The following is a 288,358-nucleotide window of genomic DNA, read 5'->3' as shown; positions in this document are numbered from 1 at the left end:
GATTTTGTTAATAATGAAAGTTGATCTGAACTGTGAGCATTATAAGTAATATTTGAGTTGTACTGTGATTGTATTGAATACAATATCTGTGGTACAAGATGCGTGATGTTACTTTTGTTTTTTTTCTATCGTTTACTAAAATTTAAGATTTTTTCTCTTTACATTTTCCACCTAAATTATAACACGAACAGTGCGGTCACACGGTGAATAAGGCGACCAATTTAGGATCGCCACAATAAGCCATTTTCTAATCTGCAATCTGTCAAACGCAAACATCGCATGCATTATGCAACTATCCCTACAAAGAGACTAATTAAGAGCATTGATTTGGCCCCATTTATTGAATATTTCGATATCTTTGGTTCTTGTTCAAGCACCGAGGGCCCAAACAACAAACCATGTTACATTGCAAAAAAAGGAATTAAAAAGAAACTCCCGCACTAAGGAATTTAATCCTCGTACCGCAGGGGTTACTACTTATGCATGCACAAAGACGACTTTATGCACGTGACTTAAATAGTTGGACTCAGAATAAGCGTTCGTGGATCTCACGAACTCTTGCCCTACGCGTCGATCGAAACCACGACACGTTGCGCACGTTGAGTTTGGCGTAGTGAGTACAAACACTAGGCCATCTGTGCAATTCTGATGTATGAGAATGGCATTTCGTTGTGACAAGTGACGTCACTTTGACTTTTCAGTTCAGTTCATTTGAGGGTCAGCGTTAGCGTTTTTGGAAATGAAACTGGACTACAAGTCTATGTATAGTAGTTTACTAATTGTAAAGGTACTTAAAGGTAAATAACATGGTTTATCTTTTTATCCAAAAAGTCGGCTTAAAAATAAAATGCGACTAAAAACCAATGTAAAACATTATTTAAGATTGTAAACCAAATAATATGCCACTGGAATTTATCAGTCGTTCATTTTCTTTCTACAAAAAGTTACATCAAGATAGTTTACTGTTTTCAAAAAAAAAGTAGGTAGGTTTTAAATAGTCAAAATTTGTACGTTTTTAAAATTGAATACATTCATATTTGAACATTTTCTTTATTCAAACATTTATTTTTAATGCTGGCTACCAATACTGAGAGTTCGAATATGGATTTCAAAATGGAATATATTCGGTATTCCATTTTGGAATTTCGTTTATTTTGCATTCGTCCATTTGCGTTACTTATGGATTATTCTTGTTTTATTTCGTTCGCTAAAAAGCGATGCAGATGAATTTTGTTTCATATTTCATTCGATATTAGTACCTAGTACCATGATTAGTTATTTTCCATTCCTTTAAAATCAAATGAAAACTGTAAGTCACACAAAAACAGTACAGTACAGTATTCTACCTAACATCAAAAAACAAAAATAAAACTCCCGAGTTCCTTAAAAAATACGTTCAGATTAATCTTCTACAGGTTCATTTGCGTCGCCCCATAAGCCTGAATAATATATTCTGAGCTAGAAAAATGTCTTTAAAACGGTAACACTTTATATTCGGCTAGGTACCTTTAAAAAAGGTGTCGAAACGTCGGGAACTAAAACCAAAAATTAAACCGCGATAAAATCCGTAAAAGTCGTTTCATTTCAATGTCTAACATTCGCGTAAACCTAAGAAACCACTATGTAACCCAGTACGGACTGGACATAGCAAATAAAATACGCCGGTTGGAAGATCTCAAAACTAAGCGCGCAAGATACACAACATCTTTAGCATTCTTGAAGAGATGCCGTGACCACAATCTCATCCCAACGTGTCTCAAGATATCACCTAAGAAAGACATACGAGGGAGCGCCAAGATCCTCCATCAGGCAAGCAAAAAGTTACTCGTACTAAAAATTCACGAAACTCGTTCCGACCTACAAAATTTAAACAAAACCGTTGAGATCGTGACTAATGATTTGAAAACAGTTTTATCAACTTTCGATTTTGATACATGCTTAGAAAAACTAAACAAGCGCGAAAACACCAAATATCTCGAGAGCAAACTAAACTTAATAAATAAATATGAAAAATTAAAATCAAAATCGGAACGCGTCAAACAAAATAAACGAAAACGGAACGCGCCCCGCCAAACGTCAACCAATCACGCGCAGTTATAAATCTGTCAAAACAAACGTTAGATACACCGACCGTGCAAGTACTACAAAAAGGTTTAAATTTCGCTGTAACACCGCGTAGAATACCGTACGAGGACATTATTTGCAATGTTGAGACTTGCCTGTTCAACAATAACGTGAGGAAGGAAGATTTGGAGGCGATACGCCAAGATATATCACTGTTCTACGTCGAAGTGTAGTGCCCAAACCAAACCTCCCTAAAGCGAACATCTCGCTTTAAAGAACCTCAAGAACAGACAAGATGTAACTATACTCCGTGCAGATAAAGGAAACGCTACGGTCGTCATGGATACATCAGACACAATGCAAAAATAGAAGATCTATTGTCGGACTCAAGTACATATAAAGCAGTGAAAACTGATCCTACCAAGAAGGTGTTAACAACCACCACCGCCTTGGTTAAGAAACACTCCGAGCATTAAGTCTAGATGTCACATACTTAATACCTACATGCGCGAAACCACCTAAACTGTATGGGTTGCCTAAGATACACAAACCAAACGCCCCGCTTCGTCCTATTGTAAGCCAAATCGACACACCAACCTACAGATTGGCTCAACACGTCGCGAAAACACTCTCACCACTCAGAGGCAACACGACAGCGTTTGTGAAGGATTCATACCACTTTGTCAATGAGATTAAAAATCTACATCTTCATGACAATGAAGTAATGGTTAGTTTCGATGTACAGTCCCTGTTTACATGCCTACCAGTTAAGGATTGCATTGAAATTGTCTCCAAGAAGCTAGCAGAGAACAACTTACCTCTAGCATATGCAGAACTCTTAGAACACTGCCTCACATCTGGCTACCTGCTGTGGAACAATCATTTCTATGTACAAGTAGATGGTGTAGCGATGGGCTCGCCTGTATCCCCTGTAGTCGCTGATATATTTCATGGAAGACTTCGAGGAGACAGCCTTAAAAACAGCTCCTTTCACTCCCAGGTTTTATAAACGGTACGTAGATGACACTTTCACAATTTTACCATCTAACCAAGTAAATGCATTTTTAAAACATCTCAACTCCATAAATAACAAAATTCAATTCACTATGGAGTTGGAGGATAACAAATCTCTTGCCTTCCTAGACATATTAGTTAAACGGAATCCTAATCAGACCATAAGTCACACCGGTGTATCGCAAAAAGACCCATACAGATAGGTACTTAAACGGTGAATCTCACCACCCACCCTAAACAGTTAGCTACCGTGGGAAAATCTTTGTTTCAGAGAGCACACGGACTCTGTGATGACAGACACCTTGCCGCTGAGCTTCAACACGTCAAGCAAGTACTGCGAGACAACAAGCTCCAAGTTCCACGGCCCCGTCACAGAAACCGAGTGAAGCCAGCCACAGTTGATCGTTTGCCTGCTGTACTACCATACGTCCGAGGAGTCACTGACAAGATTGGTTACATCCTGAAGCGAGCTTCAATTAAAACATACTTCAAGCCGCCCAAGAAGATTAGCCAGTCCCTACCATCTGTCAAGTGTCACATACCTCTACAAGATGCAGGAGTATACAAACTAGATTGTGACTGCGGCCTCTCTTATATCGGTCAAACTAAACGAAGCATAGGGACCCGCGTAAAAGAACACATAGCTGACGTCAAACACCGCCGCTCAACGAAGTCTGCAGTCGCCGAACATGCTGAAGGCTCCAGCCATTATATTAGATTTGATCAACCACAGATCCTCGCTAAAGAATCCAAATTCCTACCAAGGATGTTTCGCGAGGCTATTGAGATTAAAAAACACCCTAATTTCAATAGAGAAGATGGCTGGAAGATATCACCTACTTGGGACCCAATAATACAAAACTCAAAGCTAAACCCAAGAGCAGCGCTGCAAGACATCACGACACAGTGAGCTCATACTGGCGTAGGTCGGACCATAAATAATTAATTAAAAATATGAAGGTAGAACGAGCAACATCTTCTGTCAAGACGAACACCATCTCAGTCTGCCCGTGACCATGATACCTGCAAAGGTGTCGAAACGTCGGGAACTAAAACCAAAAATTAAACCGCGATAAAATCCGTAAAAGTCGTTTCATTTCAAAACCTATATTTTTTTACATTTTAAGCTTGCTTTTTTATTCTAATTTGTATGAGTCTAGAGCCCCAAACACTATTTAATATCAGATGTTTGAATCAAACACGTTTCATCGTTTACGATACTATCCTGGTGTCAAATATTTCACTGCGTTTTAATGATTTTTCTTATTTATCAAAAAGAGGGGTTTATAACTTTGCTTTCGAACGTATTGAGCAATTATAATTTAGTTTATTTGTTTTAAAAGTGAATTATATGCGAGTTTTTCTCAGACATGTTTGAAATAATCGAGTTTTAAAAAAATGAGGGTGTAAGTAGGAAAGAATAACAGAAATAGAATATTGAAGACTTAATCAAGTGAGTTCTTAGTTTCGTTCGATGATAACATTGGTGGTAGAAAAAATGGATTTGGAAGTCAGATTGTCAGCTAGATTATAAATCAGTCTTAGCGCTTCTGCTAAAAATTTGTTACTTCGAGGAATTTCCATTTCTTAATTTTATCTTATTTACCCAACAGCTGTAGAAGGGTGGGTTATGATTTTCGAGCACGTCTGTACTTGGCCCGCCCTGCACCACAAATGGCTGGACGGATTATGACAGTTGAGGTATCATTCAATTTTATGTTCTGTAACCAAAGAGGTAAACCGGAACCATATTACTGAGGCCCCGTTGTCTATTCGTCTGTCACCTGGCTGCATCTCAGGAACGGCGATAGTCAGACCGTTGTAATTTCTACTGATCTTCCAAACAAACATGAGGAATATTTACAAAATAGAAAAGTTGTTACACGTGTTATCTTGGCCCCCTGGTGTTCTGATCATGACTTGCCTTTAAATAGAATGATAAATAAATAGCGTTATAATATAAAAATATCAGTCACGCATTTTTTGAAATTGACAGGGACAAAATTCTGAAGAATAGGAGATGTGGAATGTTAGGACTAAGCAAAATATAAACATAAAAGTGACTTCATGCATGAGTTCCATTTACTGTACCGATTTACGAAGAGAATTACGTATTTTATTCGTTAACCTACCCGACGATCATTGATGTGCATTACCGACATCTCTTTTGCATAAATGGAATTAAAATAAAGATCTAAGTATACGGAAAAAGAAGGTTAGCAGTTTATGCAAGTATAATATTCCTAGCCTTTCTAGATATTGAGAGGTTGTTGTCTTTCGAACGATCTGTAAAAATGAGTTTCACAAATTATATAAAAAATTGTTGGAATTGCTAAACACTAACCAAGCTTCAACTTTTCAGCTTATTTAGCCCCTCACTTGTCTGGTTTATTCCATGAGGTTGGCGATGAAGTTACGCTGACCGCACGAAGACTGCCGATACCGACAGCCAAAAGTATTTTCCAGACAGTGTATGACGAATAGGAATGAATATTTGGAAGAACCATGTGTACGGTCTCTATAATGGCGGATATAGTAAACTGATAAACTCCCCAAGACATTGAAAAAACCCAGATACCTATCAGTAGACATTGTTCTATTGATGTCTGTGTGTTTTTGATATAACTTACGAAATTAAATAGATACATATGTCAAAAACCGTCTAGCGTACCGTCTTATTCAATGATAGCTTTAGTCTTATAGATCTATATCTTTGATATTCCATATGCAGAATTTTTTCCAAATTTTTATTTTGTAGGTTTTTTTTATCCCGAATTCTTTTGGCACATGTAATGTTGCAAATTTAAGAAAACATGATTTCATTTTTTGAAAGGCAATGAGTTTTTTTGTTCCTAGTTGTTACAGATGAACCAAGGTAATAACTATGTTGTTCATTAATTTATTGTTATGCACAGGTATAGATGAGATCAATGTGACCTACATGCGAGTTTGGGTTGAGCGTGAATACGAATGTTTTGATCTTGAAGTAGCATCGCCAACATCACTGAGTTAAACATATAGGTAAAAGTTAAAGTTAAAAGTATACCTATCGTAAATAAATACAAAATCAGTATTACAGCATTTCACGTTTGAACTTGAGTAATTTAGTACATCAATAAAAATAAAAATAATTTAAGTTCCAATGTTTCAAGAATGTATTTCAAAGTAACAATTGCATAAAAAAAGTATGAATAGTTTATGTTTCTTTTATTTTACTTGTGATTTAGTCGCGCTAGGCCTATAATAGACTTGAAAGAGAATAAAATGACTAATTTTGTGAAAATGATTAATTTTCGAAAAAATATATTATTGCTCTGCCAAAAGTCTTAGATAAATAGCGTGATGTTTTTTTGTGTAAATTGATGACCGTACTACCCACTACCAAATCGGGTGAAAATACACCTCATAATTATATTACACAATGTTACGGGTGGGACCAAAAATTTAAAACTTTACTGCTCATGCCCCCCGCATAGTAGCGTTATGGTTTTTATATATATGTTGAATCAAGCGTCCGACAATGTTCATGCCAAATTTGAATGAAATCTGTTAAGTAGTTTATGAGATAATTTGATATTTGTTGATAGATATAAAAGGCTCCTGCTCACCCCCTGTAAGGAAAAGCGAGATAATAAGTAAAAAGTATGTTGACCGGACCTCTTGTTGATATTCTCTGAAAATTCGAATCAAATCTATCCAGTACTTTCCGAGATCTTTCCGGACATACATACAGACAAACAGACAAACAGACAAAAATTCTAAAAATCATATTTTCGGCATCGGAATCGTTCATAGACCACCCTGCAATTATTCTTTTTTTAAAATATTCAATGTACAGTTTTCACTTTTCTACAATTTTATTATATGTATAGATAAAGGACAAATTTGTATCATAAACAGTGCTATTTGTGAAAATAAATAGTTATTTATCGACTATTTACATATAATTTTTGTAACAATCGGAAAGACCTGCTGTTTCCCGAGCTAAGACTATTGTGAAAGAGAGACGCTGATATGAGCCTTGTACTGTTCTTTCTCGTTTTCACAGCAAAGGTCTGACGGTAAAAGGAGGTGGTATATCATCGTACCAAAGTGTCTATTAAATTGTACTATGAGTAGTCTGCTATTGATACTATTGATATTGCAAAAGTGAGATGGGGAAATACACTATGCGTAGCGCTGTCTCACAAAACGGCAAAAGTTCGGAGATCAGAGAATAGTGTTCAAGGTCCAGATGATAATACCTATATGGGGGGGGGGACCAATTGACAGCTATTTTACGTTAGATTAATAAAGAATTTACGGATCGGTCCATCCAGTCCGCAGTTCTGAGGTAATAAACATAGTCAGTTGAAAAATTAGCGTAGCGAAGAACCAAGAATAGTATTTTAAGCCCATTGAATAATATCTCTATCTCTAAAGACATTCCTAGCGATAAATAAGAACTAAAAGCAATTTTTTATCAATCTGATTGTCTTCATCAGTCTTTGTTACTTATTAAATCTATCTACAGAATAAACAAATAGCATCAAATTACTTCTCGTAATTTAAAGTAATTAAAACTGGAAGAGCACTTTTGCGGTTTTGTTGCTCAAGTAAATAATATTTGCTATCGTAAAAATAGGCCCTTGTTAGGGAAACCTTTTGTATTTCACGAAGTTTTTTGAACACACTAGTATCGTACGACTTTAATTATAAAGCAGCTAGCTATTCTACTAATACTTACTTCTATTAAAAATGTGAATGTAAGTTTGTTTGTTACGCAATACTTAATCGATCATTGTGACCAATAGGGATGATGACTGGCTATAAAAAGAAAAAATCTCATTAGTCCCTCAGTAAGATAATAGAAAAGTATGAAACACGTATTTTTTCCTTTTTCAAAAAAACTAGAATTGACAAAGATTAGCTGCTTTAAAGTTTAGGAGAGGGGGCTTGTGACGTAACGATATGGTAAAATTTATACTGTATCGTGACGTCACGCGTAAGTTTCATTCACTTTAATTTATGTTTGCGGGACAAATAAAAAAATACGTATCCATTATTATACAAAAAACTACAAGACGGACACTGCAAAAAAAATTGTCATCATCCCTATTATACTCATGTTCTTGGAGGGATAAGAAAGTACAAAGAGTTGAGTATTCTGTATTAACAGCGATATCCCACGAAGACAGATTTGTACGCAACCACTAGTTCTAGTTCCAATAATATAAAAGCGCAAAAACCAATGGACGGATTTAGAAAAAAAATATGCACATTTATTTTATAACCTGGATACACATACACAGGATAGTTTTTATCCTGATTTTATGTACATGTGTGATCATTTTCTATTAGTAACGTACAGTAACAACAGCTAGTCGATTATAGATGGATAAATACAAAAGCAAGTAGGTTTATTGTAATACAAAATCATGGAAAAGTTAATTTTAATTTGATCGAAAATCCTGACTGAAACCAACGGCTTTATAATGGTTACAGCTTAATTCCAATGATGAATCGATGTGTACGATGGACATTATACACTACCAATAATGAATGATGCCATATCATTACCAAATAGCCAATATTTGGTCATTATTTGACGAATGAGATTGAACTTTTGATTTAGTGCAGTCTGACTAGATCATGACATCTATAAAGTCGTTGACAACTGAAATGTAGATCAAAAGCTGGTCAATTGAGGAAGACCTCAGGATATTGAGGATGTCGTACAAATAGGCCAATAATAATAAATTTCCAAAAGAATATGTTCACCCAATGTATTGATGACTGTTACAAATGCTCTATTTAGATTTAGATTCTTTTTTGTTATAGCAGTACATCATTTGTGTAAATTTCAACTAACCTGGTGACAGACGGACGGACAGACTGATAGACAGCGGAGCCTTAGTTATAGTATTCCGATTTTACCCTTTAGTTGCGTTAAAAATAGTTTCATTTCAGTTTCGAACAGAATTCACTGAGCAAAAGCTGCCACCACAATTCAAAGGTTCAATTGCTGAACACATGGCCAATTTTTGGTCAAACATTGGCGATATCGACCAGTTTTTTCCGTTAAAAGCCAAGCACTTTTCTCACATCCACACATTAGTTTCATGTTTGGGCGTATGCATGTTAAATTTATGACTGCAAACGCAGTCGACTGAAACACGTACCATACAGGGAAAAACTTTGTGGAAGGCAGCGTCAAAAGCACACAAAACAATGTTGTTGGTTATTTCGAACCTTGTCTGCCAATATTGGTTTAGGTAACAACAATAAAAGCATGCTTGTTTGCATGTTTTGGTCAAGTAAGCGAAAAATGAAACATTATTAATAAAGCTCTGCTGTTTGTCCGTCCTTCTGTCACAAGACTGTTTCCCATGAACCGTGATAGCTAGACAGTTCAAAGATCTGTTTTCGTTGCCTCAATAACAACTCAGCAAAGATAAAGATTGCTACGTCATAATTTTTTTGGGTGACGTATTTTTGGTATTTTTTTTCTAAGCCTACTTCTACGGAACACTCTGTGTCGCAAGTAAGACTCGCACTAGACCGGTTCTCCATTTAAGTTACAATGTGATGCAAAGTAGACTGCATATCTAACTGGAGAACGGTCACAAACCAAGTAAAACAATTGTAGTTCTGGAAGCGAACTGCAATTGTTTTACTTGCTCCAAACCATGTGAAGTACCATCTTGCTTTCACAACTACGCAGGATTACTCCAGGAGATAGTAGAACTTCAGGTTCATTTCTTTGTTGAAATAATGACAAAAACTTTAATCGAAATACTTCGGACTACATATTTATCTCGATTTATGTTCCCTTGGGATCAATTTCGGTTTATTGTGGCGGGCCCGCGGGTAAATATAGAAAGAACACCTAAATGACTTTTAAATATATAAATATAAATAAATCAATATATTTTGTTTCACACAAATTAATACAAAGTAAGGTTTAAATAAATGTATTCGTTAGGTATGTCGTCTAAGAATATTGTTTCAGAATGAACATCAAATACAATAGGGATTACGACTAGGTAAAAAAGCAAAAATATATTTAGTTCGTCAGATTGATAGTATAAAAATATTAGACATGTATTTTTCACAAGAGCACGAGGCAGGTCACCAATGCGTTGGACAGACCAAATCAAAACTGCCCTCAATGGCCCTCTACATGAATGCACAAGGCGAACCGCAGTGCGGGAGGAATGGCGGCGGATTGTAAAGCTTGCCACCACCCCTGACGTGACGACCACGACCACTCTGGCAAGAGTGTAACGACAAGGAAGGAAGGATTTTTGGCTTAATGTAAAAAAAACTACAAAGATAACTTTTTCCAAGAGTAGGGATAGTGACTTAATGACTACGCAAATAAATACTAACTTTATCAATTTATGTTAGACAAAACAAAAAATAATAAATAGACTGATAACGAAAAGAAAATTGTCGTCATCCCTATTCCTGTATTTATCACAACCCACTCAAAACAAACAATATAAAAACCTGAAAGTAATTTAAAATGCCTAAACAAACCGTAGCGCCTAAATTAGCTTCTAAACTTTCGAGAAAATACTTTTTACACTGACGGTACCTGAACGCCGAAGTAAGCAAAGAATATACATAATATATAGAATATAAGGACGACGTCTCTAATAAAAGTCATAGGCCGCGCACAGCGTCACGTCATTCAACGAGATATATAATACAGATGTACGATTAGCTACTAAATAAAAATTTACGAGCTTCCAAAAACTATATACATATGAATTCTTGTGTTTAAGATATGTTGCTTTCCACACCAAAATATAGGTATATATAAATACCAATTGCCAAATCAATAGATATATAAAAAGTGTTAATGGGATTTTTTTGTTAACTGTGTCCTTATTGTGAATATTCTGTTCAATAACGGACAAGCATTCGTGTAATCCACGAACTCGTCTTTTAAGTCTAAGTGTCTTTAAGCATGTGGCTTATTATGTTAAAGTAAATATTATGTAATGTAAACTGTTAAATAAATAATAATAATAAATATTTGTGAAATTTCCGCGACCCAAGGATTAAATTTCTTACAGCGGTAGTCGTTTAAATATAAACTTTTCAATATCTTGACGCTTTATAGGGCGTAACGCTGGTAAGCAGTCTGTAGCGTTTATAGGAGACGAAGCCTTAGCAAAAAGTATATAAAATGACTCATTGTTTAGCCTTATATTGAATACTTAGCTTGAGGGAAATTAGACTCTTTTATAAAGCTAAGTAAAGGCACAGCATAAACCACGACAGACGTGACTTTGAGAATTTTATATTAAGGTGACGCTTTCCTTCCGACCTTTAGAAAATATTTAATGATTGTACGTGTTTATAGAATGGGAACGAAAGGTGTCTTAATGTGTATGGTGGCCTAAAGACCAGAAAAGATATATAATATGTGACATATGTGTGAGACCTTAAATAATGGTGGAGCACGATATTTTTTCAGTGTCTAGGCGTAAATAACAATGTTTTTTAATTTGAGGCGTGAAATTACACCTTAAGCATCCCAATTCCTAAGCAATGTAATTAATTAAATATTATTTTTTTAATCTTTAAGTAACTTGTCTGTAATTTATTTAAAAAAGAAATAATAAATTACACTGTAATCGCCAAGAAATATGACGTAGAATGTAAGAAATCGTTAGGTAGGCTAAAGAAAACCTTAATAGCACTTACTACAAAACCTTGTCTTGTAAAAACCAACAGAGTGCATCAAAACCACAAAGCAGAAGATACTATGATTAATACGCTGCGCATTAAGAAGCGTCATCCCCTTAAACTAGTTGTATTTGTGGTTCTTCTCATTTCTTCCTTTGCTAAACTTCGCCATTGTACTTTCGCCATGGTATATTAAACTTTTTTGCTACTGTAAATGGTAGTATCAAAGGAATTGTATATTCTGTAAATACAGTACTGAAGAAGTGCTTTGATTGTTTTTTGTTTAATTTTAAAAGTGTTACGAATATTTTTTTGCTCATGTTTACATTAGTAGGTTCTCATAATATTCTATTATACTTATACTCATAGTATTTTTGCTTTATCATCGATAAATTGACATCGATGTTATCGATAGTAAAAGTCGCTTTTTTTACGATGACTTGTCTTAGTAATTCGCTTTTATACGAGTAAAATGTCAATTGCTTAGGTAGAAAATTAGGTCATATACATGTAGTTTTAAACAATACGTCTAATAAGTGTCATAAACTTGTTTTAACAACAAAACGTACAAATGACTTCAATTAAAAAACTGCTGAGCCAAACTTGAAAATTTTCATTGATGATGTGAATGAAAATTTTATGGCACCAAACGACAGCTGTTCCACTAAATTTTATGAAATGAACAGAATCGGTTGATCCAGTCCGAAGGGTTGAGGCCACAAACATGAGAAAAAAAATACAGACGAATTGAGAACATACTCCTATTCGAAGTCGATTGAAAATACAATTAATTAAATTAAATTTTTTAAACAATTTTGTTTTTATCCTTAAATTGTGACACATAGAATATGATTTGCTTTAATTTAAAATTTAAATTCATCTGGTTAGTGTTGGGGTGATATGAGTCGGTGACGTAATAAAGATGGCGGGACCGTACATGTCTAGCAATGTTTGCTGTCTTTATACCTGCATTATGAAATAACGTATAGAGCTGATGAATACCAAAATTTTAAACGAAAAAGTTTGTAATATAAAATTGTATTATTTCTCTCCTGTGACTATGCTGTGCTTATGTTATTTAAATAATTATTAAACAGATTAATTCATCTCGATATCAAAGAAACTAAGAATTGAATAGTTTTAAAAGTCGTTCTGCAGTAAATGTTTTAAAGGCATTATTATAGCCGTACCATAAAATGACAAAAAAAGAATCCATTGTCTTTCCTTTAAGTTGTTGTTGTTTTTGTTATTTTTTTGTGCGTTGTTTTACTTTACCTACTTATCAATTTATTATTAATGTACTTGGTAAACCTATTCCTAGTTTACTTACTACTAACTAGCAAAAACAATGCACTGTAAAGACTTTATTGTTGTATTGAATAAAACAACTTTAGGTTGCGCTACGCCATAAATTAGTACGCATTATTTACAGTACACTGAATAAGGAAATATTTTATACTGGTATTTACTTACAGGTGTATTGTACTATAAATTTTGTATTTAGGGTTCCGTAGCTAAAGGGTAAAAATGCATAGGTTCAAAAAATATAGCAAAGGGTTTTTTAGTTGTCTTTTACATACAGTCGTAAGGGGTATCGTGCTGCTCAGGATTGTCTAAAATACTTTTTATTTATCAGAATTTTTAGCCTTATAACAGTCGCTCTCTCTAAAACTCTAGTCAAAAAGCTGCATCCAGTTAAACTTGACATTGACCCCAACATAGTTGGGAAACGGCTAGTCTGATGATAATGAGAAGTACTCAGTGGTTTAAATTTAATTTTGTTCCGTTGAGTCAAATATGTAATCGGAACGATGAGACCAACTGACCAAATGATCTCATAATTTTAGGTAACCGCTTGAAAACATTTTCAGATGAAAATCCCTTTTCTTTTCTATTCTTTTTTTCGTATTTCCACGGCCCTATTAGGGGACCACATTGTGTTCTTGCCCTGCAAAGCTCTCGATCTGAAACAATACAGTGCGCACAATATCGGTGCGGTTATGGATTGTAATAACAAAAGCGACGGGCTGTAGGCGATCGCTTGCGAACATGAGATTATCGTGGTTCCCTTACATCTACAGGTAACTAAGTGTTTCTAGTATTTGTTTGTTTGTGAATAGAAAATATTACAAAGCAAAGTATTTTATCTAAGATTTTGACTCAAGCTTATTTTTGGCCTGTTACTGAAGTGCCTAGATAATGAAACATCGCATTAGATTATTTTACCGTTAATTGTCGAAGCAATGATAGTCTTGTCGACATCTATAATTTCTCTCTTTCTCTCTCAGCCCTTGAAGTAGGTATATCCATAACGCAATGATAGTCTCATAGAGAGTTATATCCCTCTTTGCCATTATAAAGTAGGTATGTTGACGATTGGCTCCGAATTTTTGAAACAAAAAGTGGTATATGTTCCGATGGCATAATTAACATGCACCAGAACATTTAATGTGTAAGTGAATGGACAACGAGCACACACCAGTAACTGCGCCATAGTCGGATCAGGAGTACCACACACGCAATGGTTGTAACCGTTGATTGTTTTTAATAGTACAATTTGGGAAATGGGATGAAAAAATGTTGTTTGTTTGTCCGACTAGCTCGAACGCTAGGACCTCGGTTATAGCTGCAAAAACATTGACCTGCTTCAAGGCAGTCGGATGAATGTAGCTTAAATGACTTTTGATTTTAATTTTATGTGATAACTAGCTGTTGCCCGCGACTCCGTCCGCGTGGTTGGAAAATATAAGTTATGGTTTATACCTACCCTACTTTTTTCACATTTTCCATTGTATCTTCGTTCCTATTAGTCGCAGTGTGATGTTATATAGCCTATAACCTCGATAAATAGTCTATTCAACACAAAAATATTTTTTCAATTTGGACCAGTAGTTCCTGAGATTAGCGCGTTCAAACAAACAAACAAACAAACTCTTCAGCTTTATATATTAGTATAGATAAAAGGTAGCAGCTATTTCTATATCAAAAGTCAGTCCAGCTGTTTGAGAATAAAGAGGTATTTTTTTACACACATATAGAAAAATCACATACCTTCGCATTTATAATATTAGTGCGATTTGAATTTTGCAAATGAAGCCTGCCAGCCACACTCAAAGTAATATTAAATACGAGCAACGAAACTCTTACGTAATTATTAGTTCCGTAATGCAAGCTAACCGCCCAAATGGACCGTCAGAGATTTTCCGGGAAATGGTTAATAAAATCCTGATGACTGGACTAATAGCAGTAATTACTAGATTACCTAATAGTCCCGATAGATATTACTCAACCAATATTTTCTCGCATCACATAATACTTAATATTGATTATCTTGAGCAAGTTGCTTACCTAACAAAAACATACAAAAAAATGCTTTTATCGTTACAAAATTGCCTTTTTCTTGCAAAACATAAAAAATAAGTTACAGTATTACATCGTTACAAAATTGCCTCTTCTTTGCAAAAACATTTTAAAACAAATTATGTAAAGTGAATACGGATACATAAAGCTTTCAACGCGTGCATGAAACATGTTTAACAAATTCGGGACGCCATTTTCAGCGCTTATTTTATTATATAAATCCGAATGCGGCTTAATAGGTCGAGAGTACATATGTAATTAACTGAACACGGGACATGTCATGAGACCCACCACATACTTTTGCAGTTGTTGAAGCGAGACAACGATACACAGCGTATAGCGACATCCCTCTCTTCGTTTAAAAGATGGTAGTAAGTCCCCAGGTCGCGCTAATTCAATTTATTTGTATCGTCCACATGAAAGTCTGAGGGGAAAGACTCCATCATGTTTGCAGTGAAGAACCCTGAGTGGCTCTTTATATAATTAGCACTAGAAACAGGGAAAATGTAGCAGCGTAACATAAGTATGTTACTGACGAGGTTTCATTAAATGTAAGGTTATTTTTGTGATGTGGTTTTAAAGGGCACCTCTTGTTTTTTGCGTGTCTTCTATCATTATACATATAGGTAATATGATCCCTATATATAGCACCTTGATACATTGATACTGCTCAAAAACAATTAAATGTGAATTGTTTTCGCTTTTTAATGTATTTGGAACTCGCTGTCTTTAATATCGTTTTTATGAAGTAAATTTTGCTTTGATTAGACAAATTATTTGACTCGACTGAACATATTATTTTATAAATTCCTCAAGTGATATAAGGTGTTATTGACAATTTTAGGTATAATGAAGAGATAGGAAGACTAACGAACGTATCCAAATGACAAAACACGCGTTAAAGTTGATTCGAGATTAAAATCGCTTTCCTATTTTTGGATTTGAAGAATTTGTATAACATCCTACAAAAGCAACACATTTAATAAAACTTGGGAGTGTAGTTCGTGAATAAGTTAATGTTACATTTAACTATTAAATTAACTCGTCACGCGATAGAAGTTTCGCATAGGCGTAATTTGTTACAACTTTAGTTTGGTCATGTTAAGTTACGATATTGCGTCTACGAAAGGTGAACTAAAGCAATCTGAAAAAAAAAATGTTGTACAATAAGGTATTTGACAATAATGTATATTTTATTTTATACAAAATATGAAGAAAGTACATCGATTTTAAATCTCGTGTGGCGGCACTTAGGTACGCTTTTTACAAGCAAGTGATATTTTTAGCCCCCACTACGATATACTTCATCATCTTAAGTGCTTTTAATCTTCGTTACTTTTTAATAATGTAATGAAATGAAAAATAAATATTAAATATTTTTTTAGTAATTTGTCCGACAGACTTTTATTATTAAACTTAGTCAAATACCCTTTTTTGTCTGATGTGCATGTAACCGTAATCATAAACCGTAACCATACACAATACAATCTTTTTGTCATTGCTAGATAGGTAAAACCGCAGATATCTTGTCGATGACCACGCGACTTAAAAACTGTAGTCTTCTAAAATCTATTCCATGACGAATCAAAATCTACAAGGTAATATACTGTTGATGTTTTTTACGCTGTAAGGCTGTACACTACTTATAATCAATTTGTTTTTGGGTAACATTTATTTTAATATCTACAGTTTCGAGATGTCCTAAAGGAAAAAGCCGATATGAAGCTAGATACCGATTTCCAATATTTCATAATTTGACTTGCAAAAATAGAACACATTTCTGACCTTGGAGATGTTTTTGGCAAAAATATTTTTAAAATTAAAAACGAAAATCACAACCATTTTTATTACCAACCAATAACTATTAATCACACAACAATTCTTTTTTTCCACTCAAATATTCCCACTATTCCCACGGCCTTAAAAAGTTTGATAAAGACCACCTTTCTGCTTGAGTTAATACGGGAAAGGAGGTCTTATCATTGCCCGTAATTTGTAGGAAGCAAGCTAAAAGGATCAAAGTTAATGGAACCGAATTTAATGGTAATGGAAGCTCGGTGAGATGTCATTAAAAATTTCCTACAGTTTCACGAGCTATGGAGACGTCACTAAACTGTTTTTGATTTTACACACAGCTGAAATAATGTTATTGATATTGGTTGGAGTAACTTTACTTGAAATAAGATTTTATTTTTACTGGATGGGGAAATAGGGTGAAAGATGGTTTTGTTTTAAGGTTATATGGCCTTTAGAATACGAAGAAACAAGTCATGACGACATCCTCTTGTCGATTAGGTATCGGAATTTATTGTTCTTTATACAAACAGTATAGCGAAACTGTCTTCCTAAGGCGCCACTGTCGACTGTCTGTCCGTCCATCACTAGACTGTATCTCACGAACCATGAAGATGAGGTTAAACAACGGTTGTTGTTTTACCTCGTTGTTGTTACGACTATTTTTGTAGCTTTTTTAAACGACTATGAATCGGAATATTAAGTATAGACTCCAAGTCGCACTTGACCGATTTGTTATAGTAAGGTATAATAAAAGTCTAGACTATGTTCGTATAGGTCAAAGGTAATCGTTACCTTCAAAATTCATTGAACAAAATTCGTTTATTATATCTCACTTTTATTTACTTTTATGGATATAAAACAATTAGCTTGTATTTAAACTACCTTTTATAAAACCAACAAAATAATATGTTAAAGCAAAACTATACCACTATCATCCCAAAAGTGAACGACCTTCTCAATTTACCCTCTAACCACTAACAGTTACTTGAAATTAAATGACAAGGGTTAATACGATTACAAAGCCGACCACTACTTTAATAAGTTAAATTCAAAAGCTCGTCTCAGCTTTACAAAATTCATAGGAAATATGAAAATAATATAGAATTCCCGCTACCCTATGGCTCGGTCTAATGGATTTTAAAAAGAGATTGTGAGCTCAGCCGGGTTTTATCGTAGCCGGCTATCGTCCCGACAAACTTCGGATGAGCGGGAATTGTAAGGAAGAGACAATAGACACTAGAAAGTATAACTATAACGTTGGAAATAGTTTATTTCATAATTTAAATGAATGTTGAAGTTGACTTGTAGGTAGAGGTAAGTATAAGATTCTCGTAAAGTTAATGCTATTCAAATTTAACTTAATTGTGCAAGAAAGTTTATAAAACACAAAAAAATAGTTATCATTAAAATAAATTCGGCTCTACTTTTCTTACCATGGAAGAAAAAAAAACGATAGTTCCCGAGTATTTTTCACACACAAACGTTTAGATAAAACGACATTCAATTATAACCTCTTACTCGACAAGTTTAAACGTCCTTAACACAGAATCAAAGATATCAACTAAAAACACATCACAAAAGCAAACCCGTCACCAACACCAACCAACACAAAACAAGAAACATCCAAACTACACATAATCCCATAACTTGTGGAAGGAACAAAAGACTATCATAAGTTGCAATAACACGGTAACTAAACACTGCGGACCTACGAAAACCGCATCCACCTAACTTCGTTCTCAAATTGTCACAATGTTCCAACGTTCAGGGAAAAGTCGGAAACTTGTGCCAAAGTTGAGTTTTCTACCTCGTTTGTGGCAATTGTAGAAGCAGTGTGGATGTGGTCGGAGTTACGTGCTGTTGAGAAACGGTAGATACGTGAGCCTATTAAGGTATTGGATGTCATTTTTCGAATCAGGGGTAACTAGTTAGTTGTTTCGATTGACAATTATATTACTTCTGAACTCTGACCTAGCGGAGTAATATAATGTTGGTAAAGAGAGGCACTATTTTAATGAGTGCTTTATTTCGAAAGTGAATTGTGAGGCGACTCATAAATATTGTATTATGACCCTTTTATTTTGACTCGCAATCAAGCTGCCGTATCAGCTCATGATTAAAGACACCCACTAGGTCTGACACTAGTTGGATGATCCCGATGAATACGTTTTAAGTTAATAATGATCAAATAATTAAATTCCCAAAATGACCAGAACCGTTTTTTTCCTATTTTATCCAATTATTTTTTACAGACTGGCGAACAATTATCGCTAGATAAATACTTGTCCCACTTGCAAAATTTGATGGTTAGGTTAGGTTAGGAAAACGTAGTTCGAGGAAAACGGTTAGCTACACCTCTCTAAGTACCAATTAGGTACCAACTCTAATACAAAACAAATACTTATTGGCAGACCTAATATTATAAGGACTTGGTAATAAGGGCAGGTTATTTATAACTTCGCTATTATTAGTTTCATTTAAATAAAATACTTTTTAAGCGCTAACTACCTTTCTACTTATGGCCCCAATTTTGTAAGCAGACGTGAAACAAAGAGCCTTTTCTATATGCGGCTGAAATAAGGTTTTATTAATAACTTAACTTGTTTTTTTCAATCATAGTCTTTTTTGGATGGGAAATCATCATGTGATGAATCCGCTTTGGGTTAAGCCCATCCTTCCTCCACCCTTCGCGTACCTGGATCACGGAACCCTTTCAGACAATCCTTGTGCAATGGCAGGTTCACATAAAGATAAGTTTCGCTGCACATATTTCCGATTAATCAATATATTCAACTGAAATAGATTCAAATCAAAAATGACTTTCATAAACTAGGTATATCATCATGTATTACTTCAACCCATAGACTTTAAATATTCCATACACTTTCTATATAACGCGATGTAACCTTCTCTAGCCCTCAGATCACCACTAACAATTTCTTTGTCAAATCCAATCAGTCTTATCACGTGCCGTAATTAATGGCACACCCAGTTTACAGTTCGCCCACGCATCACCGGACTAGCAATAATAAGTATAATTAACTATAAACACGCAAGTAATGAGGAAAACACACCGGAGTTGTTCATCACAACTGAAATAACAGCGTACACGTGTGAGGTAGATATTAATTACTCGCTGTTACTGCGGTCTCGCATATAAAATTTTCTCTTTTATAGCTTGGAGGTCCGTCTTAAATAGGGTTGGGAATCTGGTCTTTATGATCATCTGTCACAATTGCCTTGATATTCTTGTTAGCACCTCTTTTTAGCCTCACATACCATTAGTATGTAAAGTTACCTTTGTATTATTGTTCTAAGTATCACTATTTTTTATATTTATCCTTTATATATATTTCAATTATGTTTAACCAATAGCTAACCTGCGATTTGATGCGTTACTGTAAACGAGCACAATCTGGGTCATTTTTATTTTTTTGTTTCGTGTTGTTGAGACTTTGGACTTTCTAGCCGCGTTTTCTCCATAGGAATGCCATTTTGGAACCGCACACTTAACTAGTTCCGTAGTCTAGCGTTTCTCAAACACTTTTTAGGTCTACTAGAAATACAAACAGTTTCATTTAAATTTAGAATACTCCCGGTATACAATAATTTCGAGAAATCATTAATTGCAAAACAAGTTTAAACAAAGGGGAAACATAAAACCACACCTGTGCTTACCTCTTAACAGAACTGGCGCTATGTTATCAAGCAAATAGAATAACCAAACACACATCCCTCTCCTAGCAAATACAACACTGAAATACATTCTCGAATCCAAAGTTATTAGTTATACAAATAACAGCAAGATTTTATTTAAACAAATAGTATACATTTCTCACTATCTTAATACTCCAGATATCAACAATCCTAACGAAAGGATAAAAACCTCAGCTGTCATGTGACTTGGGAATAACAGGAGTTCAGACAAATCTGGCATTATCCGATTTGTATGTCAGGCAAAACTACGACACTTGATTTTTTGGGGTTCCATACCTAAACGGTAAAAACGGAACACTATAACTGAAGCTCCGGTGTCTTTCTGTAAGATCGCCTGCCCATATCATGAACCGTGATAGCGAAACGAAAGAATCTAATGTCGCTAAAAATTAAAATCGAGAATGAGCAATGTGGTAGGAAGTTAGTTACGGTCATAAATTTGTTGGCTTTTTGTTATCGTTACCCTATTTATATACTATCATCATCATCAGCCCATATACGTCAACTGCAGGACATGAGCCTCCCCAATTTCATGCCATGCAATTTTTTCACGCCATCGAGATCCATTTTCGGCTGTTCGCATCCTTCTTCTGCCAGCCATATTGCGCAGATCATCACTCCACGATGCCTGAGGACGTCCTCCACTATATTAAACTCTCACTGTTTCACTCGCACAGTTTTTATTTGTCTCCAAGTACGCTTCGTTGAAAACTGAAGTCGCAATGTATCGGAGATTGACGATACGTGTACGAATGATCTTACTATACACGATACATGTCAAGTTTACCCTGTTCACACGTAAGTGTTTGATACCGCGTTTGAGCCAATATTTGATGAGCTCCAATGGATAGTACACTGTATTGTAGGTACTTGTACTTCAATTCCATCAAGGATCAGACATGACTGAGAATATAATATTAACATTAGTTTCGGAGCTTTTTGAACGGATTGAAGGAATATTCTATTGATTTTTGGAGTATCTCTGTGTCTGTGGCATCATAGCTCCCGAAATTTTGAAATTATCTTGTTTAGTTGTTTAATTCTCTTCATGATTCCAGATAATATTACGGATAGATACGAATTTCAGTTAATAAAACTCATTAAATTTCGTGAAGAGAATAAAGATAACTTGTCAAAGGTATTTTCCTAATTAATTGCCTTCAGATGTTTGGGTCAGATATTTAAGTCAACAACAATTTAAATACATTAGGGGCTTGGCAGCGTCCCAACAAAAATATTATCAATACCTTTATCAAGCGATGAAATGAAAAGACAGTCCTAATTACTGTTCCCCGATCTAAATTAATTTTGTTTTTAATATCCTTTTCTGTTTTGCACCCTCTTAATTTAGGGTAATCGAAACATCGGTCTCCTTGTTTAAATGTCGAACTTATTGCAACGGTAAATTACAATTTATCCCTACTAAGCATTTAAATATTACTTTCCTTACACCAATAACGTTCGCTCCTTTGTGCAGCTTCGAGAGAATAGAGAGCCTACGTTTTACGATTATAGATTATTTCTGTTGGTTTGAAGTAAGTTCGAAAATTGCTTATGCACGGTTCGTTTTCAATCGGAAGATTTAAAAGTTTATAGTATGGGCATGGAGTACAATTAATTTTTCAATAAAGTTGTTTTTTTAAGACTTCCCCTGCATTAAAGAATCCTACGTAGATCAACAAACTTTGGTGGTCTACAAAGCTTGTATCGCGGGTGTCAAACTTCAAACCGAATCGAAATCGAAAATTGACTTTGTCGCGCTCTGTGGGTTTGGCGTGGTGAACTCAACAACATAAAATCAAATCATTCTCTGAAGTCAGCATACATCTTTGAAAATCCGTTAAGCGTTACGTTAAACAAACACTTCCCACATACCATTGGAACCGTATTTTACCAATTCATAATTCACTTTGCGTACATCCCCCAATTGATATAGTATGATATTTACTTTACCGATTCGCAGTTCGAAAAGCCACGCTTTATTTTCTATTGTCAGAACGCAGTCGGCATGCAAATTTTGTTCCGAGTTTTTTTAGTGTAGTTTAGCAGCTGCTGCAAAAGAATTGTAAAATTCTAGAAATGTATTTGTTATTTCAATTGTTTCTTTGTTTTGTGAAAGAAAATATTGAAGAGGTTGTATTGATGAAAATGGAAGACAACAAACGTTGATATTTTTATTTTGGTCTGTTTTTGAAAACTTTACGGCGAGTTCGTTCGGGTATATAAATTGGAGTCTCGACGTGTGGCGAGCATGACACTTAAAAATACAACAACTGACAGACATACGTTCCACAGAATATAAAAGTGTACTCAATAGATTGAGGCCAAAGATTTTCTGCTGCCTAACACTTTGTGTTCTATATGTACGATAGGATAGATTGCATTGTTTCGACCGTTTGAGGGATAAGTTTCGAGATCTATTTTGCCATCTTCTCTAATTAGAGGAAAACTTCTTATCTTCTTCCGAAGTTGAATAAAAAGACATTCAGGATTCGTTGCTCTTCGAGTTTCTTAACTTTATCATCCATTTCAATTAAAATTTACTCCTCTAGCTCTTAACAAAACTCTTAGGTACTACGAAAGGGGTGTTGGACTCAAAACTTTTTAAACCCTGTTTAAAATTTTAAACTTCTTAAATATCAGCATCATCTAGGCGACGAAGTTTTGCGTGCTTATAGTTTGGAAATTATTAAAATTGAAATAAAATACTGAACTTAATACTAGTAATTAATACGAAATTAATTTAATGATAAAGATAATGGTCCTTTGTATAATATGGATTCGTTTAAATTTTTGATAAATTTGAATTTCACTGTATTCTCAAATAATTATGGAATGAAGTAAATTACATTAATACAGATAATGTAATGAATACTCAGTATTAATTGCCTTCATTCCTACATGTCTACTATTCAGTATGTAATATGTAACAGCAAATAGGTCAAATAAATTACGCTTCACCTTTCAATTTTAAATTAACCCCACAAGCGAACACGTCGACAGATATGGTAGGAAATTTTAATGACACAGAATGACCTATAAAGCCTGAATTATATATTATTACAAGTACTAAAACTGCCTGAGGTTCTGAGACAATGTCACATCGCATTGGACTAGAAAACGAAAAGATGACTCTAACCTATGGCATTGATATTCCATTCCGACAAGTGACGTCACTTCTCATTACCATTTCAATTCATTTGAGCAATTCGTCAGTAGCGGTCGCAGAAATGTAAATTGTCAACAGACCTTGAATAAAAATAGCACCCCTATTAATTAGTCCGACAGTCCGTCAATCGCCACAAAAGTAACTTCAAAAAAGGCTACCCCTGGTCTATCAGTTGTCAACTAGCCAGCGAGAGCGATGGTGCGGGTAATCCAATTTGAAAGTTGTGCCCACCGAACCAACGCCGCGTCATAATTAACTAGTGGCGTGGGAGTGCCATGAATAACTAAAGCCCTTGTGACAGTGTACAACTGGCCTTGTCGCATGCATGTTTTGTAATCTCTGTCGCAATTGAAGAAAATATTGCTGGGCTTTTTGCTGTTGATGCTGAAGTTTGGTGAGTTGAGAGAAAGCGGATCGGTTTTTCAGAAAATGAACTTATAGGAACCGTGCACTTGTAGATATATAAATATCTTTGAAATCAGGAAGGTTTTGAATTCATAGTAAAGGCGAAATCGTGAATCCGGCCATTTTAAAAGGGAATGGGTAAAGCAAGTCAAACCAAATGAACTAAAATTTTGATCCAATTATGTAATATAAATGATGAGATTCATATGAGATTTGTATGCTGTGGTTAATTATATATGAAACTTACTTTCGAATTGGGCTTTATAGAAAAAAAGCACCACTCTGAAAATCAATAAAGGATCATGCCATATTCCCTATCTATTCGCCGTCATAATTCGCGAATAAACGACTAACAACCAATGACAGCACTTGATGACGTTTGACGGAGGATTAACAAAATTTTGCGCTGGTTTTTTGACATAAGCCATTGATATAGACAATCAAAATCCACAAAAGCCCCAAGCGATTGATGGAAACCTGCTACCAATACTAGTTCCACTAATGGTCCAAAACGTAGTTGTAATTCCATATGTTCCCCAATGAGCACTAGCTGAGGCAGAACAGTTATTATCTATGTGGGTTAAACTAGGTGAACGTGAATAAATGTAGATGGAAACACTGTGTTACATAGTACGGGTATTATAATTTCATAGCGAGTTTACTGCAGTCTAAAATTAATACTGAATATGAAACAAAATGTTAGTACAAATTGTCTCGTTATATTAAAGATGGAATGAGAAATGTTTAGTTATCCGTGGTTGGTTTCAATGTAGTTTAAATTGTTTTGTGCTTTTTGGTATAAGGAGTTTAGTTTGTTGAATGGAACACTTCATCTATTATTCCGCTTAAGCTGAAATCTGTTACTTGTCAGGCTTACATTGTTGGAATAATCCTTTAGCAATCAACGTTGAATGATTTTTGTCCCTAAAAGTGTCTACAAGTGGTTTTCTGAAGAATCATATTTTTGGTATATTCAGGATACTGGATCGCGATGGTTGTCAGCTCCCCATATCATTTATGGGCAAAAAGCTTCTTCCACGTTCAAACTCCAATCCAACAACAAATTTTAATATCCACCCACTATGATTCATCCATATTTCCTTTTTTATATCCACTATAAGTAGTTCATATACAAAAATATCACACACTAAAGACCCCATTATATAAAAGCAGGTAGCTAACATAAGGTATAAAATCAACTTATCGACTCCCACGTATGTAGCGACGTAACAAAAGCTTAGTTCAAAAGGCTATATCTTCTTTACAAATTCGCTTTATTATGCCTTTGATACGTAGACTATTTACTGGTTCTTCGGGATAACGTCTGCGAAGGAAGTAGTTACTTTAGTTAGAGTTATTTAAAGAAGTTCAGTAGCTATCTCGTTATACGAGTTAGAGACGATATTTAAAGTTTTCTTATCTAGGTTACTGAGTATCATGATTGAAGTTTGGTAATTAAGTAAGTGCTAAAGGAATCTTTTATGTTTATATTATTGAATGTAATTAGTACAATTGGGATCGAAAATATCTATTTTATAATCTTGTTTAAGCCATCTCATAAATTTTCCATCAAAATCTAAAACATTTTCTAAGAATTTCAATTCATGGGTGTCTTTGCAGATGTGATTTGAATATTTGTGGAGGACCCCGCGACACAAGGATTAAATTCGTTTTGAGAATCCTAATCACTGTGTCGTGATTTATACATTTTTATCACATTAATTCCGTTATAACAAATATTATCGATAACTGTAAGTATTCAACACTAGAAGAAAATACTAAAACATCAAATAAAATACGTAGTCGGTCTCTTTGAGTCCATGAGACGCAATCAGGCGTTTGTCTACATTCTTACTGTTGAGGTTTCAAATCGTTCAGAACGATCAGGCATTGTACTGAAATAGAATAGAAAATATAGCTCATTTTTCAGTTTATATCCCCGTTTTCTCTCCTGCTTTATAGGTGCAAGTATTTGCTAGGGGTGGCGAACCTTTGGTACAAACTACTACAAATTAAAAATCTTAGATATATGTTGTTGAAATTGAAAACATTTTATGCGCCGTTATGAGTTAGGCTTTTTATATTTTTTTGAGACGTAAAACAAAGTCAGATTGACTTTTCGCATATCAAAGTAATTATGTATATGGGATAAAAACGTTATTTCGCGCTATTGCTTGGTTTGATTATGGATGTCCAGCAATCATCACGAAATCTGATCTACTTCTCGTTTATTTTTCAAAAATAAGCAGCATACTATTTCCAAAGGTTTGCCACCCCTGGTCTAGGCGCTGTTTGAGTGAATTGTTGCAGTTTAGCTAAGCTCATAAGTCGGATAAGTTCGTCTGGCACATTGTGTACGAGGGAGAAACATACAAACATACAAACAAACACGACTGCACTCTGTAATCAAGTTTTTATAGCTATACGTCTGCTTTGAAACTGCGGTGTGACTTTGAAAGATTGGGTTGAGTCGTGAACTATGAGATATACTTAGATACACGTAATGCATGATGAAGATTCTAATTGTGATGAATGTTCATGGATAGTGAACTTTTATGAAGATCGTTATGAGTATAAGTGTGGAGAATAGTGATTGGAGCAAATTAATTGTCACTGGTGCAAGAGGAGTGTTATAAGTAAAATCATTGTGTTTGAATATTATGTGGTACTGTAGAACTTAAAGGGTGATAAGTTAAACCAATATGACGTGTCTGTGGTAATCTAGACCTTAAACGGATAGATTAATTTTAGATAAGCTTTTTTCTGGGATTCGTAGCCAAAGGGTAATAAGGTTACGCTATTACTGAGATTAAGCTGCCTCTCTCTCCGTAAGTCCGTCACTAGGATGTATCTCATGAAACTTAAAAGAGAGAATTTTGTTTTTTTAAACAGATTTTGATTTTCCGTAAGTGTCACGAATATGATTCTCTTTACACCAGTTTTTTTTTTAGATTTTCAGGAGAGGTAATGCTAAAATTATTTTGTTCTTCACTTTGTAAGTTTACAACACTAAATACTATATATATGTACCACATAAAGAAGAATATTGTAGCAATTTTGATATTTCCATTTTACGTACCAGACAACGTCATGATTATAATCAACATTTGCTCTCTAACCACGATGGCCGAATCATTTGATATCAAATAGAACTGATGGGAAAATCGATATTCCGTTGATTTATATTCGTGATTATCTATTACCTATATGATACTAGGTTTATTCTTAGCTTCACTTCGGACATCTGAGTCCATGAAAAATTTTCAAAATTTACATAAAACCTATTAGCTTAAGCACTTATAAAATTACACTTTCTAAGAAAAGAGAATCTATACCATGGTGTCGCTTTATACAAACACATAATAAAAAAAAAAAACATAGTACAAAATAAATTAGGATAGATAAAACTAATATAACCATTAATTAAAGGAAATTATATACAAATACGCAATTCACAATATTAAAATATATCATAATACATATGTCATAAATTTACTTAATAAATAGCATTATCCTCCTCTCTCCTGCTTTTGCTGTGCCCGACAGGGTCCATAATGAGCTGTGAACCTAGTTATAATTTACCACCTATGTAACATTATGGTATGCAATAAAGATTTACTTACTTACTTACTTAATATCATAACCGATGAAATATAAATGTAATTCTGAAAATGATATCTTATTATATTTCTTTTTAATACGTCTTGAGACTAAAACTTGGACCTTTGAAGTAATCTGAAAGAAAGGGAGCTAACCCCAATTCAAACACATTCAATATTTATTAATACTTCATGTCTGTACTACCCCACAGCTGGGCAATAACCTAGCTCTCATCATACCTTCCAGCAGTCCTAGTACCTAATTCTCATTATCCAGACAATTAATAAAAAAGCATCATTTTGTTTACAAAAATTCTACGTGGGACCTATTTTTATAATCTAAGTGTCGTCGGTGCGAATAGGCTAAATAAAAAGACGCTAGCCTAGTCTCCTTTCTAAAGTAATTCAGCCCTAAACAAATATGTATTCGACTAAGGCTGAGTTAGATCGATGTATGTATGTTCAATGGAAGCAATTGGAGGTTTGGATGTAATTCCATACTGAATATATGTGTGTAAGTTTGTATGTTAAGTGGATAAAGTACTTTCGATTATCTACACACATTTATTTTTTGTATAGGCCGGATGAAACAAACCAAGCGTTGAATGTCAAAGCAAGCAACTGCAAATTTGACAAAAAAAAATCACAATTTAATCGTTATACATATTTGCAATATAATATAAAAAATACAGTAAAATATTTTAAGCCTCAGACAGGGACGTACTTGCGTCACTATATGTCACTTTACAAATTAAAATACCGAGATTATTGACCTACAATTTGAATTTGTTTATTGTATTGTAAAGTTTTATGACAAAACGAATTATTTGAATGCAAAAAGAAAACCACCTTTCTGACACATAATTTTAAGGTGTACAATAGCAGACACTGCAACCAACATAAAAAACACAAAACAGAAATCTAAGAAACCAATCTCAAGATAAATCCATAAGAAAATTGCATCCCAGTATTTTAGAATACGTTTGGCAATTTAAAATAATGTTCTATGTATATACGTGTATCGTATGCAGACGTGAACGGGAATCTCTTATAAATATTTGACACAGCTGAGCCGGGATATTTGCCTTCGCCAAACAGAAGTTCAGGCAATAACGTCGAAATTTCAGGCCCACCTTTGCCTAATAGAATTTTCATTTCAATAGCGTTGCGTTGAAGAGGACGGTCAGGTATAAATGGCAGACAAAAGTGTTTGGGAACAATGTACGCAGGCACACGGCGATAAGATTGTTGCTTCTTGTTTTACTGTGTATACGTACAAGGGTATTTCAATGAACGTATGAGAGCTGATAAACCAGTGTGCTCCTTTTAATACGATATTATTTTCCTTGTAAAGTTTTAGGTTTTGGAAGACGTTGAATGTTAGTAAATGATGTGTATCAATATTTTACATCTGCCTGATGAATAGAAGCTTATAAGCTTTCTGCTACGGGCGGTAGACCTCTTCCCATATAGGGTAGGTTCAAGCATTGATCACCAAGCTAGCTCATTGCGGATTGGTGATTCTATTTCTTCACCATTGTTTCCATAATAAAGCACCCCTTTTTTTTTTTTTTTTTTTTTGTTTAGGCGGGGGAATCCTCATGGACACCCACTCCCTCGGGGGAGGAAATGGGTAGTGTCAGACTTTTACTGACTAAACCTGAACCGCCGTGCTACGTCATCCGCGTTTTTGTGTCGGTGTATGGCAATGCGTTGCAATCCTTCATACAGTAATAAAGCACCCCTGAAAAACGGCGAAGAAAGGAACTTTGAAAATGTCACATAATTAATTGGTGTATGTGTTTCTTTGCACCTAGTTTAGTGAAACTATATAGTAGGAAAAAACAGGCAAATCGTTTTATTTTACGCATTTCTTGTAAAAACAAGGAAAATGCAGAATGATAACAAAAAAATAAGTCAGCATTTTCAAATAACGTTTAAAATCACTTCATTTTATCCCTATTATCCTTTTACATGCGATATCTTTATAACAAAAACACAGCCCTACCTATCTGGGAGACAGACGGAAATAAACACACGTTTCGTATTTAAATTAGCAAGTTTAAATGCGGTAGTTTTGCGATAGAAGCAATCCCGGGCTTATCTCGACGGATACCGAAACGAGCTAATAAGGTTACTTAAAAAAAACAAAACAAACAAACATCAAACTACGTTGATTAAAAGAAATGTTCAAACAACCTTCGATTCGGAATTCAACAAACACCGAACGTTTTAGCGTTTCAGCTCATTTTCTTAATTAAGCATTCGGAGCGTAGGTAGATTGTAAACATAAATAAAACGTCAAATAATCAAAATCCAAGCTTCGTATGTTTTACGAGCAAATGTTGGTACAAAGTACGTAATTAATATTTAAACTTGTCACCATGTTGTAAAACGGGAGAGGAAACACATGGTTAATAATAAATTCTGAGCGTGTGTGATCCCATGCGGATGGCTGGCCCTTTGCGCGCAAATATTTATACTACACCGACTTAACACTGGATTTCAGGACGGAATTGGTGCAATACTAATGAATGTTGTTTAAGGAGCTCGCTGACTAATTAAAGTCTTCTCCGAGTAGACTAAACTCAGGTCCTTCACCGTATAAGACGCTACGAGTACAAGTAGATTTTGGAAATGGAAATCAGTCACATATCTGATACAAATTTATAGCAAGATAGATAAGGATATTAAACGGAAAATTGTGCTGTATTTAAGCCATTTTTTGTATATATATATTGTTGGACATTTCTTGGGTTAAGAGTGGGGTAGGATGACAGTTTCTATATAAGCGGCTGAATACCGGCGGCTCGCCCCTATTCGGCTGCCATCCGTCGTGCGAGATAGACGTAAGGTTATAGTTTAGGTTCTGTCATTTCTTTTATAAAGCAAAGGTAGATCATTATTTCAGTTCGTTATTATTTTGTGTTAATCGTGTGCAAATAAGTATTTGTCTCATTTATTTTTGATGATTGTTTACATAATTGTAATTTTAGTTTTAAGGTAATAAATCGTGCTTTTTAAAAAACTCTACCCGCTTCTGATTTCTAACATCAGAAGTGGGATAAAAGATTCATTCCCACTAATATCCTGACTTGATTTTAACAGTTTTATTTCAACTGCGAATTACTTAGTTGTTTTATTTTGTCGTTTTTTTTTTCATACCCTCTTTTGTTTTTTTTTTCTACCGTTAAGTTTGGTGTGTGTGTTCTCTTATTTTTCATGATTCATAATTTGACAATGGATAAACGGAATCGTTCCCGTTCTTCGCACCGCCGTTCGCGCGTGTCTTGTGAAAGATACTCGCGTACCCATCGCCGTACGCGGAATGGTCGTTCACGAAGTGATTCGCGTATTCGGTCACGGCATTCTCGTGATCGCTCGCGCACACGCACTCCGCGTCTCCGACGTTCGCGGAATCGGCGCACGCAAGGATGTCACTCTCGCAGCAATTCGCGGAGACGCTCGCCGCACATTAGGCGTTCCAGTGGACGGGACCGCGGTCACGGTCACGTACCACGTGGCGAGCTGGCGTCGCGCAGTGTGCGCACGCCGCCGCTGTCGCCTGTGGTCCCGCCGCCACCGAGCAATTGTGGATCCTGTAACGCTGTACTGGCGCGACTGGAGGCGCTGGAACAGAGTTCTCGTGTGCCAGCTTCGGAAGGACCAACCACAGTTGGACAAGGTACCGATCAAATTGTGGAGGCAATTCAATCACTGAAATCGGTGAGTACCCATAGTTACTATGTCTCGAACTTTGACCCCAGCATTCATGACGTAGATTCTTGGTTCCAAGAGGTCGATAGGGCCAAGTTAGTTAACAAATGGGACGATCGTGAATGCCTTTCTAGGATAGGTAATTGTCTGAAGGGAGACGCCAGGTCGTGGCTCAATGAGTGGGTGTCTAATGATCGTACGTGGAGTAATTTTAAATTAGATTTTAAACCTCTATGTGTAAAGAAAATCGATTCGGCGGGAATTTTGTATGAAGTCATGTCTTCTAACTCTGATAAGTATCAAACGTACGCCGAGTATGCGCGTAAATCCCTGCTAAGATTACGCATTGTTAAGGGCCTTAGTGACGATTTAACCACGGAAATTATTTTGAGAGGCATTGTTGACCCGCACGTAAAAGCGACTGCGACCAATGCAAACTTGAAACCCTCTGATCTAGTTAATTATTTATCCACTTTTGTAAAGCCATCAAAATTCACAGCCGCAAGTTTTCGGTCAAACGCCCAGGTTAATAACAGCGGTAAATCACAGGGTTTCAGGAAACGCCCAATAGGTCCAGCCAAATGTTTTGTGTGTGGTGATACCGGTCATAAGCAGGCTACATGCCCTAAGCAGGCGAAGCCCTCTACTTCCAAAACTACTAATTCGGATCCAAAGCCAAACGAAAAAGCGCCTAATTCTTCACTTGTTTGCTCTTACTGTAAAAAGTGTGGTCACGATATTAAGTCATGTTTTGCGAAACAACGTATTGATCAGCAGCGTAATAAAAGTAACGTTAATTTCTGTGCCGCTAGCTCGCAACGAAATGATATTGTCGTAGGAGTTATCCAGGGTATTCCAATCGATCTTTTAATTGACAGTGGCGCTATAGGCGTATCTTTGATATCTTCTTCGGTGGTTAAATATTTTACATGCACTAAGAAACCCATAAATCGCGAGATAAAGGGTGTAGGCGAGTCAATTACTCAAATAGATTCATATGTAACATTAACGATTGAGTTGGAAGGCATCTCGTTGGAGGTAGATTTATTAATTGTGCCGAGTGAGTGCATGAATGCACCTATCATAATAGGCACAGATGTGCTTAATAGGGACGGTGTTACTTACGTCCGGACCAAAAATACACAACGTATTGTTCGAAATTCAAGTCTTGTACTAGTGTCTAGTGTGGAGTCAAACGCACAACCAATGATTAATACCCCATTAACTGGGGACAATTTAGTCAAACTAAAAAGTATCTTAGACACATACTCGGAGCACATGATTTCGGGCACTGCGACGTCCACTGTTACAACTGGGTGCATGCACATTCAACTCAACAGCAGTATTCCAGTGAACTATCGACCTTACAAAATGTCATACGATGAGAAGTCGAAAGTCCGTGACATCATCCGGGATCTTATGTCCAAGGGCATTATTCGCGAGTCGGAGTCTCCCTATTCCAGTCCTATTCTGTTGGTCAAAAAGAAGGACGGCTCCGACCGCATGTGCGTGGACTTTCGAGCTCTCAATAAGATAACGGTCAAAGACCGTTACCCATTACCTTTAATCGATGACCACATTGATCGCTTGGGTAAGTGTCGCTATTTCACTGCGCTTGATATGGCTACAGGGTTTCATCAAATCCGAATTGATGATGAATCCGTCCCCTACACCGGTTTCGTGACGCCCGAGGGGCATTACGAGTACTTAAAAATGCCCTACGGCCTCACTAACGCACCAATAGTGTACCAGCGTATAATCGCTTCCACCTTGCGCAGTTTTATAGAACCTGGAAAGGTTTTGGTATACATAGACGACTGCTTAATCCTTTCAGACACTATTGATGACGGACTTCAAACCTTGAGAGAGGTTCTAGCCACTTTAACCGCGGCTGGTTTCTCAATCAACCTTAAAAAGTGTTCGTTTTTGTGTACCGAAATCGAGTACTTGGGACGTGTTATATCTAACGGGGAAGTGCGTCCCTCACCTAGTAAAGTCAAGGCCCTTGTAAACTCTGGTCCTCCACAAAACGTAAAACAAGTCCGTCAATTTTTGGGATTGGCGGGCTACTTTCGCAAATATATCCCCAATTACTCGAACAGGATGGCTTGCATAGCACGTTTGACTCGTAAGAATGTTTCGTTTTCTTGGGGACCAGAGCAAGAGCGCGTCAGACAAGAGATCATTGTTCGTTTGACTAGCGCACCCGTGTTGGCCATATTCGATCCAAGTTTGGCCACTGAGGTGCACACTGATGCGAGTAGCTTGGGCTATGGTGCCGTTCTGTTGCAAGTGCGTAAGGACGGTACTAAAAGCGTGGTCGGTTACTACAGCCAGGCGACCAAGGGTGCAGAGCCAAAGTACCATTCATACGAGCTCGAGACCCTGGCTGTGGTAAAGGCTCTAAAACATTTTAGACATTATTTAATAGGATCTCATTTTACCGTAATTACTGATTGTAATGCTTTAAAAGCTACTCAGAATAAAAAAGACCTGGTTCCACGTGTGGCAAGATGGTGGATTTATCTTCAAGATTTTAATTTTACAATTTCGTATAGAAAAGGTGCCATGTTGCCGCATGCGGATTACCTAAGCCGTAACCCTGTAAATAACATTGATAGGCCGCGTAACTGGGCTCAAATCGCTCAAGCCGGGGACGAGGAAACACGCAACATGATTCAGGCGTTGGAGCGAGGAGAATTAGACGCTTCACGATATCTAGTACGAAATGAGGTGCTTTATTATCAGTACAGTCGTGTTGGAGAGGAGACGCGACTTCTTTGCTATATACCGAAGGGACAACGCCTGAGTCTCTTGCGTGTATTCCACGATGAACATAGCCATATAGGTGCCGATAAAACCTTAGAATTAATACTGAGACATTTCTGGTTTCCCGGACTTAGGGCATTTGTTAAAAAGTACATTCGTCACTGTGTAACTTGTTTAGCGCATAAACGAGTCCCTCGCGCGCCACTTCAACCTATTTCCTCTTGGCCTAAACCTGATGTCCCATTTGACACTCTCCATATTGATGCACTTGGCCCTCTGCCTGTATCTAAGGGCTTCAAACATGTAATGCTGGTCATTGATGCGTTCAGTAAATATTGCTTACTTACGCCTATTTGCTCCCAAGACTTAGAAGCACTGAAACATGTCTGTCAGAATGTCATATCATTGTTCGGTACTCCTCGTCTGATAATATCCGACAGAGGCCGAATGTTTGAGTCCGCAAGCTTTAAGTCGTGGACGCAATCTCTAGGCATTTCACTTCACCATATAACACCCGAGATGCACCGCTCCAATGGACAAGTGGAGCGATATGTTCGCACCGTCTTGAATATGCTGAGGATCGAAGTAGCTTACAAAAAAACTGAATGGGCTGAGGAGTTGTGGCGTCTTCAACTAATCCTTAATCTGACACAACAAAAGACCACAAAAACTTCGGCTCTGAACCTCTTAATCGGCCATGAGAACGCTACACCAGCAATTCGAGTCCTTGTGCGAGATGTCGCACTTAGTCCTGCCTCAGAAAATCGTGAATCGAGAAGAGAGATCGTCAGACAAAGGACGGCCGAACGGCTAGCTAGAAACCAAGCGGCCATGGACTCTCAAGTTAACCGGGATAGGCGTCCCCCTCGTGTGTTTCAGGAAGGAGACCTGGTCTTTGTAATCAAGTATGCCCAGTCCACGGGGAAGCTTGATCATGGCATGCGCGGGCCCTATAGAGTGGTTCGTGTTTTGCCTCATGGGCGCTACGAGTTGCGCCTGGTGGCCGGTTCCTATGGCAAAACAACCTTTGCCGCTGCGCAGTACATGGTGCCTTGGGAAGGCGAGTGGACACCTGAGTCGTGTGCTGGTTTCTTCGAGGGTAAGCTGGTGCCGTTGACCAACTTGTGTGATACCCTTGAAGAGATGTCCTGGGGCAATGTTGCCTTTTGGACTCTATGGAGATGCCTACTATTCATGGGATTAGTAGTGTTGTTTGGCCTTTTGTCGGTGTGGTGCATCCATTGGGTGTACCCACGACCTCTGGAAGCTGGTCGGCTTTGCAAACCGATCAGTCGCTGTGAGATGTGCGCTCATAGCGTTCTTTATTAAGCATGCTAGTCATAGTTATTTTCAGTTATTTTAGTACCTAAGTTGTCTGAACGTTGGTGTTTACTAGAGCTGGAGTTATTTATTTACAAACTACAAGTAAAGATGATTAACTGGGCTACTAAATAACGACGTTCAAACCCTCTAATTCTATTGGTTATTCTAACACTAACACGAATTAACCCGCATGAGAACATCATGGGCTGGTGCCCTTGATGGTTAGTAATAGATTTACTTCATCCACAGACAATGACAGTGATGATGGTGATAGTTTAGTTGAAGACCAGCTACTCCAGTTAGAGTCGCCTACACCAGAACCAGTACCAGGGCCCTCATCAAGACCAGATCACCTGGAACCAGAGGCTTCTCGAGGACTTGACATGCCCGATCTGAATTAAAGCCTGGCACCTTCTGGTTTACCTGACGAGGACGTCAGGATGTCAGGAAAGGCCGTGTTGGACATTTCTTGGGTTAAGAGTGGGGTAGGATGACAGTTTCTATATAAGCGGCTGAATACCGGCGGCTCGCCCCTATTCGGCTGCCATCCGTCGTGCGAGATAGACGTAAGGTTATAGTTTAGGTTCTGTCATTTCTTTTATAAAGCAAAGGTAGATCATTATTTCAGTTCGTTATTATTTTGTGTTAATCGTGTGCAAATAAGTATTTGTCTCATTTATTTTTGATGATTGTTTACATAATTGTAATTTTAGTTTTAAGGTAATAAATCGTGCTTTTTAAAAAACTCTACCCGCTTCTGATTTCTAACAATATTTTATTTTTTTGTTATAGCGGCAAGGTATTGCATCACCTGTAAAATTCTATTTTCAAGCTATCACGATTTACAAGATAAAGCCTAGTGACAGACGGACGGATAGCCTTAGCAATAAGGTTCCTCTTTTTTCATTTTGTACGGAACCCTTAAAATAAAAGAGAATATTTTTATAAAACATGCTCCTTTTGGATATGGTCTGTGCAACAGTTGCGTGTGCCTGAATAAGAGAGTTCTCATGATTAGGTTTTTGTTTTCCCACATTGTTACTTTTAATACGAAGCAAACTAATTACTTTCATAATGAGAGGTAACTCGAACTAAAAAATTAACAACGAAAATACACAATTATAGAAAAAGAAAAACCACCTTTCGAAAAAAATATGACTCCCTGTAGTAACACTCATTAAATTTTACGGCAAATGTAAATTATTTGTGTGTTCGCCAGATAAAATTCAAAATATGCAAACTTTTCGCGATCAGTTCATTTGAACGAGAAAAGCTCCACGCTTGTATAAATAATTAAATATGTTTCTGTGCTCAGGCTGGATTGTGAGTACTTGAGGGTTTGGTGCCTGGTTGTTGAAAGTTTAAAAGGCAACACAATGCGGCCGAACTTGGACTAAGGAATATTTTTGTGGTTAATACCGGCCTGTGACACTGAACTGCGCTGAAAGCCGTTTGAATATACAAAACACTTGACAGTCTACTTTTATGCGTTTTTCACTGAGAATCGCAAATGTTTGAGATCTTTTAAGAAGTAAGGTTACTAATATTCTCAGTATTATCTATACACCGTGATTTTTTAGACGTCTTACAAAAGCAGCCCAGTTCATATATCCAATGACTATATAAAATATGATAAAAAAATAGGTATTTATGAGATTTGAAAAAAAAAATCAATTTTTATTCAATGTTATGATGCAATTCGTAGTTTTTTAGAAACAACTCTGTTGTGAGCGCGGTCCGAGCCTTGTAACAATGGTGAGGGGCGCGGGCGGCGGCGTTTTTATAATTTTTAAGAGTTTATTTCAGATTTCTCTTGTTTAATTTTCTTCGTACTTATTATCTTGGTTGATGATAAAAAAATAATAATCGCGCCTAGGGGTATTTTACGTCGGATACATGAACTGGGCTGCTTTTGTAAGACGACTAAAAAATTACCGTGTATATCATGAATCTTTATCATGATTGCCAGATTGTCATTCATTCAATGTCAACTCATCATTAAGGAGTTCAGTTCGGTCAGTAAACAGTTATTAAAAAAGTAATTATGAATCTGCCTCACGAAAGTTATTATAATGGTATTTTCAGTGTCTGTCGTGGTATGAAAATAAAGATATAAAATTTTTATTTGAACCAATTTTAACCCCTTAATTAGCAACTCTTGGTCCTTATATACGAGCAGTTATATGCAGATCATAGCCGAGTAGGAAAGAAGAAGTAAGAAGACATAAATTACATACTATATAGAGCTCTCTAATTGAAAAGATACAAAATACGTACACTACATCTAACAATAGTATCACTTGGTTTCCCAATTGGAATCTTTAGCCAACAAACCAGTTTCGACTTCACAAAAACAATTTCATTTCCACATTTCCGCCTTGCATAACTGTCTTAACCGGCGCTTTAACTGTCTAAACTCCGAATCTTAGTGAGATTAACCTTAATTATCTTACTTCAATCGATTAAGATATTAGGATAAACCGCATTTATGTTTCAGTATGTGAGTTTGTCTTGACTGTAGCGGGATATTGTCATAACATTTTATGTGTGGCAATGTTCCTTGTTTGTTTTCTTATAGTTTAATTTTTGATGAGATTGTACCTTGTTTGAGCTTGGCGTGTACTACTACCTCTAACAATAGCTATTGCAGATGTACAAGCGAGATGACGCTCTACACGGAGTATAGCGTTGTCTCTTTCCTACAACGGCAAAATGTTACTTTAAGATATGGTTGTACGCCCTCTGGTGGAATGGAACAAGTTCGTATATACCTTTGTAAGTTCTCTCCACGTTTTATTTACTTTCGCTTTAGCGGGAAGCCTAGTTTGATTTTCCTCTATAAATCGATTCCGTAACATAAATATCGTTGTAATAAAACTGTTCCTTTTTGCTTTATGTCAATGGCTGTCAAAATGCTCGATCAAAACTGAGTGAGTTTTACAGTCACACACAGATAGTCACAAAATAAAAGGAGCTCTTTACCGTCAGACTGTCATTTGGAATACCCGAGTAAGGAAGTATGTTTTTTGTTCGCGGTTCTGCTTCTAAAGCCTCTTTTCTAGAGTTCAAGATGTCTTACCAAATTTTGTCGCCAAATTGTTCGTGGGTCTAATTGATAAAAACGAAGTCCAGATGTCAGAACTATTAAAAAAAAAAACAACAACGTTTGAATAACTTAATTGATTTTTATCAAACGTGCACATGTTGCAGTGTTTGCTATTTTCGCAAAATAAACTAAATTGAAATCGCTCAATCTATTCGTTAGCTATAATACCAAAGACAAACAAGCGTCAAATCTGTAACACCCCTTTTACATCGGAGATTAAAAATAGACAGAAACATTTTCTATTCCACCCTGTTAGGATACTAAATAGATTTTTCCACTAAAACTAACGTTATACGTAAAGTTAGAAACTCTCAAAAGGCTTACCATAGTATTTGTATAGCAACCTTACTCCTACGCCTGATGGAGACAATTGATTTTTATAGTTACAACTTGCTGGAAAGGCTGAAGCAAAAGGTAACTATGAACTATAAAAACAAGTGAAGGTGCTTTGGCAGGGATATCACTTGACTGTAGAAAAGTTTGTTAGCTCTTTAAAGATTGGATACGTTCTTGAAAGTAATCAAATGTGTTCGGTTGTTTTTGACAATGGTAATGATGAATTTTGACTATCGATGCAATATTATCAAAAATCTTCGTTTGGTTTTTAAAATGTCAGCGATGAATTTTTCAATTCAATGTCATGATGTTATGTTGGTTTCTTTGCATGAAAAGTGTTGACGAATTTTAGTATGATTTGTAGTATAGATAGATGCTTGCCATTAATGCATGGTATGTATGTGATGTCATTATAGGGATACATATTTAATTGTTGTTAAAAAGTATGTATACACGATTTAATTGAGGAAAAATAACCTTTTAATGAAACTTGTGCAGTAGCGCGCAGAAACGCATTAATGGTGACCTACATTTAAAATTCACAACTGAAAAAACAAATATTCAATTTTAAGTGCTGCTAATAGAATGTTTGGATAAAATGTAGATCAAAAGTATCGGGTTCACATCCCATGGGTTTGGTTAAAGTATTTAATTTATCGAATTGTTTACCACTGACGTCAATGTTATTAGTCTACTGGTAATTCACAACTATTACTATTTTGTTAACAATGGAAAGCTTAAACTCGCGTTTCTGTATTAAAATAGGGTATCTATTTTAGCTGCCAGTTTTAGCTATACCTATTTTACCCTCGTTGCAACAATTATAATTATCGAAATAAACTTTTGGCGATTAAGTAAAGACTGTACAACGAAACAAAAACAAGAAAACGATTACGAAAAACATCATACAAGCACAGAAAAACCAGAACCAAACATAATAAATTCCACCGTGAATAATGTCTAGAGCCGGCGATAAAAACCGAGTGCGTCAACTTAAGTATGAAATATACGTGTCAACTTAAATAGCGAGCTCTACCATCAAATCTTGTAGCAAGGCTGCTGTCGTTGAGGGAGAGAGATGACTCTATAGGCCATGTAGTGCGCTTTCTCGCTTACACAATTGCATTATTGGTTCTTTTATGGATGGTGGTAGGATCCCTAAGGGACACTTGGTTCTCAGTGTCCTACACAGCCCGGAATAAGTAGACATATCGATAGATAAGATAAATGTAGTTTTTATGTACATCAAGCTTAGGTTTTGTATTTAAGCTATCATATGTATAACGTGTTTCAAAAAAGCTCTAATACTATTTTTGAGCACAGTTATGAACAATTTTGTCAAAAAAAATCTACCCTTGCATCACTCTTATCATAATTAACTTAGTTAGCGCATTAGTACAGTGTGATCAAGTTTGTGGCTCTCAACTTTTTGATAAACATCAAAATTATGATGCATTTGATTCCGGAAATAGATTATTGTAAATTCCTCAGCAATACATAGTGATATACATCACCATCAACTATAAATACATATCATATTATATATTTTACATAATAATATATTTTATGTGACTTCCGAACTACGAAATCACAAGCCTCGTTAATCACGCTTATTCCAGCTAAGCGATGAACGATAAGCAAGTCAGTTACATTTTTTCTTCACGACCAATTCAGCAGCAAATTATGGAAACAAATCGACATGAATGTTTAACAATTTCTTACGCATTAATGAACTAAGATAAATGAAAAAGTGTACTCGGTTTAGAGTCTTGTTTGATCACTTTTAAGGGTAGTTACAATTAATTTTTATCATGTTATCAAAGAGCTAAGTTTTATTTTAGTATTGTCATATATTCAGGACAATAATAGAAGGAAGAGATGTTCATTACAAAAGTCTGCTATCACTATATTCACTGCTAATGCAATAGGGACAGTCATTTACACTTTGAAGAGTTTCAGCTCCCGGCCAAGCTCTTCTGCAACTGCAACAGTCTTGCTTTAAGATTTGGTACTAGATTATGAATGTAGGTAAATCCAGACTAATCCGTTCATCTCTAGGAGATTTATTCATTAGAATTATTGCTTACAATGTCCCTTACTACCGTGATCCAAAGTTAGATTTTATTTTTATGACTAGTTTACTAGACTGTATTTAGCTGTTGCCCGCGCCTTCGCCCGCGTGGTAGGTTAAGTAGGCTTTGTAGTAGGGTAGATTAAATATAAAACATTTGCAAGAAAATTATATTGCGCCTATAAATTGGGATGTAATCACATCTTTCAAGTTAAATGAAACTGCATAGAGACTGCATGGGTTCTTTAAATTTGAAGTCAATAAAATTGTTTAGAAGTCAACATGACACATTATTTATTTAAGTAACTGGCTCATATTGATAGTTAGAAATGTACAATTCCCATTATTTACATTACAGAGAGCGTACTGTCTAGACATAGTAATGTTGTAGACGCATCTAGCTCCAATCCTCTGGAGTAAAGAAGCCATTACTATAATAAATGTATGAGCGATTCAATGAACTATTGTAACCTCATGTAGGTTATTTTCTCTTTTATTTCTCACAGCTATTTATATTAATAATGCACGATCGTGATGTATGTTCGACAGAATTTTACTGCTGTACCGTTCATGTTTAGATCTCTTTTCTAGAAACTCATTCGATTCTCAAAGATGTTCAAAAATTTGGGTCCAATCTATACTTACTAATATATAAAGCGGAAGAGTTTGTTTGTTTGAACGCGCTAATCTCAGGAACTACTGGTTAAAATTGAAAAAATCTTTTTGTGTTGAATAGACCATTTATCGAGGAAGGTTATAGGCTATATATCATCACGCTGCGACTAATAGGAGCGAAGATACAATGGAAAATGTGAAAAAAATAGGGCAGGTATAAATCATAACTTATATCTTCTAACCACGCGGACGAAGTCGCGGGCAACAGCTAGTTGTTTGATAAAGTTATAGATAGAGTCATCAAAAAATCGGTCAATTTCGATTCGGACTTTCGACACTAGGATTCTTTCTGACACCCATCAAATTTCGACCGGATGAAAAGACGGATGAACGTAGAGAGATGTTTAGACAGCGGAGAATTGGTAATAGGGATTTTCTCTTTGAGTCTCGAAACCCAAAAACTTAAATCAACAAAAAAATTAACATCTTCAGAAAGGATTTTGAACTATTTTTAAATCTACTTCATAAATAACCGGCACCTTGACTAAATGCCAGTTTCCTCAATCTCGAGAAAAAAAGAGAAAATTCAAAAATCGAATAAGCAGCGCCTAAACCAATGTAAAGTCGGCATTCCAATTTAGTGGCGCCGGTCACGCGGTGCAGGTACCACGTCGTCCATGAAGATTGCACTGGAATTGAACGTCGTCGGAAAACACGCTCAGCCCTGTCTGAGCTTTTAGGTCCACCCTAATTGAGTCAAGTGAGCCTACCACGACCTCTTCAAGCAATATTACTGCAGTTACTGAAGAGGGTTGCCGCTCTACACTGTGTATTGCGCTGTCACGATTCTACAACTGAAACTGAAACTTACTTTAAAAACTGGCTATTGAGGTCCACATTCTTATTTTAAAAAGTAGAAGACAGTCTTTTTTTTTGTAAATAGCATTGATCAAAATCTTCTTTTTAAAATGCCTATGTATATTCTGAGATGTAAAGCGGCAGTTTGTCTTTAGTTATTTCGAGAAGGACCGAATATCAATCGAATATAAATTAATATTTATAAAAAATTTAATTCTTTACTGTAATAAAAGTTAGATGTACAATGATATGTATGTTGTAATGTGATATGTACAACATAAAACTTATATTGAAACTGCTGTATTTGATTATGTGTAAAATCACAACCTTGACTTACTTGACTTAACTTGACTTAAAGTCCTATGTCCCCTAGATGGGGCAGAGGGCGTCCACAGAGGTTCTCCATCTCGATCTGTCTTGAGCTTCATGCTTCATCTCGCTCCACGTCATACCGATGCTCGCCGCTTCAGCCATCACAGTGCGACGCCAGGTTTGACGGTTTGAAAATCACAACCTATTTGATAGTAAACAAATTCATGAAACCACTACCAGAAAATTACATTACCTGACGCCATCAAAAAAATAAATCCCAACTAGAGCATTCAAAAATCTATCCTATTTAAAAGCAGTCAACTAATAAATTTATCTGAGCCCATTCAAAATATTTTACACATTTTTAAGAATAACTGTCTCATATAGGACTACACTGTTTTTTTATACTTTTAGCTTGAAGCACTCTTGTAGTCAGTCGTTCAAAACCACAAGCGTTGTAAAGTGCTCTACATTGGCTAGTATAAAATGTGAAATGTAAAATAGCACGTAAAAATATACTGAACAAAATGTTGGTCCATTCGCGAGAATTGGATGACTTTTTAATACATATTTATACTGGGTAAAGAATTCGCGTTTTGAATTCTTGTTGGAGTTTTCGGGAAGTTTAAGTAATCTCAATAGGTGCAGTTTTCGTCTTAATAACTCTGTATGTTATAATAATTTGAAAAAGAAACAAAATCTACTGAGCCAAACTTGAAGAAATTATTAAATGACCAAATGACAGCGATTGCACTACAGACGCATAGAGAATTTTTTTCGAAGTCGATTCAAAATCACAAAAAAACCTGAAGAGAAATACCTATATATATCCTCAATATTAAACCTATTCCTATTGTATATATTTTACTGCTGACTCCCAGATATACCAGCTGTTATTCGTCACTTTAAAACGATTGCCCATATGAATATCGCTAATGTTGGTTATATAAGTTATGGAATATTAACGACTATTTGCATCAGTGGGCTATGGCCAGTAAAAGCTTGTTTCCCGAGCGCTAAAGGCTTGCTTGCAAGCAATTGTTAAACTATACATAGATATATATGGCATAGCTTCGGAAAGCTTGCGATAAGAAATTGAATTTCAGTTTCAATTTCGAGGTATTCGCGCTGCGGAGCGCAGTAAAATAAGCGCAAACTGTTATCCAGAATTTTAAGATATAAATATAAATCACAAACAGTATTGATGACGACTGAGCACAGTGAGCACATCAAATGAAGATCTATTTTATCCCCTCGGATAGGTAATTTAATAATATTTTTTCACAGACATTTTTGCCTTTATTTTTAAAGTAGCTCAGATTCCTTGCTACGGGAATCATTTATACATTTGAAGTTGTCTACTCTTAAATTCTCTATTGCGATGTAACATTGTCTAGGTCCTCTTATCTTCTTATATGCCCAGAAAATGCCTTTTTTATTCTACCACTTTGTTATATTTTAACATTTTGGTATCTACTTGTCTTTCTTCAAACAGTTCCTTATTAGAACCTTTTTGTAAATGGTCTCTTTTCAACGACAAATTCGAGAAAGAATATACTGTATAATCTTAAGAAAACAATGCTTAGGGTACCTTTCTTGTACCTTTCATCTGCCGAATTGACGGTCGTATTTAGCACCAGTTGTTTAAGATAAAGGAAATTGAAATAGGGACTAATGGCAACTAATTACAAACTTTGTTTAATTAAAAATGTATTCTTAGAAGAAGAATTAACGACGTGTATAATACAAATTAATATTCATTATGAAATTTAGGTCCAAGCTGCTAAAAAATTTTGAACAATAGTTTTTCTCTTGTTCTGCAAATCTCACTGTAGGGTTTCACAAAGAGTTCGTCCTTCCATTTTTCCCACTCTATGCGGTCTATTTGTTCCTCATACCAATTATTGTCGTGTGCATTTGATTTCTCCCGACGTTTAAGAAGGCATCCATTTTAAAAATATCAACTTATTCTTACACGAACTTTCATTGCAATAGACTATCTAGAATTCGCCTGTGGCATCCGCTCTGATGGGTGGGCGTTATCGCGCCAAAAACTAGCCTCGAGCCAAGTCCATGAGTACCAAATTATATCGAAAAATCTAAGAATCTTTCTACAAATCTGTTGATATGCCAGAGAAAAAAATCTAAGCTTTACCACTAGCTTTAAAAGGATTCTAAATAATACTGTTTTAACAACGAAATCACACAACCAACTTCAAATATAAAAGTACTAAGCCAAATTTTTAATTTTTATAGGACCAAATAACCAAATATCACATTTAATACAAAAGTAAGTTCTGAGGTTACAAACATAAAAATGAAAAAAAAAAATATAGACAAATTAAGAAGCATCCTTTTGAAATTGGTTGATATATATATATATATATATATATCCTGGGACAACTCACACACGGTTATCTGATCCCAAGCTAAGCAGAGCTTGTGTTATGGTAACCAGACAACTGATAAAGTTACTTATATATTTCTAAATACATACATATTATAGATAAATTACACCCAGACACCAGAACAAATGATCATGCTCATCACACAACATTTGTCCTGGGCGGGAATCGAACCCACGACCTCCGGTATAGCAGTCAGGGTCACTAACCACTAGTCCAACAGGCCCGTCAAATGAAAAGAACATCAAATCAAAAAGCAGCGTTGCGAAACTGATACATTTCAAAATACATTGTGTCATCCTATACTGTAACTGTGCCCCACTGTTCATGCTTACATAGTGAAATATGTATGTAGGCACGTTCCTTTTCGATAGTATCTGTTATCAGGGTAAACATGTGTCATCTAAGCGAGGGTCCCTCGGCTTGACACGTCCTATCAAATGTCAAGCATTGCCGGATTCTTCTATTTACGAGAAAACAATTGAATAGCTGTTTTATTGTGGAAAAGAGCACCATTTTGGGATAAGGGTTTTTTTAATAATCACCTCAATTTTCATATCAAACTAAGTAAACGAATAGACAATTGATAAAAATATATATTTTTTAAATACATAAATATAAATAAAATAGCTAAATTACATGGTGGGAATCGAACCCGCGACCTCTTTAAAGCAGTCAGGGCTACTAACCACAAGACCAGGAGGCCAATCAAAGCGAAGCCAATCAAGGGTATGTGTTGAGTTTGATTGATCGATAATTTGATCAGATTTCACGAATTAATGCTGGTAATTTTTTATTCCACTCCAAAGTTACCAAAACATTGTCAACGTTTAAATATGAAAATACCGTACTTCTACCACAGAAACATTACTTAGCCGTTAAAGGCATTATTGTATTAAAACTTTTGTTCCATTTCTCCAACTTTGTACCAAAATCCAATTTGTAATGTTTCCTTATCTCATACGATCTTACGATGGTCATATTTTTCAGTTTTAATTCAATATTCGCAGCATCGAGCCGGTATTAAAGTATTTTGTGTTGCTCCAGAAGATTATATTTTTCACAATAATAATTTACGTTGCTTGCTCGAATATTTTCGGACAAGATTTCTTTTTGGTTTTACTTTTGATTATTGGAGACAGAAAAAGGTACACGGAGGGTATGCAAACAATAGACTTGTATGGGAACTGAAAAAAATATGGCAACATTTTCTATTTAAAAAATCTTAAGAATTTGAAATTAAAGAACGCCATTGGTGATTACTTTGTGCATGGGTCTCATTAACAATTATTTTTATCTCTAATTAGAAGCCACTCGTTTTATATTCCGATATATTTTAAAAGCGAAGTCTTGATAGTCCAGATACAACATCAAATCGTGTCTAAAGTAATTAAGTACCTTATAGACACATGAACACTACACAAGTTAGATCAATACAACTTCAATAAAACAAATATTTTTACTGGACTTTCTTCAAGATAGAGGGTCTCACGGGCCACGATTATGAAACTAGAATAAAACTAGATTATAAGTTTTCGTTCAACGTTTTATGAAGTTTGAAGTTGTTTGATATACTTACCGACCTATACTAGAAAGATTTAAGTACCTATCTTATACGATAACAATTTTGTTTTAAGCAGGCCTTTTTCTAGCACTTTAAAAACGTTACAATAAGACTCTGGGTCAACTCTTAACTCATAGACGTGCGTTACCGTCTCCATGGTTATTTTTACCTAAACAATATCTTAGATTACCTATTAAATCTAACAATCTTACCGAGGAAAACCTCTGACAGTATAAGGCTTCATGATATTTACAAAACCGGTCAAGTGCGAGTTGGAGTCATAACTGGGATTCCGTAGATTAAGCCTAGGAACAAAAATTTAACAAAAGAAAATTGCAATGTTCTTCTCAATACATTTTTTATAAAAAAAAAACCTTATTTCAAAAATTTCAATTTTCTAGCTATTAGGTACCGTTTATGAGTTACAACCTTACCTTGGTCTTAGTAATAGGTTTCCTTTTTTTGCTTAAAGGTTTAAAATGAAAAACAATATTAAAATTCAACATACTTACCTACTTTTTACAATCGTAAAGAATCACAATTAAACTCATTATACCCCAAAGCCATACTTTTCGTTTGTTTAAATCTCATTTTTCGTTTTCCTTCATATAATTTTTACAACTTATTTAACATATCCGTTTTACAAGTTTTATCTCCTCGCTTTCCGTTTGCTCGGCCGACACGTAATTTACCATTTTGTTCAGCAAATTACTTTTTAATTATTCAAATGTTAGGTATATTTATTTATATCAATGAATTAATATAATTGAGTACTTGTTCATATTACCCGTTATGATTAATTCATATTTTTGATATCCCGTCCTTTGATAAATTTGACGCTGTTTATTGCAATTGGTTCCGTTTTATCCCGACAGACACGATTGTGAAATAAGGAAACATATAGACACAATATTAGCATCAATATTAGATTTTTCAAGTGAGAGACGACTCTGTACTTCGTGGAGGGTAATGCCTCGTGCCTACGAATTCAAGTCTATGAACATTCAATTAGAGAAAAGCTTCTGCACTAAGGAACTTAATACTTGTGTCGAGTCCCCGTTAGGGAATTGAAACCCACGTTAGATACAAAAATGACAAAAACGAAAATAATTATTTAGAGATATTGTTTAGGTTTCATTCATTATGCCCGTAGATATGAGGGCTTTCAGGGCTAAACCACTCAACATTCTTTGGTAAAAGTTAATTTAGCGTAGGATTCGATCTCGAAAAATTACAAAGGAATTACAGTAAGCAATTAAAAAAGTAAAGGTATAAATCAAAATAAAATGTTAAGACGATATAAAATGTCGATCCGTGCATTATACCACTAACCATACAAAGGGAATGACAATAAAACACTAAAAATGTTGATACAGATACAGGTATAATTATGTTGCATACAAACATTTCGAAACTACTTTTTCCTCAAAATGCATTGCCAGCGCCATCTATTAACACGGCGTTATAACAGTTTAATACAAAGGAAAGTTACCAAGGTTCCGACAACCTTGCACGATACTAATGCCATCTATAGGGTAAAACTATACTATGTAAAGAGTGTATAAACTTGTAATTAACATAATTAGGAGATTTTTTTAAGTATTAAATCACATCATTGAGTGACGTATTTAATATTTTGTTGAGTGTCGCTTCGATCAGTCAAATAACTATAAATTTCATTGTGTTAAAATGAACAACAACTAAGTGCCTTTTAAATCCTCGATTAAGCCTTTATTTGAGACCTTGCTAGGGAAAAATATATGAACAATACTCGAAAATATCTTCTAAGATTTTGATAAAGCATATCTAGGAGCATCAATTCATTTCCTCGGGCACATACAAGCCACGTCAGCTCATGTTTAAGGACTCCAGTTGGGTCCGAAACTACTCTGGCAATCGCTCTTAACATTATTATATCAATGTGTAATACTTCATCCGAAGTAATTAATATACAAACAAACCAATTAACGACTATAATTAATGTGTTACCCATATAAACATTGTGTAGCTAACAATAAAAATTTCTTAACCACAAATACAATACAAAATTATCTTTATTTTGAACTATAAACAATTAGATCTTCTTAAGTCTTAAATACATTTAAACAAAGCAACAAAACAAATTCACCGTGGAGGTTTTATATACACAGGATACTTCGAGGTATCACATAATTTAACATCATTAATAGACTGCATCAACCAATCTTTGTACACGTGTCTTGCTTCAGCAGGAACTTTTTTCTTTAACTTCTTGATTTCATCAAAATCTATATTTTTATTCGCATGTAAAACGTAGTCGACATCCATAGAACGTATTGATTTAACGACTTGACCACCATAGGCTATCCAATGTCTTTCAAAATGATATCTCTCTTCCTCATCAAAGCTTATGAAGTCTGGATAGAACCCTAATCTTTTATCTTTGAAGACATCTGGTAAAGGATCATCTAGTTCGAACAGAAATTCTTTGCTATCAACTTCATCTAAACTCATCTTTTCAACTTTTGGAACCTTTTTGCTATCTTTGTCAACTTCCGAAAGTTGAGGTTTAGATGTCACAGGCGATGTTTCCTCTTTCAGTTTCTTTATTTTAGGTTTCTTATCAAAGAAACTGTCTATTTTAGAGGTTTTTGGACTGACATTTGATGGTTTACTTGGACTTTTCTTTGGTTTGGGACTTGTTTTGACTTTCTTTGTCGGTGGTTCATCATCATCAGCCGTATCTGCTAGCTTCTGTAACAGTGACAAATCCACTTTCTCTTTAGACGTCACGTACAAATGTTTCAATTCTTCTAGATTCGTTGCTGATGTCCAGTCCTTATCATCCCTTATTTTAGTTACTCTTGGAAATCTTACTGATATACCATCAGCAGTATGTAAATTCGCTTTAGTCAGTTCCGTACCTGAAACCAATGTTGTCAATAATTAATATCGTTACAACAAATTATGCATTGAAGCTGGCATCATTAAATTTGCGGTTTTTATTGTTGTATCGTTGAATAAACCGGTAATAAATTTACATAAATTAATACGGGGTTTCTGTTCACTATGAATATAATCTGTGACTAATGACTGAATATATTAATTGTGATTATACTGCAACTACATTGAGGTTGGCAGCTATATATCCACTGGGCAAGTGAGAACTGAAATAGATTTCAGCCTTCTAAATGGATAGCTAACTACTTACATAATCACACCTGGCCAATATTATAAATGTGTATGTTTGTGTCATTGGGTGTCTGCTTGTTGTCTCTTCACGACCAAACGAGGTATTCGATAAAATTTAGTAAGGAGATAGCAGACACCTTGGATTAACACAGGCTACTTTTATCCTACATTTTACTACCTACCCTACATACCTCGGTCAAAGGGGTGAAGATAATAATGTAAATAAAAACAAAAGCAACCAACCAGTAATTTCCCAAACAGGTTGTTTCTTTGGGTCCAAAGCAACAAAATCGGGTACCATGCCTTTATTGCAATCTAACCAAGTAGGAACTTTGTTGAAGTCTTGCGATATCTTCTGCATAAGGGGAGCCAGTTCTTTCTGGAGTCTACTCAATGTACTATCGTCATGTCCTGTGTGGACTTTGGTCACTGTCACCCAAATATTCCTTCGGACATCCAGGCAACCCATTAGGAATACCGACATCATACCGCCCTTCTTTCCAGTACCTGTAAATGTTTGATATAAATGAGATTACAAGCTTAAAGCACTTAAAGTAAGTAAAGAAGATTATCAATTGTTAAAATACAGTTTTTGCTAAGTTATGTATGAATGAAAGAAGACTGCATTAATGATGAATTTTGTATGAGGATTTATTTTCGCCTGTAATTGGCATTGTTGCCTCGAGTGACTGAAGCCTTGAAAAATTTTACATACAAAAAAATAAGAAATAAATACATATATTACACATTAATATTTATGTATGCAAGAACAGGGTAAAGTAAAAAGGGTAAAAAGAAATTGTAGCAAAAAACTTACCAAACCATGCACCTAGAACCACTAGGTCCGCTGTATCTGCCATTGCACCATCAAACAAATAGTCCTTTTTCACTTTCAACCAATGTCTCTTGCCAGGCTCATATGTGGACTCCAAATCTTTAAGGACTAAACCCTCAAGACCTAGCTCCAGCACCTGTAAAATTAAAAGGAATATGCATTTAAAAAGAGTCTTTATTTACAATGGTGTGGAAAAGCAAAACATCTGTTTACTGTATTTTTTATTACAATGGAAAAAGAGTTCATTAGTTTCTTAAAGGTTCAATATACAAGACTCAACCACCTTTTATTTCATTGATTTAGTCTGAAAATACCAGAATAACTATAAATAAAAATAATATTTATATTTTTGGCTTTGTATTGCGGGATTATGCTTACCTTGTGTTAAGTAAGTTACATGAAAACATAATAGTAATAGTTTAAGTTTAAATTATAATTTATGAACTCACCTTAGCAATCATTTTAGCTAAATCAGCTGGTTTCTCAATCAACTTTTGTTCTGAGAACATGACATGATTAGGAACTTCAACCATATTGTCATATAGAATCTGTCTTCTCTTCCTGATTGGCATATCCATTAAGACTTCACCATTATAATATAGACAGTCAAATATATACAGGCAGACTGATGCATCTTTGAACTTTGACTGCTTATGTATGCCTAAAGTACCAAAAGGTAACGGTTTCCCTGTTTTCACATCAACCATAAGAACTTCAGCATCCAATATCATATCATTACCTTTTGGGAAGGCCTGCGGTAAATACTCTTCAAAATGGCTAACTTTATGTGCCATTACAACTTTGAGTGCTCGAGAAAAATATTTGAAGACTTTTCCTTGTTTATGCACCTGTACCCTCTCACCATCATACTTGATTTCAGAGAACATTCCATTTGGACATTTCTTCATCGCCATATCTATTGATTTGCAAGCTTCAGCCAACATTGGTAACACAGGGGTCATAAGGGACAGTTGAGCTCTTAAACTTTTTTGTATAGCGTCTTTATGTTTTACAGTGTTGCTTTCAGACATAACTCTGTCTAAAACCATGTTTATGTCTCTTGAAGTTTGGAACAGGCTGTACGCATCAGGGTGAACCCCTTCTAATATATGTTTCAAGCCAGCATTGATTCTCAAATCCCCTTTTATTAATCGTATTAGCATTTTCAAGTCAAAAGTAGTGCATTTCTTCACTATCTTCTTAAAATGATAAGTTTGTTCATCTTCTCTGGTTAATTTAGAAAGTTCAGCCAAGAAGTCTTCTACTTGATGTATTGTAAGTGTGCTGTCTGCTGCAGGGCTAACAGCTTTTGATTTTTTAAAGAAATGTTGTATTGTTTCAGCAACGTCGCCTTGTTCTAAATGAGTCAACATATCATCATGATCACAGTTAAATATTCTTGAGAATAACTTCACCAGCTGTTTACTTTTTAAATTGTAGACTCTTTTTGTGGCTTGTGGGCATAATAACTTACACCATAGTGTTAGGTCACCTTTAAATGATTGATTGTCAGTGCCATTTCTAAAAAAGTTGTTGACAACTGCAGTTTTGTCCGTGTAAGCATCAACTTGTGCAATTTTCTTTGTCAGTTTAAAGAATGTCTCGAAATTATTGTCGTCTGTTTTTACTTCAATTGATAAATCCTTAGAACTGTCTGTGCTATCATTATTTTTTGTTGCAGAGGTTGTTTTTGAAGACGGATTTGAGATATTTTTTAAAACTTTAGCCGTGTATTTTCCACTATTTTTCTCAGCATAGGTTTTCTCCATTTCATTCAACTTCTTCAAGATAAATTCCTGATCATCTTTGGTTATGTTTTCCCAGTTTCCGATATCGTCAATAGAGTCAACTCGTTTGGTGGCGGGCCGTTGTTTTAGTAGCACATTCATGAAGCAGTCTACATGGTGCCACGATTTCATGTGTTGCCCATCGCCATACGGACTGGCCACTAGTTTAGCTATCCGTAACTCTCCACCAGGACAGCTTGATTTACAACCTTTACACGACGCTCGGCCTCCTTTAGCACGGTCAACAAAAAACGGCGTAGAATCGCCCATGGTTCTGAGCACAATTCACACTTGAAGGGCTTCTACAGTCAACTCAAACAGGATTGCAACAACTTATGCATGTGTTTATTTTTATACTATTGTACTATGTAACTCATCCGTTACCTATGAAATTGATAAAATAAATAGTGTTAATGCTATAATTACTCAATTACGGAAATTCCAAATTAGCAGATTGCAGCGAACTCGAGTAAACTTGTCTAGTTGTCTGGATTGTATTTATTTTTCCTCATATTAACACTGACAGTTGTAGAGTGGCAGTTCGCAATATCGACAACTAAACTTAAATATTAACGTTTAACATTTTCGGCTAAAAATATTCCAAGTCATGGTATATTTGACATAAAGAATACAAAAAAAAACAGTTAACAAGTTAAATAAATGCTAGTCCGTACAATATGTTTCTTAGCACAAGGACCGATATTATTTTCACTGTGATGTTGGCCGCAGTTTAACGTTAGAACTAAGTCGTTCACGGGTCACCTCTATTGACGTCAAGTTCCACGCATGCGCCGTTATTTGCCCAAGTGTACGTTCCGTTCTCTTATTTTTAGTTTAGGATGAACAGTAGTGTGTAATACTTTATTTTGATTTTACTTGTCATTAGATAAGAAGATTTAAGAAAAGAAAGGAGTAGTGTAGGAATTGAATTGGTAGTAATTCGTCAATACCAATTCTGACGTAACTTTAGCAAAAAATGTCTAGTTTTTTTTTAACACATTATTTTTCTTTTGATTTCAGCTTCATCATGTCACCAGGAGTTCAGTAGTGATGGTACAAAGCACGGCACGTTGACATCCCCTCACTACCCATCGCCGTATCCGCCGAACACACACTGCCACTATGAATTTTTCGGCAGGGGCAAGGAGCGAGTTAGATTAATATTTCAAGACTTCTATTTGTATAAATCTGCTGATGGATCTATTGAGTACGTATTGTTTGATTCAGAATAATACAATTTACAGAATACCAACTTATTTCTTTCGTGAGGTCGGTTAAGAAACTAATAGCCGCTGGTGACGGTGGCAATTATAATTAAATCGGAAAATGCTGTTTTCAATGAATGTATAATAAATCCAGAATCCTAATTATCATTTAATAATATCTACTATTTTTGACTGCACGGACAGCAGAGTGATTGAGGTCACCATGCCAAGCCGTCTGTTCTCGCGTCTCAAGGGTTCGATCCCCGCGTAGGACAAGCGTTAGTGTAATCAGTAAAAGCTTGTCCTGAATCTACGTGTCGTTTTGCATGCGACTTGAGTGTTTGTGGTATCTCCCGCGACACAAGGATTAAATTTCTAAGTGCAAGCTTTTAAGGAATTTCAAGATTGTCTTGACTCTTGATAATGTTACTGATAACATTATGACTAACGCATTTTTGTATGGTTTTCCAGTTGCACAAACATGGATTCGTTGCAAGCCTTCGTCAACGTGGACGGGCGTTTGGAAAAAGTGGAAAACTTCTGCGGTATCGATCTCCCGAAGCCGATTATGTCGAACGGACCGAAACTTATGCTTGAATTCCGTGGAACGCAGTCATCGAGATACTCACGGGGATTTAAAATATCATACTCATTTGTAGAAAGTTAGTCCACATTTATTTAACAACTTTTTCACTTATGGGGAAGTCCTTAGTTCAGGAGTAGGTAGGCCGCGATGGTCTTAGTTATTGGTCACTGAAAGAGCAGATTCTGGGCGTATTTTAATGAGGCTAACTATTGTTACATTTTAATCTTATTTAAGTGTCATTTGAAGGCAAAAGTGCCTGCATAAGCCGTCTAGCGACTACTTAGTCAAATAAGCGACTTGCGGCTGACCACGGCCCAGCCGACTTCCTTGCGACCGTGCGAACACGACTTTTTCCTACTACTGAAGTAGTGATCACACACTAGATATCAAGCTGTTCGGCTACCTAGGGATGCCGAATATACTCACTCAGTCACTTGCTCTTCTGGCCGCTCTGCCAAACAGAAATGATCCTCAATCGATTCACTGTACTACATTATCACTTTATACCAAACTTCGAAGATATTCTCAAAATTGTGCCCATACTAAATATAAAAGAAAATTGATACTAAACAATTATAAAGTAAAATGCATCGGACTACCGCAAAATAACTCAATAATTATGATTCTATTACATAGGTAAACTTTATAGACACTTTAAAACTATCAAAGTACTTAGTTATAATTGAGACTCGACATTCAACAATTGATAGGGCTTATCAACCTTACTTGTTTGGATGTCTATACTGTGAGTTGTGGCAGTTGAGGAGCACTCACTTGCTTGGCTGATATCAGACTATTAAATATATATGACGTTCGTCAAAGTAACAAAACCACTTCTGCATGAGAAAACAACTTTATCCCAAAAAGCACTAATTTATTCTCCAAAGCAAAATGTTCCTCAAATTAATTGTGGCCTAGTCACTGATAACGATTCTTTGGTTCTTATTTTATTTTGTACAAAATAATTGTATAATACGTCTTATTCGATCCCCACATTGGACAAGCAAGTAGTTGCTGTTCCTATTGTTTTTCACTGCCAATAGTGCACAATTATTGTAATCTATTTGAATCTCCAAATAACTAAATGAAAACGAAATACTTTATCGGAATAAAACATAACCATTCTTTATCATTTCAGATTTTGGGATAAGCACAGGGAGACAGCTGAAAGAGTTTCCATGCGCGTTCGTGTATAATAGTAGTGAAGCGCGCAACGGGACATTCGCTTCACCAAACTCTCCAGGCCCGTATCCAAGGGATACCGAGTGCACATACTTCTTCCATGGCGGCGAGACTGAGAAGGTGCATCTGCATTTCACGAATTTTGACGTCGAAGGCGTTTTGCCGTAAGTATTCGCTTAATCTCGTTTCTATCTTTTTAAGAATACTGTCATGGTTGTCTTGTTATAAGATTGCTGAATACCCAGTAAAAATAAGTACTAGAAGTCAAATAGTATATTGTCCCGTGTATAAACATCCATCGAACTTCAACAAAAAAACACACAAACACAAAGGCTTGCAAAACGATAATATTAGTGCTGGATTAAGATATTACACGCACTCCATAATGTCACAGTAGTGGTAATGTGCAGATTTGTCACGATTAACGTCAATTTTGTTTCTGTGATGGTCTGATCACTGAAGTTCCAATTTTTCGAAATTCTCTTTCCCTAATTTGTTCCTTTACCTGTTCCCAGATGCGAGGCGGTGTCGGCGAGTGATTATGTCGAATTTTCAAACTATATGACTGAAGACAATAGATTCGGTAGATACTGTGGACAAATGAAAGAGTTCCACGTGGAATCGGACAGGAATTTCTTCAAAGTTACTTTCAGGTCAAACGACCGCTTAGATGGTACGGGTTTTAAGGCGATCTATCAGTTTTTAGAAGCAACTGATGAGTACAGAGCTCCTCCCGTACAAGATAAGGCTTCGAATCCCTCATGTAAGTGTAATTCGGAAATGGGCAACAACAGAAATCTTGATATTGAGACAAACTTAGATAATATTGTAACTTTCGATTTACAAATGCACCATGAAAAATTTCGCTGTTAAAGTAAATATGTTCAAAGTTTGTTTATTCGTTCTAAATTATTTGAAGAACCATTGACAAAACGGTGAAGGAAAATATTGTTACAAAACCTGGACTTCAAGTATTGGAATATGAAATTGCCAACCCGCAGTATTTAATATACTTATCCAGACAGTGTTTAGGCATATTTTTAACTGAATGTAAATACAATTTCGTGCCCAAATGATAAAGTTTCCACCGTCTCCAAAATATTATTAATCATTGCCTGAACTGTAAACCAGTATTATTAAAGCTTAGTATGTAGAAACCTTATTTCTAACTATTTTTGTTTTCCAGGTATATTTGAACATTTTCTAATGCTCATCATCGTCGCGTTACTCCAGCTGCATCATCAACTATATCATTAAATAAAGTGATATTAGATTAAATTAGTCTATAATCCTGTATATTTTGTATAATAGTATGTGCCATACACCTGTAATTACGTAGATATGCAATATTTTCTATAAAATCGCGTTCTTTTATGTTTTCCTCTATTGAATACCAACTTAAAGCAATATCATGCGAAACACAATCAAGATTTTATTCATAAAGGCACGTCGTAAAATGAAATAAATTATTTGAATTAATCCGTTGTTTTCTTTTAAATTTATTGTAATAATGACTTTTTATTTTTTAGAATAAAGATACTTTTCCTCTACCTACAACGTCTGAGAGTACCTGCACGTGTGTGTATTAAATGTATAAATAACAATAAAACTGTATTCATATGGCATAATAACATTGCCGCGAAATGAATTTCATGATAAAAGCAAAATTGAAATTGAGTGATAAATTGAAAAGGTCTTGGGCATTGGATGGCAGTTCCTGATAATCCTGATATGGTATGAATAGAATCTATATACCTACATAATATCTGCTCTGATTTTTTTCTGAGTAGAGTTGTATACAAAGAGCTAATTTTGCACGGTGACTTCACAAGAAACGGTTAGTATCTCACTGAAATTCAAAAGTCTCTGTATGCGAGCGAAGTTGGACATTAAAAATCTAATTTCGAACGATTTAACGCTCGAATACGGCCTTAAATTAGTCACATTTTAATGTGATATATCTTCTATCTATTTCGATTCGATACTGTTTTAAAATCCTATAAGTATTTCGATAAGACTTGGTAAAATACACAAACAATTGATATTTCCCAAAATAATTTAAATTCAAAACGTTGTCAAATCGAATGTCATAAAGTTTAACCAAAACATTAGTGACCAATCACTAGGCTTAAATATTGTCTCACAGATACTGACAAACTCTGATTTTGGAAGTAAGTTTTTTAAATGGTAAGTAGTCATAATAGTTCTACCTTCTATGATAAACATGACTGAAGTTTGTCATATCTATAACGCGACCTTACAAAAGCAAATTGGAATAATCTCTGCAACTTTAGAGACACAACAACTGCATTTAAAACGATAGCTGATCCAAATTTTCAAAATAGCCTTTATCAGTTTTTATCTATTTTGTTCCACTGCTGCTGTTATCAAATATATCTCGCTGTAAAGACCTAAAACTGTCTCCAGCTATGTAGGTACTCTCTTTTTTTTTTAATAAGGTGGGGAAAGTCTTATGGATATCTACCTCCTCGGGAACGAAAGTGGGTATTTCTAAACACTTCCTTCCTGAATCCAAACTGCCAGTCAACGTCTCCTACATTTGTTCACTGCTTGATAATTCAACATTTTCTTTGGATGCCTCTGGGGTGATCCGTGATGAGTTCTCTATTTTACCTGTCTATCCTATCTTTCCTTCTGAATTCAGTATCTCCTACTCCTACAAACATAAATTGCTGCTGCTGGCTTCTATTGCTTCACACGTGCTACCAACTGCATAGCACTTCGCAACTCCAGCTACAGAATACAATAACATTCATTACACAGATTGTCAAACCGTCATAACTTAATGTTGGTATACGAAGCTTGGAGTCTACTCGTAACGAAGAATTTCAATTAGGCAAGTATTGTGGTGTATAATTCTTGTCGACACTTTCTTCCTGCCAGCACCCGGTTAAACTTTACCGCTGGTTGTTGTGTAATCGGATTAAGTGTGTACTTACTGTAGAATGGTGAAATGATGCGACGAACCCAGTACCCACTTAATACTGCAATTGGTATTATGGAGATAAAACTGTTTATTAGATACTTACCTCTTTTATCATGTTATGAGATTTGTAGGGAATATCTAGGACAAATCAAACTGTTAATATTATATCGACACTATTAAACGTAAATAGCTAATTTTAAATTAAATGCGCCTATAATTTAAAATGTATTGTTATAATTAAGAGCTAAATTATAACGTAATTATTTTGAACTAAGTTTTTATTTGATTTGCTGACCGTACCTACTTCACTCCGAGTTCCTTATGTAGGTAATAGTAAATCATAAATGAATTGATGTGGATTTTCATTACGGTGAGCCTAGTATAAACGCGAGCATAAGCATTTTCAATTATTGCAATGAAACTAGTTAAAAACATATCAGTTCAAATAAAAATCATTGAAGTACTTTCGCCCCGGTTCATTGCTTGTCCTAAAGTTGTCGGTTGTTTGCCGCGTGTTGACAGGTGCGACGGCGCCACCGTCGCGTCACTTAGTTCCCTATTCACGCGCGCTCCCCACTCCGCTTTATGTCAATTCGAGTTCGTTCGCCGCTCTCTTCGGTGCCGGTCGGAAGGCTGTACGTGTTTATTTCCCGAGTCCGCGAAACTTTTTCATAACGAAGTAAAGGGATGTGACAGTAAATAACGTTATTTTGATATTTTAAGTGTTGTATACTGTGTGATAACGTTGTTATTTTTTGTGACTTAGTAAAGTGTTAGGTCGGAGTGGTACTGTGAGTGTGATTGTGGTCACAGGTGTCGCATTCCAGGGGGGACGCCGACGCAGCCTCTGTACCAGATACAGTAGGCAGGTGGACCGCTAGACTACCCAATTTATTTGTAAGTATTAGACTAATATTATTATAGTTCTTAAATAATGGAGCCCATGGTAACGGATGTTCAGTCTACCTTAAAGTTACGTTAAGGAATTACCCGTCACCCAACTACCTACTTATTCAAACAGTAAATAGATACAACCTATTAAGTGCTTGGTTAGTAAACATTCCCCGAAACTGTCACAGGCTTTAAAGTTTCTTCCAAATTGCTAGTTTTTGACGATCCAGTTACTTAGGTACTTGTATGAGGTCAAATATTAGGGGTTCTTATTTATAAATTGCCTTTGCAGCCACTAAATATTGACTGTCGTAAGTGCATGTTAAGTTATTCGACTTTTGTTTTATCTTAAATGAGGTATCAAAAGATCATAGCAATCGTAGGTAATGAGTAAAGAAATAGATTTAGTTCTCCATATTATTATATCTTACCTAGATACGAACGTCTAGAATTCTAGCTCGTAAGTAGGTATAAAGCTAAGCTACGCAGATAGGTACTGCGTTGGTCAATCGCTGACTAGAGTCACTAGAGCGCCCGGTATAATCCCATAAGCCGGTAATGCTGTCACTCGTTACTTTAATAAGGCTTTTTCTATAATCAGTTTTGCTAGAAAATAAAACTAGGAACCGGTTATTTCCGTATTAAAACCTATTGTCCCACTGTTTGTTCAGATACTTAAAACAGTTAAATAATTTTAAATAAATGAACGACTGTTAAATTTAAGTGGTGTTTTTGTTCGGTAATCTCTCCTTTATATTTTACCTTTTTTTAGTACCTGAGTAATTTCTACTTCGCGAAAGTGTTCGGCAAATTTCTTATTTACCTAAATTTCATTAAATTGTTCGCAATATTAAGCCTAGGTGGGCTTAATATTGCGAACAAGAATATAAAAATATAGGTAGGCACCTACTATAAAACTTTGTTACGATCCAGATTATTTCTGGTTGATCGTTTTATACGTGCCTCATTCAAGTATAAATGGATTTATGTAGGAGCTTTCACTGATTCGTTTTGTAAGGTCACGACTTGTCGATGTTGAATATTGAATTCACAGCTTTTTGGAACCAAATCGAATGCATTTTCTTGTACGAGCATATACTAGTTCAGTTCGATATCATTGGATTTCGTTCCTAGCACTTGTCAACATTTGAACATACTTAATATACTTATAATATGTAAGTATGTAAATACTAGAGATGTGCCGACGAATACTTTTGCCAGTATCGAGTACCGAGTTTTACTAGACTCAATTTTTTTCCACAGAGTAATTCGGTTCAATCAAATACCTATTTTGCTCGTCTCAACATCTATATGTATAAATCTTTATTGTTGTTTACATGTCGCGTTTTATTTTGAAACGAAGTTTTCAGACAAGAATACACAACAATATTATTTACCTTATAAAGTACCGAATAGACTGTTTTAATATATGCAGTCGTAAACCCGCCAATTTAACATTCCAATGCAACTCTGAACACCCATATTATTCAGTGCATTATCAGAAACGTAATTCAGTGTTATAATTTCCTAATTATTATTAAAATATACTTGCCTAAATATTGGCGTGAATTTATTGCTTACTTACTTATCTATGTGGGATAAATGTCGAACCTTTATCTTTTAACATTCGCGTTTATTGACAAGTATGACTTATTTACTAAATACCATTCTCCCTATTCGAATATTTAATAAGGAATTCATTTAGAAGGCATTCTACTGTTTCGTTAACTGGAATTTTGCTAACACGTGTGAATTTGATATTTAAACGATATCGAATTATGTTGAGTCTAGATAGGAACTGACGCAGTCGCTCCAAAGTTTATATGGTGTTTCATTCAGACTGAAATCAGACCTTAACCTAACTTGGAAAGAGACTCGTTAGTAGCAGTCATAGGCATTTTATAAACGAATTAGTTCCAAAAGAAAACGTAACTTTTATTTAAACAAATTATGACGTTTTGCTCATAAGGTGCCGGTGACCAATGCTTTAAGTTTTAATATCAAAAACTATGATAAACATACTTAATACTCAAAAGAAAGCTGTAAAATTAAGATGGACAATTACCTAATTGGTGACAAAAGAGGAAAAACTCACAAATTTTCAACAGTGCCTGTACCTCTAAAAGTTTGATTGTTTCCATTTATAACAAACATATGCACTTAGCCAGAAGAACTAGCTCTGTCTACTACACCAGCCTCTAAGCCTTAGAGGTTATAGTCCTTAGAGTCTAAGGACTATTGTAACTATTAAAAGGAAACGGCGGATTACACTGTATATCGCCATCTCGCTTGCACAAATCTCATAATAAACATACAGAACTTCTTAGTCTATGTCTAAGGTATTGCATAAAACGTTACAAACGCTTGTTGCGGTTTATCTAAGTGCCGGTGTGCATGACAAGCTTCGTGTTTCGTAAACAAAAAACCGAGAGTCACGCGTGTGAAGCATGTTAATGAAATCCGTTAGTTATTAATTAATAGCAACAGTTAGACGTAGCCTTCGATTGTTCAAAGCTTTTGACAAGTAAAGTCAAAAAAGTTTTTTTTTTAATTGGAATGCGTTGATGCCGCATTTTATTTCTGACTTTGACCATTACCTAACTACTTACTAATATGAATATTGATAACATAAAATAGTACAAGTAAGTATGTAATACATTCAAATATGGAATAACAATTCATGGTACTGGTCATTCCATCTTGACAATTCCTTCCCTGTCGTCTGTTCTATTTTTGAAATAATATTCAGTCTTTAAATTAAAAAAAAAGATTCTAGAATATTACTCTCTACGTCACTTGTCACTTGTCAGTTGTCACATCACTAAACACAGTTGTCATCGTATCTGCTGATCTCACATTTCAAAACAAAAATTGCCTATTAATTGATACGATCATAATTACTGTCGTCAATATCATTCTATTGTTTTTATTTTGGACTAACAATGCCTACTTGTTCATTGCCATTGTGTAATACATAAGAATTGCACACGATTTTATCATGCATTGTTGCGCTTTTTATCTCATGGTGTTACTGAATTGTACGGTAAATGTAAACTTGCATCTTTACCTAGAAATACATTCATAGTATGCTCTTGGGTGTCTACGGGAACTTGGTGAAAGAACAAGTTTGATGCGTATTGTTTTCTGGTCTATTTTTTTTTATTGTAATAGGACTAAATCATATAAAATCTACGTCGTTCCTTTATGGGATTTAAGATTTGTGAAGGACAATTGTAATTTTTATGCGGGGAAGCAATGACGATCAGTTAACAGAATAGGTTGGTCTTCATTCTCAACTTAAATTTATAAACTTATCATAATTCTGGAAAGGTTGAATTTATCACAAAATCATAAAATAATTAATTATTGCTTTCTTAATATATTATGATTATTAAGATACATCAACGGTGCTTGAGAATGATCGAAAATGCAAATGCCATTACACTTTTCTAACTCGAGGATTGGAATTTAGCTTCAACCTTTACGACATTACGAACTTGCTTTTTTTTTTCTTGGAAGTTCCTAAAACCTATTTCTTGGGCGTTTATTAATCTGCAAATCTGAAGAAATGCTAACCTTAAACATATACGATGATCCAATTGTAACAACCAATTCAAACAGCAATAAACATGATTTTCCTTCGCTCCACGCCGAAATGTCCAACAAGTTCATAACCCCCTTAGTACGATATCTTGATTATTGCTCCAAATCTGTGTCCATACTTCAATGATACAAACAAAACAGGTTCCTCATACTAAGAAAAGTTGGTTTTAATATTCTCACGAGAATTCCGCTTCTAAATACGGACAATTGTGCAAACGAGACATTCCTCTTGCCTGATAAATATTTAATTCGTACTGTGTACCTGTTTTGGTACTTAATGCTCTATCAATATGCAGGAATTCTATTTTAGAGCGTTTCAAACTAGTTCGTATTGTGCTTTTTAATTTTTTTAACGCTTCTTCAAGGAGCGTTTTACAGAATTTACACTTAAGTTTGGCGGCAGTGGCGGGTTTTTCAAGGTAAAAATGTTTGTTTATAGTTTGCTTTAGTCATCCTTGATGCTTTTAAGGCGTCCCATATCGTCCCCACTACAGTCAAACTTTCTTCCCTCACAACTTTTAAATGCCTCTGCCCATTTTTCATCAAACATGTCTAAGTACGCTCGCACATAATTCACCACAAAACAAACTAAATTGGAATCGCTTAATCCATTCGGGATCTATGTTGCCATAGACAGAGAGCGACCGTTCAAACTTTCAACACCCCTCTTTTTGCGTCGGGACTTTTATGTTGCATGTATTTTTTGGCAATAGCTAACAGGATCAATAATTGAACTTCATCTATTGCTAGAAATATCGGACCATGCTTCTTCATTAGGTTCAAACTTCAATTATATGAACAAACTGAATATACACAAATGATTATACCGTTATATTTGATCAGTTTTAGCTTTATTTGTGCAAGTAAGTAAATGTTTTGTGTTCCTTACTTTTCTAAGAATTCTTAAGCAATTCAAGGAACATGACACTATTCTAACAGAGTGCTTGAACAACTGAATTCAGAACAATAAAATTTATGTATTTGAACTATCTTAAATGAAGGTATTTAAAGGTATCTTACTTTTTAGCTTTTCTTGGATGTTTTGGTCGTCGTAATGCCGTAATTGTTAATTATTGTTTTCATTGGAATATTTAATGGTTATATGGTTTCTACTTATGGTCCATTGTTATGTTTGTTCTCTGTATTAATGCAATTACCCGTTTTTGTCACAGTTGGGTTGTTACGAGTAGTAGTGAAATGTATTAGACGTCTTTTTGCAATATCTTAGTTGATATAAATATTTATATCCTTTTCTTTTTCGTTTCGGTGATTTTCTTAGAAATGATATTTCACTGCGCCAAAAATGATTCCCCGAACCGGTCATTTGCCTTATCGACGCATAATATAACGAATAAAAGCCGGCGTCAATCCCAAAACCCTTTGGGTTTCCCTTCTCATGATTTTAAAAGTTTATTCAATTTTTATGTTGGCTTTTTAGTCATCATTTTCCTTAAGATAATTTTAGTTAGCGTAAATAATCGGTGAAGTGGATTCGGACGCAACTAAAAATACAGTTGTAACAAATTTATGAGCCAGTAGTATAAGTACCACATTATAATGAATGTAAGATAACTTATACGAGGGGTGACATCCATTTGATAAAATATTTTTGTACCTAAAACTAGCTTGATGTACAGTCAAACATCTTCTTCTTCTTTATATATAAATATGAATTGCTGTTCGTTAGTCTCGCTAAAACTCGAGAACGGCTGAACCGATTTGGCTCATTTTACTCTTGAAATATTCGTAGCACTCCAGGGAAGGTTTAAACGGTCTTAAAATAAGGAAAAATTGAAAAAAAAAAAATATCAACTGTTAGGCGGTACGTAGTTCGCAGGGACAGCTAGTTTATGATAAAAATAAGTTGAAATATAAACCTTCATGTTTTGATTGTAAGATTGATTTTTTAATTTCGTTTCCTATTCCCATGAACATTTTATCACATTAAATTGTGTTTTGATACTAAGTACAATTGATTTTCTTTGCCGACTGTACCTTGTGGCCTTATAAAATCCAAGGCACAATTGTTTTAAAGAAGCTAATTACATTCCTCATTTAATAGCCTGACTATCCCACGCAGGATCTAACGCGGGATGAGTTGTTCTCATAAAATCTAGTTATGATCAGATCTATAACCTATGATTACGTATCCTGCGTACTAAAGACGGCTATCCTTACAATTAACTAGCGGAAGCACCTAACAAGAGCTTGTAATAAATATACAGACTTTGTAAGAATTATGTTGGTATGGTTTATCCTGTTTTATGTATTAGATATCAACGCGATAGTAAGGATGAGAATTAAGGGCAGGTGAGAGGTGTGAGCAAATTGCGAAAGTCTTCTGGGAATTGATTGAATATTTCTCCATATACGTGTATGAAAGAAGATAAGAACCTTCTTTAGTGGTAATATTTAAAAAAAAGGAAAGAAAGGAAAATGAAAATTGCTGAGCAGCCTTGTACAGTTTTTAATTTAGATGTAAATGTGCAAAAACCAGTGTGTTTACTAGCTAGCTTTCAAGATGGACAATTTTTTTGAGTTAACCGTTTAAGCTTTTTTTTTTCAACATTGCTGATACTCATTAAAAGCTTAAACTAGCATCTACAAAAAAAACCTAATTGTTTAGTTCATATTTAATATTAGAAATGACTAATAAGAATTCCAAGGTTCAATCAGCCAATCTATATTTCTCAATCTCTATCTATGCTTTAGCTTTGTGTAAAATAACGACACGTGCTTGGACAATCTGATTGGCAGCAATTTAATTACCTACCCATTCAAACTTTTTTGTATCACCTACTTGCGTTATAAAAATAACTTGTGTAGGTTCTAATAAGGCCGTTTAAATAGAACTGGCAACACATACATATTTAAAAAAAGAAACAATTAAGAAAAGTCGAACGTCATTTCAAATCTTATTTCAAATTTCATATTAAGAATACGTTACAAAAGCAATGATATCTGACCAGTTCATTGGCCGCAAGAAGTCAGTCGCCATATTTTTTTGTTAAGCACTCTTTGCCAACTGCCCACAGAAATATTGTGAAGTTAAAAGTCAATATTGTGAACACCATGTCCAAATCCGTTTTTTGTCGAAAGCTTGATTTTTGTTAGTTATTGTCGGTAATGTAGGGAAGTAAGATATGCGTGGCCAATGCATTTCACAGTCTCCGAACCGAGAAATACTTTGATATTGTTCGCGGTTTTTTGCCTAGCCTTGATATTTAGTTGTTAATGTCACTGTATAATGCTCACCTAGTCTGTACTTAATAGCTTGTAAGCTATTATAATTTTAATTTTGTTCTACTTCTAAGCCCAATATAAGCCTTTCAGTTTTGCGTTAAATTATTCCGATCCCTATCTCCTTTGCGGTCTACCGCAACGATACAATAACGAATATTTTTTTCTAAAATTGGCAATCGAATCGATTGGATACAAGAAAACAAGATCTCTCGAAATAAAAAATCAAATCAAGAATTCTACGAACACATTAGATTTCGCGAATGCGATGATGAGTTTAATGTGCATTACGTTAACAATAATGACGACATCGTATTATCTTCAGTTTCACTACGTAAGTAATGGTAATAAAATAACTCTAGCTTTGTACCAATTACCACGCTAAGATATCTTCTTGGAAGCTTGTTTCATCAGCAAATTGCACTCGCGTATAGAGATCGTCTTGGACGTCTAAAAAACCAGACTGCGAACGTAGACTTGGATCCAGATATTTTCATGTCCATCATAATTTTACTCGGAGCAATCAAATACATTTTTGTTCAGATTTTTGCGGCCCATTAAATACTTAGCAGAAAGTTGTGAGTGAAAATGATAGTGGGAGAAATAAAAAAGAGGCTAGATGACGTTAAAGATCCTACTGAAAGCATAAGACATAAAATGCGCTTGAAAGACTTTAAATTAACAAGGCTTTGGTTGAATTGCTCACAAATCTATTTAATCACCTCATACTGAACCCTTTATAACTTCCTAAAAAAACAAAAGTTTTATCAAATACCTATAAGCTTTACAACAACCTCGAGATTAAACAGCACATATTTGATCATCAAATCTCTGACAAGTTATAATAAATTTGTACCAATCAATCGATTATGACTAACACGATCAATTATATATTCAGATTCGAGATCCCCGTCTTCATACCAGCATTGTTCTGTCAAGTTAAGGCCGCTGAGGTCGTCTTGATCGTCGCCCTTGCACTACATCCATAGCTTAGCAACCAAACAAGTCTACTAAATAACAATACTTGCGATTATGAATTCGTTACTAACATTTACGCATTAGACACGCGTAGTTCGATGAATCGTGGTCTGGACTTTCACATAGATGGAGCTTTTCGCTTAAATACCTTTAACGGAAAGAATTTTGTTTGGCAGGTACACTAATAATACGTCCATAAGTAGGTTGAGGTTCCATTGGTTTGAAAACGCCGGCTTGTAGCAGTCTGGTTACAAGTACGTCAACTAGATTATTTACTAAAGTTTGCTGTCTTTGAATAGAGTTATTTAATAAATCTTGACCAAGACCTTTTACGTTAATCTTTTACCGCATAATGTAATTTCAAATAACTCAATAATACTAAAATGGTAAAGCCGCATAATCTTCATATCCAAGGTAGTCGCAATTATCATACCGAGATGACTTAAATCTGATATCATATGATCACGTCATACATTACATGAAATTACGCAGCCTGCGATATTATCGATGTAAATGGCCTCAACAAATCTCCATTTATGTCGCCTATTGCCGATAGTAACGATACCGAAGAAATATGTCCAAGGCTTTTCGATAAGCAGTGAGAGCATAATAATAATTATTATAGTGACAACTATGAAGAACGAGCTACATTTTTCTCCAAATTGTTTAGATGATATGACGTAATGGCCAAACTAACGGTCCTTGAAGTATTCTTCAAGACTATTTAAATAACGACGGTATTCTTGACAATTACTATCCCTTTTCTTTAAATGTTCTTTACCTAAATTCTTTAAAAACAAATGATAGTGCAGAGACAAGACTTCAGTCTTGTCTCCGTTAATACGGTGCTTCTCGGGTCGAGAATTTTAATAGGCATTTCAAATATTGAAGTAAAAGCAAATAACAATAAATATCGGTTAGCTACTAGGAAAAGGATTTTTATTGCGTAAAAATTTAAGCCTGAAGAATTTGTTAATGTCCCTAGCAACTCTGGTGCATGTTTTCTTTCTGAACGGAATTGAACTTTGATACGGCATTGTATAAAAACGATAGGTTCAAGAAACTTAACTGATAGCGGTAATAGTACCAAGAGAATGCAAGATGAAGGTAGTGCGAACCAAAGAAACAAGGAAACGAAAATGCCTCATTCATTACCTCAAAGCATGCAAATAATTAGCTTGGAACCACGACTCCGGACCTCTTTATCAACAATTTATTGTCTTTTCAATTCAAACATCATGCTGTCGCAATCGCATTGTTTTATCCGAGCTTGTTCTAATCTAACCTGTTGAGGAATGCCGGTAAGGCCGAGTCTTACAGCCTTTTGTGTGGCACGTAGGACCCCATTTATCTGATGTGACAGGTATGAGAACGGAGCATGACTGTGTGCTTGTTTGGACACGCGAATCACGGGGATAGTGGGTGACAAATTGGATAATTAGTTCGTAACCACGATCTTAGGTAGCTATTCATTTTGTTGTGCAATTCCCGAGACGGTTCTCCGCAATTAGAGTTACGTAGGACCTGTCGTATTGTAGCTGATGGTACTTGGTGTTGTGAGATCAGCCGGTTTATTTGTAAGAGAAAAAGTATTTGAAAACCTAGGCAATGTAACATTGCGACAATCATTTCTGCTAAGACCCTCGCGTATAGTCAGGTAAATAATAATGTAATGATTTCATCCATGTTTGTAGTTAACTAGTTTTATCCTTAACTTGAATTTTGTATTTAGTTTATAGCTCTTTGGTAAGCACTTAAATTACTTGCCGTTGACCCGTCGGCATAAACTCCATGATTTGCAGAATTATAACCCAGTTGCTTTCAATTACAGATTACAATATTGTAAAGTTAAGCTAGTGTTTGACATTTAGTCTAAATTCTGTAACAAGGTCTTAAATTATCTGAAGTATGAGATCCTTAAACTTATAAATTAGATTTTCTATTCAATAGTAATTCAAGACATATTTTCAATAATGGTTCAAATAAGCAAACTCACATTAAAACATTATCGTTACACCATGTATCCAGACAATAATCCGATAGTAGCCAACATATTTCATAATATTGTCTTCATAACTAACTAATATATCGATAAGCTATCCATTAAGCAAACCATCTATAGAAAATTAACGTTTAACTGAATAATGGCCCAAAGCACGACAAGACACGACTTCTGATTTCAATAGTACACTATAAATCTAAAACTGAGAGTACACGGCGTGTGTTGGGAGCGGCTTACCTTTACTGACGAGGTCGAATAATGTTAAGACGTTGTAAAGGCGTTATATACGTCCGCACATTCAATAAATGGCGCGACCAGACGTAGAAAAGGAAAACGCGTTAATGTAAGGCTGTAACTAGCTGAGAATGATGCTCAAAAGCTCGCACTGAGTGAACACCGTCTCATAGCATCATTAGATAGCGTCTCGACCGCTGGGAATGCCACAAGGCACCGCGCTCGGACCTCATACTTCACTATACCTGTACCCGGTATCGTGTTAAGTTGCCTAGGGTTAGGAACTTTGGCTGTGAAACTACGCATGAAGGCGGTGTTTGTTTTAGAAAGCTTTGTAGTCAAAGGTAAGAGTGAATTGTGCATCGTTGGTGTATCTTACTGAATAATCTCACGAAGATGTTTATACGTACATAATTACAACACATTTAATCAGGTGTCAGTTATTTTGAATGATAGGCATGATATATCTTCGTTCAGCTTGATTAATCTGATAGGCGGCTGATCTTTATACTCGACTTAATATATGCTTTAACGGTAACTTCAGCTAGGAATTGTAAGAATCTAAAAAGCTTAGAACTCGATGGCTATCTAAGTTTTTTTTCAACTTGACTCAACTCATCGTCGTCTAATCGAGGTTTTTTATCATAGCCTGTTCAACTGGTTATAAGATATTCATAAAAAGGTATGTAATGTAGTAAACGGCACTTTAACGAGATAGTGATGATACCAAACCGTCGTCATGGATATAATCAATGTGCAATTTGCATCATCATTTTCAACACTTCGTTCCAATTTGCACTTAAACGTTTGTATGCAAGTCAGATTTTATTCGCAATGTTTCACACATGGCGACACTTTGTGTTCGCAATTTGCATCAAACCGTACCGTAGTGTTGTCACAAGCGCGGAATCTGTCACTTCTATCACAATATTGCTCTCGTGACTACAACGCGAATTAGGTTACGCAAGTACGACCTAATACTTAAACAATGGTTTAGCTGATAAATTATTTTCAACTTATAGGGTCATAATGGTTATAATCGGCTACCTGTCTACGTAGGTGGCGGTCGATATCGTTATTCAAACTGGTGTTATGAAATGAAGTTATACGTTCGTTTGAGTTTACTCAACTTTCTCATAGTGCACCAGTTAGGCTTTCGCAGTTGATGAATAATTTATTAGATTGAAGTGCTTTGAAGAAATAGGGCTATGTTAAGTTATTACACTTTTAGCTTGAGCTTTTAATCTTATAAAACGTACTAACTGAATCGGTTCTTTTAGTGAAAATTTTATCCCTTTCATCTTCAAAAACCAATCTTATCGCATTAAAAATAAAAACTCTTTTAACAAAAAAGTTTTTTGCTATCATAAACAATCCCTCCTAATTTATGCCAATACTAATACCACTTCATAGCATTTCTTAATAAGCTCACCTAATAACTGACTAATTAATTCTTTTATATTCTGATTAATGATCGAACGACTCAATTATAGAAAGACAAACTATTCGGCAAATAGTTTGAGACTTTAAATAAGTGTCAGTGGCTGGAATGCTCTCGATAGTAGTCGACCTCAAACTCAAGCGAGGACACCGAGCGGTGACGACCGCACTTTTACTTATAATTATACTATTGATAATATATGTATGTGTTAGGGTTTTATACATATGTAGTGTATTAATAAAAAGTCCGTCAGTTTAATGTCTCCGTGACATAGTAAAAAAATCAGTAGGTACTTATACGTTCGTGAGGTAATTTTTTTCTATATGTGTGACTGTATTCATGAGTTTGTATTTACTATTCTGCCGTAAGCTAGTAATAGTTGATGAATGTGCGTAACACTCCTAAAGTTTTTAATACTCTAATAGTAGTAATAAGAAGCTTCTCTCTAAGACTTTCAAGTTTTTTAGGGTTCCTTATCTCGAAAGGAAAAAACATCCCATCGTTTAGCAAAATTCTAAGCCAACCGCCAGGGACTCACAACCCCCAGACTTAAAGTGAACTTTTGAAGATTTGTAAAAACTATAAAGAAATTCTCTAGCATAGGAAAAGAAAATTGCGATTTCTGCAAGTTTTAAAGACATTTGATCGTGTGGAACTTGTTTCGACTGGCACTTGGCCGGTTTTTTTTAATGTAAAACTGTTTGAACAAGTCAGTAAAGATAAGATGAGAAAAAAAAATGTGTTGCTACCTGTTTTATTTTACACAGGTAAGGCAAGGATTTTAGATGGCTTTCTTGTAACAGCAATAGATTTAATACGACCTTTAATCTTTTGTATCGCTACATTGTTCCTACATATGTAACAAATTATTTATTTCTTCGTGACTTTTTTGACCTTGTCTCCGTAACACATGCTTGTGTTTTATTTATAAAACAATAGAATTGAACCTTTTATATGTGTATTCTAATATCAAGCTTCATTTGTTTTTTTTTATCTTTCTTCATATTACGTAACATATATTATTATTGGAGAGACCTATGTCCAGCAGTGGACTGCGATAGGCTGATGATGATGATATTATGTCAAAGAAGATTAGAAGATTCCTTTTCTATATTATTTTACACTCTTTGAATACTTTACACGAAAGAGTAATGAATAGAGACATACTGAGCTACAAGTAAGATACTGACGTTCAAAAGATCGGTCTTCAGCGATCAAAAAATAAGTCCAGACTCCTTTGTATTTTTAAAGACCGTATCACGCGGTACCTTTCAATTCAATGCTACATTTTTGATAGGTTTATCTTTTTGAAATAAAGATTAGCTAAATCCTTTAGAACGTTCCGTTATTCCTTCAATTTAAAATCCGCAATAAGAAACGAAGTAAGAAAAAAGAATAACCACCATGGACATAAATCCTTACTGAGAGTTATATTTGCCACGACTTAAAAAAAAACTTGAACTGTCAATATGGATCGTGATGCTACGAATGGTAGGTGCTGTTGCTTCAACATATTGCCGTCTCTTTTAGATTCAAGAATGTTTATTCTTATCTCTTTCTTTCTCGTTAGCGTTGCATGCTTTTTGATTGGAACATCAACCTGTTTGAAATAGGTGTTCCATCAAGAGACGGAATTGACAGAATATCCTGCGGACATTTTTTTAAGGTTATAAATAAAACGGGCAGTCAATAGAAATATAAGGACGATATAAATGACACGTTCTGAACGTATCTTCGGAAAGCTTTGTTGTAATCTTTGTGTGGGAATCCAGTGGTCATAATGACATTTTTGTAGCTTAATTAATGGCTTGGGGCTCATAGTGTTTCGCCCCTTTGTTCCCATACCACGACAACTCATTATTCAACTTTCAAGTCTCTTTAGCCCATTGCTAGCTGTTATTTCCTTAACATGTGTAATTAATTAGATTTTATATCTTTGTCGTACTTTATAACGTTTAGTTAAATGAAATTAGACATTAAACATTAAATTTTTAAAGCCTATAAAACGATACGTGAGCGAGCATTCAACGATAAAAAACGGCGTGCCTTTAAATCTGATACACCTGTTACATTTCCCAATTCAATCTCGAGGTATGTAATTAGTCGTTGCTCAACCGTTTCGCTCCATCAATCTTTGTTTTGGGATTCCAACCTTTTTGTTTTAACATTGAACGTCTTTATTACGTGTCATTAGAGTTCACTAAATGGAGTAAAACAACGGGAATCTTTCAATTAACGCTGACGACAAATGACGTTTGCGGCCCATCGGACAGGAACGATCGGACGGCAGACTCCGCTTTCATCCATAGAATTAAGTAACTTCAGATAAATTCAACCGATATCAAATCTTTTATTGCTTATGAAACTCTTTTTTACCAGCCAGTTAGACGTCGTTTTCACCAGCTAGTTATTATATTGAGCAATGTTGCTACAATAAAAATTCAATTGATGAAGATCTATTACAATATATAAAAGCGTATACCGGATTCTGACTGACTTAAATCCTCGATTAATGTGCGTTAAAGAATGATGATCCTTGTCACATTCCATATGATTGAACCATGGAACTGTATTCGAAAAGGGTTTACACGGCGTAATCTATATTATCTCCCATAATCTCGAAACACGTTACATTTTTTGTGACGTGAAACTAAATCGAATTTCTTCCGGCCGGTCTGACCGCACAGGGTCTATCCTGCGGCTTCTTTTGAATGTGTCTGAGCACCGTATCGTCCCCCCTCCCCGCTCCTCACCCACCTGACCACCGCCGCCGAATCCTCGGAACCACGGTCTATCTTTTGTTTGTTAAACGCAATACAAAACCAACACGTACACAGAATAAGGCACCACCTTTTTTTCTTTTTCTGATTTAAAGTGAGCCTTTACAACGATTAAAAGGCGCTCCAGATCGATATTTATGTACAGCGATTACTCCGTGTTGCAATTGTTACAAGCGAACACAAAAGTGATGTAAGTTTTATAGCAAAAACGCGATGAATAGATTATAATGGGTTATTATGCCGCAAATGGGATCTTATTTTATCACTCTTTACTGTCATGGTGAAGTAACAAGTTCGTGCAACAAAATATTTCCATGTTCGGTCTTATTAAATTAACGGCACTCAAAGCTCTTGGGCAATGGTAAGAGCGAAATATGTTTTTTGTAAAATGAAACTACCGGTGTCCATTAACGGGCTTCGTTTAGAGTACGCGTTCGAGCGAATAATCGATCGAAATAAAATAACTGGACAATTGAATGCACATAACAATGCTCAGTTTTTGGGTCCCAGATCAGTTGATTACGGTAATAAGTTGTAAGAACTAACAAGTTTTGTCTGACGAGTTCATGGTATTCCAAAATTAAAATTAAGTAATTGAACAGGCACGAAACAATAAAAAGTAGGTTTTTTTCTGGTACGTGCGTAGGTATAATTTATTCCACTCCAGCTCTTTGAGAAAAAATACAATAGCGGTCCAATATAGGTGTTAAATTTCAATGGCTTTTAGAGTGTTCGGTGTCTGTAAAATTGTGTAAAAAAATTACCTGTCAGATTGGCTAACTGTTCTTCTATCAAACGTTAGAATGACATCACATAGGCACACCTTCACAGCTGTGGCTATCTGGACTTCATTTGTTTTTTGGGTTAACATTAAAAACTTGTTTCGTTTTAATTTTTTTTAATGAATGTCTTCATAAACTTTAACGTCGCTTAAAATTAATAAAGTAAACGTGATTAGAAACGTGCAGGAAATATGACGCCATTGTAAATATTCCACAAGTTTCCATGCACCTTTTATGAATGTGTTATTTTACTAAAAGTAATTGCTTAGATCCCTATCATTATGTTGCACGGCGGGATGGCTTCTGGCTAAGGAACTAATCACGTTTGGACTTTTGGTCGTATAAAAAATCTTGGGTCTTTCTAATCGTGGGAAGTTCCAATGTCTCGATCAGCTATTATATTTGGAATTACTTTATTTAAAGAAAGTTTTCGAACTGGTTTGGTAGTTACTAGTCCTTGATTTTTGTTTCATGCAAATTGTTGACCATTAACTCAAATTTTGTTTGATCTCTCGAAACGTGACCGTAGTGTTTGTTTCTTTTTGGGTCTTTATCATCAAATTACTAATGTTTCGATGTGGTATTTTGAGCCGCTAAACATTTGCTCGAGTGATCCAAATATCAACATCTAACACAAAAAATGGTATCATTTTTTTATCTATAAGAACTATGTCATCAAAGTCACCAGTTCCAGTGCGTATCTTAACATCTATATTACCTTATTTTCTTCTGAATTTGAGATCCCCAAATTTCGTGAAAATTCCTTTTTGGACGTTCGACTCTTTTGATCTTTCTTTGAGTTTTTGAGCCTTTGACGTATTTCGATCGTCATTCATTTATTCACGGTCACACCAGTCACAAGGTACTTTCAAACAGACACCCGATATGCGTCATACCCTCCGGATGTGGTCCCCGTACATCTGCAGAACCTGTTTCGAGTCAACCGACTTTTTGTATCGCTATCTTGTCCATTTGTTTGCGATCGCGGTCGGCTATTAGCGGAGTTAGATGAGATCGGCCATGGGTGGGGTTTGTACGTGGTTATGCGTTTTGGGCAAGGTTTATGTGGTAAAAAACTAACATTTGCAGAGCTATGTTTTAATGAGATGATTCAGTTTTGTTTTTGGGATATGTTATGTTCTGATGAAGTTTGTACTTTGTTAAGGTTATTTAATCTTAGTGGAATTATTATTTTGTTACGCCCTAAAAGCAATAACGGTTATTGAAGTAGATGAAACTCTGAAGTCGATATTAATATATTGCTGAATACGAAATGATAAAGAGAACAGAATAAACAATAACCAGTTTTACACAATCTACTTCCTTTTGTTTTACTATTTATGTACATACAAGCTTACAGAGTTACAGTTACACTCTACACATCGGTACTTAACATCTTCACACTGTACTATGAGAACAACATTACTATTAGTTAAATGGCTTATAAGGCATGGTTTACATGTTCCATATTCCCGTTCTCCCATAACACGCGATCATCAATCAGCGACCGGAACAATGCCTTAGTCTTTAGTGGCGCGAATTTTTCGAACCGAATCGCAGTCACGTGTGAAATGACGTTTACGACCGCCAGTGTGTGCGTGACTTTCGATTTTTGAATCGAGAAAGCTTTTGTACTGTATCGGTTCGTAACTTTATATTATAGAGGCTGTATTGATACCCGCCTATTATTCAGTTTAAATGATATGTTCAACGTAGTACTTCATCTTTGATACTGTCTCGTATACCAATAAGAATGATAAGTGGAACGTGATAGAGGTTATTTGCAATTAACCATCCGTCAAAACATATAATGGGTATGTCTTTTTTGTCGATTATCTTTTATTCTAATATGCAGTTTTCTAAACGGTGATATTAAAATGAACTTTATTGCTTTGTAATAAACACTGTCTGTATTTGCTATGCTGATGCGATTAGACAAGAAATTAAACATCGGACAGGGTATTAAGAAAACCAGTGGTCTGATGTCATTCTTTAGAATACTTCTGCAGGTCAAATGGAATCCTACAATTTTAAATGTTTTTATGCGTCACCTTTAAGGTAGGTCATTAGGATATCTAAGAATTCTTGCTAAAGATCAAAGACCAAGGTTTTTTCGCGGACTTAAATGAAGCGAATTCTAACAAAAACTATTAACCAACACGTATAAAATATTTGTTAGTTTTTGGAAAGCTATGCGTGCTATTAATAACCAGTAGCGTCTGTGGTGACCTGATATGAAAAGAAACAACTATCTTTTGTTTTTTTTTTCATTCCATCGACGATTGGTTCTGACAATTTATTAAATCGAATGCCATAGCCTCAATAGAGATGAGGAATTTCACTTGAAAATATGTGTTGGCGTGTATCAATTGAAATTTATTCGAAACGGTTGGCAGTTTTATGAGAATTTTGCTATTGCTTGATTGTTTTATCGGTTTTAGTTTGTTTATCTAACTGTAATAGGATTATGTACTGGTATTCTGTTATTGAAAGGAATGCCATTCGTATTTGCATGGAAGCTTGCTTATCATTGGGTTTGTAGTATGGATATTTATTATTTGGATTCCTGAATGATACTTCCCCTTACCGTTATCAAGTAACTACCTGTTTCTTGCGGCTTCTCCTGGATGTCCTTTGTTGCTGGATAAAAAATACCCTCCCTTAACAAATACGGATAAAAGCTTGGTAATTAGCTTATAAAGCTACTTCAAGATGTCAGCTACGTCCATATTCAAATTTCTTGTAAATGTTACTGCAAAGGAATAGGAAGCCGAGGTATCTGATTTTTTCGCCTGAGTCCAAGCTCTTCGTTTATCTCTTTCTCTGAATCATTAAATCTAGTATTTTATTTAAATTAATTCTGCTAATCCTTGACATTTCACTATTCCGCTGAATTGAAAAAATCTGGTTTCATTTTTAATATTATCCAACTCGTTAAATAATATTGCATAAATCTTTTCTTCGACTTCTTTATTCGCAAATTGTACCTTTTCACTTTTCATAAATCGAGTGGCATTTACCGTTGTGTAATCTGATCTTTATGTACTGGCTAAGTAAGTGTTGCTAAAGTTCATAATTTATTACCAAGTATGAATGCTGTTTATTGTTCTTTAATAAATACGAAAGCGAATGAAATATTAAAAAAATGTTGATCGCAAGTTGTGCTATAGGTTTGTGTTACAGTTTCTACTTAAAAAGTAGTATTAGTCCGGAATATGCTTGCGAAACTGTTAATCAGGAATACTTATTTTTTATTTTATTATATCGTATAGGTGCAGTTGTCTATTTGTCTGTAATTGATATTAAAATTGCTCTGGAGTAATTTGAATGCTTTGCTTGCGAAACTGTGCTATGTACTAAAACTCCGACGTCTAAAATGTTATAGTTCTTGGTAAGAGGAAAGGTTCTTCTCTATTTTTAGTACCTAAGAACCATTATATGCCAATATTATTATGTAATAATCCAAAAAAAAATGTCGTGCTAATGTTTTTTTTCTTCTATCATTCAATGTCATAACAATGACCCTAATTCGAAGCAAAGCTGTATCAGCCACTTAATGTAAGGAGGCATATCAAAAGCTTCAGATGTCACCACGCCAAAACCCATTGTACGCGACTTGGCGCAGGTTCGATCCTTCTTCTAAGTTTGATGACTTTGTGCATGTGGCTTGAATGTTAGTGAAGCCCCCGTCATAAGGATTTAAGTCATTAACGCATCGTTTTAACTATGGGCCTACAAAAAGTCGATTCATTACTTTCTCGCAGCATAACTGATTGAACGATTATATTGGACACTGCCTAAAATAATACTTTTCAAATGGCATATTTTCCTTAGCATAGGTACAATCAGTTGATATATGATTTTCCTTCATTAAAATATCTGAAGGAAACCATCGTGATACTCAAAACCGTAACTAAACACACCATATTACATCGAAAGCGTTATAGTTATGTTATTAGACATAATTTACGTTCAATGTTGCGTACATGTAATGAATGGTTCGTTCATTCGTTCGTTTCATCTAAATTATTGTTCTGGCCTGTATTATGGAGTTATAATAGCATCAGTTCGATTAGCTTTTGGCTTAGTATTAGCCAGACTGATAGACAAGGTAAAGTTAAGCTTGCACCAGCTGGTCTGAGGAAGGGCGTCATTTGCCAATAGTTTTCATTCAAAATTTTGACTCCGACAAGCTGGCTCTGAGAAATGCCAGCCGGGAGAGGTGCCGGTCTACGTTAAGACGTGAATTTTCTAGCTTTGGCAAATTAAATTCTAAACAAATGTCCTGTGGTTTTGATGTATATCTGTGTACTTGTGTACTTCGCCTACTAGGAATAAAAACAGTTTGATTTTAATTTTACCCCTCGGTGTAGTCGCAATCTATTCGTTTCTGCAAATGTAACCCACATTTCCATCCAATTATGAGGGAAAAGAAGCAAACATGTCTAAAAGTAATACATTTGCTCTGCCTCCTCAAGTACAAATGACTTTTAAACAGGGACCGGCCGGATACTCATTGAAAGGGTTTTTGAAGGGGTTTTTTTAAGCGCTTCAAGAAAAAACCCTATGACATATGTTACACCTTCGAACGGGTTACTGGAACCCTGTTCTGAACAGGTTACCCTTTACTACCCTGTAACACTGTAACAGGGTAACCCACTCCAACCTAAGACAATGCAATATGCACTCTTTATCATAGACATTAGTTTGAAAATAGTATAACCACGAGCGCACGTGACATCTTACCGCCCAGCGGCGCCATTGTTGCATTTACCGAGCGACTTGTAAACATGGAATAAAAATCATTGTAGATATGATCTTACAGTTTAATTTTGCTTGTCGCACTTTTCAAACGTTGTGATATATATTTTTCGTGTCTATACTTGTAGACCAGGGTCGATAATTTTTAAAACCAAATTAAAAAATAGTAGGATGAAACCCATTAGAAAAGGAGGGGAATATTATAAAAATGAAAGGAAAAATAATTTACGGGTGATCTGAGGTCGGGAAGGGGGTGGGAGTGACGTTTGAAGAGTAAAAAATGGTTTTTATCAATTTCCGGCAAAACTAAAATTCGTATCGAAAAAAGTCAAATGGCAAAGTTCTAAAAGAAAAAGATCTAAAACTTTTGTGTTTACATTTTTTTCACATAACGTCAAAATTTATGTGAAAAATCTAAAAAACCAAGGTTGTGGTTTATTATTTTTATCTTTTACCAAAATTTGTTTTTGTAACGAGATTTGGTGAAAACTTACTTTTTTGTGTCCCAAATACGCTGTAATTTATTTGATTAAAAATATTTATTTTTTCACCTTATTTTGAATTAATATAAAAAAACACTCTAATTTTCAATCGAAAATTCACCCGTCAAATCTTCTCAGAAAATGCAAAAAATGAAAAAAAAAACTTGTATTCGATTTTTTTTTAAATTATTATAAATAATTTCATCTAAAAAATTTGATCTCATTTTGTGTTCAATAGACCAATAATCGAGGAAGGTTTTAGGCTAGGTATATAAAATTACGCTGCAACTAATAGGAGCGAAGACTTAATGGAAAATGTGGCAAATAAACAAAAGAAATAATATACTGATGAAGGCAAATAAAGAAAAAATTCCTAACTTATATCTTCTAACCACGCGGACGAAGTCGCGGGCAACAACTAGTTACCTATATGACGTTTCGCGCGTAGGTAGTTTGTCCGAGAGGCGCGACGCGTCGGCGATAGAAGAAAATCAGCTGTAGTCTTAGTAAAGCAATGAGGGGCCGCTAGGGTGCAAGTATGCAGCTCAAGTTTAGTGGGTAATTCAGGGTAACACGAATAAAAGCCTTTCGTGAAGGTAACCACTTCAAAGGGTTAAGTTATTGAAGGGGTTAACCCCTTCACGTGGTTACCATAATGAAGGTGTTAACCATTTCGCTGGGTTTCGAGGATGTAACTCGAACAAAAGGTAACACTGCGATATGAGTTACCCCGTGTACGGGTTACCCTGTCAAACGGCTTAACTCTAAAGTGGGGTTGTCCGGTCCCTGCTTTTAAATGCATAAATTTAACATTCAGCGACTTAAAGGTCGCTTACTTGTTAATCTTTAATTAATTTTAATAAGTTATTCGCATATCTATGAAACAATAGTATTAATTTACTGAGGATCAATACAAATTGATGACGTGATGTATGAGACTACATGACAGGTCGTTTTAGACATCGTTCGTTCTTCGTTCCTAATTTTAAGAATTAAAACGAAGATACTTGGGTATTCTTCATGGCAAAAGTGTTGAATTTGGCGAAATCTAATATCATGAACTAATATTACCATCAGACAAGATTTGAAATGTAAAAGATCTTACTCTTCTATAATTCAAAGAATACTAATAAAACATACTTTAAAATATGTGCATGGTGAGGTACATAACGGTACCAATCGATTTCAAATTGCGTTCACCGAAACATTTTGGTGAAACAGTCAGCGTTATTTTGTTGCTGTCTTCCGACGTGAAAAGTTACCGCACTTACAAAAGTATTATATGATTATATATATATATATCAAGGTCTCAGGTCAGTCATCTACAATACACGCCAGTATTGCTCTATCCTCGTGCCAGTATCCAGTAGATAGTTGACGGTACCAATCTGATTCCCTCACGGCGGGCAACTTATCGCTTCCTGCACGCCGAGAACGCTTGTAATAGCCAGCCTTATCTGAAACAAAAGGGCCGACTCCTATACTAAGTACCTACCTATAAGAGTATTTACTGTATTTATAGTGTGTCTAGTTTTTGTTGAGACGCGGTTTGGATTTGTTTTTTTTTTCTTTTGTGTAGGTACCGAATAGGTAGTAATTCCAAATTGTTTTCAAGCTAAAATGGTTATACTAATACGTAAGCTTACAAATGGAAAAGTTATTATGTGTTTTTGCGTATTTTATTCATTTTAGACGATAACCGTTTCCAATAAATATGTTATACATACGGAAAGTTAGAAATGTTTAGCAAACTGAAAAAAAAATCAGTCGTTTTTTTTGTGTACAAACACGAAGATTAAGACTCTCTATTATAAGATTATTTTTTTTAAGTGCCTTAACCAATGTAGAGTTGGTAAATATAAAAGCTGAGTTTTTATCGAATTAATATATTTTGAAAAAACAACGAAACGACAACCGCAAAAAAAGTTCAAAAAACCGGCTCAGTGGCGTGCAATGAGGAGACTAACAAATACTTGACTGATGTCGATGGCGTGAAAAAGAGATGCTGCTCTACGGCATATAGTGCGCTGTCTCTATCTCACTATCAAGCTTTTATGTGTTTTCTTAATATAAGTTGTAACTGTTTGTACGGTAGAATAATTATTGTATTTTAATGAACGCTATGAAATAATCATTAAGATTTATGTTTTGTTTGTTTCAGGTAAGTGTTTATCTACATTGTTTGACACTTAAGAAGGAAAATGATAGACTTGGTAAGTTTTATAGTAGTTTTATTGCACGAGTTTTGCAAAGAACGTAATATTCGATTATTAATTAAAATATATTTTTTATTCATAACATAAAAGTTTTTAACATTTTATGTTGTTGTATTTTCTCCTTTTATTCGTTTGATACTCAAAACTATAAACTAAACCAGTTTATAGTTGACCCTTTCTCCAAACAGCGACTTTAAACTGAAGACTTTCAAAAGTTCAAAGGACACAAACTAAGTTTTTATTTCATCATTTAAAAAGCTGTTAGTGCGACTCTCGGGCCGTTAGCTGGTGTTCTATTCCCAGGCAATACAGTATTACGATCTATTATGCAAGCAGAAAGTCAGTCACATCATCGAACAATGTCAAGTGTTACCTTACAAGCATTTTCCCGTTGCATTTATTGGTTAAGGTGAGGTTAGACTAGCCAATGTTTTTATGAAAGCGTTAGGCTAGCGCGCATAGTTTAATTGTTTAGTAAAATTTTGAGAGGGGTATTGTTACTAAGGATTATAAAGAATAACCTATTAACAAATCTAGAATAATTATACACAAGTATTAAAAAATGCTTATAAGGTTTTTTGTACCTATACACACATCTCCCAATCGCCTAAAATCATCTTATAGTTGAAGTTCGATAACGCAACAGACTCTGTGACAGACAGACACTTTTTTTCGTATTGTTCTGTTGATTCGATTAACATAAACATATTATGCCGATAGAAATTATGACACCACAATATAAATACGATATAGAATTATGCAAAGTAATAAAAATTAAAACCAATAAGAAGCTTTCAAAACACGTACATTTTACGACCATTTATATTCTTCCAGTAAATTATCACGCAGATAGTTCGTGTAAACACACCTTTACGATCAAACGATTCACCCATTTCGTCTAATGTTTTTATGCAACGCGATTTGTGAATAAACCTCAATACATTACATAAAGTTCAAGTCATCTGTGCGCGCGGCGCTATGTGTACGTGTGGTTGACATCGATGGTTTAGTATGGAAACTTTTAATTGTGTGACAGTGACACACAAATGAAAGCTGTGTTCGTACACAACGGTACTGTGTAGTGACTAGGGCTACGCACACATAGCGCCGCACGCAAAGATGAGTTGAAATATTTCTACCACTTACGTATTCTTAAGGTGATCTTTAAAACGTTTTAGTTTATATGCTATTTGAATTGTTGATCGTGATTTTAATATTTTCTTTGTTACGGCTTTAACGAAATGTATTAAGAGTTTTGTTGTTTGTCAGTAAAAAAAATATTTAAATGAGACATTAAAATACAGCCTCTGAAAACAACGAAAATTAACATAAACAGTAAAAATAATAAAATTAATGTTCGAATCTTAATTAACGACGCTGAACATTTGAATGAATATTTTTTTCTTTAAACAAAATTTTTTTCGTCATCCCACGCCTAAAACCTAAGGTCAAGTTTAATTAAAACGTTAATGAGTAAGTCGCGTAAATAAACAAAACGTGCACGTCTTAAAGATAATTTTCAGTTTCTCATTGCCTGCCGCCATGTCTATAACTATGTACAATAATATTACTTTAAAAGCTGGCAATAGGACCTTTTGGGTCACGTTATTAACACTTGATTTCCCTTCAAATGTTTCTATCAAAAAACAATATTTACCAAAAGTTTATACGTCAATATAAATTCACTGCTTTCTCCAATACCAAATACCTATACAAAATACATAAGGTCACAGATCCACAATTACCATCGCACATTTGTCACAACATAATCTAATGTATCTGGGAGGCAGCGCACGCGCACGTTGACATGCATGCCACGCACGCATCGGATAGCATAGGATAGCATCGAGAACATCGGTCCGTCATGTTTACAGCGATTAGCTTTATCAATATCCTATAGTATTTCCTATTACGATATATCCTGTAGCCTAGTATTTGTTTTGTTATACGTTTTGTAGTTTCTCTTAGTAAAATGAAATCATCATTAAGTCCGTGTGCAAATTATATGAATCTGCAGTTAGCTGCCGAATGTAAGCATACTGTCTGACCATCGCTGTTAGTATCCGTGGAATATAAAAAGGAATATTTATTTCAATTCATGGAACTGCGTGACGCTTTCCTACGGGCGCTAACTTGGTATACGTTTGGTTTTAATAGACCTTAAAACTCTGCAAAGGAAAATGATAGATGCCATGGTGTGTATGTGTTGTTTAAACAAACAAAAGACTATTAAATATATTTGTGAAGACAAGACGAAAAACAGGTTATGAATTCGCTTTGGGTTCGGCTTTACAACGCAGAATTGAGAAAATTATAACAATTACAGCGTTTGTCTAAAACAAAGACACGTAAATATTCATGAAGGTTTGTTAACTCGAAATCAAGGTTTATCGTCTTTAAATTGCGATCGTTAAATTCTCAAATTACTTAGAAAACTATCAAACGTTCCGCATTCCTTTACAAAACAAAATACCTATTATATAGTGAATAATGTGATTCACTTTCAAAATGTTGGGTAGAAATTAATAGAAACCCATTTTTGGGGTTGTACTAAATACCATTGCCATTTTTGGTCCCTACGTTCCCAAATGACGTATTTCAAAAGCAGTTTAGATGGAATCGTATGGCGTTAGCGTCACGGTGGCTGGCGGCTGCTCGGGTCACTGCCCCTGAACTCTCCTGCATTTCCTCTGCTTACTAGTTTAGTGGTACTAACCTCTGTACGAACACTACGAGCTTATTTAGGGCGTGAATTGACTGGTACATTGTCTAAGTCAACACCATACTTAAGGCCTAGACAACATATTCGCAAAAATACATCAAATAAGCATAGTCAAGAAGAGAAAACTTCACATGCATGGGGCTACATTCTTTTTCGCCAAGTGACTTGATAGTTCAACACCGTCAGCGCTTTGAAAAATGTAACTTGTCTAAAGGTATGTTTTGCCATATAATTTCCGAATCCCTTGCCAAACTTATTTTACAACCTTATTTTGCGAGTATTAAACCAGGCAATAACAAACGTGTATTAGCAAATCAGCTGATTATCCGTTCTCTTATAATGTTACAATAAGCCATGATACCTTCCAAAGAAAATGAAATGATCATGCACGATGGTTCTCGCTGGTCTAATGACAGACATATTATCTTAACGAGTACGGTTGCGTTTCACAGTAATTTTGAAGCTATTATTTAATCAACTGATTTTCAACGTAACATGTATATGTGTAATGTCATCACGAACAAACTTAACTGTTGTCTGACGATCGTGTGCGAAATAACCCATCTGTATGTGGTGAAACCGCGCGCCGACCTTTGACATAAAATCCAAGATGGCCGCAGCTGTCAAACTAAATGCTCTTACTTTCCTTATCTGCTTACGAATCATATTTTACCGTTTCGTAGAGCCTTTTGTAGATTCATTGTTACTTTGATTCTTGGATACAATTGTGAAATCTTTTTGAAAGAATAATTATCACTTGTTGTTAGTTTAATGACTGGCTACCGGTGAGAACATCGATTTAGTGGCTGTTCATTAGTCCATCCTTCCTTTTCCGTTACATGTCTGTATAAATGATGTAATATATATTCGAAACCTGAAATACCCTCGTATAGTAGAAAGCCAGCCAGATTATTGTCGATACATATTTGGTTATTCAGGCCTGTAAACTAAAAACAGCCATTTACTGAATTAAACATGACTAATTTTATCCATACTCTTTGCAACTGTGATGTATTCATTCATGAAACGAAGAAATTATCAGCAGCTTTATAAGTATCAGTTGTTTGCTGCCAGCTTTATTATGATCCATTTATCTTGAGCAACGTCGTTCCGGTTAGCACAGTAAACTCATAGAAATTGTACATTATAGTTTCCTTATGCGTCTGTCCGTCTCACTATGATTGATAACTAGTGTTTTTGTGCTGTTTTTTTGCCAATTTCTCTCCAATGTTGTCCGTTTAAGTTACAACATGAGTTACATAGGTGTTCTCATGAATCAGTTATTTGTTCTTTGCTTTTTTATGTGTTTGTCTTATTCATTAGATTGTCACAGACTGTTTCTATTTAATATTTCACGTATTCTATTAGGACGATCATGTTTTGTTTTATGTTCTGTAACTACTAGATTTATGTCATCATCAGCTCTAGGATAGGTATAGAAGTAGCTGGTAGCGCATTTGTGAGCACGGTCCTTAAACTACCTTTGGTATTTATCTCATGTTGCAGTGATGGCCCAACGTGCTATTCGAAGCATGTGAGGCATCTCCACGTGGTATGTAAAGTACAGTTTACCATCAACGGTCAGACTGCGCAAACATGGTATCATGTCTCAGTATTACTATATAGCAACGCATCGTAGTTAAAATGCTTAAGACTTTTACTAGACAGGTTATAAATCTGAGTTCTTAAAAAGTATCATAAAATAAACAAATCTGGCAGTTTGGGACATTGGTAGCCTTAACTGCCTTACAAGCAAACGATTAAAAAGGAACATGAATTCTTATTTTAAACTTCAACGTAAGTATGTAACTGGCACAACTGTTCTTTATTTGAATTGTTTGTATGTAACTGTCAAACAACTGTCAAAGTATACAATAGTCTTAAGATTCACAGCTTTTTCTGTCGATTTGCCGTTAACTGTATAGGTTGCAACTTGTATGTCGCGAGTTGCGAGTTTGTGACCTATTTGACACTACGTTTTCTTTACTATGCGTCGGGAAATTATGTGTCAAAATGTACAGTTGCCAACTAAAATCAATTTACGAAAATAGTTTTGAGCATACCACTACTTTTCTGTATACTTTTTTACTCACTATAAATACACGTCAAAAATGAATTTTCTTTTCGTAGGTATTAATGTCATTGTGCAAAGTTGTCTCCAACGCCAACAGCTGTACTTAACCGTACCTACATTTCGATTACACAATATTCTAAGAATTTTCGTACTCCTGTAATCGATGTACTGTTAATCGTATGGTACTTAGTCAATGTTTGTTCGTGATGTAGAGGCGCCTACTGGCAATTTATTGACTTAGATTGCAAATCAGGCGAAGTCAGATATAGCGTATGGTGAATAAATAAACAGGATTCTAATTAACATGAATCGCCTTTAGGACTGTTCATACAAGGCAGTATTAAGAGCGTTATACTAAGGTCCGGCACAGATTACTAAATAGTTACTATGTAAGGCCTGGTTAGTGCAAAAAAAGTTAATAGTTAGTGTAAAGCAAGATTCAAATACTCTGAACTAATTTTATAAAGGTGTGAAGTTTATGATGTCGAAAGAAGTAATCTCGGGAACAGCTGTACCGATTGTGAAAATTTATGAATCAATAGAAAGGCTTTAGTTGCGTATTATAAAAAATATCGCTGAAAATATCGCTAATGTGAGCGGGGGCCATATTAAATATGTAGCACGTGGTATCAGTCCAATAGCGTGATATAACATAACAACCAACTATGTAGGTATGTATGTTACACAAAACTGGATTAAAAAGATAAACTTTAATCTGACCTACTAAAAGCTTAGTTAATGAATGAAAAATGTTGAATGAATGTCATCCCACGCTATGCGTAAGAGTAATGAGGTAACGGTGTTTGTAAACAATAGAGATAAATTGTGTTCGTTCAGTAGTAATTGCGGTCAGTACTGAATTTAAATTTCCTTTTTAGATAAATTGTTGATGATTAACTTTGCCGTTTTTTTATTAAATCTGCAGTTCGATAAATTACTTGCCGTTTATATAGATCCGTTCTATTTATAATCTGCATTTTGACAGATGACTTACTGTCAATTCCTTTTTTTTTAAACCAAGAATAGAATTTATTCTGCCAGTCAGTTTTTTTCCTTTTAAAAGTGTATGACGCCGTCCTGACGCATTCGAATTACAAAATATACCTCTGCTAACTTGTTAATATTCACGTGTTTTAACTTTTTTAAATCACGTGTGATATCATTGGCATAAAAAGCATTTGAATTTTAAAGAGTAGACATCGAAAATCTGTATTGTAACATTGTATCACACTTATAGTGTGTAGGCAAAGTCTTCGCATAATTTAACAAGCCAGTATCGAACACTTTCAGTATCTGTTGGACTATCAAAGAAGTGGGACTCACTTTCTATATTGCATTAGCGGTAGTTTATAAACTTAAGCTGTTTATCATATACAAGCAACTCTACTCCATTCGTTTTGGTACTAAAAGGTAAACAACCTTATAGTGAATCTAAATCGTGGTATGTCTGATGTACGTGAAATCAAAAACATTATGACACTGAAAAATGTTTTTCTTCATGAACCGGATTTTGTTAATCGATTTCTATTGCTGACTGTATGATAGATACTATGATCTTAATGTACTCCTTGCTTTTTTCTTTCTAATAAGATTTTGTTTACTAAACAAAATTCTTTAATTTGCCTTTGTTTTTTTGTCAGAAAATTGATTGTATTAATTCATTTATTTTGTGATTGTGATTAACTGCTTATTGTATTTGCAATTGTTTTAATTTTATTCTTTTTGGCTTTGAGGCGGCTATTCTTATCTGATCTCAATACTTTTATTTGTTTTGTGGTTTAACAATTCTGAACAAACTCATTATTTTTTTTAAGTCGAAAACAAATTTAATTATTTTTCTCATTATTTTGCTCTAAACACATTCTAAATCGTTTAAATAGAATCCATTTACATTCAAGATAAAATCAATTTTCAAGTACGCATTCGGTATTTGTTGATACAAGTACAACTCAAATTAGGAAACAGCTCATTATAACTACGAAAATTAGCATTCCCGCTACCGAATTCATTGCAAAACTAATAACCATATTGACATTGTGAAACACTGATTTAGTTCACAAGCTTCATTTGTTTCGAATCTATAAATAACCTGATAACTTAACTATTACGCATTTGGAATCTGGAACCAGTAAAATCCACGGAATAATAGGTCCTGTCTGTTCCTAAACGATACATTATTAATATTTCTTGCTCGCACTTAATCTAACTGATACTGTTCCGATAAATGTAACAGAACATACCTAATACGGATATAATAGGGAGCCAGTTGATAGATAAACTCTAAACTAAATAGTCTACATGTGCTATAAATTTGATAGTTCAGTATTGTAATAAAATGGACGTAAATAAAGGTCTCAACTCCTGTAAGGTTTCCTTTCTACAATATGATTATTCAATTGAATTGATTTTGAATACATTTTGTGTTGTTGATCGCTTGCCTCCTATTGTGGATCGATATGAAACGTCTGACAAATGCTTAACAAAGAATAAGGCAAAGTTACTCTACATGTTTCAAGTATGGCAATACTTCATGCTTTTCATGTAACAGAACGATCAGCCAAATAGTTTCGTAGTTGGTACTTCGGGAAACGTTCGGGTGTATTCGGGTTACTTCGTATGCGATCGTATTTCATCGTTCTTATTCGGTTTCTATATAAACTTTAGAAATAAGAAATAGTATTTTCTTAGATTGTGTTACGTAATGAAATTACTTACTCACTCCTCTGAAGTATCTAAGTATACTAAAGTTTTAGAGTTTTAGTGCATGAAGCAACTCGTTTTAACATATTTCGTTGGATTCGATGCAAATATGTAATTTGAAGCCCACACACCTAAACATGTCGTCAAAGTCGACGTAATCATTAAATTTAATGATGTTGGATTTGACATTTTACATTTATATTTCAACATGCATAGTTCAGTTGAAGACCTGTTGTAATACGAGCATCTTCAGTCATATGTTCGCTAACAAAATTCATTTTAATAATTTCGTAATTTTAATTTCACTCATAACATTTCCGTATGTACTTTAAGTTTATTAAAATGTAATTTATTGACGTTCTGAACGTGTTCGCATATGCAAGTCTTGCATGGTGTAGGGTATTGCAAAATGCGATATGGAAACATTTATGAAGTTACATTTAGTATTTGATGTTTATAGAATGTAAAATTAATCTTTAGATCTCTTCTTTTCCTTACCTCTTATCAAACAGTCATCATTAGCAAAATTCATTTATAAAAAATACGTGTGGCTCTCGGGGACTGCCGCGGTAAAGCTATTGTATAAATACTTATACACCTATATACTTTCTCACAAACTGCTGATTACGTATTCGTCCGATTTCGGAGCAGCTCGTCTCGATTCGGGCGAGTTCCGTAAAGTCGTACAATACGTCTAATCGCATGACACACAGCGCCGTGTCGAAGACTGCCGAACTGACACGACGTTAGACGATGCACGGCCTTCAAGCCACACCTCCGTGCCCGTCGGAGTGGGGAGCGTGAGGTTTTTTCGTTACGGAATTTCTGGGTTTAGTCCCCGCGCTCAAGGCCTGCGATAGAAGCTATGCAATAGCTTAAAAAAAACCATCTATATCTAAAAATTTATATAGGTACAACATCTGTGTCGCCCGCCCTTCATATTGATTTCTAATATTAAAAACTAAATTTTATTTATACACACAAGTCATGATTCTTTTCTAGGTGCCTTTTACCCGCTGTATGTAAGTGCCTTAAAATTAAGTAACGTTGTGACGTTGTTGTAACTGTTAAGAAAAGGGTCCCTTAACTAGCTTGTTACTGTAGTCGTACAAACCAAGAGACTAGCTCTGGGCAAACACTCCGAGAGATTACTACAATGTTTAAACTGTAGCGTAGGGGTGTGAAAATACAAAGACCTTAAAAACAATCATCGTTTCATATATAATTTCTAATTTTACATTAGGATAAAATATCCGTACTGTTTCTGAAGGAGCGACATGTAATATCCCTTATGTATAAAAGTAGATAAGTACCTCAAAAAATAAACTTAATTATTTTTATTAAAATTGAAACTTAACAGAGGGCTTTCCATCAAATATTAAAGCCTCTAGCAAATGTGCAAGAGAGACACCGCTCTTTCCGTCTTGTTCCCATAAATGCTTATCTTGAAGTTATGATTGTCGGCCCGTAAGCCAAAATTATTACGACTACTATAAATATTTGTAAAACAATAACATAAGTATCGTTTAAAAAAAGACACGCAATACAAAGATTATGTTTACAATGATGAGCTTTTCTGTTAAACAACAATACGATCAGGAACAGTACGTCACGCTATTCAGTGAATTATTATATTTTGTAATCCATTTGTGTGCAATGTGTAGATGTCTTTTAGGTCCACCTATGCTATTTAAAATTTGAATTCTTGACAAATCGAGAAAATGTATCTCAATTTTCAATCATGTTGTAACCCATATTGGTAAATTCAGGCGAAATTGTGATCATCTAGCCTTAATCTTAAGACTTAAATTATTTCACTGTACCTCTCTTAACGTCTTAGAGCTTTAGCCATCGTTACATACTCCATTGTAAATCATCTTTTAACTGTTCCATTTATTTTGTTGTGACATCCCTATACATAAACATGGCAACCCTAAATTGGTACAAGAAGCGTGTGATTTACAACAGAACACGCTGCAGGCGACAGACTTCTAAGAAGATCTAGAGATTGTATGTATTGCGACCCTCTGTAATACACAATACATTTAACTCCGTTCATTTACCTAATACAGCATGAGAACAAAATTCTCACAACGAAACCTAAAACAAGATATATGTCGTTATGAAAGCAAGACGGTGCATTACATTCTGCATAACACCATCTCACTTCTACTGTAGCTATAGTCCTGTTTCGAGAACTCGTAGTACAGGGATTGGTAAACTTGAAAATGCATGAGTTTCAAACAGTAATTGGCGATTGTTTCGTTCATTCACTTCAATGGTATTCAAATTCGTGATATTTATAGCATTAAGTGACCATACAACGGTCAAAAGTCACTTGTACACGAATACCGTGTAACTTGTTATGTCGAAAGGTTTACACAATTTGCTTATTATTCGGTATTTTGGCTCTTTTGGTATTATATCTACATGAATGGTTTATTTTGATAGACTAATTACAGCATCTATTTAGCCTGCAGCTATTCTTAAATAATTAATATCATCAGTTGATCAACAAATGGATGTCCTATTTGAAATATTTTTTTACCATTTGAAGTGAGACCTGTAGTCTGCCTTCTCGCTTTATCAACGGCAAGCTCAAAGTCATAATACAGTCACAAGAACTGAAGCTGAACAATCAGTTTCACATACATACTCGCAAAAAGGTACTTCATTTAAAATATCCTCCTAAAAATCACTCTTAAATCTTCGCCCTTAAGAGTTGAATTCCTTTAACCCTAACTTAACTTGCAACACATCAACTTTCATATGCAAGACAGCTTCCTCTTTTTCCTGTCAAGATGGAACTAAACAGTTTATCAACAATGTACTTTCTGATCCATTTCACAAAGACACTATTAAATCTGTTGATAATGTTGATATACTTCTAGCGGTCTTGTGTTGAGTATTTATGAGTACTTAACGTACATTGCTCGCTTATTTTGTAGCACATTTAATGTTTTCTACAAAGTAGGAATGGTTTCATTATTTGTAACAATGGACTCTCTCATCATAGTTAATTGAGTAAAATCTAAGTTGTTGCCAATCTCTTTCTTCATTTGTTTAAGTGTCGTTCCCCGTCCAGTAGATTCCATAATTCGTGGAGATATCATAACTAGGTGCGTAATAATATCCCAAAACTTCAAAATTCTCTGACTTCTTCCAAATAAAATATCAGACAATTTAACCATTTCTGATTTTGAGTTATCTAGCAATACTTTCGTTCATATCCTGCAAATATTCATTCATACTTTCCTTAGCAACGGAAATCACAAATAATATTACGAATATTGATTGAAAGTTCAGAACATATTAGTTTAGTTTGTCTTTGCAATATTAAGTAAAACACGCAATATCCTACAAAAACCGGTACAACTGGACCACAGAGTACCAGGCTAGCAGATCCCGTTAGGAGAGTAAATCACATTAAGCTTTACTGTACCCGTCAGAGTGGCAGACCAACACGTGGATAATTATGTGGATAATCCATTTCCGATAGGCCAGTACGTGTTGAAGTACCTACTATGCATGTTCGCCTGGTAAGTAAAATGCACGGAGTTAAAATTGCGGCTTAAAGAGCATTGAACTACGCATGAAGTGAAGAAGAGAGTTTTGATTTTTGACTCAAGTTAGATAGTCACAGATAGTGCCATAGGCATAGCCATAGCCCATATTACACATATTATGCTTCTAGGCCTCTCTCTCTCTTTAACAAAAAAAATATAGACCTTCATAAATGATTGTCGCACTTTTAAAGTTCTGCAAAATACTAAAACAACATGTATATACAAAGGCTTTTCGAAATGAAGTGCCGTCTGACAGTTCGATCATGAATTTATCAGCCTCCATTTTAATTAATAATTTAACATCCATTACATCTTGTCAAAACATCTAATAAAAATATAACCGTACAATTTTTTGTCCTCATAAATTCACTAATGAATCTGATAAACATACGTGTGGTCACAAAAAAGAATTAAAAGGTACATTAACATCAAAAAAAGTATTGGATTCTGATGAACGTGAACGTTAAGAATGAAGGGTCCTATCAGATTGTCGCGAACAACATTCCTTATGTAAAAGCAATAAAGAATCCTAATCTCAATGAAATACGCAAATAAATCAAATCGTATCAGTCTGAAGACAGGTCACAGCAGGTGTACATTGTCGACACAGGCATCTGAGTAAAACACAATATTCTGTATGGTTCGCTAGTTCTATCACATAAATTATCCGCGTGCTCCCATAGCGCGGTTTGTTTGTGCTGAGGTCTAAGCTGCAAGCGACAAGCGGTATTGGTAAACTTGACTTGGATTGGATTTATCTGGTCAGGGGAAGATGGACTTTGGTGGGTCGTCATTAAGTTGAATATTGTTGTTTCTTCAGGTATTTACTGAGCTTTAACCTGAATGACGAATTGAGGAAGCTAAGTTGTCACTTTGATATTACGAATTTGGAATGGAACGTTTTCAGTGAAAACTTAAGTCTTAATTCCAAAGTTGCTGTATCAAAGAACATTGATTGATATTATAACGACTCAAAAGCAGGTCGACACTTCTAGTATATTTTTATAATGTATGGAAAACAGATAATGGCGTTAAACTCATTGATAAACATGGAGACTGTGTGAACAAAAATAAAAGACAACTCCTTAATCGATGCAAGTGTTACGGCACATATTCCATACAGTGTGACCAACCTTACTTGGCACTTCTGGAAAGAGCTGCAAAATATTGCTATCTCTGTCTCCATTGAGGTACATGTATGCGTTGATCTCGCTCCAACAGCATTTTGTCGTTTTACCGAAGCATCAACTTACGTTGGCGGCCCTGTACAAGAACATGATGAATCGGTCCGTGATAAAATCTCTCGTATCGCAATTAGTTTACATCTCACAACAAAAAAGCGTATTGGCAACTAATAACTATAATTCTTTTCTAGTTAATTTTACTTTTTTTTTGCCACCCACTTATTACTTGGGTTATAAATTTTGTAACTAATGCACGCCCATTCGCTGTCAAGTGGTCTTCGGAGGTGTGCAGATACCAAACTGGTTGACGTGTGTGCGGCGTTATTAATTATATTTCGAACGTAGGTGTATTTTCATATTCATGGCATGGGAAATTAATCGTAAATTCTGGCGGGAAAGCGCTCGGGGTAACTTGGCTGTAAATTTAAGCCTGGTACTGAACAGCTTTGGTTACATTGAGAGCGAACGTGGACCACATTGATGATTGTACAGTTAGCCACAAATATCGGTGAACGACATTACCGATTTTCCACAAATTCGCTTTCGATTTTGCACATTTGGGATGCTTGACTCCAGTAATTGCCTATATATGCCTATGCCTTTATAAAGGCTCGTTTTTAAGCTTCTAAGTTCTAGTTACCAGCAGGTGGTTTGTAAATATGATTAAGTTTATTAACTTGATAGTAACTATATGATGTCTTCCTTGAATATTGTTAAATCGATGCAAACTATTAAAGGTCGTTTCTAGTATACTTACCTAGTAATTATAACCATTATATTTACAGCTTTGTATTCAAACGTGCTGTTGACCTAATAGATGGTCATTGCTGTACGACTGCTTAATCATCTGAATTAATTCATGTAATCATGTTGCGTCATGAATTATTACATTACTATTATGAAAAGCCCTCATTGGACTTGATTTGCGTAACAAAAGGGGATATTGGACTTAATTAATTATCAAGTAAAAACTGGAAATTGTTTTTTTTGGTAGTTTCTCCTATTGAGTTTCCTTGTGTCCCAACCCAACAGTCTCTCTTAAACTGAATTATGTTGAACAATATGATTTTGAAAATAATCCCGTTAGTGTTATTAATTTGCGGCTTACCCTGCTTCTTAGTCATTGGTCTCTTACATTACACCTGATAACGAGACTTGCCGTTAATGAATACGCCTAGGTTATACCTACGAGTTTTCATCAAACAATATAATAAATACAACTACTCATTCATAAACTAAGCTGCCTTTATTTTCAGAGCTTTAAAGGTTAATTTTCCTTAGCCTTATCACTGGCCTACAACCCACGTTTACTTACCTACCAGATTTTAGACCAAGTTCACCCGCGGCGCAGCTAATGCACTACGGGTCGTCCACCACTCATTATTGATGGCTATTGGTTCTCCTTATTGAATTCGTAAGTGTCCGTTCCCGCGCAGTCTACAGCACCTTCAGCTAAACTTGGCTGTTCGGAAAGAGGGTAAAACGTTGTTAGAGCGAGATGGATTTATGCGGGTAAATTGTGAAAGACAGAGACGGCGATATTTCTCTGCTCCTTCCCGACGTACCAAGTTACATCGGCCGCACTGTACTTTTACCTTTATTAATCTAATATCTAAACTAATGCCCTGCGTTGACCATTACTAATATACCTATTAATCTTTCAAAACTACGCAAAATGCCTGTTCTTAGAATCGGTTCAGTGATTGCCCAACATTTGAACTGTTGACCTTTCGATCGTAAATCCACACCCTATCTCATTGCCGTGTATCTATCGCTTAAATGTAAATATCTTGGAGGCATTTTAAGCGACCTGCCTTGATATGTAAGACAGATTTGTAAAATGGCATACAAAATGGTACCAAATATCACGCACTTAATGCCTATTTGTTACCAGACAATGGTTGAATAGCGGTAATGCTAAATGTTGGCGTATTGGTCAATCGATTGATCGTAAGCGACAAATATTCGTAGAATATGCTTGTTCCTGTAAGATTTATGATCGTATTGAACTTACGACACAGGTGAAACGGTTATACCACCGCTTTAAAGCCAATGTTTGATAAACCTATTGTTGGTAACTATTTCATAATAAACAATTGAAAATCTGATCCCCTAGAACGAAGTCTATCAAAGTATTTGTGATGTATTTAAGCATTATTTTTCTTTTGTAAAATGTTCCTAATTTGCTATCTCTATACGGTAACAATAGAACACAAACGACTTGAAAAACAAAACCTTTATATTCAACATATTTTGCAACATTAGAGTATACAAAATAAAAAAGCTCAACCATTCGCTTTTATTTTACCACATGAATGAGTCTAACATGAATAAATAAATGACAAACGCTTGTAAATACAATAAAAGATAAATTTCGTGTCTGTCTGTCGCTCTTTGTTTACTATTCGACTTGAAGTTAAACTTGGCAATGGGTAAACGAACTCATTATTCCAAAGCGAAGATGTATGGCGCGTTGCCAATTCATGCCTCACTTTATTTGGCGAAACAAGAATTATGAAGGATTTAGACTTTTAGACATGTTTATCATGTAACGGAGTTTAGTGTTATAGCATCGACTAAAAGCACGTGGAAGTCGTAAAATATGGAGTGCTTAAAGGGCTCATAAAGATCACAGTTACAAGGGTTTCCTACGTTGAGGTCATATTTATAAAGATACAACCTATTTAACGCCATTTTCTCAAGTAAAGTTTTTGTTTTTTTGCCAATAAGTGACTGACGACGTGCATATATTCAGACGCAATATGACATATACATCACAGATTCTACAAAATATTATAACGTTGATGAATAAATAAAGAATTATAAGCATTTATTAATATTAAAGCCATCACTGCATTTAAGATATATTTTTTTCTCATTTGAAAATTCCTAACTTATTTTTTTTTTAGGACACGAATTTCTAAATTTAAAATCTCACTAATTCAACATTAAAATGTCCACGTTTATTTGTGATTCCAAAAGAACTGCGAATGGTGTCGGCCGGTGAATTATTAAAAACCTCGTAATGTATGCAACGTCACGCACTTCCCTTACAAAATGTACAAGAAGTCAGTCGGTGTCTTCAGAGCTTTTAAATTTTAATAATAAAATGTAATGTTTTTAATAAATATGTATGATAGTTAAACTTACGTTCTGTTTGCGAGGCTTGCACAAAAATGTATGAAAAACGAAACGTTTCGAAGCTAATTTGTGTTCATAAATATGCATGTTTAAACTATTGATTTTGCTTAACAAAATTAAATTCACTAGACGCTTTGACTACATTGACACTTTGTAAATACCTATGAAGTTTTATGTTACAAAATCTTAATACACCTTTACCACGTAACGGCGGTATCAACTCGCCAATTAATATTATTAACTAAAATCGTGACGCTGTCTAAGACGACATTATATAAATAACACGGTAATTAAATCGTGATGCCGCATGCCCCGTCCAATACGTTTCTAATGGTTGAACAAAATGTGTGTAGTTGAGGAGGTAAAAGACACCATGTTTATGGTCATTTTATGGCTGATCACGTAATATAAAGTACTGTTATTCTGAATAATGGATGTGTGTAGTGGAATGCGTGTTGCTTGTTCTAAAGCCGTCGTAATTGATAATCGGGGACCACTTGCGCGTTTTAGGGTTAGAATTCTTAATTAAATTTTATGTTCGATAATGTTGAGGTAATTGAAAGATGTTTTTTTTTTCACATGCGCCACAATGAGGTATAAGATTTTGTGCTTTGACACCGGGTTTTTTGTCGATTGTTTTTTCGTAGTTACATAACACTATTTTCGATATGTTGTCAAATCGGAATAACTCGCATGTTTCATAATATTTCTTTTGTTTTATCAGTTTAATAGCACTATCATTAGACCAATAAAACGAATACCGCTATAAAACAATAGAGGAATCTAATAAAGAATTATCAATTGAAAAGTTCTTTTTAGCCACAAAGCGGATCAGGAAATAATATCTAGACAGAATTGAGCAGTAAACCTACTTTACTTATTGAATCTCGCTATAACTGTATTGACTAAAATGGCCGACCAAATTCAATAAGTCATAAACACTTAGGTCCATTACAATGCTGTTATCCACACAAGGTTTCTTAATGTAATAAGGTTTGGTGGTCAATATTATAATATGTTATGGATTCGTTTGTATGATTACTAAGTTTTAGGGAGTGGTGATGGAATAGGACTTTTTTATTGTAAATTCCGGTACATCGTCTTTTTCGCTCTTTAGAAAAAAAACGACTTCCGCATTGAGAACTTTATAATTGTCTCATACAAACATTCAAAACACATGCACAAATATACCTTCCCAGACTCAGGACAAGCAATATATAACCCACATTTTCGCATTAGGTATCTGTAAGAATGATGTTTGACACAAACCTAATAAAAAAAAGTCAATGCCTTCGTACGAACAGAAAGAAAGAGAGCATTTTTTCCGACCGTTATATATGTAAAGCGAGTAATATGCCTATGATTTTCCGTAACAAGAAATATCGGCCAGACAACAAATGACAATCGTGACATTCCCTTGACACTCCTAAGAGAATTCGACACACTAGACCAATACATTAGTGTTTTGTAGCCCCTCATGTCAGCCATACTTCAAACTCAATATGTACGTGAGTAACAAATACCTTTTGAAATTACCCGCTCGTGATGCATTCCTTTACCATGAACTTATAAAACAGAACTATTACCGCTGTATAAGAGAGACGGCACGATACTCCGGGTAGCTGCATCTCGCTTCCACAACGGTTGTGTTTCTGCTTTAAAATGTCATTGTAAAGGTACTGCTGTTTCTTGTCATATGTATCGTTAGCATGTCGTGAAGTAAGAGGCGATGATAGATTTATGAATATGAATATGGAGGAATGTAGATTACAGCAAGAAAGTGAAGTCGGGATCAATGGGAGGGGTATAATGGTATGTAGTATGGAATCATTACACACAACCTTCAATTAACGCTTTACTCATGAAACACCTAAGTTATACGATGCAGAAGACGTTAGGACCTATATGACGCAAAACAACAATTAAATCTTAATTCATATAAATAAATTTCGAGTGACGTTATTTGTCCGCGATGGATTCCAACTAATTTTCCTACTTCAATCAAATTTGCACACCGAGCATCACTTAAATCGTATCTTTTAGACTCAATATTATTGTCATAGTTTGCAAAAATCTATAATGTTCTCACGGAAATTATTTTACAAAAACAATGTAATGAACACCTCAGACAAAGGAAGAAGTGCATCCGCGAATGAATTGATTTCTATTCCCTTTAGTGTTCCCATAACCTGATGTTATTTCCTTAGTAATATAACAAGATCAAGCTTTATTAAAATGAAGGCCATCAAGAAACCAATTCAAACAAATGACGAAATTAAATCGCGGATATCGTCATCCATAACCATTGAATGTTCAGGAATTAATTACGCCGACATAAATGTACATAAAATCAAAAACGCAGCACGCGGTAATAGCATTTCAATAAGCTTACCATAATCGTCAATTATTGCCGTAATAGGTAAAGTCTGTAGGTAAGTTCTGAATGTATGCAAGGTACCGTGATATACGGTTTAAGAATCGTTTCGCTTTCGGAATCACGAGTTTTGCTCTCGAAACGACGCCGGTAAAGATACATTATGTATGGTCCACTGACACGCTTGCTTGTGAATTAGACTGTAAATATGTAAACAAATGTTTAGTTGCGTAATATATGGAAGCGATTGGTGGGAATGGATTTCTTAGTGTATATATATTTGCGCCGAAATTTTTGAGTCAGCCGAAGATTTTGAGTAGGTTGCATGAGCTGTCTGAGGTGACAGAAGCTTTGGTTCATGCGTGCTAATGTAAAACTGATCCTAATCATCATTAGGACTTATTCTTATTTTTTAATTATTTAAGAAAATTAGTTTTAATCTTAACAGTTTTAATAGAATGACGTGCTATCGAAGGATAAAAAATACATCGTACTGCTAAATTGGTATGGCCAACACCACTGAGAAGCTATGGAATACCGAAATGCATAAAGAAAATAAAAACCGGCATAAACGTTACATAATTCCACCGCTACTGCCAATGCAAAATAGATACATAATCAGACTGCACTGTCCATACATCTTGTTTGTACCTTTCATGTTATCTATAAAATAAATCTCACTGTACCCAAGCTATGCAAAGACACCGCGAAACTTTTTATAATGCCAGTTGTAAAGGCTATAACCATACAATACCTTGTGATGCGCTAATCTGTTTGACACAGCCCCGAGCGTTGTCTCTCGGATTTGTAGACTAAACTCGACAATAAATTAAAACGACTTCATACTTAAATTCATCAAACGAATATAGATTTTAATTTAATAATGGTAAAGCTGAATTTTGAATGGTGGCCACGTAATAGATGCGTCGTCGATATGCTCATGCGGTGTTCCGTTAGGCGCTCACCTGCGCCCGCGCTTCTCTAGTTATGCTAATGGCTGAACGCGGCTCGCTCTCAGACTCAGTACTAAGTACTGATACATGGAAATAAGTCCACTAGAAGATTTAATAGTCGTATCCCCTTGTATGCAGATGTGAACTCGTAATATTTTCTAACCAAAACGGTGGTTGCACACCCAATAGTAGAGCAGCGTCATTAAGAAGTCATACGTATTCAAACGAGACAGTCGTTTAGATAAGGATTTTACTCGAAACATTGTATAAAGTACGCAGTGGTGATAACGCTAAATTTCAAATCGATTGCGGTATAGCATCGAATTTATTAAGATCATATCCTAGAGAGACAAAACGGAGCAATATCACTGTGTATCCGGTATATTTGGCGATGTTCCTTATCTAGTATGCGTAATTTATATCGGGGTATGGAGATATTCTGTTCGGTGCACGAGACCGTGGGTGGACGCGAAACTGTAAAGGAAATCGATTCCGCTGTACGTGTTTGAATCGATTTCTCGACACCGGGGTTAAGTGTGCGTGAATCGAGTAAGATGTTCCCCAGTTTCATTTACGGGCACGGCGCTCGGCGAGACCACTTTATTCGAATAGTATTCGAGTCATGGTATGAGCGTGCGCTAATTGTGCATGTTAAGTGTTATGTTACAGGTAACTACGGTTAAACCGCTCATTTTACGACGGTACACGTCATAAATATTTCACACTAAAAGGTTCTCGCATATTTTATTTTAGTTGTAGTGCAACAAGTATGTTTCACTTTTATTAAAAACATTTTAAGTGGGATGTTAGCATGTTTATGATGATTGAGTATATTAATTTAAAGCAATAAATGCTTCGGGTTCATCACGTATTGAGAAATATTTAAATTTGGAGGTTTATCTTAATTTATGGCGCCAATATCTCTTAGACGTCGAGTAAAGCAAAGAAAGAATTAACGTTGGATGACATATTTTTGTGTTACACAATCCAAGCGTAAACGAATTGCCGTTCTAATGAAGTACAGTTCCACAGTACAGTTCATTAAGTTTCACAAAGCATGCTATTGTGTGAGATGGGCCAACAGAAGCCGCCAGCGCAAGCGTGAGACATCTTAATGGATCAACTCGGCACGGATCGCTTTGTCGTCAGTATCGACTTCATCTAACACCGAGTCGTGAAATCGATCACTTCCACACAATCGGTTCAATCGATTGGTGACGTAACTCTTTTACACTCATGTTTCGTTACGATCGTCACTCGTACGTGTTACAAATAGTGCCGTTACCGGGTTATTATGTTAAATGCTCACGCAGGCTGTACTTTTTTGTTGGTCAACTGTCTAGCGATGGTAAAATTATCCGGTTATTGTGCAATATCAATTTGACTAATGTCTGGTTACAAATGTGGACACGATATTGAGACAAAGGGACTGCGGTTTAAATTATTGCCGAATTTTACGGTCAATAATTACAGCTTTTATATGTCCAAGGAAAAATAATAATTAACCAGTGTAAGGTCGATGATAAAATAGAGGCTGCAGTTAATAAGTACCAAGAAGAAACGTAGAACCAATATATCAAAGAAATTTTATAACACTGACCTTGTTTACCAAAAATAAAATCCAAAGCTTCAATTGAATTTTTGGCTAAAGCATTAGCTCTTTCACTGTCAACCACGCGGTTAAACGCTTTGTATTCCCGCCAATTCTCTTTGACAAACTGTCATGACTGTCATCGTGAATCCCCATTTCCATTGCCCGACTATTTGAAGTTTTTGTGTGTAATTCGATTAGCGCTGTTAACATATTTGTGAATAGATACCGTTTTAGTCCCGTTACACGAACGTCGGATGAATTTCGTGCATTTCTCGGCACGTCTACGAATTCTGTAAACGAAAATTAAAGTTAACGTATATTGTAATGATGCTCTAAAAATTGATGAATCTTTTGAATTGGATCTAAGGCGTTTGGTTTAAAGTTGAAAAATTTCGTCAATTCAAGAACGTTGATGAATTGAATGTGAAATATTTAATAGAGAAAATACTTAACTAGGCAGAGACTTAATGGCATATATTGCTTCAAAGACAAATGAACCGGAGGCAGGAACTAGGGGATCCTCCGTTAAGGTAGTAATCTTAGTTGGCAGTGTTAGGTGAATGCACCCGAGGGCCAATCAGAGCAAACAGTGGTAACACGATACGACTGTGACGGATTCGAATCTCGCTGTCAAACTAAATCAACGACTTTGCTGTGATATCAAATCGAAACTCGATTCGATCACGTTCGTTACTCATCGATTCTCGATCCCGTTTTCAGAATATATTAATTACTTTCGCATCGATATCTAGATACTGGTTATCAAGCTACCGTTTTTCTATTATAACTGGAGGCCTGCTACCAAGTTTTAAGTGCGACTCCAGCTATTGTGGGAAAGAGACGTCGCTCTACAACGTGTAGTGCTCTATCTCGCTTCCACACGAGGTATAGCTGGAAGCTATTAGCTATGATAGTTTTTATTTCTTCACTACGTTGATGTGGTGGGCGTATAAGTTTTTTTGTAAAGCTCAGTTGCGATAGATTGTCGGGAATTCTTGCAAATTGGCTTCTAGGAAAACATTACTCAGAGTTTCCAGGTATGTTGATTTACAAGTCGTATTACTTCTGTGATACTTCGTAACGGTGACATGTTGCAAATGTTATGTTAAATGGGTTTTACTTGAGCTTTATGGAGAACAGTCTCTTTCTGTTTTTCAAGAGGTCTAAGGAATCGGTGGTGCAAAACCTCTTAATTGTAACTTAATTTAAACATATCTGTAATACTTAAAATGTTTATGTGACAAATTGTTTATAATTTTAACTGCCCTTTATCATTTTTGTTGAAATTGCAGTAATTGCACGTTTAGGAAACGATGCAATTTACAACCAACTAGATTAAAATACGTAAAATGAGGGTAATTAAATCAATTAAGACCTCCGGTTAAAATTGTTTTCTACTAACTCGTTATTCTAGTAACTATTCTACTATTTTTAATTATCTAGTACTTGATATACCTACAAACAACCAAAAAATGCTCTCAAAATAACTGCATCAATTAAAAAAAGAAGAGCTTAGTGAATAAAATTTTCCTACACAAGTAGAAAACCTGTAAATTATCGTAGTAACTAATCAGAATCTAGCCACAAACAACGCTGACCTAATTACGAATCAGATAGAATCATCTTATCCCACTATTTCTCGAGTCCACCTTCGGCTAAGTCCGTCGGATACTCGTCAATCATCGTGACTGGTTCGGGACGTCGTGTCGTGATCGTGGCCCACCCAACCCGAGCGCGCATAACTGTTACACGGACTGGTACAAACTGTACAAGCACTTGATAGGAAAGTAAAAAGGTTTAATGCAGATGCAGTGTCAGAAGGTACAGGGAAATAAGTCAACGATGGACGTAATTTAAGATTTCGTGCAAATGCTAAAGCTGGTACAAATAAATATACAATTGCTGAAGAATAGTTCGGTGAAGCATTCGAAGGTTGCAATCAAGCGAACTGCACCTGAAGAAGATCACTGACTCACAAAACACAAAAACAAATACATTATTGCTGTCATAAAAGTATGAGCTTTGGATAGACAGTATCGATGATAGTACTTCAGTGAAACGATTCAAGAGTCTAATTTCGTGAGCCAAAGAAGATGTCAGTTTGTGACGTCTTTTATGAGACACTGAAACCCATCATTATTTTTATGCATGCACGCTTTATGCATGCGCAGCTACAATTTGTGTAACTCTTTATTTAAAAAGCGTATTGGACGTTCATAACAATGTTATTACTCAGTTCAAAATTTTATCAGATTTCTAGCCTTCTGTCCTTCATTTCCTGCATCATGGTACAACGCAGTCTATGAATAATCTTCATCTTCGCTGTGTTGTTTTAATTATACTAAAACTAATTACACATGAATATGTATTAATTTGAAATTCCTGATTCGAAGGCAGTATTGGAAGGCTTTTACCATCGCATTATAGATAGGTTAACGGCACTGTTAATCTTTAGGTCTATAAGGAAATGTTTTGCTCGGATCAAAACAAAAGCTATTTAAAACTTGTTTGACTGGCTTCAGACTAAAGACCTGTTAAGTAATGGGACTGAACAAGCATAATTTATGAAGTAGCTATCAATTTCAGGAAAAATAAAAACTATTTTTAATCTAAATGTTTGCCGTCACTGATCGATAATAAACAAAGGTTTATACCAGGTACACTTTTCTACTGCAAAAAAACTATAACAACAACTTATTATTTTAGTTCATTAAATATCCAACAAGACTCGGACAGTCAAGGTATTAGAATCAAAAGCCATTTACACAAATAACCATCAACTGGAAAGGAAAGAAGACTCATATAAACATACATATGTGACTTTAATTACATGTAAGACGAGCGACAATTTGTCGCGAAGGACTGGACAAGTGACCCACATATTAGACCTGTTGTAGACTCTTGACGGGCATCGTGCGTGGGAATCATTGGCCTACAGTTACCCGCGACTGTGTAGGTGTCATACTAGACAGTTATCCATTCTTAACGCTTGATTTTACCTTATTGTATGCATATTTTATACGAAAGTTTGTTTTTAAATGATGTTTCTCAATCTGTTGGACGTTAATTGTTGTTCCCATCGTTAATGTGTTGGCTTTTTCCATCGATATCGTTTTGAAGTTTTGGTTGTTGTTGGTCACCTGTTGTCTCTTAATATTGATTTGTTTGATGTGGAGTTTATAAAACTGAGATCGATAAGAGATACAACTTTGAAGAGTAAGTTTTAACTAGAGAATTACTGGTGATTTGTCTTACATAACTTGAGATAATTGCTTTGATTCGAATGGTTATTTGTCAGTATACTTCGACCATTTGAGGCCAAGCTTAAGCGCATAGGCAGTAGAAAATAACTGTTAATGTTAATGCAATGTTAATAGACTCCGAAGGTCTGGTTTAACCATAAAAACTTAGAGCAAACTGAATGTATTAGAAAAACGTTACACTGGAATTCTGCGAAGCATCCGCATCTTGAGCTCGCTTCTTCGATTGTCGCTTGTGCGATAAGTAAGTCACCTGTCTAGGCGGACTTGGCCTTAGATAGGACGCAAACGACCGACAATCACTGTTAGAAATAAACCCAGATAAGACCTAATGCAAATGGACCTTCACTATGCCCCATCAACTAGACAAAAATATCTGTATCTGCATTTGTTTTCGTGATATCTGACTTGACGACCTGATAAGGCTCTTTCAGAAAATTAGGATATGCAATAACATGGATTTCGCCTACGATTTTGTGTAACACCAAAAGGTGTGGTGACATACATTATTCAGAAATGTCTTAACCACTTTCAGCTCATAAATCAAACACAATACGATCTGATAAGTCACTTGTTTAGTGGTCTTACGTAATGCGTTCTATTTCCCAGGTATCATCAAATACCAGATGATGACATTCGAATAGTGATGACCAATTCGTTGAATAACTAATACTTACTGTTTATTCATACTAGTCTCGTATTTTGTACGCGTATCATAATATTTACTTGAGAAACTTCATAGAAATGAACGCGTGCGCGACATCTAAGCTTACTGTTAAGTGGAGAATCGTGTTCTATACTTGTTGGTATAGGATAAATACTCTTTGGAAGATGGCTTGAATGGTATTACAATGGAGGTCTATGTAGGTCGTTCTAGCTTAACTTGTCGATTTGTTTGCAAATTATATAGTTGTGGAAGTTGACAGTTTGGTCTTCTATAGTGACCGTTTCAGTTTATTTTAAAACCTTATTCGAAAGCTGAAACATTCAATCGATTTTGGTTTTCAGTTTGCCAGATATTAAAATATTTATTTTTATGGACACGGAATACAAAACACCTATAGTTATACTTTGCGAATTAATATCATTTGAAATTAGATCAAACCATGTTCATGCACTTTAATGACGCCATTTGCAATATCATATTACTTTTATACTAACGTAATTAGAAGCGTTCTAACCTTGATAAACACGCAAATTTTATGTGTGTTATGCATTTGTTATAATCATCCGAAGTATCTTCACTAAGTAAAGCGAGAAATGTTTTAGTTAATAGTGCCTCTAACCCAAGTTTATGAAGAAAATGAAGCCATAACGAATGATCAACCATTCGTAGTGAAAGTTGAAGATTATGTATAATAATGTAAATGTATTTGGGTAGTTATATCTAGGATCAGAGAGGTCACTTGACCTAGTATTCGATTACCGTCGTCAATGGACTACAAGGCACTACTTCTACTGCATCATGTTGCTGGAAATGAGAGAGATGGAGATATATAATCAGATAGCACCCTCCTTTTTCTTAACGGATTGAGTTCTAACACTTCATATTACGAACCTTAACCAGTCTGACGGATTTGTTGCTAATAAATCCATATTTATGACGCCATGTTTGTTTCTAGTTGAGAGTTATTTCATTGCGATTGAGTTATTGAGTTGCGGTACATTTTTCATATCGATTTAATCGTTTGTGGATTTGGTATCGATTAGTGATTTATCTTGTTTACTGATGTTGGTATTTCTAGTTTACGTAAAATCAGGAGGTATTTTAAAACGAAACTCGACGTTCTTATTTTTGGAATTATGTATTTGATATTACAAGTGTATTTCTTTGTTTAAAAACCTTAGTCCCATGTTCAATTCTAGGTCATTAAACTGTTTTATAAAAGGACGACTTTTCCAAGGAATTTTTTCCTTAGTATGAAAAGTAAGTTACTAATTCGATTGCTATCAAAATAGAAGTACCTTGGTGAAGTAGAAGGACTTTTTAAGAACTTAAAAAAGGTGAACAATTTTTGTAATTATTTTTGCCTAAAACACACTTAAAAAATAAAACATGACTGAGAACCTCCGTCAAATAACAATAAAAAAGATTACCGAATAAAATATACCAGTTTCGTTTATTTACATAATAAGTAAAAATACCCTCTTGAAGCACCTGATATAATAATTTGTTCTGTCAGTTAATATCCTGTACTTATAGTATAAAGAAGTCCAGTTTTCTTTTATAAAGTCATGTAATTAAATATCTTTCGGCCGCGGATCCCGAAGTCTCTGACCTCTGTTACCGGGTAAGCAGGTAAGATATAAGTTACATCTACTGTTTGGCACGAAACACGACCGACGTTCGAGGATCTTGTTACTCAGTGATCGCTTCGCGGGAATGCTTGATGTATTTGTTTTAGACTGGATGTTATAAAGACTCCCGCTTTAAGGAATTGAATCCATCCGAAACATTCAAGCCATATGCGCTAAGACACCCAGTCTCAGGATAAGAATTCGTGAATTCTTCGAAAAAACAAATGATTTTCCTAAGCGGGTTTGCTGTGGTGACCTCAACCACTCGGAGTCTGGGTCTCTTTGTGCATGTGATTTGTATGTTGTAAAAACCCGAGACAGAAGGATTAAAATCCAAACTGCGGGAGTCGTTTTAAAAAAATATATGTTAGTTATGACCAAATAAAAGGTACTTGATTCGTGTCAAGATTTAGAGTAAATTTCCAAACTACACTAATTATAATTAAAAACAATGATGTAATATCTAGATGAATTTTATTATACTTTTCCAAAACATACAAACAATGAAATCGCACGTGACTATTGTATAAAAACATGAAAATTAAACAGATGCAGGCATGCGGCATTCATTGTCTGTCATCGCTATTCATAAATTCCACATACCGACGTTGTTTACAAATAATATAGTAATAGTACTGACAATGATGTAAATAAATAGACATATTGTACTGAGGTTATTCGCCCCTGTATGTAAATGTAACTTAGGGCCGGCGCAAACTTGGAGAATCGCAGCCGATATCTTTTTTACATACGAAAAACCAGCTTTAAAACTTTCTATTCAAAGCTGTCAAAAAATGACAATATGACTATACGCCGTCAAGTGTGTCCCTGCCCTTTCAGTAGATGTGAGATGAATTTAAATGGCGTATGAATTTTTAAACTTAAAACTGTATTTTATGATCTCTTGGTAGGCGTTGATAGGCTGATTTTATTGGTCTCATCAATGAAAGAGGCTAGTTTACTTTCTATTCGTCTATTTAGTGTCCATAATCTAAAAGCTCTAAGTTATATAAATAATTATTTATGTAATAAACGATAATCAAAGGAGTGCTTCCTTTGATTATCGTTTATAATTGTAACAACTGCGAACAATTTAAACGCAGAACAACTAAACATATTAATTTAAACAAACAAGTGTTTAAAAATAAAATTTAAATTAAGAACATCGTCAAACCAGTCACAAAAACAAAGTATTTAATCGATTACAATGACCTATCGTTCTATCGAGTATCGACATCTTCAGAATCGATTCGAAATGCAAAAAAAGTACATTCGCCGTACAGAGACGAAGGCGCGCTTCACTTGTGCCATTGACCTACTACAGGTTTTTCTTAAACTAACGGGACGGTACACTCGATCGTTTTTTGTTTACAAAAATAATTAAACGTGCACACAATACGTTGTACGTTCATAAAGTTTTATATTCAAACCGTTGCGTAGTGAATATTTGATGCTTATTTTAAATTTCGAATGTTATTTTCTTCTATTGTTTCTGGATAGATAATACCGTTATGTTTCTTGTGTTAGGCGATTTTATCATTATTTGTAATTGGTTTTTGTATGCTCGGTCATCTAACATAATTGTCAGTATAGCGTGAAAAACAATAAGAAGATCATTAATTAGGTCATACGAATCTTACTTAGTTAGATGTTAGATTGTTTATTACTAAAGGGGTAAATTGCGAAATAAAAATCAATTAAAAGTTATTTGGCAACATCGAAAAAGATTTCACTCTTTTTATGGTTGCCAACAATTTACAGATTTTTATGATCCCCATATGCAGCTAACAATGTAAATGGCACGTTTAATCTAATGAAAAAATTTTCTAACAAAAATGCAGTAAACATTTTTATGAGAAAAAATATTAAAATGCCATATTAGTCGATGTTACGTGTTGGTGTGAGTGATAGCCGTTAAAAAAATTGACGTCCAATAAATCAAGTTTCCTTCTAATGATTGGTAACATCCGTTCGTATTGGTGTAAATTAATATAAAAAGCGGTCAAGTGCGAGACGGACTCGCCCATAAGGACTCCGTGGCAGAATATTAATGTTCTTGTGGGACGTTGTTATTTCGGTTTATTTAATATAGATTTGTTTATTGAATTTCTAAATTGTGGTTTACAATTGATCTCGTATTAAAGACTTTTTTAAATTTTGAATTTGAAATTACTCTACACCTACTTACTCTAATCTAAGATGTATGAGTAAAAAATAAATATTTCAGATTCAGTTGTAAATATTTTTATAATTTTTGTGTGAAAACTTTTAATACAAAAAATATTTCTTGTTGTTTCGGAAAAGAGTGCCTTTGATATACCTTCAGATAGACAGACATTACGAATCCAAAAAGGGTTCAGTTTTTACCATTTTTCCAGGGAACCCTAAAAACTGTCAGTTTGTTCAGACATAGTAATAATATTACCATCAATTTGTATTTCCGATGTCAGTACTTGAGTATAATTTGTATGATAGATATTATAATAATTATCGTTTTCCGTAAGTTAAATATTTAAAGTTTAATTACGGAAGTCAATATCGGTGTTAAGTATTGCCATCCGAGTCTACCGACGGACAGTTATTTCTTTAATTAGTATATTTATCTCAATTGTCATAATATATAGGTAAATATACTAAATATGTAACTTTTGTGTTTTAAAGGAAAAGTAAGAAAGAGATATTTAAAATTATACCAAAAAATAGCTACTCCCTCGTATATTTAACATAGCACACCCAGGCCTATTTTTTTTTTATTGAATTTATGTAGCCTTTGTCACAACCGCAATACTAAAAACTCGCTATCAAAAACAGTTCAGCAGTTTTAATTGTACATAAATTCACACATACATCTTCAAACATAACCATCTATCAATCGCAAAAGAAAAAAAACTTATCGATTACAAAACAAGCATTTCTCATTACTAAATCAGCTAGCTAAACGATCGTGTTTTGTTTGTCTAACAGCTCTACCTTAATATTCTGTAGTATTACGTTACATTATTCAAATGAAGCGGTCCGGTAAGACTGCACGTAGCCGTCCAGTTTATGTAAATGCATTGTTTAATTAAAATTTATTTCGTTCTAGGGCGGAGTTAAAATTGTCCGATTCTGTTTCCTGGATTGCTGATGCCCACACTTTTGGAGGGATTCGTGTGGTCAGAGATGGTTAGGATTTATAGAAAGACTATTCGCCTTGCTATAAGTTTTGACTGTTTTATTAAGAGATTGTCCATACTACTCCATACAACAAAATGTTCTCAGAATTGATCTATGAATGTTGGTACTTGTTTCGGATTTTATTTTTACCGCTAAAACATCAAAATTAGTTGAACAGGAACAGGAACCTTGCCAGGTGTCTAATGGGAAAGAAAAATCATTTTCAAGAAATTATTTATCGCAAATGTCACTCAATAAAAGTTACCATATCTAATGATCTCTTCCCCTAAAAGTACGTAAAGATTTTCCTTCTTTATTTTACCGTTACTGTCTTACTGCAAATTCTAAAGTTCTTACGTAATAAAGAAAATTACTCGACGGGTACTCAATATTTACTCATAGAAACTAGTTAACGCTAATTGCTAAATGTTTAATCAAATATTGTTTATAACTTCGTGTCTTCAACCTTTGTTTCCTAAGTAATTCTCACTTTTGTCGCAATCTGTATACAAAACGTAGCCAAGCTAGTTGCGAAGTCGGGAAACCTGACCACGACAACCACTACCTTCACTAAAACGCATTATATACCAACCTAATGACATTTAAAAATGCACTTTACCCCTCAAAGATAACGTACACTTTCCGTTGTATAATAAATCGAGTATCAAATTCAGGTGCAAGCAAAATTGTTAGTTATGCTTAAGGTAAGAAGGATGAGTTTATGTTATAGATGACCAACATTGATAATAGAACTGTGAGAAAGAGACGCTCTAAAAACCGCGGATTTACTTACAGTGCACAATTGTATAGGAAAAATTGTAGGTATGTAATAACAGTCCACTCTGAAGCCGCCATATGAAATTAAAACCTTAAGGAATGGGCATTGTTACTGGCTATCAAGAAACTGGGAATAAGGAATAAGAACTTTTCTCTCGTGAATAGTTTTTTGTTGATTCAATTGTTTATCGATAAGTAAGTGTATTATCGAGTAAAAAGTGAGCTGAGCTGTGGTATTTAGATTTAAATGGATTCCAACAGATTATCTTAGCTGGTATTATTGTTTTTAAGTTACATACCAGAGCTTTTTGCAAAGCCACATTTTTTAAACTTGTGCATTATTTATGTTACCTGTTTTCCGAATCGTAGAAGCTATTGTAGTGTAACGAACATTTTCGATCAAATGGTATTAGTTATAAATTTCACTGTATCTACTCCTTATTTCCTACTAGCTGTTGCCCACGACTTCGTCCGCGTGGTTAGGAGATTCTATCTATCTATCTGAATTCTATCTATCTTGTAGGATTCAGTCAGCGTTTGCAATGTAAGCGCAAAAAATGTGTTTTTTTACGACCTCACATTAGAAACCTCAAAAATTGTAGCCTATGTGTTATTCTGATGTATAAGCTATATTATGGTAAAGTTTCATTCAAATCCATTCAGTAGTTTTTACGTGAAAGAGTAACAAACATCCATACATCCATACTTACAAACTTTCGCCTTTATAATAGTAGTAGGATTTTTACAGTCTCCGATCAGATTTAAAGTATCAAGAAATTATATAACTAAACCAATAATAGACACATCGCTTTTTTTCGGATGGGAATTAACCAAATTAGTCCTCTCGCTTTGGGTCGAGAAGAAGGGAGTTTCAGAATTTTACTGCCCAAAACCCACCCATGTTCCATCCTTGGCCTTTTTGTGTTCCTCGCCGCTGTAACCCTTTCGGACAATTGCGCTAGCAATACCCCTGAGGTAAAGCATTAAAAATTAACTATCAAAATAACAAGAAGCTTCAACAAAAACTAATTAGTACAGCTACTCCGTGATTTATCACCAAACACGTTACACAAATAGAAAACACAATGATCTCATTAAAACAAAAACAATATCTTTTGTCTGAAGACAAATTGGCATTCATTAACTAATGGACTACACCTCGCCTCACCTAGTTATGTTTATTGCGTAATTTTTTCAATGAATGTTATCATACTTTTTGATGTATACTCATTGCATAGCCCAGTTTAAATGGTACTGGCCATCATTGCTAATCTTCACAACTTGGCAGATTAATGACTACTATTTTTAAAACATATATTATTAGTTCTCTTTTACATAATACTGTCCTTGATGTGTTAGAAGAATGTATTGTATTGAGAATGTTTCGTGCTTCAATAGTAGCATTAATTATACTAACTTTTCCTGTAACTTTGTCTGGGTTAACACAAATTCTAATAAAAATTTTGAATTTTATACCTCTCGATTAAGGTTTTTAAGAATTAAGCTTCAGAAAATAATTTATGGTATAACATTTCTAAACATGAAGAAACGCATTTTACCTCTATCCATATTAGTATAGGTTAACCTGATTAGCATTTACTTGAAGCCTTCGAATGGATTTTATGAGAAATAATTTACAATTAGGTAAGTGCAACTTGTGCTTCTGCAAATGACACTGGTTCTTAACGATTGTGGGATCGTTTACGTATACATATGCTAAGTAAACTTTCGGTTTTGGAAAAGTGCTAGCTTAAAACCCAATCCAATTAAAAACATCAGCCAAGATGCCATGATATACCTAGTCTGTAAAGGGTCTTCATATACAAATTCGAGTACAAAACATACTGTTACCATTGTATCTTACAATCAGTTTATTACTGTACTGCAGTCACACTAACATGATATTAAATAACGCATAACGGTCCATACATCTCAACCTTAGAATTAGATACAACCCACATGATTCGTAAACCTTGAGGCTACAAAGATTTCCTTGAGAAGTATTTGCTCACATGCCCACACATTGCATGAAATACTAGCCCCCGTACCATGAGATCAAAAAAATCGCCTGTGGTCTTTGTAAGCGAGATGACAAATGTCTGTCTCTTATCGTATAGTTGATGTAGTACAAACTTCAAGACTATAAAACGGTTCTGTGTCACTTGACAAGGCATCTTCCTATCCGTGAAAAGTTCTCACCTGAGAATTTTTCAGCAATAGGAAGCTTCGTGATGATGGTTTTCTCTACCTAGCCTCTTTTATGCATGTGTATATGAATTCAAAAACAAATTGGTGTGCCAATAGGTATACGAACCTAAGACTTGGCAGTCCAACGGTCTTACCACTAGGCATTCGGCTAGCTGACCACTACAATATTGTATAAGTAGCGACATCTCGCTTACACAATGAAAAGTTTCCATTTCAATGTTTCATGGTACAAGGTTTCCTTCTGAATACAGCCTTTAAGCTTTGTTATCCATCTATTATGATGTAGAGCAGCAAACTAAGTTACAGTTACTGATTGTCCCCCGTGGGTGTAGGTTGTGATACGGTAAGGGAGCTAGGATGGTCTTTTGATATGAGCCTAGATAGGAAATAGTAAAATGCTGTTTGTTGTGCCTGGAATTTATTGAAACTGGTGGTTTAAAATTAAGTATAGGATAAAAAGTGTTATTTGCCTGAAATACTATCATGATAGTTGAAATTTGAAGGATCATTAATAAATTGTAACGAAATTAGGAACACGTTTTACTAATGAATGAATCTAATGACGAATGCTAAATTAACAATTAAATAAGCAGGAAAATAACCTTGAATTAAATTTGGTGGCATAACGTTAAGTTTAAAAATTAATACCAAAGCAAAACTAAGTATCTACTAAGCATCAAGTAAGTATACGATCAGCACTTAATATCAAAACAAACAATGCACACATTTAAGATCCAGGCCAAGACCTTTTGAGCGATAGTCCTAAATAACTCAAACTTCATAAAATTGCTCTTGATATTACTCCAATTCATTTCAAAGTCCTCATTCCCCCTGACTAAGTACTAGATCCTAATCCTAGAACATTCAGGTAATACAGTTATGAAAACAACGTCACGAGTTAAGCTCACGTCAAACATTCATCAAGTTCAGTCTAATTCCTTCCTGGACCCGTACTATGAGACTTGAAACTGATTTGTACTAAAACTGCTTCTGTGGAGAAATGAGACGGTGCTCTATGCCAGGTATTGCGCTATCTCTTTTCTACAACGACAACAGCCCTGCGTTAAGATCTCGTGGTAGAAGTTTTGTAGTTTTAAAGGTATTAAGAAAACATGAAAATATTTATTACTGACAGTAATAAATGTATAACAGCTATGCAATTTGCAAAGAATGAAATAATTAAGAAGTACTAAAAGTTTAACTGTTCTTTGCACGTTCCCTGGAAGTTTACCGCTGCGGTAATTACTTGTTTTAAGTGTCACTGTTTGAATGGAAAGTTTTGACATTCGCTTTGTTTATTGTATTCACTATTCACTTAGTAATTATTATAGAATTAAGTTATTTTACTCGGGGTATGGTCATTTTTATTGGTTATTTGTTTTATTAAAATTGTCAGCGTTATTATACAAATTGGAAGCGGTGATTGGACGATCTAAAATCACAGCAAGTGGGCTGGTTTCATGAGGCCCAGGATCTCTATTTAGAAAGTTATGTGAATTAGAGATTTGTGTGAGACCTTTTCCCAGTGGCAGGGCACAGTGGGCTAGATAAAAAAATACCCAAATGGACAAATGCAATTTTTCGAGGAAATAAATGTTTATTTAAAAATCCTCTTACTATTTCCATCCAACGTCAGCTCTGCGTCTATGGCTAAATTAATAACGAAAATCCTATTGTTTCAGTGTTTAAAAATCATTACTTTATGATAATTAATATTTAACGAGTACCAATAAACAACCACACCAAGCTTAACCTAATAAATTGAGTAAGTAAAGTTATTCCCAAATCCCGTTCCTGTGTAATTGTTGACAGTGCACTAAGTCACGTAATAGCTATAACGAACACACGAGAACACCATTATGTTCGTAACTGTTGTAATTATATGCACACGGATAAGGAGCTGGATGAATGAAAATATATCGTGTAGAATTTGGCATGTAGAGGAAGAATAGTGCATATGTTTGGGTCGTGAGCTCCTTATTTTGTGTTTTTGATTTCGTATCCAAAGGGAAAAAACGGAACCCTATTGTCAAGCCTCTCATGGTCTGCCCGTCCGTTTGTCATCTATCTTATAAATCGCTGTAGGTAGACAGTTTTAATTTTCAGTTGGCAAGGAATCTGTAGTGATTTTCGAACTGCAAAACTGCTCAAATATGCCAGAATCTGAAAAGCAGTTACAAAAGCAAAACTATCTGACATTTTAAATTTTAAAAATACTTCTTATAACTGTTTATAAACATATTACGGATGCAATATTAATTAAGAATAACATTTTTTTTCTAGTCGTGTAAAAAGCTTTTTGCAGCAAAACAAAATTCAAAACTCCAGCGGTCTGTTTGCCTATGACCTATCGTAATAATCTCCTTTACTTGAGATGCGCCTAAGCAAGACGGTACCTGTATCAAATCTAGGTCGCACAAACAAATGACTGCAGGTCATGGGTCATACTCATAGGCCACTTTTGCTATCTAGATCGTCTTTTATTTACAGTGCTCAGTCAAATCACTGTTATTGTCAAGTTCTAGGTGTATTACTTGAAGTCGATGGGTCACACTTTAATAATAGCTTTTAGTATAGTTTTGTGTTGAATTCATGTATTGATATTACTGAAGGAAGATGAAAATGTGTTTTATACATTCAATTTGGAATGCTTCGTAAATACAACAGTTTGGGTCCAAAGATAGAGAATATTATAGTAGACTTCAAAATTAATTAATTGATGTATGCGATCTACGAAGTTTAATTAGTTTGTTTTAATTGGTGAGAATGTGTTCTGAATTGATTTTAGCTGAATCAAAAGTAGAAGTCGAATTCCATATTTTTCGAAAAAAAGAACTAAAGTTTCGTGTGCTGCCTTTCTTTGATGATTTTTTATGCAAAGAGAGTAAGGTCCTTATATCAACTGCAGATATATTGCGGCTGATATAACCAACAATGACACTACCCCGTATTTTATATTCCTTGCCAAAATCAAAACCATCCCTATACATATCCACTTAAGATCGAAAACTGAATGGCGTTAAGGAACATCGCATTGAAAATGTAAAAACGGAGTCACGTGTTGCTTTCCAGACGTGACCGGCAAATGAAAGAGACATCCTTATTCTGGATATATTTCTAAGAAACCGCCTGTACTTTCCTTACTAAAGAAAAAGCAGCAAAAGTGTTGGCAGAAATGATTGCGTAAAATCTATTGCCGTTATTATTATATTTCCAAGATGGTCGATGTTGGCGGCAAAAACCAATCCTTGTATGGAAGACGATTGCGTATTTGAACGTGATTTTGTGACTAATTTTTAGCTGTTTGTTTGGCGTGGCGCTTTTACTTGGCGTTTTATGGCTAATTCGATGTTATATCCTTCGTGAAACTGAAATGACTACGAGCTGTCGGCAAATATTAAGAAAAAATCTTAAATAATGTTCCCGTCAAACAAATTCGTTTTGTTAATGACAAAAAAAAGAATTAGAGTCAGTCAAACACAAATCAATTTTTCTACAAGTTTTCAAAATCGTAATAACAAATGCCTCAAAGTTCTAAAATCTAAAATCTGTATTTTATGAAATGGTAACTCATTTTAAATCTATTAATTTATTGTTCACAGATTCCAATATGGCGGAACGATTATGAGGTCCAACGGCGAGGGACTTCTAGGTAAGTTGGAAATATAAATGTTTATCCAATGAAACATGTTTGTACACATAATAGGCCCTGATTAATCAACTATCTGTATGAGCAAATCCTCTAGAGGCGTGGCTTAAGGAATTGGAGTACGACCCACGCTTTACAAACATAATAAAGCCATTTAATTTATTTTGACAAGACTTGATGATTTAGATTCGCTCTACATTTCGTAACAGGTAGCAACGATTACTTCACAGCTGTGATATGTGACATGTACTCGATCCTAACTCACGTCAGTCGTATCGAGTATCGAGTTCTCGTCGTAAATCGATTCGGAGTTAGACCTCTGATGAAATTGAGCAACTAGCTTCAAAACGGTCAAATATAACAGGTTGGTCATGTATAATCAAGAGTAATAATCGTTAAAGTTCTAGTATCTTAGATTTTACACAGATAAGATCTTATTTCACTTGCTACTGTGCTGTTTTGAGGAATTCGAGTTCGCTAACGTTTCAATTCTGCGTAGTTTGCTTTCTTGGTAGCAACCAGCGACTAAGACTGGTATTGTGTTTTCTGTAATAAATCCTATTTTGACGCGTTCTGAATGTCTAAGAACAGAATTTCGTATGTTCAAATCCTTTAGCTTTAATCCAATCAAATATTTGGTATTGCAACATTGTATGCACAGAAATATGACATTAATATAATACATTAATAAAAAGAAAACCTCGCTTAAGAAATTCGTAAAACTTCAAATTTAAACTGACCTCCGATTTCATCATGAACATTCCATCAGAGAGATCAAGTTTCATTGTTCTATTCAAATCTGCTTAAAATCAGATTTTTATCTTTCATTATTTTTTATCTCTCCATAAACGTTCACAATGCCTTACTAACATGTCAGCACTTAGTATAGGGATCGACTGTTCTGCTACCATTTTCTTTCAAGCCAACCACATATTTTGCGCGAGGTGTTACAAATTCTGCCTGCGGGCCGCCTAACAATACAGCATGTTCAACTTGTACACTCTACAGTGTGTTGTATAAATTGGTTACGCCAGTTAACTTACGTCCAGTGAATAAGTAAGCGTCAGTATTACGGAATACTCAAATAACGATCGATTTTAATGTAAGTATTAGTCATGGCGGAAGAATTTGTGTCTTGGAGTCAGTTGGAGTATTGTTACGTTACATTCGCTTGCAGTTTTTACTGTGGGAATGTAAAGTAGCTTATCGCGATGTAATTTAATGTCAAGTTCGTAATTTGAAGTGTGTTGCTTTGTTTTTAAATTGTGTAGTGTTTCATGTTCTTACTTTTTTAATTGTTGTTTATTGAGGTTTAAGTATTTTCTTACGTTGTAACGGCCATCTTATTTTGTTTCTAATTATTTCATCATTGGCCTAGCCTTTTCCCAACTATGTTGGGGTCGGCTACCAGTCCAACCGGTTTTAGCTAGGTACCAGTGTTTTACAAGGAGCGACTGCCTATCTGACCTCCTCAACCCAGTTACCTGGGCAACACGATACCCCTTGGTTAGATTTGCTGTCAGACTTTATCAAGCTTCTGACTGCCTGTAACGACTGTCAAAGATGTAGGAATAACAGCCGGGACCCACAATTTAACGTGCCTTCCGAAACACGGAGGAACTCGTTATGACAAAGATGGTCACCCATCTACGGACCAACCGCGTCAAGCATAGCTTAACCTGTGATCGAATCACTTATGCGCTTTTAGCTTAGCCACGAGCTCCTCGTGGCTAAGCTATAACCGCTTTCTATAACCTCGTTTCTAATTATTTAATGGTTAGAATAAAAACTGCTACTAATGTGTAAGTGCCAAAAGTTATAAGTATGGAAGGATGTTTGTTAATCCACCGAACGGATTTTCACGAGTTTTAGCACAAAGATAGTTTAGGTTAACACTTGAGATAGTTTTTTCCTAGATTTTGTTTCCGTTAGATCATTTTTGTTTTGTAGTGAATTAATAAAATACCGTATACCAAAAAAATTAAACATCAATATTTAATCAACCTGACACCAACTTTCATTGATTAATAAAACAACATAACATTCTCAATTTAAAAGACATAAAAAAAGCAACACGATTCGAAAATTAAACGACGAAATTAATAAAAACATAAAAACAAATGTGTGTATCAAATCTCGCGCCATGATGGCGTACAATTAAAGTATACACAATACCTATTAATACGCAAACCGTTAGTCCGAAAGAATTTCCCGAACTTACTCAACTTGGGTCAGAGTTCATGAACTTGTCTAGCATAACATATCCATCTGATACGGGTATTATAGTACTTAATTCAATGTAATCAACTGTACTAGAACGTGAGGTGAATAAGATTGATTTTTAGAGCATTATTATTGGGATGGCGTTATGTGATGTTATTCGTGTGACGTCATTTTGTGTGGAGTTTGGGTGTAGATATGATTATAGCCTTTATTTACGACTCTCTTGATTTGCTATTATTAGCTACGTAGGTCTTCTGTTATGCAATATAACCATGGAACGTAATTTTGTTTTTGGAGCATATACTGGAACTGACTTCTTTGATATTCTAAACTCATCTTTATAATATGAGTAAATGTAATTGTTACTTCAGACACTTGAATAAATGACTGCACGTCTTTCAAGTAAATCATCTTTCGACTTGAAAGTTAAGCTAATGATCTAAGGCTTCCTAAACCACATACCATTACCAACATAAGTAGCATAGTTGAAAGTGGAAGAACGTGTTGAGTAATTTCACCTTTCAACCGACTAAGGCTACCTGAAAAACCTAACGAGCGAGTAAAAACAAGCACTAAACTTTTTCTGCTCACTACCGGTACATTATCAGGCGAGCTTAATTTAGTTCGCCTTCTAAATCGGCTCATTGAATACCAAATCGCAGTAGACCACACGTACTTCTGCACGCTACTCTGAAATCGCATTAAGTAAATCTTTCACAGGAACACGGACCTTTAAAGCTAATAAGGTCTTTACAATGGCGGTACGGGCTTTTCAAACTCTTGGCTTACGAAATATATGGATTGAATTTACGCGCGTTAACGATAAATCTGTAGTAATAAGGTTGGTATTAGTGACCTGTATAGCTTTATATGTATTAGAATGACGGCCATTAAGGTCGACGCGATGGAGTAAATTGTTTCTAATAATATGATCTTACAAGATCTGATCTAAATTGCATTTCAACATTAGATGGAGTATGAGTGATGTAGTAAGAAACTATAAAAATAGCCGATTATAAATATTCGAAGACTCTGTTTTGTAATCAAAACAAAGTACGTGTATGATGCACATGCAAATTCAAAACTGGAATGGCAATCATGCAATCGATAATTACCGTGAACGTCGAACCTGGTCTGCATTAACCTTTACTTCGTTTATGCAAATTTCTTCATAAGTAACAGGCAAGAATTCCTCTCATTACTGTTCTATGTAAACGTTTAAAACCGCCACAAGTACGTGTCCGTGTGTTTCCCCGTCGAGTTCTCGCCATAACGGTACGGAGCTGGCGCCCTCGTTTCGAGGTGATAATGCTTCCGAAACCGATACCTGATTGGCCCAAGGAGCAAAGGGACTTATAATTGGTAAGATAAATTGTACCGCGAAAATTGATCGTGCAGCCAATAATAAAATGGCTATTCACGTAACTCTTACACTATCGACTGCAATCCTTAATTGAATTCCAACGAATGAATTGGAAGGTGTTACAAAAATGGTTTAGTTCAATAAATTGCTTGAACGCTTGCTTTTATCAATTTGTATAGATAGAAAACAGTGGTCCAAACTTTTGTATTGAATGTATAGACCACAATACCTAGAAATTCAAAAGTAATTGTGACATGCCTTTTTTTTATCGACAACATTAGCATTGAACTAAATAAGCGAATGCATTGTAATGTATCTGTACTAAATATTACTGAAAATGGTGATCCTCCTTTTGATGAAGCTTCGAATGCTGTTAATCCATCGCAAGACCCATTGTTCGTTTTAACTTACACTGATGAAGATTTGTTAGCCAAGCATCTTTGTACTGTTTTGTCTTTAAGTTCTCATTCCCAGGGTTCATTAGAATATTGTAATCTAATGTATTACAGTATATACCTTGCGTATTGTATGTCAGTGAATGTGTCCGTTTGTAATTCACAATCGTATCTTTCGTCTTATTTATATCTTTGGTTCGCTTGTAACGGTCCCTTTATCATCTTATCAATCAGTTTGTTTCTCATGCATTTATAGTATTGTCTTTATTCGTTTTAACTAAAATATCTTAGAGCTTTTTTGGTGTGTTCATGTTTGAAGTACCATGTTCACTTTTGTTGCTTTTGTCTTCGAACTATGAATATTTATGCAACTGTTTCTTTAACAGGAAAAAACAGCGTGAGAAATTCTATTATTTATATTGATTATACTGCAGCTTTTATGCTTTTACGATGGAAGTTCATCTACACTGTGAAAAATTTAAATTTTCAATATTTTTATAATCTCGGCATTATTATTGTGTGCCATAACGCATTTGCTTGGCTTTTAAAGTCAATGTGGGTCAAAATTTAAATTTCAAATTTAGTTCTTAAGGCTTAGCTGTGTTACATCAGGTGCAAGTCATCATAATCATCACCGGCTAATGGTGTTATTATACAGGCAGTGTCTATTGACAGTATGTGGTCTAAAGCCCACTTGCTTTGTCCATTCAATCCGGTTCCTAATTAGTCGTCACTGTTTACTTAATAGAAAACTATTTCGTAATCGATTGACGAAGTTGTATTGTTTAATCTTATAGATTGCCATAAAGATGATTGAACATTAGAACCGTTAGTGAGTTCTTAGAACAGTATAGTTTAGCGAGTCTGCCTGTTTTTAATTAATGTAATATCATTGCCTATGCGGAATCAGTTTTGACCATTAATTCTGTTAATATAACCTTCAAACATAACTGCTTGAATGTTATAACTGTTTCGGTATATTTAGTAGCGGTTTGTTAGCTGCAGTTTCGGTATGCTTAATTAATTATGAATTATCTTTTTTCATACTTTTACAGTTTTACACTAACGTTGTTCAGAACTTGACGAATATTCTTAAGAACAAATTTGTAAGTGTTTTGATTGCATACTTTATATATGTATAACACGCTTGGGTGATCAATCATAATATTTTACAAGTGTAAACTTCGGTAAGCAATAAAAAGCTCGAAGATAAGGAAACTAAATGTAATAATTTATAGCTAGATAATTATAAAGCCAACTTACAGTTGACATGAAAATCGGAATTAATATCAGCAATTAAAGTGGGTGTCATTGCGCAAGACTTGGACCGTACCGTGCATCAAATATGCCTCGTCGATTCTAATAATTACGTAATGCCAATGGACATATTTAATAACTTTCACTCGATTTGAAATCCACCTGAACATAAACTGAACCAATGTAATCATGTTAATTTTTGCACTAATTGTGTTTACATAAAAATCTACTAAGAATCGTAACGTTTCATGTAAGCTCTTATAGAACTCCATCGTTATGATTACTCGATTTCGCATTAAGCAATCCGATTAAAATTCAGTTTAGACTTTCTAGCTATTGCAATTATAAATATTGATCAATATCTACTGAAGTACTGTTGGTCGTAGCAACCTACACAAAGGGTGTTATAAATATCACCTCGTTTCACTTAACGACATCTACCGTTTATGAAACTGCATCCAATATTATATGAAGCACGTTTTGGAGTTCGTCGTTCGTCAAATTATATTAATTGATGTCTGTAAACTGGTTGTGCGCTGTCCTAAATTCGGTACAACCTGTTCTGGCGGCCGCACAAACTTCACCGCTACTTGGGTCGCCGTCGGTGCCTTTTTTGGAAGCCTACACGTGTTCCATCTCCCGTTTCGCATCATCAATGGGTATTTGTTCATCAAATGTAATGAAAATATTACGACTTGTATGTATTTATTCTCGTTTACCGTTCGCTGTGCTTAATAAGTTGTATGTTTCAATTGTTTTTGTGCAGAGTCGTACCTAATACTTGTAATATGACGGATGCCGCAGAGATTTATGTTGCGACATCCGAATGACTAAGAGTGAATCATAAAACTGATAATTTCTAGGAAATTGTTAAGAAATCTTTACATCCGCGGGTTAATTGTCGGATTATTTGTGCTGTTGGGATTTAAATGAATGATCAACAGTACCTACTTGTACTCAGACTTACAGTTATGTTTATATAGAGAGCTAAAGTTTTAAACTTGAAATCGATTTGGTAGAGTCATCTCTAATCGATTGCTACTTGACAAAGCAAATATCTCTATCAAGTCGATGCGCTGCATAGATTGCGGTACAATCGCCAATCTTCGATATACCGACCCTAAATTCCGATCGTGGCGATTCTCGATAAGCGATACGTAAACGTTCTCGATTGTCTGGTACCGTTCGAGGGTCTATCGTTAAATTATCGCTCACGTTTCGCTACTGAGACGGCGCCCTAGTATTACGGTATTGGAATACTCATAGCAATAGTCTGAACGGCATCCGACAGTGACACGGGCGCGAATGTTATGTACGATGACGTCAGAGCATAAACCGTGTCCGTATATGTTTATGACCTTTTGAATATCACGAATGCAGTATCTGTGGCGGTGTTAACTGTGTGTAAGATTACTTCGTCATGTTCCTTGACTTGTGTTGTGGTTCACATGAACCATCTAATGAATAGTCCGTGGAAGGGACCGCGTCTATTGTGTGGATGGAATGCTACTAAACGGTATACTGGGGAGGTCTAAGGTGTAACGTCGTATGAAGAGTAATTTGAGTTGGTTTGTTGAGCAGTAGAATATTACATAAATAAAAGAGATGGGAGATGATTAAAGAGCTTTTTTATAAATATTTTTGCTTTACTACTTCAAGAATTGAACCATTTAGGTAGTTAACTACTTTTCCTGCTCGTAGATAATATTGATTCAAAGTCTGAACTTCTATCTAGACCCCACAGGTTTTACTTTCGACCAATCCTTTCTATGTATCTATTTACTCTCATTTCCAGAGCACTACCATCTGCAGTCGAAAAAGGAGATCATTTGTAAAACGGCTTTCGCCGGCGACTTGTTGATTTATTTTCTGGTTTACACTGAATGTGTGGTACATGCGTTGTTTACGGTTCTCTCAAAACAGTTTTCCGTACTACAAACTTATTTATGCAGTTGACACTTTCGCTAAAACACTGCCATTACTTCATAAGCTGACAAATTTGTTCGAAAAAAATTAGTTTCGAATTTCGTCACTGGTAAAACTAATGCTTTATGTTTTAAATCACCAATAATTTCAGCAGATGATATTTCATCAATAAATTAACAGTTATAGACGTATAAATAAATATTTATGCAGTTTATAAAATTGACAGCAGTATAATTAATCAACTCGTTTTGTACGATATGATTTATGCGAAGGCAATTTGCGTCTTTTTAATTTGAAGTGGGGACAGATATTTACGTCTTTTCCTATGAATGGCTGATACAGATGGTGGTAAATGTTATGGATAATAATTATGAGATCTTACCATTATAGGTGCGTCGATTAACTTAATTAAAGGGACTTTCATTGCTGCTAAAAAAACAATTCTTTGTATGTCATAATGTTATTAAAATCATAGGTTTAAACTGAACCGATGCGCATAATACTCGTACTTACTACTTGTAAAGCGAAACGTAATTTTATTTATCATAACCCATTATATATAGTCAATAAATCGTCAAAAGACAGGTTGATTCTCGGAGAAGATTTAATATTATTATGTGATCTCAAGAGTCACGTAACGTCTACGGAAACACTGAATGCCTCGAATAAATATATCCACTTACAATTACTCGGAAAGGGAAGAGAGTAGACTCATCTGTCAAGTTTAATTGACAATAGTATACTTATAGAAATGAACCGTAATTTAATTGAAATTATTAGACTAAATAAAGCCATTGATTTACCTTAACGTTCGAATTATGTAAAGTAAGTTAAGTATTCTCTATTGGGTAACACGCGGTAACACCTTTCAACTAATAAATCGTCACAGCTAATGGACAACCAATGTTACGCGTCGGTGTAATGCGCGGCCGTCTTAACTAAAATAACAATGTTTGTCGACATTTCATTTGTGGGCGTTCTCGCTAAAATTGGCTTCTATTACACCGTTATATTTTGACGTCATCGTTGTTCCGTATATACGGATTTTATTAGTGGGTGTAGGCAATTTGTTGAGCGGTTCACGAGATTGAAAATTGTTGAATTAATCATTGTGATTATATCAACGTGGTCAGGTGGTCTGTTGATACGAAGAGAGGTTGAATAACTTTGGTATTTTGGAACTTCCGCACTATTAATCATATATCTCGAAAGGTTTTTATCTCTTTTTCGTTTTTAACATTACTTTGCACATGATAACAGCATGTTAACTAATGATACGAGCAAAGACGTTCGATTCTTCATGGAGGCTGGATTTCGTTAATCAATTTTCTATCGAACTGTGTGTGCAAGTTTGATGAGAAAGCGATATGCCACTACTCGTTTTGTAGCGCTCCATCCCGCTCCCGCTAACAGCTCACTGTACAGACATAGGTCAAAGAAAATTTATTAACTAGACATGTGTATTTTAATTATAGTAATGTGCTGATCGTATATTGTGCAAAGGGACTGTGTAAGCGTAGGGTTTTCACAAACGTTTAAGCTATAATTAAAAATAAATAATAACAGCTGAGTTTCAGGTACAAAGTGTGTAAAGGTTGTGAAATTGGACTTATGCTTGATTTGTTTTTAATCCAGTTCATTTTTTAAATAACATTTCAAATCAAGGCTAATGACGTTAGTTTGAATTCTTTTTAAGTACTTACTACCGTCTACACACACCCAGAAAAAGCATTCGTAAAACATCGGGATTGGAACCCGCGACACAACTTGCTCAGTGGTTTTTGTGGTCTGTATAAATGTTGGCTTTTATCGAAATAGAAAAAAAAAATGCTCTAAAGCGCAAAATCCAGTTCCAAACTATCAACTTTTTATATTTGTTGTAAATTGTTTTACGGTAAGACCGCCTTGTAAGTACTTGCGATTATTGCCATTATTCTGCTTTCAGATCGCAACGCTTCGAGCTATGGTAGCCGATACCTACCAATTAACTGTAGTTTATTACTAACAATGATTACTTACGCCTGATTGTGGAGGAAGAGATCTTATTTTGTTTTTTACTATCGAAATAATAGCGGGTCGGTGTTTGATGTTTCGTAAAACATTGTATTGAAATTATCGTGCTTTTGTTCTGCGGTTTTAATGTTATAAACTATAGAAAGTCACTATTGATAAAATATAAATGCCGAATTAATTTATGTGAAGTATACTAATAATTGTATTTAATATTTTTTTGGGTATAACATTATTTTTATGTAGACCACTGTGTCCCACTTATGGGCAAAGGCCTGCCCGACTCCTTTCACGATTTTTTATCCTGGGCCACTTGGAACCAGCCCATGGAAATTTGCCATCTGTCAATAAATTTGATTAAAAAATATCATCACCGCTATTGTTATAGGCCCGTAAAATAAAATGTCGGCTAAAAAGTTAATAGAAGCGATAAATTTTATTTCACCTCGCACAATTGATTTGACCAACTTAAGTGGCACACTTGGCAACCCTATCGCAGTGCTAGTTTCTTACACATTGTAAACATTCTAAGTATCAACACAACACTGCCTGACCCACTTCTAACAATCGTATTTATACATATCTATAATTACACTACACAGGTATATCGAAACGGCTTTAGAAAATTAACAATTCAATTGTGTCTCAACTTAGTTCAATACGAATAAAAACTTATTAAAGTCCACATTGTGTGTAGTGGAAAAAGTCGATTAAATTTCAGATCGAGTAATTTTATCGATTACAATCGATTTGTTACGATGCAGTTTTGCGAGCTGCGATTCTGCGCTCTAGACTTACTATTACATATCTCTTGAAAAAAGATACGTCGTGGTGGAAGGGAGACGCAATTCTATACGCCATATAGTGCTGTCCCGCTTCCACGATAAGAAGAGATATCACGTTAACAGTTGGTAGTAGGCCGTCTAGACTCGAATTGTAAATTGCTTATTTGAACCGCATTACGTAAACGAAAACGAACTTTTTTTTAATAAACCACTTTTGTTATTGTCAATTATGTGTTTATTATGTGTGTTAGTCAGCGTGAAATTCGTAAAACAATTGCTTTCGCAGTTTTTCCCTGATTATCGCATACTTTACTATTTGTGTGTCCGTTATGTCACTATTTTCACCGTTTTTTTTCGTTTTGAAATTTGAATTCTTTGACGCTACGGAATTATTTCAGAATGTTATTGTGTGTTTATAATTTTACTATGGCAGTCGTCGGTCTAATTGAAAATTGTAAATAAAAGTGAGAAAAAAGTGTTATCTATTAAACGGTTATTGTCTGTAATTTATCAATATATTCTTCTTTAAAAGCTGATTTTTATATTTCATACATTGTTAATGAAAGGCAGTTTTATACTTTTAGGTTGTTTCTTTCAGTTAGTTCTCCATCGCAAGAGCACGTTGAGAGCTATGAAGGGTGGACAAATCAGTATAATTCTTCTCATTCAAGAACCTTAGCCTAAGAAGCAATTTAAAGTAACGGGAACTCTAAACTTAGCTTAAGAGATGACCATTTTTATGATTGGTTTTATAAAACTTAATGTTTAACAGTAAACCTTAAGTAAAGCTAAGCATTTATGTGTTCTTACACTTAATCTTTGACAACTTAAATACGTGATACGACTATTTTAAGACGTACTTGATTGTAATTCTTTCGCGTCTTTACCCGTTAAAATGGGGAAGACAGCGTGATACTTAACTGTTACTTAAAATTGATATACGTTGTATTGTTATTTACTACATTATTCGAGAAACGCTGTTCCCTAAAAATAACTTAAGCGTCACCTACAATGTAAAAAAATATCAGCTGAGTACAACTTTTACCACTTCAAAAAATAGCTTCCCGCAGGCAAAACGTTACGTGAATCATGAACTAATCATTCATAGCAAAATCATCCTGTCTAGTAAAAGCAGATCTCATAATAATTCCACCAATCACGTAAGCTATACAACCTGCAAAACAAAGGGTTTATACATTCACGTGTTAAGCTTAATATCACATAAAATGTATGGGCTCGTCACGACACCACCGAATCATGCGCATGACTCGTAAACCACAAGTGGGTCATCCTTCGCATTGCGATATACGGATGCGTTTAGATAGAACTATTGTATCATCTTATAGGGCTGTCATATGTGAAGAATTTATAACTGTAAGGTTACAACGAGTTTCGGAAAAGCTGGGACGTATTTGAAATGGTCCGATGAACGTGGCTTTAGAGATGAACCCTTTCTCATAACTTGGGTACAGTATTTTGAACAAATAAGTCATTGAAAAATACATTTCCTTAAAATAATGGTCATGTGACTCCTTATTTAACTTTAAAGTCTTGGTGTTCTCAGGCTGCATCAGCCTGTTAATAAAGTTGTAGATTGAATTTTAGTGTTTTTTGGTCTGATTTTAGATGACGATTGCGCTGTCATTAATCATCAATTACAGTTTACAAACAAATGAAACATACACAAACGAGAATTTCGATTTTAGAAACATAAAATTATTCTTTTTAATGTTCTCTTATTGTTTTAAAGCTTAACGTTTTACGTTACTCCTAATCCAGCTCATTCGATTTCGATTATTCATAGATCACGCGAATAATCGTTCAGAGCGGGAAAATACACGAATAACACCAAACGCTTAGTCACTAGCTCACTACCGCTTATCGGATTAAGAGAAATAGGTATAAACGGGCCTGCATTAAAGGTTTCAATAATACTTATACCTATGAATAAAATAAGTAAATGCTTATTATAATCTCATTGAAATTTGTTGCGTATTTCTCCTAGCCTCCATATAAAGATGATTTATTTTCGTATTCAAATGGTGTTGCATTAAGACATGTGTTAAATTTGGTTCTTTTGGACTTTACTGACGAATCTTTTGGAGAATTGACTAGCTTTCTTAAAATTTTATCGCCATGCACAGGAGTGATTGTTATAAAATAAAACACGATAAATATAAAATAATTTCTAAACGAAAATGAAAACCAACAACAAAGCCTAATAACAAATGTTCTAACATTATTATTTAACTCATAAAACAGGGCTTAACTCGCCCACAATTTAATAGCTGCAAAAGTACTTAGTTTACGCCGCACGACTCAACCCGATTACTCTTAAAGTGCTATTAAATAAATAGCTATCGAGAAGACTCAAAAGAAATCTCACGAGCAACTGTTCTGCTAAAAAAAGGTAACCGTACCTACAACAGGGAATGCACATTCCTACGAAACGGCATGACATCGTCATCGTAGAGAACAAACCGTTCCTACGAAGTACCGAACTATGCAGAGATGCACATGTAAATACACACCTTATCCCGACTGGGATATAAGCTTATTTTGCATATCAATGTTAAATGTATGAGGTGAGATAGACATCAACGCGAAACTTTTATTTGTTATGGAATAATGTAGATTATTTGCTTTATCGAGTTTTGAAATAGATCGTAAATATATATGGCTATTTTGTTTTAACAGTAGACTTTTTTGTAATAAAAGTAGGATACCCAAAAGCTTTGAAAACTACTGAAAATTATCCGTTTAAACTAACGAATTGGGTAATCATGTTCCGGTTGGCCTGGAGTTGGTTGGTAGGCAGGAGTTGGATGTCGGTGTCGCTATATAAATGCTTAGGGGTCCTACTATCAAATTCGAATACAATATTAATGCGAGTATGTAAGAGAGATGTCACTCTACGTCCTGAGTTGAGCTGTCACGCTTGCACAACCATAATAAGCTTCATAAAAACTGAATTTAAATAAAGAAAACTAACAAAAATTTGAATAATTCAACCTTGTCTACAGCCCAAACGGTCGCCTAACATTATTTGGCTTATCATTGAATTGCTTCCAAAACAAGCTCGGCAATTATCAAACCAACACCGCACCCTACACTTGTACGCACAAAGCAATTCTCTAATCGTAATGCGTAAGCTTTGTATCTGTTTCGTGCCTTATCCCTTCAACGATATCGACAATTTGCATATCGTACAGGAATATCTGAGTACGGGGTTAATCAAACATCTAATGAATCAATTTGCGATCTAAATGTACCCGTTGGCCATTTACGTTGTAGATAAGGGCATTGTTATACCATAATGTTTGTAACAGTACAGAGGCAAGCACTACATCTCTAAGTAAGTCTGTTGCACTTGTTGGAAAGAGATGGCGTTATACGTAATGTAATGCTCTATCTCGCTTCCACACTTGTTGTAGCAAGTAGTCTTAGGATATGGTGGTAGGAGTCTTTAAGATAATATCGATGTGTGATAACAGTAATTGATTCTTTTAGTAGAAAGTTTTCAATTTGAATGACAGTAATAGTTCGAATTGTTTGTTGTTAAGAATGTATTGTGTTTTAAACGATCTGTTGACATCCAAAAAGGTTAGTTGGTGAACGAAGTCGTGATCAGATTTTATCAGGCTTGCTAATAATGGGATAAGTCATAATAGTCGTTTTGAAAGTTTAATTTGCAAACTTTGAAATGTACTTTGTTATTCGACTCCAAATGATAATCTCTTCCAAGAAAAATAGTGTCTATTGTACAATAATTTCTGCGATCAATATTTGTTTTATGCAACGGGCCAGACGTTTTTGATGATTCCTTATCTAAAGGGTACAAGCTTAACGGAAAATTATTCTCGTATTTGTCGTGTTTTTCAACAGTTTCTTCTAAAACCCAAACCAACCGCTTCCTTTACTCATACAAAAGCAACCTTACAATATCACGTACAATAAATCCTTGAGCAAGCGGTACCTACCTCACGGTTGTCGATTACGTCCAATGAATCATAACATAAATACGGCGACTTCTATTCCCAACCATACAAAATACTTCTGAATCCAAGGAATATGACAGCGGGTGCACAATGCCTTAACTTATCGAACCTAGTTTTGTCCTTTTTGAACCATATTTTCACTTCGCGTTGACAACTGTCAGTTCGAACGTATATTTATGTTGTGAGATAAATATAATTTAGTGGATACGAATTTGAATTATTCGAATCAAAGATTTCACGGGTAATCGATTATCCTTTAAGTGACTCGAGCGCTTCGTCTTTAAAATGACGTTTAATTAATTGCCGCTGTGGTGGTCGCTAGTCTTTTTGAAGGATTGCATTTAATTCGTTTTTCATTAGTTAATTCTCTTTAGCTGTCGTTTGTGTCAAGGGGTATCCTTGTTTTGATGGCTTTGAAAAACGTAGTTACCCTTTAGGGTCATGCCTAGACAGACAGACTGAAGTCGCATCGCATAGTAACAAACAAAAGAATGACATGTATGGAAGTTTCTCTTCTTTTAGATAGGTTTCGTCAGATTGTCTTATTAGTTTATTTCATTTGAAGAATTCGAAGCTTAGGAGTGAAACTGTGGATACGGTTATAGTAAGTTTATATAGCCCCCTGTGTATGTAACCTCATTTTTATTACCCTCTACTTTAGACCAAAACTGAAAACACCATACTCAATTTCTCATAATTAAATGATTACGATCGTTTCCTAATATTTGAATCCAGAAGCAAAGCTTTGCGTATTGAAAACAAAAAGATCTACCAATCCCGTAACTTTTTCCCATGACCATACGTGAAGTACCTAACTAGCAATAAAACTATACTTTCCGTAATACTCGTGTCCAGTTCAGAATAGCTTTTATAGTGAACTAAACGCCGCCTACGTAGTTAGTAATGCCGTACTATAAATTGCACTTCGTTATGCTAAACCGATAGGCAGGTGGTCTGCCTGCTTACTTGCGAACGGTGATGAATCTACGCGTGTAACAGTAGGTTCAACGACTGACTATTTATGTTAGAAGAGCTTTGAAATTATCGCGTTGTTTATTGGTTAGGGACAACTGTAAGCTTGGCTTCGGACTGGACCTTCATGGTACTAAATTTTACTTAACGGTCGAAGATAGCAATTTCTTGGTAGCCAAGACGAAATTTACCACGAACGAGGTAAGGAGACTAAATTTAAGTCACCAAGGGTTTCTAGAACTACCGGTAAATGTACTTAGAGATAACACCAAAAAGTTATTGTTACTGTATTTTTGCGGATTACAGGAATTTGTCATGACAAGAATGTACCTAAGATGGTCCATTGTATAATATTGGGAAGGAATAGACTCCACCCAAATTTACAAGGAAGGCAAGATATATTGAAGAGAAACTATCCTAATAAAAGTTATTTCCAACGGCGTGTGCTAACGTCGTGGTTTTCTATAGTTCAAGCTACGCCCAATACGCCCATGCATTCAATTAATGCAAAATATTGTCTGTGCAAATGTTTCCATAGAATTTATAACGAACGAAACTGCAATAAGTAGGACACTTAGTAATTACATCAAAACAAGTAGTACTCAATCCTAGAATTCCAATAATTCTGCCGTTAATAAACCTTTAATCCGTGCAACTGAAAGTAAATAGACGATTAACGTTGATAACGAGCCCATACTTTTCTATTTAAAGTTAATCGTTTCCATATTTATAATATCGCAAGAAATAGCGAACGCAATGGAAAATCTACCGGAACAATTAAACGCGAAGATATAAATCCTACACAAGGAATGGGTAACTTACAGAATGGTCTATTAAAATTGTCAACTAACGTTTTTCACTTCGACCGGTATTTATCGATGTTACCCAAGCAATCAGTATGTTTTATAGGCCTGTTTATCTCTTGACAGTGGTTCAGCTCGCATCGGTAAACACAATGGGCTAACTCTAAGTAATACAGATAATTTATTATAGATTTCCTAGTTTATTTGCGAGTACCGTTCATCCGATCGTGTAATTAATTCTCGCGGGATGCGTGTTTCGTGAGCGGTCTTTACAAGTTTTAAGATGAGTTTAGAATATTTTAAACGATGATCGTTTTGTCATAGATCTATAGGCGTTTAACTGTTACTTGTCTTTCCCGTGCAAGATTGCACTAAGACATAAATAAAGGAATGTGAATGTGACGTTAAATCTCGTTTAATGGTTCGAGTTGTAATACGCTTTGTTAAATTCCATAAATTAAGTTTTAGTTAGAATTTGAAATAGGCCGATTAAGAAACTGTTTTCAAAGCCGACGTTTATATGTTTAATACTCAACTTTCGACAGTATTTGAATGACATTATCGTAGAGATGGATCTGTAATTTGATACTGCATTTTGAATCAAATCGATGAACCTGTTTGGTTCATCAGAAATCGATGTAATTATTAATCGATCGTCTCTAATCGAATCAGGACACGAAGGTTTAACGCATAATTGTGATAGATTGAATATCCTTATAAAAGCATTCAGATATTATGACATTATTAAATGATGGAAAAAAGGTCATTCAGTCTCACTACAGCTACTCTTAACAACCTGTCTTCAAAGCTGAGCGTCGTTCTAACTTTTTGATTGATTACTGGCACACTTACATTGACATTAGTCGGAGGCATTGAAGCCAACACTCCGTTGGTCACATGTTCGACTTCGGATGTTTTGTACTCGCCTTCTTTTTGTATGTCACATACAGTTCCAAACTCTTTCACAATTTCTCTGTCGTTCAGATGGCTGAAGTAATCAGCCATTAGTGGCTCGTTAGCTTCTATGGTACCGACTAAAACCGTTAGCTCAAATAAAATGTATATTGCGTTGTCTGTTTGTCTGTCGGTTAGGCCATAGTGACACATTACATAACAAAACACCTGTCGTTTTATATAAGCACTATTTCAATTAAATATTCGTTTCCGAGTCGCTTCCAGTCTTGGTATTATGATTTATAACTTCCAAGTTACCATGTTTGGTTATCGTTCTCAATATTAAACCAACTGATTTAGTGCCATTGTACAACTCTTGGCTTATTACCATAGCTTCTTCTTGAACAATACCATGGACCCGTGATGTATACGCGTTTCTTGGTACAGAATAGTTCAGATGTATCTTATGTAAGGCCTGGTCGCCCAATGAAATCAGCAAGTAAATTTGAATTCTAAGCCCAAAGCTAAAGATTGCTTTTCAATTGAATTTTCAGGGAATATGATTTAGTGAGGTATTTAATTCAGCAAAAATTACTACCAGCTTAGCAGTAAGAGTATTTAATGTAAAATATGTGCAAGGTACAGCGTCATAAATCAATTTTATGTTCACGATACGGTATTGAATGATCAATTATTGATTTATGAGTAGTGTTATCCACAGCTTCATAATGGTGCCTCAAGTCCAAGGTTTAGGAATCCAAACTATTTGCTTTGAAGAATACTGTACCTATAATATTTAATAGTGAATTAACTGTTTCATTCCAAGTTCTAGACTTGAATAGGGCTTTATCCCATTTTTATCGATCCCGTCCTTTTCATTGAAATGTGTCCTCGTCTTATCAAATTTGAATTTCTTACATCTTTAACTTTCGTGTAACCTTTTTATTTCCTTCTTCGCTAATTGGATATTTATAAATCAGGAATTTCATAACGCAATTTTCGTGAAACATAACGGAAAACAATTTAATTTTATACGATTACCAAAATCTAATAGCTTTAAAATGTTTTACTACTTAATTTTTATTCCACTTAATTACTTTTTTAACCGGTTACAACATAACATAGTCACAATTTTAGAACATTTCACAAGATTAGCAATCTCTCGAAAGTTTTTTAGTCGTTATTATGTTAAAGTAATTTCGGACTTGAGTGAATTTGCAGTTTGCGGTTCTGTACGTTCAAAACCATATTAGATAACCGGTCTAGTGTTATTGTATTGTCTGGGGTTAGTGATCGTTCAACGCCTAACGTTACGTTAGGGTTTTCTCTAAGTCTGTCTTCCTTTCGTTTATTGGTTCGGCAAGAATTATTGGCTATCGCATCGGAATTAGCGGTGTAACTTTACTTGAAGCAAGGTTCTTGCTGTAGGGGAAGCGAGATGATGTTATACGTTGCGATTAGCGGCGTCTCTTTCTAACAGCGATTTAAAATGTGAGAGGTCATAGTAAAGGCGCTTCAGACAGATCAATAAAATCATAAAACTGAACGGGTTCACCGAGTAGGATTTGTAAGGACCAAACAGTATCTGCAATAAATCGTCTAGAACCGCAATTCTATTCATTAGGACGTTGTAAAATTTGTTGGTTCTGATAAATTTTCTGTTTGACTTAAATGGCAATTTATGAGGGATGTAATACAATCAAAAAAATAAATTAACAAGGACGATGGATCGTTAACTAAATATTGGAAAAAAATATATGTTGGTGGATACAATAAATCTGTACATTACTGTTGTTAGCGAATACAGATGTAGTGTAAAGCCTAGTCACAAGTAACTGAGTTTAAACTAATAGGCAGAATCGTAAAACCGAGGTATTTGTACTGAGTACAGCTAGTTTCAACAAGGTACTTAGTTCTGGACCAATAGGAGTAGGTAACATAGATGTTCGTTGTTAGAAAATGTTTCTGGGAAACAATTACAAACAGTTCAAGTGCGTTTACAAGGTAATTTGCATTAAGTTTGACACGACTGACTGTATTGTTCACTAAGAAATGTTATTATATGCAAGCGACCACTTAAGCTTAAGGTGTAGGTACTTATGTACTTAAAGAAAACTCAATGAAAAAAAATACAATTTTTTCGCAACAGAAGAACAGCCGAGAAACTAACATACTTATAAGTGTTCCGTATCGATAAAGGACGAAAGGGGACCTAATACTAAGGCTCAGCTGCCCATCCGTCCGTCTGTCACTAGGATGTATCTTGCAATATGTAATACCTAGACAGTTGAAAAAAACATAACCACCGGCACTACTTCAACAATCAACGACTTGTATGTCGGTAAAATATCTTCCAAAAATATTTGTTTCCTGTCGTGTGCCAGCCCTATTTGCAAGGGCTGCTAACACGGCGGGTGGCCGACTGGCTGTATGAAATCGCTCGCAGTTATACTTCTTTCACAATAATAAAATGGATCTCTGCTAACGATTGGATAGTTTAAGCCCACGTTTCGGGTGCTAATTATATCTATCGGTAAGTGCTGGAGGCGAAGCGAGGGCAATGAGAACTGCAACAGATAGCTGATTGCTACCAATTGTCGTACGTCTATTGGTTTTGCTACTGTTTGCTAATATCCGAGAATGTTGTTTATACCAATCAAAATCATAAAATCAGTATTTCAGCAATCGACTTACGAGTATATAGGGTTGGCACGCTTAACATAAAGTTACTTCTGGTATAATATTAAAAATATACACCTAGTTTTAGTTTTAATTGGATTTAAGATAAAATCTACGCATTTGTTGAAGGTTTCCAATTTCCTCAACTATTGTATTTATTTCATGATTTAAGAACGACATCTTACCTCCATCAACTGTATCAACATTAAAATAATTTAGAATCCCTCACATCTAAATTTAAAACCAATTTATCGATACATCTTCCTTGTTAGGTAGACCTACACACAGACAGACTACCGGCTAGACGGGAAGTATACACGTTTGCCGAGACCCCCGTATCTTAAAGTAAGATGGCGGTTGTGGGAGCGAGACAGAGCTCTACACTTTATATCGGCATCTCTTTCTCAGACCCACGACTTATTTTCCTTAAGAGATGCTAGTAAGCTCCCTGTTAATGATCCCCACATCAATCTCGTTTCAGTCAGACAGCTGAATTCGAATGCTGTCGAGTGAAGCTTCGTTGTAAAATGCATTCTGAGGAAGAAGCATTATTGCTTGTTTTGCAGACAACGCCAGCGGATGCGTATATCGCGGACGGTTAGCCAGACGTGTTGTCGACGCCACGATTTACTTTGAAATAAATGTTTAGGTATTAGTAAATGTGTGGGTTGTTAGATTAGGTGTGTTCTTAGATTTTTATTTGGTTGATTTGGTGTGGTACAGATTAAGTCTAGAGATGTCTGATGGTGAGGCTTGCCAAAGTGAATGGTTACACTTAATAAAATTCATAAAAAAATTAAGAAAGTTTAAATGAAAATTGGATCTTCCTACTGCTATTATAAACGCAAAAGCTTAGAATGTTTTACGCAAAACCCATTAAACGAATTTGGACAAAATTTGGAACACAGGTATTGATTGATATCGTGATTACTTAATGATCTCTATAGCTAATGTAACCTTCTTTTAAAAACTCCTTAGTATTACTGAACATTCTCGTTATATTTTGATGTCTATATTTGAGTAACCACTTAGCCATCATTAAATGAATTAAATGCAAATTATTTTTGCCTTGAAACGCCATGTGAGGCACCATCATCCCGCCAATTACGGTACCTTGGTCTGTAAATAGTATAATTACTTTATTTTTATTATAATAATAGGAGCATGTACTTAAATCTATTGAACGGTCATTTTCATTTATCATTTATTTAGGTTAATTGCTGTTCTTCTATCTTCAGCTAAATAATATCTGTATTATCTTATTATTTCGTGAATATTTAATGAGATTTCAAAATTCACGAGTAATAGAACCTTGATCTGGAAATGTGGAGAGCTTGTAAGCAAAAAGCGAATAAGAAACTTAAGCCCATTTTTGGTAAATCATGATAGAGGTGAGTAATATGGCTTTTATTAGATATATTCGAGAGTTCTTCCTGACACTGAAAAGAAAACTATTACACTATTTTTTAATAATTCTGACTCAAACTTCAAAACTGACCCAACAGAATATGACAAAAGGCTAAGTTAAGGAAAAAATAATGGTCAGTCTGTGTGTCCTATGTCGTAAAACTAAATTACGCCATACACGTGTAAATACGAAAGCGTAAACTTGAATGGTGAGTCATTATCAAATCATTAATTAGTTCCAGTGACATCGTGTATTGCTTTCTTAGTATGGCTAATACACCGAGAAATTGTGATGACCGCAGTAAAAGTTGTGAATGGGAACTTTATGGGTGTATGAGAACTGTGTAAGGTGCGATTCATGGTAATGGTTGAAGTATCAATGACTATTCCAGTCTTTTGGACCTTGGTATTATAGTTTAGAATACTTAAAGAACGCTTAATGAAATGTCTGCTATCTAGCAGTAAAACTAGTGAATGAAGTACATAACTGCCCGAAAGAGTCATGTCTTGACATTTACTACTAAGCTTTTCACTCAGAGCGTAGAGAATGATGCCTTAATAACATAATTAAATAAAAAATGATTGCTCCCATAATTACGGGCTATATTTTAATATGAAATAAATGTCAATCACAATCGGTACGAATGGTAGGTTATACCAAATCTTATTGTCGACCTCCTTAGTGTATGTTTATCTGTTGACAGGAAAATTAGCTAACTTAACATAAAACTAAGACTGAACTCTCCATTTACTGGGTTAAGATTTCCTCTAATAGACTTAAAATTGCTTTGTACTACTTCTCACAAATGGTGAAACAAAACAGTCGTGTCTACTTGCCTTTTACAAGGATCGGCCATTTTCCCTTTCGGTACCCATTTACAGTATACCTACGCACTATGACCCCAATGACAAAAAACTGGTAGAAAAACGCAAAATTTCAAAAATCACGAGTCGCCATATTTCGCCACATTAATGGCGAATCGAATTATCCGTCTGATTTCCGTGGACCCTAAACTCGAATGTGGTTAAAATGGCGCGTGACTTTTGCAATCAGTGACATTATCGTATCGTGTCTGTCCAAAAGTAAACGTTTGGGGCTGACCTCACGGTTTTGGCGGCGATTCTGACCGACTAAGCGGTTTTTGCGGTAAAGAAATCGGGTTAGCAAAGAGACTTAATTTCGTTATTGTTGCGAATAAATCCTTGAATATTAAAAGAAAAGGTATTTCCTCAAATCTGAACGTAATTATTTTATCACAAAAAAACCTAGATTAAAAGTTAAGATCTAAACTAAGGGTATAATTTACGCAACTGTAAAATCAGCTTAACGTTATGTGTTCTACTACTACCTTATATGTTCTTTTCCACTTATGGTTAATAAAACCAGACATAAATTTTATCCAATTACCTACCGCTGTTAAACTCTACGATGTTGCTTTCCACGTTTTACGCACGACCGACCAACATAGTGTGACAAAAAAGAAGTACGAGTATTTCACTCAACTGGAATGAAGATCGTTTTAATCGTCTGTCAACTGTCATTTAACTCATTTAATCCAAGTTGGAGTAAAATGTAAATGATATTCTATAGCACAATAAAATGTTCACAACAACTGCTTGGGGTCTAATCGTCACAGCCCGATATGGCCACGACCAGTCTGTCTATTACTTACGATTTCATTCGAAAAAGATCTTAATCTTTGGCCATTATCGTCTGTATACGAACTAAAATGGCTATCCGATCTGTGCTGGCTTTATTTGGATAGTAAAATCGAAATTAACTAGGTGGACTAAGGTTTTGAGATGCTTGCGGATAGTTTACATGTTTTTCTGTGTGTCAAAAGGGCGTAATTGCATGAGAGTTTTTCTTAATAGGCCGGGTCTTAGGTAAGAGAAATACCGGGGTTACATTCTATTGCTTTAATTCAAGAGTAAAACCTTTATTTGGGTGTAGCAAAATATGGCTCCATCGTAAAATACTTTTCAAGAAAAAACAAGAGTTTTGCAACACCTGTCCATCCGCTTCTTTTTTGGCTATTGCCTTAAGGCACTTCTTATTTGGGAAGCGTCAAAAATATGGAACTTGAAAAGGTATCCGTCAGTAATGGAACACAATGGTAATTTTTTGTCCCATTTCGATAATTGCTTAAACAGTTGAATTTCGCCGACCGTCTATGGTGTTCAATTACTCAGTTATCCGATTCCAATTTACTGTGTAGCTACCTTCGAGTGTACTTTAGACAATCAAGGAGTTTTAACTCCGTTCATGATAATAAGTAAATGCCGGTCGTGACGATCAAGTACTTGTTTCCATTCATTCACGAATTATACGTGTTTAGATTGCCTTTTTAGGTCTTATTTCTGGTTACGTCATAGCTGTATCCTTAAACATACGTGCAGTCACGTCTGTTACACCGGTAGATAAAGTTGGCGAATTTTTATGATATGCACGAACTTGGGTGATTCATTGTCGTCAATTTTATCATTTTACAAAGATCTTTTTTTAATAAAAATATAACATGGAAATCAGTATTCAAAACAATCGAAGGCATCCTACCAGGAATTGATGGTTATAACCTAAAAATGTCTGAAATATAATACCGCCCTAAAGCCATTGACAAAAATCGTTGTTCAATGTCTATTCAAAGTATCATACAATTCGATCCACTGCAGCAAAACCTCTCAAAGTAGGCGAAAGTAATTATCGTGCATCCAGAACCATCTCCAGACTTCACAATGGAAACATTCGTGCATCCGAAGTGCAGAAAGCACCGCTCGTCTCGTGACGTCCGTGTTCCGATAACGGCATCTTCAAGACCTTGACTGCGCGAAGCCTGAACTTTTATAGACATGACGATAATTTGCCATGGTTCTAACTTGGGAGACTACGAAGAAATTCTTTGAATTCTTTTTTCTCTTGTAATGTGAGATTTGATAGTTACACTAATTAGCTTGAAACGTTTTATTATAGCGATTTAGCTTCACATGTTTGGTAAGAAAGAAACCTTTCACCTATGTTATTGGTATTGGAATGGTAAAGTAAACAAGTTATTTCAATATGTTTTTTTGTTTTAATGATTCGTGATTATAATTATAGTGGTGATCGTGCGCAGTTTTGAGGGATAACCAATATAATTATTCGAGTTAAGAGTAAACTTAGTCGAATTTCACCAAAATTCGTGACCAAGTAATATTTCAATTTTGACTTTCACATTTATTTAAATATTATATTTTAGTTCGATTCCATTGTGTTTGAGATTGTGCACGCCTTTGCTCTCAGCGTGAAAGGTGAAAAGCTCATGATTAGGGTTCCGGTCAACTATAAAACTGGTATTTCAAAGAATTGTCGGAAATACACGCAAAATAATATGTAATCGCTAAAAGTATTGAGAAAGTATAATTTTTATTATCCATGCATCAACTAATGAAAGTATAATTTGAATCATTTATGCATCAGCTAATGTTGGCTGTTTCTCCAAAAGCAACACGCGCGATCTATCACTATTTCCAATTCCAGTTTTATTCAAGTCTATGATCGCAAGTTCAATACAAAAGAAATATCCATTGAGACAACACCACTACAAAGCATAGTGTACCTCTGAAACATCTGAACGATACTCCAAACAATTCCGTCGTATTTTGTCTGCATTCAGCCATAGCCGGAACCTCGATACAAAGTTTCATAATACTTATACATAATCCTATGTAGAAGACGACCCATCCCATTTTGTTGGTGTACCTATAAACTAGTTTGTCGTTCAGTTGTGCAAAGATGTCTGTCTTCTGTTTTCAAATGTCAATGCAATGGTTCGAACGTGGGAGATTCGCATTTTACCAGCAAATCACGTTTCTTGTATAACGCGAAATTCCATTGTAAACATCTATTTCTTGTTTTATTTATTGCCGTTTGTTGCTGACACTTGATTCTAATCGGGAACTAAAGCTATTATATCACCTTTATACATATCTAGTGTTAAAATAGAAGTTGCTTTATTAATTTGATTCGTGTATTCGATAGCGTCAACTGTTTTTGCTTCATTCTGCATTAATTTCAACGTCTCATGTTCTTTACGAGAATTATATATCAGCTTGAACAACTCAATCAGTGGTTTTGTAATTAATGTTCGGAACATGTAAGTGATCATTCAACATAACTGACGCAATAATGCAGCTGGACGTATTAAGCAAGTATTAATCGAAATTCCCCTTTCGACTAATGCGTCCTCCCACTCATTTTCTACCGAGTCAGTTGAGAAGACTGATAGACACATTATTCAGGCTGATAGATTAGCCCGGCTCACCGGTCACGGTAGCTTTTTGCAGACCACTCAATACTACCTAACTTTCCAGTCCTGTGGATTAACTTCTCTCGTTAAGTAAGGTGGTGCCAATTAGCTTCGTCCAGTTAACAAACTTGATTGATTGTAATTAATATTCATAGTTTCGAAAGTTTGTTTATTTTAAATACAGTCTCCGGTATATCATGATTTTAGTGCAGTCTCTTTGCTTTCGAGACTATCTTTTGATTTATTTTCTCTTTAGATAATTTGAAGTTATAACATCAGGAAAGATGGGTGGAATAATACACTGCAGAAAACGTTTTTTATAGCTCAGTTTTTGGTAGAGTTTTATTTCTTTCCTCATTCGAACTAAAGTGATATAGTCGATTTAAAATTTCCCCAGATTCAACTAAATATTCATATTTTACACCAAGCGTCTGAATCGACCTAAACATACCGTTAATTTCGTAATTCGGAAAGAAAAGACCAAAAAAATTCTCCAATAATTGTTATACAAACAATTAATCAATGAATGGCGTTGAACGATACCAGTTACTGTAACCACAAAAAGTGAACGGGCCCGTGTCGTTCGACTTCATACTGATATGTATTCGCATTCGGTATTTTTTTGTCCCTATCAACAAGCAAGTCTTTACGCAATTCAAACTGGATACTGTTACTTGCTTTTAACGATGTATGACATAGGGGCTGCGCGACCATCAATTAAATTGACTCGAAAAACAAGCGCGTGCGATGTTTTTTGCTCGGAGGTGTATGTCTTTAATTTATTAGATTCAGACGAGTTTTTGAAGTTTATGATGGGTATTGAGTGTGTGGGTGTTTCGTTGACAAAATTTATTGACTGAAACTAATTGGGTAATGGTGCGGCAAAAACTAGTATGATTTAGTCTGCAGTTTTTGCTTGATTTGAATCTAAAGCAAAATCTCTTTACAATTTCGTCCGTGTGATAGGCATACTGATATATTTTTGTGATGATACATGCATGCTTATAACTTTCCACGATTAAGACACTTAATAACACCAAATTTTTACCTCAAAGCTGCGGTTGCTGAGAGTCCGCGATCGAAAGAAAGTTTAAATATTGGTGCCTCCGCTTTTAGATTTATTTTAACCATTGAACCACGTAACCTCTAAAAAATATTCAAGAAGAAATTCTCTTAACAAATAGTTATTTTTTGTTGCCTCGCCGTCTTACCCGTATGTCTCGGTATTGTTTGCGCTTGTTAAAAAACTGCGAGCCTTGTAGGACCAACTAAAGGACAAGAGAATGGTTCGATAAAATTCCATTTGAAGGAAATGTCAATTGGCCACTTGCTGTATTCAGTTTGCCGACATTTACTTTTTTAGGGTTCTTTAGAAAAACGGTAAAATCCTTATTACTAAAGCTGCGCTGTCCATCCGTCCTTCCATCTGTCACTAGGCTGTATGACACAAACCATGATAGCTAGACGGTTAAAATTTTCACAGATGATGTATTTTTGTTGGCACTATAACAACAAAGAACTTGGTGAATATGATGATAAAAGTGATGATGGAAAAATCCTTTTCGGAATCTCATTTTCCTCCTGCTTATTTGTAAGGAACCTCTCTTCCTCTTTCCCTTTTATTTGTTCATGTATGATTTGCCGGTATTCCATGCCTTAACGGATTAGGAAATAGTACCAGGATTGGATGAAACACTGTTTTTATAATGTCTTGTTCGGTTTAGACTTATCGCTCTATAAGGTGTTGTACAACAGTTTTCAGATGTGTTTCTTGTTGTTTGTGTATCTATTTATTCGACAGATGGAATGCTTCGACGTGATATATTTATAGGATAGTAAAATGTCTGTAGATTTTATATAAAATATCAGAAAGAAAGCTGTTTTGATTTTTGCAAATATAAAACTTGTTACAAGATAACAACGCTGAACGTACAGGCCAAAAAACAACTGACATCTACAAATGTTTTTAAGTTTGTAGTGCATTTTGAAAATCGAAATAAATTCTCGAATTTTACCAGTTGAAGTATATGGTAAACTATTTTTTTTCGTGATTCATTTGTTAGTGTTGATTTTAAGAATAATGTCGACATGTTAAAAAAAATGATACATTCGCTTTGTAACGACATTCCTTTCAGTAAATGTTTCTTAAACTTTTCTTGAACACTATCAATTAAACTTTGACACTACTTTTTACGAGGGTTTAGTATCGGGTACGTAAATTGAATCGTGCAAGCAATTGTTTGGCATGTGTCGTTCAACTATGCATCGATTTCTTGGTACCTGTCTTTCTGTACAAATTGCCATGCTTTACGAGTAATAGATAGCATATTTTATAATTTTGGTAAAGTAACAAATTATTGCGTTCATTAAAGCATTTTTTGATGTCCGATATGTTTTATTAATACCGAGAACTGGGGCAAAATTTGATTTAGTGCAAGCTTATAAAAAAATATGATTCTGAAGTACGAGAAAGAGAGTCTTTTTTTTACATAATCCAATACTTTGTTCTATGTATTTAGGCGAATACCTATTTGAAAATATTGGACATATTAAAAATATCTTCTTCTCTGAATAATAGATTGCTAAATGTACCTCAAAGCTAAAAGAAGCAAAACTCACCTTTTGTGCATAATCGACTGTCATAATGACTTAAGAAGTTTAGAGTAAAAATCTTATGAACACTGAATTTAAATTAGTTGTTTGTAAAATGTTCTACTTTTTAAGTGGGCCATTTAGTACCGCAATGGTTTTCAAAACAATGATGAGAATATAAGTATAATAGGCTTAACGTAATAACGGCTGTTTCCACTTAGAATATTCATTCTGTTTCAAAAAGCGATAGCACTTGAATATATTGCTTAATAAATTCATCCTGTGAAAGACGAATTACCTATAATGCTTCTTTATTACAAAGGAGTTAAACAGGGTGAATGCGTGAATGGGGGAAGTTCAGTATTTTACTTGAGAATAAAATAACTATAATATGTATAAGAAATATAAAATAAAAAAAATGGTTTGTGTCCTCAGAAATGTAGCAATCTTCAAAAATTCACAATAGAAATAAACGTAACAAATAATACTTACCTCAAACGTCGAATAAATAATTGAAATACGTTATCAGTATCGATAGTCTCGAGAAATCTAGACATTCACAACTCTATACTACGTCACAGCGAGTTATGTGGCAAATGAATCTTACAAAACATTTACGTTTTGACATTATCTTAATATTCATAGCTGATTTTCTATTGAAATGTTTGACATATCATCGATATCGTCATAGGTTGAATTGGAAGATAAGCTTTTGAGTTTTGACCACAGATCTATTAATTTTGGTATCAAGATTTTCTTAATATCTTTACTATTTGCAGCATTTATATGATGGCTTTTGGGTTTGATTCCGTTTTCCCGATGTCTGGAATGACTTGGGTTTGGGATGCCTTAGGGTTTACTTGGAGATATGAAAGATGTCTGCGCTTAAAGCGCATATTAATGGACATATTCGAGTCGGAATTACGACTGTCGACGATCTTAAAATAACAAATTTGTGAAATAAATTAGTCGCCTATCGTATTATGACTGTACGGTTGATAAACCCCGATATTTTTGTGTAACAACGAGGAAGTACATCTTCTATGAAAATTTCAAGTTAATATTTATTTCAGTTGATGAGATGCATCTCTATGATAGACGAAAAATATATGGACAGACAGTGGAGTCTCACAATAAGGTTAAATTCAAAGAAGTCTATCAATACAATGTGCATTATTTCTATTACTGGCATTTCTATAAAAATACAATGATGTACTTTTATTTGAGAAGAATATTCCTAACAATGACAAGCACCACCATATTTTTACGTAACGATACTACTTTACTCAAGAAATCATAATATGGACTATTGAGATCTTTCCAACTAAATACTTTGTGACTACCGGTGTGGCATCAATAAATCTTGTATTGTAATCTATTCTATTCATATTCAGTTCATATTTATTCAACCTGTTCATGTTTGTCTGAATGATTTTGTTTATGTCACTTCTCACCCACGCAGCGAAAGTCGAAAAAGAAACCTTTGTATTCGATTATTCGTCCTCGACATCGATGTTAACTTAAATCGATTTGGATGTTGTTAAGATGAAAGTTTTGGGTGTGTATGTTTGTTCCTGTTTCATGTTGTAACGGCTGGAATAATTTGATAATACTTGCCGGTGTTGTTGTTGTGTGATAATACTGGACTGTTTTTTAGCCGTCTTTTATAGCTTTATCTGTGAAGATAAAGCTATGTTTGTAATACGTTTTGTTTTGTGGTCAAATATTTAGCTTATTTGTACGGAACCCTCAGTATCGTAAGTCCTACTTGCGCTTGAACGGTCTCTATCTTCTTTTACGGAGGAAATTTCTCTTGTCCTTCTTCGTTCCGAGGGTAGACCTGCTGAAAGTAGCTATTTTCAAAGATTAACTTGTGTTATATTCTACGTGAATGTAATGGTTTTTGTAATACACTCTCTTTCAATGTTACCCTAAATCGATTTTGTGTTCGATTACAAAAAAATCGTCTCGATTGCGATGTATTCAGGTGGTCCAATTTCTTGTAAGTGGGTAAGTTCCAAGTGCTTCAAATGATGAATTGCTCTTGCTATTGTTTTGAACACGTCATTTTTATAGATAGCTGAGGTGATGGTCTCATAGTAAATTGAAATTGTATACGATTCTAGTTTGTTGTATGAATCTTCACGACTATGATGATTCAGTACGAGATGTGTGAGAACAATTGTATGACCGGCCATATCTTTAGATTATGTCAACGTTTGCGAAAATGTACCTTACTACTTTGTGATAGAGTTCCTTTTGAGATCAAAGTTTTAATTGTGTATTGATGACAGTGCCATCGTTACATTCGTGATCTTTTAGTTTGAGTTCATAAATAAACATTTACATTTCACAATCTTCATTTATAGTTAATATTAAATGATATACGGGATTTTGATTGCTCGCTCGACCTGAGAACTTAGTAAGCTCTGTTCGAATGATCGCCGTTGTGGAAGCGAGATAAAGCTACGTAGTATATAGTGCTGTCTCGCTTATGTAAGTGCAAAAATGTGATTTTAGAAGACATGATACTGGCAGGATTGCAAGTTTATAACTTTACATAGGACAACTATAAATTTCAAATGAATTGCTAAAGGAAGCAAGCCATAAAACTACCGCTCATTCACGAACTCAATTTAAACGTGTGATAGAATAGGTGTCACGGTTGGTCTGCCAAGTTAAATGTCGTAGGTTCTAATCTAGGGAGGCACCAAAATCTTTTCGAATTCAAATGCGTATTGCCAATTAATTATCACTTCCTAAGATCGAAGGAAACGAAGGAATGTGTGAACGTTTTAAAGGTATGTAAAGGTATGAGGCAGTTTAATTTAAGAGCGTCTTAGACTCAGGCACCAAGTTGTATATCACAGATACACAATGATTAAGTAACCGAAATGTGAAAGAACACCGAGAACTTAATAATTAGAACAACAAATAAAGTTTTATATTTATTCTAAAAGCTTTATTTTAATTAACGTGAAATTTTTGTTTACAATGACATGCGCGTTGATTGTGGCAATTAAATAATTCCTTGAATACCACACTGAGTTATAAATTAATCGGAATTTAGTAAGAGGCTTTTGTTTAGTTTGGTTATACGTATTAGTTAGTTTTTTTAATATAATTAAGAAATGTATTTTAATACATTATATTTTGTTTATTATTCCCAGAAAATTAATGACATTAAACTACATTGAAATGTTGATATTAAGTCGGATTTTGCCAAACCTTAATTATTACAAACCTGAATATTAAGGAGGAGGATATTAATTAGTAGGTACGTAATAAAATATACGGCAGTAGCAATGATCAAATTTCTGAATATATTATTCTATTATTATACTTCAGTTTTACTGTATTACTATTATTACTTGAGAAATACTGTTCATCGTTCAAACAATTTTAATTGTACCTACCCCTAAAACAAAACAAATTCATCATCTGTTAAACATAGGCCTCCCAAAAGTTGCACCACTGTACCCTGTCCTCCGCCTACCGCATTGAAGTTCAATACCTATTAAAACTCCATACAATTTTATGCACACGAAGGTCTTAACACTAAAGAATTAAGCACCACTATATCCTCCTGACTCAATTAAATTGTTGTTCTACAACCTGCAGTCGCACCATTAAAAACCAAATTTATAGACGGTCAAACTAGCACCAGCACCGTATTTTACCACTAAAACCTCTACCATGACATCTCTGAGATAAACGATTGTAGCTGTGGAAGTCAGAGCTATACACGATGTAGAGTGTCATCCCGCTCCCACAATTGCAAGAGTCTTACTTTGACATAACATAGTAGAAGCTGTACTTTATGCAAATTGAGATTTAACAGCCTCAACATCAGTTCATAGTTTTATACGGTCAGCAGATGCATTAAATTCTACCCTTTTCCTATTAAATCCGTGACGTAACGGTCTTACCACCAAAATTATTGTCCAATAAGTGAGTCATGTGGACCGGTTCCCACACCCACGCGGCCAGGGTGCGCCTACGCAACTCCGAAACATTGACATCACTTATGCAAGGGTGGTTATGCTGCTCTTTTATGTATTGTTTATTTATCATTCATATTTTATCCCTTGTACGGATAAAGAACGTTGTTTATTTTATTGACAAAATACGTCCTGCATTTTGAAGTATGTTGATGTTGAGAAATGAGTTTGCAAATGCCACACTTTTCATTCCTATAGCATCTTACGCAGTAATGTAACAAAAATTATGCCTGCGTAAAAAGGAAACCAACAATTTCTTTTAGTATGTCTCAAGCTTTTAGGTAATAATAATATTGATTTATTTTTTAACATAAACTTTGTATATATTCTCCCTTAGTATATGTCGTACTGTAACGTGTAAAGTTTACAATGTATGTGCCCGTTAACTTTCATTTCTCTGTGCCTCTTAAAACACAAGACTTATGAACAGTAGAAACATGCTTTCAATATTTATTATCTCTTATTTTCCTGTTCAGAGTAAAGGTTCATTATAATTATTTTAAAGCGATTAACCCTACTAAGATTATAAACGGAAAAGTTAGTGTGTATGGATGTAAGAATGTTTGTTCCTCTTTCACTCAAAAACCGCTGAACTGATTTAGACGAAACACACTTAGTTCATAACCAGAATTAACACTGGAGGTTGTATCCCCATTTTATAGTCCCGAGGGTTCATTTCTATTAACTTTGTCTATAAACTAAATGATGCTTATTACTGTTTGTCTTCCATTTGCTCGGATACTCGATGCGATATATCACTTGAACATTCCTTCAGGTAATCAATTAACACAGCCTATAGTTACTGAAATTGATCATCTTCAATTGTTAGTATCATTTCCACACACTATAATTTCATCCGTCGTTTTATTTGTTTCATTAAGAAGAAACAATTGAATTATAGTTCTTTAATCTTATTGAAAGTTTTATGAAGCTCATATTTCATACTTTCGTGTATCGTTTTTTATTGGTCATTTATTTTGAATAGTTTTCATTATACCTATATACATGCAGCAACGACTCTTAAATTTAATGATGTAATTTTCCCTAATCTAAAACGATGTTTTTGTAGAAACTTAAGTAATTAAATTAAGCCTTCGAGCATAATTGGTCCCACCTGCCCATTAAATCGATCGTAAAGTGCGATTTGAAATTGCTACGTTATTTTTGATACACTTACGATGTGTCATTTATTGCCGTTTTTTGTTCAATCCAGTTTCTGGTTTCATCCAATCTAGTGTAATAGAAACTAGTCTAGTTGCTCTCAGCTTTCTAATTTTCGATTAATTCTTTTCAATTTATCAAGTCTCAAATGAAGTTGATCTCCGAAACAAATGAACGCGCTCAGCGCCAGTATTGTTCCGTTTGGAGCCGTCGAACAATAACAAAACGAATTACAAGAAGGTATTTCACGCCAATCAAAACATGATTACAAACAATTGCTTACAATTTCACCGTCCATCCATTCATTTAGCTGCAACAGATCGGCCACACAAATATGCTATCTAAACAAATATTTAATTGGTATTGCTAATTGCTGACTCGGTTCTATTGTTCGCTTAGCGATTCTTTCTCACAATTGCCATTGTGGTTAGACAATGTTGGGAGCTGACCTAAAGGATCATGATGCAACGACTTTTTGTTGCCATAGGAAGCTATGGGTTCTTGGAATGTTGACTTTCGTTGCTTTGGCAAGTACGTGGTTTGATAATGAGAATTGCCTTGTATAACTGGATATGTTCCGCAAATTGCTTTTGTTATTTTCATGTCCATGTCTGCATGTTTTGTCTCTTTGTTACTAAAGGAAACAAACTTGATTGAGACTTTAAGTCACGGCTGTTATCCGGATAATAAATGACTCTTCCTGAGTCTGTTCTTAATTGTGAAGTAAATATTCAAACGCGACGGTGGGCTTTACCTGATTTATTTATAGATACAAGCACCTCTATAATAAAAGGTTTTAATGGGTTAAACTGACACTGCCCAAACTGGCCACTAATTTCTCACCTTCTTGTATATTTTACAGTCACTTTATAGTTCCATAAATAAAGTTTATACGTTTTTTGTTTCAGATGAACGGAAAGGAAGCATAATTTGAGTAATGCGAACATTTAGGCGTCATAATTTCTGCGTAAGTACACTTTTAGATTATGTAACTTGTATTTGTGCTGTGAACAATTCGTTTTCGATTCGACACGCGCAGTTAGCTGGCATTAATAGACTTGATCTATGTAGATGTTGAACGCAAAGCTGGTTTGAAACAGGATAGTGTGAATTATAGATTCTTTTTTGTTTGAATGGATAATACGGTCAGATTGGACGTGATTGTGCTATAAAAAACCGGTCATCCTTAAATTTGTAGAAAGTCCTGTTTTGGCCCATGACCAAATTTTTGTGATTATACACATCAGTTTTAATAATAATCTACCAATTGTTATAAAATGGCCGGACTTGCAAAGAATAGAGAGGTGCGGAAGAGAAAAGGGGAGGCCTTTGCCCAGCAGTGGGATCAAAAACAGGCGACATAAAACAAAAATGTTATAAAGCCGATTACAGCTCTCACTAACTGTAGACTGCCAGTCTATCTTTCGATATGATAAAATATGATTTTAATTAATACGAATTTTGCATTAAGTAACGTTAACGTTCGTATCGCATACAAAATTACCCATTACAGCTAATTTGATGTATGTTACAAACAAGCGATAATCTTGATCTAAACCTACCATCTAGTGTTTAATGAAGCTATAAGGCCTTCGACCTTAGCATAGCAACAGTCAAACAGGTTGATATTACGTATATTATTATAAAGAAGACGTAACGAAACTCGATACAAAATAAAATAACATTGAAATAGAAATAAATTGAAATTCAAAACTTTTACAACTTGTAATAATAATATATTCAATAAAACCTTGACCTTAGTCTTGATATGATATTTTACGACATTTCCTTTGGGATCAAGTCATATTCGAATCGGCTGTGAAATTTGATGACGTGGGATTATTAAAGATTACACTGACTAAAGCCCTGTGTACACAATGACATTTATTTACAAGTACTACAAATGGGACAATTTTCTTGTCTTAGGACACTATTCTGTGTTCATTAGTTTTGTTTCCGTTATTGTCTGGTTAGTAGTCGATTTTAACGAAATTCGAAAATCTACTACTTTTAATTTTGAATATTTTTAGGGGCAGATTCGCCCGAGAAAAATTTACAGCAAATATTTTACAATTACAGCAATAAACAGCGGGCGAATCTGGCACACCATAATTTTGTAATGCACTATTCGCCCGAAACTATTATATCCTCGGAAAGTAAAAAGTTCAACAATAACAAGTCGCTTATGCACTTTTTAAAAGACGACCTTAGGCACTAATGTCGAATGTATCAATTCTATAAGTTTTATGGAACCGTCTGCGAAAGCTGTTATAGTTTGATCTCGCTCTGACTGCATTAAGGTATATCTTCTAATATAAAACATTTTCGTGATGAAGTCTTTTTAGTTAAACTCTTCCGAAATGGCTTGACCGATACTCATGAAATTCTATGTCCGCATTAGGTTAGTTAGAGAATCAGAGTGAGTGTCAGTTGAGAATTTAAACCCCATGTTTTCCACGTAGATTTCATTTGTATGGCAAAAAATGTTTGTTGTGTTTTAAATTAAATTAATTCGATTTCGTTACTTAGTGTATGAAAAACCTTAATATTCCACCTTTAAAAGTTGAATACTCCATGCGTTGAGTATCGTAGTGTAAAGTCAGTATGAGAACAAGATATAAAGATTATTATATTTTACGGTTTTATTTAGTCTTATAGATATAATCGTCTTGACAGTTCGACTACCTTTATAAGCCTTACTACATTTGTATAATTTAACCTCTTTCAATATATTTATACTGTCTTAACATATTTATTGAGTAGTTTTGATGATATCATTAGAAAAATAGTGTGTAATGTTTTCGGATATGGAATGAAGTGTTACTGTATTAAATACAAGATTGGATTACGACATACTTGTTTTGGCTAAAAGGTTAAATTTACGGAACTTTCTGGTTTAATATACGGAAGTGATGTTATTATTGCACACATAAGATAAACAGCTAAAACAGCGTGTCATATTACAATACCAACAGCTTAGTTGTCTTTTCCGTTTAAAATTAAAAAATAAGACACAGCCCAATCACCACGCCACCTCTGCGGATTGTCAAACCTGGTCCCTTTAAATGAAAGTCACTAATCAATTTAAAATTAAGCTTGCCATAAAATACTAAATTACCTACCTAATTACGCCAATCATTAAACATTTATTTATGACGGATAATAATAATGTAAATACGCAACTATAACCATAATTAATATTAACTTATAAATTTAGATGTATTTATGATCTATTTAACAAATACGTCGTACCTCCTTGTTTAATTACGGCTTTTAGTTAAGGCCTCTGTTTATCGATACATAAATAATTTGTGAATTACTTGGCTATTGTTACCGTGCACCCTTTAGTGTAGTGTCACGATGTCGTGACGCTTTTGTTGTAAAGTTGTTAGGTATTTTGTAATGTATGCCTAAGTAGTAAGGTCAATGTGTGATTTGTGAAATGTTAAGAGTAAAATCATACAATCGACTTTCAACTGGCGACAAAAGTCTGTGTCTAAGAAAGCTCGCCAAGCCTAGTCACAGTATGTCAACGTCCTATCATTGGCTAACTGGGTCTGGCTTATCTTATCACCCTCACCGTTATCAGCCAATTAAACATGATTATCGCGGTATATAAAAATCTTTGTTACGTAAACTTTGTGTGTAACACGTGTCAGTACAGTCAAGAACAAAAGTTTATCGTGATTCAGATTCCCCATGCCATTGTGTTTGCCTGTTGTGAAATACATTAGGTAGTGGGTTCGATTCCCGAATGCTTTTGTGATGAGCACGATCATTTGTTCTGTCTGGATCTAACTATCTAACTGTATATTTATCAGATTTTTAGTACTTATGACGGGGTGCGAAAGTAGTAGAAAAGAATAATCTAAAAAAAGGGTTGAAATTAGTATCACAGCATAAATTCATTATATAAGACACCTTTCTCCATACAAATTATAACGCTTCGACACAAATACTTTCCGAAATCTGATTGTGACTTGCATTGCCAACTATACAGAAACGCGCTCCAGTTTAAGATTAATCTGTGGTTATAAAACTGCAAGTTTATTGATCAGTCGGTCTGTGTGAACGTGTTATCGGGCACTTAAACAACTTGTCTCGAGACGATATGTATGGATTTATGAAATACTCGCTTGCCCGCGGCCGCGTCTTACGATAAAAGCTTAGTTTTCCGTGATTACGAGTATATATATTACCAACTAGCTGTTGCCCGCGACTTCGTCCCCATGGGTAGAAGATATAAGTTATGATTTATAACTGCCCTGTTTTTTTCACATTTTCCATTGTATCTTCGCTCCTATTAGTCGCAGCGTAATTGTTTATAGCCTAAAGCCTTCAGGTCTATTCAACACAAAAAGAATTTTTCAATTTCGACCAGTAGTTCCTGAGATTAGCGCGTTCAAACAAAAAAATAAACTCTTCAGCTTTATATATTAGTATAGATTATAGCCCAAAAGCCTTCCTCGATGAATGGTCTATTCAACACAAAAATATTTTTTCAATTTGGACCAGAAGTTCTGAGATTAGCGCGTTCAAACAAACAAACAAACTCTTCAGCTTTATATATTAGTATAGATATAGATTTCTGGATTGCTATTTTATTTATGAATTCAATCGTTTTGTTTTGAAATTCTTACTTATTTTATCTTCCGTAATATAATGTCCTCGTAACCGAATTTTGGGTGATCTCTATATAGATAAGCTAATGAAACGAAATATTTTGGATTGGTCTTATAAACCTGATTCGTTGTTACACGGAAACATTATGACAAAACATATTACAACAGTTAAAGCATAGAATGACAGTTTTTGTTTTAATTCGAAAGTACTGTGGCACTTATATACCTGTTTAAATTTAATATTCCTAATACGAATACTTAATTGTAAATCGTAGTAAAATAGTACCTACGACTAGTTACATTTCTCCGAACGCTAACGCTGCGGGAAGACTAATTTATGAAACTAAAAAGCAGAAATAACGTCACAATTATTGTTAAAAATTGACACGTTATTCACTTTCTAATCTTTGACGGTTAACTTTGAAACAATGCGACTTTATTAAACCTCTCGTACCAAATATTGTTTAGCGATAGAAATACACTGACGTTTGACCAAACTTTAGAAACCGCACAATTCAGTGTACTACATGGGCTTTAAAGCATGAGTGCGTCCATTTTGTAAGCGAGACAGCGCATTATATTTCAGATAGTGGTTGTCTCACTTCCGCAACATCAACAGACCTACTTTTACAGCAAACAGAACACAGCGAGAATTTCTTAAAGCTCTCAGTATTGGCACTCGAAATAAATAATATTGAAAATTCATTTAACAATTTTACGCCAATCCTAATCGGAATTCGATTCGAGTAACGAAATCGATTCATTAGAACGCCCACCTACGTTGATCGACAAATTCGCTTTTATCAAAATGACGTAATTATTTTAACAATTCGCCAAGTAAACTAAAACTACTTACATTTTGCATCAATTTAGATAATTCTTAAAGTGACCGTGACTAAGGAATTTATTATCACTGCCTCAATGATTTGTTTAAAAGCTGCAATGTAATTTTATATCGGCTAACTAAATACTTATTTAGATAAGTCGGGGCTAATATCTTTTAACTAGGTGTTAATGCAAAGTAGGTACTGGCGTGTCCTACTCACTGTCTATCAAATGAATATTTTGTAATCAAAAGAAATCGCAAAGAAATTGCTTACTAGCCTATTTTGTCGTCCGTAACTGATCCTGATGATTCCCAACTTCACAATACTGGCAGCTGCAAACCATCCTGTTGCAATACTGAAATAAAATGTTGTAAAAAATACTCTCCGTTTAAGTAACTTATATCTTCAAAGTGCTTTATTAGTAAATATTTATAATCCTTTAACTTATTTTTCCCACAAAACAACCCTATAATTATCATATTAGCAAGTAAATGCTTAATATCGGCGTTTAAGGAGGTCGTTAGTAAGCGCAGTGCGTTTAGCACGCCAGGCAAAAACAGGCTATACTCAAATCACCCGATTTAAGTAAAGCACTTGCTGCTAATTCGCCCTTTCTTACCTAACCCTATAAAACAAGAATTAAAATCAAAATCAAAAATCAAAATTCATGTATTCAAATTAGGCTACTAAGTAGCACTTTTTGAAGGTCAACACCATTTACATTGGACAGCACCCAGTTTCGCCCACCCTTCAGTTTCTTTCACATGATTGAAAACAAAATACGAAGACAAAAAATATTTTGTGTTAAAGAATTAAATTACGTTAATGCAAATAAACAACGAAAGAAAACACTGGACAAAAAAGAAAAAATGTAACTACAATTTATGTAACATACATAATTGATAATACATACTAACTAATATAAATGTTATAAAAACTGGCGACTTTTTGCTAAGATAACTAATGAAATACTCAACAAAATTCAGGTCATCATAGTAATATATGAAATCTTCAATTACACCTCAAAAGCTCACCGCTCACTGACTTTTAATGAAGATGCCTCAACATGTGACCTACAAGTCAGACCATTACATTTGCTCATACAAATATGATTGATCAACACCTTACATATAATGTGAACATGTATTTTAGATATCAATTGATTGAACTAAAATCGACCAAGTGCGAGACTCTTGAAATAGGTGGAATAAGAACAAATTTATGTAATAACTTATGTTTAAGAAAATATTCTTTATAAACATAAGTACAATGGTGAAATTAATACCACAGGCATTATCTACCAGTCAACCAAGCGGTGGTGTAAATAAATACAAAGTGGGGTAAAAATCTGTGAATCAACTTCATATCTCATAATACATTATTATAGTGTGTCAGAATAGATAGAGAGCAGTACCTACTTAAGTATTAGAGTTCTATTTTTACTCAGATATAAATTATTTTGATAGGCGATCACAGAAGGCCTCTGCCTACAAGTCACACTGTTCCAGTTGTTGAAAGTGTGGCGAAGAGAGGCATCTCGCTTCCACTTCGACAAGTATCAAACCTAATCACATCTTAATAATCGTTACGTAATTTATATCTTACGTCTTTGAAATTTATATGTTTGTATTGTGACATAGTAAGTGCAAATAATGTTGCTAAGTACCTATTGATTTTACGAGTGCTTATATTAAAACTCAAGATTAACTTTCTTTGATACTTCAGATTGCTTTTGAGGCAGTGTTTTATGTAATAGACGGATTAAGAATATTATGAGTATGCTCGGTAAATGTAATTGGTAAAGTGCAAAAGGCCATGAATGCCCCTATCAGAACATTACAGAGATAAAGCTAAAAAAAAACAAGCAAAAGAATTGTGGCACTATACAAAAGTCTAAATTAAGAATAAAAATAACGTATGATATTTTTATTTTAAAGATATCTGGCTAAAACAAATAAAAAAAAAAACGAAATCCAGTTTCCATTACCTGCGTTAAAAAAAACAAAATCAGACTTGATATGTGTTTTATAGTTGATGATAAACAAAGGAAGCGCGCGCACCTGTCTTCCGTGGGCGATGCGTTTGCGCACGCCAGCTGTGACACGAAAAAAGTATAAAAGTTGTGGATAAAGCCGTTGTAATGCTTGGTAGAGATGATTTAAAAAGAAATGTGATGTGACACAGCAGAATATTGTAAGGTTTTAGTGTATAAGTGTCGTTTTTTATATAGACAGAACGGTGCAAAGCAATTACACTACTCAGTAGTACGCATAAAACATGTAACTTATTAACAACACATTGAAATGTATTAAAATATTCAATACAATATGTTAACAAATATATTAATTGTGTGTATACTGATAAGTTATGTAAAAAATATTTGTTCGATTTAAACTTACGACTTGTCACAGCACTTAGCACAATAATTTAACAGAAGATATTTGGTGTAACTCAATTTACAGACATCACACGTTTACGTCATAAAAAATAAACTGAACTTATCTTTAAGGTGAAATCAGCCGTGTTTCTAGACAACAAACATAGTCATGTTCCCACCTTACTCATTCATAAAATATGTTACGCATTCCGTTCCTTCCTATAAGGCATGCAAATAGTCATACAAATAATATCAATAGCAGTACCACATTTAACAAATGCACCGCTTTACAATATACATATACAACCTACAACGTTCCCAACTGATACGACTACCGATCACAATGGAGCATAGACAAGTAGAGAAAAGTGCGAATTCGCTGTGCTGAAAGTGCTACCAAACTTACTCATTCTCGGTCTCATTGCCGCTATTTTTTGCAGTATTTATTCTTTCTTTGATTAAAACCCTAATATTTGGTTAAAATGAGATAACATTTTATGTGTTAATCCAAAATTTCAGGCTACTTCTTTCGCATTTATAGTGTTAGTGTGCTTAGAAATTGTTCACAGTTCCTTTTCGTCATTTAAAAGTGAGTGCAGGCAAGAAAATATGAATGCTCCCTTTATTTTTATACACATCAAGGTTGGCCATAATTTCCTAAAAACAAGACACGCGGTTACCCTGTGTGACACTTTCTTTCACTATTGTGAAAGAATATTGTGATCACATTCTAAACGAATACATTTTACAATAGTATTAAATAAAACCGCCTTTCGGCGCTCAAACATTTTCGAATAGATTACTATATACTGCACATTATTGCCTTTAATTCTATAGTACTTGAAATAAGCTAGTGCCGGCACCCAACACGGCCTTTGCGTTTCGTCACACCAACATTCCTTTGCCGCGGATCTAGTCGTAGGGTTGTCAATACAAACAATATATCAAAATTTTAAAGACCAAATTGACTGACCAAGGTTTAACGTTGCATTTATTTTGTAGCATTATTTATTAGCCACAGCCATTATTTATTATATATTTAGTATGGTATATAGATAGATGTCCATGTAAAAAATATATCTTTAGTTGTGGCAATATTAATTTTACTGTCTTGGTACATGGGCTACTAAAAAGTTCTTAGTGTTGATGCAATGAAATGATTTTGAAATACAAAACGACTTGTAATCCAAACCATTACAAGCACGATGTCTGGCTCCAAACATCAACAACAACTTAACATATCCCATTAATTATCGAAAACCACTCAGAAATGTTAATTAAAGCCTAAATAACTGACGCAGTCACGAGTCCATAATTTCATCAAGAATTTGAAATTTTAGAATATATTTCAGCAAAGTGACAGCCCTAATCCAGCGTCGACTTGTCTCATACCGACTGCCGACAAACATGTTGATTTATATACCGTGTTATTCTAGTTTTGGGAACTTCCAATTAAAGTAAGACGAATTAGTACAAAAGTTTAAGGTGCGCTTTGACGATAAATAAATGTAGCTAACAAGTACGGGTCGATCAAGTATTTCCTTTAAACGGCTTTGAAGTGATCGGAAGATTTATTGCGTACTAGGTTTTGGATGTGGCACCGCCCGCGTCAATGTTAGATGTCGAGGTAAGGAGTAGATTATTTCCTTTCTCGGACTTCGAGCTATTACGATGTCAAATTTTGTCTAAAGCGATTTCGTTGTTTGTCCGTGACAAAATAACAGATTGACAGAGAAGCTTTTCCATTTTTAATTTCAAATAAGGATTGCCATAATTTTGGTTTTTAACTAGGTCTGCCCACTTTTATCACGTTTTTATTTTGACACTTACGTATATAAATTCTAATTAATTAACAAGGTACTGCACTATCTTTTTAATTTGGAATGTAAAAACTTTAAATTAGTTATTAAAGAACCAGTGTTTCCATCTGTTGGTCATATTAATTGACCCTTACAAGTCCCCTTCCTATAAAATCACTATAAAATAGAACATTGAACTCAGTATTAGTAGGTCACTCGATTACGGTAAGCGATTAACGATTACACAACTTAAAAAATGTGCCTATAACAATTATTACGGTTACTTTTTGTCCAAAAAAGTATCGATTTAATGGTTCTGCCTCCTGGGCACGCTTACTTTCATGGAAAATGCCAAATTATGCTGTAACTAGAGTATAAACAATAACTTTACTTTTTATTATGCGCTGGTAACGACTTAAACATTACCTAATTACTATAAAAACGTGGTCTGTTAGAAACACCATGCTGTCATAGGCCGCTTAAAGCGTAACGCAACTATAACCTGTTTAAAATGTCTCTCTGACTAGATTTTATATCATGACATAAGAACAATAAGGATGACCACAATTCGGGTTCAATATCTGTCCTGTATTAAAAAAAAAACAAATCGCAGTGAATGGGACTTCGCGTTACGTCCCTTTCGTGTATAAATTTTACGTCATTTTACGTCACAAGCCCTCTGTTAAACTTCAACGCAAAATATCTTTTACAATTTTTACAGTTCACTTAAAGGCAAACACACGTGTTTAATATCTTTTATTTATGTATCAGACGGACAAAAAGGTTATTACTTTTTTATATCCTTACATAAACCCTATTATATGACAAAGATAGACCCAGAATTGGCGATAATTTTCCCATTGAGCATGTACCACCCTTGCTCATTACGTGTTGAGATTCCAACGTCTCAACGTGTAGTGTCAACATTTCCATACTTAAAAAATATTAACGTAAATCAGTAAATCAAAATCAACAAGTTTAGTTGTAGGAAGAAACCAAATTCTTGTGTCATTGAATGTGACATAAATACTGTCTGAATTAGTATCAAACAACAGGAATTATTAGATTAGGTTTCGCGGTCTCGTGAAAGGTAATCTCGCCGACAAATGTAATTATGTTTTGACGTTCATATTTTATGCTTTTCGTTCGTTTTTTATTTCGTATTTTTGTCAGGTTTTTGATCTAGTAAGTAGTCAGTGAAGCTACAATTTAAACCTATTAAGCCTTGACAGATGCTACATGCACAAATGCGTCATTAAATTAGTAGGATAATAGTCTCCCTCCTGTGTTGGATACACAGCAAGAAGTCCATATCGTTTCTTTTTTAAACTAGTCAAATATTTTGTGGAGTGCAGATTATGTCGCTGCACGTACAATGAGATTATCTCAAGTCGATAAGATTAAAATCCTTTCCCAGCATGGTGCGTTAAAAGACTGAGTCGAAAGCCTGCATTCGCATGTCTAGTGCCATATATCCCACTTCAGATCGACTAATCATATCGGTTCAGTCATTCTTGAGATTAACCTGATGAAACCAACACACAAGCATTTGTTTTTAATGTTAATTTTCTCCACACGCACGATATCACAGTTTGTTAAACCAACTGCAAATGTCCATAGTGTTTTGTTAAGCAGTGCTAATTACTTACGCTTCAGATTAGCATAATTAACCGTGTGTTGCTTACTAATTTATTTCTACTGTTATATCGGCACGTGCGTGTGTATTTACCTAACTAGAATGTAACATTTGTTGTGTCAACCTATTAAGTTAATTGATACCTGGTAAATTAATTGAATAAGTAAGAAAAAAATATTTTTTGGACATACATCTAATATTTTCTTATCGATTAGGTGATGTTCAAGCTGGTCTCAAAGTTAAAAGCGTCTGATGTAAGCGTAAAGTGAGCTTAAGAATCTAAATAAAACTTAGTAACAAAATATGTATTCGATAGGTACAGCAAAGCAATAAAACTTAAAGGAACACAAATATCTATAACACAAAACAACCAAGAAACATAGAAGCAATCAAAATTTAATATTCTATATCATATGACCATTTATTTAACAAAAGACGGTCATTAAAATCGTCATTGAATTATGTATTACGTATCAACTGGGGGTCTATTACCATCTCTTAAAACTTGTAGCTGCGGAAGCGAGACAGGTCTACATGACATAGAGCAGCATCTCTATTCTATAATATTGTGTCACAACTTTCACACAGCGCCATCTAGGCTCAAATTAAGCAAACTGTATTATAAGTACGATACTAAAAAAGTGTTAAACATGCAATAAATACATAATAAAATATAGATAAATTAACCCTTTTTTGTTAAGGCGGGCGAATCCTCTTGGACACCCACTCCCTTAGTCGAGGAAATGGGTAGTGTCAGACTTTTACTGACTAAAACTGAACAGTCGTGCTACTTCATCCGCGTTTTTGTGAAAATTACACCCTGACACTAAACAAATGATTGTGCTTATCACTCAAACATTTCTTCTGGTTGGGATTCGAACTCACGACCTTCGGTATAGAAGTCAGGGCCATCAACCACTAACCAATTTTGCCAATTTTGCTCTGTAGCAGTATCTAAGAGTTTCTGATAGACCCCAACAATATCTTCAAACCTTTCAATTTATCAAAGTGACATAAATATTTAATGTAACGCCTACATTTCGTTGAGTGGTCATACAAACTGGATATTTTGATGTCTATCGGTTCGCGCCTCCGTAATCCGTTGGAGTGGTGTCCTATCCTGTATTCCTAGACACCCACTTGGTCCTGGATCTAATATCTAGGTGGTATTCGAGATAGTAGTATCGTTGATCAATCTTTGGATATTAAAGACAATAAAGTGGGTTTTAAAATTAAAATTTGTGTTATTTTTGTTAATCTCAATCCCAAAAATTTCATTTTTATTGCCTTTGAAAATATAACTAAAAACGTAATCGTGCGAGATTAAGTCCTATTCCATTACAAATTTTTAAATGACAAGAAAATGTCTTGGTACAGTGTTTGTTTGTCGAATGACTTGGTACAGGGTATCTTCCTGTTCTAGGTTATGTCTAGACCCTACCATTAATTTATCAAATATTTAATTTATAGTTTCCGCAACTTTCAATTAAATAATTAATCATTTATTACTTGAGGCAACACTATATTTGGCGTAGCTTGCAACATTACCGAGTTCAAATTAATCGTAAAGGTGAATTGCAAATGAAATCGATTGAAATTACGATTGCTTTACATTTATCGATTATTGTTGTGACTGACATATAGAATAATCGAATGCTAGTCATTAAAGTTATAAGTCAAATTGATAAAGTGGTATGTCATCGCTTAGGGAATTGAATGAACTTAAATATGTACAATGACAAAGCTAAATTGTATGAGAAAATTTTGTTTTGAATTTGTATTCTACATTATACAAGATAAATAGGTCAAGAGTCGGACTCACGATACTAAGGGTTCTGTACAAATGATCTTAAGAGTACCTATGTACAACTAAATTTGGTCACTCATCCAATTACTGATCGTATCACTCGTTGAGCTCGTTGTTAAGTTACATTGTTTGTTTTATATTGACAACAGAAAATTGTAACTGTGTAGCCATCACGGTATATAAGATACAACCGTTTAGAAAATTTTCTAACAGGGACCCATTTTTAGGGGTTCAAGTTTATTCAGTAGCAAGTTTCAGAAGTACAGAAGTAATACTACGATGTAACTGTGTTTATAGGTCATTGCCAGTTGTCTAATTGGCTTATAACTTCGGATTGTCAACTATTCTACACATGTATTACATTCTTGACCTTCCATGCTTCACTCAATTCTCAAGTCGCGTATACTACCTTTAACACACTATTATTAAAACCAATACCATAACAATCATCAAAATAATTTTATTCGAAAATAAAATTGTGGACATAATATATATTTTGTCAACCAACCAATTATGCCGGTAACAACGTTGCTTAACGATCATCATTAGTAGTATTTGTTGTTACAGCAACAACAAATACGTGATCTCTGAAAATTTCAAATTTCTCTAGCTGTCACGGTTATGATAGTGTGGTGGCAGACGGACAGACAGCGGAACCTTACTAATAGAGATCCATTTATATGACTTAGGTGCAGAATCCTAAAAATCATTTTATTAGTAGGTAGGTATTTTATGGGCCGCATATATGAAAAGGGATAATAAAAACACTTAACTTACCTATCAGAAACACACAATACAATTAACAATGACCATACAAACTTTTTGGTTAACGCAACTCAAACTTTCATTATAAAAGCACTAATAATCTAGCATAATATTAATCCGGTATTAAATACTCCTTAGTATCATTCCATCAGTACGTAGCTATCTAATAGTGGTTCACAATGTACACCTAATTGCAATCTGAATCTGATCTACCGACTATGAAATGTTACGCTAATTTGTTCTATGGTTTACTGGTTACGAGCCCACTGAATTAGTTACGCATAATTATCGTCTAAGTACTGCTAAATATGATTTAGAGTTAGTTAATGGATAGGCTTGAATTGTTTTATTTTTGTGCTTTTTTAAAACGAGTCCTGTACTAAGGAATTTAATACTTGTGTCGCGGTGGTTTCACGAGTTCTCAAGTTTCATGACACGCAGTCTCGGGACAAGTGTTTTTGAATCACACATAAACGGTTGCCATCCGCGGGATCGAACCCACCACACGTCGCGCTCAGTAGGCTTGGCGTGGTGACCTCAACGACACGGCTATCCGTTCCGACATCAGTCATCAGAAGTAAAGTGATATTTCGTTTTTTTTTCTTAACCTATAATTGGCTGCTGATTAAGGCCTGGTAAATAACCTAATTTAAAAGAAATCGATTGTACATTGTTCGATGTTAACATACACTTCAGAAGTCTTTCTCAAAAAAACATTTTATTTCTGCAATTCTGCATCTATAAATCTCACGAATCGCAACACTTTCAGTTATAGGTAACAACTTCGTACAAAATAGCTGTAATTTATGTTAGAAAAGATGACACGACTTTTAACCTAGAAAGCCAACAGTCTTTCGCGCCCATCAAGTTACGTAGAGGTGTTAATTGACTAAGAAAATCCTTATTCTCATAACAGTAAGGTTCATTTTCGCGTTCTCTTTAAACGCATAATATGTGCTTATAAGGCAGCTATTAAAACCTTATTCAACAATTTATCTCTTAATAAAATCTTCATATAATTATCGAACATTTTCCTTTTAAGCATGCGTGTTACGTAATAAACACTAGGAAATAATTAATCCTAGGAGTATACGTAGGAGCCTAGCAACCGTGAGATAAAGGTTTGACGCTTGCCGGTTGTAGCATTTGTTGGTTGCGGGACGGGTTGCGTGCGAGTCGCGAGGTCGCTAAAGCGGCTCGCGCGCAGCTTTCTCATGAGTAAACGCTTATTATTATATAAATAAAATACGTTGCAATGAAATATGCTAACATATTAATTTTGTGGTCAAATGAGCATGTAATACAAACTCTGTTATTTAAAGAGTTTATTGCCTCTTCTAACTACAGAAACTACATAATATCCAATTCACTGTGACTACTTTGTTCATTCTTCAATTTGTCTCAACATTCCATGTCACCCAAGTGACTGAGTTGAGAAGTTAGATAGGCAGTCGTGCCTTGTAAAACACTGGTACTATTTAGCCGCTGCTTACACTGGAAGCCGACCCTAACATAGTTGGTAAAAGACTAGGATGATGATGTTGACTTCTTGTGGCGTTAGGTGATCTATCAAGCGTCCATCATATATGAACTGACCTTTAGCTTACTTTAACATTGCCTTACGGTAATACCACGTACTTACTACTGACATGAGCACATGCAAATATCTTGAACATCTGAACATAACAGTTAAGTGTGTTAACCGTTACTAGTGATTCATCCTTAGAGAAACTCATATTAACATGTTATTAGGATTTTGTTGGTCAATGTTCGGATTTGCATACTATTCACACTTTATTGGCTATTTCGCATCGGAGTGTGAATTCTGTTGACATAGCGCTGTGGTGGTTTCTGGTTGTAACGTGTTTTAAAAAATGTATATGTCCCATGTTTATTGGCTCTTAATTTTATGGTACTTTCCAATTATAATTTGGTAATGTGAAACTAGGCTTCTTACACGTAATTAAGTTATTGTGTAATTAAAGACTGTAATGACCGGGGTTCTTGGTAGGCTGGCTGTCAGAAGATAAACAAGTATACGGTACTCACTAAATTTATTAAATCAAACTAATTACTAAACTAAAACTAATTACTAAAATTAAATCTCGCTCACAACCCTGGATAACCCCACAACGGTGGTAAACACTGTGTGACCAAGATGGTAACACAATATGACCAAAGCAATGAACAACTTACGTCACACAGGGAGCTCACCAATTAATACAGGTTGGCCGTAAGTATTGGCCTTTACCCTTTACCGATAATGTTCAAAGACACTGCAGAAGGATGACGTTTCGCGATTTCCGAACCCGGGCTAGATGTCGGCAGGCCGTTGCTGTGTCTAGATGGCGAGACACCAGGTGGTCACTCACTAAATGACACGGGTTCAAAGTTCGCTTTATGAAGCGCAAGACTATCACGGGGCAGGCTGGTCTCCAACCCTTAAGCTTGACCACCCGTCAATAAGGGCGTTTCCGCAAGCTGCGGACAAATGATCACGGTCAGCCTTGTAAAAAAAATCAAATTGTCCAGCTTACACTTCGTAGAATAGACGCAAACACTTACCCCGTTTCTCCTGCTACTTGCACACAATTCACAATCACAATGTACTGTCTGGAATCACGCCAATGATAACAGGTCACTTAATATATTTCTCGAAACAATAATTGCGGTGACGAATCGAATTTGCACGGTCATCTGACCAAACTGTCATCCTTTTTTTTCACCCACCCGCGCTATCATATTTATGCTCTGACCCTCATTTGTCAATATGAGTGGTAATTATTTGTTGTTAACTCTGTCGCGAGCCTAGTAACGCCATCTAGTAACAGGTTTGCGAATAGATTTATCAATCATTACAATATCCCCTCTCCTGAGAAGAATCCAACCGGATTCAAACCAAACGTTTAAGGTCACAAGAATGCCACTCCCCTAAGTCTTTGCCTCTGAGACTCTTTAGTTTGTAGACGTCGTTTGATGCCTTTTCTGCTATGATTGCTTTTTCGAACTTAGGAGCTAGTTTAGACATGAAGGCCTGGTTGGCATTCGAGAGGAATTTGGTGCGTTTCCAAACCAAGTCCCCAACATCATAGGTGCATACACGACGTCTCTTGTTATAGTGTCGGCTGTTGATCTCATGCGATTGACGTATTTTTTCACAAACTTCTTCATAACCTTATTTCGAAAAGCTATGCTTTTTTCGAATTTTTCTTTGTCGAAGGTGATCGGTTCGACGGGATCAAAATTATAGGGTCTCATCCCTTGTACTGCCGTCTCGCGCCCAAAAAATAAATATGATGGCGTTTTCCCCGTTATTTCATGGACCGATGTCCTAATCGCATGTCCTATGTGCGGTATATATTTGTCCCATTCTCTGTGATTATGTTCGACATAAGAAGCTATAGCCGAACCTATAACTTTGTTTACCCGCTCAGTGGGATTGGCCTGGGGATGATAGTAGGGAGTATACCACAGTTTTACACCATAGCTTGATACCAGATCCTTAAATTGGTTGGAAACAAACTGCTTTCCATTGTCACATACTATGACGCTAGGGGTCCCAAACATTAAGAATATTTGTTCCTCCAGTATTTGAGCTATGGTTGACGTTTTGCCATTTCTGAGTGGATATAGAAAACAGAATTTGCTGAACCAGCATGTTATGACTAGCAACATTGTGTTGCCATGTTTAGATTTTGGAAAGGGTCCCATCAGATCCATAGATATAATTTGAAAGGGCTCTGTGACTTCTCGTTGTTTCCCCATTAAACCAGACGGTTTATTCTGTGAGTTCTTGTATTTTGCACACACTTCGCATTGCCGTACATAGTCTTTCATGTCCTGAATCAAGGTTGGCCAAAAGTAGTGCTGTCTCGCGCGATTGACCGATTTCTTCACCCCAAAATGCCCCGATGTGGGATCATCGTGACATTCCTTTAAAATCCCTGGACGGAGTTTTTCTGGTACCGCCTGTTTCCAACTATCGTTTTCATGGGGAAATTGTTTCAGTCTTATGTATTTCCAAAGCTGTCCTTGACTAACTTCCCAATCCTGGTCACTCTTTCCAGCCAGTACCAAGTCTTCTTTTGATTTATACCATTCATCTTTGTCTTCCGGTTTTACGTCTATTATGTTAATTTCATCTTCAATAGCTCTTGATAAAGCATCTGGCACAATGTTATACTTGCCTTTGCGATGGATCACTTCATAATCAAACTGTTGTAAGCGCATGGCCCACCTTGCTAAGCGCCCGTGAGGGTCCTTATTGCGATGTAGCCACTGCAGAGCACTATGGTCCGTTATGACTTTAAAATGGTTTCCTTCAATGTATGGACGAAATTGTTCAACAGCGTGCAGGACGCTCAATAGTTCTCGCTCTGACGCCGAGTACTTACATTCCCTTTCCGATAGTTTTCTGCTGGTGTAAGCAATAGGCACCTCCAGACCATCAACCATCTGTATTAAGACTCCACCAGTACCTCTGTTAGAGGCGTCGCATTGAACAGAGAAGGGTTTTGTAAAGTCTGGTACTCTCAAAACTGGTGTCGAGGTTAGGGCAGTCTTTAAGGTTAAGAAAGAATCTTCAGCCTCTTTATTCCATGTAATGCGTTTAGCCTTCTTACCTCCCTTGGTTAGTTCATGGAGTGGAGCTGCAACAATAGCAAAATTTTCTACAAACCGTCTATACCAGCTAGCTAGGCCAATAAAACGCTTTAGCTCCGTGTAAGTTGTTGGCCTGGGATATTCAAGAATGGCTTTAACTTTGTCCGGGTCCGTACGTAATCCTTCCTTGTCAACTATATAGCCTAAGTATTTTAAGGACGGTCTCGCAAAAACGCATTTCTCCAGGTTAATCGTTAATCCTGCTTTCTTAAGCTGATCTTTTACATATGATAATGACAATAAATGGCTGTCAAAGTTGTCGTCGCATATGACAATATCATCCAGGTATGCAAATACTCTACCTTCAAATTCTGGCGTAAACAAGCGATCCATCAATCGTTGTTGTGTTTGGGAGGCATTGCTTAACCCGAACGGCATGACCTTAAATTGGTAAAGTCCTTTTCCAGCAAGACCAAATGCAGTCTTTTCCTTGCTATTTTCTTCTAAAGGTATTTGCCAGAATGCTGCTCGTAAATCAATGGTAGACAAAAACCGGGCGTTTTTTAGACTGTCTAATATTGTTGTAACTCTAGGCAAGGGATAGGAGTCCTTTACCGTTACCCTGTTTAATTGACGACTGTCGAGACACAGTCGATTCTTACCTGTAGATTTTTTTACGAATAATACTGGAGAACGCCATGAGCTTATTGAAGGTTCTATAACATCATTATCCAGCATTTCCTGAATTTCCTTCTCTAGTTCTGCCATAATTGGAGGAGCAAATGGATATTGTCTGTGTTTGATAGGTAGGCTGTCCCCGGTATCAATTCTATGTTCAATCAACGATGTTCTACCTAAACCTTTGCCAATTTCTGCTGCCATTTGTTCTAACAGCCTATCCAAGCGTTCTCTCTCTTGAGCCGAAAGATCATCCCGTGAAATTACTGGTTGTGTGACGTTAATTTCCGCAATGTCAGCCATCGATTTTCCGGCACCTATTGATAATTTAAATATGTCAAAGAAGTTCATTCCCAAAATAATATCATGCTTAAGGTGGTCCATGACATAGAAGTCTACCACGTTATATTTGCCTGAAAACTCAACAGGTAAATGAACAACGGTATCCATTGAGTGGTAGGTGCCATCGGCCGTCGAAATTACTTGTTTGTCAATTTTATGTCCTGAGAGCCCCAATTGCATTATTCTCGTTGCAAATCCTCGCGAAATCACCGAGACAGTAGCTCCAGAGTCCAATAAACCCGCAAACGACTGATTTAATATTTTTATTTCGGCATAATATCGGTTGTCATTATTAAGCTTCTCAATGTTACATATCTTCCCTGTTTTAAAGAAATTCGAAATTGTTTGTAGCCATTGTTGCCAGTCATCTGAGGGAAGATGACTTAATTTCTGGGAGTTCGATCGGCTGGCATCGACCCCGAGTTGTCGTTTCCCTTATCAACAGCACTGCATGGGCATTTATTTGTCGTTTTTCCAAAACGTCCACATTTGTAACAGAAGATTCTTTGCTTCGGCATTTTACAATCCCTGAAGCGATGTCCCGTAACCCTGCAGTTCCAGCATTTGGTGAGTGGTGCTTGCTTATCATTTATGGCTGCCAGCTCAGTCATGTTTCCATTTTGTGATATCTCCAAAGTGCCTCCCTTGTATGCTAGATCTCTTTCCAGGGAGTGTTCACTGTTGCTAGGTTCCTTGAACTTATCACAGCTTAATTTCGTGCGTTCAACTATTCTAAGGACTGACGTTAATTCACTCACAGAGTCAAACGTGTCTCGACATATAACTTTCTGAAAGTACGGTTGTAGGTTTCTTCTGAGAATCATCAATTTCTGTGTTTCAGTAATGGGATTCGGTAGACGATTAAACATATTCTGCATAATGGCTATATAAATTAGAACACTTTCCTGCTTGCTTTGGGTCCTCCGTTTAATCTCCTCCAAGAGCTCTTCTTGGTAGTCAGGTTGCTGAAACGTATCTAACATAAGCTCCACTAATTGCGACCAGTTCGATACCGCACCTTTATTGGCCCTAAACCATATTAAGGCTTCACCTTCGAAGAAGTCTATGGCATATCGAAACAAGTCTTCATCAGTAGCATTCCGTGCTTCTTTAAGTTCTTCAATTCTTTCCAAAAACGCGTTCACACCTATGGTTCCCCTTCCACTAAATTTAACACCCCAATCTTTAATGGGAACTAATTTTTGTTTGTGGAAACCATTGTCGAATGTAGAAGACCTTTGTAGGCCTGGGTGGCGTGAAAAAAAGCCAGGTTTCTCCGTGGTTGTTCCTGGTTTATCCGAATCGTCAGAATGAGGTTGAGTGGCACAATTTCGGTGCATTGCCGCGTCACGTTTTGGAACGGAAGCCCTTCCTGGGTGCCGGCACTTTTCTAATTGTTCTATTATCTGTATGGCCTCATCACCTAATGATTTTTGCAAGACATCTTTGTCGTGTTCGGAAATAGCATCATCTTCCTCATTCTCTTCTTGTTCAAGCTCCTGTAGTGACGTCATGGCATCCTGGATGTTCTTTAGCAATGTCGAATGCCTCTCCATATCACTGGCTTGTAAAGGTATAATGAGCTTGGCGCGGTTCGATAAGTGTGATAAGCGGGAGTGTATACGTCTAAAAAACGAACGCTCGGGACTTTCTGATACCTCTGATATAAGTATAATCACTTCCGATAGTTTATTCTCACAAAAAACTATTTCTTTACCCGGGTTATCTATGCAAGAATTAGGAACCTTAAAGGAAATGGTTGACTCACCCGACTGTTCTCGAACTAAAATTTCCCGCAAGAATTTACGCATCGTTGCCACGGTCCTACAATCAGAGATCCCGCGGCAAGCCAGCTCAAACTCAAGTTCATCCTTATGCAGTGCATTAACATCCATTATCAAATACTACAATGTAAACAAACAAAACAAGTGAGAAAAAGTTATAGGTTTTTCTGCATTAAACAACCAGCTATATATTCTGCACAATAATTAATTACAATAATTGTTGTTATTAATTAATTACAATAATCTGTACCAAAAATTAAAACAAAAATTAATTTTATTAATTAAGGTTATGGAGAAAAAAAAACTTACATACATAAATTTACAATGAGCTTGTCTATCTTCCAACCAGTTAACCCGTGGGCGCCAATGTAATGACCGGGGTTCTTGGTAGGCTGGCTGTCAGAAGATAAACAAGTATACGGTACTCACTAAATTTATTAAATCAAACTAATTACTAAACTAAAACTAATTACTAAAATTAAATCTCGCTCACAACCCTGGATAACCCCACAACGGTGGTAAACACTGTGTGACCAAGATGGTAACACAATATGACCAAAGCAATGAACAACTTACGTCACACAGGGAGCTCACCAATTAATACAGGTTGGCCGTAAGTATTGGCCTTTACCCTTTACCGATAATGTTCAAAGACACTGCAGAAGGATGACGTTTCGCGATTTCCGAACCCGGGCTAGATGTCGGCAGGCCGTTGCTGTGTCTAGATGGCGAGACACCAGGTGGTCACTCACTAAATGACACGGGTTCAAAGTTCGCTTTATGAAGCGCAAGACTATCACGGGGCAGGCTGGTCTCCAACCCTTAAGCTTGACCACCCGTCAATAAGGGCGTTTCCGCAAGCTGCGGACAAATGATCACGGTCAGCCTTGTAAAAAAAATCAAATTGTCCAGCTTACACTTCGTAGAATAGACGCAAACACTTACCCCGTTTCTCCTGCTACTTGCACACAATTCACAATCACAATGTACTGTCTGGAATCACGCCAATGATAACAGGTCACTTAATATATTTCTCGAAACAATAATTGCGGTGACGAATCGAATTTGCACGGTCATCTGACCAAACTGTCATCCTTTTTTTTCACCCACCCGCGCTATCATATTTATGCTCTGACCCTCATTTGTCAATATGAGTGGTAATTATTTGTTGTTAACTCTGTCGCGAGCCTAGTAACGCCATCTAGTAACAGGTTTGCGAATAGATTTATCAATCATTACAAGACGAATTGCAAGGAATAAAGTTTAAAGTACTTATTTTTATCTGTCTGTTGGTCTGTAACAATATCTTTCAAGATGAATTCGAGGCTGAAGCTGAAAGGTGTAAATACCTATACATAATATATATATGTATATGTTACCTTATTTATCCATGATCATGATGTAGCGATGACAACAATCTCATCAAATTTTTAGACTATTTAACAAAACATTATCTTTTTTGTGCTAGCCCTGGTTATTGGTTACTGTTGTGTGACAGCCCTACTCTACAACTTGCTAATAGTGTGGCCCGGCTAGTATATCGATATCGAGGTCACAAGTATTAGCACTCTTATGGACACACACGCCCACACAACTTCCTATAGAAAGCTTAAAACAAATACTTGAAGAGTGTTCTTCTAATGAAGCTATTGACAATTAACGATACGATAATGATACGTTTACGAGCGTTTTATAAGTTTTGTAACTGGTTTGATGGGATCGAAAAGTTTTATAGTTTTTATTTTGTAAAGATCTAATAGTAAACAACCTTTAAAATGTGTATCAAAATGCACGTGTTGTTAGGCTAAAGAGTTGTTTTTACAAAATCTGCTACCGCGCTAAGTCAATAAATTAAAAAAGATATTTAATTTAAAATAGTACACAGTCCCGCATTAAGAAATGAAATCCTTGTGTCATTAAATGTTTCACAAACAGTCCTACTACAGGCATTCGTGGAGTACACCAACGATTGTCTAGGGTGGTCATCTCAACCACTCGAAAGTCGCAATCATAATTAATAGTATTAAGGTGAAGTGTTTTTGCAATTAACCTAAGTTCAGACTCTGACTGTTACTTAACATAATAAGTGTATTTCAAAATGAACGTCAAGTTAGTACAATAGAAAATTAACTATTCAGAAAGTAAAGTGCATTTTAAGAGCTCAAATAATGTTAAGTAAATCTCAGTTTATGCAGTTAACAGTTATAGCAAGCATACAATTACTTGGCATCTAAAGGCTTGTATATCAAACCATGTAAAGATAATATATAGTGATTACTCCGTCACTTGTTTCTTAGGTAGCAGAACAAAATAGAAACGGCACATTAAAGTATATTAGCTGTTTATCGCCTTAAAGTAGCTAAAACCGACCCAAAACTGGTTTGTAATAATACGTTTCCGTGACCGGAGGGTGTGCTATTTGTCACTACTCCCGTTTTATTACAATCATTAATCCTGTATGCGTTGCAGCTGTTTTAAATGTGCACATACTTCTAACTCCAAAACCTGCTTTAATTTTATAAAAAAAGCACAAAATTATCTAGTTGAAGTCTAGATAAATTATTGCTTAAGAGCAGTGCTATAAGAGGTAATGGCTCTTGATTTTGTTTTGACTTTCCTACTTAGGACATCCATTGAGGAAATGATTCCAGCGAGTAACAATGAATGTTGAAGAGCTAGCTGTAAATAAAGAATATACAATCGGGATAGAATCTATCATATGTGTTAAACTATCTGTGTACCAAGTTCTGTCTAAATCCGTTCAGTGGTTTTTGAATGAGGAACAAACATCCATACACCCAGACATAAGAAGCTTCTATTTAACAGCCAGTCTTTGCAAAAGGGAGCGACAGTAAGATTGCATCACGTAAGTTATTAGACGCCATGATGAGGGGATATCGACTGTTACGTAGACATGCACGCAGTAATACCTGTTCTCAACACACATAAATCATAAAGCAAACACGGAAAACAATTAACAGAAAATAACGAACAATTTCTACCAACACGGGTATTGAGATAGAGATCTTCCAATCAACTGTCAATGTTTAAAAAAGTGTTGGCCTCAATTGCATTATATCGATACCTTACGCAAATAGGGTTGTAGTCAACTGACCATGAGATAAGTAATTAAAGATTGCGATTACGATAATTACATTCTATCGATTTACATACGTTTACATTACATCTGCTTTTCTGCTTCAAGTGATAATGTTAATTGAAATCGTGAAGTTATTACACGCGCCAGAAAGTTCAGACCAATTTTCACATAACATCAAAAGTTTATTTGAGTTGTAACGCGCCTTCAATTCGGTTACGAAGCAATTATTTTGCAATTTCGATTAAAGCATTGTGTGTTAATAACATTGTGTTAACACATAATACAGAATGTGCTCCTTTATTTATTGTTGGGAGCTATAATAAAAGCAATTACGTTATGGTTTGCCATCCGCTATGTTATTAACCTTCCTCGTTAACCTGCTGACTTGCAGTTCTTTATTTGGTGTAGAGATGCTATGGAACTCCGTAACCGAAACTATCGGATATCCGGTATGATAATTTCGGATATTGTCGATATCTAAAGTAAATGGTAGAGACAAATGGTAGAGAAATTTATTACAGGTTATGATCTCTTGAAATGTCACACAAAAGCCTCGTTCCTTGACTTATCATTCCAGTTCTTCAATTCTTTATAAATGTAATATCCTTAACGAATATTAACGATACTGTATGAAACAATCGGATATCCGACGATATCTTTATCCGAAACCGGATCCGAAATTACACATCCATAACATCCCTGATTAAAATCACTGTTTTCACTGCGTAATTTAAATGTTAACTAAAATTACTACGACTTAATTAAATTATTATTCATCTGAAATGATGAATGCAATTCATGCGTACAACACGTATCACAGTCGGCATTTGTTTTCAAACGGCAATCGATAAACTGTGCTGGTAAATAAATCTTACAGTTTGTCTTTGTTGATGTTCGATCGATAAAATCGTTGGAGTTATTTAAAACACTCGCAACGCGTAGGTGAACGTCTCGAAACACTGGAACAATAAATTGTCTGTCGGGTAGCCGCGACGAGACAAGATTATCGATAATTTTGACATGCAACACTAGCAAATGTTTAGGCTGTTGTTTTTGAAGCGATTTTTATTTATGAAATATACGGAAATTTAAAACTGTTTAATATTAATGATCACGACACACCTGGCAGTTGTATTATGTTCTAAACGCAATAAATAAATTCTTATGTGATATTTTATAAGTGGATGGTACACTATATTTTACTGGTTCGACGGTCGGTCTGAGCTGTAGGAACTGGTTATAGAAAATTATACATGTCGCTTTGTATCCGGTGCCTCTTCTTCGCAATAATTTACAACATCTGCTTTCTAAACCCTACGGTTAGCTATAGACGTTTACATGTTTTAATTCATCGCCGGCTGGAATTTCTTTATAAATTTTAAAGGCTAGGCCGGCATTGTGATTTTATTTGTCGGCTGGTACCATAAATTGTGTGAATAAAAAGCTTTAGCTGCATTTAGAACGAGACTAGAATGTTTATGATAACATTCTGCGAAGATATGATGTGTTCCGGGTTTCTTTTACGTTGATATGGCACTTTATATTTAATCAGTGATTTATATTAAAGACATTATTAAATTCTTCGATTGGATTCGGTTGCTACGCAGGACAAATGTTTGTGTGATGAGTATGTTCATTTCTTCTGTGTTTTAGTGTGATCCACCTATGTATTTTAGTATTTAGTAAATAATTTAATAAATAAGTATGTTTTACGTATGTACATATGCGATATTTTCGATAATTTCGTGTAATCCGGCCATTTTCAATGTCTCAAAATTTTTATACCACAAAGTTTCTTATTTCACAAAACTTAAGTACAGCATCTAAGAATACTATAAACTCACGCTACTGTTGCTACTTCACGCCTGAGTAGTTTCACTACAGTTTTATCTTCTAACCTATCTTGTACCAAAAAGTATTTTTATCTTAATCTTTACAACTATCATGTCTAGAGCTTGTCTGTATACCGTGAGATATTTCGTGAGATGCTTATTGAGTTCGCACGTGGAAATACGCAGGCTCTTAGGCCTTCCTAAGCTGGTACTAAGACTGTTGCAGACGTGGAAGTGAGATAGAGCTACGCATTGTAGAGTCCCGTCTCTCTTCCACCACTGGAGTAGTTTACTTCACAATTCGGAAGGCTTCCTGGTTTAGTATATTTTTTATGGGTTAATTCGAATTTAGGTCGGTAACACATTTTCTAGGAATAATATTGTAGCTTAAGATTTTTGCAATGATTTGATTTTGTCGTTGATAACACATCATCATTAATACATAGGTATATTTATATTTTCTTTGTTTATTTTTGTTGTTGAAAAAATCTTGTCCTTTTTGTTTGCAATAAGGTTTTATGCTTGCAAAAAGGGTTAAACAGATTCTAAAACTGTTTTTATATGTCTACCACAACACAATCTAAATTATGCGATTCCAATAGACCTAATTTGATTCAATTTTATGACATAGCAGTTTAATTTACAGTTAGTAAACAATAAAAAGTATAAAAACACATTAGCACCTCTTAAATTGAAGATGTATCCTATACATTATTCATTAGATTGAAATAAATTAACATCATATCTATTACAAGTATAACATTTAGAATTGTAAACCATAGTTATGTGAATAAAAATTTTAAATCAATTAGTTCGTTAACCGTTTTCTGTATAAAGAAAGCATATTTTGATTTATTATCTTAAGACTGTTGCTGAGAAAGCGAGATGGCGATATAGCCGTTGTAGAGCGCTGTCCCGCTTGCGCTAAAGAGACTAACTTTTTGAAACTCATAGCTTTTTCCATTGCTGTCATGTTACACAATCTTAATATGCACATATTAATTAAATTAAAACTTCATTATAATACTTTCGGATGCACCTAATTGGTCAGTTTGAAAAGTTGTTTTCTATTTTAGTCTGAATTTAATTGATCGTTTATATTAATGTAATATTTTGTAAGCAATCAAATTTATTTATGGCTGATATCTATCAAAATTAAATTTAAATAATTATGTTAATGCTGATATCATTATTTTAAATCTATTCACGCGGAAACTTGAAATAAAATTTTCTTTAATGATTGGATAACGATCTAAACTCTGTTTAGCTCTGCTAAACTGTATATTGACAAATCTTGTCAGCAATCTGAACAATTTGTTTTATTAAAAAGGCACCTTTATTACATCAATAACTCCTCAACCTATCTCTTTGTAAATCTAAGAAGTTAAACCATAAACATCAATTCGATCTGCGAATAAACAAACTCAAACCTTCTTGGTATAAATCTGTTTAGTACAAAAATAAACAGTGAATGTAAACGCAAAAATATAGCACCTTTAATTATTATTGGCGCAGTAAAGTCGATGGCTCGCGTAGTTGCGTTATTCGAAGCAAAATTACAAGACGGCTCGGTAATGGCGGGTAGGTGGATGCTACACGGAGCATAGAAATAGCAGGAAGTGCACTGCCTGGGCCAGACTTCTTAGCAAAATGACTGTACAACGGTGAGCGTTGATAAAGAACGGGTCAATGTATGAAAATGACAGGGATAAATGTGACTTGTACTAAAGTCTGGTTTCTGCTGTTTCTAAGACTTATCAGAACGAAACAAACGAAATCTACTAGTCTGATTAAAACGGAATTGTTAATATGGGCAGAGCGGCTTAACTTTTTTTTTCAGTTTGATTCTTCCTCTTTCCTGATCCTTATATTATTCTGCTTCTTGTTTGTCAGACACGAATACACGATACAAAATTGTAGTAACACCCGATTCAGCTATAAATAAAAAAAACGACGGCTGAAGGATACTGTAGGTATCTTTTAGTTTACGTTAATCATAAGATATAGGTCGCAAAATCATTTTCAGTCCGTAAAATTTTCATTCAATTTATTTCATGTTTGTGACAAGCGCGCTAGGCCTTTGTACCACTTCCAGTTTTCTATTCCTCCATGTTCGGTGAGTACCACAGTCTACCTGTTCCTTACCATAATGACTGGGCTAACTGGAGCTTTGTCTTAAGGAATGTAAAGGAATTTCCTCTCCTATACTTCGAGCGAATGGCTTCTTGTAACGTTTAAAGTTCTGATCGAATCGTAATTGACGAGTTTGTGTTGACTCGTTTTATATTCAATTTAAGTTTATTTCTGTTAAAAGTAAATTGTTTGTAAGAAATGTTTTACTATTTTCGTTGTTGCTTTTGAAATGGGATTACTTTTAGGTTTTGTACATAATGAAAACTTAATTCACTTAAGTAAAGCAGCTAAGAATAGAGTATTGCCTGCATTTAATAAGATTTCCACAACTTTTTCAACCTTTTTTTTCCTCAAAGGCTTAAAATGTCGCGCAGTCAAAAAATTTGCGACCACTGCAGAAACCATAAATTTACAGTAAAATTATAATATGCCTGCATGCTCATTCTAAGTCTTCCTGCACTTTTTCTACAACGGGAAATGATGCAACCACGGTCATGTCGTTCAATTTCAAACCCGTCAATTTTCCCCCGCAATTTCTCTAAGCGAAACAAAACACTGCAGTTTTATCTATACATAGGCATTATAACCACAGCTTACACCTCAGCACAAATCCTGTTTCTATCTTCACGTAATAACACTAATCCTGGCCACTAGAAAATAGTTGAGCCTCACCCAACTATACAAGCCACGAATTAAACGCTTAATTGCATGTACATTGCCGTTTTACATTCGCGCACTGATGTGTAGTTAGAGGTAAAATGTTAATGGATTGTTACCTTATGCGGAAACTTTACAGTCGCGGTTCGCTTGTGCCCTGGGAAACCGGGAATGCCGTATCAGAATCCGTTTGACAGAACAATTGGGTTCAGTTAATATTCATGGGGTCTGTCAATTATTTTCTCAGCGGTTCAGTAGATATCGGTATCTGTATTAAAGGTTATTGGATGTTAATTGAAGAATTACCTATTCCGTTCGTTTTATAAGCTAATTAATGTATTTATTCATTATTTTAAAACGCACGTGACTAGCCGTTCTATTATGTTAATTGTGATATAATAAATGTTATAAAGGTCGTTATTTTTTTCTACACGATTCTTAGTATTTATTTATTCTTTAATCCGTTGGATTTGCTTTTAAATATATGACTAATAAAACGCAAATTACAAACATTTGATGAAGAAGATGAAAGATTTGATTTTTTTTACTGCGATTAGCAAAAATACGTATAACTAGAAATTACGCGAAAATAGACCACCGTAAAAAAATATGAAAAAGGATAATAAATGATATCGCTTTTACATGTCAAAAGATTTTGAAGTCAACATTTCGTAACTGACTTCACTGTAAAGAAAGGACGAACAAAATCTATAATCATAGCCTCTTTTCGAGTCCAGACGTACATCATGTATTCGTCAAACCTCCTCAAATATTAAGCCTCTCATTAGTCAACTATAAATAATATTTACAGTATTTATACGAACCAGCGTTCGGAACTTCTCTCTTCATTCGTAAGATCTTCACAGTATGTTGCTAACAATTTACAGGTAGATGTCAGATTCATTCGCTTGATATACCGTCCATACTGACTTTACTCCTACATGGGCTGGCTGTTCGTGGAGACCCCACTGTGAATTATATTGCAGTTATAAAGAAGGCGAAATCTTAATTCCGATATTTTGTTATAGATGAGGAAAGTATTATTGTTTTTCGAGGTACTTTTTTACCTTTTTTAGTTTATTTTATGATTTAGATACAAAGGCCTCGTCTGCGATTTGATTAATATTTTTTCCGCATCCAAAGGAAACCCTGTTACTGAGCCTCCTCAGTCTGACCATCAGTCACCAAGTTGCGTATCATGAACCGGGATAACTCATAAATTTTCCACCCTAACCTCTAACCAATAACTGACTTTAGCCAATTTGCAAGGTAAGCATGTTCAAGCGGACTCATCCCCAATATGTATCTATTTAAAACAAGGCGCTGTAAGGAGTAATTAGTTTCAAATGTTTCTTTCTCTTGTTATTAAGAATTTAACGCGCCTAACATTAAAATTCTGCTGCAGTAAATACCTCATATTTTATGCACACTTGCTTCCTACTTCATAAATCTGAGGATAAAAGGGTTGGCTAAACGAGGCTTATTACCTATTTATGACGTTCGGACATTATTGCCCCTTTGACATTCCGCGTCGTTTAGGATATTGTTGCGAACTTCATTACTAACACTATCATACACAAAAATGAACTTTAGTACTTCGTCATAAGGTTCTAATATTTCATAACTTTAGCTGGATGGTTATCCAATATCTATAAGATGGTATGCTAAATCACCAATGACGGTCAATGTGTTGTTTTGTACACGATGAGATTTATTATTACATGTACTGTTGCTTTTGATGACAAGATTGTTAGTTCTTAGACTTGACCTGTAATATCAGCTTTTAAAGTGGGACTGTTGATGTGGGAACGAGGCAAAGCTATGGACACTGTAGTGCGTTGTCCCGCTTCCACAATGACTATAGTCCGAACTCAGAGGTGATTTTAGTACTGGTCTGTGTATAGCAATGGATATCATTATTGGAACTAACAGGACTTTTAACCTAGTTCTATACTATCGATACTTCCTTGTGATCCATTAATGTGAAACAAACACGAATGGAGATACATTTTCCTACTTGTTCAATCCGTCATCAATTTATGTCGAAGTTATGTTAGGAATAAGCTTAAGCTTAATTGAAAACAGCTGACGCCTTGATCGGACAACGGTTTCATGATACTACCATCCTACACGATATTTAATATCAACTCGTTTCGTTGGATGTAAACAATTTTATTGTTTCCTTATTGCCGAACTTGTTCCACAATTAGGTATTAATGGTAAAAGTCAAGTTCTAATAACTACATTATGTACACTGTACAGTGTAATTCATAAAAGAAGTATAATCTTCCTCAATTTGATTGTCCGATGTTCTATTGTTTTAACATTTGTGTTTTGTTTTTTCTTGTTCTATTATCATGGCTCCCTTCGTGTTATTGTTGCTGTTCTAATTTCAAAAAGTTTACATTGACAGTAACATCCATATTACCTACTTGTGACACACGATCTATAATTTTATTCAGCCAGTACTTTTTAATTCGCCAGCGCACTACGTAGTGCATCGAACTCAAATCCAACAATACTGCCATTTAAATTAAAAAAGAAACAAATACTAGCAAAAATAAAGTCAGCACTAGATTTATTCTAAGCTGTTTTGGTGGCGATGTCACTACGATAGCATCTAGATCGCATCTCGTTGCGTGCCGATCCCATCTTCAAGCCCTGCTTTAATGAGCTGCTGATTCAGCTCGTGGGAGTGCCAAGGAATTGTCCGTTTTTATTATACATCACATATGTAAGTTTTCTTATTATGCACATACATCAGCATCGGCTTATCATTGTTTTGTAATGTTTCCTGGTCTATTGTCCTAGACGATTTGAACACCGTCTGAAGTTCATTTAAGTTATCTTCAACATTGAAATGATTGGATTTTTTAATACGTGTCCATGTAAGAATGTATGATTTAAACTTTTTGTTTATGGACTGTTATTAAATGTTATTAAATGGTTGTATAAGTTCTTAAAGAAGGCTTGCTGTTTTTGTGGAAGTGACACAGTTCACTACACGGTTAATAGCAGCATCTCGTTTGCACGATGACGGCTGCCTTATGCTTATCTTTCAAGTCACATGTACAACGAATCAAAGACTCATGACAGCTATCCATGACACTCGTCTATCCATGCAGTCAAAAACTGTTATCAATATAGTATAAATCGTGCTAAATCTCCCTATTAAGGAAATTGTGTGCAATTTACCTCTTCATTATCCAAGATGAGATTTACCTCACGTACGAAATTAAAAATGATAAAGAAATTATAACCAGTGTTTATTTCCTTTGTATTTCATATCGCGTCCGGCATTACAATCTTGGTAATATCTATCTCGTTATGTTAATCACGTTTGCATCTTATTATCTAATCGTGTAATGGAATAATATTCAAATGAGGATATTTAACATGCAAGATCTTGTCGTTGTCTCAAGAAATGCTTTGTGTGAATTCGAAACATTTCGTAATTCTTTTAAAATTTTATTACAATCTTCTTATTTATGAGTGATAAATTAATGTGAATGAATGCTCAATGATTTTCGAGTTGAGAAACTTTGGGACTTTAATTTTAGCTTTACAGTATTTCTTCATTGTATGCCACCTATATTGATTCCATAGTTGCCTCCTTAATTGTATCATCGAGTTGTACGAACTTGTTTTTTCTCTAACTTTTATTAAATTTGTTTCATAAATTTAATTGTGACCAATATTGTGGGCTGAAAAAATACTATACGATACTAAATCGTTCATTACTTAGTTCCGGATATTAAATTGTCACTTTTCAAACTTATATTGAGGCCATACACTGTTACCACAATTAGTGCCATAAATATTGATTATATGGTTTCAGCAAACGAAATAGACAGCCTTATAGAAACAAAAATAATAATTTCTTACCTCTAACGATCTGCACTAATTACTTACTCCAGAGTGCAGTTGCCCTCTGAACTTTGCGATATTTTGTTCATTAGCAACTCGGTCATTAAGCCCGGCCAGCAATTGATCACACGTTATATCTCTATTTCACAAATTAAGTATATTCGCCACACCTTAGGGTTACCAATTGACAGGATTTCAAATTTTAGACTATTTATCATTAACGTTGAGTAAGCTTTGATAGATATCGCAGTTGGTTAATAAGGCAAGTTGCAAAATATTACCTTTCCATTTGTTAAACTATCTCTCAAATTACCTCTATCTTTACTTGTATTCTTCTTTTAACCTATTTTTTGACATAATATACTACTCTATTTATGCCTTTTTTTGTCCAATGGCTGACATGTAAAACAATCATGCCAGTTAAGATGGGCTACAAATTTTTGCCATAACCCTAGTGCTCTAATAAATCACAGAATGCTGACACGAAGACGATACTGTTAATTCTCATCACTCACGAGTTTAAGCTGCGACCCAATGAACTTTAGATGAAGATGTTACGCAAACTTATGCAAATCATGAGGATGCACCGTCTGCGGACTTTATGTAAACACTTTCACGTTGAACTAATAGAGGTTTTGTACGTAATACTAAGGTAATATAAGGGAATGGTTCGTGATTGTTTCTGATTTGTGGCTTTATCTCCTTCATCTATGTTTTATGTTGAACTTTCACACTTTAGGTCTTCTTCGTTCTTAGCTTCGATAATAGCACCATTAGGTATTGCTTTCCCTAAAACGTGATCGTTTAGATGTTGTTTAGTAAATGTACTATTTCCTTTAACAAGGCTGTTTGTGAGAATCCTAACCTTACCTAACATTTTTCTACTGTAGTAGGTTTTCTACGTGCCTCATCGTTCATCAGTAATGTCACGTGTGTAACCATTGAGTTTCTCGTCGTACGCACACAGTAATACTTATAATAAGTAAGTTTTGGGTAGAATTAACATCGTTCATCAGTAATGTCACGTGTGTAACCATTGAGTTTCTCGTCGTACGCACACAGTAATACTTATAATAAGTAAGTTTTGGGTAGAATTAACAAAAAACGTTTGTGGATATTATTGTAATTTTAAGTAACATTAATAAACCTAACCAGTAAACCTAAGCCCAGTGGAGTGCTATATGCAGGAATTACAGCTTGGCTGTATAACAGATTATGTTTGCGTTTATTTATGAGTACTTTCTTTACTGCTCATGCGTGTATGGATTTATACAGTTTGTCGTATGAGTCGATAATATCAGCGATAGGAGATTAGGGATCAACAAGTTCAAATAGCCTGACCCTGTCTTATATTTATTGATGTTCTTTCGTACTGTGTGGCTTCTTCTTCGCCAATTTCACTTTACGATTTATTGCCTTTACGTTATCTAGAAGGGCTCTTTTCTTATCATATATTTATGTTCATTTGTATTTTTAGGATGCGGTTTATTTTCTTTTGTTTCTTGGAGCTGCGAACGCAAATCGATATTTTACATTGATTCAATGCGTAGTGCTGCTGATTGAAGAAATACTACCAGTCCTTGTCTGAGGGTTTTATAAATAAACTAAAATATTATAGCCCTAACTGCCTCCGGCGAGTACAATGCTAAATGATCTGTATTTAAACGTGTCTTGATAGTCGGATGCCGTGTCCGTTTAGTGTATACGAAATATTCAAGAATCTTTATGTATGTTTTAACGTTTAATCAGTTTAAAAACCATTAAGATTAAGTACAGCCATTAATTATATCTATAACCATTTCCACCTTTTTTATTGGGTAACAACATTCAAGTCTTAAAGCAAACTGCTGACGAAATTGCACGGGAGTTTGCTAATAAAAGGGAACTACTTAAATCATGTCAAATATCAGGTAAATATCGACCTTATTCCCACGTTTTAGAGCACGATTTCGATCGCAATACAGTGAGCGTGTTCTACACCTGTCTTGCGAAGGATCAAGAAACTTTAATCTAGCTCATTACTGTTCAGTTCTAAAACGGCTTACGTTCCTTTAACAGGCAGTCTACTTAAGGCGTTGTTCTTGTAATTTAATTAGATCGTCGAGATAAAACTAAATGCCACATAACACGATACCCGTTTCTGTGTTGGACACTTCTGCACATTCCCAAATATTAAGACTTTATCATTAAACGATTCTGTTTGTTAATTTGCACATGGTTTTAAAAGAACTTGGGTGTTTATAGAGTCGTGAGTGCAGAAAAAAGACCCGTTTAAATTTTATAGATTGAGTTATTTCGGAACTTGTTTTTTGAATGCCGTTTTATTATGAATTTATTTGTTTTATGTTTTACTTTTTATGTAGCAGCTACTAGAATTTAAAATAGTTCAATTATTTACTCCGCTTCCGTGGGTGTTGTTAGATCTAAAGATTAAATCACGATCGGATTGAGAAGGAGTGGAGCCGTTTTATAACGATTATATTTTATTTGCATCACTATAACAGACCATATATTCGAATCAAATACGCATTGAGAAAAGGTTAAAGTTTTCTCTGATTCATTGTTTCTTCATATACTAATTTTCTCATAGGATATTCATCAGCAATATTGAACGAGGTTCAATAGACCAGGAGAAGACAATTCTTACAATACTACTTAAAGATTAATGGATTAAAAAAAAATTGATCTTCATGTTCACGAAGGTTATCGTGAAACGTTAATAGATTCACCCGCGTGTGGGCCATTACAATAAAGCATCGATCATTTGGTTGCGCCAGCGCACAATCGCCGCCGTTAGCAAAGTAAATCGAGGGGTGGATGCGGAAACAGACGGAATGATCCGTGATAATGCAGATGTAGCTGCGGTTCATGAAAAGCGACAAACTATTTAACTGGGTATTAATGCTTTGGGAAAGGGACTGGATTTATGAGATGACTTTTAATATTGACTGTGTAATATATTAGAATCAATGTATGGTCTAATTCAGCAGTCGGTGACTCCTGGCTCATGTAGCTTTGTTCAATGGTTTCATTCGGTCTTTAACAGAAACTGTCGTTTGTTATATTTTTATAATGAGAATTTGATATAGGTACATAAGGTACCTATTGCACGTAGATGTTGCGTTTAATGTACGAGTTCCTCGTGTGTCTAATCTGGCAATTTTGGACTAATTCTTACAAAAAAAAGTTTTATTAGCTGTCTTAATAAGGCAACTGACGCCCACACTCAACAGAAAAACATCAGAACTAGTTTATCGAAAGTATAATGTAAGTCGACAATCGATTCATCATTAAGTGTCAAAATGTTTATAATGATCGAATTTATCTTCAGATCTTTGCTAGTCTTAAGTTTATGTTTTATTTATGAAACGAATATCGGAAAAGTGATGTTGATGTGTGTAATGACATAATCAACTCTTTCTATGTATGTGCTTGATCATCTTCGGGCTTACCCTTTAGAACAACATACTCACTTGGAAACAGTATTCTTGCCTGCTAGCGTTTTCATCCTGTTAGTCAGTTTTAGTTCGTGTTTAATATCTGCTATCTCTCTCTCTCTCTCCGATACTAATTCACAAATTAATAGAGTTTCTTCGCTACACCTTATCGTATTATCCTGTTTCAATTCTTTAAACACTATCAGCATCATCTACTATTTCATATATCGATTCAGCTCCATATTCTTTTTAAAATTCAATTTTAATAATCCTATACTCCAGTAAGCTTACAAATTCAAATTATTTTCCAGTAACGTGTTTCATACGAACCTATCAACATTCATCGGTGTTAGACTGAACCGCAACCCGTTAAGACAATGGCGTTCGGTTACTTGCATTACAATACGAATTCCTATACAAATTACATGTGGAGAAGTTCCGTGGTCGCCTCTTGGACCTAGGTATTGTGTATTCAACGATTTATGTTGAAATTGTTAAAAGATAGAAGATGAAAATGCTGTGTGTGTTGAATTATGAAAAATAAGGAGAATGGGAATGTTGGTGATGGTTTGTCATGAATTTCAGATGGAATAGTTTGGATTATTCTAAGATTTGAAATTGGATGCTGTGATTTTGAGTTCCCAACGAAGAAAAATTCAAAATTGCCAATTTTTTTTTTTGAAAGTAGAAATGAAGTTTTTCAAATGGGAAATATGATGCTTACATGTCAAAATATCGCCTGTTTTCCATAACAAACTGGGATATACATAGAGATTTGTATGGTTTAAAATGAGTAATAAATAATCTTTACAATATTGTAACGAATGTGTGGTCTAAAAGTGAGCCAAGCCGTTAAATTATATGGGATTAAGAAATTTAATAGTGCAATTAGCAAGTCAATAAAACACAAACTAGTCGGGTCTACTTAAATCATGAACGTAACATAAGCCATAAATATGTTCATAAAGTTGCTATAATACCTTCGTACCTAAAATTTATTCGTAGATTTTAGTACTAGCCCTTTACCGGCTTCATCTGCGTGGATATCGGTTAGAGCCACAGAAACTTTATCATCCTTCTGATGCAGTGGAATAAAAAGTAGCCAACATGTTAATCCTGGATGTCTGCTCATTCCGTATCAAATTTCATAATTACCATACTTCTAGAAACTGACACAAAAAGTCGCTTTTAATATTCATTGGATTTTTAGAAAATGTATTTAGTACTTGCTGATATATACAACACCAGAATTCCGGAGTCCTTAGATTTAAAATGAGAAGTTTAAAACAAAACCAAGTAGTTTGATATTTTCTTTTTTTTTTGTCAAAATCAAATGAACACCTAATATCTCCAGGTGCGCGGTTCCAAAATGTCCTTCCTATAGATAAACCTTTAAGAAACTTCATCGTCCTCGATTTATTTCAATCTGTAACATAATTTCTTGGTCGCATTTCACCAACTATACCATAATTAACATCATTAACATTTTAAACCCTGATAGTGTAAATTAACGCAGACCAATTTACGGCATGGATGTGACACGATTTCCAAACGTCGAGTCTAATAGGATTATGGGATGTCAAAGCCCCCTGCCGTCTCTAATTCATTGTAATACTGTTAACAGATTATACGGTATGTAATAAATGCTAACTGTGATCATATATCTGATGTTAAACCGTGTATTTATTCGTAAGGCTTTGATTTTGTTTCTATAAGCAGGAAATTGAAACTCGTTTTGGTTAGGTCAAGATTTTGATGTTAGGAAGCGAATAGGTTTACTAAAAACGTTCGTTCTATATTTTAGAAAATGATTTCTTTGTTAGAAAATATTGGAATGTGTTTCAAAGAATTTTAAGATTCAAAGAAACAGGTCTTGGTCGGCGTATAGGCTTTTTACATTATTTATGGGAAGAAATTAAAATGTGTTTTCATCAATACTCCAAACGGATACCGCACTTATGCTGTATAGTTCATATTCAATTCCGTTTAACGTATTTGAAAATCAATTTATTGGTACTTGTTCATCAAATGTTTTTTTTGAACATTACAAATATGTTCGCCTCACGTTTCTAGTTATCCAAACAATAACAAGCAAAACTAATCAGAATCCCAGTTCATCCCAGGTCTTTTGTTCAGCCAGTAATTCATGGTACCAGTCAAATTTTATGTCGTTTCGCCAGGGGGCAGACATCCCTTTACCATGCAAATGAGTGCGTGCAGGCCGTGACAAATTAAAGCTACGTGCTCGTTGCCTAGCAACCAATGTACAATATCGAATTATGATAACTGCACTATGATGTATGGAACTTCACTTAAATAAAGTACCGTAAGAAATTCATTTGTTTCTCATTTAATATCGTTTCATTCAGGGACTTGATTAAATCACATTTGTATAAGAATGCAAGCTTTGGTTATGTTAATCGAAACCGCTATTGATAATGCAAAACAATTTCATAGATGTCTCACAACCTCGAAGTTAAAACTGTTTTTCTCCTGTCTATCTGTACATTGCACGTAAGATTACTTACTATTTATCTCTCTCTATACTTTATCATTGCAACTGTATTACAAATGGCGTACTAAAGAATAATGTGTTTTCTCGTACAAAATATCAGTATTTACAAAAGTGGGATCGTCGGCTAGCCGTATCATTGCATAATCTTATTTATTGTCGTCCACGCCTACAGCTGAAGTTTCGTTAGACTTTTAACGATTTCTCATGATTCCTGTCTACTCAATAGCCAGTTAATTCTGAGTCTACTTTTTGCTCTGACTTGCAACCGGTCAAGTCCGCTTCGCTCGCTTTATTGCTATTATAAAGCGCTATAAATAATTTCACTTAAACAAGTGCAAGACGACGCTTTAAGACTTTTTGCATAAAATCAAACAGCTCATTTTGTGCTTGAAAGTTTTGTTGTTTATTTGTATTTCGCGTGGGATTATGAGCAGGTGATTCGAAACTTAAATAAATAACATATGAGTTTATTGCATACTTTTATACGTGGAAATGATATGAAACTGGTATATGACAATTTAATTTCTCTTAGAGAATGATGTCTTCCGCGAGATGACGCATTCTCACATATTTTTCTTTGAGACTGGTATGCGCATTAGAATTGTAAGCATGACTTTACATCTGACATTAGCAATATGCGCATGAATATTACCTCTGCATATTATAGGGAGAGTTGTTCGGTTCTATGTTATTTCAAAGCCTTTTACAAGTTCAGGTGTGTAAGCAACTGTTACAATGTTGCATGACTTACAATATGCGCTTAACCTTAATCGTAATGAGAATTTATAACACCAGCTTATATTCCTTAGGGTTTTCTAAAATTGAGCCTACTTCAAGTAAAATAGTATTGTTGTAGTTGTGTGAAAGAGACGAAGCTCTTAACAATACAGAGTGCTATCTCGCTTCCACAACTGCTTGTCTTACTTAGAGATTTGTTGGTAGGTTATGACTTGTACGAATTTTATGTCTTACAAAATTCGCAAATGAAATAGGGACGTTAAATTAAATTTGAATTGTCACGTCGTGTTGGTTTGTTACTACATTGTGTAGAATTACTTAGCTAGTCAAAATTATACACACAAATTATACACCTAGGCAATGTTTTAATTTTGAAGTAATCAATGATCTCTTTGAACATATAAAACACCTAATTTGAAGTCATGAAGAAAATATTAAAAAAAATATACGCTAATAAAAATTATTCAAGATTACGCACAAATTCAATAAATAAAGAAATTTATATATTTGAGACTTAAAGTAGACTTAATATAACTCTGTAAAATACAAAAGCTATCTTACTTCACAAAATCTATAGAACTTCTTTTCAAAGGCATTAATATCTTAACTCTTACACATTGGCGTACGAATGAAATCAATAATAATCCTTATATTCACTGAATATCTTGTGGTATGCTTTTAAATTAAAGCCTTATGTATAAATTACTACTACTATTACTATCTGCCAAGGCGAACCAAGCGAAGCACACGGGCACTACCTACCTTTTCTCCAAGCGCTTCGTCGTTTTTTTGAACCTTTAGTGTATAAATTAGGGTTATGTCTTAATATGGCTATAGAAATCTCGATTTAGTACGAGTAAACATTGGGTGCCTATATCACACATCGATGCATCAATACACCATTTATTTTTCTGTCACAGCTTGTAGGATTTCATGATTGCAAATTGCATTAAAGTATAAATGGATTTGTTAGCTCCAAGGCTGAGCTCTGTTTAATCGTGAGAATTGCTTGAATTCTATCTTTAATCCGATTAATATTATCTACCTCGGTACCCAATGTCCGACATTTGAAGTTTGGTAGCTTGCAATGTTGACTAGTAAAATTATTGTTAGAACAAAGCATGTCAGTCTCTGACTAGAATTATTATTTGACTGATATTAGATTCTTATTCATAAATTACTTTTGCAACTGTGTAAGGGGTTGTGTTACATTGTATTTATATAGGCCATGGAAATATTTAACGATCCTACCGTATTGAGTTTTATGAGTTTCGTAAAATATTCTTACTTGTACAGAAACATACATATAGTTCAAAACATAATTAGAAAAATAAATGAACCGTTTGAGTGGCGATGCAATAATTTTTTCTTTAATTTTATGTTTATCTTACGATTCATTGACTACCGATTCAACAAAATTTTTACTGTTATTGCTATAAGCGAGATAGTATTAATGCATTTCATACTTTTATACTAATGGAACGATCCCTACTAGTAGATCGATACACATTTAATGCAAATATTTATTTAGGTACACTTAAATAATCTGCGACTACTTTACATCAACATTAATAAGATTAAAATTGCAATAATCTGTAGAAAGCAAATAATGTAAGAATGATAAAGTTACAAAATATTAATTCAAATTATGGCTGTCGCACGTATCAATTTGACCAAATCGTTACGCGTTACAAATAATATACATAATATTGTAATTAGAATTAATGAAAAAAAGTTCGAATGTTTTTTTAAAGATTGACTTAAGTTGTCCTATAAAGTAAAACCTGCTTAGAATATAATTTTATTACTTTTTTTCGAAGTTACCATATCTCATGGCGTATTTGAAAGAAGAAATAACTACTAACGCAATATACCTGTGCAAAAACGAAACTAATCCAATATGAGGAAATCATTATTCCTGCAACATCTTCATTGCATTTTTATGGCATATAATTTAAATGTATTAATCCAAGTAAGCTCACGAGAATACCACCCACAGCTGCCTCAGCAATATATTTAAGCCTATCTCAATATCCATATAAGTTTTTACATTACCATCCATAAGATCTTAGATATTGGCGTTAATTTGTAATAAACCTAATAGCTTTTTTATCGCAATCTAGAATGCCAGTTTAGCAGCAATGTTGTGCCAATTTAGTGCCAGTTAATGCCAGCTTCGATATCCTCTTTGCCAGATAAAGTTTGATTCGTTACGTTTTGTTGTAAATTAGCGTCTCGTGTTGTCTTGTTTGTTGTTTAAAACTGACTATTGTTCGTAGTATTGTTATTTCATTTGTCAAGATAAGATGCGAGTGAAAAGCCGTGTTGTGCGCGTCTGTGAGAATTGTGATGTCTGTTATTTGTGTTTTATCTTTAGATATTCTGTCCGTGTATGGTGTTCTAGAAGAGAATCAGCCTGATTGGTGTGAAATTAGCAGGTTTGATAACGTTTAGAATAGTCAATTTCCATTTATGTTAGCTGCAATATAATAATGAGTTGTGAAAGTTAAGATATCTATATCCTTAAAAGGATTATATGGTTTCAGCATTTGCGGTAGGCGGGCAACTTTAAAATCTACGCATATTTGTAAAAAATTTAATAAATGTAAAAAAGTCGAACGTAATGAAACAAACTGGTTTCTACTTCAGCCTAAAATTATTTGAGTTGATTAACAGTTCCACAGTAAACAGGTTACATATTTTATAGATAGTTAATGCCTGTGCCAAATTATTTAATCTGGTTCAATTGCACAGACCTGAAATTATTAATTAATGATTCACAAAACATATCTGGCCAACGCAGTTTTGGTTAAAATTTCTCTCCTTTAGGACTAGTCAACATATTCTTTCAGTCCACCAATGCTTATAACAGCAAGAACCATTTTCCATCCCCACCATTTTAAATTAGAATACAAAGATGTAAAATTGATTTCCTTCAAGTGCAATACAATTGCTCTCGTAAACAAGAACTCGTTGGTTTTGCATTAAATTGTGTTTGAAAGGTTCATTGTATTGTTGGTTGTGGGCGATGAGATGACAGGACTCTGGTTTATCGTTATCCTTATACACAGGCACACAGTTATAACAGGTGTAGCTGTTGTGGGCGTTTTATGAAGTGTTAAACCATTATTGTTCTGTGGAAAAGAAATGGTAGTGATATTGGTGTGGTTATAGCTGATAAAGACGTTGCAAATGGCGGTTTATGATAGGTCGACGACAATTATCGCGTAGGATAAGCGTGTGAGTGAGCCTCGAATGCTTGTCCTCAGTCTGATTGTCTTTGTGCTTGTGACTTAAATGTTTGTGAAAACCCCGTTACACAAGGTTGAAATAAAAATGTTCTTTTCCTTATTGGTTACGGTTTATTTTTACATATGATATTTGATGTCTTTATTATCTTCATAAAAATCGGTTCGGACGGTTAACGTTAGGCCTTCTAAAACAGTATCTTAAGATTAATTTTTTTGCTTGAATTTGATGGAACTAATTGGCAGCTGTTTCTTGTTAAATATAACAGAATCATCAAAATCGGTTCATTCAGTCCGAATTCATAAGGTAACAAACATAAAACAAAATACAGACGAATTGAAGACTTCCTCCTTTTTGAAGACGGTTGAAAAGTAAGTGTAATTAACAATATTGTGTTTATTGTTACAGTGAGATGGCGCGGTGGGGAGCGCTCCAGCATGGACAGACGACGGCGTGTTTGCTTCTCCTATGTCTACTGCAGCTGGCGCAGGCAACGCCCGGTGAGTCACCAGTCTTAATTAGTTTCTAGACCCATGGTTGTGGTCACTCCGCTTAAATAGGTGATTGGTGTCGTGAGTTCTATCCTCGAAAATGCACAGTCATTTTCGAGGATAGAACTCACGACTCCAGGAACGCTCTGAGTGTGAGTGTCTTTAAAGATTTAATTCCATAATTATTCGTTTATTCTTTTACTATAAGAAAGTGCTTTTTTTTCTGCTTTGACTGGCATAAAATACGTTTTTTTGTAATTTTAGTGCGGGACTTCATTCTAAAAGTACCCAATAGTCTCGTAACATTTCAAAAATATTTTGTTTGCTGTATAATTACTAATTCCTTCGTCACTCCCAGTGATTTAGGCATCGGACTAAAAAAGCGCATATAGAGTCGAACTCACAAAACATTTCTCTCCTTTGCAAAAAGAAAGTACATATCACTTTGTATTAACACATAGATTACAAATTGATAAACAAGCTTCCTAGTACACAAGCCTGAGAACCGATTAATTAACCAATTATTTGTCATAACACCGTATTAAATACAAATGGCAACCTTAAAAGACAGTGTTAATTAGATCATGTGATAATAAGCAACTTGCAAAGGAAACCAGAGATGCCCATATACGCGTTTGTTCTAATTAGAAAATTCTAAATATAGCCTTGTTTTCAGACTGTCAGATTCTTGTACGCTATCAATTCTTGGATTAAGGCTATTAATTTCGAGTTAGTTTTCAAAGGGTCCGTGGATAAACTACAACTGTACAAGTTGATCGATCACAGGTTAAGCTACACTTGTTACGGCCGGTCCGTGGGTGGGTGATCATCTATGTTACGACGAGTACCTAAGTTTAGGAAAGCACATTGAATTGTGGGTATCGGCTTTTATTTATAAATCTTTGATCGTATCGTGTTTTCCATATATCTGGGTTGAGGAGGCTAGATTCGCAGTCGCTGCTTGTAAAACACTAGTACAAAAGTAGGAATCAGAACTTAGACTGAGATTAGAAATCATAATTTGTATAGACATCGGTGTTTTCAATTTTAATATCTCCGGACTAATTGTATTGTCCTTTCCGTGTTTAAAAGCTTACCTTTTCGTCAACGTGCAACCACACAAGTGTTAAAAAACCTTTGACATTCAAAACCCTAATGATTCGTAAAACCGATCATAATCTCTTCAGCTTCAACGAAACACCATTCAATTGATTTTTACAAGCTCCACTGGCTGTATGTGATTAGTCTCAATGAAACGCTGACGTTATTTTATTACTGAACCCATTCAAAGTATTTGTAAACAGAACACAATGGAGTATTGATTTGTTGTGGACAAAAGCGATTAATGATTTGATCTTGTTAACATTTTTTTCTTTGTAGCGCTCAGCATTCTTTTATTAGTACGTTGGTGATCTGTCTTCGTCAATGATAAGGTTTTAGCTGACTTATATAATAAAGATGTTATCTACCGCGTTAAGGCTTAGTAAGAGTCTGAAACTACCCGTTCCCTCCCCAAAAAAAAGGTACCTTTGTGAGACATACAACATAACATCTTATATCAAATAGAAATTTCAGTTTCGAATTCTCGACGATGATAAGAGGAAATCGATTTGTGTCTTAGAAAATGTGCTCTTGATTACTAATAAAATATTTATGACTTTCGTTAATAGAATAATGAAATCAATTAATGTTATATTGGAGACTATCATTTATATAACGACACTTTCACGCGGTTTCAAGATGTATTTTATGTTTCCTATTTTCTTGATTGTTTCCTACAATTATCACTTACAATTTTACTACTGTTACAAATTGAAAGATAATACATAGGTACTACAGATTAATGCGATAATAAACGGTCGTTGCTATTTTAAACGTCAAAACTAGTGACGGTTTAAAAAAAAGTGGGAGTACGGGGAAGACATCAATTATTATTAAAAGTAAACTTCGAATCATCTAGGTCAATAATTGCTCTTCTGCAAAATATCAATTTATTCATGAAAAAAAAGTCTGGGGTAAAATGACTGAAGATGGTGGAATCATTGTACTACACTCAGTAGTAATGTTTTGTACCGATCTATGAAAAATGATAGCAATGTTATATAACGTGCATACCATTCCTATTCCCCATATCTCAGCTAGCACGCTACGATATACAGTTAACATTATCTCTAAACAATTTAATGGGAAAAGGAAAGGCAGCGTTTGCAAAACCTTAATTAATTGTTCAAAGGCCTAACGAAGGTAAGGTCTGGTGTGCACCTGTCGATTCAGTTATTTATTACTGTTTGTTTCATGTGAGAGTGTTTGCTTATTCTATCTGTGGGCCCGCTTAGTTTGTACTCCGCCTTATCTAAATGCATTGTGTTTTGTTTCCACGGTGATTAATGCGAGCTTTAATGGTTCATGGATTTGTTCGATTCGCTGGATAAAGGGTTTGGGAAAAAGGGGGAATGTTTGATTAATGAGGTTTTATTCTAGTGGAACGAAGCCCTTTTTGCCATTTTTTTTTATATTTACAAAGATGTGAATATTAGTACGACAAAGCATTCGTAAAGTGTACAGTGTGAATGAAGAATTCTAAGATATGATTTTTCTATAGGGTTTCTTTTCGATAGCGATTAAAAGCTTAATTTATTCATATGTAATAAACATTCAAAGTCTTTGTTTCACCCATGCCTATTATGATGTAAATAAACTATCAACCATGTTGGAATGTGCCTAGTAATAGTTTTATGTCACTAATGGAATGTAATTACAGTTATAAATGTCTTTTTATACCTATTTATTTTGCACGATTTAGTGATAGATTGTGAAGTATCTTGTTTTTTTTTCAGGTCCATGTGAGGTGGAAACGGGCCAGTCAAGTATTATAGTTGATATTGAAGAGAGTAGAGGAGATCGTAAGTTGTTACATACTAACATAAAATAAAATACATTTTATGAGCTTACAATTATAAAATCACTGAATTTTATCCGTAAATTAGTCTCGCGTTTCATTAGACGACTGATTTTTATGTCAATAAAATTTGCAATATAATAGCGGAAACTTTATAAACTAAACTATTTCATGACTGAGCTGAAGCCTTTGAGTCTTAGCATCAAACCTTAAATATATGAATAAAGACCAGAATTTCGCGTAAATCCTTTTTTATCAACTATAACTTTAGATATATAATTTCCCATTAACGTTTTCAGAGGTGAACCAAAGCACAACACCAGCAGAACTACCGATAGTAGGAGAACCCGATGTGGATGTCGCGCTATCCACGGTGTTCCCCAAGGGACCGACGTTGTTCCAACTCGATGGCAAACGACTGCAGCTGCTGCAGCCACTCGATAGAGATGCTGATAACTTGTCGCACATGGTATTTCAGGTAATACTTGATTTTTTTAATTAAATTGACGATTTTTATCCATTTGCTGTCTACTACCTAGACTAAGGACTTTTGAGGAGCGTCAAAGCTCTAGGTATTTGCCAAGTGATAGCGATCGCGATTAGGCTCTAATGAGTAAAGAGTGTTTGCAGAAATTAGAAAATAACTGTCAAAAACTGACGAAATAATATTTAAATCGTTATCGCGTTGTTTTTGCAACTTACGTAATATCCCTGTGTTGTTTAAATGTTTGGAATTGATAACTGACGTGTCGTTTCTTACAAAAATGTAATTCTAAAACATTTGAGGTGTTTCTTTTATAATTAATGCTTGTAGTAACGTTATTTGTCAAATGGAGTTCTAAACCGGAAAATTAGACTGATAGGCTACAACTAACTGAGAAAATACATTAACAATCATTATCTATACCTAGAATGAGAAATAACTGCTCATTCAGCTTGATCGAAAAGAAAGTTTAAATGATGTCCACGGCTTAATTTCCCTGCTTGGTGACCGTGGGAACTTTGTAGACTTTGCATGAATAAACATACTTCTTCAAATATACACAGTAGTTAAACAGTAGGATATGAATATTTTATTCTGGAGTCTCACACTATGTACTCTCTTTGATTTTCGTCTACCATTGCCGTATAAAGAGAGAAGCGAATTCATAGTTCGCCGTCGATGACACCATTTACTCGTATGTGAACGTGAATAAATACTAGATTAAAGAAACTGAAAGCGATCACAGTTCAGCCTATTTTATGCATAAGAGGCCATTTATATAGACATTGAAAGGGATTGGCTTTATAGAAGAAAGATCATATTGAAAGAAAATGTATTTCAATCATCATACTTTTATTTATTATACCGAAGTTATTTGTATAAGCCTATAAAACGCTCGCTATAAGAATTAACATAATCATGTCTTTTTAGGTCAGTGGTTGAATAACAATTACGCAACAAACACACAGATTTTCTCATTCAATTCCCACGATCAAAATCTTATTGTCACACACTCATTCGTATACTCCATCAAAACCAGCCTATTATCCATATTTATCACTATTTAAATAAATTATGTATCATAATCATCTTATGATAATTTGTCATATAATTTATTAAGACCTCTTTACAAAATGGACATATTTGAACTAGCTATTTGATTTCGAACTCAATAACCAAGAAGTAAAGTTGAGATTCCGTTACATGTAACAAAATTTAGTCTATTAAGTATCCCCTGAAGCGAATATGGTAGTTAGTCATAAAGTTGTTGTCAAAACTAATTTGGTGAATAATTAATGGGGTTTTTTTTGCAGCTGGTATGTCAAGTGAAAGCGACGAAGAAGCGGAGGACGATCCCAGTTATAGTCAGAGTGTCTGACATTAATGATAATGCGCCGATGTTCCAAGGAACGCCGTACGAGACTTCGGTTTCTGAGGTAAGTAATGAAAATGAGTAATGTTTGTCATAACCGAATTATTAAAGAAAGACACATCGTCCAGTCCAGATCTGCTATTTTTACATTAAAGAATTTAGAGATGCGCCGTTTTGCATTCATGTTTTTAGAAGCCATTTGCGTTGACGCAAATTGTAACTACTGCTGAAAACTTTCTTTTCAAATTATTGGTCATGTTTGTATTGAATAATTCATTAATTCATTGTCTTATTTTGTCTTGTATTGTCGTTGTAGTTAGTGGCAGGAGCTATTTCGTTCTGGACTTTTTTCATCCAAGATCCGAATCGTATCACCTAACAAACAATTATAAATTCCAGTTGGTCCCAATCGGAAGCACAATCTTCGACAAGATCAAAGCCGTAGACATCGACGCGGGCGTCAACGGTCTCTCAGAATACTTCATAATACCAGGAGATAATAAAACCCTGGAGGAATCGAACGCAGCCGACGGTTACGGCTTCTTCGCGATACCACTACCTCATCAGGGACAAGTGACAGTCAACAGGAGTTTAGATTATGAGCGCACGCAGAAGTATCTAGTCACTATCCTTGCTTCTGTAAGTACCTAAACAACTGTATGATTATTATTTCTATAAGTCAAAATAAATGCCGATCTCGAAATGAGCAGATATTTACCGCTTAAACAAATGTGCAGCGATTTTACACACAATTAACAGTCAATCCTCATGTTACGTTCTGTGCTTAATATTTCCAATTGTTTTTAAGGTAACACTTTGTTAAGTATAGTCGTCATAGTCGATGATAGAAAAAACGTAAACTTGATCAATCAAAGATTGGAAAACTTTTCTAAATAAATCTTCACTTAGTAAAATACATTCAGTCAAAGTATTAACAACTTATTTTCCATAAGGATCGTGCTCGCGACACCAAGAGACGCCTATCCAGTACCACCACATTGACTGTTAATGTTGAAGATGATGACGATCAAGATCCTTCGTTCATCTACAAAGGCTGCACGCTGCATGAGGGAGCTTGCTTTAACCCAGAGTATACCAGTTTTGTAAGTATATTTTTAACATGTAATTTTTTTTTTACTTTTCTATAGGCATCAATATTCAATCTTATTTTTTCCCACCACTAAAGATTTGGTTGCTAACAGAGCTTTAAAAAATATTTACTAACGTAATAAAGTGTAGAAAATGACAAAAATCTATTTTGCCTCAAACGGGATTATTAGATTTCTAGACCACATAAAATTTAAAAATAAAGATGTTGAATTGATGTTGAATGAATTATCATACTGTAAGTCGAAAACACTTCTCCCTTTTTTCTCTATTAGGTTCAATCATTACATCTTCTTCATTAAAATTCCTTGTCCCAGGTAAACAGCGGCGTCCTAGCAGGCATCCTCACCGTAGAGCCGGAGAAGATTCAAGCTGTAGACATGGACACCCTTGATGCCCGCATCAAGTATACCATCGAGAGTGGGGAGCCCGACTCCTGGGCGTCGTACTTCGCGATAGACCAAAATACAGGCGCGGTCAGGCAGCTCGTGCCGGTCGATACTTCTATAGCTAAGAAGTTTCAGCTGGTTATTAAGGTAAATGCTTCTTGGAGAACGATTTTTTTTTAAGTTGCCCTTAGTATGATTAATTTGTATCCAGATTAATCTTTAAACATCACTTTATCCCCAGTTTTATTTAAGCGGTTTTTTTAACTACTGCGTCTCGGCTATGGTAGTTTCAGAAAATATCTCGAATATATTTTAGCTATTGAAGCTTCATTTGATGCTCTTAACAATTATTTTGTTTCTTAATAACATCACTTTTTGTTTAAACAGGCGGAAGAAGTAACAGAAGCTCGTCGCTTCACTACAGCCAAGTTGACGATAACAGTTCGGCCGGTGGACGCGAGCCCGCCCGTAGTCAGCGCGTCAGCTGATGAAGGCGAAGTCGAAGAGAATTCACCAAAAGGCACCAAGATACTCGACAGAAACGGAGAGCCGATTCTTCTTACTGTGTCTGATCCTGATTTGGTTAGTTACTGAGTAATTTTATTCATAGAGTTTTGAAAGTTTAAGCACTAAACGATCAACACATAAATTTGTTAATAACCTATTAAATCTAATTTTAAACGCTGTGAAATGTTGTCTAATATGTAACTGTAAAGGGATGAAAAACATCTAACTAAAATTCCCGTTTGACCGGCATAGAGCATTCCGGTATTATTAGCCCATAACAGTCCGCCTTCTCTAAGTAAACAAAAAGGATGCTTTCGCTGATATGAAAATATAATTATCTAAAGACAGAATCTAAGAAATTAGATAAGTAAAAGACAATTAATTTTCCTGTGAAGTCAAGTTAGAGTTCTATTTATTTTTCTTTACGAAATATAAAAAAAATTGCTGCATTCCAGGGACCCGGCGATCCAGTACCAAAATACACGTTTGAACTGACAACGAGCTTCTTCGACATCGACAAAGATGGATATTTGGTTGTCAGCGATGAGAAACTCGACCGAGATCAGCCCAACTCGGGCAAGTTTAGATTCCAGGTGAGAACAATCCTTGGGATGCCACAAACAAATCTGAGATTGTACTCCTTTAAATTTTAACTAGATAAAAAGCCGAGTGGTTGTAGGTCACTACACCTACTGTCCAAGTGATTTTAGTAGTCGTTCGATTCCCTGAACAGGGCAATTTGTGTGTTATCTACGAAATCTGTTGAAGCTTGTGTGTTCGATGTAAAGGCGTACAATTTATAGATTATGCTATAATGGATGGGAAAGGATACCCAAGTAGCCATTGTAGCATATGTAAAAATTATAATCTTTGTGACTACTTATCAGGAAACCATATGTATCCGGGTATGGATGGAGATAAAATCCGCAAATTACGTAGCCACTTAAAAGATAACATGATTATCATGCATTTCTGGTTTCAGGTGGTAGCACGTGAAGCGAACGGTGGAGCGGCATCAGCGCCATATTCCTTAGGAGTACAACTCCTGGACCAGAACGACAACGCTCCCGTCATACCGAAGACACAGCCCATCATAGTACCAGCCAGCTTGGAACCCACTGCTGTGCATAAGGTAAGGGTTATACTTATGTTTATATGAACCATTATATCTTGGTACTTCAGTAAAAATATGTAAGGAATGGATCAATATATAGATGCCCAGGGCGCAAGACAGATGACAATATATAGACCCTTCTGTAAATACATCTTAAAAGTAGTGATAGAATGGGTGTCCCTATCAGACTAATATTATACGTTTCTTACCTCTTTACGCCCAAATGGCTGAAGCGATTTCGATGAAATGGTCTGGAGGTAGCTAAAACGTCGGATTTAACATCCAGTAACTAAAGAAAAATCTAAAGTCTTTTCTTTTGCCATTTTCATTAAATCTCAGTTAGAGTTATGTGATCGTTAGTATTTAAGCAATCAGCCTCATTTAGAGGGTATTATAAAAAAGTCTTTCAAAAGCCTTTTTTCCTGGCCTATAATTTCTAAATTTATTTTTATTCATAGGTGGAGGCGGTAGACATCGATGAGGGTGAGAACGCACGTATAACGTACAGCATTTATCACGTATCTAACAATGGAGGCAACAAGTTCACTATAGATCCTAACACTGGAGTTATATGTAAGTTGCACCTACCTTTTTTTCTACACTACTCTTCTAAAGGTATTTTTGAACCTTAATGTCTTAAGTATACGACTCATTTTCGTGTAATGCGTTTGGTCGAGAGAAACTGCAATCTAAACTGGACTCTATTTGAGTATGATAGAACTTAATTTTACTTAATATAGAATTAGGAAAGGAGTTGTATACCTAAGACACTATTTATGTGTGTTTTCACTGTGTTAGCATGTGTTCACAATCGAATGTCTTCTTTGAATGTTTTTTTGATATTAAACTAATTAAACTATTTTAAACAAAGTAGCACAATTGCATATCTGTCTTTATTATACACGTCTTGTAATTAATCAATTCTAAAAACTGAGTTACATTGAACACAGAATTCCTAAACTATATATAAAAAAAGTAAGCATGACATTGTTTTAAACCAAATTTAATAAAACTGCATCAAATCACCAACTTGTATGATTCTGTAGTAAAAAATACCTCGTTATTCTATAGTATATCTATATATTAACGATAGATAGATCAGAGGTATTTTTATACATTCGAACGGACCACTTTTGGTCTACAACATTCTAAGTCTACTAATAAGGTTTTACTAATCTATATTCCTTATTTCTGTATCCCACAGCAAGTACAGGTCGCTTACAAGCGGGCGAGCAATACAGCGTGACCCTTCGCGCTACAGACGCCAAGGGTCTCAGTTCTCAAGGAATCGTAGAACTGTCTGTGGCGCCTGGACCTAATACCAGGCCACCGCAGTTCTCGTCAAGAGATTATTACGCACCTGTGTCCGAGGGTGCTGCTATCAATTCAACTGTAACCACTGTTACTGTGAGTGATTTGATAATTTGTTACTAATAACGTATGTTATGGTTTTAGCGACTGAAGTTGCTGTGATATTTTATTTGAATGGTTGAAATGAAGAATATAACCCTAGTTTGTATTATGAGTATGACACACATACATGAATGAACAATTTACATTCCTATAAACGCTAACTCTGGCGAATAGCCCAAATATCGAACTTTCAAGTTAAAGTCCCATTACTTTCCGAAATGAAATGGGTTCCAGTTTTTCTTTTGTCTTTTGGTTATTGTAATGCTTGTAGGCCCTTAGGGTTGTTGTGTTGTTAAAGCGAGACACCGCTACTCGTTGCACTCTCTCGCTTCCTCAATAGCATATCTGCTTTCATTTCGACTCGACGCATCGACGTTAATTTATAAACACAAAAGAAAAACATTTCTAAAAATTTTAATAACGTCTCCAGGCAAAAGATCCAGAGAACGAACCAGTGACATACTCCATAGCTTCTGGCAATGATCTCCGCCAGTTTGCCATCGGTTCCAACACAGGAATCATCACGGTCATCAGGAGTCTGGATAGAGAAGTGCTGACACGATATCAATTGGTGAGCAAACATTAGTTATATACAATGACATCCTAATAGCCTAATCGATACTGAAACTTCAAAAAGTTGCAACCTCTGTCATTCTGTAGAGTAAAGTAGCGTTATAGAGCTAACATAGATAAATATATCTATATATCCTACTACTATTATAAAGGCGAAAGTTAGCTATTATAAAGAGTAACAAACATCCATACATCCATACTTACAGTATGGATGTATGGATGTTTGTTACTCTTTCACGTAAAAACTACTGAATGGATTTGAATGAAACTTTACCACATTATAGCTTATACATCAGAATAACACATAGGCTACAATTTTTGGGGTTTCTAATGTGAGGTCGTAAAAAAACACATTTTTTGCGCTTACATTGCAAACGCTGACTGAATACTACAAGATAGATAGAAGGCAGGTATAAATTATAACTTATATCTTCTAACCACGCGGATGAAGTCGCGGGCAACAGCTAGTCATAAATAAAATCTTATAGTCAAACTTGGCGTTTCATTTTTAGGGGGTAACTAAAGTTAAGCATTGTTACTAAAGTATGTACTACGTTGCCATGACAACCGCTGTGTGACTTCTGTATTGTTTTCTTGTTATGAAATCCAGGATTATAGAAAGCCTAATAATTCTTCTTTTGTTTAATAGCTTCATCTGCTTTTGTTTTGTAAGTTGAACAGTGAACACGTATCAACCGAGTTCAAAAAAAGGAGGGTCTCAATTCGACTACAGTTTTTTTAAATTGTTTGTTAGCTCAGAACTTCGGTCTGGATAAAAAGATTTTGTAGATCGTTTTTTGTTTAACTTGAAATACCTGCTGCTATATGTTAACGTTATTATTCTCATTTACAGATGGTAAGAGCAGAAGATCCCGGTAGATTGTCGAGTACAGCGACAGTCAACATCAAAGTGACGGATATCAATGATAATAACCCGAAGTTCGATGAAGATTCTTATCTTTTCCACGTCAAAGAAGGTAATATTATATTTAAAAAAAACCCAATCTGGGTCATACCATAATACTTAATTAAAAAGTAAGGCAAAGTGAATTCTAAATTCTGAAGCGTTTGTGACGTCATTTGACTTTTCAGCCAATTGATGTTTTACTACAAATCTAAAAATGATGCTTGTGACTATAAGTTTACAAAAAACAAGTATTGCCTATAAATATGTACTAATAACGACTTATCTATACTCTAGGCGCCGCAAATGAGTTTGTTGGCTACGTACACGCTACGGACATCGACGAGGGCGTCAACGCTATGATCAGTTACAGCATACCGCCGCACCTGCCCTTCACTATCGACAACTCAACGGGACAGATCAATACTAAGACTGAGCTGGATTATGAACAGACTAAGGTATTTTATTTTTGGATGAGATCATTAAATGACTCTCTCCGCTTTGTGCTTTCTTAGGTTTACGCGAATGTTAGACATTGAAATGAAACTACTTTTACGGATTTTATCGCGTTTTAATTTTTTTCCCTCTTTGGCTTGAGCGCAAGGGAGTGTCAGCCTTCAACTAACTAAAACCTTAAGGTATTAAAAATATATTTTGATATGTTTTGTGGGATTTGAGCAAACCTGCATGTGGACGGACAAAGTTCCTGCTCTGAAATCACTATATTTGGAATTACTAAAATATATGGTGTGCTAGAGTTAAATAATAAATCCTAATAAATTCCGTCAATGATCGGCAGTAAAAAGGGCATAAAAATAATTTTTGCGTAGGGTTTGAAACAAAAGTGAATAATATAAACAAAGGAAGATAGGACTTCCTTTGTTTATATGCCACACTACGCCTGATGCAAATGAAGTTATTCGAGGCTGATGTAAACGAAGACTGTTATAGCATTTAGGGCGTCTGCTTTTAATTTATTAGATAACTTGTTAACCTTATAATTTAAAGCTAATAATTCAAATAATAATAATTAAATAATTCAAACTTTTTCATTTCTAGGATTACGCGTTTGTAGTGACGGCGACTGACGGAGCTATAGACAAGCGGCTAGGCACAGCATCAGTCACAGTACAGGTGCAGGACATACCGGACGAGGCGCCCGTGTTCTCGCAGCCGCTGTACTCTGTGCATGTACCCGAAAATGCAGCTAACTACCCTGTTGTTAGGGTTCAGGTTTGTGTAACAAAATGTTGATTGTTATAGTTCTCTGTGATTTGCTGAATTGTATTTTATTGCTTCGCAATAGAGTCGACTTGTGTATAAATTTTGCATGGAGCAAACATGGATTGTTGAATTGCCTGGACCTAACTACATACCTTCTATAACTGCATTGTGTCCATGAGCAACTTTCAAAGTATATATCATAAGAATGTCTGAAACTATTTTAACTGTGGGAAAGAGATTACGACAATACTTAAACGCGAAGCGGTCAAGATTTTTTAAAACTTCTGACAGACAAATTCACTAAACCTGAACTTACGAATCTACCTAACCTCAAACTTCTCCAATTCCAGGCGGAAGACCCAGACACGATCCCAGAGATAACCTACACTATTATTATGGGTGACACCGAGTTGTTCTCTATAGACCGCAAGACTGGTATGATACGCACGCTGAAGGCGTTGGACAGAGAGATGATAGCTCGCCATGAGATCACTGTGGGAACTGAGGAGAATAACAGCCAGACTCAAGGCGCTACTACTACAGTGGAGGTGTTTGTTGATGTAAGTATAGAGGGCAGGCTTTTTAATTGGAATTGGGCTGAAATTGATTCGGAAGGCATAATGTGTACCGTCACTTGGGAAAGGCTCTTAAACTCTAGCAGGCGACTGTAGTAGTGAACTTGCCATTTATATATTTTGGTATAATATATCCCTTAGTTCCTTATTCTTGAGCTAGTCAGTTTCATATTATTTTATGCAAAAAAAAACTATCACCAACTCATTTTATTTTTGGTATGCAAATGACCCTGGCACTTGTTTTCCTGGTTACTGGAAACCGGTTCCAAGGTTCATGTATTGCGAAGCCAAATTTGAAGTGAAACATTTGTAACAATACAAATGTTTCACTTCAAATTTGGTGAAACATTTGTATTGTTAGGTACAATATTTATAATACTTTTCAGGATAAAAACGACAACGCCCCAATATTCACATCCGTGGTCCGGCCCGTAACGATTGAAGACTCATCTTCAATCGGCAGTTTAGTACAGACAGTTGTGGCTTCCGACGCAGACGCGACCGCCCCTAACAACAGAGTGCGGTACAAGTTGGTGGGGAGGGGGAAAGCTTCGATATACTTCCACGTTGAACCTGATACGGGAGCTGTGAGGGTCAGGGATGATCTCAGGAAGGAAACCGATAGTGAATATACTGTGAGTAGCTTTTGTATTGGGTTTGAGTCTTATTTTAGTGGAATAAGGTTGATTTCACAATGTCATCTCTGTTTAAATTCAAAATTATATTGATGTTAAAATTTAAGTAACTACATAACATAAGCTATGATATGTATACCAATTTTATTATTGTATGTTTTCACTGAAAATTAATTTCTTTGTTTAAATTCTAGGTGGACGTGCAAGCGTATGATCAAGGCGAGCCAATGATGTCCTCAGTTTCTAGTCTTACTGTATACGTCAGTCATTCTGCAACCGTACCGCCTGATGTAAGTATAATCTAAATTCTAAATTATGGTATTCATTAGTATGAAATCGTTTCCCGGCCCTTACATGACAATTATTGGGAAGATATTATTTTTATTACCTTTAAATACCTTTTATATAATGTCTGTAACTTTTAGATAATTAATGAGCGACTTTGTTATATATTTGTCACATATTATTACAATAGTCTGTTTTTCCATTTATTACTTAAACAATAATCGTACTTTTTACCGTTTTTAATAATCCTAATTCTTTTTAGGTTGGTCTGGGCTTCGCGGACACGTTATACACAGAGCATGTGGCTGAAAACTCTCCGAACGGCACTCTCGTCAGAATCCTGCCATTATTGAACAAGAGGGAACATTCTCCTGATACACCACTCAAGTGTCGCCTTACTGAGTCTTCGCAGAAAGGTGAGGTACAATTGGTTACTCATTCTGATCCTTTATACAAGTGAGAGCATTGCATTCCTTAATCCTGATTAAATTTCTTAAATGTAATAAAGTGTAGTCGGAAACGAATAATGTCATGATACGGGAGAAATAATGCCAAAAATGGCGGCTGCAGAACAATGTTGCCTTGTATCACAGCCTAGCCTTTTCCCAAACTATATTTGGGTTGGCCTCCGGTCTAACCTGATATGGCGCCTTTTATTACCAAATATAACGACTTTTTGAGATATACTGTTGTTTTTGAGATATGCTTACTTACTCTATCTCTCTGACATTGATCTCACGAGGCACGTATACTATTATCCTTATTCTTGCTTTATCAAAATATAATTATTGTATTGTAGGTATATTCTACGTAAAACTAACAGAGGAAAGAGACTGCGCAATCTACCTCAACACAAGTTCCTTAGACTACGAGACTTTAACCGAATACTCTTTAGAAGTCCAACTCGAATCAATCCAGGGGTTGATAAACCCGGAAAGCAGTAAAGCAACGATAAAAGTCCATGTGACCGATGCGAATGACAACGCCCCAGTGTTTGTGTTCCCTGAGCAAAGTACTGTGGCTGGGGCTAAGGAGAAATACTTCGCGATTGTTACCAAAGATATGCTGTTGGGGACTAATGTGTTGCAAGTGAAGGTGAGCGCTTAATATAAGTTTACATAACATTAGAATCGGTTTTGTGGGTCAAACTTTGTACCTTTGACTCACAAAACCGATCACCTTTGCAAATATTAAAGTTCTTACAAATCCCCCCCCCCCCAGAATTTTAATATTGGCATTGGAATATTTTATTCAAATTCAATGACAAAATAAATTTGTTAAAAAGAAATTACCAAAGTATTTATGGTAAACGTTCTTCATTTTGTTCAAATAATAAACAGGTGGTTCAATTTAGAACGATAGAAAGATCATAATCACTGTTACTGTGTCATTACATACTTTGGTAATGATTACTCAAATGGATACTTTAATTACATTTCTATGATATTAATTAGCTTAGTCATTTACCTTTCCAATTAACTTATACATCATCATTCGTCAACGTACCTCAAGCAAGTCCGCATTGTTACTTTAAAATAATTTCATAAAATAGTTTCTGGTGATCTCACGTTAGGAAGAGCTAGTGTAAGTTAGTGGTTCAGCTTATAGTGGTTTTTTGACGTGGGTGGAAGCACTTTTCATTGGACATAGGCCCGCGTAGTTTTAATATTCTGGCGTTCTAACAATTAATTTAAATTTCAGGCAAAAGACAAGGACAGTGGTGATTTCGGAAAGATAGAATATCATAAGAATTCCTGGACGAAAGCAGCTGAAGAGTACTTTAGTTTAGATGCGGATACGGGAGTAATAAGCAATATAAAGACGTTTGAAAACGTTCCCAAAGATATACTACCGTTTAAATTCAGTGTGACGGCAAGAGATCATCCAAATTCAGCTCAGGATTATAATATTGCTAGAGCTTCTGTTGTGGTGAGTCATTTATCTACTTTCTAAGAAACCTTTTACACTAGAATTTATACTTTTCCTAAAATATATAATTGCATTGTGGGATTAAGTGTCCAGCAACCTTATTACTAAGACTGAAGTATAAAATGGTGAAATAAAACATCTTGGGGAAACGTGATCTCCGAAAATTCTAAAAGCAGCATCCCACAAGTGAACGAACGTGGCAAATAAAGTCTGTTCCTTAGAGAGATACTTTCGATACTTTTTCTGTATAGTCCGTTAAGTGGAACATCTAAATACCATTGTTACATCCAAGCGTCTAGTTTATAAATCTAATAATAATAGTAAAGAATTTCAAACTCTATCAATAGTGCATTATAGACTACATTTAGACTTATATCTCGATTTATGTCTTCCAGATAAATGTCCTACAAAAAGAAAACCAACTAGTTGTGGAAGTAATGGACTTGAATGCTGACGCCATGCGCCGTAGATCACGAAGCTTGTTAGCTGCTATTGAAGAGAAGACTGGACTAGTAGCTGGTCTAGAGAAACTGACTTCAAGGCATTATCTTGGACAGAATGGAACATTAGAAAGTGATAACAAAGGGACCGATGTTTGGTTGTACCTTATTGATGCGAATACTGGGGAAATTCTTAGCAGGGAATCGAAACCTGTTATGACGTAAGTTACTGTCTCAATTCTAATTAGTTTTCGTTTTAACTGGTACTTAATGAGAAATCATTTTTTTTTAAGAAAATGAATAACTGTCATTTTGTTTTAAAGAAAGGATCTTTAAGTAGTTTGAGTAAGACACGAAAGATGAAATTGTACTTTCTTCATCTTTTAAAGTATAATTCTTCCCTACCTCAGGTCTGCTACTTGTTTTGTTAAAAATCAAGTAAAAAAATTATTCTAAAAGTCTACTATCAACTCAAAAACACGTTTCATTTACCCATGATTTATCAAATGACTCCTTCCACTTCTACCGACTAAACCCACCAAAGTACTGGGCAAAGGAAGGACCTTTGCCCAGTACTTTCCTCCAATCCCATAGCCCCGGCATTTCATTGCAGGCGTCTCTTTCGGGGGAGGAAATGGGTAGTGTCAGACTCTTACTGACTAAACCTGAACCGCCGTGCTACGTCATCCGCGTTTTTGTGTCGGTGTATGGCATTGTGTTGCAAAATCCTTCATACACATTGCATTGTAGCCTACGTTTATCTTGACGTTTTGTCCTCCAGTGTGATAGAGAACGGCATCCACAAGCTGGTGGCGTCCCGCCTGCAGTCGGCGGTGAGCGGTGTCCGCGCGCCGCTGGCCCCGGCGGAGACGCCGCGCCGGCCGCACGTGGCCGCGGCGCCGCTCGCCACGGCGCTGCCCGCCGCGCTCATCGCGCTGGCGGCCGTCGTACTGGTCGCCGCGATCGCTGCTACTATATATATATGTGCGTCGTGGAATAGGTGAGGGTTTCAAAATACTCATTATTTTTTTTGAATGCCTGTACTAAATGTCTTAGAGTTTTTTTGGTAGAAGAGAAAGGCTGTTATTTGCCTTTATAAAGAAAGGAGGAAATATTTATGTATGTTTTTACTAGGTATGTCTATAGCTGCAAGCTGAATTGTTCTTTATTGCGTTAGAGCTATAATTTTAAGTCGTAGAGTTTGTTTTCAAAAAGTTTTAAGCTTTCAGTTGAAGTTTTAAATTTTAGAAAGAGTTATTGTATGGTCTCGATTGGATTTATCAATCAATAGGAGTAGCAATGACACAACTAAAGACTAGAAATAGCATAATCATAAACTGGATAACAATACTCGACATATCCCTATATCTAAAAACGACCAAATAGATACTATCGTCAAATTTACCGAAAATCTTGTAATTAACCAATCAAATTAACACCCTTACAGATACAAGAAACACAAAGAACAAGCTATCCAACAATACGGCACGCTCAGCATGAGCATGCCGCCCCCGCGACCACCCTCAGGGTATGAATCTAGTGAAGACGAGCCAGCCCCGAGATACGAAACCCAGGTAAATAATCGTGTATGTATTAATCACCCATTTTTTCATACTCACTATACATAAACAATCTACTTGCACTGAAAGAGCACTCAGGATAAAGAACGTTTGGAACCTTATGTAGTAAGAAATAAAGTAAATTTTTAAATGGGAAGAGTTGTAGCATCTATGACTGCTCTTTTAGACAAAGTACACCAAACATTGGCGAACGACTTCACCAGTACTAATTGCTTGAAAAAGAGGTGTTTTTTCTTTTTTTTACTAAACGTAGTAATTAGATAAACAAATAATATAACTGTTAAAAGTAGCAAAAGGAGATGTCTTATCTAACGCTATACCATGCCAAGTACGATACGTCATAGCACTGGTTTTAGCTACTCCCATTATACTATATTTCATCCTCAAAACGGCAACGACAGAAAATATCCTTCATTAAAATCGCACTTCACGAATGTTCATTGATGATTTTTGTTGTAAATTATTAAAGAAATTAAAGTATGAATCTTCGTTTCAGGTCCTAAACATGGCAGTTGATGATGCAGACTTGCAGCTGGACTTCAGTCCAAACAACCACGCTTTTAACATACACAGTGTGCAATACCTATCTAAAGACAATGGTAAGAACATATTATCATTGGCCTAGACTTTTCCCAACTATGTTGGGGTCGGTTACCAGTCCAACCGGTTTCAGCTAAGTACCAGTGTTTTACAAGGAGCGACTGCTTATCTGACCTCCTTAACTCAGTTTCCCGGGCAACACGATACCCCTTGGTTAGACTGGTTGTCTGACTTTTTCAAGCTTCTGACTACCTGTAACGACTGTCAAAGATGTAGAAATAACAGCCGGGACCCACAATTTAACGTGCCTTCCGAAACACGGAGGAACTGGTTATGACAAAGATGGTCACCCATCTACGGACCAACCGCGTCAAGCATAGCTTAACCTGTGATCGAATCACTTATGCGGTTATAGCTTAGCCACGAGCTTCTCGAACGAACATATTAATATACTAAATTAATGTTAGAGCTAAAGTTCGGTGAGAATTGAAAAATTCTGAATTAAGATAAAAATAAGTATATAAGAGAAGGTAAACCGCTTCAACCCGGCTCCACTTTATCTGGTTTCTGTTTCTCTGGCTATAAAAAGTTCAACTTAGAATAGCTAGTTTAAATTATGAGCTGTCGATCGTCCTAACGCACACCTGTTTTTGTTACTACTGAAACCTTTTTATTGTAAATCCGTTACAAACTATTGCTAGACGTATGTCTTTCATCTAGGTAGATACTTATTAAATGTTAAATTCTTAACTTTACAGGTGAACGAAGTCCAACCCTATCAGAAACAGCAACCACAGCCCGGGCATCAAGCGTCAATGAAAACAGCGGCACCCTCAACAACTTACACAACAGCCAGCTATTCGAGCCGATCGCTAACAACACATCCATTGCGCGCAACACACAGACTCTCAACCGACGCGCACCTAACGCGCATCCATTGAACAACGCGATAGGAACATTACCGCGAGTCAATAATAATAATGTTGGTAGCGGGTTGTTGGCTACGACGCTTGGGAGGAAGATTAATGCGGGGAACAATCATAAGAAGAAATCGACGCAGCCTATTATGGCGTATGATGAAATACCTGGATTACAAAGGTTTGTGTTTCTAAGAATGCGATTTACTTTTGCAAATCAGCATAATAACAGCTTTCAAATCCTTATAATAACCTACTTTACTGAGCTTTAATATGCCCTAGTGTTTTGTAGAATTATTAAGTTATTTTTTTAATAATAGAAAAAAGGTTTATCTCTACTTACCCTTTAATCTGCTCGACATTGTTACATATATGTATACATACTCTATGCTTTGGTACTTAAATAAAGGTAAATCTTGATGTAAGTTTTTATACCAACACACTATGAAGCATCGTCGATTTGGCAGTGTTTATTTTTGTTTTTCAAACAAAAAACATGAAGAATATTTACTTTTGTTTAATTTCCTAACCATATGGAGCAAAAATAGATATCTAGGTTTTATTCTACGATTTCAAGTTAATAGAAGACTCGAACTGCTAATCGTAATAATAGATTTTTCTATTCCAGGGCATCAGATAACGACAATGTAACATTTGGAAAACGTAATTTCACCGGTTACAACTACGACCAATCGCCAGTGGAAACCACAACCGAGTTATAAAGAAGCAGTAATTATAGTGAATAACATACTTTGAGCTATATGGCACACTGGAACCATGATTTAAAACAATGATCATGTTGTCAAAGTTGTCGGTCCGAAACACAAGATGGCACCTCATACGTCGGGGCCCCGATTGGACAGACATTCGAATTCTAATGATGGAATGCGATGAAGGTAGTAACATGATCGTTGCTCTCAAAATGCGTTTCTTTTTGTGTATAGTATAGCTTCAATGGTACCAGCAAAATCTAGTGTTAACACAGACAAAGTGACTTAAACCAGAAAGTGAAAAACTAGAAGTGTCCGTCCGAAATTGTGTTAAAAACTTATGTTTTAACGTTTGTGTTCAACGAATATAATATTCTTCGTGTAATAAGAATACGACTGAACTTTTGAATAATTAAACTTTATAATGTGAATAACGAATTTTTAGATAATTATATTTTTGTACTTAATTTGATAACGTAATTTCTTAGCCAAGGCTAGTCCCGTTTTATGAACAAATGTGCATAATAATGATGTAAATATGGCATTACATGGTGATGTATATTATTAAGGTACCTGAATTGTAAATGCAGGTACAAAGACTTGAACTATTTTTGTAAATCTCTTTTTTAGTCTGGCAACTGCCATCTTTGAATTCTCTTTAGTTTTAGTAAAATTTATCAACTTATTTGTCTTGGTTGTAAAATGGGGTTAAGAGTGATCCAAAAAAATGTTATTGTACTAAAACCCATACTTGTCTTAAATCTCAATACCTGCACAGATATCTAAATAACATTGGTAAGATATTAATCCTTTTCGCTGCCACTTTTCCACCTGACATTTATTGGTGTGTATAAAGAGAACTTCTACTATTTAAACCAATATCAAGTATTGTGCAAGAATGAGTATTATTACAATAGTATTGAATGCTTAATGTTACTTATCTGCACTTTCAATAAGAGCTCTTATAACAGGACAGACAGTTGAATAGGGAGATTTAATATGTGGTCTTATAGGGGGTCTGGCAGGTCGTGGCAGGAGCACTATTGTGAAAAATACAAAATGTGGTTTGAAAAATCTATTCCTCATTAAAATTCAAGTGCAACGTCTACAAGCAACCCCATTTTACATCATTCTCATTTTAAACAGCTGATTAACAGTTACGTCTTTTGTTTATTGTAAAATACTTTAGTATTTGAATCTCGAACAACTTCATTCTTAAGATTTTTTATCTTTTTTTCTATACATATTCTTTACGAATTTTGTGCCAGTTACTGTTAAAATGTATTTTTAGGTTTTATTTCGTCTACACTCGCGTCTTGGTCGCAAGTTTTTTTTACTCGGGATTGTATAAGAACGAGAGGAACATTTTTATTCCGTTAGTGATGTGGTCGTAGATTTACGAAAAAATAATAATTAATTATCATAATAAATAAAAATGCTCAGTTTTTTTTATGATTTTTTACTTTTGAATCTGGCTTCAAGATGTGATTTGTGCCAAACCGATATGTACTAACATTTTTTTATTTATTTCGTATTGGAGTGTAAAATGTTACCTAATGTAATTCCACTGTATATCTTGTAAAATAATAAAATGTTTATTTTGATTGTGAAGAAGTAAATTGTATCATAATTTTGTGGTAAAATTGTTAATATAATTTTTGAAATAAATTAATTTTTATTATCACAATGTAATTTCATTCAACTTTACGTCAACACCCATCAGAGCACTAAAATCATCATCGGCCTAGCCTTTTCCCAACTATGTTGGGGTCGGCTTCCCGTCTAGCCGGTTTCAGCTGAGTACAAGGAGCGACTGCCTATCTGACCTCCTCAACCCAGTTACCTGGGCAACACAATACCCCTTGGTTAGACTGGTTGTCAGACTTTTCAAGCTTCTGACTACCTGTAACGACTGTCAAAGATGTAGGAACGAAACACGGAGGAACTCGTTCTGACAAAGATGGTCACCCATCTACTTACCAACTGCGTCAAGCGTAGCTTAACATGTGATCGATTCACTTATGCGGTTAAAGCTTAGCCACGAGAAGCAGAGCACTAAAATACTAATATTAAAGACGTATCATTGTCTGTTAAAATTTTGTGAAAGTATTTTGCGGTAATACATCAAACAGCCTTTTGGTATGATTAAACGTCAAAAATTCTAACCTGAAACATTAAGTATCGCACTCTTACGACACAGCTACAAGATACCGAAAACATAAATTTTCTTTAAAAAAAAAGTGGGACAACAGTAATTTACTCAAAAAACAATGAGCCTACAAAATATAGCAAAAATAAAATTTAAATTGTAACTTATTTTCAATCAGAATTTAAGCACTTGCCAACGTACACGAGTAAAAAAGACTTATTTAGAAGCATTCAGTAACACGAGAAGCGTAGATTTTTACAGCTTTCGGGATGGTGGAAGTCTGCCCTGCGTGGACTGAGCACCTTGTATAGAAGCGAACCCGGCGGCAGCAACCGCTTGCGTCCGGTCCTGGTCCTATCCATGGTGGGGCGAGAGATATGGGAAGTGGTCGCCTCCCTCTGCGAAGCAGTCATGCTAGCAAAAAAAGCTTTGGGTGCCAGAACCCATTGATAGCTCCCAGCTTCCGTTGACGTGAGACTGCATACCGACCAACCGGGGCCAGGCATCTCACTTAGTATCTCATCTCACATATATCACAGCTCAAATAAAATCCAGTACAAAATCTAAACAAAATTAATTCATCTACCGTCATATAATTCTAGCAAAGTAGTGGGATAGTCTGTAATGGCGACGTAAAAGCCCTCTTAAGGGTTACAGGTAAGACCCAAACCCCTTTAAACCATCCCAAATGTTCGTGTCAAATTGAATTTTAATGATCAAGCCGATCCTTTTTGTTGAGCATTCTATGATGGTGGCCTAACAAATGGGTCTATTTCAGATGATTAAGAATTGAAAAAACAAGGACTTCATAATGGTTTCTTAAATCTTTCAGCTACCTGCAGCTGTGGGATTGTAAGATTGTCTACCGAAGTACGGCCTAAAAAATGTTTAAGTAGGTAGGTACAAGTCATAAGTCTAGTCCAGTGTCCTTTCATTCATTTTCTTAATTGTCAAAGGTAATAAGATGTTAAATGCTGAAAATAAAATCCTTAATTCTATTTAACTCTTACCGCTCGATCACAATAAAAACTGCCATAGCGCAGACAAAATACAATTTTAATTGGTTCAGTTGTTTTTTTACTGTCAGCGTTCCATGTAAAAATGTTTATATTAAGATAATTTGAAGTTCATGTAACCGCAATACTCTAATCCATTTGAGAAAGTGGTATTTTATGTTTTTGTTGGGTATTTTGATATTAAACACGACGCGCCATAACTCCTCTCGTTGACAATCCGCGAACGTCAACTTTTGATGGATCGTCAAACTCGGAAATGGGGAAACGCACTTGTTACTTTCACAGTAAATTACTTCACAGACAGACTTGAGTTAAAGGGAGAGGCGATTCAGAATTTTTGGCATACAGAAAAGACTGCAGATCTATTATGTTTTTTTCTGCTTAGAATTATTACTGCTACTTAAAAATTATTTGAAGAAATCAACGTCAGTAGCATTATGTCGAATATCAAGAGATATAATCGTGCCTCATTTTTTTTCTCGTATAATTTGTGATCTGTGCCTAATCAACGAAATTTAATTTCCCGTAGCCGCTTTGTTTCCTCAGAATATCAATATTTTTCAAAGCTGTAAAAGAAACACTCAAATGAACTGAAATAACATACTCTCCGTTTCTCTTCATATTGGAAAGTTTTCTATCAAAAACGTAACTAAATCTTGTAGAAATATGATTTGGCTAAAGGTCAAGATCCATCGCCATTTATCCCCATAATCTAGAGGAAATTTCTTGGAGAAAATTCAGTCACAAACGAATTTGTCACAGTCATAATTGGTCGTCGACTCTACTTATCCGGGCAATTAATTACTAAGGGCAATATATTAGTTATTAATACCTGCCTACCTACATTATTAATGAGAGCCTCCGACTTAGAAGTCATATTTATTCGGGAAGGCACTTAAATATATCAAGAAATATGGATATTAATTTATCTAGAACCAGTATCTTTGGTTTTCTTTTATTGTATTATACGTAGGTCTTAATTAAGGCATAGAGACAAAAAAATAGGTTAGGTTAGCTATACTATTAGAACCTTGCTTTAAAATACTTTCTGACTCTATTTAAGTGAGTCCTTTCAACTATTAAAAAAGCCTTCGCCCGACGCCATAAACCCCAAACATTTTCTCCCATAAAAATTAAAAATTCACCACTAAACCGTGCATAAGTGATGAGATTACCCAATCTTACCCTTCTACACCTTCTACTCAACTCTTTTCATGCCCAAATATTTCCCGAGTACTCTCGCAAAGCAATCTCACTTGCTTACATTTTTAAATTTAATATCTCCTTGTACCGAGGTCCCTTATGACTATTACGCCGTACGAAATTACAGAAACGTCGAATGATATAAAATTCTGTTGCTTGGTAATGGGTTATTCCACTTCCGACGTTTGAAAGACGTTTCGCTCCCATTTTAATGGTGAATAATCACCGTTGAGATTTTGAGTGATGGTACGGAGAAAGTTATAAATTGGTAATTTTTCTTCTCGGTACTTAAATAGTTACGAATTTATCTGAATTTGACCGTCATCATTTATAGGACAGTGCTCATCAAAATGTTGTCCAAGGCATCTTTAATAGCATGGGTTATTAGCCTGAAACCTCACATAAGTTTAATTCCCATCATATATTTTCAATTGAGATACTTTACTTAGAAATATGTACTGGAATGTATATAAGTACACTACCGAAGTATGTGATAATAGTATGCCGAATGTGTAGGCTAAATAAAATCTAGATTTAATTTGAAGAAGTTTTAAACAACCCACAGGAATTTTACATAATTCACGAGGTAGAAATTGTATTACATTACCTCTAAATTGTATATATTTTTTGTAATAGATGTTAAGTAGTAATGTTTGTGATGATACCGCACACCGGTACTAATTTAATATGTAGCAGGTGTATCTTTTTGATGCCAGTATTTTTTTGCTGGCGTTCGAAAAGTAATTACCTAAGATGTATTCTGCAGACAATATGAAGGGGCAAATGAAAGGAATATTTGTTTTGCAATACATGTAAAGACTGAATTATAGATAGGTAGTTAAAAAGATCATAAACAGATGAAGCATCTCTTCCAATAATCGATACTAATACATAAAGCTGAAGAGTTTGTTTGTTTGAACGCGCTAATCTCAGGATCTACTGGTTCAAATTCTTTTTGTATTGAATAAACCATTCATCGAGGAAGGTTTTAGGCTATATACCATCACGTTGCGAGCAAAGATACAATGGAAATGTGGAAAAAACAGGGCAGGTATAAATCATAACTTATTTCTTCTAACCAGGCGGACGAAGTCGCGAGCAACAGCTAGTTTACAATAAGGCTCTAACTGAAAGGACTACATTTAATGCAAATTAATATCTCACTTGACCCATAAAACATTTGCGAGGAAGTTTCTACAAGACGGACAACGCTTGCAAATTAATATTTGTGAAATAACTTCCACTTTGATGTCTCTTAGTGCCGGCTTGGGAGACATAACTGTGTGAGTAACAGTTTGTAAATGTTTTACGCTAGGTTTACACTGAGACACTACGATACGCAAAATACTTATGTTAATCTAAACATTCCAAAACTGAGATTATCGACGGCAAAAAGGCTGCCAGGATAAATGGGATTGGGCAGTACACGTCATTGGTATGGACAGCGACGGCGCTGGGACGAAGTCAAAATCAAAAATCATAATCGAAGTCGCCTTACAATGAGAGCCAGTGGGTGGATGGTATCACTATGGGTAGCCTATGAAGCGCTGGCGAGACGATCAACGCTCAACGGTTGGTTCCATGTTGCCCAGGAGAGCGATTCATGGAAGAATTTGGGGAAGGCCTTTGCCTTGCAGTGGGAAACCGAGGGCTAAAAACCGTGATTTTTTAGTCGTCTTACAAAAGCAGCCCAGTTCATGTATGACTAGAACACGTTCATGATAAAAAATAAGTATTTATGAGATTTGAATAAATTTAAAATGCAATTTTTCTTCAATATTATGATGTCATTCGTAGTTTTTTAGAAACACAGCTCTGTTGCGAGCGCGGTCCGAGCCTTGTAACAATGGTGAGGGGCGCGGGCGGCGGCGTTTTTATCATTTTTAAAAGTATATTTCAGATTTCTCTAGTTTAATTTTTCTTCGTACTTATTATCTTAGTTGATGATAAAAAAATAATAATCGCGCCTAGTGGTATTTTACATCGGATACATGAACTGGGCTACTTTTGTAAGACGACTAAAAAATCACCGTGTATAAAAAATCTAAACAACCGGGTTGATCAACAATTGTAAAAGTAACTCGCAAAAAAAATGTACATTGAAGACAGAAAGCCGTGATTTGATGTTTAACTTGGAAATCCAAGGGCATACCAGTAGACTAGGCTATTACTGCCACATAGGGATAAATATAGCATAACACGTCATGTTCTGTAAGTCTGTACAATAGAGACGACACATATTGATAAACAGAGTGTTAAGCTCCTTGTTGTTGAAGAGAGACAACGATAAGTGCTGTGTATCGCGCTATCTTGCTTCCACAATACGCTTATAGTAGAGGCAGGAATAATGTAGTATCGCAATATGAACGTAGCTTACTGTTTGTAAATGTCTTACAGGGCCTTTTGTTGACTGCATACTAACTTTCTTGATGAGTAATGGGAGTGTGGAATTAGGCATTCATAATTCAATTAAAATGTAATGTAATTGACTTGGTGATGGGGTTTGCTTGTTGCCTCTTCCATGTTAACAACATGCGTTTTAAAATTTGAATCGTATGTCATCGTGTTAAGGTTTATTTTCGTAAATCGTTGGCGCCTTTGTCTGCTTACGTACTTTTGACTATTTCTTTGATTATTTTTCTTTGAACTCGTGCAGATTGCAATACTTTGAAGAGCTATGCAGTATTGATATCAAAATTGATATGACATCGCCAGCAATGTACACTCACAAGATATTTATGTCACCGTCGATATGTATATCTATCTATCGCTTACTGACGGAATGAGAAGCTGTAGGTTCGTACAAAAGCACAGACAAGTCTTTGAGGAAAACCGGCACAAACAAAACATGTTACCTTTGTGTAATACATTGTGTTGCTATGTGATTCCGGATGACTGATCATGGCTCGATGACGTCATAATGACATTTTGAGAACCAGTTTTTGCTTTTAAAATACGTCACAAAAAACATAGTTATGTTCTTAAGGTTAAGGAAAAACTCTGATGTTTTGAGTTTGCGAGCTGACTTTTATTTTGCAAATACCAATAATCAACATCAAGGTTTCAATAAAAAAAAAAAAGTGACGAACGAAATCTTTTTGACTTGTGTTTTAAATTGTAGTTGGTATATCCAAATATTAAAGACAACTTCCCAGAAACTACCGGCTTGAAGGCAAATACTTTGAAGAAAATTACTGTCTACAAGGAAATCCAAATAATTATTTCCCGAAGCCATTTCAAATACGTAGCCAATAGGCAAACAGTAACATTGCTATTGAATTCTCAGATATCTCGTAAAAGGTTAGGCGAGCTTTTATAATCAACCCTTTTAAAACTAAAAGCTTTTTCGTATGTTTCTATTTGTCTGTACATCAGCTGCTACTTGTATCAGTACTAGCAAATTCACTTGACATCTCCTGTCAATAAAAATGTATGTATTTGTTTTTACCCAAATAGGAAGCCATTCAATTTGATATGGTTAAATAATAATACAGTCTGATCATAAATGAAGTTTTTATTTTTTTTTAAAGGTGATAGAATAGCTATTCTTTTTTTTAAGAATATTATGAGGCTTGGGAAATCTACTTTATACCGGCGATTGACAATTATTAATCACCACATTAAAAATGGAACGAATATTCTTTTAAGTTTATTTCGTGCATTCGGCGTTTACAGTTTCGTCCGTCATTTGTTTTGAGATTTTGGCGCGATTTAAATCTGCTTTGGGGTTATGCAATAATTATTTACATGTTATTTCTCCGTTGTTTTGTATAAAAGTAGACATTGTGTTATTTTTTTCTGTACAATAGATAATGTATGGAATAATAAACAGTATAATGGAGGCAAAACAAATTTCGGACCTAAAGAATTAAATTACTTAGATGAATAATACAGGTAAGCGAATAAAATTGATTTTATAATATTTTTTATACTTTAGATCGTGGAAGTTGTTACGATAGTTTCAAAATAGGTACTTATCATATTTAAAGAATAAAATTATCAATTCTGTATGATATTTCGAAATTCAAGGTCAATGATCAACGTTGTTGTGTTTACAATATAAATTATATTATTTTATTGCCTATATTACATAAATGAGTTGCGCAAATGTTGTAAAACTATATATTCAACCGTTTTCAAATGGAGGAGTTTCTCAATTCATCTGTTTTTTATTTATAATTTTTGTTGCTTTAGAACCTCGTACTGGTTAAACCATTTTTTTTTAACTTGTAATAACTGTCCTTTGATCCCAAAAAAATTCGTCCAGTTTAGACCACTAGTTTTAATGTAATCTTGCATGTTTTTATCGTAAAAATAACATTCTTGTCAAAAAAAGAACAAATTAGGCGTGAGTCAGAGTCACGACCAATTTTTTGTTTTTATCAGTTATCGATACCTCATAATACAAGCTTTGTTTAGTTTGAGACTAGATAGCGCTGTGTGATATTTGTGGAATATTATTATCGATACTTCTATACTAATATTATAAAGCTGAAGAGTTTGTTTGTTAACTACTGGTTCGAATTGAAAAATTCTTTTTGTTTTGAATAGACCATTTATCAAGGAAGGCTATAGGCTATACAACATCACGCTGCGACTAATAGGAGCGAAGATACAATAGAAAATGTGGAAAAAAACGGTTCAAGATCTTCTTACCACGTGGACGAAGTCACGGGCAACAGCTAGTATTGATATAATCAGTGCCGACGGGCAGCGTGCAGCTAGCGTCACAGTAAAATCAAAGTTACCTTTACAGGAACATCGGAATCGTTTACACATTCTCAGCGCGATTATACGGAGTAGCAATATGACCTGACCCCAGTGCGATTTCCTTATCAAGTTAATAAATTGTTATCTATTATAGGAATATAATAATTAAAGTCACGCGTGTAAAACCTAGCACGTCATTTCTGATTCTATCTAAATGTAGCGGGGGGGGGGGGTGCTTGATAATTATCGTAATTATATGTAGCAACACAAATTGTTATTACTCTGTATTAAACTGTTTTATACAACTCTGGTGACATAAAATTTGCTTCATGCATTTTTAGCATCAAGCAATTAATACACCCAGCGAAGCAGATATTAAATCTTGTCTGATTTTTTGAACCTGTCAAGTGTAACTACTGGGTCAACCAGTTCCAAATTTTATCGCTGTAACAAGCGTTGCTTAACCTCAACCTATATTTTCATTTTATCATATTTGTTGTTATACCGAAAAAGGGGACATTTGAATACAGAATGATGGGGTATCATTCTGTATTCAAATTTCATAGCTACAACAGTTCATATGTGATAGAGCCTAGAGAAGCCAAAGTGTTCTGTCACTAAATCTGTTAGGGAACCCTAAAACCTCTTCCACTCTTCTGTTTAGTGGTAAGAGGTAGATACGTACAAGGTTTGCACGACATAACTACGTACGTCATAGGTAAAATGTAGCTAATGATATCTGGTTCATTGAGGGAATTCCCCGATGTCCATCAAAAGAAACGGATAAGAACGGAAAGAAAACTGCGTGCCGCATGTAAATAAGGAATTTCCCACGTGCAACTTAACCGACAAGAATATAATTAGTTTCAAATAAACTCAGTATGTGATGGGTCCAAATAATGTGTACGATGAATTTCGAGTGATGTTTCTGTGAGCAATATTATGTTTAAAAAAAACACACTTATAAATGCTAACGTTGTTTTGTTTTCAAACAGACGCGAGACAAGCGTCGGTCAAACCAGTTTAGCTAACTTGCCTTGGTTTCTAATATAACACATCGTATACCATATTTTTTGCATTTAAGGCCAGATTTACGGCCAAGTGTATTCCTAAACAAATCAACCGGAAAATGTGTTTAAATAGTGATTTATTTAAAATGCAATAGATTTAGCTAAAAATTATCAAAAATTATCGCTCAACATGACTAATTAATGTCTAAATCATATCTTTTTTATGGCAAAAACTGTAAAAATATTATTCATAAATCGTGTTATTTACATGTGGTTTAATTATTAAATTTACACAACTGTTAATCGTTTATTCCGTTTTATTGTTTTGTACTTTTTCTATGGACGTTGTGTTTTTGTGTGTATTAGTGAGCGTGTAATAAATATAAGTCACGAAACAAAAGGCGATCAGTGTGAGCGTTATGTTGTTGGTAATAGGGTTTTTTATCGTGACGTTCACGGGAAGCGTGTATGGTGTATCTGAAGCGCAGAAATGCAAGGATGAAGGTAATGCTTATTCATCAAATTTATGCAAAACAAAATTAAGTGATAGGATTGTTTTAGACTGTATCAAATTTTTAGAAATATATGAGTATTTAAAACAAGTGTTTACGATAATTTCAAGCCATACAGACAAAATCTCTTTTCAACTTATCAACTAAATATGAAATACTTTTTTTTATAACATAATTTAAAACTATCATTAATTAACTACAAGATCAACACTATTTACTATTTGCTAATACAAAATCGTGCACATTCTGTTCAATATTTACTACATAGATATACTATGTTTATTTCCAGAGTCTTGTCTAAAAAACGAATATTACACAAAAAGCAATCCCATTTGTATAAGAACATGTGCAAATCGAACAGATCCGGTAAGAATTAACTGCGAGCTCTTTACTGGATGCGCTTGCGACGAGGGTTATGTCAGGAAATACGACGACGGCACTGGACCTTGCATAAGAGAAACGAAATGCGGTAAGAAAACACTATAATGTTTATTTATTTTAAAAGGTTTTTGACTAAAAAATCTAAGTAGTCCGTCAGACAGGTTTTCCGAAAATATTGAATACGTATTTTTTATTTCATCAAATCATCAGAAAGCTAGGACTATTCAAAGCACTTAAGGTGATTTGTGGTAGTGGGGCATAGAATATAGAATAGTACTACGTACTTTACGTAGTGGAGGGTAACATCACTTGCTAGTGAAGTGTACTGGTAAGTGACGTCACACTAAATTTTATTTTACTGTGTTTCCCATTCAATTTTTATTATGAGGTAAAAGAAAGATTGCGTATCCATTTTTTTTTGGAAATCTGTCGACTAAACAGTTTTTTTTGTCAAATATCTAATGGCCAATAATGTTATTATTATTAGCTTTGTAAGAGAAACGTCGTTCTATGCGGTGTATAGCGTTGTCTCGCTTCCACAATGCAACTTTTCACTTGGTGGTGGTAGGCCTTTTCCTAACATTTTCCCAAACTATTGGTGTTGGTTGAATATTTCACAGTGAACATATTATTCTTTAAATGGCAATCTTCACAATCTATATTCGATATTGTTTTAATAGAAGGAAGTCAGGAAGTCAACAAATTATTACTAATTTTAAATAAAACCTGTTTTATTTCTTGTCCTCTACTAATTCATTTAAATTAATTATTCAAAGACACTATTTCGAATTATAAAGTTTTAAAATGTTTATATTTGTATATTAAAATACGATCCAAATCCATTTATTTATTTGTAAAGTTGTTTAAAATTAGAACAAACTTCACTTGGCACGATAGAGGTCTTTCTATGACCGAGTTATGGGCCGAACTGCACGCTAATTTGTATACACGCGTCATTGTTGACTGTATCCGATGACCTTTGACTTGATACCGTTTAAAATGTATTTTATCATTCTCGTTGCGATTGCCTTACTTGAGATTTGTGGTTACATTCGAAATTGTTAGTTGTCAAAACCAGATTATTTTGGTAGATTGGTTACAAATCATCTTCATTGCGGTGGATTTTTTTTTTAATTGAACTGTCTGATCTACTGACCACAATACACACTTCTTTTTTAGCATTTTTTTTACATATACATACATACATATAGCCTAGGACACAATAAACGTGTTTTTTTATTGGTAAAAAATGGTTGTTTGGTGGTTCTCTTAACCGCCTCGCCAAAAACGCTGGGACAAGTCGCGGTTTCGATCCCTGTCTAAAGCAAATCTACTCAATGGAAGCTTGTGCTGAGTGTGTGGTCTTTTGGTAAATGTTTGTGAAAGGCGAAGCCGCTACTTTTTTATTATTTAAGCATGTGTGTCGTGCATTTAAATGTTTCAATTAAGTTTTATCTTTGAAACACGTTGTTCCTTGTCGTGACAAATTAATTTTATCTTTTTAATTGAATATGTCACAACATGCTTTCATGACAGTTTTTATTTTTTTTTAATTCTAAAAAATAAACAAATTGCCGCGGTGGGGTACACGGCAGCTAAACTCAAGTGGAATTGAGCTTTTCACATCTGCCTTTTGGCAAATGAGTTTGGGGCAAAAGCAACCACACATATAGGACAAGGACAAGGACAAGAAAACATCTGGCGGCATGCTCAAAAGAAGCTCGGACAAAAGCCGAAAGAAGCAGGACAAACTCGACTCTTTCGAACGAAACTGGCCTCTGCTAAGACCAAGAAAAATGGAATTAGGGAAAGGAAGCCTTTGACATGTAGTGGGACACAATTAATATTCTTTGATGACTGAATGGTCGTATTTTTTACAAGATTTTTAGGAGGGTTTGCGTTATTAACTATAAAAAAAATATATTGCAGCTACAAATCGCATCTGCCCAAAATATGAGCGTTATACTAGGAAGTCAGTGGGATGTCCAAAGACATGTGGAAATAGACGAGTATCAGCCAGTGCCGTAACATGTCCGCCAAAAAAAGGCTGTATTTGTGACGCGGGCTATGTCAGAAAGTTTGACAATGCTACTGGGTCCTGTATAAGGGCTAGTGAATGCCGTAAGAATTGATTTTATTTTTTTTCACTTACCCATCTGTATCTAAAACGCTATATTTATATAGTTATGTAGAGTTTCTTTTTTTGTTTTTATAAATGCGTTTATTTCTGGAACTTTTGACAAGAGTCCAATTTACCAAGTCTGTCTAGGTAACATTACGCCATGACCAATAGGATGCGGTATAATATCGGTAAAACCGCGGAGCTCAGCTAATCTATTATTAATAATGGAATAGCAAAGCCTTTTAAGGGGACTATCAGTCCTATTTTCTATTAACGAGATTTTTTAAATTTTGAAGACAGTCTGCGTTCTTAAAATTGACTATATGGTCTACTTTATAGTCTTCAATTTTAATGTACGGACTAACCGACTTTACTAACCATGAAAAATCCATTAATTCCAATCAATTTGTTACTTTAGCCAAAATTCCAACTAATTGCGGAGTCAACGAAATACCAACCAGTTGTGATATAAAGTGTTCAACCCAGACGTGCGACAGCCTTTTCTCCAGATATGACTGTCCGAAAACTGAGTGCGAACCTGGATGTATCTGTCGGGATAACTATTTAAGAAATTCTGACAATGTTTGCATATTTTTTGCGGAATGCTTTTCATCTCAACGTACGTATGATAACTGTTTCTTGTATGATTGTCTGGATACATATCTTTTCTTGGTGCAGATTTGATGTTCCGTTCACGTTGAAAAGCAAAATTTGACAAGACACGAATTGATCGGAGCCATAGTCAAACTTTCCAACTTATAACGCAACTATTATTTTATAGATTAGTTGTCCCAGCATACGTTGTTTTTCCATACAAATGAGTTTTAGGGAAAAATAGGGCCAAAAACAGGGCTGTCCTATTCTCAAATACGCACACGAAATTTTAGAGATATCTTTAGGACTGACAAAGTTCTGAAACTCCCAGATCCATTAGTTTATCTCCTATTTTAATCAATCCTTTTATAATAGCTTTAATTTGCGGACCCAATGAAGTAGCATCACAGTGTGCAATGACATGCCCTCCTCAGTCATGTGACAGTATATATACAGAATACATGTGTGCCAAAAAGGGATGCACTCCTGGATGTGATTGCATTGACGGATACCTTAGAAATAGCGAAGGAGAATGTATACCAAGTGATCAGTGTTTTAATGGTAAGCCGAAACCGATATATGTTTAAAAAATCCGACCAGTGTTATACGGAAAATTTAAAATCAGTATTAACCATAGCTAGAAGAAGATTATTGATAGCTTCTCGAATATACCGTGTTATAATAATTAACGTGTATTAAAGCTTTTCTGATTCGAATAAGTCAATTTTTAAAAGACTTTGAAAGTCTAGTTTCTTCCTTCTAGTTTCGGAATCGGAAATATGGAAACTTTAATAGATTCTCTTGTCGGATATTTTGTTACCCAGTAACCAAATTAGATTGTTGAAGATGAAGATGAAAAGATAGTGTTATTTACCACTTGTTTTTGCCTTTCCTTCTGGTCAGACTTAAAACCGATCCCAATTTACTTTGGAAAACTACTTATCATAGAAGGCAGGTCCTTATTGATCCTTTGGTGATGGAACATCTAGGATGCATGATACCTATTAATTTTTAGAGGGTGCCGGATGTAGAGGTGATGCTAATGCAACGCAAGTAGCATGTGGTAGTGCATGTGAGGCAACCTGTGCACAGCCCGATACTGACAGGCCGTGTATCCTGCTTTGTAAAGTTAATGCATGCAAGTGTAACTCAGGCTATATTCTAACTGAAAGCGGTGGAGTTTGTATTAAACCTGAAGATTGTCCGGGTAAAGTTTGAAAGATAATAAAAATTGAAAGAAAAATAATATATCTAAAGATAAGTAATGACATTGAATGGTTTTCAGGAGGAAATCCAACATGTGGTGCAAATAAGACCTATGTAAATTGCAATGTTGGTTGCCCAACTAATTATTGTCCTAGAGATGATGGTCGGGCTATTGTTGCTTGTGACCCACCTTTTCCTTGCCCTGGAGGATGTGCCTGTGAAAGTGGCTATTTGATGTTAAGTGATGAGGATAAACGATGTGTTTTATCTTCCGAATGTCGTAAGTAGCATAATGACATATCACTACTCTCAGAAATCATTAAATAGGTTTTGAAAAACCATGTAAAGCTAAATAAGGTTATTTTTTATTTTAGCGCCAGTTAATTGCACAAGACCAAACGAAGTGTGGGACGCCAACCCAACAAAATGTTTCGATGAACGATGTGGATCCAAATGTGACAATAAAGGTCAATCTGCACCAAGATGTGTATGCAAAGATGGGTTCTTCAGAAATGAAAATGATATTTGTGTTCCCGAATCAGAGTGCCGTAAGTAAGATGATAGAAGCTTAGAAATTCTGTTTTTTTTATAAAAATAGACTTTAGTAACAAATTTAACCTTTACAGCTATACAAACATGTAATGGTGATCCTAATGCTTCATTCAGTACCTGCCTGAGTGCTTGCCCAAAAACTTGTACCAATAAAGACAAGGTACTCATTTGCCCTGCTGTTTGTAGAGGGTCTGGATGTAAGTGCAATCCAGGTTACGTCTTGAATGACGACGGTTTATGTGTTAAACCTGAAGAATGTCCCGGTAAGATATAATTGATTTAGAGTACACATATCTACAATAGATCTAGCTTTAAAGCTAAGATTACTTTGACGCAAAATGAAAAAAAAGGCAATCTTGGAATCTGCTTATTTTGCAGCATCAGAGGGTTGTAATGGTGATCCCAATGCTGAGTTGAGCGATTGCATAACAGCTTGCCCCAGAACTTGTGAGAATCAAGAAGATGATCCATTCTGTCCAATATCCTGCGACGCGGTTGGATGCGTGTGCAAGCCAGAATTCGTATTAAATACCAATGGTTCATGTATAAAACCCGAAGAGTGTATAGGTACAAGAAATGTTTATTTTTATTGACATAATTTATAGACTTTATTTGTGCGCTTTGTTTTTAAATTTGATCATTTGCAGGACCTCGTGGTTGTAACGGTGATCCTAATGCTCAGTTCAGTGAATGCCCCAGTGCTTGTCCAGTTTCCTGCAACAATAAAGAGATAGTCAACTCATGTGCTTCCTCCTGCGAAAGCGCTGGTTGTGAGTGTAAGCCCGGATTCGTGTTGAACGACAATGGTAAATGTGTCAAACCGAAAGACTGTCCAGGTAAACATCAAACTAATTCAACCATGGAATTGAACTTTGGAGTTTTGCTGACATCAACGTTTTTGGTCATAAATTCAAAGCCTTGTTCTAGAACCCATTGCTGTTTCTTGCCCTTCGCATCTATTAAAGTGATAATATATTCTACTTAGAGAATAATTAAATTTCTTTAATTACCATATTATACCTGTAGACATTTTAATTTCAGACAGAGATGCCACTGTGGTTGTGGAACTAAATGTTGATATTTTATAGGTGGTTCACCAAAATGTCCTGCAAACCAAACTTATGTGGACTGTACGGCCTGTGCAACCGATTACTGTACGAGTCTTGAATTACGCGGTCAATTCGCATGTTCTGTAGCATACCCGTGCCCTGGAGGTTGTGTTTGTAGTAACGGATACGCAGCTTTAAGTTATGAAGATCCACGTTGCGTCCTGACTTCAGACTGTCGTAAGTAACTTTTCAGACTTCCATATTAACAACTTTTCCAGTCTAAAATTTTAACGTTTTTTTTCTTTCAGCATCAACGGCCAAATGTCCGAAACCAAATGAAGTGTGGGAAGAAAATCCTTCAGCATGTTATTCGGAAAAATGTGAAAACAGGGACGGTGCTTGTGACGACATTATTAAGAAAATTATTGTTTTCCCAAGGTGTGTTTGTGTCGAAGGATACTACAGAAACAAGGACGGTGATTGTGTACCAGAATCAGAATGTCGTACGTATCGATGTTTTTCTAAATTAATACCTAGCTAAGTTTGGTATATCATTTGGGAATCCTTAAGATAAATTCAAGCTCTCATATATTGTCAACCAGAATATTACTTTGAAAAAATATTTTCTAAAATACTTTTTCAGCTCCTATTGGTTGCAATGGTGATCCCAATGCGATGTTTAGCGGTTGCTTGACTGGATGCCCAAGGACTTGTGAGGATCAAGAAGATGACGAGTTGTGTCCTGTTTCTTGCGACACTGGTGGTTGTGTGTGCAAGCCAGGTTTCGTTTTGAATACCAATGGTTCATGTATCAAGCCCGAACAGTGTACAGGTAAAAAGAAAAGCTTCACTTTAATGTAGCCCGAAACACTCAACAAAGATAACTGGTCCTTTTTCTTCTCGATTTAGACCATTTTATTGTTTGACCATGTTATTGCTCTATCTATTGTTTTTCGTTGACTTTGTTTTCTAATGTCTAATTATTACGCAGGTCCTCGTGGCTGTAACGGCGATCCTAATGCAAAGTACAGCGATTGTCCCAGTCCTTGTCCTGTTTCTTGTGACAATAAAGAGCAAAGTACCACCTGCTCGGGCTGTGGTCCTGCTGGTTGTGAATGCAAGCCCAATCATGTGTTGAACGAAAATGGACGATGTGTCAAACCGAATGATTGTCCAGGTGATTATTGAACTATTTGTTCTAGATTTAAGGTTCAAATTTGCTTGTAGGAGATCTGAGTAAGAGGAAGACGTGGTTTCTTAATGCTGACCTACAGTCTTTAAAGAGGTATTTCTATTTAATATGACAATGACACATACACATAGATACATACTTATAAGGAGTTTCACACACAAATAAGGTTCTAACACAACTACATACTTGTATACCTATAATGTACACATATTACATGGGCTATGAAATATTGTAGTAATTGAAGATGAATATTAAGAAAAATATGTGGTCATTGTCAGATTTCGTTTCCAGGTGGATCACCCATATGTCCAGCAAATCAGACCTATGTCTACTGTACGGTCTGTGCATCTAATTATTGCCCAATAAGTGATAATGTTGGTAGAGGTGCATGTGGTATAGCATATCCCTGTCCTGGTGGCTGTGCTTGCAGCAGCGGCTATTTGCAATTAAACTATGAGGATAAACGTTGCATCTCATCTTCAGACTGCCGTAAGTATTTATTATTATTGGAAAACATATACTTCTAGTTATCACAATTGCTTCTGAATTGTCCTACAAGCAGTACCCAAATTTGTTAATAATGTCGTAGCTCCAGTTACGTGTACTCGACCCAATGAAATTTGGGATCCGAAACCGTCAAGATGTTATTTGGAATCGTGTCGAGATATAAGAAAGGAGTGTGATTTTGTCGGTGCAGATGAACCAAGATGTGTTTGCAAGGAGGGATATTACAGGAACGACGAAAATGTTTGCGTTCCAGAGTCAGAATGCCGTAAGTGCTATGAAGCTAAAATATATTTTTTTAAGCTTTTAATAGCAGCTTTAACAAAATACCGGAAATTATTTGTTAATTGATATTTCCAAATTATTCGGAATTTTGATGAATTCTTTCCGTTATTGTATGTTAAGTTTTTCTTTCTAAACATCTTATTGTTTTGCAGCACCCATAAGTTGCTTAGGTGATCTTAATGCAACGTTCAGCTTATGTTTGTCTGGTTGTCCTAAAACTTGTACTAATAAAGACGATGACATTTTTTGTACCGCTGACTGCAAGGGATCTGGATGCACTTGCAAACCGGGATACGTGTTGAATAACGATGGATTATGTATCAAACCTCAAGATTGTCCAGGTACATTTAACGATATACGTATTTTATCACTTGTAATACATAGCTATTGTGAGAATGATTCATTATTAAATGATGTAACGGTTTACTCACGCGTATTTATCGGGGTAACCCGACTAGGACTCCGGTTGGGTCCGAAACTAGTCGGTCTACCCCGATAAATACGCGTGAGTAAACAGTTACATCATTTATTAACTTGTAATACTGTCCTAAGAATGAAAATTTTATTTAAAATGTTTTTAAAGGATATACTTGTTAATTATCACTGACAGTATACTATCGTTTTAGACTTCTATTGTCTCGATCTCGTAGTGTAAAACATTGACTTTTTGACATCCCTGATGACATTAATAATTCCAATAGCAATTGAATGAATATAATTAGTGTTTTCCACTACCTATAGATCTAAAAAGGTTTAGAATAAAGCTGCGTAGATTCGTCACTAGTAGTTTAATTCTAGTCTTGTATTATACCCAAAATGAGGTTCTTCGCTCTCGAGGGTCTTCGCTCAGTAACGAATGACCACAATAATGACTAGAAATGGATTATCCCTGTTTTATACCAATTCATTCATGTTATTTTATATTCCAGCTGACCTCAAATGTAACGGGGACCGTAATGCAACATTCCAAAGTTGTCCGAGCTCGTGTCAGGCTTCTTGTGATGCCCCAGATCAGAGCGGAGCTTGTAGCGAAGTTTGTGCACCAGAGGGATGTGCCTGTAAACCGGGATATGTCCTATCACAGCAGGATGGTGGACAATGTATTCAGCCGACAGACTGTCCAGGTAAAGAACATTTTGGATCTATTCGCTTAACATCTTTTCGTGTCAATGGTGACAAGTTTTGCAGACATTTACAAGGAGTTCTTTGTGACTTATAAGTAACTTTACAATGATTGCTGTAGTGGCGTTACGGATCTGAAAACGGATCAGTATGCACGACGAGTAAATGTTGATTTACTATTGCAAGCACCTTTATATCGATACCACAGGTCGATGTTTAAGTGATTACAATATTTTTAAAGTAAACATTCCGAAAGTACCTTTATGTGATGGTTACATCACTAATTTATTTCGCTCGCTAGCGTTGAATCAACATTCTATTTTTAATAATTTGTGTTTTTATTGTGTCTAGATGGAATACCTAAATGTCCAGAAAATGAATTGTACGAGTTTTGCAAGACTAATTGTTCAACGGACTTCTGCCCACAAAACGACAGCCTTTCGGCTACTTCGTGTAACTATGTTTTCCCTTGCCGCGGCGGCTGTGTTTGTAGAGAGGGATTCTTGAGACTAAGTAACGAAGATCCACGTTGTGTCGCGTTAGCAGAATGTCGTAAGTATATGCATTGTTATGAGATTATTGATTAAAATAATCTGGCTATTGGGCAGGTTGAATCTCAAAGGGATAGGTAAAAGATCAGATATTGGCACGTCGTTGAAAGATCAAGCAGTGTGAGGGCAAGAGCTACTGGAAGTCTCGTTATTTTTCTGAAAAATGCAAATTTAATTCTAGTTTACATACGCGTATTTGTCCTTACTAATGAGCTGACACGGCGGGGTCGCGAGTGTTCTCACGAGAGAACATCATCAGTTCTACTAAAACTGGTTTGGCAATCCCTATAAATACGCGTGAGTAAACCGTTGAAATGTTTTAATTTTTATTTAGCACCAGTGGAGTGTACCAGACCAAACGAAGTGTGGGATCCTAATCCACCGGTCTGTTTACGTGAGAGATGTGAAGAAATGAACACAGAATGCAACTTCCCGATTCTACAATCATCAAAGTGCGTCTGCATACCTGGTTACTTCAGGAACGAAAATGACATCTGTGTCCCAGCTCCTGAGTGTCGTAAGTTGTTTTACTTAATTTTATTGTCTGTCTACAAATATCTTACTGGGAATATCATATGCTACGCTAGATTTAAGGGTTCCGTACCCTAATGCAGTGAATCCTTCTGTCAGGCTTCGCTGTCTAACAGTCCGTCTGTTACGCATTTTCTGTTGACGCTGGTTTCTGCAAGGGTTCGTAGGATCCTAAATTTTTATGCTTGCGGCTCTTTCAGTGTCGCGATTCATAGTTGCACTTGTTTCTATTTAAGTCAAACGAAATAATTTCGACGCGTCCGAGATAAGTTCGAGTTTGTGGTTCAATACCTTGAACCCTTACCCTTCTTATAACATATCTAAATTCCCAGATCGCAAAATACTAGCCTCACAGTATATTTCTATTTTCAGCAACAAATGGGTGTAAAGGTGATCCCAATGCATCATTTAGAGATTGCCTCAGTGATTGTCCATTGACGTGCGCTAATAAAGACCTTGACATCGCCTGCATCGAAGTCTGTCGGCCGGCTGGCTGTGTGTGTAATCCTGGATACGTGTTGAGTGATATTGACGGCATTTGTATTAGGATCGAAGACTGTCCAGGTAAAAAAAAATGGCAGTACGACAATCTCCAGAACAATTATTTTTAGGTTTCTCTTGTCGTCTCATACCTACAAGAAGTGGTGTCTTACGTGTGATAGAACATTTAACACATTTGCCCTTATAGAATTTAGTACTGAATAGTGAAGCATGGGATCCTTCTTAGTTTCCTTCCGGTTTTAATTTCAGCTGAGTCTCAGTGTAATGGAGATCGCAACGCAACGTTCCAAACCTGCCCTAGTTATTGCCGTGAAACTTGTGACAATCCAGAGGGCAAAGGTATTTGTCCTCAAGCTTGTGCTCCAGATGGATGTATATGTAAACTGGGATTCGTACTAACTCAAGAAATAGACGGCAAATGTATTGACCCTTCTGATTGCCCAGGTGAGGTATTTCAAAGTATTTATTTTTTTATTTGTAAGTTTGTATTTTTCGACTGGTAACATAATTATTTCAATAAATGTTTGGGACTTCCTTTGCAGCAAGGGGGTACTACAGACTAGGAAAATTACACACAGTTTATATACTAAACTAACGAGGAACTTTAATTTTCATCTACAGGAGGATCTCCAACTTGTCCAGTAAACGAAGAATATGTGAATTGTAAAGTGTCGTGTCCCAGTAATTACTGTCCTACTGTTTTTGATGATAGTTCCAGCCTTGTCATCTGTGATCCAATTTTCCCCTGCAAAGGCGGTTGCGTTTGTAAAGAAGGATATTTGAGATATAACCAAACGGATGACCGGTGTGTTCCGGTTACTGAATGTCGTAAGTATTGCTTAATGTAGATTTTAGCTGAAGGCAAAAAAGGGACCACCAGAAAGTTGCTTTTTCATTAATTTTGGTGACGTGTAAACGCAATCTTTACTCGGTGAGAAAAAAAATGACAGAAGAAAAAAAACAAAATTTTGAAGGTCTGCTAAGCTGAGTCCAATATTAGTTTTGATAATGATGTATGAAGATGAATGACAAAATTTTCAATGAACCAAATCTCCAATCCAAAATACCTGCTTTTCAGCCCAAATCGAATGTACGAAACCTAACGAAGTATGGGAACCAAATCCACCAAAATGTCTACGTGAGAGATGTGACAGTAGGAACATAGAATGCGACTTTCCTATTCAACAACCACCAAGGTGCATCTGTAAACCTGGTTACTATAGAAACCAAAATGACATTTGTGTTCCAGCTTCAGAATGCCGTAAGTTCTTTTTTTTCCTTTTTAATTACGACCCCCGCAGTAAGAAATTTTAATCGGTCAAATGCAAAGATACACTCAGACTCGGAACATGATTGTCCTATGTGGTGATCGGACCCGCAACATGTCGCGTAGTGAAAGTAGTACTAGTATTTAAGTTTTATATTGTTTAACGTTAAGTGTGAATCTATTTGGTTATGTTGTTCAATAGGATTTTCTTTTGGGAAAATCATTGTTTGTCTTTCGGACCCTTAAAAGATGGGAAATGCTTTATGTAGAAAATTACCCGTATATGGAAAACATTTTTTGACAAGCCGCTATTTTTTTGGACACTGAAACGCTTCCGCGGAAATGATAATGAATGAATTCAAAAAACGCCTTAACTACCTTGAGTTATTTAACGTAGATTTTTACTATTCAAAACGGTATTCTCAAGCTAAAAAAGATTAATAGTCGCTTGCATTTTAAAGATACTGCAATTGAATTACTGCGACGCTTGGACACTGATCCGCATTACCATATTTTTCATTTGAATTTTTTCAGTTCAAGCCAAGATTACAATCGTGAATTTTCTTCCTACTGTTTTTAACATTTTATAATTTTCTTGAAGTTTATTTTTCAATAATACATTTTTAATTAAAACGACAGAATTAGAAGACAGAGTTTCGGTAGTTCTTTATTGTACTATTTAGATTGAAATTAATTAAATCAAACCACTTCGAAGACAAATTGAATATTTTTGTTTCTACCGCCTTCAGAGTATTTAAATGAGAAATGCGTTGTGTCTAACTATTGTTTGAAGAATTTGAAATCCCAACAGGTACCTACCTATGTATATCGAACCTCTTTGTTCGAATGCCTTTGAGCGAATAACACGAAACTGAAAAGTGGAAATAAATCCCGGCTTTTTGAAAGGAAATTCGATGGCTTAGTCGGAAACCCAAGTGAAACAGGTTTCTTCTACTTAAGTTAATGTAATAGAAATATTTTTCCGGTGGATTACTTTGTACCTTTACTTTATTTACGGATCAATTTCGATTATTTTCAGTCTAGTCTTTTAAATTTTCTTGAAATACACGAAGATAATTATGTGACGTACAAAACAGCTAAACAAAAAGCGACAAGCTCGCATTAGCATCCTAATAACGGCTATTTGAATTTTTATAAGGCCCCGAGGTGTGTGGGGATTACTATTTAAGACAAAAAAACAAGCATTCGCTTATCAAATGTTTTCATCACAACAAATCCTTCTATAAAATGTATAACAATTTCATCTTCTGCTATCTTACGTCAACTGGCTAGCAAACGACTTTCAATAGGGATTCCGTTGAGTCGTTCCTAACTGGTTCTTAAGCAGACACGGCAAACTCAATCAGGCTTCTAAGCGAGGTTTTAACATTCAAAGAGGCTATTTTGAATTTGTTTGTAACGATTAATTATTCAGAGTTAGGGATGACATGATTTTCTCTAAGTTGAAAATGTTTTAAGCGGAGATTTCGTTCCGTAATTTATGAGATAGCTTGCTTTCTATTTACAAGTAATGTGTTTATTTACGCCCCTTTTTAGCCTGTGACAGTGTTTTCTGGCGTCTTTTTAGACTTAAAACCAATTATAAGTTTTTTTGAGTTTCAATTCATATTTACTTGTTGGTTTTATTGTTTTTTGTTGTCTGATTTATTAGATGAATTGTTCCATAAATTCATGTAAGAACAATATAATTTTCTTTGACGCAGGTGGCTTTTTGGTAAAACATAATACCTACCTAGATAGTGTTATGAATAATTAACATTTTAATGCAAAAGGGCTGCATCTAAGTATCTAAATGGCTACCATTAACAAGATACCTTCATAAGTGAATTCTAAATAGAGTTTCTGAAGATAAACCAACTAAGTGTTTCAAATAAACTTTAAGTGATTCGTAGACGAGTTAACGAATTATTATATATTATTTTATTCTCAAACGGATAGAAAAAGTAACTGACAGAGGTTCGTAAGTTAACATGCGTCTTTTACAAATGAAATTGTCAAGTATATGAAAATAACAACATTCATTTATTTGGGAAAATCGCGCACCATTTTATAGTTTGCTTACTTATCAATATAATGTATTGATAATTGGTATGTATGGTGTTACAATATTTTTTTTCCCACAAGAAGTTTTAAAATGGTTATGGTGGACACGGAAACTGTATACCGGGATCGTTCGATCCATGGCCTTATACGGCGCCCCAATTTGGGGAAATAGCCTGACGGTCCGCAAAGCTGCTTTGCTACAGAATCCTCAGCGTGCGTTGGCCGTCAGAGTTATAAGGGGGTATCGCACGATATCAGGGGAAGCGGCGACACTCCTCGCACAGACGCTGCCCTGGAAGTTTGAGGCAAGAATATTAGCACAGCTCTACGCGTGGCGAAGCCAAGATGAAACCCAGAGCAACGAGCTATCTTTTAGGGAAAGGAGGGAGGAGTTGCGAATGGCGGCACTGACAGACTGGTTATATAGCTTACAGAGTCCCACCGCTGGGCATGAACTCATAGCTGCCATCCGCCCCGTCTTCTGGGACTGGTTGGAGCGGCGGCATGGAGCTCTTACATACCGACTGACACAGGTGCTGACCGGCCATGGCTGTTTCGGTACCTGTGTCGGATCGGACGTGAGCCAACAGGAGAGTGCCACCACTGTGGGGCCCCAGAGGACGATGCAAAGCACACTTTGCTGGTCTGTCCGGCGTGGGCAAACAATAGGCGCGACCTAGTCGCAAACATTGGCGAACCGGCTCTGTCACTCACAGATGTGATTTCGGCCATGGTACGGAGTGAGTGCGCCTGGCAGGCAGTAGCAGACTACTGCGAAAACACCATGGCGACCAAGGAAGCTGCGGAACGCGTGAGGGAATCGTCAAGCGATATCCCATCGCGACGCAGACGTCCCAGGCGGCAACGACAAAACGACCTACGGCCACCGTAAGGTCGGGCCTGCGGGTGGCAGGGAGGGCACCCTGACACTCGATCAGCCAGCAGGCCAAGAAGGAGACGGGCGCGTCGCTCTGCGCACCCGTTCTTATGAGGAGTGAGGGGTGGGCTTTTTACACCCATCCCTTGAGAAGGAGTCCAAAGGACTAGAGCCAGCCAGAGTCGCGCAGAGTATGTGCGAGCGATCCCATGACTCTGGCTAAAGCAGTAGAAGGGGTGGCTTGGCCCGGGGTGTTTTTAGTCGGTGGAAGTCCGACATATCCCCACGTCGTGCCCTCGACGTGGGTTGAAGACATTAGCGTTTCACCCCGGAAAAAAGTGGTGGACACAAAATTACAATACTTTCGATGTGATAATGTACCTTTTTTTTCAATTTTAACTCTACAATTCCTGGCTATAGCTATAGCTATTATTAAGTAACTTTACGATGAAGTCACATAAGCATAGTATGGCAAATCTAAACCCACAACTTTATTCAGACTAGCCATATTATTATCACGTCAGTCATGACCTACACCATTATATGCATGACGTAGAATATTCCACTCACACATCATCAACATTATTTATAAAAAAATACCCGAGACCACGCTACGATTAAATTGTAAGGACCTAAATAATAGTAACATCTGACTCATAATTCAGTTGAGTTTATTGTTTCTCTTCTACACTTAGTTTACGACTGTATATTATAGTGGCAATTCATTGTGTGGAGGTGTCATAATGTTTACAAATATCTTTGTGCTTAGTTTTGTTGGGCTCACTGAATGTTTAGGAAAATTTTCTGAAGCTCGTGGCTGGATGTTCAGAGCCGTATTATCCATAAAGCACTGTAGGCCAGTGCCTAGGGGCCCAGCACTCCAGATGAAATAAAAAAAATGAAACCACGGTAGAAGCCCACTTGACACTATGCATCTTAAAAAAAAGCTCGATAATTTTTTCACTGAATGAAAATAACTTGAACCAAGGGGTCCCCACTCCTTTGTTGCCTCAAGGCCCCTGGGCCCCCTAGAACCGGCCCTGTGGATGTTGGCTATGACCAGCAAAAACTTTCTCCTTTAAACGTTGTCATATAAGGCCAAGGTGTTACATAACTCAATACCAGAAGTTTTTCAAAATCGGTTCCGACGTTTGAGCGCGATGTGGTATCAAACTACAATATTTTTGTATAAATAGTATCAGTGTGATGATTTATATTTTAATCCGTACCGGAGACGAAGACTTTTGACGAAGCGAAACGACACAATACACTGTATGCCGGCTCTGTTGTAAAACTCCAGTCTAACTTTAAGAGGTGATGTTATACTAAGAACAATTAATTAAGTTCATCAAAAACCTTAAAAAAGAAGGAGCTATTCAATTCATCTGTACTTTTATATGTTTGTTATCTCAGAATCTCGGATTGGATGAACCGATTTTGAAATAGCTGTCATTTGGTCTGATGAAGGCTCGAAAGCTTTATTTGAAGAAGGTTGTATTTTTTTGTTGTAAAAAATATTAACTTTTTTGTTTTTTGAATACATTTGTTTAGCAATGGATTATCTTCGAAAAATGTTTTAACGACTATTATTACTCGCACATTATGTTCATAAACTGTCAATGCCATTTTTCCCATTCGACGTCATTGTAAATGTACAAGTACAATATTACAATAGCTATAGATACAATTAATACAAACGCTAATGACCTTCGCTTTAGCAGTCTAAATATCTAGTATAAAGATGAAGGATTCTGAAGTATTTGGAAGGATTTGAGCTTTTCTTTAAGTAAATAAAATCCTTTATTGTATATAGAAAAACTAGCTGTTGCCCGCGACTTCGTCCCCGTGGGTAGAAGATATAAGTTATGATTTATACCTGCCCTGTATTTTTCACATTTTCCATTGTATCTTCGCTCCTATTAGTCGCAGCGTGATGGATTATAGCCTAAAGCCTTTCTCGATGAATGGTCTATTCAACACAAAAATAATTTTTCAATTTGTACCAGTAGTTCCTTAGATTAGCGCGTTCAAACAAACAAACTCTTCAGCTTTATATATTAGTATAGAAGTATAGATATAGAAGTATAGATATAGAAGTATAGATAAACGTTGTGTAGTGAATATTAGCAGTATAACAACTAAGTCTTAAATAATGATACATCGCAATTAAATTAATATTTTCAAATGTGCTAGTATATTATTTTGTGACAAGTGACGTGGCCTTGATTTGTCAGTTCAATATTTTTGGCTCGAAAAAAGGCCCTGCTCAGGTTATTAAAGCTTTTTTCTCTATTTTCTTTTACAAGGCTTCTGCTAATACAGGTAAATATTTCGTATTACGGCCCAAATAACAATTACTCAGCGGTAAAATCCAATCAAACAATGATGTCATTACGATAATTTTAGTTATATATTTTTAATGAAAAACACGAACAAATTAATAATTAACTTTTGTTAAATTAATTTAGTTAATTACCGTTTGTATTCATTTTTGGAGGCTTAACAGGAATTACGGTTTGATCTGATTGGACTTTTATTATTTATATTACCATTTTAATAATATTTGCAATTATGAAATGCCCTACGGCTTTTGCAATTAAAAATAATTTAATCAGGCGTGATATTAAAAAAAACGTATGGCAATTCTGTTTTTTGTGTGCAAATAGTGTTATAAAAAGTTACTCACGTTAATTATGTACATTAATGTAAAGAAAAAATGACAGTAAAAAATTTAGATATTGATCTGTCTTACAATCTTAAACCGAAAGCTCGTATAGTTTTTCCCGGTATTATAATATAATTGTGATGCAACTCGTAAAAAGACCTCTTCCACAACTTATGATTATTACACGCTTAATAAAACATCATGTTATTTAAATTAAATTAGACTATCTTTTTCTCTTACCTTAAAATAAGTTGGGGTCAATGTTTCGTGGTTTCTTCTACATTATGTTTGCCAGCTGTCATCTCCACATTATATTTCTTTCATGACCAACCTCCTTCACATTATCCATCTTTGTCTATAAATTGAAGGTATTTCTCGTCTCTATAATTCGACCTTTACTGTCGAAATGATATTATTATCAGTTTACTGAAATCTGAGTTTCTATTATTCAGTTCGTTATCAACGGCTTTATAGGCCTCCCGAATGCCTTAATGACAGCTTCTGTAGATGATGGTTGGGATCAGACGGCTTAACTGTCTGAACCAAGGATTTTGGATAGCAGTTACGAGAATTGATTATAAGATTCGTGTTATCTAGTTTTTATTCTTAGTATTGTTATATATTCTTTGTTGATTTTCTGATCATTATAGCCATTTTGTTTATCTAAATAAAATGGAACCATTATGGGAATGGGCCGGGGCGTGGTACCAGGGGCAAGGGTTAAAATCCCAGAAGAACTTTGGGGCTTAATATAGTCTCTTTTTATGTGAAGCTGGACTATGCCAATCGAGTGGAACACTTAATTAAAAGTAATAATCTCTGTGGTGACAAGAAACAGGCAACAACAGAAAATAACTTAAAAAAATGCATAATGTAGGACAAATTGGATAAAAAAATCAAACAATTTTATATATTTCTTTGTTTCACAGCTGCCTCGCAACTGGAATGTGGATTGAACGAAGTAGCGGTCCCCTGCAGGACAATATGCCCGCCACAGAACTGTGAAATAGCATATACGGACTACGCTTGTACCGAGGAGACTAAGATATGTGAGCCAGGATGCGACTGTCTACCAAATCACCTGAGAAACGGTAGCGGGATCTGTGTACCGAATAATGATTGTCCTTGTAAGTAAATTTACGAAGTATACATAATATATATACTTTTTTTTTCACTTATTTTTTCCCCTAAAATATGACTTTACTTAACGGGTACTATATTATTATCCTGACAAACCTGCTCCAAAATCTAGGTATAGTCTTGAGTTTTAAATGAGGTGACTGAACTCATTTCATGAATTAGACTAGGTACAATTTAGACATGGCATGGATACACTGAAAACCTGACCGAAAAATTAGTAAGTGACCCAGTATCCACTTTTTTATTGTTGTAACTATAATATTTCTTTAGCAGTGGGACTGTTCGGGCCATGTCTGCCAAATGCCCACTTCTAATGTGGGCTAAGAGAACATAAGACTGGATTCCCAAAACCATAAGGCTTTTGCTCGGTTTATCACGTATGAGACCCAGGTGTAGAGGTCGTGATGTACTCGAATCCTACATAAGGGACTGGGAAACTTTTTGCCTAGACTCTCTGGAAAGTGGAGTGGACAAAATGGGCTAATAATAATTATATGTTTCAATTAATATTTCTAGAGCCATCTACACCAGTATGCGGTATCAATGAAATAGCTAGAGACTGTAAAACAGTTTGTCCCCCGCAAACTTGTTGGAGTCAGTATGCTTTGTTCAAATGTAAAGACGATATACCTTGTGAGCCTGGATGCGACTGTGTCACTAATTATCTTAGGGATGACAGCGGGAAATGTGTTCCGATTGATAAGTGTCCCCAATGTAAGAACTGTTTTGAAGTTATATTTGAGGTCGAAAAATGTAGATTATAGGGATGACGGCAATCTTTTTTTCAGTGCCTGTCGCGTAGTTTAATGTATAATAATGGGTAATAATACGTATTTTTTACTTGTCCTTCAAACACAAATTGAAACTGAATACAGATTGATGTCACGCCCCCCTCTCCAAAACTTTAAAGCAGTGTCAAGTTCAGTTCTTTAGAAAAAGTAGGTGTCTTATATTTTTCAATTCTAACCGAGGTACTTCATAGCTTTTTTCGTTATATGCCCAGTCGACAGCCCTATTCTAAGAGTTACTGAGTATCAACTTACTTTGCTACCATTTTTTTACTTAAATTAGTCATCAATTAATTTTTAGTCATTATAAAGCCATCTCACTCCATCTCTTCAATCTCAATATTTATTTTACTCCCCAAAAATATAGGCAATCAATTTTTTGTTTTCGTTATTGGTTTTAAACTTCACAAATAAGCTCTTAATATCTGGTCAGTAAAGTTGCTTTTTGTTTATTCAGTATGTTCCGTGTCCACGGAGTGCCGACGCACTTGTTCTTCACCAAACCCACCCAATTGTCCGTACTCACCACCGGAGGAGAACATCAATGGATGCGACTGCAAAATGGGATACGTCCTTTCGGAAATAGGTGGAGAATGCATCAAAATAGAAGATTGTCCAAGTGAGTAGCTCAATAGGTTTGAACAGTTAATTGTATGTAGATCTCCAATAATGCATGTTATACAATCATTGTCCTTAATGTCTTTATTACTCCGTTCCTAAGTTTGATCGCATTGTTCAAACGTAGGTACGTTACTGCATGACTAGCTGAGTTGTATGGATCTCCACTCCAAACCTACTGACTTCGATCCCTGCGTTGGGCAAGTGTGTGACCCACAAATTTTAGCCTGAGTCTGTCTTTATGCATGTGATTTGAGAGTTTGTGAACACTCCTTTGAAGATATAAGAATTTTATTCTTGAATGCAGAAGGTGTATTCAAAATATCTTAACAGCGTAACTGTTGCTTGTCTCAGAAGGCTAATCTACCTACTTACTATAGTGTAACTGATAACCGAATTTCTTTTCAGGTGAATTAGGTTGTAACGGAGATCCGAACGCTAGACCGAAACAATGTCCTTTACCTTGCCCGTCTACTTGCGAGTCACCAGATGCAGTACCTTGTAAAATGATGTGTGATCCCATCGGCTGTGAATGTAAACCAGGATTTATTCTGTCCAATGCAACTGGAGAGTGTGTGTTGCCTAACCAATGTCCAGGTAGGTCCGATGGAGCTTTATGCTCAGTCGTAAATTGAAAATTGGTGTGGAATTTACGAATGTAGTTACGAATGTTACGCAAAAATATTTTAATAACTGTAACTATAATACTGCATAGCAAGCAGGTTTACGCATATATTATCCTAGAAATTTTCGATTTTTGGAAATTAAGTTTCCACGCGATGGTTTTCATAACAGTAGTCAAGACATTTTGGTATTCCTGAAACTTTCTCATAGCATGTTGTCTCTCTTCTCGTTTTAGAAGAGCATTTCTTTCTCCGATCAATTTATCTGTAATATTTGGTACCGCTCGCATTCTAATCGGGAACAAGTATAAAGATAAATATGTTGTCTCATGTGCGTATTAAGTGATTTTTTTAAGAGCAATAAATTTTTAAACCATTTTTCAGGTGGAAATCCCTGTGGAAGTACAGGTCTCTTTGCTTTCTGTAAGAATGAATGCCCTCAAGACTACTGCCCGGTTGACGACAGTAGGGACATTATTGCTTGCGATCCTTCCCCCGAATGTCTTTCAGGCTGCATCTGTGACTTAAACCATAAGAGGAAAAGTTTAACAGACCCCACTTGTGTAGTGTCATCGGATTGCCGTGAGTAAATTTAAAGTTAAATATCTATTTTAGCAGAAAACATTTCTAGGGAATTTTGATTGGAATAGTTGCTGATACTTGTCGCAATTTGATTCGTTTAAACATTTTTACTACAAGAAAGCTAGTAAGTTTTATTTCGTGTAAGTCTGAAATATGTAATTATATTATGAGGTATTTCGAAATTTTGCAAAAAGAGTATGATTTAATTTATGAAAAGAGTAAAAATAACGTCTTTATTAACCGCAATTAGGAATTACAGTTATTGCCTGTAAATAACATTGACAATAATGCCAGTATGATTGAATGTCAGTGAAAAATAAGATGATCAATGCCATTGATGGTCAACATTCTGTGAAAATGAAGCGCAATACTGGATGGGCAATCTCGAGGATTACGCAAAAGCATTTCTTATCATTTAAGTAATAAAGTTCATTCTAATATAGCTCCTGTACCATGCACGAGACCTAATGAGGAATGGAGCGGCTGTCCCTCCGACTGTCTCCAAGAAAGGTGTGAAGACATCCACAACCAGCCAACAGCCTGCAACACTCTCGTATTGAACTGTCAACCTAAGTGTATATGCAAGAAGGATCATTTTAGAAATGCAACGGATATCTGCGTTCCTGTTAAAGATTGTCGTAAGTTCGATTTGATATTGTTATTCAATCTGTGAGTCTCAATCTGTTTGCCGTCATCGAAGTATTTTACGTTAAACTCTGCTTTCTAAAAAACTACGAAGCCGAACTTGATGAAATTTGTATGTAACCAAATTACGACAAATTCAGGCGGAATGGAAAAAAAAATTAACAATATTGGTTCATCAAGTCCGAAGTTACAGACGAATAGAACAGACAAATAAAGGCATGGACTTTTTGTAAAAAAAAAAAAGTAAACACTCTACAATAGCTAAGAGTTATAATTACTTATTATAAACAATCATTATCTGTTCAGGTCTTAAGAGGTTTTTTTTTGTTTACAGCCTGCTGAAGACAACACCTATCAAATTTGTAATCAAAAATTCAAAATAGATAAATAGTGCAACTAACAACTCGTTACAACAACTTACTTACATATTAGCGAAATAAAATAAACTGCTACTGATAAATATATGTCCCGATGGTCAGTGTTTTTATTACCCAGAAATATTATTTATTTACCACAAAAATACAATAAAAGGAAAGGCCTCATGAATCACACAAACACTACTAATTTGTTCCTCAAGTTTTGCGGGGGCGGAGACAAATCGGTCCATCCATCTTACGCAGGTTTTGTTTCGAAAACTTTCGATTATAGTAAGTATGGTCCCTAGTCCCAAATGTGTTATGTTTTTGATAAAATGTTTTATTATATGAATAGCAGTGGGCGCCGATAGAAGGCCGATTTATACCGTTTTGAGGATTTCAGCTGTCGAACTCAATTTTTACTACATATTTGACGTTAAATCTGCAAAGACTTACACTACCACCGAGGCATTTGTCTAGGCTCAACCTTCCACAAAAAAATTAATCTTACAATTTCTTTAAAAATGAATGACTACGTACAAAGGAAAACGCAACGACAAGTAGAGAAAATTATAAAACCTGTCTATTAGGTACAACTTCGCATTTTATGCCTATCTGTTGAGGTCTATACAAAATGAAATCGTCTCTTCGAAATTAATTCCACATAAAGTTTATTTTTATGACAAAGGCAAAAGACAAAATAAAAAGCGAACAGAATTTGATTCTGATATTGTTTAAAAATATAACAGAATTCCAGAACTTGTTATTAATTAAAAATTGAGTAATATCCGATTGCAAAATTTCGGTTATATTTCACTATTTTTGGTAGAAAAAAATCCATCAATCAGATTTGTTAATTTAGAGGGTGGTAAAATAAAATCTGCAGCATAAAAACTCAAATGAATAGGATGTTCAAAAATTCGTAAAACACGTCTATCCTCGGACGAAGTAACTCAAAATTCCAAAGTTATCAAACTTTCAGTAACGGGGAAGAGCGAACAAACTCCGAATGAGCGTAAAAGTGATATTTTAATATTCCTTTGTTGCCGGTTTGAATCAAATTTTAAAGTAATCTTCGCATTATTTAAGTTTGTCTCAAAATGTTGAACGATTTTATTCTGTTTTTCTTGTTAATAGGTATTTTGAAAGGGCGAGTTAAAAAGTTATTTGAGTACTTCTGCTTTTTGTAGTGGACAAATCCGTTCTTCTTTTTTCGATTTTTGATACCGCACCCTAAAAAATGTAAAGTCATGACTACAAAAAGTTTTTATTTTTACACAGTTTTCGTGATTTCCACGTAGTTTCCACGAAAATGGATTATGGTCGCAACCATGCATATTTTATAACCTTTAATGGATTTCTATTAGTTCTGTACGAATCTATTACAGCACGAATGTTAAAAAATTTAGAAGAATTTTCACGGAATAAATTTGATTGAAAATTATATTTTTTATTTATATTGTTCAGTTAATAAAAGTCTTCAACCGCTTGGAAGTTGTTATATCAGTGCCTTTGTATTTAGTGAATTAAATATGATTTACCTCTGACCAGGTATTAACACTATACATACCTAACAGATTCAGAGGAAGATTTCTGAAGTTCAATGTTATCGTTACAGTCTAGCTTATCGTTTGTGTGTAGGAATGTTGTATTTATATTACACGTAAGAGTTTATTCCAAATCTCTGAACTCCTTTACTAAGCGCTTAGACATGAAACAAACATGTTCTTTCCTGATACCGTTGCGTGCTTCCGTCTGTGGTTAACGCTCGCGTATTAATTACTTTGTCACTGTCGGAGCGAGATGGCGCTCTACACTGAAGGTATTGCTGTCTCACTTCAACCAAAGTTGTGCTTTAAGAGAATATGGTACGCATGCTAGCAAAATAAACGTCTAAAACGAATCTTATTAATAAAGTTCGCGTAGCTCGTAATTAAAAGCTTGTAAACGTGGTTTTTATAATAAAACAAAACTGAAGTTCAATTAGATGTTTGTTGAACAGGAACTCATAATAAACATTAATTTTGTATCGCATCATATTAATTAAAGAATTACATGATTTCAGGTTTAAGTACAGACTTTGATGAACATTGCCTTTTACACAATCTACATAAAATATGCTGCTAGATAGCATTCCTGTCCTACCAGTGAAAATGATTCCTAGAAGTCACTACCTTACAGAAAAACTATAGGTATCGGAGAAACGGGTTGTATGTAACTGAAAGTACCTAAATAGAAGACCACCATACTTGTTCTTGCCGCATGCGTTTATTTTAAACGAAAACTGCTTTCTTATAACTTATTTAACAATATAAAGTCATCATAATCTATCTTTTTTTTTCAGTTTTTCTAAAAAACGTTTTAAGTAATACTATTACAAAATCTGTCTCTATTTACCCCGCTGGTCCTATCTACCCCTTCCACGGTACCTATCTGCCTACCAAATGTCAGGCATCAAAATAGAAAAGGAAAAATTGCAAGGCATTTACTCGTTTATAAGCAAAGATCCTCTGCATTGTGAACGGAGGTTTTTGTGAAGAACATAAATCAATCCAGAGCGAAAAGATTCCCCTATAGTTTTTGTTACAATCCTTGTGCAGATATAGATAGCGAGTTTCCTTTAAATACGAAAGTATTACCGAGGTTGAAATGTGAATATATTGTTGAGACATCAGTTGACTGAGAAAACGATCGATATAATAAAAGTAAGGTATATAATAGCACTTGAAATTGTAGCTAAATCCCTTAACAGTGTTACTGCTGGACAAAAACTCGTTTTTTCTAATATTGAAATTACATATTACAGTCCTAGTGCTTATAACCACTTTTATTAGGGTTGCCTCGGTGCTCCCTAAATGAGTCGATAGTATTGAGACTAAAAATTAAATTAATTAATTAAAATACTTTGTTAAAGAAGCATTATGTGTCCATTGATCAATACGCTAACAGCTTGATGTTTTTAGAAGTTTTTGGAAATTCTATTTTCACTTCAATTTTTTTGTTTTTTTTTATCGAATGTCAGAAGTACAAAAATAATAAATAAAAAGACCGACCGCAACACAAGTATTAAATACCTTTAAAAAAAGAAAAAAAACAGAAACTCTATTCTGCAAATCCAAAGGTTGTCAACCTGGTAAACACACTATATCGAAGAAAAATTACCAGATTAACGCTCACTCTTTCTAACAGTCGCAGAAGTCAAGGAAGTCATAAAACCAGTCACAAACCAACCAGTCTCAAAGACAAAGTCGTCATAGTCTGTACCAGTATTAAGATAGCCGTCATCGAAGTAACATTCGATTAATTAGCCATATTAGTTCCTCGACTGGAACTCTAACTAAATAATTGGTTACGATAAATGTTATTCTGAGAACTGTAATTGGTTTTCGCCGTTGTTTGTTTTTCGTTGATTTTTCTTTTATTTCTTTGTTTGATTATTTTTGTTTTATCTCTGTGTGCTTTTCGTGTGTTTGTTCTGATTTGTGTTTGATATATTCGCGTCTTGATTTGGTTTCGAGGAGCGTGGGTTTTTGTTTCTTGGTCGAATTGCTCTGTTTTTGTATATGTTTTTTTGTTCTACTTATTTTTTTTTGTAGTAAATTTCGTGTTGATGATACATAGTTAAATGATGCAACAGTTTATTCCCACGAATTTATCATGATTGCCCGAATAGTTTCGGACCCGACCGGAGTCCTGAATCTTGCGTTGAGGCGTCGAGGGGTCGCGAGCTGCGTGAGAACTGTTGTTAACTATTTCAAATGTCTTTCTTAGTGGTAACATACATACATAACCAGACATTTTAGAAGAATTAACCATTCAATTTGTGTATCAGACCTTATTTCATTAGCAGATACGTCCTTACCTACATCGAAACGTATAGATTATTACATAGCAACTTTTTAATTTATTTACCTGTAATCAATATAGTTAAGTAAATTTACTTAAAACGTTGATAATCAATATCCTGTATAATTTATAACAACTTTATTCATTAACGTAATCTACCTTACTTGCTTTCAATCTCATCCATTAATCAAAACGTAAAATATTGTTATAAAGAACCTGCTTAATGGCAAAATTTAATATTTACCAATTTGATTAAAGGGTTATCCTGGTAAATAGATATTGTAGATTAAATACGAGTGAGTAATACTAATTTATTATGGAAAATGAAAGCCTTTGAGAATTGGTCGTTAGTTCAGGTTGGTATTGGAAGGGATTTTTGATAGTGAGTGTAGACGAGTAAATCTTTATGAATAAGGTGTTTGATTTTTGGTAAATTGTTACGTCATGTAAATGGAAAATAATTAAATTTGCCTTAATGCGATAGATGTTAGCCCGTATCGTGTAAGATAGCGAAATGCATGTGATAAAGACTGTCGTCTTTATTTTGAATCAGTAAGAATTTAGTCATTTACACATGCGTAAGACAGCAGCAGACAAGGTTCTGTGACTTATTTTATTTTCTTTACTTTTAAATCGTAAGGAATGGCTTTAGCGAGTTTCACAAACATTCAACACGCATGCACAAAAACACCTAGACTGAGGACAACTATCTATTCGTGTATCACAAAAACACCTGTCAAAGGGTCAAAATGGCGACAGGTCGCATACAATGTGAAGTACTTAAACTATACTATGTTCTAAAACCCTTCAAAAATACCCAAGGCCTTATTACGCCTTGGTTTAAAATGATAATCACTTTTCTTGTCATGACTGCCATAGAAAGTGACTTCAATATACGACGGGACCCTTCTCATATTGATGATTGATGGCCTGACAGTCGTCTCATGAATGAATGTTAGATATATTATCAAGGCTTTTAGTCGCTTACACAAATATGTTGAGAATATGTAGAACTTTGTTGTAGGATTTTCGGTAGCTGTTTAGAGTGATGTATGTTATTACTTTCAGCTCCTGAAAGGTTGATCACTATTAGGGGTAAATAAAAACAAGCTGTATTATTTTTAGTATCGCTTTTACTGTAATCAAATCAAGTTAATTTTGACTCACTTCAAGTTTTTGATTAAGCTGAATTTTTTTGTCTTGACAAGTAGGAACTTTGTCCCTTTATAAATACAAAAAAATACCCACGTTAAACTAACATGTTAAACCGCATATAAAACGCTATGGTTGGTTTGTGTTTTGTAAAACTTGAAATACTGTAAGATTTTAATTGACACGTTTACTTTTGTGTAAGAAAAATATGTTTTTTTTTTATATTTTTGAAATAGTAGTAACGTATATACACGGTCATATAAAAGATTAAAACTAATTGAATTATTATTACAAATATTCCGATCTTCACCCTAAGAAGTTAAGATAAGAAAGTACCTATATTTATAAAACCTATAAAATTTGTTAGAAAAATACAATAATCTAAGTTACTTAACTACGAATCTGTTTTTCATATATACTCAAAAATGTAATACTAAGTGCTAATCAAACATATAACAATTAACACAAAATTAATACTGTAAATTAATAAAAGTATTCTCTTAAAAATCAGAACGAAATTTCCTTTGCCAAAATTCCTTACATTTTCCTAAAGAAATCCTGACTTAACAATGTACTAAATATTCACAACACTCGCTGGTCAGTCGTCATTACAGTTATATCTTTCTTTCCTCGAAGCTAAATAAAACTTGGTTTGTTTTTCTTTTCTAAATTCCTTGAAGTTCATTTTCTGCGATTCGTATCGTATTGCTCCTGTAAATGAAATGAGTGATTAGTTTTTTTTAAACAAAATATATTTTTTAAGTTATATATTATACTTGCAAACGGACGCTTAAGCGAAGATTAGCACAAGCGGTAGTTATTGGACTTTCAATTCTTATTTTAAGAGCTATAATTGCTTGCTAGTCTTCAAGCCTATTTATTCAAGTTTTGCTACCAATTGGCTCATTTTGAACGTCAGAAAAATATACATGTCTTCAATATAGACAAGTTGATTAAATAGATACGTTTTATTAACTCCAAAATTTTTCCACAATGTAGGTGTTTCTAAACTACAAGATTGTTGACAGTTGTCATAAACTCATAATATGTCTTACTCTATTCAGAGCGGTTTACCCAGTTGAGGAATAACATGAGCCTTTTACGAAAGAACATTATGTATAGTATAGTTGAATTTATCCTATGATACAAAAAAATATTAGTTCCACTCTTGGTCTCTCGTTTATAATTACTACTTGCAAAATACTAATTAGAAAATTCAAATTTAATTTAACGAGACATTTTCCGACAAGATTGTTTACATTACCTATAATTTCAGGAATGTGATGGCTTTAGCAATATTTCTGAGAGGAAAATTTCTTGGAACATTTTTTGGGAATTTTCCATTCAATTTTAAAACAACGCTAGGTCTGTTACACGCGATCAATCGCCAGCAATTGTTTTAAATTTTCTTTTAGCTCTGATTTCTAAATTATTCTTTCTTTAAACAATTTAAAAATATCTTATAACCTGTATGTTAGCAACTTAATATGTACAGTAATTTAATTCCTAGCATTATGTTACATACAAAACCCAACGGGCAAACATTGGTATTAGACACATTTCTTGCCCATTTGTTACGAATTTCCATTCTGTTCATGGCATAATAAGATCCATGCGTCTGCAAACCGCCTTATAGAGATTAAAATTCTTTGAAGTAAACTTAAAAATAACAATAGCAGTTATTCTGTTTTTTTTTTGCATTTGTAACGTTTGAAACAAGGTCACTTTGGAAGATAAGTAGTAATCATCATTGCAAAGGACGAAAGGTGTGAGGTCATAAGGTTTTGCGCTGTACCGTTTTATATAATTGCCATTATAATGAAGTAATTTTTCATATTTTTATTTAGTATTTGTCTGTTTCATAGTGAACGATCTGCATTCAAGAAAAAACTATTCTCATAAGCATTATTGGTATTGAATAAGTAAGATTTCTGGAAGTTATAAAGCGGATTTAATTTGTACGTATGCAGGAAATAGTTAGAAAAATTAATTTTTTTCAGTACCTACCAAGCAGAAATGAAAGTTAAACAGCATTAAAAAAACGATAGTGGGTACTTCAACATCATAATTATGTTAGCTAATGAATAAAAATAAGCCTTTTATTCAAGGTACTGTGTATATAGTTTTAAAAACAACAAATAGGCACTTACAACAGTCTTCAGGTAAGACACACACTTTGTACTCATCGTGGAAGACATATCCCTCCTTACAATCGCAGCTGTTGTACCGGCAGCCGCTGAAACATGTTTTGTTCACGTCCTGGTAGTCTGAACATGAGTTTCCACAGTGGTTGCCGCACCCTGTGGTCGCGTTGTAGTCGCCGCCGCAACTGCCTGGAAACGTTCAAAGACTTTTTACCATTTTTTTTCTTAAATAACACCGGTTTCGCAAACATCCAAGTCACATGCACCGATACACCCAGACTCAGGAAATGCATTCGTGCATCACATAAACGATTGTCCTCCGCGGGGATCGATCCCGCGACACGTCGTGCTCAGTGGGTTTGTCTTAGTGAACTTAACTACTCGGGTATCCGTGTAGTCGAATACTCATGGAGACATGGACACCCACTTCTTCGGGGGAGGGCACGGGTAGTATCAGATTCTTACTGCCTAAACCTGAGCCGGTTGACATCAACTGCGTTTGTTGCTGTGGTACTTCATAGCATTAATCGTAGTAATAAACTTAAATGTGTTCAGAAAACTGTATGACAGTTCTAAACGAGTGTTATTCAACTTGATATTTATTTTGATAGTTTAGTCATTTGTTTTGTAGCGACAGCCGAAATACAACATCTACAATTTCAACAATCTAGCTATTACGGTTCCTAGTATACAGCCTGGATAGACACACAGACAGACAGATAGGTTTCCTAAGCAGAAGGGTTCTGTTTTTACTCAGGTATATGATTAATTGTCGGTTTATTGGTTAACTAAAGACATTAACGTCTCACGAAAATTGTAAAGTGCTTGAATAACTTTATACCTAAATTGTCTCTTAATATTATGATTGTTGTTGAACAAAAGACTAACAGTTTAAAGGCCTCGATTAGACACTGGGCTAAATACGCATCAATGATGAAGCAACTACTTGTTTATTGCAATTGTGGTTTTAATTATTGAACTAATTAATTAATTAGAACCGAGTCATTGCTGTTTTTCGCACTTAAACAGGAAAAAACATGTTTAAATAGTTTATAAAATATAGGTTACATAATATAATTTTTAAATTAATATTTTAATATTCAGCGAATTATATATTTTGATAAATTAGGCATTGAATCGCATTATCTGTTTAAGGTCATTACATCGCCAAAAAGGCAGTAAAACTACGTACTATAAATATCAAAACATATTTCACACAAACATTCGAGCCGACACTTTTAACTCAAAGCAATAAAGTTGCTTTTACACTGACATAATTTCGTTACTTAAGTGAATACTGGCCAAGTCTTCCAGTAAGATTGTTTTGGGTATTATTATATTCAAAACCACAATATCTCGACTATTCGCCTTTTGACAACTCAATGTACCTACGTTTAGACCACAAAGTTCACTTCACAGTTCTTGTCGACTTTGGTTGACGTTAAATAGCAAACTTGGATAAATAAGACCTGTTGCTTGATATTTTCACTTCAGTTATATTAAAGATTTAACTTAGATTAAAAATTGTGTGAGGTAAATGTTAGAAATAGGTTTAGTACTAAATTGCACTTTTGTTTTCCTAGAAAATATAATTTTTATCCTGTATTCGTCATGCAGGATAAAAATTGACGCACCAAAGGAGTCGTATTGCATTGCAATGAACAACAACACTTTAATATAAAAAAATACCTACGTTATAATTAGAAGAAATATGTGTTACCTAGAATTATTTTTCTTGCAGATCTTTTAGGAAACTATAAAACAGTCTTAGCCAATTATACCTGTAACCAAAAATGTTGGTTAAGGGTGTCGAAACTAGAAGTTACATCAATGTATGGTTTGCCTGTCTACTAATCCCAAAAGCCTTTAATGAAGTTATAATAACTTCAAAAAATAATGTTCAGTTCACTTCATAATCAGAACAAAATTCACGGCACCCTGTCTTGGCCTTCAAAACAATTCTATACCAATTTCCTCGAGCCAGTTCAGCCGTTTGGACATAAAATTATAACAAACTGGCAGTTGCCCGCGACTTCGTTCGCGTGGTTAGAAGATATAGGTCACCTTGGGTTACAATATCCCAATTTTCTTACGGAACCCTAATATTTTTGAAATAAATTATAGCCTATGTTCAGCGGTGATAATGTAGTTTCTCAACAGTGAAATAATTTGTCAAATCGGACCAGTAGTTTTGAAGCCTATTCGTGAAAAACAAACAAACAAATCTCTCGTATAGATTGACAAAAATTACCTACGCATTAGTGTATTTTTTTCTCTAGCCCACTGTGTCCCACTGCGGGGCAAAGGCCTTCCCCGAATCTTTCCAAGATTCTCTATACTGGGCCGCATGGTGCCAGTACGCGCGGTAATAATTAAAGTCGTCTCGCCACCGCTTCCTAGATTATGTATGTAGGATTCATTCTTTTAATATATTTGTTGTCGTATTGGTAACAGCTATCCGTAATAGTACATATCTATGCTCGCACTTAAAAATGAATAAATATTAAGCTAAACTCACTGCAATCGCTCTTCCGGATGCAAGTCCCGTTGGAGTCTCTTACGAAACCGTCTGTGCACACACATTCTGGCTTGCACAGGGAGGTGGCGCCCCCGCACCTGATCGGATGTCCTAAATCTTCGCAAGTCTTCGGGCCGCAGTGAGCGCACTCCACGCTTATTTCATTCTCTTTGCACACGGATCGTTTCACAACTGGAATAGGAGAAATGTCTTAAAGATTTTTGAACATTGATTGACAATGATTAGAATTTTAACGAGAATTTTTGCATTGCCAATCAAATTAGCAATGTCTTAACAACCATATATTTGGAGCTATTATAGCTTTAGAATCTTTCGATAAACTAATTACTATCCTCATAATATATTTGACAGCAGATTGAATTGATCAGAGGATCATTCCGATTTCCAAGGGTCAATATCCGAAATTGAAATGATGAGAGAGAAGTGATATTTTGAGAAAGATAAATGTTCATTTTATAACAGTTGCAATACATTACATAATATAAGATTTTTAGGACGTAAACTATTGAGTTCATCATTAGTTTCATGCATAATAAAAAAGTAATACAAATCATACAAATTCGCATAGGAGACGTCACATAATATCATCTATATTATAATACAATGAAGCTCTCATGTCCATGCAAAGTAGACTACTGTAACCAGTTTCTGGAATAAAACTACTTGAAAGTACATTTCCGACAGAGAAAAGGTGCATTCAAAAGTTCTGAACTAACCGCGTATATGTAGGGTACTTATGAAATTGTATATAAAGTAGTGTTTACACCGCAAACTCTAGGTTCATAAATAACTTGTTTGGAATCAGTGACCTGTACTGTTGGGATTGTATCCTTTTTTGTCTGTCTGTCAATAATCGAGTATTTACTATGTTACGTAAAAAGCATCAAGTCACCCAATTACTGCGGAGGAGGACTGTATGCATAGCCGGGGTTAAGGTCACAACGCAAAACTTACTGTGCGTGACATAGCGGGTTCGATTCATGAGTAGAGCAACCATTTATGAGACCCATGCATGCTAGTCCCATGTCTGGGTGTCGTTTTGCATAAGACTTGAGTAAGACGTACGCATAATACACTCAAAACAGAAAGTAGGAACACTTCTTTCCCAAAACAATCACTTAAATTAAATAATCAATCAGGTTTCAAAATATTCCACCTACCTGAGCTGTGTATAAAATAGACCCAATAAGTGGACACTAGAACGATCACAAGCAGTCTGGGCATTTTAAAAGTAAACGTCCACTGCGACCGCCATTCACCTCACAAGTGTCAGCTCGAAATAATTTTAATTCCACAGACACTATGACATTCAGCCTTTTCCTTTCGAATGACTAATTCATGGATTACACAAGCATCTCCATTTTCCTTTAGTGACGCGTTTCAAGATCAATTGCCATGTACCTTAGTAATTGTTTCGTTAATTATTTTGTTTAAATTGTCCGTCATTGTTTTTGGATCTTTATTGCACGTGATTTTCGCTTGTCTTTTTTCCTTATGACCTGATGGTTTGCAATAGCCTTTGATAAGGCGTTTGGTTTTTATAGAAGCACGATCTCGATTTACTTTGTAGTTGTTTTACATCTAGGTATGTTGGCACGTCTGATAAAATACTATCACGTTGTTTGTACTACAGATTTGCATTTGCACACAGTCTGCGTTCGCGTGAATCTCGCGATCCATTTTGATTATGTTCGACTTGTCTACTTGTATCGCCTGTTGCGGTATATTGTCACGCGGTGTTGTTTCTGGTAATTTCTAAGTTCTGTAATAGGAGTAAGAATTTCTTCTTTTTTTTCCGGGAAATAGTGATTATGTTTGACGGATATCAATTATTTTTTTATGATTAAAATTTTGCAACACTAAGATTTTCCTGACGACACAAATCACTAATTATTGTCTAAATGAGTAATAGTAAAAAAAAAACTATCTCAGACATCGAAAAGTAATCGTGAAAAATATGTCCTCAAACCAAATCCTTCACTGAAAAATGAAAGCGTCGTCTTTATGCCGAATGTTTCATCCGAAATTTCAATTGCATTCAAATATCGTTCTTGCAATTTGAAATACAAAGTACCTTCACAAACAACACCCACTTCCTAAATTCGGATACGAAAATTTGCAAATAAACGGAATATGAAATCTTGAAAGGAACGTTCGCTGACACAATATCTGCGGCTTCCCCCTCAATTCCCTCTATTTGTCTCAATACACTCTCGGCGTCTATCGGATTTCTTTTCAAAAGCCTCTTATCCCGTCTCCTTGTTTATAGTTTTTCCTTTACTTATGAACTGTTTCAAGTGCTTATATTTATTCAATTTTCCTTTGTCGGCAGTTTTATTGGACGTTCAATAAGTAGCCAAAAAATCTACTTTGAATAATCTAAATTTGACCTTTTGCAAAAAAGGCTGTATTTTCCAAAGTGTCGATAGAAAGCAATTTAAAAGCCTTCGAATATAAATACGGCTAGTAAAAGTTAAAGCCGTTGCAAACTACTTAAGTTTTTAGGTCGATGTAATCTATTTTAGCTGTATGAAGGAACTAAGTGTAGTCAGGAAACTTCAAGAAAAATAAATATAGTCGAATAAGAGTTGCTCTTAACTTCGAAGTCGGGTGCGGAAGTAGTTTGAAATGTACGAGTGTTTAGTGAAAACAGCGTGCTTACGAGCTTGCGAAACAGTACAGCAACTGTTGAAACGAGACGGAGCTACTTCTTTGTAGTCCTTTGTCTCGCTCTTACAATGACCCTCGTTTTACCCGGAGAGTTCTTAGTACAGGAACAGGTACATTATCCCCATGTGTAAAGAGCTTTACAAACGGGTTTTGTGTGTGTTTAAAACATTTGTGAATTCGTAACTTTCGTATTTGAACGATGTGTTGTTAATATCCGAAGTTTGATCAACTTTGTGGTTTATGTTGACTGCAAAAGTCAACTAGGAAGCCAGGGTTCACAACAAAACGTTCGTATTAGTTTGGTGATGTGGATTTATTGAGTTTCTACTCCTAGTTTCATTTCTGCAAGAATAACATAGTTGGAAATGTGATTTTGTTGTTTGTTTAACAGTAAATAGCTTCAACAAACTCAGGCTGTAGAAAATTATAAATTGTCAGTTAGGGTTGAAATACGAAGTACAAATGTAATTATTGCCTCAGTGTGGATTTGAAGTCAAACAAAACAAAGATTTTCTTGTTTCATACGAATCCAAAAAACTTGTTTTATTATCAAAGCTCTAAGAAACATGCCTCATTATGTCTTCTTTAATGTATTATTGAATTTAATATTTAATAATATGTTACAAAATTATGAATTAATAAAACTTAGCAACAATAAATGAACATCAGTATTTTATACAATTACTCCCTCATTTCCACATTAAAAGCCCAAAATATTCCTAAGAAAAACTGCCAAACTGAAGTGCTATTAACAGCTAAAGTGGGTTCCGCAGACACTTTACGAGGTGAAGAGAGTGCCTTTAGTCAAGTGCGCTCCGGTTGGCTCAAGAGAAGGTATTCTAAAACGTTAGCGTCAGACACCGGGCTAGAATGGCTAAGATATAATAATAGTCTATTAAATCTTAAGATAGAATACAACTTTAAAGAGCAAGAGATTTAAGCGGCTTCTAGTTTAATAATGAATTTTAAACTGGGAAGTAATCCTTTTGTTAATGTAATGATGGGCAAAAATTTGAAGATTACGGCGAATAAACATTATTTTGTAGATTTCCATAAATATAAATAAATTAATCATAAACCCCTTGATCTCTTTGTCTCTATTCGTACTGTCTATTATTTTTATATACTTCAACAAAAACAAAAATTATGCCATCCAAATTTTTAGACAGTAAATATTTTTACGCTGAAAACAACAACGGAATATTTTGACCTTATTTTATGTAACATAATTATATTGTAACAATATTTTTCTACGTATGCTGTTCAATACTTAGAAGTGGAAGTGAATAATTACAGAAAATCTCTTGAAATACAGCCAGACATTTCCTGAACATAATCTTGCGATCTAACACCACTTAATTCATTTCCAATTAGTAAAATACTTGGAACGGGAGTGCTGCGGTTTCTTGGTTTAATTGAAGTGCAGTGCAATTACTTAAATTGATCGTTATTGTTTGTGTTCTAAATAAATAATGGAAAAATATTTGTTTGAGTGATAATGTTTAGGAGTGCCTAAGGAATTAGTCTTAGCATTTACATTGCAAGAAGCAAGAAGATAATTCATTCGATCAATTAATGCAGCTTATCGACATAAGACATAACAGAAATATTGGGATGGGCATATGGGCTGGTTGCATGAGGCCCAGAACAGAGAATCGTGGAAAGATTTGAAAGAGGCCTTTGCCCAGCAGTGGGACATAGTCGGCTAGATAAAAATATAAATTTATATGAATAATTTTATACCGCACTAATAAATTATTTTTCTTTTCTTAAATATTATTATTTACAATATACCTTATCTCTATCATACATATCTCTATTTACCTATCTTAAATCGTATCCAAAAAACTTTATCTGACAAATCATTTCGATGAATCAATAAACAAATAGTGGTTTTACCCGATTAACGATAAATCTTACTCAAAAATTTAATAAAAGCGATCCCGTATAATCAAATAATTGAATAAACCCATCTAACTTTCAACTTTTCCCATTTAAAATCGCACTCCGGTTACAAAATTGCATAACTTGATGCAATTAAAGATGACTCGGGCTGTAAAAAATCCAACTCAGCTCTTTCAATATGAAACTTTATTACGAGAGATGGAAAGTTTTAATAATCCCAAGCGACAAGCGTTGAGGACGACCAAGGGCCTACTACCACTTCATAAATCAGTACTCTTGTTTTAGAGTGAGCAGGACAGCGCTCTACATTCGTGTAGAGTTCTATCTCCCTCTCACAACAGCAGTGGTTTTGCTGAAACAGGTGTTGGTAGAGCCCAAATCGAGACGGTGTAACTTCATTTCACACTGGCTGGGTTTAATTCATTCATTTTTAAGGTGATAAGTAAGTTTATTATAAATGTGGTCATTTATTTCAACATCATAGGAGCCTGTTTGGTTTTGTGTCGAAAATCATATTCTTTCAAAGTTTTTAAAATATATTCTTCATTTTCTCGATGTTTTCATTTAATTTTTAATCTGTAGCTGAAGGCAATTTTTAAATGTGATTGATCAAAAGACTTACATGCAATTGACACAGTCTGTGTATGTCTTGTTTATAAGATGGCTCTATCTTGGCTCTGTCTCTCAGTTTCCAAGATAATAGCAAGGATCAGTGAATGTTTTAACGAATTTTAAAAAGCCGATTATTTATTTTCGTGTACTGAACTGCTATTTTTAAAAGCTTATTTTTCAAAATCAAGACACTTTTGTTTAAGACCAAAGTCGTTTAGATGAGGGATTGTTACAATATATTCCTAAAAGTGGAAAAATTGTGAACATGATTTTCATATTCTTCTTTTAAAAATATAAATCTCTGGGCATAGTATGAGCTTAAAACATGTATGTGAGCTTCAGAAATTTTATTTTTAACCCTCTAAACGCTAGAAAAATATTTTCTGACAGTTTTTTTAATTAAACCTTTTTGGGCACATGTTAGATGTCGTCTGCAGATAATTTTAATTCCATTCTTTTCCACACAGAGACAGACAAGAGCCAGTGGGTTGAATGAAGAGCGACCGAAAGGAGCAAAATGAAATCGTAGATTAAGATCTGTCAGTCAAAAGCTTTCGGAATCGTTCTTTTAGAAGTTTTTAGCCGGTAGTGTGCATGAAAATGACCAAATTTTATAATTCATTAGACCATAGTATTTTTAGAATTTTTTTTTACTGTTGTACGGTTTATTAGGGTTATGTATTAAATTGTCATATCATAAACCGTGACAGCTATTTTGCACTACAACAAAATATTGAGGGCTCAGCAACGATTACATATTTGACAAATTATTTTTTTCTAGTCTTTTTTGAACCCTCATTCGATCTATAACGAGCCAGAAAGATATCACAGAACCATATAAATTGTTAATGCGTGTGAATGTAAAATAAACTTAATTGGTTAATGGTAATTTTTTTTTTTCATAGTCAAACCGCTACACCAACTGGTTTAACGATAGCTGTTTTATTAAAAAGTAAACCCTTGAAACTTCAACTTGTATAAAAACACGATATAGATAATTATATTATTCAAGACAAAGTGCCGACTACTGTTGCTTGAGCTCTCAATTCATGAACAACTTTAATTCAGTAAACATCACTGTCCCACAAAGTTAGAGAACGATGGTCGTACTGCGTTACACTGTTAATAACAATAACTAGTCTTGCTGCAGACTCGCTCTTAGATCCCTACCACTATATCTAGAGTAGTATCGCGGATGTGCGAGCGAGATGCAGCTCTACAAATCGTAGCGCTGTCTTGCTCCAACAAATCTTATTTTTGAGTGACTACAAAAAGAAGGAGGTTCTCAATTCGTCTGTACTTTGGTTTTTATATTCGTAACTTCAGATCTGGTTGCTTTTGTTTACTTCTATTTTTATTTAAAGTGAAACAACTTTTACAACCAGTATTATAACTACGTCATTTTGGTTTTAAATTTTATCTATTTGCTGCAGTAGTTTATATTTAAAGTTGAAACATATATTATTTGAAATAGTGGTAGGGGCTGGACGTCAAGTGGGAAACGATATTACGGTCCGTCGGTTAGCATTTTTCTGTTTTTCACGGCAACAAAGAAATAAGTAACGCTGTAAGTGGTTATATTACGTTTTTAATTGGAAATCTACTTATTCCAACTTGATAGGTATCTAAGAACATTCAGAATAAAATTGTAAAGGTTTTCTAGTAATCATTACTCAGTTTGTTTACTGTATCAAACTTCCACAGACGATAAACAAGTCGTACCGTGGACTAATAGAACAAATATACTTTAATGGTTCATTAACATTGTGAAAATTAGTTCTATTTAATAGATAAATCCAGCATTTAAATAAAACATGCAACGAGAACAACATTTACCCAAAACAAATCCCAGTATTTCGTTTAAAAACTAAACAACAATCTCGAATATAGTAAAATGCGGGGAAATCTCTTGCATTTCGGACTACGTATTACGGTATTACCGCAGAAATAAGCGTACAAAATGGAAGGTACATAATAACCCTTATGGAGTCGCCAGAACACTACAGCCGTGGGATAATTGCCTCGTTACACATAAAAACATAATTCCTATGCGACGTTAAACTAAATTTTGAATTGTTGAAAATGTTGAGTTTGAAATTTTAATTTGGATTTTGCTGCAAACGTTGTTATTGTGTTTTGTTATATTATTTCGAACGAAGAGCTATGTTGTTTGTTCCGTGTTTTTGTTATGTTGAACCTGCTTTTGGAATCGTATGATTTTTAAAAAATATATTAATAAATGGAATTTGTTTAATTGTTTGTGCTTACTTGTTTTGAAACAATAGTAGTCAACATTGTGACACGGATGATGAAGGATTCGATCGCCGTTCTGTGTCGTTGTGCATTTAACTTGAATGTTTGTGAAACACATCGCTTCACCAGAATCAAATAAAAATCTGCACTGGTTCCACAACGACACGTATTCTAAAAGCTGTCTTTTAGCTCTGTAGGTAGTCCATAAAATTATTAAATAAAACAAACGACAAAATTACGGAGAACTTCTGAATAATTGTCGACAACTCAACAGCCTATAAAACAACAATGTATTTCACGTTTGTATTTCTCCGAACAAAGTTTTATCCAACTTTATTTTTAATCAAACGACTTTGTCATTGAGATCATAAAAAATCCAGTCCTCATTTTCAGGGTAAACAGTTTCTTATTTATTTACATACTTCGTCGCGCCAAATTAAGATTTATGGATCCAGTAACAAGGTTTTAAATTGAATGCCAATGTTTAATTCTGGAGGTATTGTTTCATTTTGATTAACTGGTGAGGATAAATAAATGGGAAACACCGTGGTTGATTTGATGGAAGATACAGGGGATATATGGTTGTAGAGATAAGGTGATAGTTCAGTACTGGCTGTGTTTTATGGAACTGGATGAGAATGTTATCGTAAAGACATTTGGAAGACTCATGGTAGGAGTTTCTGAGAGCGTGCTTTGAGAATAACAAAGTGCTTAATATTGTCAGCGAGGTATTTCGTCGGCGAAATGAATATTTTATGTATGCTTGACTATAAGTAAGGACTTGGATAATTTATTGTTTGATAAACATACTGTTTTGGGTAAAATAGTTCATATTTATGTTTTTATAATTTCGAAGTGAAAAGGAAAACATGGATTTCTATTACTACGGATCATCTGTCTGTGAGGCCTAGGTCATTAGATTGTATATCACGAACCTTGATAGCTCGATAGTTAAAGTTAGGCGATTTTAAATGTTAAGATATATTTTTGTAAACTTGAAAATGAATAAAAAGAAAGAAATGTCTTTCCGTTGTAGTTATAATAAACAATATTGATGGTTCAGAAATACAATGTGGGACGAAATTTTGCGGACTTGTTTTTTTTGTCGGTTTGCACCAAATCTTCAGTGGCGTGAAGCCGGTTCACCCTTGACAAGTTTTTAAATAAAAATACCAGCATAGCTTTAGCATAAAAATACAAGGATATAATGTTTTGCGTACGTATATCTGATAAAACTCAAAGGCCCAAAAACACCTGGACTCAGTAAGATTTAGTGAATCACACAAATACTGCGCGCAATGGTCTTGCGTGGACTACGTTCCGTTGCTGTTGGCATAGTGACTTGTATTCCACGTTTTTATGTTTTAATATGATATCTTGTCCGACTACCTCGATAGTTACACAAAACAGATGTAACTTGAAAGACAAAATTTCGACATGTAAACGCCATGACGTATTACTGCCACGCTGTTCAAATCGCAAAAACAAAAGAACATCTATGTTCTGCAATGCCAAAGGAATACGCTCATGTTGAAAACAAAAGTTGACGGTTATTATTTAGTTAGGTATAGCATTGTTGAAAGTCCCGAAGAAAATCCATCAACTCGGTAAGATTATTATGGAAAGTTCTTTTCGAGTTGCCCGAACTATTTTTCTTCTTGGCTTTTATTAAAAGTTGAAACTATACGTTTTCTTCACACGAATTGTTCTCTTAGTAAGTTTTCAGGACATTTTCTGTAACTGAAATATGCTTTTGGCTGTTGAATGCTGTGTTATATGGTGATAGTATTAATCTTACGTAATGGATTCGTTTTTTATCCATCCGTTTCATTTCTCTTTGGCGCAGACATATTTATGAATATATCTCTATTTTAGTTTTTTACTTTTCGATTGCTATTTTTTTCTTTAGTATGAACCTTAAAGTTGAAACTTAAAGCTTATTTACGAATGAACTTAAGTAAAAATACTTCGTTCTCTCTTCTAAATAATAATAAGGTTACAAGGTTTAATATTAATTGTTCCTTTCATCCTTAGTATAAAATAACCCCCAAGATTTTCACAGAAAGACATTGGGTCTTATTATCAAAATTATAAATCATCTTTATCTTGCGTTTTGTCGATTTCTCCTCCTATTATTTGTAAAGATCGACGCTTTGTCGACTATCAAAAGACTGAGATTTCCTTTAGTCTAAAACCAGACAAAAAGCGACTTTATTACTAATAGCAAGGGGTCTTAAATAGTTTGTATGTTCGTCAAAGTGTTTGTGGAAACTTCCGCACATAATGCTCGGATTCGTAGAAAAGTGTTTTATGACGTATGCCAATAGATTGATAACAAGAGGGTTGTGGTCACACCCTTTTAGAAAAAGCCTTTGAAAATCGAGGAAAATATCACATTGATAACATTATTTATAAAAGGAGACAATGTTTGGCGAGCGTAGGACAAAAAATTGTTTTCTGAAAGACAAATTGGTGTGTTTATTGGGACATACCATATTTTTCTTCGGGTTTTCACTATGCGCTTCGTTACTTATTTCTCATGGCTTTGGATTGTGACTATTTGAGGTTGCATCGACATCAAAGTTCTCCATGCTGATCGGTCTAATTTCATTCTTCATTACGCCGCGGGCCGGACCTTTGAGTTGAAGATTTAAAACTTTTTTTTCTCTCTAGGTGACTTACAATAATGAGCTATTCTAGGTTTTCTGGGCTCTCTTCTTTACTCGTGTGACTTAAATACTCAAAAAGTCGTTACATGATTTTGTTTCAACTAAATAATTATGACAGTTTGTCTGTAGGTCCTTATGATAATTATAAATAAGGACCTACCGACAAACTATTTTAAATATGGTTATCCTAAAGTTTTTTTACATACTAAAGTATGCAGAAACAGGTTTGCTTTACAAAAACAAAGTATAAAGTATCTAGTAACAAACTACTTCAATAAATCATACCAAAAAAACACCTGATCCAAATATGGTTACTTAAACAAAATAATAACATAATGGTTGCTAAGGAGATTCTGTTCTTTGAAGCCGAAAAACCTGTTTTAAAATTGTTATCAAAACAAGATACGTAAAAAGTTGATTTATTATTATTAATTGTTGGTTAGTTCATCAACAAATGGTATTTATGTTATTTATTGAATCAGTTGACTTACTACCTCTACTTGAAGTAAGATTCTTACTCATGAAGCGAGACAGCGCATCACACAGTGTAGCGCGCGCTCTCTTTTCCACAACTCCAGCCTTATTGGGAGATGGATGTACATATGTTTTCGAGTAATATGCAAAAACCGCAAGGGCTATTAATTTGAATACGTAGATATCAATATTATAGAATATCATTATTTTAGATACATTTGTTTTTCGCCATAAGTAATGATGTAAAACAATGTCAAAGAAGACGGTCACAACGAATTGCGAACAGAAAACTCATTCAACCTCTTTTTTGAGATTTTAAATTTGATTTTTGGAAAAGTTTGATTAATGAAAACTGTTGTAATGCGTGATAAGTTGAGTAGACGACTTCAATAGTCTAATTACGGCGATCATATATTTTTTCAATAATATACATTACTAGCTGACACAGCAAACGTTATTTTGCCTAATAAATTATTTCTAGTTGTATGTATTTTTTAATGCCACATTAAAAAAAAAGACAAACAATTTCGACCAAAAAATAAAATATTTTTTTTTAGTGTGAGCAACCTTATCACTTAGGGGTATGAAAAATAGAGGTTGTTCTATTCTCAGACCTACCCAATATTTATACAAAAATTCATAAAAATCGCTCGAACGGTTTCGGAGGAGTACGGTAACTAACATCGCGACACGGGAATTTTGTATATTAGAAGATGATAATACTTGCCATACGATTTTAAAACATGATATATGACAATGTAGTTTGGAGTAACGTTTTCGCAAAACTATTTGAGCATTACAATGCTTTGACATAAGGCATGATCATGATGATGGCAGGTTCGGTTATTAGGCAAAACATTTGTGGCTACTATCAAAAGTTGAATTTCGTGATTTTCGTTACTGGTGATGCCTATGAAAACTATATCAGTTTCATGCAATTAGTAAACCGGTGAAAAAATTTAACCCTATTAATCAAGTTCCGTTGTATGCCCTTTAAATATGTTAAAAATGTAATTGTGTAAAGTATGTTCACTTGAAGTGCATGTCCATTGTATAAGCAGTATTTGCGTCAAACGGCAACCAAACCCTGTATACCTAAGTTTATTTATAATACTTCAAGATATGTAATTTATTATTCTCGCTAATTACACATGTTTCCATGGCCACGTTATGGGCAGTAATAATATGAATAAACAGGAAAACCAATGCAAATGTAACCTAGGCAAACATATTTGATTAAAGTAGGTTTCTGTATACTCAATTGTTTATACATACTTAAATATTCATATTGTTGTAATAAACATCCGGGATTTAATAACAGTCACGATAGTTTATAATTAGTTTATAAACATTATTCCACTAATAAATGTGTAAACGAGACTATTTGGTACATCGTTTTTAGGGTTCAAAGGGGGGGGGGGAGGGAAAGCCACCCTATTTATAAAGCTCCGCTGTCGGTTCGTCCAGCTATGCTTGCTTGCTATGCCTAATCTCATGAACCGGAATAGCTAGACTTATTACCGCAGCTGATATATTTCTGCTCTCGCAAACAATCGATTCTTTCGATATTTTGGATTTTTTCGTAACATACCTTCAGTGTCAAGCGCCAGTCACATTTGACCAATATTTTAAAACGTTATGCAGTCAAATACTCTAGCCAAATTTAGGCTTACGCTAACTGCAAAGATGTTTTTTATAAATAGAGTAAAAGATTTCCTTTTAATTATCATAAAATTAAACACAATGCCGGTTTAGTGGCTCCTCCAGTCATTCTATTTTTATCGTTCGTATGTATGTAGCTAAACAGTCAAAATAACAATGAAATAGGATAAAATAAAACTTCTCCAACATTTTCCACTAAAATAACGGACAAAAATTAAAAACAAATTACTCATCGCGCATTTATAAAGCTTGAGTTTAAAATGGCCTATTATTTTATAACTAGGATAAAGCGCTAAAGCAAGAAAAAATGAGGCTATTAGCTATTCTCTGGGAATCTCTTTTATCTTATTCAAGCTGCTAATAGCAGTAAAAAGAAGCATAGGGCAGAAACACTGCAGTGCGATCCAGCCAAAATAAACACGACGGTTAAATTTTGTGCACTATTTATTGAAAATGCAACGTAAAGAATTAATGGCGGAAATATGTAAAAGAGATATGTTTTAGTGCCTTTAAATTGTTTGTTTATTCATGTCTTCCATTCATTTATAACTTTTTCAGTTCTGAAATATACAATGACAGAACATATTTGTTTTTAAATTTGCATTTATTTGACTGTAAATAAAATTACTAAAATTACATTACAAATAAAATTAAATTACTTAAATCTTAAAATTTTATGAAATTATTATAACAAAAAATTCGACTCCGAAAAAACCATGTCAACGTGTAATAATTAATGCTCTTACATTTTTAATATCAAAAGAGTTTTTGCCTTGCAGTGGGACAGTAAAACCAAGACATAGAGCTTACCAGGTTTCTGGAGAGCAATAAAACTTTCTTAGTTATGTATAAAGCTACAGAGATAGCTAAAAATATTATCGTTATATAAAAAGAAGTGTCGGGTGTTTCATGTCACTTCTATTGTTAATATACAATACGGATCCGTGTCCCGTAAGTTGCAAGTGGTCACTCTATGGAAACATTAAGGGGAATATCATTTCACTAATGGGCCGTAATTTATCTGTAACTGTAAGTGGAAGAAAAACACAAAAAACCTTCGCGTTATGTGTGAAGATTGCCATTTATGAAAGTGTTCTTCTTTTATAGATGCTACTAAAGTAAAATTGTCGTAATTATGGAAGTGAGACGCCGATCTATTGCTGTATCTTTCGGTCTAGTGTCGTCTGACTTCTTATCTTAAAAGGTGACAGTGGGTAAGACCTAATTTTTCCTTCTGATACGGCGTGGGAATCGTCAAAGACAACCATCTCTTCGGGAGAGGAAGTAGTGTAACTGTTACTTACTGAATCTGAACGGCCGTCTCCCGTTTTGGCCAGTGCGTAGCAATGTTTAGCAATTCATCACGCACCCATTGTGGGATAGTAGCATCCCTGACCGCCATTCATCCATCGTCGTCCAAATGATGAGATGAACTCCAAATCTTGTCCAAATTTTATTATACACCTTACAGTGTTTTATCTATTTTTAATAGAAACTTTTTGTAGTCAAAACTCGTTACAAAAGTTCAAATCCATTTTCAAGTCAACCTAAAACTCTTCATTTCCAAATTAAATGAGTTTTTATTCCTGAAATCAAACGTCACAAGATGTCTTTTCTTTGTGATGCCTTAATTTTCATGGTACAAAGTTATTATTTCATCTTAAAAGATTCAGATTGTAATGAAAATGAACAGTATATTACATGTGACTTAATGGTTTGTAACAAGACTTGTGATCATTTGAGGATAGTACGGAAATGTCCTGTTGTGACCAGCTGTTTTAGACCTGGCTGTGTTTGTAAAAAGGGCTTTTTGAGAAACGATGAACATAAATGTGTGACCATAGAAAAATGTTGTAAGTAATCACATCACTTTACTTCTTCTCAAAAACTAAAGTAATCTTACACATCTTATTTAGCGATTTTTTTGTGTAAAAAAATAAAATAAAGAAATTATCTGTCTTTACTGTAAATGTCGCACTGATTTTAAAATAAATGATTTTGTTTCAGGACAATGTAACGTACGAAAATCAAAAGGAAATATAAAAAAAAAGGCTTGGCTGTTTGTAAATTGTCTGCAATATATTTTAAACTTGCCACTTTGTATAATTTTTTGCCGTTCTTTGTAAGTAGTAAGATCCTGCTAACGCTAAAATAAACGCGAAAGTTTGTATGCATAGATGTATCGAGGTTTGTTCCTCTTGCGCGCAAAAACCGTACGTACTTTGACGAAACTTGGTACACATATATTTTATAGCTGGGATTAACACAGGATAGTTTTTATCCCGATTTTATGTTCCCGTGGGATCATTGTCAATTTGCAGCGGGCGGGCCCGCGGGCAACAGGTAATCTTCTAATATATAAAATTCCCATGTCACGATGTAAGTTACTGTACTCCTCCGAAACGGCTTAACCGATTTATACCAAATTTTATATGCGTATTCGGTAGGTCTGAGAATCGGCTAACTACTATTTTTCATACCCCTAAGTGATAAGGGTTGCTCACGCTAAAATTTTTATTTTTATTTTTGGGACTAAATTTTTTGTTTTTATTTTATTATAATGTGGCATTAAAAATACATACATCATTACACAAGTTAATTTAAAATCGAAAAGGTTATAAGGATAATAACTTTGAATGCCATATTAACCTATATTTTATCACCGATCTGGAGAATCTTTTTAGATACTAATAAGTTTCCTACTGCATTTCATCATTAGTTTTTGGAAATATTTTCATAGTTAAAACAGCTGTGATTCTCAATACAAAATGGTGTTTATAATCAACAACTGTATTTTGTACAATTCCAAAAAAATGTTTGCTAATGAACAGCTGAGAACCGTCATTTTTTTTGTTGTATGTGCGTACTTATCTAGGAAACTCGATACTATAAAAGGCGGGCGACTAACTAGGTCATCATTGTGACTGGCGTCGTCATAAGCATACGTTACCATGTCTTTCTCTGTATTAGCTGTTTGCTTGTTCGTTGTGGCTTCAACTGTTGTGTTAGCAGCACCACCTAGTGTAACACCTGAAGGTGAGTTTGTTTGTATTTTGTAAATACGATTGACCTTGTTAATATTTTTTATGTGGAATTAGTTAATTTTTTTATGGATTTTTACTTTGTGATTTGTTCCGATGATATCGTAACTATGTCGCATATGTTTATTTTTAGTTTTCGTACTTTATAAGCAACTTATTCAGATTCAGTCAGATTACCTATATCCATGTTTCTTCAATATATTATATCGTACAAAATACCAACAGCTTCAAAGAAATCATTGTCATGTTTCAAGTGATATTTTCTTTTATGTTTCAGTTTGCGAATCAAGAGAAAACGAGGTTTATTACAAATGTCAGCTGGAAGCTTGTTATACCACCTGCCAGCATTTGAAGACTCCTCCGCCATGCCCTAGCATCGCAGCTGGCTGCTTCCAACCGGCCTGTATCTGTAAGGGAGGCTTTTTAAGGAATGCTGAAGGAAAATGTGTACCAGAAGATCAATGTCGTAAGTATTGAAATTAATTTTTATTTTCCTGTTAATAGTAGTTGTAAATTTCTAAGTCCTTATCGAATGTAGGTGATGCTTACGACTGATTGAAAATGATCTTTTAATTCGGAAGGGTTTCGTATCTGTATCTTGTCTGGAAGTTTGACTATATATTTCTAGCCTGACAAAGCAGCGAAAGAAAAAATATATCGAATTTAATGAAATTTAGAAACGTGCAAAGCAAAGATCCTATTAGTATAAGTGATCCATTCAATAGAATTTATTGAAAATACTCAAAACAAGATAACTTTATGACACTATGAAAATGTTTTCCCCAGTCTCTAAAATTTATTTTTTCATTTTCTGTTACACATGGTAGTATATCTTAGGATTAAAAGATACATTAATATACCTAAATCTTTTTTTGTTTCAGATTGATTATATATAACTCTTCACTCGGATCATAAAAATATTGACAAATTCGTGTTTTTCTTTGTATCGTAAATATATTTTCGTATCAAACAGTATTTTTTCTTTTATTTCTTAACAAGAGGGTTGAGTAGTTAATTTTAAGCTGTACGTGACATATGGACGTTGGCATAAAGGCTGGTGTTGAGCTGTTGAGCTAAGAATAAAGCTAGTTGGGATAATATGTAACAAGCTTGTCCAAATTACTTAATAGGTGGACATTTCATTTATTCGTCTTCGCCTAAGTGGTGGCAGCCATTAGGTGGCAGATATATTCCTAATTTGAACACTTTGTAAAGTCACCTGTAGGAAAAATTTGCTAAAAAATATCTGCTAAAATGCCGAAAATAGTTCGTTTTTCATGCTTTCATTTTAAATATAACGATGGCGACAAATATGGCCCAGTGTTGTATACTTTTATGTATATCTTTGTCTTCTTGTGAAGCAATATAAATACAAATGATTTTATTTTAGAGGAGTAAATGGCATATTCCTACGATAAAGGATTCCTCTCCCACAAGAACAACATCTGAACTAAAAACGTATTTTTTTCGTCTTAAAGCAATATTATTGTGATCGTTAAAAGAGATGCCGTTTTTGTTATGTAGATTATTGTCACACTTCCTCAACTAAAAAAGCTTTAAAGAGATGTTAGGCTCTTTAGTAGCCAGGGTTGACCGTAATGTGACGGGGCAGTTCGTTTTCCTCCTACCCGGGACGGAGACCAACGACATATCGCAGTCAGTGTTTTGCGTGGTGACCTCAATCACTCGGCTATCCGTGCAGTAATACATTTTACAACGTATCTATTTATCCAAAACAACTGATGACTCGGGATTTCCCATTAACGAAAAAGATAATCATACTAGATAAAAACCAGTTATTTTATCTAGGAAACACCGGAACGGCACGTATATTAGAAGAGACGGATGTCGAATGCCTCATTTAAGTGAGTGATTTCATCGTCAACGTTACTATGGCGACTCACCTATTAACTATAAGTTATGCAGTTTTAACTGCTGTATCTGGTATTCCACCTCCTTCACCCCCACCTGGTAAGATATCTTTGATACAAAGATATAGTTTACTTTTAGATCTTTATTGGGTGATTAGATTAACGGTTTTTTTCCACAGGCTGAGCTTTTATTAAGATAAATACTGAATTGTTGACTTTTGACAAATACAAATCTTTTTATTCGTCAATGCAGGTAAGAATTGTTAGATTTACAGGACGTTTGCTACATTGTGCCTGTACGAAAATACTGTACATGTGACAGTTGACTTTTAAATTTTTATGTTTATGCTCTATAGATCTAGTCTTTCCGCAGATGAAAAACCGAAATCTATCTGCATAATATCATCATTATTTCCGTGCGCGTTAATTTTACATGCTCATGTTAGTGATTCATGCTATTTACGATGGCGTCTTATGTATAAACAGTTTGTTTATTTTCTGGGTTTCACTGTTGCGTATCATTTATTTAATCAATTTTAGGAGTGAGTGTATATTCTTTATGAAGATTGTATTTAAGAAGCTTACCTATTTGTAATGGTACGCTCTCAATGTTAATCATTAATTTTATTGTTTCAAGGCCACAAAAAATAAAGCTTTTTTTTAACTTCCTGATAATATTATATTGTTCTGGTTGAACTTTGATCTACGAATAAATGAAAAATAGACTTAGTTATAATATTTTAAATAAGGAAACAGCAAAAGCTTAAAAATAATTAGAGCTTACCAAACCACAACCTTGAATTTATCATAGCTATATGTTTGTGGCATTTATCATATTTTACATATTCATAAAAGAAAATATAGTTTTTTACATTTATTAAAATCATCATCATTACCAACCAAGCTTTTTCGCAACCGTGCTGGGGTCAGCTACCAGACTAGAACTAGCTGGAGCCAAGTACAAATGTTTTACGAACAGCAACCCTTGAGCATTGATAACCATACCAAGGTGATTGTTTATCAACCGACTTAAAAAACATCTTTATTTGCTCCTTCACAGGAATTTGACAATAAATTAACACTAGTATAGCAAAACAAGGTGAAATAACAGTTGTAAAACGGTGTTGCATTTGAAAAACTGGTATCAGAGCCCGAAATCTGAAAAAAGAGTGTGATCTCCTCAATAGTTATGAATAATTCTTCGTACTTCAGGTTATTTTTGCCTCGACTTCGAAGAGTACACCTCATGTGAATTGGAAACGTGTTACAAGACCTGCGATCATTTGAAGACTCCTCCTGCTTGCCCATCTGTTTCAGCCTCTTGTTACAAACCGGCCTGTCTTTGCAAAGATGGAATGCTAAGTAACGCTGAAGGCTTATGTGTGCCAGTTGAAGAATGCTGGACGTAGCTAGGAATAATGAGGTACCCGTTTTTTTCTTTTGCACAAGTATTCCACACATAGCCCTCAGCATAACTCCTGTTAAGCAGGAGCAAAAATGACATCCAACGGTGACCCAGTTCTTAAGCGCGGTGAGACCCAGCGAAACTATTTACTACTGTCTTTGGAACCACAACGAAATTAATCAGAAGTTAATAGGAGGACTGGAAGTGTATTTACTTCTTCCCTTCTGTGTAGGTCAAGGTCAGGACAAAATACTTTAAAAAATGTTCCTTTTTGGAAAAAAATTTACAACCTATAATTATATTTGTTTCAGGACCGTTTATGGATGATAGTCCAACAAAAAACTTTTTTAGCATACTTTAAAGTAGTTAAAATAAAAAAATGGAATTACGTAATTTATTGTAAAATCTTTTATTTATTAAAACTCTCAAATTAATATTGAAATGGGACTCGGTAGTAAGTTTACCAGCAAGGGATATACAAACTAGCTGATCCTACGAATTTCGTACCACTGGACGCCACACAGCATACAGAAAAATACATTGAAAACGGTCAAGCTGTTTAAGAGGAGATCAATATCATTGACACGCACATAGAATTATATACACATATATATGGTTTATTGTACCATGGGCGCATTAAGAGGAAAATCATTACACTAATGGGCCGTTGTTTACTATCAGGTGTAAATATTGTTTACAAAAACATCCTAAGCTAACAATGCCGTGACTTGTTGATCTAAAATAACAAGCATATATTCATCTTGTATTATATTTTTAGTAATTAATTTTCCATGTTCTTTTCCCCATCAAAGATGATAAGGTATATTTAACGTAGGAATATTTGTTTTAGTGTAGTGTAGGGCGATGCCACGCGCTGTGGAGCGGTGATCTGCGAAAGATGACTGGCAGGAGCTGAATGCGAGCAGCAGAAGATAGATCTCGATGGCGTGCAACTGGAGAGGCCTATTTCCAGCAGAGAACAAATGGGCTGATGATGAGGAATATTTATAAGATTTTATTTTATTTTTATAAGATGGTATTAATGATATTATTCCAAAAACATTTAGCTTTAGTTTTTTCCTGTACTATCCCCAAGTTGTTTTTCCAGAGAAATTCTCAATAATTAAGACCATCAACTTAACATTTGTTTCACAATGAATAGGTATTTCAAAAAACAAATCATAGAACCTAGTTTTGAACTGTAACTTTCACAAATCCTGCACACAAACACTTCCCGTTCCATGGAGGATAAAAATAAATATAAAATCCGCAACTCGTCTAAACTGCAATATGTTACGCAGACTTAGTTAGCAGGAGTTTTAATTATCACCTTACAACTTTGTATGGAACACGAGTTTTAATTTGCAAATGCGTCTGGGGAAGGTGCGACCTCCTAGTTTTATGGAGCTTACTTGACTATCTAATTAATGCAATTTGGGTGGGATGTTCGGTGAAAATGGAAATTCGATCTTCTTTTGGGCATGTCTTTAAGAGTGATGTGATCAAGGAGGATTTAGTAAATATGGAAGAGCATCCTTGTATTGTCAAGGATTTAATATAATTTTGCGTAAACGGAATGGAGTATCTGAGGCTCCAAAGTTCGTAAGACTTTAGGACAAAATAATATACGAACCAATAATTAACGTGAACTAGAAAAATAATGCTGTTATTATTTTCTTTGGTATGCTCAAGTTCACAAACAAGAAAAAAAATAATTAATTAAATGATAATATATATAAGTTCTAACCTAAAATTGAAACCCCATTCAACGGCCCCATATCGGACCCAAGCAACAAAAAATATAAATCATAGTTTAATCACAGTTTGATCCTTGTCGACAACACGTAACTGATAAACAATATAAAATATAGCGGAATAGTTCACAAACTCTATTAATTAAACGCACCCAGTTCCCTCTGTGGGCATCATAAATAACTAAATATAATGTAGCCTTCACAAGTAGATTGCGACTGCGTATAACGGCACTAACATTTTCATGTAATTCTAACCCACCTAGAGCATGTTCATTTTCTAAATTAAGTAAATTACGTTACCTCACACAAAAACTGGTAACAAAGGAGCTTGTATTTTCACAAGCCATAAATAAGGACACCCTGTATTTATAGAGCAAAAATGCCAACTTAATTTTGGTTGTTTTACTCGTATGGCAAAGCAAAAAATCATCCCTTTTATCTACGCCGTGGCAAACTGAATGTGGTTGACAGTTCCTTATTTCACACATGTATCAAGTTTATGTGGTATTTTTATTGTGTTGGTATTGTTTTGGATAAGCAGAGTTGTTCATTTATTTTGGATAGCTAAATGGAGATTGCATTGTTATCTTGTCTCTTTAATTAAGAGGAAGCGTTTCACTGCATTGCGTTGACGCATTTGCAGTTGAATCAGAGTTTAAGGCTGTAAATATATCGTGAGAATTTTGGCTTATAAAGCAATAACACGCTGGTATTATTGTTCATTGCAAGAATCAAAATTTTTTTCTTCAGTAAAAAATTCAGTCAGAAATTGTTAAATATGTTATTGTTTGTTGCCTTATCTTAAAGACACAAATACATAATTAAATGTTTGAAGAAGGTTTAATATTGTAAAAACATCCAGTATTCAGATTTCCATTTCACGCAGTGACCGCAAAACGGAACTTTTTTTGGAAAACCACCAGTCGTTACAACATTAACGATGTTTCTGTTGGAATATCCAGTTTCGTGTATTTTTGTGTACATTCGTGAGTGAAACGTTAAAATATTTCGTGATTTTCATAAACATTCAGTTGTAACAGTTGAGATATTTTAAATTGCTTCATGAATAGAAAAGCGTTGTTGTGATATTACGTTTATTCGTGTTAGTGTCACGTTTTGTCCGAGCAAAGCGCCTTACCAATATCTCCTAAAGTGAGCCAGTTGCAGTTGTGGAAGAGAGACGATGCTCACTTCGTGTAGTGAGCTGTCTCGCTCCCACCATTACAACGGCTCTTCTTATGGTAGTGATGAGGTTCTTGAGCTAGTATGGAAGATAAGTAGGTTTATACAGCGGTATTCTAGATAGATTTTGTTTGCCTTAAGTGAATAAGGAGAGACTGCTGCCTTATAGTATTCTGTTAAAATGGTTATGAATGAAAGTAAAAATAATTAAAAGTTTAACGGATATATATTAAATCTCTTAAATTTATTATACAATGAAATAGGACATTTTTTCTTTAAAATCCTCAAAGGCAGGGCAGGGATGGGTACGTAAAAAGGCATAATACATTCATCATTGATTCACTGGAGTTTGGTAATTCAATTTATTTTCTGGCCATGTCAATGCGAACAAAATTTAAAAACTTTTATAATGAACGTATTCAATATTTTTCCACAAATTGTACACTGACAAAAAAAGGTTGCTTCACAAAAGTTTAAATCGCAAACCATTATGAATGTGACAGCTGTCAAAAGCTCAATTGCCGCTAAAACTGGTAGGCAATGGAAACTCTATTCAGCCAATGATTCAGCCTATTTAAATCATGTACGCTCGGATAGTACATATTATGAACTGAGCAAGTTTCTATTGTAAAGTTTCAATAGAGCCCCGTAATTTGCATAAGCAAAGTTGAAATTTAAGGAACAATACCCTGCATTATTCGGCTTTAAAGTGCTAGTACAAGTCACGGTGGCGTTTAATGCTTTATTGCACGTAATTCGTGCTTTGTTTAATTTAAATAGCATTAAAACATTCTGTACAAACAATAAAAGTTTAACAAATTATATCGACGCACGCGACTACTTGCATAAATATTAAATCAGTTATTTAGTGGTAATAGTTTGAATTGTTTACGTTTGATTTTATCGAGTTATGGGGCAATTAGGGTAATATCCTATAATTATTTATGCGGCCTAAAGAAATATGAAAAACTGAAAATGTATTCATAAAGCTAGCCTAACAAGAAACGCTATAATTACAATACCCCACCACACACACCTACAATTACTATACCCTTTACAGTAATAAAAAAAATTACTTTCTCGTTTTTCAACTTTTGGCTCAGAACGTAGTCTCAGAGTTAAAACTTTTTTAATCCTCTGACGCATGAGGAAACTGTTGCATGTCTTATGCCCGGTTCCTATAAGTCAAAAACGAATCGTTTCTGTTACGAATAGTTAAAATTTCAACCAGGCGTAACACGAAACCATTCCTATAAAACACTACTCGTTACCCAAATAACCGACATCTGATTACTAACGGATGAGAGGGCGTTAGTAAGCACAAAGTATGGAAATGTGTTGGAATGTGTTCCTATAAATATTTTCTACCGTCACTGAACTGTCAAAACAACGTCTCGTTACCGTTTTGTTTACTGGTCAAATTCGGTCAGTTAACAATCGTGAACATTTTCTTTTGGTTGAAATTGTGTTTATCGTGATTTCTGTAATAATGTCGAGCTCTGAAAGTGATAGAGAAATCATGGCTTTGTTATCAGACGAAGATACGGATCAAGAAGTGGGATTAAGAATTTATAAACAAAGGATTGATTATTTTTCCGTGCTTGATAACCAAGAATTTCAGCTGAGATTTCGGCTCGACAAACCCGCTGTGGAACAATTACTCAGTGAAATTTATCCTAATTTAAGAGTGAAAGGAAGACGGTTTGTACATAATAAAACATAATAATTATGTATTACTTAAATAACCTAAAAACTTTAATTCAGTTTGCGTGTTATTTAGCTACTCAATTTACAAATATTTTTTGTTTTAGAAACCATGGAATACCACCAATACATCAGTTGCTGCTTACTTTACGTTTTTATGCACTAGGAACAATGTTATTATCAGTAGCTGATTTTATAGGTGTGTCGAAAACATCAGCTTGTCGTATCGTATTTGATGTTAGCTGTGCTATAGCACGGCTATATAACACATATATTCGCATGCTCCCAAACACTGAGCAGGATTTTTATAATATATCACGCTTTCCACGTGTTCTTGGAGCTCTTGATGGTACACACATTAGAATTCAATCACCATGTAAGATCATACATACATAATAATTTTTTATCAAGTAAACTTAACAATTTCATTCATTTTACTACTTCAGATTGATTTTAATTATAAGAGTTTACACTTTTTTTACAGGTTCTCAAATTGGAGAAGAATTCAGAAACAGAAAAGGCTACTTTAGCATTAATGTGCAAGCTGTATGTAATGCTAATTTATTGTTTATGAATGTTGTGGCACGTTGGCCTGGTTCAGCACATGATGCAACAATATTTAATAATTCTGAACTGCGAGGTAAAGAAAATTAATGGTGTTTCTGATACTTTTATTATTTAATCATTTTTATACTTAATATGTTTAATAAGTGTGTTTATAATAATACCCCCATTATATTTATTTGCTTGTTTTTAGCTCAATGTGAAAGTGGCTTATTTAGCAATAAATGGTTACTTGGAGATAGTGCATATCCACTAAAATCATACCTTTTAACACCTTTGTTAAATCCCCAAACACAGAGTCAACAACTTTATAATGAAGCCCATATTCGTACTAGGAACTGTATTGAAAGGTATTCATTTTATTTATAACATATTTTTGTTATTGTGAAAAATATTTAACTGACACATTACATGAATACTTATTTAGATGTTTTGGAGTTTGGAAACGAAGATTTCCTATTGTAGCCTTGACAATGCGCCTAAGCCTCTCAAGAGCCAATGCAGTGATCATAGCAACAGCAGTACTCCACAATATTTGCCGGTTGAGAAGCCTCAGTGACATACCACCAGAAGTGGAAATTCTAGATGCAGATGTACCTTCACCAAGTTATAATGAAAGTTCGAATCAGACTGGTACTACAGAAAGAGATAATCTAATCACACAATATTTTAACAAGTGAGTATATTTTATTATTTGTATTTAGTACCTAAAAGTATTTGTTGTAATCATGATCAGTGCATTCATTTTTTTTTTGTTTACAGCTTGATATGAGATGCCACAGGCCTGCACACAATAGAGAGAGTATGACCCAGGAAATATGTAACAAATGAAGAATTTTTGATTATTGGTCTAATATCTTATTACAATTATTGTTTGAATTTATTTTTTTACTTTATTCTTGTATGAAAATAAGTAAATATGACTAGGTATTTAAATTAGATATGACATGTTTGTATTGTCCCATAGTGAATAGAGATAGTGTTAGGGTGTAAGAGGTTGTATGTATTCATAATACAATAAATAGATAATGAAAATCAAAGCTTTTATTTCTATTAATCATTTAGATTTACAAAAAATATTTATTTAAATTAGTTACATTATTTTCCTTATTTGCTAATTAGCTGTTGCCCGCGACTTCGTCCACGTGGTTAGAATTATCCCCGTTTAAGCGCAAAAAATGTGTTTTTTTATGATTTCACATTAGAAACCTCAAAAATTGTAGCCTATGTGTTATTATGATGTATAAGCTATATTGTGGTAAAGTTTCATTCAAATCCATTCAGTAGTTTTTACGTGAAAGAGTAACAAACATCCATACATCCATACTTACAAACTTTCGCCTTTATAATAGTAGTAGGATTCTATTCTAAGTAACTATTATAAAAAAACCTATTTATTTAAATTACAATTACAATTATTCTCCTTATTAGCTAATTCGATTCTAAGTAACTTTATTTCTAATTCTAATTTTTCTGCTTTCTTTTCGTAATAGTATTTTGCAGCCAAATTTAATTGCTGTCGGCTGTCGTCGTTTTCTTTTCTTTTTTTTTCTGAAAAAATACAATTATCATTGAGACTGATAAAAATTATACAAAAATATTAATAAATCGTAAGTAAGTACCTATATGAGTAAATACCTACCTTTGGTTTTTAATGAATTTGACATATTATGCATGCCAAACAAAAATTTTCTTTCCTCTGCTTTTCGCTTTAGACCTGAAATCATAATAATGCATTTAATCTATACTAATATATAAAGCTGAAGAGTTTGTTTGTTTGTTTGTTTGAACGCGCTTATCTCAGGAACTACTGGTCCAAATTGAAAAATTCTTTTTGTGTTGAATAGACCATTCATCGAGGCAGGTTTTAGGCTATAAACCATCACGCTGCGACTAATAGGAGCTAAGATATAATGGAAAATGTGAAAAAAACCGGGCAGGTATACCTAAATCATAACTTATATCTTCTACCCACGGGGACGAAGTCGCGGGCAACAGCTAGTAATATTATATTATTTAGTAGACAAATATAAATAGGTTAGAACTACGCAGTTGCACTATGACACACATATTACTTCAAGTTTGTATATAACTTATTAATTTAAATGCAATATCAAATGCTGCAACATAACAAAACAATAAGTATTAAGTATACCTCCACTCGTAGTAGGGGTAAAAACCAAGTCATCATTAATTTTTTCATTACTTATAATGCCAGCACTAGGACTTTCACCAATTTCATTAAAAACCTCCACCACAATGTTATCACCTACATCACCCACACCATCCCCACCAAAAGGCACAACAAAGCCATTACATGTTGAACCCAATAAGGATTCTACTTTACTTAACGTTTCATCCGGCGGTATGTAGTCGGGCTTTCCACCACCAGTCTAAACAAAAACATGATATTTTAGTAATAAATTAGGTACCTACCACTTTATCTAATTATTTGTTCAATTTTTAAGTTTTATGTAGAAAAAGACAGTTATGAAATTTTTTACTTAGTACAAATAAAAGTCAGTAGTATACAGATAAGTTACATTACCTACCTTTAAATGGTTCATTCTTATTTGTTGGGCTCTTTTACGAGCTGCCTTTTTTAAATTGTCCCACTTGGACTTTAATTGTTCTTTTTGCCTGGGGATTGTTCCATTTCTGGCATTAAAAGCAGCTGTTAATGAAACCCATGCTTCATCTTTAAGTCTATTAGTAGAGGCATTCGTCTCTTTACTTACGATAATTTTGTTTGCCTCTACTAATTCCACAAGACAATGGATTTCGTCTTTACTCATGGCTTTATTTTTCTGTAAAATAAAATAACAGTGCTCATACCTGTGACAAAACTGATATATTTTTGTGTGAGTTAAACTACAGTTAAACTATTACTTACCGACGGAGTAGAATCCATTTTATTTTAGTTACTGTTTGAATTTGTGTCCCTAGAAATAAAACTAGACGGTGCGCGTATTAACAAGAAGCTATAAAACAAATTAATAACAATTTTATTTTAAAGACGCGGACGGACACGGAAGACGGGAAGACAGATGTCAATGTCATGCGATACGGGGTTTGCATTGTATTGTCACGCGTTTTGTCTACCCCTTGCATACGTAACATCAAACTTGCGATACTAAGAATGTAAACTTATTTTAAGCTTAGATGTCAAGGTAAATCAAATTATTATTGTAATTGTACGGTAATTTGTTCTAATACTTATTTAAAATATGAAAACGTATGATTTTTTTTGCATGACTGATGTACAATGTTTTCTTGTAACTAAACGTAAAGAGGAACGAGAGGGACAGTAACGAACGAGTCGTAGGTGGGTTAGCTACGGATGCTCGTTGCAGGTAGGGCGTTGTGGAACGCTAGTTTTGCATTGGTAATGGTAACTAGATTACGGATGGTTACATTTTCCCAATGACGGCTCGTAAGTTATAGGAACCGGGCATTAATAATGCTGTTACCTAGATATATTATAACAAAAACATTTTCCTTATAGAGATTTATTATAGTCAAGATTCAGTCGTCAAATAAATACATAACCACGCAGACAAATGACGTCATACATCATTACTCTTCATGTATGACGTAAGTCTATTCTTAATGAAAACTCCTTCATTATTTAAACTTTTTGCTGGAGAGTTAAGTGCGTCATCATGTGGGTGCATTGCGCTGTCATGCGTAAAGTAATCAATGCGTGCATGACACGTCAATTATGGTTATGCTATGCTTAAAGATTATTGACGCGTTTTTATGTATTACATTAAGTAATTATAAATAAAAGTTCATTCTATTTGATTCGAAATATCTTTATTCTTTAGCTTCACACAACATCAGATACATTTTAATTTTCATGGAACTTGGTGTTCAGGAGTTTTGTTGAGATAATCGAACCATTTCTTATTTAAATTCCAACCATTTAATTAAAGCTCGTAAGTTTTATGTTGTTTGAGCCAAACAGTTCAATCATCTCAGAGAACGTAATGTAACTATGTTTAGGCGATTCACACCAAACGTATGAAAATTTTTAAACTGTTTGATTGAAACGGCAATGGATTGATAAAAAAACTACTATTAGATATTTTGAGTCGAGAGAGAAAAGAAACAATTTTAAACTATAGTAAAAACGTAACGTATTTGTGCACGTAATTTACTATTCCATTAATAACAATTTGTAGCTGAACAGTATTTACGATTATTTCAATTTACATTTTGCATGCAGCTGCTATGTTTGAACGAAATAATGAGTCGTCGCCTTCACGTCTCGCTCAAGACGTGCAATTATTTGTTTCACAGAACACACACGCCGACAACACCTATATATTACTATGTAATAACAAGGCATCATTATATTTTCCAAGCGATTTTTACACGTGTATTTTAGCTATCTACTATATTTTTTCCTGGTAGCCTGGCAAATTACCAATGTGCCTTTCTCATTATTGTTTTAAAAACAACTGTCTCTCTAATGAATTTAATCCTCGTAACGCGGGACTTTCACAAAAATTCAATTCACTTGCACAAAGACTCAATACTTTATTTGCACTCCACAATGTATACATTTGGTCTTGACAAAATAAACTTAAGAGTAACAATCGTGGACCCTGTCGGGCACGGCAAAGTAGGTGAGAGGAGAGCGGCTAAAATTACATGTAAGTACTTAATTTATAATCATTTTTTAGCATGCAATATACCTATATCTAATTATTTAAATTATACTTAATTCTATATACTAGCATTATTACAATTATTATTATTGTTATATGTATTGTATATATCTTAATAATTATATTTATTATCTCTTTAAGACATTATCTTATTTTAGTATCATATTTATGTAGATTAATTATGTGTTTATACTTATGCATTTTTTAATTGTATGTAGTAAATTATTTATATGTAAGTGTATTCTGTAGTGTATCCTGTAGACTCAGGAAAAGCATTCGTGGATCACACAAACACTGGTACTTAGCTGAAACCGGTTGGACTGGTACTCCAACATAGTTGGGAAAAGGCTAGGCCAATGATGACAAACGCTTGTTCTAAGCAAGGATTGAGCCCGTGACACGTCGCGCACTCTGGGTGGTCTAAATCTATTCTGAGACACCACTGACAAACAATGAAATAATTTTGAGAAAACCTGGATTCCAAATATTGGAACTTTAAACTAGCAGTTGTGAAAGCGAGGCAACATGCTGCACGGCGAAAAACAACGTCTCATCTCCTACTCTACCGAGGTCCTATTTAAAGACCAGCTACTTCGTTAGCGTGGGCAAGTGACTGTACCCGGTATATTTTTAACAAATTTTGCATATGTATATTTTTGTAAATGAGTTCATTGACATAAAACAAACACTAGTTAAGTGAAGTTTCTTCCAAATACACAGGAGAAAACTGTAATTGAAATGGATAAGCTGCTGCTGAGTTCATCGTACATTACAGATAAACAAACAAAAAATAATTACTATACACAACATTTTTGACTCCAATATCGTTTGTAGCACGCTGTTCACGGAAACCCACTTCGGATTTCAGTTTTCTACGAACTTTAATTTCCGTAAAATACTCGTATTTTGTGTAATATAATAAAACTAGCTGTTGCCCGCGACTTCGTCCCCGTGGGCAGAAGATATAAGTTATGATTTATACCTGCCCTGTTTTTTTTTCACATTTTCCATTGTATCTTCGCTCCTATTAGTCGCAGCGTGATGGTTTATAGCCTAAAGCCTTCCTCGATGAATGGTCTATTCAACACAAAAATAATTTTTCAATTTGGACCAGTAGTTCCTGAGATAAACGTGTTCAAACAAACAAACAAACTCTTCAGCTTTATATATTAGTAAATTAGTAAATAGATAAAATACATTCATAAATGTAAAGTTGTATAATATTGCAACAGTTTATATAAAATATAACATTGTTTGAGTTCTAGTTTTAATATTAATAATGAAACTAAGTAGAAGTGCATTTGTTTTAAGTGCTCTTCAGATGTTTTCGTTTAGAAGTTTGTTTAAGTTAAGTGCTTGGCATTTAATTTAGTACGTCTCTACGGAGATGGATTTTATTAAATATAGTTTGCTATCTGAACCGAAGAACTTCCTTACGGATAATAACAATGCACTAAGCTATCTTTTCTATCAATTTGGGTCAAACTAGGCACAATGTTGAAAATTAGATTAAAATTGCTTAGGTAGTTTTGGTGACCATTGAAGACAAACAACGTGACACGTAATGTGTTCACACTTTAAGATGTTTCAAGACTTGGAATACATTTTCAATAAAAAAGTAGGTACCTATCGTAAGTTGTCTTAAAGATAAACATATAACTAATATATAAAGCAGAAGAGTTTGTTTTAACGCGCTAATCTCAGGAACTACTGGTTCGAATTGAAAAATTCTCTTTGTGTTGATTAGACCATTTATCAAGGAAGGCTATATAACATCACGCTGCGACTAATAGGAGCGAAGATACACTGGAAAATGTGGAAAAAACGGAGAAAATTCTAACCACGTGGACGAAGTCGCGGGCAACAGCTATTAGGTATATTATAAAAATAAAAATTATTAACTTATTAATAATCACAGTGAAGTATCAAAATTATTTAATCAATGTAAAAAATATCCTGCATGTGCCTATAGCTCTTATCACTTTTTGAGTAATTTTGGTTGTAACTAAGAAAATTACTAATACTAAATCTTTATGTACTTTGATAATTCTCGGAACTAATCTATACTCTATACTAATATATAAAGCTGAAGAGTTTGTTTGTTTGTTTGTTTGAACGCGCTAATCTCAGGAACTACTGGTCCAAATTCTTTTTGTGTTGAATAGACCATTAATCGAGGAAAGCTTTAGGCTATAAACCATCACGCTGCGACTAATAGGAGTGAAGATACAATGGAAAAAAAACCTAGAAAACGCGCTTTATACACGATAATTAAGTGTATGTGCTCGAAACTGTATCTAAAACAACGGAATACTACAATAACTACAGTTAAAATAACGAAATAATAACAGTGAATTGAAAAAGTGAACAAGTAAACAACAAACTGACCCTCAATTCAAACAATTCGAAATATAAAATAACCGCCTTTTTTGAGAAAATAAGATTTATTTTAAATAGTAAAAGTCTATTTCGCAAGCACAAGTAATTGCACGGATAGCCGAGTTACAACGGCTGTTACCTTTTGACATCGGTGCGTACACAACAGGTCGTAAGATCGATCCCAGCCTACACACAGTTCACTTTTTTCATCATTAAATATGGATTTCCTTAATAACATAACATTTCGAAAGAAACAGTGCCGATCACAATCGCCAACAAAATTAAATACAAAAAAAAGTGAATTTGAAGATTCCAATATTATTAGTGCCGATAATTCCATACTAGATGGCACCACTAGTAGCATACCATCGATTTCGGAGGAAGAATGTAATCTACAACTACGAGAGCTCAGAAATGAAATTCAAAACCTAAAAAATGAATTAGCCAAAGCGCAAGGAGAAATAAAGCATCTAACTTTAGAGAATAGCGAGCTAAAAAGCACAATTTCAGACATGAGTTTAAAAAATGAAGAAGCAGTTCAAAAGTTGATGTCGACAGAAAAATTTACACAATTAATACCAATAGAAATCAATACGCGAAACAACGAAGTTTCGACGTCATTCCCACCAGAAGCAAAACCAAGTTCACCAAGTTCTCAAGAAACTAAAGAACAAAATGCTCTGTGTAATAATAATAAAGAACAGAATAAAATGTGTATTATAAGCAGCAATAAAAGGAACAAGATTCTTCAAATAGCAGAAAACACTTTTTATAACTTCAAATTTTGTCATTATATTTATCCAGATTGTAACGTTATAAAATTAATAGATAATCTAAGTAAAAAAATAATAGGCTATACAGAAAAAGACTATTGTGTTATTATGATAGGTGAGGAAGATTTTGTAAAAACTATAAATTACCACAATCTGATTGCTCACATTAGATCCACATTACAAACATTGAAACATACGAATATCATTATATGCACACCTACCTATCGATATCATAGCTATTCCGTACTTTATAACTCGAGAGTTGAGGCGTTTAATGATATGTTGTGTAATGATAATGAAACCTTCAAATATGCTATAATTATGGATTCTAATCAAAAACTAGCTTGTAGTCACAGTATGTTCTCTGTTTACAGAGGAACTTTAAATAATTACGGTATGAGAAACATATTTGAAAACTTAAATATCATAATAAAAAACAATGAAATACACACAAAACAAAGTAACCTAATTAAAATATCTGAAGACATGCAAAACATTTTTTTTTCGAGAATAAAATAAAATATAATCTATTCCACCAAAATATTGCTGGTATCCTGAATAAGAAAGATGTATTCGAACTAACTATTCAAGACTTAGAAAGTAAACAAGGTCAAATTGACATAATCTGTCTTACTGAAACGTTTATGAAAAAAGGGACAGAAAGTAACCTTACTATTGCAAACTATAGACTAGCAGCATCATATTCTAGAACAGATCAACGCAGAGGCGGTTCTTGCATCCTAATAAGAAAACATCTTGATTTTAAGCCTATATTATTTAATCTTATAGACCCTATACCGTTTCACTTTGAGTTCTGCTGCACTGAAATAGTTCAGCTCAAACTTTACATTGTTTGCATCTATAGAATACCTAACGCTAATGCAACTATTTTCTTACAAAATCTAAATGTCCTCTTGAAAAAGCTAACAAACAAGTCTAAGCACGTCATATTATGTGGAGATTGGAATATTGATTTACTAAAACCAAACAACCACTTTACGAAGG

The 288,358-nt window shown here is 35.0% G+C and overlaps 8 protein-coding genes and 2 long non-coding RNA genes across 10 annotated transcripts; 6 read left to right on the top strand and 4 right to left on the bottom strand.

The window, feature by feature from the left end:
* Positions 1 to 5,292: 5,292 nt before the first annotated feature.
* Positions 5,293 to 6,105, top strand: LOC113496487. The gene is made up of 2 exons (XR_003400824.1): positions 5,293 to 5,587; positions 5,994 to 6,105. It is a non-coding gene; the product is annotated as an uncharacterized LOC113496487 (long non-coding RNA).
* Positions 6,106 to 48,245: 42,140 nt separating this feature from the next.
* Positions 48,246 to 53,412, bottom strand: LOC113496482 (DNA ligase 3). The gene is made up of 4 exons (XM_026875722.1): positions 51,336 to 53,412; positions 50,869 to 51,022; positions 50,295 to 50,558; positions 48,246 to 49,783 (listed from the first exon to the last, which is right to left on the bottom strand). The coding sequence occupies exons 1-4, from the start codon at positions 52,941 to 52,943 to the stop codon at positions 49,005 to 49,007; spliced, it is 2,805 nt and encodes a 934-aa protein (XP_026731523.1). The 5' UTR covers positions 52,944 to 53,412; the 3' UTR covers positions 48,246 to 49,004.
* A 47-nt stretch (positions 53,413 to 53,459) lies between these two features.
* Positions 53,460 to 57,116, top strand: LOC113496744 (suppressor of lurcher protein 1). Its single transcript, XM_026876065.1, has 6 exons — positions 53,460 to 53,481; positions 53,694 to 53,880; positions 54,350 to 54,540; positions 55,603 to 55,810; positions 56,162 to 56,409; positions 56,833 to 57,116. Exons 1-6 carry the CDS (start codon positions 53,460 to 53,462, stop codon positions 56,901 to 56,903), a joined length of 927 nt encoding a protein of 308 aa, XP_026731866.1. The 3' UTR covers positions 56,904 to 57,116.
* Positions 57,117 to 58,865: 1,749 nt separating this feature from the next.
* On the top strand, positions 58,866 to 215,015 carry LOC113496481 (cadherin-99C). The gene is made up of 31 exons (XM_026875721.1): positions 58,866 to 59,490; positions 117,613 to 117,662; positions 151,320 to 151,378; positions 193,587 to 193,678; positions 196,507 to 196,572; positions 196,868 to 197,046; positions 198,366 to 198,488; positions 198,824 to 199,063; positions 199,378 to 199,527; positions 199,849 to 200,067; positions 200,308 to 200,502; positions 200,883 to 201,020; positions 201,410 to 201,559; positions 202,000 to 202,114; positions 202,746 to 202,948; positions 203,385 to 203,525; positions 204,381 to 204,504; positions 204,729 to 204,889; positions 205,491 to 205,664; positions 206,006 to 206,215; positions 206,617 to 206,865; positions 207,060 to 207,155; positions 207,413 to 207,566; positions 207,950 to 208,245; positions 208,852 to 209,079; positions 209,475 to 209,740; positions 210,301 to 210,519; positions 210,967 to 211,093; positions 211,596 to 211,698; positions 212,398 to 212,737; positions 213,185 to 215,015. Exons 4-31 carry the CDS (start codon positions 193,591 to 193,593, stop codon positions 213,276 to 213,278), a joined length of 4,848 nt encoding a protein of 1,615 aa, XP_026731522.1. The 5' UTR covers positions 58,866 to 59,490; positions 117,613 to 117,662; positions 151,320 to 151,378; positions 193,587 to 193,590; the 3' UTR covers positions 213,279 to 215,015.
* On the bottom strand, positions 171,946 to 172,885 carry LOC113496485. Its single transcript, XR_003400822.1, has 2 exons — positions 172,596 to 172,885; positions 171,946 to 172,511 (listed from the first exon to the last, which is right to left on the bottom strand). It is a non-coding gene; the product is annotated as an uncharacterized LOC113496485 (long non-coding RNA).
* An 8,496-nt stretch (positions 215,016 to 223,511) lies between the features above and the next one.
* Positions 223,512 to 246,197, top strand: LOC113496624 (zonadhesin-like). The gene is made up of 31 exons (XM_026875900.1): positions 223,512 to 223,858; positions 224,156 to 224,335; positions 226,177 to 226,368; positions 226,788 to 226,988; positions 227,339 to 227,524; positions 227,979 to 228,170; positions 228,249 to 228,449; positions 228,544 to 228,717; positions 228,796 to 228,984; positions 229,100 to 229,288; positions 229,369 to 229,557; positions 229,810 to 230,007; positions 230,079 to 230,273; positions 230,414 to 230,602; positions 230,762 to 230,947; positions 231,254 to 231,451; positions 231,552 to 231,734; positions 231,904 to 232,092; positions 232,681 to 232,875; positions 233,225 to 233,425; positions 233,759 to 233,941; positions 234,328 to 234,519; positions 234,706 to 234,900; positions 235,078 to 235,284; positions 235,535 to 235,717; positions 242,259 to 242,456; positions 243,715 to 243,876; positions 244,284 to 244,472; positions 244,883 to 245,080; positions 245,524 to 245,718; positions 246,060 to 246,197. Exons 1-31 carry the CDS (start codon positions 223,774 to 223,776, stop codon positions 246,065 to 246,067), a joined length of 5,622 nt encoding a protein of 1,873 aa, XP_026731701.1. The 5' UTR covers positions 223,512 to 223,773; the 3' UTR covers positions 246,068 to 246,197.
* Positions 246,198 to 251,621: 5,424 nt separating this feature from the next.
* Positions 251,622 to 257,171, bottom strand: LOC113496883 (inducible metalloproteinase inhibitor protein-like). The gene is made up of 4 exons (XM_026876260.1): positions 256,923 to 257,171; positions 255,742 to 255,933; positions 253,230 to 253,412; positions 251,622 to 251,790 (listed from the first exon to the last, which is right to left on the bottom strand). Coding segments are annotated over exons 1-4 (441 nt in total). The 5' UTR covers positions 256,987 to 257,171; the 3' UTR covers positions 251,622 to 251,788.
* A 13,738-nt stretch (positions 257,172 to 270,909) lies between these two features.
* On the top strand, positions 270,910 to 272,018 carry LOC113496720 (chymotrypsin-elastase inhibitor ixodidin-like). The gene is made up of 3 exons (XM_026876036.1): positions 270,910 to 271,043; positions 271,326 to 271,514; positions 271,930 to 272,018. Exons 1-3 carry the CDS (start codon positions 270,959 to 270,961, stop codon positions 271,932 to 271,934), a joined length of 279 nt encoding a protein of 92 aa, XP_026731837.1. The 5' UTR covers positions 270,910 to 270,958; the 3' UTR covers positions 271,935 to 272,018.
* Positions 272,019 to 278,427: 6,409 nt separating this feature from the next.
* On the top strand, positions 278,428 to 280,336 carry LOC113496896 (putative nuclease HARBI1). The gene is made up of 6 exons (XM_026876280.1): positions 278,428 to 278,961; positions 279,072 to 279,340; positions 279,449 to 279,604; positions 279,722 to 279,878; positions 279,956 to 280,204; positions 280,291 to 280,336. The coding sequence occupies exons 1-6, from the start codon at positions 278,750 to 278,752 to the stop codon at positions 280,298 to 280,300; spliced, it is 1,053 nt and encodes a 350-aa protein (XP_026732081.1). The 5' UTR covers positions 278,428 to 278,749; the 3' UTR covers positions 280,301 to 280,336.
* A 553-nt stretch (positions 280,337 to 280,889) lies between these two features.
* Positions 280,890 to 282,453, bottom strand: LOC113496766. The gene is made up of 5 exons (XM_026876088.1): positions 282,422 to 282,453; positions 282,081 to 282,335; positions 281,684 to 281,921; positions 281,171 to 281,245; positions 280,890 to 281,079 (listed from the first exon to the last, which is right to left on the bottom strand). The coding sequence occupies exons 1-5, from the start codon at positions 282,437 to 282,439 to the stop codon at positions 280,919 to 280,921; spliced, it is 747 nt and encodes a 248-aa protein (XP_026731889.1). The 5' UTR covers positions 282,440 to 282,453; the 3' UTR covers positions 280,890 to 280,918.
* Between the last annotated feature and the right edge of the window lie 5,905 nt (positions 282,454 to 288,358).

The sequence above is a fragment of the Trichoplusia ni genome, chromosome 8 (assembly GCF_003590095.1).
Source record: "Trichoplusia ni isolate ovarian cell line Hi5 chromosome 8, tn1, whole genome shotgun sequence".
Taxonomy (NCBI): domain Eukaryota; kingdom Metazoa; phylum Arthropoda; class Insecta; order Lepidoptera; family Noctuidae; genus Trichoplusia; species Trichoplusia ni.
This window is presented reverse-complemented; position numbering and strand designations above follow the sequence as displayed.

Excerpts from the sequence above, each read along its gene's own strand:
- LOC113496720 (XM_026876036.1), top strand. The coding sequence starts at position 270,959 with ATGTCTTTCTCTGTATTAGCTGTTTGCTTGTTCGTTGTGGCTTCAACT. Across the intron at positions 271,044-271,325 it reads ACCTAGTGTAACACCTGAAG|TTTGCGAATCAAGAGAAAAC; the intron begins GTGAGTTTGTTT and ends TTTATGTTTCAG.
- LOC113496624 (XM_026875900.1), top strand. The coding sequence starts at position 223,774 with ATGTTGTTGGTAATAGGGTTTTTTATCGTGACGTTCACGGGAAGCGTG. Across the intron at positions 227,525-227,978 it reads AAGTGATCAGTGTTTTAATG|AGGGTGCCGGATGTAGAGGT; the intron begins GTAAGCCGAAAC and ends ATTAATTTTTAG. Across the intron at positions 233,426-233,758 it reads TGTCGCGTTAGCAGAATGTC|CACCAGTGGAGTGTACCAGA; the intron begins GTAAGTATATGC and ends ATTTTTATTTAG.
- LOC113496744 (XM_026876065.1), top strand. The coding sequence starts at position 53,460 with ATGCGCCGTTATTTGCCCAAGT. Across the intron at positions 53,482-53,693 it reads GCGCCGTTATTTGCCCAAGT|CTTCATCATGTCACCAGGAG; the intron begins GTACGTTCCGTT and ends TTTTGATTTCAG. Across the intron at positions 56,410-56,832 it reads TAAGGCTTCGAATCCCTCAT|GTATATTTGAACATTTTCTA; the intron begins GTAAGTGTAATT and ends TTTGTTTTCCAG.
- LOC113496896 (XM_026876280.1), top strand. The coding sequence starts at position 278,750 with ATGTCGAGCTCTGAAAGTGATAGAGAAATCATGGCTTTGTTATCAGAC. Across the intron at positions 279,605-279,721 it reads TAATAATTCTGAACTGCGAG|CTCAATGTGAAAGTGGCTTA; the intron begins GTAAAGAAAATT and ends GCTTGTTTTTAG. Across the intron at positions 279,879-279,955 it reads ACTAGGAACTGTATTGAAAG|ATGTTTTGGAGTTTGGAAAC; the intron begins GTATTCATTTTA and ends ATACTTATTTAG.
- LOC113496883 (XM_026876260.1), bottom strand. The coding sequence starts at position 256,986 with ATGCCCAGACTGCTTGTGATCGTTCTAGTGTCCACTTATTGGGTCTAT. Across the intron at positions 255,934-256,922 it reads CTATTTTATACACAGCTCAG|TTGTGAAACGATCCGTGTGC; the intron begins GTAGGTGGAATA and ends CTCCTATTCCAG. Across the intron at positions 253,413-255,741 it reads CATCCGGAAGAGCGATTGCA|GCAGTTGCGGCGGCGACTAC; the intron begins GTGAGTTTAGCT and ends GAACGTTTCCAG.
- LOC113496766 (XM_026876088.1), bottom strand. Across the intron at positions 281,922-282,080 it reads TAAGAATGAACCATTTAAAG|ACTGGTGGTGGAAAGCCCGA; the intron begins GTAGGTAATGTA and ends GTTTTTGTTTAG. Across the intron at positions 281,246-281,683 it reads TACCCCTACTACGAGTGGAG|GTCTAAAGCGAAAAGCAGAG; the intron begins GTATACTTAATA and ends TTATGATTTCAG.
- LOC113496482 (XM_026875722.1), bottom strand. The coding sequence starts at position 52,943 with ATGGGCGATTCTACGCCGTTTTTTGTTGACCGTGCTAAAGGAGGCCGA. Across the intron at positions 51,023-51,335 it reads TAGCTAAAATGATTGCTAAG|GTGCTGGAGCTAGGTCTTGA; the intron begins GTGAGTTCATAA and ends TTAATTTTACAG. Across the intron at positions 50,559-50,868 it reads GGTTCTAGGTGCATGGTTTG|GTACTGGAAAGAAGGGCGGT; the intron begins GTAAGTTTTTTG and ends AAACATTTACAG.
- LOC113496481 (XM_026875721.1), top strand. The coding sequence starts at position 193,591 with ATGGCGCGGTGGGGAGCGCTCCAGCATGGACAGACGACGGCGTGTTTG. Across the intron at positions 193,679-196,506 it reads GCTGGCGCAGGCAACGCCCG|GTCCATGTGAGGTGGAAACG; the intron begins GTGAGTCACCAG and ends TTTTTTTTTCAG. Across the intron at positions 206,866-207,059 it reads AAACCGATAGTGAATATACT|GTGGACGTGCAAGCGTATGA; the intron begins GTGAGTAGCTTT and ends TTTAAATTCTAG.